Genomic DNA, 259,602 nt, shown 5'->3' on the forward strand with positions numbered 1-259,602 from the left:
ATGCATATTCTTGTATGAACCAAGCCCGGTAATTTTTCATGACTTAAAAATTGTTCTTCAAATTCTAGAAGCTTAGAGTTACAAAGATTCTTAAAAGGCATCATCACCCATCTGTTGATTAAATCACCAGGCTACAACATTCCTTGAGAGAAACAGGGAGTCTTGAGTATTCTATAATGGAAACTCTTGTTTTTTATGAAGACGGGCCCTTCAGTGTTTTGACTTCTCATTCAAAAGTTTCTCCTTTTCATTTGAAACCTGCTGCATCAAAAGGTTAGTTGGCCAGGTGCAATGGCTCATGTCTGTAACCCCAGCAGTTTGGAAGGTTGAGGCTGAAGGATCACTTGAGTTCAGGAGTTCGAGACCAGCTTCAGCCACATAGTGAGACTCCATCTCTACAAAAAAATAAAAAATTAGCCAAGTATAATAGCCTACAGTCCCAGCTACTTCGGAGACTGAAGTGGAAGGATCCCATGAGCCTAGAAAGTTGAGACTACCATTGAGCTATGATCATGCCACTGCTCTCCAGTCTGGGCAACTGAGCTAGATCCCATCTCAAGAAAGAAGAAAAGAAATGGAAAGAAAGAAAGAAAGAAAGAAAGAAAGAAAGAAAGAAAGAAAGAAAGAAAGAAAGAAAGAAAGAAAGAAAGAAAGAAAGAAAGAAAGGAAGGAAGGAAGGAAGGAAGGAAGGAAGGAAAGAAGGAAGGAAGGAAGGAAGAGAAAGAAAGGAAGGAAGGAAGGAAGGAAGGAAGTCATCTTTCAGAGTTATGGAGCGTCTACCTCGTGCAGCACTGTTCTAGGTATGTGTGTGGGTGGACATGGGTAGTCCATGGGGGTAGTCAAGGTGAAAGAAAAAGGACAAACAAGCTCAGACTTTGTCTCTAAGGAACTTGCACTCCAGTGGGGACAACCCAGAAAAGAGTAAAACAAACGCTATAATTGAGACATGGTAAATATTGTGGAAGCACAGAGAAGGAGGTTGCTTCCAAAGAAAGGAGCAGAGATAGCCTGTTCTCATGTCTATTCAGCAGCCAGAGTTATTGCTTTAAAAACCAAATCAGATCATATTTCTTGCTGTTCAAAATCCTTCAAGGCTTCCCATCACACTAAAAAATTAACCCCAGGGGCCAGGTATAGTGGCTCATACCCATAATCCCAGCACTTTGGGCGGCAGAAGTGGGAGGATTGCTTGAGGCCGGGAGTTTGAGACCAGCCTGGACAACACAGTGAGACTCCATCTCTTAAAAAAACAAAAAACAAAACAAACAAAAATGAACCCCATGTCCTTACAGTGGCCGATAGGATCCTTCACTACCTGACATCTGGCCACCTCTTCTTACCCACATGAACTTTCAAACGTTTCCACTTTGGCCATTCTGACTTCATTGCTGTCCCTTGAACCCACCGGATTCCTATGTTAGGGCTTTTATATTGAGTGTTTCCTCTTGGGAACTCTGCTCCTTTAGGCTTCCCCATGGCTTGCTCCCTCATATCATTTAGCTGTACAGGGAGACCTAAAGTCCCCTTACCCCACGACTTATTGCTTGCTATCCCCTTACCCTGCCTTATTTACTTAATAGCATTTATTACTATCTAAATTTATCTTTTATTTACTTATTAGTTGTCAGTCTCCCAATAGAATCTGAGCTCTTTGAAGGCAGGATTTTGTCTATTTCGTTCACTGCCATATCCCCAGCGCCAAGAACGGGGCTGGCTCATGACATGTGCCAAATAAACATTTGTAGAGTGAATGAATGAGTTAATCTTCTTGAAAACCTATTCTAAAAACTAGCAGCTGGCCAGGCTCAGTGGCTCACGCCCAGAATCCCAGCACTTTGGAACACCAAAGTGGGAGGATCACTTGCAGTCAGGATTTTGAGACAAGCCTGAGCAAGAAAGTGAGACCCCATCTCTACAAAAATTTACAAATTAGCTGGGCATAGTGGTGCACGCCTGTAGTCCCAGCTACTTGGGAGACTGAGGTGGAAAAATTGCTTGACCCTAGGAGTCTGAGGTTGTGGTGATCTGTGATCAGCCACTGTACTCCAGCCTGGGCAACAGAGCAAGACTCTGTCTCAATAAACAAATAAAAATAAAAGTTAGCAGCATTAATATCCAGAGTACTTGTCTGTAGTTTCTAGAAACAAGTCCAATCTTTTTGAAAATGTGTCCAAATAGTTTCTCATCAGAAATCCTCTGGCATTTCCTACTCTTCATGATTTCTCGAAGATTTTGACTGCGGCTATACGATCTGGAAGTTCTTTCAGCTGTGTGTCTAGGAGATTTTCTACCTTGGCCTAGGGACCTAAGCAAATTGCATGCACAGAAGATTTTTATCTAGCATGAGGTTACATTCTCAAGTCAGCATAGGAAGGTAAAATTGACATATCATCAGGATTTTCCTTGAACATCCCAAGCATCACAACAGATTACTGATTCTGCAGTTGTGTGCCTGAGGAATTGGTTTGTTTGTATTAGCAGCCCTGTGGTATGAAAAAATATGGATCTCTGAACACCTGAATCACTCTTAGCCTGGTTAGGTGCTTTTCCTGTAGGAAGTATTTGGGAAATGAGCCTGACTGAAAGAACAGCCATTTTATATCCCCTAGGACAGCCAAGCGGTTTTGAGCATGGGTGCTGGAGCCAAACTGTCTAATTTTTAATCCTGGCTCTAACATTTACTTACTTGCTGTGTGACTACAGGCAAGATATTCAACTTGTCTATGCATCAGTTTTCTCATCTGTAAAGCAGAATAATAATAGTACCTGCCTCACAGGAATAGTTTGAGGACCAAGTTTATTAATGTATATGGGGTCTCTAGACTAGCACCGGGCACATAGTATTTCTATGCTTTCTAATCAACATGAGCAATTATTTTATTATCTCCCATCTCATGTTCATACGGGGGCATACGTTCAATGGATGGAAGGGAGGCAGCATATAGTAGACTGTTTAAATTGTGATTTCTCCCTTATTCTTTTTCTCTCTGTTTCTCTTTTCCCCCAAATGCCAATAGTTGAATTTGTATGATGTGAGCTCTCTGTAAATTGCTTAGGTGCTTTCCCTTTGCTGGAATTCTAGGCACTCTTCTATTGATTATCATATAATTTCTCGTTTGAACACCTTTATAAAGACTGGGGAAGGTGAGTAGAAAACCAGACGTGAAATACTTTGACCTCTTTTTCTGTCATGCACACACATTTCCACACTTTCCGTAAACAATGGGGTTAGCCTTTTTCTAATGTTCTCCTCCAAACATAATGATTTGAGTCCCTTTGGTTACTTTTAGCTTTTTCTGGAGCACTGGCTCATCCTCTGGCTTCAGCTTTTTGGATACTTTTCTTATAGACTCATGCTTCCCTTTCTTTGAGCACCGAGAAAGTAAAAAAGCCAGGAAGAAAGACAACAATGCAGAAAATGCATAAAAAATAGCCAGCCAGTTTTTTTTTTTTTTTTTTTTTTTTTTAATGTGAAGAATAGAAAAGAGAGAGGCCTGAGGAGTTGGCATGAGCAGAAAGGAACATTTGCTGTTATATATGGCAGAAGCTGCTGTTCTACTGAGGTGATGGACTCCCCGAGGCCAGAGCTGCGGGAGATACACAGGGCTCTAGGAGCAGCCAGCCTGGGATGCAAGTTTTGACCACATTTGGAAGGTTCAGTTATTACTGGTATTTGTTTTCCTACTAAGCCCTGGGACAGAATCCCTTGTTCCTGGGCTGATATTGAGAATAGTGAGGGAAATGTTATATAAGGGTTCAGTAAGTGCCATATATTATTAATATCATCCTTTAGCCACCCCCCATACCTTATCTGATTGTTCTTTACCCTGATCTGCCTCTACCATTCTCCTGATTGAAAACAGAATTGTCATTGCAATTTTTAAAATCTAATTGAAACCGGGCATGGTGGTGCAGTCCTGTAGTCCCAGCTAGTCGGGAAGCTGCAGTGAGCCATGATCATACCACTGCACTCTAGCCTGGGTAACAGAGCAAGACTTGAAAAGAGAGAGAGAGAGAGAGAGAGAGAGAGAGAGAGAGAGAGAGAGAGAGAGAGAAAGCAAGCAAGAAAAAGAAATCTAGTTGTTCCAACTTACCGTGATCTGTCCCTTAGTAGCAAAACTTCATGTAATTTGTATCTCCCCCTTTTCCTTGTTAGCTAGTTTACCAAACCATTTCCCATCCATTATATGACTTAATATTCATGATTACCCAATGAGGTAGGTGGTCTTGGTGGCTTTCCATTTTATAGATGAGGAAACTGAATTTTAGTGAATCATTTATTCATTAGTTCATTCATTCAACAAATATTTACTGAGCACTTCTATTCCAGGCATGATGTAAAACATTGAAGATAAAAAGATGAAGTAGACAGTCTCTTCCTGTAAGTAGCTCCTATCTAGTGAGGAAAAGAGGCACAAACAGATGCCTCTCATACAGCAGGGTAAGTCCAATGTCTTAGGTTCGGTGCCCCAGAAACAGTCCTAGACAGTGACCCCAAGAAGTACCGGTAGAAGAGTGAGAAGCTGAGACAAACAAGGAGAGGACATGAGTACAGGGTATGTTAATGAACAGGGTCCTGCTGTGGGCAACCGGGCTCAGTCCCATTGGGAATCTCTCAGAGAGTGTAGAAGCTGTGTCAGTGATGTCCCATCTGAGGGTGAGAATCTAGGGTATTTGCCCATTAATCTCTACCTTCTGGCCTGGCCTGACCTCTGGCCAAGTACATGCTTGGCCATCGGCAGTAGGGAGTCATAGGTGAGCAGAAAATGATGGTGCCAAGAGAATGTGGGCAGAGCACTGAGGATGTCTGTTATGTGGACTTACAGACACAAGCACAGACCATTACAGAAGCCCTCAAGAGGAGTTCCCAGCTCAAACTGGCTGGGTCCAAAAAGTCTTCCTGGAAGAGGTGATGGCGGAACAGTATTCTGAGGGAATGCCTTACTCCAGAGTTGTTTAGTGAGGGCATGTGCAGAGAGGCCCTGATGTCTGGCCACACTAAAGATTTTAGATTGAGAGTTCTAGCTAAGGTTAAGAAAATATCTACTTATCACCCTACCCAGGGAAATTAGGAGGTTAAGAACAGGACAAGAACTCAGATGGCTAACAGATCCTCAGAGTACTGTCCTCTCCAAAATTGAGGGATGAGAGTGAGCGAGAGAGAGAGAGAGAGTGAGAGAGAGAGAGAGCAGCAAGAAGTGAGCTTGTGTCTGCTTTTTGTAAAGAAACACAAGGACTTTTCTGGGTTTCCCCAAGACCCACCCCAGGCTTCTGTCTATTTATGGATTAGGTGGTTCCTCAGAACATCCTTCCTTCCAGAGCTGCCATCCGCAGCCCTGCCCAGCCCCCAGATGCTTGCTGCGCTCACTCCTTCATAAGCACCACCTCCCAATTAGACCAAGGATGTGGCAATTGGGCTGCCCAGAATTACTCTCTCCACCTTCAGCTTGCCCTGAGCAGAGTTCAGATTGCACATTTCCCGACACTCAGAGAGACCCATTAATATTTAGCATGTTACATTTCTAAAGCACTTTGCTAACATGAATTGATCTTTTCGGCACCCCCTTGTGAGGCAGCTCAGTACTGCCAGCCCTACTGGGGACATAAGGCTTTGAGAAGATAAGCTACTTAGGCTAGGGCCATGGCTGGTGAGCGATGGATCCAGATGAGAACCAAAGGTCGATGACACCAGTTTTCTGAGCCTGCCGGCAGAACTCCAGCATGGCCACCACACTCCCTCCTTGCTCAGGATGTCTTGGAGCAAATCCAGCCCTCTGAAGGTTTAAATAGAATGGGCTTGTCATCTTTCAGATTGGACTGTTCACAAGCCAGCTACTGCTTATGGAGTGCTTATAATGTGCCGGGAGTTGGGCACTTCGCATAGATTGTATCATTTATTTCTCACAACCCTTGCACACTTTCTATGGTGTCACTACTGTTATTTTAGGCGTCAGAAAACTGAGGCACAGGAAGATTAAGTAACTTGCTTAAAGTTGCACAGCTAGTAAGAAGTAGAGCTAGGATTTAAACCTGGGCTATTCAGCTTCAGAGATTTTAACTATTATGAACCAGCCTAAAGGTGGGTAGAGAAACCAAGGTAAGTGGAATTGCACTTTGTGAAGTTCTGCCTACTCCCAGGCAATTCATCATATGCCTTGCAAAATTATTTCTAGAGGTAGAGGGATTAGGTGTAGGGAGAAGCTGTCTGCAAAAGCGATCTTGAGGAATGAGAGTATTAACTAAAGTTGTTGATTACTTGATTTTTCTTTTGGCTCCCCATTCCCAGGCCTCCCTAAAAGGACAGAGAGAGGACCAGTCCATCCAATAAACAAGCACGAGGCCCCTGTGCCATGCACTGTGTTTAAAAATGATGCTGGCTTTGGTGGGGTAGAGATACGCATACATAATTATGATCTGGTGGGGAGCACTGTAACGATGATGATGAGAGCCCACTGGGAAGGCGGATGGAGGGAGGAGGCAGAAGTGACTTGTTAGTCCAAGGAAATTGGAAAAGTTTTGTAGACATGAGTTGGATCCTGATGGAGATGGAGGAAGGAGAAAAAGGAACAACACGTGCAAAGGAAGCAAGGTGTAAAATAATGTGTCTTGGAGAGCAGAAAAAAAGCAAGGAAAGCTGTTCTCCTTGCTTTCTTGAGATAAGTGGGTCAATTTGGGGCCTTATAATCCTAGATGAGGGATTGGGTTACAAATTTTAAGGTGTCCTAAGGATGTAACTCTGTGACATGTCTAGCCAAATTCTCATCTTGGTACACCATTGTTAGATAGAAAGGATAATTGTAGCCAGGTGAGGTGGTGTGTACCAGTCGCCCCAGCTACTCAGGAGGCTGAGGCAGGAGGATCACTTGAGGCAGGAGATCTAGACAAGCCTGGGCAACATAGGGAGACTCCGTCTCAAGGAAAAAAAAAAGGATGATGGTGTAACAATAGTCTTTCTTCTATGCCTGTGGGGGATTGATTCCAGGACCCCTGTAGATAACAAAATCCATGGATGCTCCCGTCCCTTATATAAAATGGCATGTGCTGGGTGCAACAGCTTACGCCTATAATTCCAGCACTTTGAGAAGTTGAGGTGGGAGGATTCCTTGTGGCCAGGAGTTCAAGACCAGCCTGGGCAACAAAGCAAGATCCTCATGCCTACAAAATTATTTTTAAAAAATTAACTGGGCATGGTGGCACATGTCTGTGGTTTCAGCTACTCAGGATGCTGAGGTGGAAGGATTGCTTGAGCCCAGGAGGTTGAGGCTGCAGTAAGCTATGATTACTGCACTGTACTTTAGCCTGGGTGGCAGAGTAGACTGTCAATAAAAAATAAATAAATAAAGATGGTGTAGTATTTGCATATAACCTGCACACATTTTCTTGTATACTTTATTTTTATTTATGTATTTATATATTTATGTATTTATTTTTATTTTATGTATTTACTTATTTTAGATGGAGTATCGCTCTGTCACCCAAACTGAAATGCAGTGGCATGATCCCAGCTCACTGCAACCTCCACCTCCTGAGTTCAAGTGATTCTCCTGCCTCAGCCTCCCAAGTAGCTGGGACTACAGGTGAACGCCACCAAGCCTGGCTAATATTTGTATTTTTTGGTGGAGACAGGGTTTTGCCATGTTGCCCAGGCTGGTCTCGAACTCCTGACCTCAAGTGATCCACAAGCCTCGGCCTCCTAGGGTGCTGGATTACAGGTGTGAGCCACAGTGCCTGGCCTTATGTATTTATTTTCAATTTCAATAGGTTTTTGGGGAACAGGTGGTATTTGGTTACACGAACAAGTTCTTTAGTGGTAATTTCTGAGATTTTGGTGCACCCATGATCCAAGCAGTATACACTGTATCCAATGTGTAGTCTTTTATCTCTTGCCACATCCCACCCTTGCCTCTGAGTTCCCAAAGTCCAATGTATCATCTTTTGCATCCTCATTGCTTAGCTCCCACATATGAGTGAAAACATATGATGTTTGGTTTTCCATTCCTGAGTTATTTCACTTAGAATAACAGTTTCCAATTCCATCCAGGTTGCTGAAAATGCCATTATTTCATTCCTTTTTATGGCTGAGTAGTATTCCATGGTGTATATACACCAGGATTTCTTTATCTCATTGATTGATAGGCATTTGGGCTGCTTCCATATTTTTGCAGTAGCAAATTGTGCTTCTGTAAACATGCATGTGCAAGTATCTTTTTTGTATGACTTCTTTTCCTCTGGGTAGATACCTAGCAATGGGATTGCTGGATCAAACAGTAGATCTCCATACTGTTTTCCCTAGTGGTTGTACTAGTTTACATTCCCACCAACAGTGTAAAAGTGTTCCCTTTTCACTGCGTCTATGCCAATCTCTATTATTTTTTAAATTACGACCATTCTTGCAGGAGTGAGGTAGTATCATATTGTGGTTTTGATTTGTATTTCCCTGATCATTAGTGATGTTGAGCATTTTTCCATATGCTTGTTGGCTGTTTGTATATCTTCTTTTGCAAATTGTATATTCATGTCCTTAGCCCACTTTTGGATGGGACTGTTGATTTTTTCTAACTGATCTATTTGTGGATTCTGAATATTATTCCTTGGATGGATGTTTAGATTGTGAAGATTTTCTCCCACTCTGTGGGTTGCCTGTTACCTCTGCTGATTATTTCATTTTCTCTGCGGAAGCTTTTTAGTTTAATTAAGTCTCATCTATTTTTCTTTGTTTTTGTTGCATTTGCTTTTGGGTTCTTGGTCACGAAGTCTTTGCCTCAGCCGATGTCTAGAGGGTTTTTTCAATGTTATCTTCTAGAATTTTTATGGTTTCAGGTCTTAGATTTAAGTATTTGACCCATTTTGAGTTGATTTTTGTATAAGGTGAGAGATGAGGATCTAGTTTCAGTCTTCTACATGTGGCTTGCCGATTATCCCAGCACCATTTGTCAAATAGGGTGTCATTTCTCCCACTTTGTTTTTGTTTGCTTTGTCAAAAATCAGTTGGCTGTAAGTATTTAGCTTTATTTCTGGGTTCTCTATTCTGTTCCATTGGTCTATGTGCCTATTTTTATACAAGTATCATGCTGTTTTGATGACTATGGCCTTATAGTGTAGTTTGAAGTTGGGTAATGTGATGCCTCCAGATTTGTTCTTTTTGCTTAGTCTTGCTTTGGCTATGCAGCCTCCTTTTTCGGTTCCGTATGAATTTTAGAATTGTTTTTTCTAGTTCTGTGAAGAATGATGGTGGTATTTTGATGGGAATTGCATTGAATTTGTAGATTGCTTTTAACAGTATGGTCATTTTCACAATATTGATTCAACACATCCATGAGCATGGGATGTGTTTTCATTTGTTTGTGACATCTATGATTTCTTTCAGCAGTGTTTTGTAGCTTTTCTTGTAGAGGTCTTTCACATCCTTAAGTAGGTATATTCCTAAGTACTTTTTTTTTTTTTTTGCAGCTACTGTAAAAGGAGTTGAGTTATTGATTTGATTCTCAGCTTAGTTGCTGTTGGTATATAGCAGAGCTACTGATTTGTGTACATTTATTTTGTATCCTGAAACTTTGCTGAATTAATTTACCAGTCCTAGGAGTTTTCTGCATGAGTCTTTAGGGTTTTCTAGGCATATGATCACATCATCAGTGACATGGTTTGGCTGTGTCCCCACCCAAATCTCACCTTGAATTGTAATAATCCCCATGTGTCAAGGGCAGGGCCAGGTGGAGATAATTGAATCATGGAGGTGGTTCCCCCATACTGTTCTGTTAGTAGTGAACAGGTCTCACAAGATCTGATGGTTTTATAAATGGGAGTTCCCCTGAACAAGCTCTCTTTTGCCTGCTGCCATGTAAGACATGACTTTGCTTCTCATTTGTCTTCCATCATGTTCGCGAGGCCTCCCCAGCCATGTGGAACTGTGAGTCAGTTAAACCTCTTTCCTTTATAAATTACTCAGTCTCAGGTATGTCTTTATCAGCAGCATGAGAACAGACTAATACTATCAGCAAACAGTGACAATTTGACTTCATGTTTACTGATTTGGATGCCCTTTATTTCTTTCTCTTGTCTGATTTCTCTAGCTAGGAGTTCCAGTACTATATTGAACAGAAGTGGTGAAAGTGGGCATCCTTGTCTTGTTTCAGTTCTCAGGGAAAATGCTTTCAACATTTCACTCTTCAGTATATTCTTGGCTCTGGGTTTGTCATAGATGGCTTTTATGACCCTAAAGTTTGTCCCTTCTATGCCAATTTGCTGAGGATTTTGATCATAAAAGGATGCCAGATTTTGTCAAATGCTTTTTCTGTGTCTATTGAGATGATCATGTGATTTTTGTTTTTAATTTTGCTTATGTAGTATATCACATTTATTGACTTACATATGTTAAACCATCCCTGCATCCCTGGTATGAAATCCACTTGATCATGGTGGATTATCTTTTTGATATGCTGTTGGATTTGGTTCTCTAGTATTTTGTTGAGGATTTCCACATCTATGTTCATGAGGGATATGGTTCTGTAGTTTTCTTTTTTTTTGTTATATCCTTCCCTGGTTTTGGTATCAGGGTGATACTGGCTTCATAGAATGATTTAGGGAGGATCTCCTCTTTCTCTGTCTTGTGGAATAGTGTCAATAGGATTGGTACCAATTCTTCTTTGAATGTCTGATAGAATTCAGCTGTGAATCCATGTGGTCCTGGACTCTTTTTTTTTTTTTTTTTTTGAAATGGAGTCTCGCTCTGTCGCCCAGGCTGGAGTGCAGTGGCCGGATCTCGGCTTACTGCAAGCTCCGCCTCCCGGGTTCACGCCATTCTCCTGCCTCAGCCTCCTGAGTAGCTGGGACTACAGGCACCCGCCACCATGCCCGGCTAATTTTTTGTATTTTTAGTACAGACGGGATTTCACTGTGTTAGCCAGGATGGTCTCGATCTCCTGACCTCACGATCTGCCTGTCTTGGCCTCCCAAAGTGCTGGGATGGCAATTTAAAAATTACCATTTCAATCTCGCTGCTTGTTATTGGTCTGTTCAGAGATTCTATATCTTCCTGGTTTAATCTAGGGGGCTTGTATATTTGCAGGAATTTATCCATCTCCTCTAGGTTTTCTAGTTTATGCACATGAAGGTGTTTATAGTAGCCTTGAATAATCTTTTGTTTGTTTGTGGTATCAGTTGTAATATTTACCATTTTGTTTCTAATTGAGCTTATTTGGATCTTCTCTCTTCTTTTCTTGGTTAATCTTGTTAACGGTCTATCAATTTTATTTATCTTTTTAAAGAACTAGATTTTGTTTCATTTATCTTTTGGTTTTTGTTTGTTTCAATTTTATTTAGTTCTGCTCTGGTCTTATTTCTTTTCTTCTGTTGGGTTTGGGTTTGAATTGTTCTTGTTTCTCCATTTCTGTGAGGTGTGACCTTAGATTGTCTATTTGCGCTCTTTTAGACTTTTTGATGTAGGCATTTAATGCTATGAACTTTGCTCTTAGCACTGCTTTTGCTGTATCCCAGAGGTTTTGATAGGTTGTGTCAATATTATTGTTGATTCAAAAAATTTTTAAATTTCCATTTTAATTTCATTGTTGACCCAATGATCATTCAGGAGCAGGTTGCTTAATTTCCATGTATTTGCATGGTTTTGAGGCTTCCTTCTGGAGTTGATTTCCAATTTTATTCCACAGTGTCCTGAGAAAGTACTTGTTGTAATTTTGATTTTCTTAAATTTACTGAGACTTGTTTTGTGGCCTATCATATAGTGTATCTTGGAGAATGTTCCATGTGATGATGAATAGAATGTATATTCTGCAGTTGTTGGGGAGAATGTTCCATATGATGATGAATAGAATGTATATTCTGCAGTTGTTGGGTAGAATGTTCTGTAAATATCTGTTAAGTCCATTTGTTCTAGGGTATAGTTTAAGTCCATTGTTTCTTTGTTGACTTTCTGTCTTGATGACCTGTCTAGTGCTGTCAGTGGAGTATTAAAGTCTCTCACTACTATTGTGTTGCCATCTACCTCATTTCTTAGGTCTAGTAGTAATTGTTGTATAAATCTGGGATCTCTAGTGTTAGGTGCATATGTACTTAGAATTGTGACATTTTCCTGTCGGACGAGTCCTTTTATCATTATATATTGTTCCTTTTTGTCTTTTTTTTTTTTTTTTGAGACAGAGTCTTGCTCTGTTGCCCAGGTTGGAGAGTGGTGGTATGATCTCGGCTCACTGCAACCTCCACCTCCTGGGTTCATGCCATTCTCCTGCCTCAGCCTCCCGAGTAGCTGGGACTATAGGCCCCTGCCACCACACCTGGGTAGTTTTTTGTATTTTTTAGTAGAGACGGGGTTTCACTGTCTTAGCCAAGATGGTCTTGATCTCCTGACCTAGTGATCTGCCCGCGTCAGCCTCCCACAGTGCTGGGATTACAGGCGTGAGCCACCGCACCTGGCCCCTTTTTGTCTTTTTAAGTACTGTTGCCTTAAAGTTTGTTTTGTCTGACATGAGAATAGCTACTCCTGCTCACTTTTGGTGTCCCTTTGCATGGAAGATTTCCACCCGTTTACCTTAAGTTTATGTGAGTTCTTATGTGTTAGGTGAGTCTCCTGAAGACAGCAAAAACTTGGCTAGTTAATTCTTATCCATTCTGCCATTCTGTATTTTTTAAGTGGAGCATTTAGGCCATTTACATTCAACATTAGTATTGAAATGTGAGGTATTATTCTATTCATTGTGCCTGAATACCTTGTGTGTGTGTGTTTTTTTACATCATGTTATTGTTATATAGGTCCTGTGAGATTTACGTTTTAAGAAGATTCTATTTTGGTGTATTTTGAGCATTTGTTTCAAGACTTAGAGCTCCTTTCAGCAGTTCTTGTAGTGCTGGCTTGGTACTGGCAAATTCTCTCAGCATTTGTTTGTCTGGAAAAGATTGTATCTTTCCTTCATTTATGAAGCTTAGTTTTGCTGGGTACAAAGTTCTTGGCTGATAATTGTCTCGTTAAGGAGGCTAAAAATAGGAACTCAACCCCTTCTAGCTTGTAGGGTTTCTGCTGAGAAGTATTCTGTAATCTCATAGGTTTTCCTTTATAGGCTACCAGATGCTTTCGCCTCAAAGCTCTTAAGATTCTTTCCTTCATCTTGACTTTAGATAACCTGATGACTGTGTCCCTAGGCAATGATCCTTTTGCAATGAATTCCCCAGGTGTTCTTGGCGCTTCTTGGATTTGGCTGTCTAGATCTCTAGCAAGTCTGGGAAATTTTTCCTCAATTATTTTCTCAAATATGTTTTCCAAACTTTTAGATTTCTCTTCTTCCTTGGGAACACCAATTATCCTTAGATTTGGATAGTTAACATAGTCTCAAACTTCCTGGAGGCTTTTTTCATTTTTTAAAATTCTTCTTTATTTGTCTTTGATGGATTGGATTAATTCAAAAGTCTAATCTTAGAGTTCTGAAGTTCTTTTTTATGCTTGTTTGATTCTATAGCTGAGATTTTACAGTGCACTTTGCATTTCTCTAAGTGTGCCCTTGATTTCCAGAAGTTGTGATTGTTTTTTATTTTTGCTATCTATTTCACTGAAGAATTTTACTTTCATACCCTGTATTATGTTTTTGACTTCTTTAAGTTGGACTTCACCTTTCTCTGGTGCCTCCTTGATTAGCCTAATAGCTTAATAATCGTCCTGAATTCTTTTTCTGGCAGTTCAGAGATTTCATCTTGGTTTGGATCCATTGCTGGTGAGCTGGTATGATCTTTGGGGTGAGGTGGGTAGTAAGAACCTTGTTTTGTCGTATTACCAGAATTGTTTTTCTGGTTTCTTCTCATTTGGGTAGACTTTGTCAGAGGGAAGATCTGAGATTCAAGGGCTGCTGTTCAGATTCTTTTGTCCCATGGGGTGCTCCCTTGATGTGGTGTTCTCCCTCTTCTCCTAGGAATGGGGCTTCCTGAGAGCCAAACTGTAGTGATTGTTTTTGCTCTTCTGAGCCTAGCCATCCAGAGGAACTACCAGGCTCTGGGCTGGTATGAGGGAGTGTCTGCAAAGAGTCTTGTGATGTAATTCATCTTCAGATCTTGCAGCCGTGGATACCAGCACCTGCTCTGGTGAAGTTAGCAGGGGAGTGAAGTGGACTCTGTAAGGATCCTTGATTGAGTTTTTGTTTAGTGTGCTGGGTTTGTGTTCGTTGGCCTCCAGCTATCTACTAGTCTGTTCTCACACTGCTAATAAGGACATACCCAAGACTGGGTAATTTATAAAAGAAAGAGGTTTAACTGACTCACAGTTTCACATGGCTGGGGAGGCCTCACAGTCATGGCAGAAGGTGAATGAGGAGCAAAGTCATGGTGGCAAGCAAGAGAGAGCTTGTGCAGGGCAACTCCCATTTATAAAATCATTAGATCTTGTGAGATTTATTCACTATGGCTAGAACCGTATAGGGAAAGTGCTCTCATGATTCAGTTATCTCCACCTGGCCCCACCCTTGACACACGGGGATGATTATTACAATTCAAGGTGAGATTCGGGTGGGGACACAGCTAAACCATATCATTCCACCCCAGGCCCTTCCCAAATCTAATGTCCCCACATTTCAAAACCAATCATGCCTTCCCAACAGTCCCCCAAAGTCTTAACTCATTTCAGGATTAATTCAAAAGTGCATAGTCCAAAGTCTCATCTGAGACAAGGCAAGCCCCTTCCACCTATGAGCTTGTAAAATCAAAAGCAAGTTTCTTCCTAGATACAATGGGGGTACAGGCATTGGGTAAATACACCCATTCCAAATGGGAGAAATTGGCCAAAATGAAGGGACTTCAGCCCCCATACAAGTCCAAAATCTAACAGGGCTGTCAAATCTTAAAGCTTCAAAATTATCTTCTTTGACTCCATGTCTCACATCCAGGTTATGCTAATGCAAGAAGTGGGTTCCCATGGCCTTGGGCAGCTCCACCCCTGTGGCTCTGCAGGGTATAGCCCTACTCCTGGCTACTTTCATGGGCTGGCATTGAGTGTCTGCAGCTTTTCTAGGTGCACAGTGCAAGCTGTCAGTGGATCTACCATTTTGGGGTCTGGAGGATGGTGGCCATCTTCTCACAGCTCCACTAGGCAGTGCCCCAGTGAGGACTCTGTGTGAGGGTTCCCACCCCACATTTCCCTTCTGTACTGCCCTAGCAGAGAGGACCTAGCAGAGAGGTTCTCCATGAAGGCTCTGCCTCTGCAGCTCACCTCTGCCTGGACATTCGGGCATTTCCATACATCCTCTGATGTCTAGATGGAGGTTCCCAAACCTCAATTCTTGACTTCTGTGCACCCACAGGCTGAACATCACATAGAAGCTGCCAAGGTTTGGGGCTTGCACCCTCCAAAGCCATGGCCCGAGCCATACCATGACCCCTTTTACCCATGGCTGGAGCAGCTAGGATGCAGGGCACCAAGTTTGTAGGCTGCACATCTTGAGCAGCCTACATGGGCCTAGCTCAAGAAACCATTTTTTCTTCTGAGGCTTCCAGGCCTGTGATGGCAGGGGCTGCTGCTCAAAGGTCTCTGACATACCCTGGAGACATTTTCCCCATTGTCTTGGTGATTAACATTTGACTCCTTGTTACTTATGCATATTTCTGCAGCAGGCTTGAATTTCTCCACAGAAAATAGATTTTTCTTTTCTTCTGCATCATCAGACTGCAAATTTTCCAAACTGTTATGCTCTGTCACCTCTTGAATGCTTTTCTGCTTATAAATTTCTTCCACTGTATACCTGAAATCATCTCTTTCACATGCAAAGTTCCAGAGATCTCTAGGGCAGGGGAAAATGTCACCAGTCTCTTTGCTAAAATATAGCAAGAGTAACCTTTATTCCAGTTCCTAACAAGTTCCTCAGCTCTATCTGAGACCACCTCAACCTGGACTTCATTATCCATAGCAGTATCAGCATTTTGGTCAAAGTCATTCAACAAGTCTCTAGGAAGTTCCAAACTTTCCCACATCTTCCTGTTTTCTTCCGAGCTCTCCAAACTGTTTCAACTTGTTACCTAATTCCAAAGTCACTTCTACATTTTTGGGTATCTTTACAGCAGCACCCCGCTACCTGGTATGAAATTACTGTATTTGTCTGTTCTCACACTGCTAATAAAGACATACCTGAGGCCGGGTAATTTACAAAGGAAAGAGGTTTATTGGCCTAGACTCACATTTCCACATGGCTGTGGAGGACTCACAACCATGGCAGAAGGAAAAGGAGAAGCAAAGTCACATCTTACGCGGTGGCAGGCAAGAGAGAGCTTGTACAGGGACCTCCCATTTATACAACCATTAGATCTCATGAGGCTTTTTCACCACCACCAGAACAGTATGGGGGAAACTGCTCCCATGATTCAATTATCTCCACCTGGCCCTACCCTTGACATGTGAGGATTATTACAATTCAAGGTGAGATTTGGGTGGGAACACAGCCAAACTATATAAAACCAAGAGGTGGTGCTTTCAAGAGTGCATCAGCTGCAGTCCTGTAAGGAGGATGCAGACTTGTCCTAGGTAAATATTGCCCTGGTTAAATATTCATGTTTCTCAGGCGGTGGGTAAGGCCATAGAGCTCCCAAGAGATTATGACCTTTGTCTTTGGCTACCAGAAGGGTAGAGAAAGACCACCAGATAGGGGCAGGGATAGGTGTGTCTGAGCTCATTCTCTCCTTAGGCAGGGCTTGCTGTGGCTGCTGTGGAGGAGGGGGTTGTGGTTCCCAGTCCAGTGGAGTTTTATTCCCAGGGGGATTATGGCTGCCTCTGCTGAGTCATACAGTCTGCCAGGGAAGTGAGGGAAATCTGGCCATCATAGGCCTCACCGCACTCCCATGCAGCCCACAGTTTTAAAGGCTGGTCTCACTCCTACTGTGCCCACCCCGTCCCCAAACAGCACCAAGTATGTTTCCAGGCAGCCGGTGATTAGGGTTGAGAACTTGCCCCAAACCACAAGCCTCCCCATTGAGAAAGTAAGCAGACTCACAGTTTTTCCATGTCTCAGGGAGCCTGCAGCAGTGATCCAGTTCCTTTAAAGGGTCTATGGATTATCTTGGCTTTCCTGGTACGTTCCTGTGGTAGTTATTGGAGCAAAAGTTTATGATATGAGTCTCCATATGCCGATCTGTCCCTCTAAACAGGGACTACAAGCTAATCCTGCCTCCTATCTGCCATCTTAATCCCTTTCTGTGCACTTTAAATCATCTCTAGGTTACTTACAATACCTAATACAATGTAAATGCCATGTAAACAATTGTTATACTGATTGTTTAGGGAATAATGACAAGAAAAAAAGTCCGTACAGGCTCAGTACAGATGCAACCATCTTAAATCTAACCACATCTTCTATCCACCGTTGGTTGAAGCTGTAGGTGTAGAACTCATAGACATGAGAGTCAACTGTATATGTAAGGCACTAGGTGGCAGTTGATTGGGGACCATGCCTTTTTGAGTGGTATGGGGCCAAGGGAGAGGGTCTGGAACCGAGAATTTGTGTCCTGGGAAGGAAACTTTGAAGAAGAGTCACTTAGCCTCTACCAATCTCCTGACTGAAAAAAGAATCAGCATCGCAATTTGAAAAATCTAATTGTTCCTCACCCTGATCTGTCCCTTAGGAGCAAAACTTTATGTAATATACATTTACCTTTTTCCTTGTTAGCTAGTTTATGAAACCATTTCCTATCCATTATATGACTAAATATTCATGATTACCTGATGAGACAGGTGGTCTGGTGGGTCTCCATTTTACAGATGAGGAAGCTGAGTTTTAGTGAATCATCTAAGGTTATATGCTTTATAGCAGTAGACATTTGCAGGGTCCTAGTCTCAAGTTTGTTTCTATGTCCATTTGCTTTGCCTTCTAGCTCCTTCTAGGTGCTCGGTGCAGCTTCTAATCAATGCCATGGGCCCCTGGCAGCACCTTGGGGTGAGAGATGTGGCTTGCTGCACTTCCTGAGACAGGATTCGAGATGTCAAAATCAGGGCATGTTAGAACCGAAGAGTTGACCTCTAAATATCTGACTGGCTGAGTCAGAGCTGAGCTGTGAGGTTCTAAGTGGAAGAAATTACCCGAGTAGTTATCAATTATAGCTCTAAGGAGTCTTTGTTCTCAGATAATACAGTCAAGATGAATGTGAGCATAATATTGCCAAGACCTACCCCTGAAATGGGCATTGTGGCATCGGATAGTTTAGACATGCAAGCCTTGAGATCAGGAAGTGGATAGACCAGCCTTGGTGCAGGAAAGCTAATTGTGAGGGACTGTATGGATATGGTGTGGGGTGGGGAGAAGTGCTGGTGTAACTCACAGTTGGATATTACCATCTGATGCTATGATGTCAAGCACAGAGATTCCACCCAAGCAGCAGTTGCTACCATGGCCTTCTTAAGATGGCTTGAGTTAGAGCTAGAGCTCTCTGGGTTCCTAACTTAGACTGGGGTCTGTCAGAGTTCTCTATCCTGCTTTTCCTCAGGAATTAAATGGAAGCTACGTGTTGATACCCTATTGTCCCCCAAAATCATACCTTTACTCCAGTTGATGCCTGAGACCCCTGCAGTTCTAAATAGTAGCACTTACCCACCCTAGCCGTGAGGGGAGAATCCAGTACCTAAAAGCCCAGTAAAATGTGGATCCTCGGTGCTCATGAGCTGAAAGTAACAAAAAGAAAGAATCCTCAAGTTAGGAGGGACCAATCACAGCCCACATTTCCAAGGAGAAGGCTTATTTAATCCTTCTCTCCAGATAACATTTTCTCCTCCATCTTCCTTACCGTATAGGTAATTATGGCATTATATTGGGAGAATATTGAAACTCAGAGGAGATTGTAAAATGTCCCCCAGCAGGGTTTGGTCTTTTATATCACCTTACAAACACTTTCTTTGTCTTATATATCCCTTGTTCAAACTGTCCATTTTGAAGCTAGGCTGCAGATAACCCTGCCTTAATCACTGAGCAGACAGGCAACATACAATTCCTATGTGTCTGAGAACCAGACATCCTCTGTTAGCTATCGCAGGACTTGAAAGGGTCACACTGCTGAAACAGGGCACTTGGCACCAGGAACACCTGTATTAGAGGCGGCATACAACAGTAGTTGACAGCTCAGAGTCTGGAGCCACACTGCCTTGGTTCAAATCTCAGGTTTGTCACTTATTAGCTGCATAGCCTTGGGCATATTATGTAATCTCTCTCTGCCTCAGCTTCCTCCAATGTAAAATGATGGCATTTATAGATCCTACCTGGTAGGGCTGTGTGAGGATTGACTCCAATCAGGCATGTGAAGGGTTTAGCACAGCTCCTGGCACACATTGAGCCCTTGTTAACTGTTAAATGCTATTCATTACGAAGGGACAGTGTATTTCCTCTCCAGGGTGTTTCCTTCTCTTCTTTATGTCTTTGAGACCCACCCCTGACCTTCTCCCTACTTTACATTTCTGAAGCCAGCTGCTCCAATATTTCTTCCTTCTTGTCCAGGATGCAAAAGAAAAACAGCTCTCACATGAGCAATTTAAAAAAATATATATTGCTTATAGTATCACTGTAAACCAATACACCACAGCTCATTTTATCCAAGAGCTAAGGGCCTTTTAAACCAACCATTTCTTATTTATTCGTTAAAAAAAAAAAACACAAGGTCCTTTGGTTTCATGTTCCTTTATTGTATTTTGTAAGGCACTGAGCACATATTGGATACTATGTAAATGTGAATTACTCTAACAATAATAACTGAGACAGATGAGAAACTCGAGGAAGTAAAGTCACCATTTTGAATTTAGTGTTTTATTGATGGGCTGAGTGATTTGGGAGAGACAGTGTGGCTCCGAGGCTAAAGAGCCCATAGAGATTCAGAGGGCAGAGGTTTGAATCTCAGTCATAGCGGCAGCTCTGAGTAGCTCTGGTGACCCCAGGCAAGCAGCTTCCTTCCCCTGGACCTCAAATTCTCCTCATAAATACTGGGCTTAATGCCACAAAACCATCTCCCAGGGATGTTAAGCCGGGGCTGCTGAATGTGGCTGTGCAGACTGTGCACTGCACAAGGGCACCAGCCAAGGGGGTAAGTGGTAGCTGAAATCTAGTCCATATTCTGCACCCTGATGATGGGCCACAACCATCTGGAGGAAGGGCACACTTTTTCCTAATTTTCATAACACTACTATATGGACTAGCAGAGGCCTTGTATTAAGGAATGTGACAGTGATGGGGCACAGAATTTAGCACGTAAAATGGATAAGTTTATTCAACACAGTTGTAGTATACCTACTATGTGCAAGGCCCAATTCTAGGGGCTGAAGATACAGAGATGGATATAACCTATTAGTGCCCTTGGGTCCTCTTTTTCCTTCACCAGTCCATCCTCCCCTATATTCAATCCATCAGCAAATCCTGTTGACTCAAAAGATCAAATCCACCCACTTCTCCCCACTGCAAGCATTTTGTTTCATTATTTCTCACCTAGCCTACTGCAACAGATGGGCTCCCACTTCTATTCCAGTCTTCTAAACCAAAGCAAGAGCAATTGTATTAAAATGTGAATCAGATAACATCATCCCCTTTCTAAAACCCCCTTTTCTTGATGGCTATAATTTAATCCAGGGTTCTTACCATGGCCTTGAGGATGTGCATCCCTGGCTCTAATTACCACCTCAGGTCATCTAGACCACTCAACCCATACTCTCTCTACTCCAGGAAAATGGACCATTCTGTCTCTTAAGCAGCCTGGCTCTTTCTTTGTGTGGTCCGATCCCTTTGGCTGGAGCACACTGTCCCCGGTTCTCCGTCTCTTTCTCATCCTTCCATGCTCAGTGGAAGGGTTGTCTACTCAGAGAGGTCTCCTTAGACCATCTTGTTAAAGTAGTGTAGTATTTTATGTCCACCACCGTAGTCATTGGTTCTTGCATTCCTATAAAGAACTACCTGAGACTGGGTAATTTATAAAGAAAAGAGGTTTAATTGTCTCATGGTTCTGCAGGCTCCGCAGGAAGCATGGCCAAAGAGGCCTCAGGAGAAACTTACAATGATGGCAGAAGGTGAAGGGAAAGCAGGTGCATCCTACATGGCTGGAGTAAGAGAAAGAAAGAGAGAGGGAAGTGCCGCACACTTTTAAACCATCAGATCTCATGAGAACTCACTGTCACGAGAACAGCAAGGGAGAAATACACCCACATGATCCAATCACCAGGCCCCATGTCCAACACTGGCGATTACAATTCAACATAAGATTTGGATTGGGACACAAATCCAAACCATATCAACTGTCATTCATGGCCAGGATGTTCTACTGCACAGCAGCCTTGCTCCGTTTGAAAGTACACAGTTCTTTGCTTATTTCTTGTCTTATCTGCTAGATTGTAAGCTCCATTACAGTAGGGACCATGCTTGTGTGTTCTCCACCGTGTGCCCTCTCATCACCTTGCTAAGTCTCTGGTGCATGGTAATAAAAATTAATACATATTTGCTAAATGAAGTTGACCCAAGGAATTCTTCTAATTGGGGAGTGGACATTACAATATAATGTAGATGTGTGATATGACAAAGGCATTGATATGCTAGTAAACTGGCTCTTCAACAGCAACAACAACAAAAAGAAGCCCTGATTTGTCATTTGCTGATTTCCATGGAGTATTCACACACATACACATATTACAAATCACAGCAGATTTCAAACTACCAATGGCTTAAACCGGCTTGCAAAAATTCCTGAACATCTAACAGTTGTCTCTTTAAAGCTGGTATGAGGCTGGGTGGGGGTGGTGGCTCATGCCTATAATCTCAGCACTTTGGGAGGCCAAGGTGCGAGAACTGCTTCAGCCCAGGAGTTCGAGACCAGCCTGGGCAACAGAGTGATAACTCATCTCTATTAAAAACTTAAATGAATAAATAATAAATAACAAAGCTGGTATGAGCTGGCTCTAGCATATCACTGGAAGAGAGGCCAACATGGTGGGATGAGTGTCTAGAAAAGGGGCACTAATTTGTCTTGGTGGGGGTCGGGGGCAGAGTTCAGCAAAGGCTTCCTGGAGGAGATGATACTTGATTTGTGTTTTGAAGGGTGGGTATGTTGGCTTTGGCCTGATACCTCTAAACTGGATAACATAGTCCAGGTCCCTGTAGGCCACATTTCACTGTTTCTGGGTCCCCTACTGACCCCACTGCTTTAGTGCCTGAGGCTTATCATCTGACTCAGCACAATCCTCAGAAAATCCTTTCATGTGGCTGGTGTTCTACTGGGTTTCCTCTGAATCCCATAGAGGAGAATTAGACAGCAGTATAAGTTAGTAAAGGAAGAAGAGAGAGGGTTTTCCAAACAGAGGGACGGCTTATGCAAAGGTTAAAGAGCAAGTGCCACAGCAGTTTGGTAAATCTAAGGTGTCCATGGGAGGGGGTAGGAGGAGATTAGCTCCTGACAGGCTTTGTTTGACAGGGTAAGAAACATAAACTGATTCCCAATCTGGGCTGGGGCAGGTGGGAGAGAAGGGGAAAGGGACCAATTACAATACTTTTCCTCCATAATTCTTATTACAGCTGGCAACTGTGGGTTTTTTGTTGGTTTTGATTTTTGGTATGGAATGATTTGATTAATATCTGTCTCTTCAAAGAGAATGTAAACTCCACAAGGCCAGGTAATATTCTGTTCACTGTTGTTTTCTCAGTACCCAGCACTGGTACATAGTAAGCAACAAAACATATTTTGTTGAATAATTGAATAACCAGGGAACTTTATTTTATATTTAATTTTCTTTTTTTTGAGACAGGATTACTCAGGCTGGAGGGCAGTGGCACAATCATGGCCCATCATAACTTTGAATTCTTGGGTTCAAGCAATCTCTGCACCTCAGCCTTCCAAACCTTCCAGGCTTGTGCCACCATGCCTGGCTAATTAAAAAAAATTTTTTTGGTAGAGATGAGATCTCCTTATCTAGGCTGGTCTTGACCTCCTGGGTTCAAGCAATGCTCCCACCTCAGTCTCCCAAATTGCTGGGATTACAGGCATGAGCCACCACAGTGGGCCTCCTCAGGAACTTTTAAAATAATGCCCATGTCCACCTACCCTACAATAAGATTTGCTAGAAATCTTCCTTCACTGAACCTCCCAATCACAATACCGGATTCTGACTGCCTGGTGAGTTTTTCCTGCCCACTGCACAGACAAAACCAATTCACTGAGACCATGGCAGAGCAGTAAAGAATTTAACTGATGAAGAGTTATCACTTAAATCAATCTCCTTGAAGGTTCAGAGGTTAGGGTTTTTATGGACATTTTGGTGGGCAGGGGGCTAGAGAATGGGTGCTGCTGATGGGTTGGGGATGAAATCATAGGGGTGTGGAAAACAGTCCTCATGCTCTGAGTCCCCTCTGGGTGGGGCCACAGGAGCAGCTGAGTCATGAGTTAAGAGTCCTGAAGAAGGAACAGATTCAAGGTGTACTTGGGAGATAGAATCTACGAGATTTGGTGACTATTTGAATATAGGAGGAAGAGGAAGTGAGAAAGGAGGAATCGGGTTAAAAAGTGAATATTAGTGAGTAGGGAGGAGGAATAGTAGTTCACTTTTCTTTTCTTTTTTTTTTTTTGAAGACGGAGTCTCCCTGTGTCACCCAGGCGGCTGGAGTGCAGTGGCGCAATCTTGGCTTACTGCAACCTCCACCTCCCAGGTTCAAGCAATTCTCCTTCAAGCAATTCTCCTGCCTCAGCCTCCTGGGTAGCTGGGATTACAGGTGCCCACCACCACACACAGCTAATTTTTGTACTTTTAGTAGAGACCTGTTGGTCAGGCTGGTCTCGAACTCCTGACCGCAAGTGATCCACCTGCCTCGGCCTCCCAAAGTGCTGGGATTACAGGTGGGAGTCACTGTTCCTGGCCCCAGTAGTTCACTTTTCAAAGACATTTGAGATACCTGTGGGCATGGATGAGGAAAGGTCTGTCTAGGAAGTTGAGAATACAAACAATGAGCTCAGGTGAGAAGGGGCTGGAGTGTCCCTTCTCCCACCCCAATTTTAAGAACTCTGGAAAACACCAGTATTTTAGAGGTAAGTTATAACAACAATTCTTGAAGGAAACCGAGTAGAATGAATTGAGAGAAGGAAAACCTGGATAGTGTCATAGAAAATAAGTGATAATGCCCAATAGCGTCAAATGACTAAAGCTTGAGTTAGATGAGTCCGAAAATACCTCCAATCAGTTTGGAAACAAGGACACTTAGGACAAGGAGACATTTTCAATGGGAGCGGAAGCTGCAGTGTGGAGTGAACAAGATGAGCAGAGACAGAGTGTAGATTATCTTTTTCAAGAAACTTGGCTGTGAACGGAATAAGTGAGATGGTATGACTAAGTGGGATGTGAGGAGATTTGAGCACGTATATAGCTGAGAGGAATGAGGGAGGGTTGAAGGGACAGGAGCGTAAACGCCCTCCTGCACTCGCCATTTTTCCAGCTTCTCCCCACGTGACCTGAACTCAGTGGGCGCAGCCGGGCCTCGCGGAAACTACAACCCCCAGAAGGCCCCGCGGCGCTGGGGGGCGGAGCCGAGGCCTGGCGCGCGCCCCAGCGGCGCGAGCGGAAGAGATAGAGCTTCGCGGAGACGGCGGAAGCGGAGAGCGACAGCGCGCGGGTAACAACCATCCCCAGATCCCTTCCCTCAGTACCCCAAGCTAGGACTTTTAATCTCCGCTTCTCTCTTCACAGCCTGGGACAAGACTTCCATTCCTTCGTTTGTTGCTGGTATTTTTTTTCCCCCTTGTGACGCGAGGGGCCGCCCCCCGCCTGGGGCGGAGGTTACTGGGAAGCTCCCGCCTTCCGACCCCTGCGGGCCCGCGGTTGAGAGGCACCCTCTTGGGGCTCTTTTGCCTTCACCCGGGCTCGTGCTCGCTTTGGGCGCTCGCCCCAAATGCTCCTGGCGGAGAGGACGTGCTTTTTCTGGGTTTCAGCAGGCATTGAGCGGAGTCCCTGGCGACCCCCTCGGGGTGGCGGGGGCGTGGGCCGCCGAGGCTGCCCCCGAGACGACCCCGGGGCTGCTGGCGGTTTCCGGGCTTCGCTTCGAGCTTCGCATTTGAGTCTTCTCCGCTGCCCGGGAGCCCCGGGCTACGGGCTGGGAGTGAGCAATCTATAAAGGAGCAGGTACTTCCTGCTTTTTCTTGGCAGGCCTTCGAAAAATCCCAAGTCCGGTCTTTAAAGTTTGTCCGTGCAGCCGCCTCTCGGTTGTTTACGGGAAGGAGCACAGGATTTGGAGTCTGATATCCTGGGAGAAGTCTCAGTCCGACCACTTGGCTGGACCTGTGATCTATTGTACAGCAGTCTGTTTACGCCAGCCTCAGTTTCCTTGTCTGAAAAGTGGGGATAATGTTCTTTCCCCTGCTGCCTTCCAGGGTTGTGGGCTTCAGCAGAAGTGATATTCCTTCAAAAGCTTTGAACTCTAAAGCGTGTTTCGGGTATAACCTTGCCATCCCCCCGTCTCCAGTCTAGGTCAGTTGAGTTTTAAAACCAGGTTCATGTCTATACGAAGATCAAATTAGTTAAGAAATAGGGGGAAAGTGTCTTTGGAAACGAATCTGAACCATGCAAATGTTTTTATGCCAGGTTCCTCGTGAAGAGGTGACCTTAGGGCGTTACCACCTGTGGAGTCAATTTAAAACTTCTGGATTTTAAGGCCCACCAGAATTTAAACTCTTCCTCAGCACACACAACTGCCTGTCTCTTGCTGTTATAACCTCCCTTCAGTATCACACAGGTGCAAGCATAAAGCAGTAAACGTTCCTCAGATAGGGTGGTGCTACAACTAATACCTGTCCCCAGCAGGTCTTGTGTCTTGTGTCACAGTTGAAATTCAGAATATAAATAGACAAATATTCCATCTGTTTCATTTTTTTTTGACGTTAAGCTTTGAGACTAAGCAAGTTGCTTATTGTCTTATTTTTTCCACTTATATAGAATGGTAATTCTGCAATCAGTTTTTTTTTTTTGGTAGAATTAGGATTTCACTGTGTTGTCCAGGCTGGTCTAATTCCTGGGCTCAAATGATCCTCCCACCTCGGCCTCCCAAAGTGTTGGTATTACAGGCGTTTGCCACTGTGCCCACTGTGCCCGACCTCTGCAATTAAGTTGTAAAGGGGTGAAAGAGTGTAGTTAGATACTTTTAGCCTGTGTTTATTCTGAATTTATTGATTGAAGAATACTTGAAAATGGTCCAGAAAACGAGAGGATGACAGTAAGTTGCATTAGCTTACTGTACAAACTCGAGCAAATTTGAGTTCAAATCCTAGTGCTATGTCTTACTGCAGGTTGGAGTATCCTTATCTGAAACGCTTGGGACCAGAATGTTTCAAATTTCGGATTTTGGAATATTTGCATATACATAGATCCCTTTGGGATGGGACACCAATCTAAACATGAAATTCATTTAGGTTTTATATATACCTTATATACGTAGCCTGAAGGTAATTTTATATAGTATTTTTAATAATTTAATAATTTGTGTCCAGACGCTGTGCCTCACGCCTGTAATCCTAGCACTTTGGGAGGCTGAGGCAGGCAGATTGCCTGAGCTCAGGAGTTCAAGACCAGCCTGGGCAACAAAGCGAAACCCCACCTCTATTAAAAATACAAAAAATTAACCAGGTGTAGTGGTGCACACCTGTAGTCCCAGCTACTCTGGAGGCTAAGGCATGAGAATCGCTTGAGTCCTGGAGGTGGAGGTTGCAGTGAGCGGAGATTGCGCCTTTGCACTCCGGCCTGGCCGATAGAGTGAGACCCTGCTGGGCATGGCACTAAGTTTGGATTTCATTTTGACTAAGACCTGTCACATAAGGTCATGTGTGGAATTTTCCACTGGTGGTGTCAAAAAGTTTTTGGGGCTGAGCGCGGTGGCTCACGCCTGTAATCCTGGCACTTTGGGAGGCCGAGGCGGGCAGATCACGAGGTCAAAAGATGGAGACTATCCTGGCCAACATGGTGAAACCCCGTCTCTACTAAACTACAAAAAACTTAGCCGGGCGTGGTGGCGTGTGCCTGTAATCCCAGCTCCTCAGGAGGCTAAGGTATGGGAATCGCTTGAACCCGGGAGGCAGAGGTTGCAGTGAGCTGAGATTGCGCCACTGCGCTCCAGCGTGGCGACAGAGCAAGACTCCCGTCTCAAAAAAAAAAAAAAAAAGAAAAAAAAAAAAAAAAAAAGAAAAGTTTTTAGGCATTCTGGATTTCGGATTTTCCGATTAGGGATTCTCAACCTGTAGTTTTTGATTTTGGGCCAATTAGTTGACTTCTCCGAGCCTGTTTCCTAATCTCTAAAATGGAGGTAAATAACATGTCACAAGGTGTCTACAAAGATGAAATGAGATGTGACCATAAATGGCTTAGTAGTGCTGGGTACAAATAAAGTTCTTATTATTTTGTTGCTATTGTTGATGATTATGATAATAGTGATGATAATTTTAGGTATTTTGCTGAAATTCCATTTATCTGTAAAATGAGGATAGTCATCCTTAATTCACAAACTTTACAAAATACTCTAAATAGAAGTTCTCAGATTGCAGTTTGTTTTTTAGCAATTGCATTTTATATAAAAATTATATTAGATTTTTTTCAATTTTAGAGGTTCCTAAAATGCTGTTGTGCAGGGTTATTGGGCTTTGCTGTGTTTCTGTTTTTCCAGAGATTCCAAATGTTGATTTGTACCTTGTTTGTTGAAATTGAACTGGTGCTTCATTTACAACCTGTGGTAAGAATGCACTTCTGTACGTTGTAGCTTTTGGCAGAACAATTATCTATCTTTATGACTCAGATATTGACTAGGATAGACGTTTATGGAACAGTTTTTTCTTCCTGCCTTATTTTTATTTTTTTTAAGCCAGACTATTTGACTTTAAAATTTAAGCCTGTTGGGTAGAGTTTGGGAGACTTGGTGACCTTCATTTTTTCAAGATGGCATTTCTTAGTGACCGATGCTGATGATGGCATTGGTATGTGTGTATCTGCAGGGAGTGAGAGTTGAGAAAAACCAAGGAGGAAAGCCTTATAGAGAAAAATGGTTTGTTGGTCAAGGCAAAGTCTTAAGTATGTATTTTTTACTTCCTTCAAGTGCCATATTGACTACCAGATATCTGCAGATTCAGATACTTAGGAAATGTTTCCTTTACTCTCTTTTTTTGATGTGGTATGCCTGTGCTATGTTTTGCCAGCTTCTTTCTACCTTTAGTTACGAATCAGCAAGATAACTATTTTTTCACACCAGACTTGTATACAAAGCTATGACAATAGAAAGTCACTTCCATTAAAATCTACTTTGTATGCTATGTGTCATTTTTTCCTTTATGTTTTAATCTTAAACACTTTTAGTTGGGGCGTAATAGCTCATTCCTGTAATTCCAGCACTTTGAGATCCTTTGAGGTAGGCTCATTTGAGGCCAGGAGTTCGAGACCAGCCTGGGCAACAAAGCGAGACTTCATCTCTATAAAAAAATTAACAACAACAACAAAATCATTTCAACACTTTTGTTCCTTGACTGTTTTTTACTTAAAAGGAATTTTTGGAAAGTATACTAATTCTCAGCTATAGTGTGTGAGTATGCATAGTGGATGCTCAGTAATGAGTGTGCTGACTAGTTCTGAATAGGAACATTTTGTTGATCGTCCTAGGTCACTGAGGTGCTCTGGAGAGGCCGTGTAGCATTGTGGCAGTAACCTATGCTTTGGAGTCAAGACAGACCAAGGTCTGAATCCAGGCTCACTAGATGTAACTTTGGTTCATACGATCATTCTGAATTGAGTTTCTCATCATCTGTAAGACAGATTAGACTAACCCTGCATGGTTGAAAAGATTAAAGATTGTTTGAATGAGGCACATATTAGTCAGGTTTAGTATAATATTAGAGATTGGAGTGGTGGTGTTATTACTATTTTGTATTATTTTTTCTGAAAGGTATGGATTTTGTTGATACATCTATATTCATTCCCCTAATGCTTCAATGAGCAGTATGTTTCTTAGCCAAGGTTAAGGTTGTTGACTGTGACCATGGAACCTAGAAACACACAGCAAAGCTAATTGGCCAGCATGGAGTTTGAGTCTGTGACCTTGTCCTCATTAGCTCCATAAGCTAACTATTCACAAATAATCTCACCAGAATGAAAGAAAAGGCTGGTATATTTTTTATTTGGCCCTCATGCAACTCATTAGACATAAGTAAATGAACTAGTGCCAGAAGCAAAAGTATAGATTTTTCATTAGCTTATGTAAATATTTGATTAGCCCTCACACTGTGTATGAAACTTGTGACCTGTAGGATGATCTTTGACAACTCCACTAACCTAAGTTTATAATTTAGACATTTCTTTTAGTTGTTGAATTATATTTGTTGTAGACTTCTCACCTATAGGAGAAGTGAGAAGAAATGGAACTAGGCTATTCATGTCTTGAAAGAGTACCCTCCTTCTGTTGTGCTACCCACAAGAAAATGTGCTCTTAGCTAGTGCAGAAAACATTTAGAATTATCCAGTAATGAGCCCAGCAGGATGGATGAAGCTTGGGGAACTCCCAAGAGCTTATTGAATTACAGAGAAATTCCAGTTGTCAAAGCATTAGATAGAGGAAAAGTTATAGGGTGTTACTCAGCAGTAGTAAGCCTGCATTTGGAGAGAATTTTCTTTTCTCTTAATAAAACATGGACCAATTGCTTTGAGTTTTGGTGTCCATTTTTCACTGTCTCATGCTAGCCTTCTGTATAGTTTTTCATTCTTCAAATTCACCCTTCAGTTTTATTAGTATTTGTTGTCCTTCTTCTTTTTTTTTTTTTAAATGCCAAATGTGGCTGGGTTGGGACTAGGGATAAAAACAGAAGAAGGAAAAGCACTGTTGGAAAATAGATTCTAGTGTCTAGTATCATGAGGTTTCCAAATAACATAGGTCAAACTGAACATGATGATACGGATTTCTGGGATAGGCAGATGGCTGACAGTTCATGACCATTTAACCTGTGCAGAGTGAATAATGTGGGCAAAAGGTGTGTAGCACTCCTTAATATCATATTTGTCTCTTAGAAAAGAGTCTGAATGTGTGTAGTGTTACTATTGGCTTGCAGTTGTGCTGTTTCAAGTTCTTTGCCATGGAATACCAGAAGAGTAGTAAAGAAAGAAGGGAAGCACTTGGATTTACATCCTGACTTCTCAAATTTTATGCCAGTAATCCTGTTTCTGTTTTCTTATCTTTAAAATAGGGTTAATAAAACCAGCTCTGCTTGTTTATACATATTAAAAGGAAAATTAAATGCAAGAATGTATTGAAAATGAGGTGGATAACGGGGAGAGACAGAAAGGCAGAATCCAAGAGAGGCGTTCAAAGACAGCTACACACATAGTCATAGAGACACATGCAATAGGCAGAGAGAGAGGAAGGTTAGTCAGAGACAGAGAAGTCAAAAACACTGAGCGGGACAGTCACCTAGGCAAAGTTAGAAAGCAGGGTAATCAGAGATGTAGAGAGAAGGGCAGAGTTAGAAATGAGGACAGACAGATACAGGGAGGGAGACAGAAAGAGTGAATGTCATGACCAAGATGGAGAGCTTTTTGAGTGTTTGTTATTTGAGAAGAACATGTAAATATAGTTGGCTAGGAAAGGGAAAATAAGCAGATATTAATAGTAAATCAAGTAACATACTTATGAAATTTTTGTCACACTAGCATTTTTCCTTAAATACTAAATTTATTTTGCATATTCAGCATGCAAATATCAAGCCAATTTATGTATTACCTGTTAACTACTTAAATGACCTCTCAAGTGTAGTTTAAACACATTTTTAAAAAAATTAAGATTAATATTATTTTTTTCTCTCAAAAAAATCTAATACATGACTTACTATAGAAAACATAGCAAATATGGTAAATTTAAAATGACAACAGAAAACACTCATAATCTCACAATCTAAACATAACATATAACGAGGCCCACATTTTTCATTTTTTTTTCCAGTCTTCCTTTTCCTAGGCATTTACTAAAGCCCGTCTACTTTCCTAAAGGACCCAAATGCTGTTTTTAAGTCCAAAATGATGCTATAACTATTTGTGGCAGAGTTAACACTTTATAATCCTATTTTGGCACTTAGGTACTTTCATAAACTATTTGTGTACCCATTTTTTTCTCTCCCTAGATTGTAAACTTTTAACTACAGACTATATGTTATTCATCTTTGTGTCTTGGGAATCTAGCAAAGTATCTTACATATCATAGGTATTCAGGGTATATTTGAGATAAATTGTTAAGCCTCCTAAGTAGAAACTGTCTTATTTAAACAGGTCTGCCAAATTGCACATTGGATTGGACCTTCCTTAAAGTTGAGAAAAACTTGATTTTAGGGGTGGTGTGTGTGTGTGTGTGTAATGTAAAGCTACCGAGCTGGGAAAGGGCACTTTTTTTCTCGTTACCTTTTGTTGTGTTTGTAACAAGCCATTCCAAAATATAATGGTGTAAAACAACCATTTTATTGTGCTGTGGATCTGTTGGAATTCAGACAGGACAGTTTCTGCACAGATGGCTTGCTTAAGCCTTAGCTGGGAAGATTCAAAAGCTGGTGGTGACTTTATGGCTGGTACTTAGAACCTGGAGGCTTCTTCACTCACATGCCTGGTGATTGATGTTGGTTGTCCCTCAGAACACCTACCTACCCAGATAGGCTAATTTGAGCTTCTTTGCAGCATAGTGGCTGTTTTCTACGAGAGAACCAGGTGGAAACTGCATTACTTTTTGTGACCAAGCCGTAGAAGTTCTGTGGTATCACAAGCTTGCCAGATTCAAGGAGTGAGTGACAGTTACATGGGATCCGCTTCTCACAGGAGTGTCAGAGTCATACTGTGAGAAAAACATTTTGGGGGTGGGAGGTAGCAAGTTAAAAAATGAGTTAATAAAACATTATCACTTTTTAAATGTCAGTGAATAAATGTTCTATTGAAAGTAAGGGTTTTTCCCTACTGCTAATGGTGTTTAGTTAAAAAATTTGTACTAGTAAAAATTTCTAAACCTAAAACTATTTTAAATTATTTTCTTGGCTTTTAAGCTCTGAACAAGATCTTATTATTTCTTTTTGACTGAATTTGCAAGTTGGTCAGTTTTTATACTTGGGTCTTGCCTCACCCCCATTTAATAAAACAAGTCTTGTTTTGTAAATGATATACATGTTCACTGCAGACAATTTAGAAAATCAGGAAAGAAACAAAATCAACTCATGATCTCACCTCTGAGATGTAATCAGTTTCAGGTTCATGATTTCTTTCTTTTTTTTTTTTTTTCTCTTTTTTCTTTTTTTATACCTGTAATCCCAGCACTTTGGGAGGCTGAGGTGAGCGGATCACTTTAGGCCAGGAGTTCGAGACCAGCCTGGCCAACATGGGGAAATCCTCTCTGTACTAAAAATACAAAAATTAGCTGGGCATGGTGGCGTGTGCCTGTAGTCCCAGCACTCAAGTGGCTGAGGCATGAGAATCATATGAACCCAGGAGGTGGAGGTTGCAGTGAGTGGAGATGGCGTTGCTGCCCTCCAGCCTGGGTGACAGAGTGAGACTCTGTCTCAAAAAAAAAAAAAAAGGTAGACCGGGTGTGGTGGCTCATGCCTATAATCTCAACACTTTGGGAGGCTGAGGCCGGCAGATTACTTGAGGTCAGGAGTTCGAGACTAGCCTGGCTGACATGGCAAAACCCTGTCTCCACTAAAAATACAAAAATTAGCCGGGTGTGGCAACACGTGCCTGTCGTCCCAGCTGCTCAGGAGGCTGAGGCAGGAGAATCGTTTGAATCTGGGAGGCAGAGATTGTAGTGAGTTGAGGTTATGCCACTACACTCCGGCCTGGGCCACAGAGTAACACTCTGTCTCCAAAAAACAAACAAACAAAAACAGAAGAAGAAAAAATACTAACGTGTTTAATTACGAAGTATTTTGCCTAGACCCTGGTTGGACTATTTTGTGACATATGGAACATTTACCATATTAACCTTTTCTAAATCTGAAAATTTCTGATTTCTGAATCTTGTCTGGTCCCACAAGTTTTGGATTAGGGATTTTGAACTGCAATTAAAAACCTAGTGTTAGGAAAAGATGAGTTTATTAACTTGTTTTGGTAGTTCTGAACTTTTTTATCACATGAATCTTCCCAGAACTTTTGTGCTTTCATTTCACATTTTCATTTCAGGAGAAGATCCAGAAGGAAAATAAGTAGTCTTGATTTGTTTATATGATCAGTAATTCTCTCTTACCATCCCACATAACTGTTTCAAACTTGTGACCATCTCCCAATACATTCAGAATTTCTAGTGACTTTTGTGCCTCTTGATCCTTTGTGTGAGAAGCAGTGATTTAAATTAAGTACCAGAGTTGACAAGCCCCTGGAGCCATGTCGTTCTTTGTTTTTGCCTCTGGTATTGTCACTGTGACATTGCTGTTCTTTCCCTTTTTGCCATAGTATTTCTTTTTTGTACTGTGTTTCTTGTTTGCTTCCTTGGGTATTCTGAAACTTTTCATTGCTTCTAACACTTTGGTGAGGGACAGTGCTTCAAAAACTAGGATAAGATCTTGGCTGCCAGTTTATTAACTTGCTGTTTGCCCCCCTCAGTGGAGAGAAAACATTAAAATCAAGGTTGAGGAGTGTATCTTTGACTTCATAATGTCATGTAGTTTTAACTTTTTGAGTTATTAGTACTGTCATAAATTCAGTATATGACCATACATTATGAAATATTCCAACCAGGGTCTAGGGCAGTACTTTGTAATTAAACACATTAATAGTTCACATGTATTCATTATAGAGGATTTGGAAAATACAACCCTATTTTCACCACCTGGAAGTAACTGTTACCATTGGGGTTTATTACCCCATTCTATTTTCTGTGTGTCTATTACCGTAGTACACACACATACTTAAACTGGAATTTCTTGCTGTTATATATAAACTTTGTATCCTGCTTTAAAAAATATATAATGGGTTGGTACAGTGGCTCAGTAATCCCAGCATTTTGTGGGGGGGCCGAAACAAGAAGATTGCTTGAACTCAGGAGTTTGAGACCAGCTGGGGTGACATAGTGAGACCCATCTCTACAAAAACAAAAATGTGAAATGTAGCACGAATTATATTACTGGGCAGTATTATTTATTTATTTCCGAGATGGAGTCTTGCTCTGTCGCCCAGAGCTGGAGTGCAGTGGTGCGATCTCGGCTTACTGCAACCTCTGCCTCCTGGGTTCAAGCAATTCTTCTGCCTCAGCCTCTTGAGTAGCTGGGATTATAGGGGCGCACCACCACGCCTGGCTAATTTTTGTATTTTTAGTAGAGGTAGGGTTTCACCATGTTGGCCAGGCTGGTCTCAAATTCCTGACCTTGTGTTCTGCCTGCCTTGGCCTCCCAAAGTGCTGGGATTATGGGTGTGAGCCACCGTGCTCAGCTGGGGCAGTAATCTTTAGATTTGTCTTCGTTTTGGATGGGAACCTAGGAGACTGGGATTCAAATTCTGGCTTTGTCCTTGCCGAACTGAAAACTAGGGCAAGTTATAGGATACCTCTGGGCTTCCATGTGTCAGCTGTCAGATTTCCAAAGTATTTGACACCACAGTCTTATGAAAGTTAACCCTCTGCTTAGAACATTATTCATACACAAAATAAGTCCTAGTCTGGTCTATCTTTGAGATCCTTCCAGTTCTACTACTGAATGATCTCTAAGTTGAGGAGTGCAAAATACAGCAGTATTTATGTCAGGTTATTTAGGCCTAATGGAACAGAAGGATCTTGAAGGAAATAAAAGAGTAACAAATTGACTGGAGGGGACAGAAGAAAACTCTGGAGGGAATGATGTGAAGTTGGGAGCAAGAATGAGTACAGTATGTGAACTGAGTGAGACGAACAAGCGATCTTAACGGTATTCCACAAATAGAATGATTTTTACTGATGAGTAGTGAGGAGATATGATTTGTTAAGTTTGTATGTGTATGGGGTAATGAAGGAGAATTAAGGGACAATATTGAAGGCTAGGCTGAAAAACTTAAATTTGATCCAATAGGTGGCAGGACTTCTGTTGAGAGTCATACAGTGAGAACCGTTTGACTGAGGCTGCCTTGGCAACTTTGTATGTTTGATAAACTTAAGTAGAGGGCGTTACTGAAGAGTACAGTATTTCAATTGTACTGTGGAATAATGTGGAAATAGAAATAATGTAAAAATAGAAAACATGATACCTCTTGTTTGTAAGATATGGGGTTAGAACTGGGAGTCAGAATACCACAGAATTTGAGCCTGACATATCAAGCATACTGTGTCATTGATAGTGGCATTGGGAAAGGATCTTGGATAGGTCTCGGAGAAAGATAAGTTCAGTTTCTAATATATTCAGTTTTAGGCATTAGGTTATTTAAGTGGTAGTTTTAAAAGTCTGGTGCTTTAAAAATTTATTCACCTAGATGAATGCTGCCCCTTTTAAAGTAATGTTTTTGGGGACATGCATTTATTCTAGCAAATAAATGTTCTCTGGAATTTGTCTTTTGAAACTGCTTTTAGAACCTGTAGAGCCACATAAGAAAACCATTCTTGCTGTGCACAGTGGCTCACGCCTGTAATCCCAGCACTTTGGGAGCCTGAGGCAGGTGGATCACGAGGTCAGGAGATCAAGACCATCCTGACCAACATGGTGAAACCCTGTCTGTACTAAATATACAAAAATTAGCTGGATGTGGTGGTGCGCGCCTGTAATCCCAGCTACTCGAGAGGCTGAGGCAGGAGAATCACTTGAACCCTGGAGGTGGAGGTTGCAGTGAGCTGAGATTGTGCCACTGCACTCCAGCCTGGGCAACAGAGTTAGACTCCGTCTCAAAAAAAAAAAAAAAAAAAAAAAAGCCGTTCTCATGACTTGATGGTCATATCCCTTGTCCTCAAAAGAATATGATCTTACTTGGTCATCTGTTTACCATACATATTTCTAAGTAATAATTGACAGTTTCTAAAAATTAATCTGTGGAAACATCAAATTTATTACTATGGAGGATATTTTAATGACTTGTGATTGTTGGGGACACTAAAAGTCTTAAGCTGTGATGGCATCTTATTTTGGTTATAGCTTTGTTGACAAATAATTTGCATACTATACAATTCACCCATTTTTTTGGTGGGGGGGACATGTGATAAATTTATATAATTTGTAAAGATCTAATAAGAGTAAATAGGGATACCCATCACCTTACACAGTTGTGTTTTGTTTTGTTAAAAATGTTTGAAATATGTAAATAGATTATTGTAAACTTTAGTCATCCTACTGATCTGTCAAACACTAGGTTGTATTTCTTCTATCAAATTTTGTGTTTGTACCCATTAATCAACCTCTTTTTATCTTCCCCAGCCACACTCCTTCTTGGCTTCTGGTACCCACCAGTCTACATTCTGTCTTCAAGACATGTGCTTTTCAGATCCCGTGTATAAGTGAGAACACATGATATTTGTCTTTCTGAACTTGGCTTGTTTTACTTAACATAACGACCTCTAGTTCCATTTATGTTGCTGCAAATGACAGGATATCGTTCTTTAAAACATTTTTGTGTTATTTTAAAATTATTTTTATCGGGGGCAACCTTCTGAGCCAGAATAGGTTCAGAGAGACTCCCAGTTTCATTCTTCTTCATGGCTGAATAATATTCTACTGCGTATATGTACCATTTTTTCTTCCTATGTTTATCCATTGAGGGACACTTAGGTTGATTTCATATTTTGGGTATTGTGAATAGTGCTGCAAAAAAATAACATGGAAGTGCAGATGTCTCTTTAATATATCGATTGCCTTTCTTTTGAATATATATCCAGTAGTGGAATTGCTGGATCATATGATGATTCTATTTTTCATTTTTTGAGGAACCTCCATACTGTTCCCCATAGTAGCTGTATTAATTTACATTCCTTCCAACAGTGTAGGAGAATTCCCCTTTCTCCACATCCTCACCAACATGTGTTATGCCCTGCCTTTTTTATAAAAGCCATTTTAACTGGTGTGAGATTACATCTCATTGTGGTTTTGATGTGTGTTTCTCTGATGAATAGTGATGTTGGACATTTTTTTCATGTACCTGTTGGCCATTTGAATGTCGTCTTTTGAAAAGTCTATTCAGATCGTTTGCCTGTTTTTAAATCAATCTGATTTATTTGTTCTTTTGCTGTTGAGTTGTTTGGACTCCTTATATATTCTCATTATCAATCCTTTGCCAGATGCATAGTTTGCAAATATTTTCTCCATTCTGTGGGTTATCTCTTTACTTTGATTGTTTCCTTTGCTGTGCAGAAACTTTTTAGCTTGATTTAGTTCCATTTGTCTATTTTGCCTGGGTTGCATGTGCTTTTGAGGTCTTACACAAAAAATCTTTGCCTAGATCAATGTCCTGGAGCAACTCATCAGTGTTTTCTTCTAACAATTTGATGGTTTCAGGCCGTACATTTAAGTCTGTAATCCGTTTTGATTTGATTTTTGTATTCAGTGAAACATAGGTCCTAATTTCATTATTCTCAATATAGTTACCCAGTTTTTCCAGCACCATTTGTTGAAGAGACTGTGTTCTTTCCCCATTTTATGTTCTTGGTGCCTTTGTCAAAAATAAATTGGCTTTAAATGTATGGATTTATATTTGGATTCTGTATTTTGTCCCATTGGTCTGTGTGTCTGTTTTAATTTTAATACCATATTGATGTGGTTACCAGAGTTTTGTAGTATAATTTGAAGTCAGATAGTGTGATACCTCCAGTTTTCTTCTTTTTGCTCAGGATTGCTTTGGCTATTCAGGTTCTTTTGTGATTCTGTATAATTTTTGTATTTGTTCTTCTGTTTCTATGAAGAATATCATTGGTATTTTGATAGAGATTGCATTGAATCTGTACATTCTTGGGGTAGTATTGTCATTTTAACTGTGTTACTACCTCTAATTCGTGAGCATGGAATATCTTTCCATTTTTGGTATCGACTTCAGTTTCTTTCATCAGTGTTTTATAATGTTTCTTGTAGAGATCTTTCACTTCTTTGGTTAAACTGATTCTTTGTAGCTGTCATAAATGGGATTGCTTCCTTGAATTCTCTTTCAGATTGTTTGCTATTGGCATATGTAAATCTACTGATTTTTGTATGTTGATTTTTGTGTCCTACAACTTCACTGAATTTATCAGTTCTAAGAATTTTTTGGTGGAATCTTTAGATTTTTCTATATATAAATCATTTTGTCTGCAAAAAGGAGCAATTTGACTTCCTTTCCAATTTGGTGCCCTTTGTTTCTTTCTCTTGCCTTATTACTCTGGCCAGAACTTCCAGTATTATGTTGAATAAAAGGGGTAAATGTGGGCATCCTTGTCTTGTTCCGGATTTTAGAGGAAAGGCTTTCAATTTTTCCCTGTTCAGTGTGTGATATTAGCTGTGGATTTGTCATATATAGCCTTTATTATTGGTACATTCCTTCTATACCCAATGTGCTGAGGGTTTTTATCATAAAGGGATATTAGATTTTATTGAATGCTTATTCAGCATCTATTAAAGTGATCATAGGGTTTTTTGTTCTTGGTTCTGTTAATGTGTCATGTTTATTGATTTGCACATGTTGAACGATCTTTTCCTCCCTGGGATGAATCCCACTTGCTCATGGGGAATTATCTTTTTAGTGTGCCGTTGAATTTGGTCTTCTAGTATTTTTGCGTCTATGTTCATTAGTGATACTGGCCCATAGTTTTCTTTTTTTGTTGTGTCCTTGACTGGTTTTGGAATCAGGGTAATGCTGGCCTTGTAGAATGAGTTGGGAAGTATTCCCTCTCCTTCAGTTTTTTGGAAGATTATGAGCAGAATTGGTATTCTTTGAATGTCTGGTAGAATTCACCAGTGAATCCATCAGTTCCTGGACTTTTCTTTAATGGGAGACTTTTTATTACAGCTTCAATCTGGCTATTCCTTATTGGTTTGTTGAGTTTTTCTATTTCTTCATGGTTCAATCTTGATAGGTTGTATGTGTCCAGGAATTTGTCCAGGAACTGTCCATTTCTTCCAGGTTTTCCAATTTGTTGGCATATAGATGTTAAAATAGTCTCTAATGATTCTTTGTGTTTATGGTCTCACTTGTTTTGTCTCCTTCTTCATTTCTGATTTTATTTGGGTCTTCACTTTTTTCTTAGTTTAGCTGAAGTTTTGTCGATTTTGTTTCTCTTTTCAAAAAAACAACTTTTTATTTCGTTGATTTTCTGTAGTCTAAATTCTATTTCTTTCTGCTCTGATCTTTATTATTTCTTTCCTTTTACTAATTTTGGGTTAGGTTTGTTCTTTTTTAGTTCCTTGAGGCACGTTATTAGATTATTTGAAGTCTTTCTGCTTTTTTGATGTAGGCATTTATTGCTATAACTTCCCTCTTACTGCTGCTTTTGCTTTATTCTATAGATTGTAGTGTGTTATATTTTCATTTTTGTTGTTTCAAGAAATTTTTAAATTTCCTTCTAATTTCTTCATTGATCATTCAGGTGTTACTTAATTTCCATGTGTTTGTGTTTCCTGAACTTCCTCTTGTTACTGATTTTTAGTTTTGTTCCATTGTAGTCAGTTTTTGTTTCATTGTAGTTTTGTTTCATTGTAGTTCACATGCTTTCTGCTTTTTTGAATTTGTTCAGACTTGTTTTGTGGCCTAAGATATAGTCTGTTCTGCAGAATGTTCCATGTCCGGATGAAAAGCGTGTGTATTCTGTGCACTTGGATGTTCTAGAAATGTCAGGCCGATTTGTTCTAGTGTATAGTTTAACTCTGATGTTTCTTTGTTGATTTTTTTGTCTGGATGATCTGTCGTTTACTGAGAGTGGAGTGTTGAAGTCCCCTGCTGTTACTGTATTGCAGTCTGCCTCTCCCTTAAGATCTATTAACATTTGCATTTTATGCTTGGCAGCGCTGGTCTTTTTTCTTCTTTAATTGTGTATCTTCAAATAGCCTCTCAAGTTCACTGATTCTTTCCTTTGTGTGATCTTTCTGCTGTTGAGAGCCTCTAATGACTTTTTCAGTTCACAAATGTATTTCTGAGTTCCAAGATTTGATTTCTTGTACTATTTCAATCTCTTTGTTAAATTTCTCCAATCAATTTCTGAATTGCTTTTCTATGTTATCTTGGTGATCGCCAAATTCCCTTAAAATGGCTATTTTGAATTCTTGGTTAGAGGGTTCCCAAGTTGCTATCTTGCTAGGGTCAGTTACTGGTTCCTTGCTTTGCTGTTCGAAGAGGCCTTGGTTCCCTGTTTGCTGTTGTTTCTTGCGGATGTACATCTGTATCTTTACCTTGAAGGATAGTTCTTTGTTCCAGTCTTTTCTTTCTGCCTTGTTTTCTGTTTTGCAAGCTCCCCTGTTTGGATCTACTTGTTTTGGTTTTTATTATGTGTTTGCTTAGTGATTCTTTATAATATACCTCTTGATTTTCTTTTTCTTTTCTTTTTTTTTTCCTGCTAGATTGCTGCCTCTTTTTCGGCACCAGCTGGCACCTTAAGCCCAGGTTTGCCTCGGTTCTAGTAACCAGTCAGTATGCTGCCCCTCCTGCATGGGGGCGTCCCACAGGAGATATTCCAGTAGTGTGGGAAGATTGGCTATGGGTTCATGCCCAGGTGACTTGTGGAATGAACCTCCTACGGTGTGGTGCTGCTGAACAGCTGTTTTGATTTGCAGTCACAGAGCAGAGTTTCTAGGGCTGGGAGTAGTAGTCCCCCCCCCCCCCCCCCCCCCCCGCCTTCTTTGTCTCTGGCTGTCCTCAGGGATACTTCTTCCTTTACATACTCCCAACACTTCCTGTAATTTGAGGCAGGGACAGGTCTCCTGCCAGAGATCCTAAGATGGTGGGAAGCTGCTTGTCCACCTGATTCTCTTTTTCCAGTATAGTGATTGTGAGTTGTGGGGGAAGTTTTCTGCATTATTGGTGTTGAGCTGGTTGGGGAAAAGGGCATCATGGTTATGGAAGTTCGGTTTTTGTTTCCTGCTTAGGTTTTCTCACTTCTCCGTGGCCCTGAAACTGTCTCCTCCTTATTTTTGAATTCTGGGACATTGCTGGTGATAATCTCAGCACTTTGTTTTTGGTTTTCTGTGGGGCAGTTGAGTGAAGCCAGCTTGCTTCTATGCTGCCATTTTGGAACTGGAAGAATATGTGATAGTACTTTGGAAGAAGGTCTAGTGTGTGCTGGTTAAGAGGATGGGTTCTGGGGACCTCGGTTTGAATGATCTCTTTAGTACATTGTGTCTTGAGCAATTTATTTAATTTGTCTGGGCCTCATTTCCTCATTTGTATAATGGAGATGGTGATAAAACTTTACTTTGTAGGATTGTTGTGAGGACTGGCTCTGAGAACAATGACTGGCAAATACTAGGAGCTCAGTAAATATTAGCTATTTATTACCACCACCACAACTACTATTATTGTTTCTACCACCACTTTGTCTGTTTATCTATTTTGTTTTAAAAATTAGTTATATTCCTATATAATTCTGTCGCATACTAGTGGAATGATAGGCAGCTGAATATAAAATTGGAGCTCAATAGATGAGACATAGAGATGTTTTTTTAAGAATGTTTGGCCTAAACCTTAGAGAAGAGCAGAAAAGACTAAGGATGAAGAATTAGGGAATACCCATAGTAAGGGTGCAGGAGGCAGAAAAGGAGCCAGTAAAAGAGTAGAGAGAGATTGTTTAGAGAAAGAGGGAAGGCCGGGCACGGTGGCTCAAGCCTGTAATCCCAGCACTTTGGGAGGCCGAGACGGGTGGATCACGAGGTCAGGAGATCAAGACCATCCTGGCTAACACGGTGAAACCCCGTCTCTACTAAAAAATACAAAAACTAGCTGGGCGAGGTGGCGGGCGCCTGTAGTTCCAGCTACACAGGAGGCTGAGGCAAGAGAATGGCGTGAACCCAGGAGGCGGAGCTTGCAGTGAGCTGAGATCCAGCCACTGCTCTCCAGCCCGGGCGACAGAGCGAGACTCCGTCTCAAAAAAAAAAAGAAAAAGAAAAAAAAAGAAAGAAGGAAAATAAGGCACATATATTAGTGTAGAGGTTATATGAATTGGAATTAAATTTAGTTGCAACCAAGTACCAGAGACTTAAATGTGATAGAAGTTCATGTCTGTCGAGTTAGAAATTCCAGAAGTAGTCAGTTTAGGACTCATGTGGTTTGCCATGGTGCCACATTGCCCCACTGTGCTCGGATTCTGTTATTTTCCAAAGACACTTTATGGTCTAAGAGAGCTACTAACTTCAGCTATTTCACGTACATTGCAGTCATCAGAAGGAGAAAGAGAAGAACACATCTCACTTCCTTTAAGGATACTTCCTGGAAGTTATATATTACAGGTTGAGTATCCCTTATCCAATATGCTTAGATCCAGAGAATGGTTTCACATTGTTTTCACATTCTGGAATGTTTGCATTACTCTGTGGATATCATGCAGACCTTGTCGATACTTTCAACCATATCGTTATACTACAGAGCAGAGAATAAGCAAAAAAAAAAAAAAAAAAAAAAAAGGCATAGTGAGTAATAGTAATGCAGTACATCTTGGCCCCATGTGAGGCATTGTGGGGAGCCTACAGTTGGTGTATCTGGCGTATACACATGTCGTTTTATTACCCATTGTGGGCATGCTTGTATAGAGGAATCTGGGTGTGTGCAGATATATATTGCAGCTGATGGGGGCTGGGAGGGTCTTTCTTTCCTTGGGGACACTGAATAAACTATGTGTTGGGTGCCTGCATTGTGACTGCAATCTGTCACATGAGATCAGGAGTGGAATTTTTCACTTGTGGCATCATTTTGACACTCAGAACATATTAGATTTTGTAGCATTATAGATTTTTGGATTAGGGAGTTCCATGTATACTACTTTTGCTTATATCCCATTGGTCAAACTTAGTCACATGGCCACACCCTGCTGCTGGAGAGGCTGGAAAATGTAGACTTTATTTTGAATGGTCAGTGCCTGGCCATTCAAATAAAGAACAGGAACAGTGAGAACAATCCCAGTGTAGCTAGATGAAGAATACAGGGTAGATAACAGGTAATTGTCTTTAGGACAGTTTAATTCATTATTGGTTATTCTTGATAGAGTTTTTATAATTACTGAACTATAAGTACAAATTCATTCTTGTCAAATTGCATCAACAGTATGTTGTTTTTAGGGTGTAATCTCTTCATGAATCCTTGCTTAATTAGGATTATCAGTTTCTCATAAAAAATCTGTATGTATACATAGGTATGTGTTTATGTGCATGTGTGTGTACACATCCCCCCATTTAACATTAGTGTTGGCCAAAATTATTTCATATGACAACAGTGTGAAGTAAAATTGATGGTAAATAAGCTGCTGATAACCCTCTTCTGTTGTTTTAAGCCTGTAATTTTACCCAGTATTCTATTTGGTAAATACTCTCCAATTTGGTTGTTTTTTTGGCCAATGTTTTTAATCTGTCTCTGTCCTTTTATATTACTACTCTGTCTCACTGCTGTTAATTATACTTCCTGAAATAGATAAATGAACAAATTTAATTAAATGTGTTATTTGCACTGTCTCCTGATCATTAATGAATTTGTAAGTAAGGTCAGACGTGTAATCTTTCTAGTATTACAATTCGTGAATCTTCACTGTCTACTCAATTGGTAATTATTTGCTTAAATTTTTTTTTTTAAAGCTTCTATATTTTGTGTGTTTATGCTCTTTCAGTATTAGAAATATAAAGATCTTCTAACAAAAAGGAAACTTTTTCTGTAGGATATTCTGTCCCTTTTGGTTGAAAATGTTTTCTTTAGACATGTTTTTGAATGATGAACAATTAAGTTTATGTGGTGCTATTTGGGTTTTCAAAAAAAAAATTTTAAAATAATTTAAAATATTTTCTCAATAGATGTAGAGTTTAAAATAGACATGTTTTAAAAAGTCCAATAGTGAAAAAAGGTTTTATAACAAAATATAGTGAGTAGTTTTTGTCCCACCACTTCCCATTCTCTCTAGTCCTCTCCCTAGAGGATACAGGGTAGATAACAGTTAATTTTTTTATTAACTTAATAATTTAACAGTTAATAAGCTATTTCTTCTTAAGCTATTTCTTCTGGCATCAACCTATCTCTGTATTTAAAAGTAATGTATGTACAATGCTATCTTTTGATTTACCAGTTTTTTTCATTATATATGGAGTTTCTATTATGGTAAAGAAAGTTTTAGTGTTATTAAATACCATCTCCACTACTGCTTCTCCCTAGCTTCTTAATTTAGTTCTATTAAAATATTTGGTTAAGTCTAATAATGTTATGTTTACATTACTATGCCTGTGCAAATTTTACTTGCTGATAGTGTCTTAAATAGCCCCTCGGTGCAGTTTTCCACAAGGTCAATCACACTAATCTGTCAGTTAGAATTTTTTTTTTTTAAATTCTTGGAAATTTCTCTTCTAGAGACTTCCAATGTCCTACTATTGAAGCCTACTCTCTCGACCTGCTGCATTGCTCTTTTCCTAGTATGATTTCCCCTTGTTGTTATCCTTAGATTTTTCTCTGCTGGGTTTGATTCTCCGAATATTGTTAGAACTCCTATCTTCTTTAGGCTTCATTTACCTCTTGCTTAGGTGGAGCACATCCTCTAGTAGTTGTGTTGGATTCAAAAGATGATACCATGCCAGACAGCATGAGGATGACAGCCTTCAGCATGCCTACCCTCTCACACAACTTCAATCTGGATTGGTTGCTTTCTGCTGCGGGTGCACAGTTGTCATCCTAGAGTCCCATTCACTAGTATTCCTTCACTTCTCTCTTGTGTGGGATGTCTTGTTTTCTGTATCTTATCTCTTCTTTCCTTTGGTTTGTTTCCTTGTTTGTTGTCAAAGGATGATGAGATCATCACTATCTAAAATATCTAAACAGGCACAATGTCCCAGAACAAAGCAGATTGCTAGTTTTATATAGTGTTTTGGGGGAGTGTGGTGCTCAGGGATTAGAAAATTTTAAGAGGCAGCAGAAGCAGATTAACATAATTTATAGACAAATGGTTACTTGGGTGAGACCATTGTCGATTGGTTGAGACCATTGTCGATTGGTTGGCATTTGGGTATTTTATTGTAGTGACTTTCTCCCTAACTTTAAATTGGCTGACTTTCAGAAGTAAGGGGCTAAGCTAACACTGATTAGCTTGTAAAAGAAAAGTAAGTTGTTTTTACAATGGAATGGGTATAAGTAGTCCTTGGCAACTTTTTACTATAGTTACGAACAATCAGTCTTTCCTAAATTTGTAAGAACTTTAAAATTCTCAATCTTCTAGTAGCTTTCTAGGAAAGCGTACACGGTAGGTAATTTTTTGAGCCTTTCCATGTCTGAAAATATTTTTGGTTTCTGTTTTCACATTTGATTAATATAGTTTGGGTGAGTGTAAAATTCTAGGTTGGAAATATTTTTCTTCGGAATTTTGAAGGCATAGTTTCTTTTTTCTCCTCATCCTTGATTGCTTTTGAGAAGTCTTAAGCCAGTGTGGACTCTCTTCTTTCATTTGGATCTTTTCAATGGAAACTTGTTAGACCTCTGCTTTGTCCCCAGTGTTCTGAAGTTTCGCAATGATGTGCTTTGGTGTGGGTCTGTGTTTATTTTTATCTACTGTCCTTGGTGTTTGTGGGTACCTTTCAATGTAGAACAGTTGGCATTTTTCTGGGACCTGGTGTATGGAATGGGGGTGGGGCAGTAGATTTTAGGTTCAATATGCTTACTTAATCACCCAGTTTTAAAGACCTCTGCACTTCCAGTCAGCCCCTGATCTACAGATGGTCTATTCTACATTTTAGAGATAATCCCAAACTTTTTTTCACAGAGGAGGAGGGGATCTCAGGATCGCCCCTTTCACCCAGTGCCCTCCCTGCTTTTCACTTCCAGTTCCAGAGTTGGTATGGCCAGTCCCTGACTCTGATGAGGATTTCTGACTGTAAATTGGGTTGAGTGGCAACTTTCTCTACTGCTGGTTTGGAATTTGGCTTTTTAAGTTCTGCTACACATTGAGCATTCATCAATACATAACTTCCAAAGTTTTGTTACTTTTTTTTCTCTTCTCCGCTGTCTATCCTTGTGGATTTATGTTTTAAGACAAAACAAATTGACTTATTTCAGTAGAATTTTTGGAGAGAAGCAAAATTATATGCATATGTGCATTCCATTCTCTTAACAGAAAAACAGCTATAAGACTAACTGCAATATTCTTTTCTTTTCTTTTTTTTCTTTTTTTGAGATGGAGTCTTGCTCTGTCGCCCAGGCTGGAGTGCAGTGGCGCGATCTTGGCTCACTGCAAGCTCCGCCTCCTGAGTTCATGCTATTCTCCTGCCTCAGCCTCCGGAGTAGCTGGGATTACAGGTGTGCGCCGCCACACCCGGCTAATTTTTTGTATTTTTAGTAGAGATGAGGTTTCACCGTGTTAGCCAGGATGGTCTTGATCTCCTGACCTCATGATCTGCCCACCTCGGCCTCCCAAAGTGCTGGGATTACTGGTGTGAGCCACCACTCCCGGCCCTAACTGCAATATTCTTATGTGAAATAATATTACAGTAGCATTACATGATTATTATATTTCTGATATGTGAAAGGTAGAGTTGCAGAATATGTTGCTCAAATGCAGTAACACTAAACATAGGTCTGCAGAGAGGGCACTGCTACAGAGAATAGTCATACCTTCCTTGATGTGAGCTATTCCTTTAATTTCTAAAAATCATCATTGGAAAACCCACAAAAATGTTACATCTGTATTATAGGAAAACTAGAATACAGTGATAAACCTGAAGAATAAAATAAGAGTCACTTTAATTACACTACCCAGAGCTGCCCACTATTAACAAATTAGTGTATATATTTTTCTAGTCTTTGTTTATGCATTTGCCTATGTATTTGTGGACATATGTTTAAATGGGGCATACTATATGTATTATTTTGTTCCTTCCCCATTTTTTCCAACCATGAAAGTATATGGCTCTTGAGTCGAGAATTTTTTTGCACAGAATCCTAGAGATTATATTCTCATTAACAACATCTAACTCCTATTTGCTTGATTGTACATTATGTGCCAAGCACTGTGCTGACTGACATCTTTGTTTTTCTGTTTAATTTATGTTGACATTATTTCAGACCACAGAAAAATTCCAAGAGTGGTATAGAGAGTTCACCCAAATACCCCAAATGTTAGCATTTTACTACATTCCCTTTCTTATTTCTCTCTCGTGAGAGTAAAATGTAGACCTTACTCCCTTTTATACCTAAATAGTTAAGTGTGCACTTTCTAAAAAACAAGGACATTCTTTTATATAAGCCACAGTATAGTTGTCAAAATCAGGAAATTAACATTGATTTAATGTTAATTATGTAACCTACAGACTTATTCAGATTTTACCCATTGGCCCATTGTACTTTATAGCAAAAGAAAATTCCAGGTCATGAGAGTGCATTTAGTTGTCATATCTCTAGTTTCCTTTAATCTGGTGCAGTTTCTGTTTTTTTCGTGACATTGACTTTTTTTTTTTTTTTTTTTTTTTTTGGAGATAGCGTCTTACTGTTGCCCAGGCTGGAATACAGTGGTGTGATCATGGCTCCCTGCAGCCTTGAACTCCCGGACTCAAGCAATCCTCCTGCCTCAGCCTCCTGAGTAGCTGGCACTACAGGTGCCCACCACCACACCTGGTTAATTTTTTATTTTTTGTAGAGACAGATTCTCCCTGTGTTGCCCAGGCTGGTCTTGAACTCCTGGGCTCAAGTGATCCTCTTGCCTGGGCCTTCCAAAAAGTGTTGGGATTACAAGTGTGAGCCACTGCATCCAGCCGACATTGATATTTCTGAAGAGTGCAAGACAGTTATTTTGTAGAACATGTACAGTTTGGGTTCATCTGATGTTTTCTCATGATCGGATTAAGGTTATTCATTTTTGATAGGAGTACCACAAAGTATCGTTATGCTTTTGCATCGTATCAGGAGGCACAAGATGTTCAAATACTGGTAATATGATTTTGGATCACTTGATTGTTACTGTTTTTCCTTTTGTAATTTTTTTGTGGTAAAATACACATTTATTTTTATGTTTTGACAATTTTTAAGTGTATAGCTTAGTGGCATTATATTCTCTTTGTAATTCACATTCACAGTCCCTTTAAATAATTTTAAAGTGTTTTGTGAAAAAATACATACTTGGTAAATATCTTGTCACTATTTGAACTTTCACTCACTAATTTTAATATCCATTTGTTGTAAACATCTTGTTACTCCTTGAACTTTTGCTCACTAATTTTAGTATCCATTGGTGATTTCTGCCTAATTTTCATAATGGTTCTTGAGTGGTGATAGAAAATTCTAATTCCATTATTCCTTCTACGCTTATTTATAATAGTACTTTATTTTGACACTGTCCCTGACGTGGCCAGTGGGAGCCCCTTCAGTTCTTTTGACACACCCTGTCATTCTTGGAGCACGTATTCTAGGCTCATCTTGCACTTTCCCAGCCCCAGCCTTGGAATAAGGAGTTTCTTCTCGAAGCCCTGATTCCTTTTAATAGTGACTTTAAAAGCCACAGTCTGGACTCTAGATGTCCTGGTTGCAATTGGTATTGCTTCTAGGCCTTCTCAGCTGACGTCTAGGAAATAGGTATGTGTGAGAGGAGGGAGTGTGTGTGTTTGTGTGTATGTGTGCACACACTAGTGTATCTTTATTAAAAGCAGTGAGTTTATACAGGTACCTCAGATTCTGACCCAACACTACAGGGTTTATTCTGTACTTTCCTCATTCCGTATTTGTAGCTCTGATTTCCAACGATGAGAAATTACTCATATTTTTGCTTATTGGTTCAATTCTAAAATGTAAGAAAATAGTTTAAGAATTATTAACTCATACCACCATTTAAAAGACACCTCGTACGTAGAATTCAATGTTTGTTTATAGTGTTTTTCCTTTAGCCTAGGGACATGTAGTCTAAATCTGTACTGTGTAATAATACGGTAGCTACTAGCCACATGAATAGAGATGTGTTACAAGTATAAAATGTACATTGGATTTGAAAACTTACTACAAAATAAATATGAAATATCTCACTGGTATTTTAATAATAGTTTATGTTGATTATGTGTTGAAATATTTTAAGTGTATTTGATAAAATATATTAATAAAATTAATTTCACTTTAATGTGACTACTAGAAAATGTTAAATTACGTATGTGGCTCCGTTACATTTCTATTAGAATGTGCTGATATAAAAACCATGTTCAAAAGTTACTTGGATTAATTTTCCTTCTCTAACGTTCTTTCCCTCCTCCCTGGGGTTATGTTATTCATTTGAAATACAGTGTACTTCGTTTATTTCTATTTGTATTCTGTCTTTTTCACTTGATCCTAATTGATCTTATTTATTCTTCAGTATGTGAAACATCAGCATGTTTCCAAAAGTCAGAACTCTACAAAGATGTTTATACTCAGGGCACTGTCACCCGTTCCTTCTGTCCTTCTCTAACCTGTCCTCTGCAGGTTACCAGTCTAATGATTCCCCCAGTTATCCTTCATGCATTTTTTTCCCCTCAGGATTGAGGATATAGATGCACATTTTCTTATTTTTCTTTCATTCTTACACAAAAGGTAGCATACTATAAATACTTTTTTGTACTCTTATGCTCTTTCTAATATTTTGAATTTACAAAAAGTACTGCAACCTTGTCCATATATATTTTGGTATGTTGGAGGTGTATTTTGGAGTAAATTTTCAAAATGGAATGGTTGGGCCAGAAGTTAAAAGCATATCTAGTTTTCTTAAATATTGCTAAATCCCTTTCTGCAGAGGTTGTATGAATTTGAATTCCCATCAGCGGTGTTTAAGAGGGTTAGTTTCCCCACAACCTCATCATCAGAGTGTGGTGGCGTGCTTTTTAATTTCTGCTAACTTGATAGGTAAGAAATAGTATCTCAGTATAGTTTTAATGTTTGTTTCTCTTGTTATCAGTGAAGTTGAACATCTTTTTATATGTTTAAGGGTCATTTTTTATCTTTTTGTTTGAAATATATATCTTCATTTTTCCATCAGGTTTTTGGTCCCCTCCCCTTTCTCAATTGTTGGGAGTTTTTAAATATTAGGAATATTAGCTCTTTACTGGTGATGTATGTTACAAATATTTTCTCCCAGTTTGTAGTGTTTGTGCGTGGGTATGAATGTTTAGACCTTTATGTAGTCCAGTTTTTTAGTTTTTTGTTTTATGTGAATTTTGGATTAAAATTAGAGGCTTTCCTTGGACCTACGGTAAATAATTCACCTATGTTTTCTTCTAGTACTTCTGTGGTTTTAGTTGTTAATTTGGATCTTTGATCCATTTGGAGGTATGATTTCTTTAAAAATGAATAAAAAGACCAATTTTGTGCCAGTGTTCTTTGATATGCTACCTTTATCATATATGAAATTTCTATTTGGTTTATTTCTGGACTTTCTATTTTCTATACCATTATCACACTTTCAGTTATAAAGGCTTGATAGTATATCAAGGGCTAGCTTTTTAAATTTTTAGTGTTTTCCTGACTACTCTTGCATGTTTATTTTTCTGTTGAACTTTAGTATCAGCTTGTCTGTCTCAATAAAAAAGCTTGCAGGTATTTTTATTGGGGTTATGTTAAATTTATAAGTTAACATATGGAAAACTGACTTTTTAATGCTGTTGTTTCGTGCTGAGATTTCTGTCCAAGAACAAAGAATATCTTTCCATTTGTTCAGATCTACTTTTGTATCTTTCAGGAACGTTTTAAAGTTTTCTTTACATTTAACTCCTTGATAAATTCTCCACTTTTTTTTCAGCTCAATAATATATCTTATAGATCTTTCTTTTGTATATCTACATAGTTTTCTACAGTGTGGATGCACCATAATTTATTTAACTTGGCTGATATGGGTGGACATTAAAGTTGTTTAAAATTTTTCACTATTGCGAACAGTTCTGGAATAAGTAAGTATCCTTGTAGAAGTCTAGTTACTTCCTTATGATAAATTTATCAGAGGAGAATTGCCTCGTCAAAGGTCTTTTGACACATAAAAGTTTCTGAAACATATTGTTAACAGCTTTCCATATTAATAAAATGTATACCTCCACTAACACTGTGTTTGAGCCCTATTCTGTTGACATTCAGCAAAACAGAACCTTATTGCTCTTTTTTAATATTTGCCAGTTTGATAGCAAAACAGTATGTTTATATTGCATTTCTTTGCTAACTGATGAGTTTTATTTTTTATCCATCTACCGTTCAGCTGGCCAGCATATACTCGTTGAGTATCCACCATGTTCCATAAGCTATCCCATGTATTAAAACTGTAATAATGACTAGAAGTTGAACATCTGTTTGTATCTCTCTCTCTCTCTCTCTCTCTCTCTCTCTCTCTCTCTCTCTCTGTGTGTGTGTGTGTGTGTGTGTGTTTGAGATAGGATCTCGTTCTGTCACCCAGGTTGGAGTGCAGTGGTGCCATCAGAGCTCACTGCAGCCTTGACCTGCTGGGCTCAAGCCATGTTCCCACCTCAGCCTCTTGAGTAGCTGGGAGTACAGGTGCATGCTACCATGCTTGGCTGATTTTTATATTTTTTGTAGAGATGGAGTTTTGCCATGTTGTCAAGGCTAGTGTCGAAATCCTGAGCTCAAGTGGTCTGCCTGCCTTGGCATCCCACAGTGCTGGGATTACAGTCATGAGCCACCATGCCTGGCGTCTTTTTGTGATTTTTATTATTTTGTGTCTTATGTCTTTTTTTTTGGTGACAGTTAGTAGACTTTCCTGTCTTCAGGTCTGAGAATGACAGAAGATGGCATTTCCTTATTCTGTTTGGTTGATGAGCTTCTAAAAAGTGCTTTTGTATGTGTGTCTTCATTGCACATTCTATGGCACATCACTGTGTTAAATGCAGACTTACAAAATGAGTTAATGAAAGTTAAGTGGCTAGACAGGTGTCAAAGAAATAACTGTATATTTTTATAAAAATAACTTTTATTATTACTGTTTTTCAGGTGAGGCTGCTGTCTGTCAGAAAGGAACTTTTATACAGTTTGCCTTCAGAGACAGTCTATCTGCATGTTGTAGAGTTTTATTATTAAGAAAATAAATGTTACTTATATGGTAAGTTGCCTTTACTTATGCATATTTTATAGACATACTGTCTGTTTACTCTAAAGATTTGTTTGCTTATATTTTGTTTCTTCAGTGTCATTTTATTTTGTAACTGTCATGTAAAACGAGTTTGAAAATGGCAATTTCCTGAAAGGTGTAGGGTCTTTTGAAGATTTTCTTCTGTTTACTGTCTATCTTAATTTTATTGTTTGTAGTAGAGAGGAGAACAGGGGCTGTTTAAATATAGGGATTAGTTTTCAAAGTTGGATCACTAGCTTTGGTCTGTCTCTTTCCACTGTAACAGCTGAGAATTAACATCCTTCTTGTCAAGCCCTGGCTTCACTATAATTCATGTAGTGAGCAGCAAAGACGCAGTGTTATTTTAAGGGTTTGATTAACTGATTCAGGAAGAATAGGTGGTCATTTAAATAGTAAAGTATAAAACAGAATGAATAATGTTATTAAATAACTTAGAAATGACAAAAGATAACTGATTTTAATTTTTAAATATTACCCTATAGGTATTTGTTGTCAGTTAAAAAATTTTTTTTTCAAGGAAAATTTAGTAAGTTGATATGACCTGCTGTTTTGTGAGAGGTTTTCTTACTCACATCCTCTGATGATCTTTTGAGTATATTCCAACTTCTGACTCTCCTGTATGGCCAGTGACAATGGGCCAGCCGATGCGTAGGGTGATAGCTTTAGTGGTAACCAGAGGGTTGGTCACAGCAACTGTCAGAAGATAAATATACTCATGTGCTGCTGACGCACGTTGCAAAAATTGGATGGAAAGTATGACATGATACTGGTGATTTGCCGAATTTTCTCTCAAATAGTTTTGTGCAGCTAAACACAGTGAGAAATAAATGTTGATATTGAGAGCTGAGTTCAAACAAAGTAGTCTCAAATAGAATCCAGGGATGAGGAGCTATAGGCACTGAAGAAAGAGAGGAACAATATTATTCTTAGATTTGTTTTTTCTTAGTCTTTTTGCTTTTGTTAGCGTCAGAAAACTGTCTTAGGTATTTCTGGATGTTTTGCATGGCTCATGTGAGTAGAAACATAGGATTTCATCATACATGACTGAAAAGGCCTGCATCTCAGAGCAAATCAAAGTGAGTTTTAATCTTGGTTATTTGAAATCTCCTTGTACCTGTCTTATTAGGAGTATTATTTTTTTTTTTTAAGAAGAAACTAATTTGCAGCTGGCTATAAAGAGTGACATTGTGTCTGGGAAAATGCTGTACTAACACACTGTGCTGTCCCACAAGAGTACTTCTCAAGTCCCCAAACGCAGTGCTGACAGTCTGTGACAGCCTGTGAATTGTTGGGCAGCAGTTGGGGAAGATGGACAGCAGAGTGAGGTGGTTGTGTGTAAGTTAGAGGAGGTGGGGAGGGGAAGAAGTGAGAGAAGAGCAGAGCAGCTTCTAAGTTTTGTGGGCAATTTGAATGGAAGGTGTTTTAGTTGTTGTGTTCTGCTAATACAGCTGTGAAATAAACAGCTAGAGGGTGGGGTGGAAATAGTGTATTTCACCTTTCCTTTCAAGGTATTATTGATTCTGTCATCAAAACTGTAAGGTTGCCTGGACATGGCAGCTCACCCCCATAATCCCAGCACTTTGGGAGGCCCAGGTGGGCAGATCACTTGAGTTCAGGAGTTCGAGACCAGCCTGGCCAGCACAGGGAAACCCCATCTCTACTATAAATATAAAAAATTAGCTGGGCATGGTGGTGTACGCCTGTAATCCCAGCTATTCTGGAGGCTAAGGCGTGAGAATTGTTTGAGCCAGGCAGGCGGAAGTCGCAGTGAGCTGAGATTGCGCCAGTGCACTTCCAGCCTGGGCGACAGAATGAGACTCTGTCTCAAAAAATCAAATAACAAAAAACCCTGTAAGGTTCTGTGTTGTATTGATGAGAGTATGGGTTGGATGGAATTAAAACTTTTGAGGAGACTAGAAATATCACATCATACCAGGAAATGAAACTATAAAGGTAAGGGTAATGGGGATAGGGCTTATCTTTTCCAGGAATTATTATAGTAGTAGTAAGGCCAGTTACCATATCTAGATCCACAATGGCTAGGCCTTTATCTCAGACAAATGTACAGCTTGTTATTTATTTATTTATTTGATTGATTTGATACATATACTATCAGCTGTTACTGTTTCTATAGCAAGCATTGTCAGACATCAAAGACAGAAATTTCTGGATATTATTTGGATTGTGGAGTAGAATTTAATGTGGGCAGGTTATGGTTCAATTCTTTCTTTCAGTATGAGAGTAGTTATACAAAGTAAATAGCTTTGCTACAATGAACCTTTGGCTGTAGCCAGACTAATATTGGGGACTGAATGTTTGTGTTCCCCCTAAACTCATATGTTGAAATCTAGTCCCCAGTGTCATGGTGTTGGAGATGGGGCCTTCAGGGTGTAATTTAGTCATGAAGGTGGAGCCTTCATGAATGAGATGACTTCCCTTATAGGAAGAAGTCAGGGACCAGGTGCTGTGGCTCACGCCTGTAATCCCAGCACTTTGGGAGGCCAAGGCAGGTGGCTCACCTGAGGTCAGGAGTTCGAAACCAGCCTGACCAGCATGGTGAAACCCCATCTCTATTACATACAAAAAATTAGCCGGCATGGTGGCACATGCCTGTAATCCCAGCTGCTTCAGAAGCTGAGGCAGGAGAATCACTTAAACCTGGAGGTAGAGCTAAGATTGCACCATTGCATTGCAGTCTGGGCAACAACAGCGAAAACTCTGTCTCAAAAAACAAACAAACAAACAAGCAAACCAAGAAGAAGCCAGGGAGCTAGCTTGCTCTGTTTCTGCTATATGAGAATACAATGGGAAATCAACCTACTACAACCTGGAAGAGGGCCTGCTCCAGAACCAGGCCATGCTGGCACCCTGATCTTGAACTTCTAGCTATTAGAATTGTGAAAAATATTTGTTGTTTTTAAGCCACCGGTCTATGGTACTTTGTTATAGCAGCCTGAACTAAGACAACCAGTTTCTATGAGTCTCCAAAATAACACTTTCCGACTTTTTGCCTCTTCACATGTTGAGTGTGTTCTTTCCACTTATAATGTCTCCCCTCAGTTCTGTGTCTGAATATCTGCTTCTAAAGGCCTAGCCTCAGTTCCACCCACTTTATGACATTTTCCTCACCCATTCCAAGCCCTTAGTGATATTTTTCTCCTCTGGTTTCTATCATTTACTGCTTTTCTTTTATTTGGCAGTTAGAGACATATAGTCCCTTAAAACAACATGAAAACAATCTTTCCAATTAGGTAGAGAGACGTCTTAAGGGGAAGCTTCATTTTTACTCTCTCGGCTCACTGCAACCTCTGCCTCCTGGGTTCAAGCAATTCTCCTGCCTCAGCCTCCCGAGTAGCTGGGACTACAGGTGCGTGCCACCATGCCCGGCTAATTTTTTGTATTTTTAGTAGAGATGGGGTTTCACCGTGTTAGCCAGGATGGTCTCGATCTCCTGACCTCCTGATCTGCCCACCTCAGCCTCCCAAAGTGCTGGGATTACAGGCGTGAGCCACCGTGCCTGGCCCGTACTTTATAATTTCTACTACCCCAACAGTGATGTCAATACAATATGTGCACTTAATAAATATTTGATGGTAAAAAAAAAAATACCATTGCCTATTGTTAGCTTTTACCCATCTTTAACAATTATCTTTCTCTTTGTATCATAAGAATACTAGATAAGAATTGAGTTTAAATACCTGAGCCATGTTCGTTCAGGAGATGATTCTTCTTTGAAAGCCTTCTTGTAGCCCTGTGTATAGGCGTTCTGTTCCTTAAAGTAACATTGCTTTGACGATGTTACTGTATTGTAATTATCTGTTATTCTTGAAACTCTAATTAATAAACTTCGAAACTGCATAGAAGAGAAACTCTTAAATTTATTAACTTGCTAATGCTTTCTTTGTCTGAAAGTTGCTTTTGGTTTCTCAGTTTCTCACCAGGCACATTTCACACTTGCTGGTATAGCTCCAAGGAGGGAGGTGATAGATACGGAGCTGTAGCTATGTCTCTAACAGACAGACTCTACCTCATTTATAATTATTCATTTTTGTCGTTATTGTGATTTGGTATTTTAAAAATTAAACTATTCTGTGCTATGCATTTTTACAAACATACATACAAAGTAAAGAGCTTTGCTACAATGAACCTTTGGTTGTAGCCAGACTAGTATTCTGTGCTGTGCATTTTTACCCCAACATAATTTTTAGAAGGTATATGTTTTAGTCTAGTGCAGTAGTTAGGTGCAGGGACTTTGAAATCCAATCCAGGGACTTTGAAGTCCTGTCCAACACTTGGAAACCGTGTGATCTTAAGTAACTTAAGTTTCAGATTTCTCATCTGTAAAGTTGGGATAATAATGCTACCTCTTAGTATTGTAGTTGGGATCAAATGAGATAATATATATGACACTTAGCTGAGATTGAGTCTGGTGGCCTCTACTTTCAAAATTTACCCAGTGGTTTATTAGCTTTACTCTGTGAATCTTAAAGAGGAAAAAAAAAATGAAGTTTAATGCATGTCAAGGTTGAGGTAAAGCCCCCAAAGCCTTATCCATTTGAGCTCCTTTATTGTCAACTATAGGATGTCAGTTAAACCCAGAATAGACCCAGGAGAGGAACTAATTTCAAATAACTGTAGAAACAGACCAACCTCCAGATGTGTAATGAGGGAAAGAAGTTTTAAGAGGGAGTTTTTTTCTTTTCTCCCTGCCCCCTACCACCAGTTACATATGCAGAGTAGGAGGCAAACTTTTCTCTCTACCTTTCTATTTCATATCATATTGCCGTTGTTCAGTATATTAAAGCTTTTTATCTGACTGCCTTTTGAGGTGGTCAATAATAGGTGCTAACATTAAACTTGGAGCAGTTAAATTGGTGAGTTGTGGGGTTACCTTGTCAGTGGAGTGTGAAAAAGACTAAGCTGCGGACTGTTTCCCAGCCTATAAAGCGTGAAATCAACTGGTGCTGATGCATGGCGACTATAGCCAGTGGAGTATAAAATACGCTGGGGGCATGAATTGTGTTATGTTGTGAGAAAGACCTTTTTGTGCCAGTTTGTTTATGTATTTTGGGACCTCTAGGATCCTACTGGAATCATGTATCTTGTATCTTTTGTTGTCTTGATACTCAGTGTTTTCATGAAATGTTTCTTCCAGTTGTGCAAGCTGTATACTTTGTCCAGCTGCAGGCAGAGAGGCAGAGGCAATAAATACAAATGTCCAAGGCAGACTAATATTAAACTACTGTATTATATTCTGTTTAAGATTGCATCTGAAAATACCATCTGCAGTTGGTATTTGATATACAGGTTTCTTCTGTTTTAGACTCAAGATTTGAAAGTATACTCTGCCTTCTACTTTGAGCTTCTGCTAGTGTGAGAACTGTGTTACCAGTTTCACTGGTTGGTGGTCCCATGTTGAAATGTGCCTCTGGAGAAGGGACATAGAGAAGGACAGCATTTTCAAATGCTTGGAGGAGTTGGTAGGAATAAGTATAGAGATTATTCTTATGGGGAATAGAAGAGAGGGTGTTCCTCTCCTGACACCTGGTGAGGTTCTTTACCATATGGCTTTGAGGGTGAGGCAAGGTGAATGAGGAAGTTTCAGAGACAATAGTGAATTATTGTCAGCCTTTTTATGTCTGGAAGGTTATTGGAAATAGGCATACTATGAAAGCATTAAAGATCTTTCATTCTTATCTTACTTGGTTTTCTCTTTTTACGGCAGCAGTCTTTGAACTCTTTTTGGTTGCTTTGCAGTTACATGGATTCTAAGCAAATTGTGAATATTTATGAAACTAATGCATTATTGTGAGACCATTCTGCTGAGTATCAGGCAGTCTAGTATAGTAGTTAAGTGCAGAGACTTTGAAATCCTAACCAACACTTAGAAGTTGTGTGATCTTTAGTTATTTAAGCTTCAGATTTCTCATATATAAAATTGGGTTAATCATAGCTATCTCGTAGTACTATAGTTGGAACCAAATGAGGTAATGAATATGCAATGTTTACCACAGTCCCTGTCACATAGTAAGCACTCAGTAAATGGTAGCTGATTATTATTCTTTCTCTTCCTCTGCTACTACTAATGGCACTACTCTACCACTACTTCACTTTTGCTTGTAGGGCCTAAACTGTAATGAAACAGAAAACACAATTAGACATGGTTCATTGCGGCAGATTTGGAAAAATATGTCATTGTTCTCTTGGGCATGGCTTAATAGTTCTTTCTTAACTAAGTAGAAACTATAAAAAGACTTTTTATTTAAAATGAAAGATAAGAATCTTTGTCTTGGTTTAAGATAGCTTTGCAAATGAGTCTAAAAAACTGTTTTTTCTAAAATGTATTTGCTTAATGCAAATAAATCAGCCTTTATATGAGCTTTGGGAATATATAAAACTAACAGTTCAAAGAATTGTCATTCCTTATTACTCATCTAACATAACCTTATTTTTTTTTTTTTCCCCAGAGTGAGTGCCTTTTTGGGGAATTGTTTGAAGTTTTTTTCTTGTGCCAAGATAGTCACGGTAGAAGTCTTGTCCAGTGTATGAGGCACATTTTTGAGGGAATGGGATGGAAAAATCACCCCAGTCATTTATCCTTGATGGTAGTGAGCATTAGTGTGGATAATATATTTGGATTTGATGTGCATTATGTGCTTATTTCTTCAGCACAATTAACTTCCTATATCCTGAGCATATACTTGGTGGAAAACTGATAATACAGCTATAATAGTGGTAAAACTGCTAGTTTAGTTGATAGACAATCTGGGTTCTAGTCTTAGTTACTGCCACTCAAATAGTCTTAGATAAATCCCTCAACCAGATGGTTTTCAAAGGCTCTTTTCAGCTACAAGCTTTTTGTTCGTTTGTTTTGAGACTGGGTCTTGCTCCGTCACCCAGGCTGGAGTACAGTGACACAGTCATAGTTCACTGCGCCCTCAAATTCATGGGCTCAAGCAGTCTCCCTGCCTCAGGCTTCCAAGTAGTGAGGGTTACAGATACGCGCTACCATTCTCAGCTAATTTTCTATCTTATTTTAATTTTTTAGAGACAGTCTTGCTGTGTCGCCCAGGCTGGTCTTGAACTCCTGACCTCAGGCAGTACTCCCACCTCGGCTTCCCAGAGTGCTGGGATTGCCTGCGTGAGCCACTGTGCCTGGCTTCAGCTGTAAGATTTGAAGATGGGTATGGAGGTAGCTTAGAAACTGGGAAATGTAGTAGTGACACATTTTGGCCACCAGAGGGTGAAGTCCAGTCATTGAAATTGTGCTCTGTATTTGACCAGAATGTGGCGTTCTTGGAAATGAAGAGGACACATTGCTCCTCTGTTCATTTATGTTAAGTCATAGAGCCTCTTGTTGTCTGATTCTACTTGTATTTATTATCTTTCTGCTTTTTTCTTCTCAAAACTTTGTGGGTAGGACTGGGGCAGATATTAAAGAAAGGAGAAGAAAGGAATAGACATATCTAATTGTCAAGTAGTCATCCAGTTTTGTTCTATAAAATAGTCCCAGCTACTCGGGAGGCTGAGGCAGGAGAATGGCGTAAACCCGGGAGGCGGAGCTTGCAGTGAGCCGAGGTCTGGCCACTGCACTCCAGCCTGGGCGACAGAGTGAGACTCCGCCTCAAAAAAAAAAAAAAAATAATAATAATGAATGGCTTTCAGATGACCTATGGGCAGCCTCGATGGGAAGCACAATAGTATAGGTCACCACACTTAATTATTTGTGGCCATCTTCCTTCCCCAAAACACATAGGCACGCACACAACACTTAACCCTCGTTGCCTTCACTCTTTCTGAAATTCCAAGGATGAAAACAGAATGTCTGAGAAATATAGCAGAATGAGCACAGCCCTTATAATTGTAACCAAGGTTCCAGTCTTGCATTGCCACTTAATATCTATGTAACCACGGACATTACAATTTTGAATTCCAGTATCTTTATCTGAAAAACTAGGATGTTGAATTCTGACCTATACAATCCCTTTCAGTAAGTCTAATTCTAAGGCTCTGTAAAAATTCCTTAATGTTTATTTGAAGGGCAGTGCTATTCTTAATACAACACTTTAATAAAGTAGTATCTTTAACAATAGCATGTTCTTTTTTGATAGAAACAGAGCTGTAGATGTTGTTAAGGCTTAAATATTAAAGTATTAAGTAAACTACCATAACACCAAGTAGAAAGACAGTTACTACTCCACCGTGGCATTTTTTTAGCCCCATAAACAAATACAAACTAATTTTCTGTGAATGTAGGCTCAGGATGGCAGTGGTTCATTCAAGAGGGGCCAAGACTAGGGGGAACCAGGCCAAGCTGTTCAGGTATAGTTAATAGTGAGACATTTTGAGAAGTCGTCATTTGGGGATAAGTAAGCTTAGCAAAAGAGGGCATGTAGGTTCTGGGAACCTATGTCATGAAGCTGGAGTCAGAATCTGTTTCTTCCAGCCACACCAGTGGAAATAACTTTGACACAATATTCAATTATACAAGTCCAAGTTGCTGTCTGAGAGCTCAGGATGATAAGATGGAAGGAACAAGGAAAGGCATGGTAGTCTAAATACCCAGACAAGCTGAGATGAGTGTCTAGAATGTGACAGAGCAAATGGACTCAGAAGTGTGCTTGTGAAAGCAGGCAAGGATTAGTACTTACTACGATATGTACACAAGAGAGTAGAAGCCAGTCAAGCTGATTGGGTAGAAACAACATTTTAGGATTATGTTCAAAAGATAATTTTAATCTGTCCTGGTTTTAATCACTATCCTTGGTGTTGGTAGAGAAGGTCTATTTGGTATGTCTAAGGCTCTACACATGTTTGAGGCTAGTGATTATATCATTGACAAACTCTAGGTTGTTTGATGGTTCTAATAGCTTTATACTCCACGGGATGTACACATATTCACAGATCTGTTCACTACTGCTGCAGAGTTCATTTCACAGAAATGAACTGGCTAGTAAAAAATTTGGCAGACAAACTAGCTTTTCGAGAAGCTGCTAGGAATGGAGCCCAGCTGTTCCCTTTGGGCTTGAGCTGTTGGAATTCATTGGGTTAGCAGCTAGAAAGAATGAAACTGTAACATTTTTAGTTTGGTTCATGACAGCAAAGCTGAGGTGTTAGGATTTCTGTTCTAGAGGTTTACACTTGCAAGTAACTTAACTTGATTGTGTGTCTTAATATTACTGGGCTTCTGACCGCTGAAATATGGCTTGGATCGATGGTGGTTTGGAGAAGGTAGAAAGAGGGCTATCCATCATCCAGAGGCTCCATAGAAGCTGGCTGATAATGCTGCTTTCACCAGGCAGCCATCTGTCCATCCATCCATCAGTAGGATGAAATGAGATTTAGCGGAACAGGCAGCCGTAACTCTGAGCTACTTTCTAACCAACAATTGCAGCCCTGGCCTGAGTCTGACCACAAAGCACAGCACTGGGGTTTGGCGGGATGTGGCAGCAAGTGCAGCCTCCTTCCCGTCACTGCCAGCCTAGAATGTATTCAGTATGAGGCTGTGGCCCAAGCTTACTTCCCATACACAATTTGACTAAACTTGGGATGACAAGTAGACAGAAATAGTCTTTCAGCTCCAGACTATTTTACAGGTTGAGCAGACCCTTTTGGTGGGGAATATTTTTGCTTAACACTTGGGGTACTTCTAGTAATTCTGTCATTGTGGTATTTAGGGATGAGGTAAAGGTAATTTACTGATTTTATTTTATGTAAATTCTTGTTTTTCTTCATAAATACAAATTTTTACCTAGATCGTTAGGTTGCAAAAATGGAATTTTCATTCTCTCATTTCTCTCTACTCTCTTTGGTGGTGCTAATATGAAAGGCAAGAAAACATAGATGGGGAAATGGGTAAAAAATTCGAAGCAAGAAACTGATGATCCCTAAAGTGGACAATTAGGCTCTGAATAATTGGTTGTGTACCATGTCTTCCCTGGTTCTTTTGCAGGAACATTGAGCCTTCCGAGAGAGCTTCTTAGTATAGCTCTGTGCTCATGTTGCCTGTCCTGGTACCATCCCTAGTCATGGCCAGCTTCCTTGACTGCTTTCTCTCACTGGTCACTTTAGACCTCAGCTCCTGCTCTTTGTTCTGAAACCTTGCTTTTCACTTCAGATTGGGGGAAGGGTAGAGGGAGCCTAATGTACCGGAGATGCTTCGGAAATGAGAGCCTTGGATGAATTCCTGGGCCTATTGATCCACCGGCAGTTTATGCATCCTGACATTCATAATCTCAGTAGGCTGCTGATGTTCCTGATTAATGGGCCCAGGGACTGTCCATCCGTCACTTCACATTAATTACTGAAGAGGTGTTTTTCCAGTGATTTACCTGACAGCGGGCTGTGATAAATACCCCGAAGCAGAGTGGGCAGTGATTAATCACAGGGCCACACCCCTCCCCCTACTCTTTTTTCCCCCTAACCACAGGTTAGCATTGGGACCTGACCAAAGAGTGCCCCCTCCTCATAAGCTATCTATCTCCATAATTGCTTGTGGATGCGTATTTATTGGGGCATGGGGCCTGGCAGATAGCATTCTAGAACTTGTGCCAAAGATGATGAAAAATAAATCTTCCCAATAGGAAGAGTAACTAACATGTTTTTACATGGGGCAGAGAAGTGTCTGTGAGCTGCCTGTATGTTGCTTTTTAAGAAATCTGATAGGAATATTGCCTACCTACTATGCACGCACTCAATACTGCAGTGGTTGCTTTTTGAGCTTTAAAAAGTGGAGGTAGAACAACTTTTGTGTTTGCTATACTTGTAGTGTATTCAGGGAGAATATGTGAACAAATATGAGAAATTAGAGAACATTTCAAAATACTAATATAATATTGGGAGAATTGGACTAGAACTTCAGGATTCCATTTCTTACTTTGTGGCCTTAGAAAGTGAAATTTAGTTAACTATTTAATTAATGTTTTTCCTGTGTCAGACACTGTATTCAACTCTGGAGATATGAAGATGAATGTGATACAGCTGAGATCTCAGGGAACAAAGTCTAGTGCCCCATGCCTCAGTTTCTCAAAGTACAAAATAAACTTCCAGGAAGTTATCGAGTTAATTTTAAATTAGTATAAGATCTAAAGTAATTTAAAATCAGTTCTTACATTAATTTTTCTGTGAATATTTATTGTATTCCCAGGGATAAAAGAAGCTTATGAAAGATACTATCTGCCCTCAAGAAACTTATAGAGTGTGAGATAGCATTCATAAATGAAACAGTTGAATAAGAATATAAAGTAGTATATAATGAAAGTGATATAACGACAATGAGGTATCTCAGTTAAAACCCAACTCATTTAGGAGGGCATTACACATTATCAAGGAGGGCATTTCAGAAGTTGGAAGGAGCAGACAATGAGGCCATCCTGCCTAGAATGGAGACTTTGTGTCTGAGAATGATAGCTACATTATTGAAATAGTAGATTGACACCAAATCATGGAAAATCTTGAATGCAAGGTAAGCTTAGTTTTTATTTGTATGCTTTGGTGGTGAATCTAAGGTTTGAGCGAGAAAGTTTGGAAAAAAATGTATTTTAGAAAAAATTCTTACATATTGATGTTCCTAATGTTATTTGGAATTGCCAGATTACCTCGGCATTCTTGGAGCCCTCTTTTCCTCTATAGTTCAAAATAAAACTGTTCAAATTAAAAATATAGTTTTGTATATGTGCCTAAGTGCAGTGCAAAGGATTTTGTAGTTTGGTTGTATATGGAGGAGATGATAGAGTTGACAGTCAAAGGAGACCAAGGTTCTCATTGTTAACACGTGCAAAGTTGAGTAAGTCAATTAAGTTTTAAGTAATGACTGCAGAATTAAATTGGGAAAGACTGTAGCCTCAAGATTTAAGAAAGAAACCATCAGTCTTACAGATAACTTCATTAAGGCTATACTGATTATTCACTGGCTACTAGATAGGCATATTTTAAAGCCAAGAGTCAGAAATTAAAAGGTCAGTGCTGTCAGCTCTATTTTGGCAGGAATTTTAAAGAGGTGTCATTTTTTCATTAAAAAACTTAAGATTATATATGGCAAACTTCACCTTTTGCGGAGTACATTTTGTGAATTTTGACAAACATACAGTTGTGTAACTCCCACACAATTAAAATGCAGAGAGAGCAGTTCCATCAATCCAAAAAATTCCCTTGTCACTTTATAGTCAGCCCCTTACCTGATCCCAAGCTTCTGGCAACCAGTGGTATGTTTGCTGTCTCTACAGTTTTGTATTTTCCAGGATGTTATGTAACTGGAATTGTATTTCTCTAATGATAAATGATTTTTAACATCTTTTTTTGCCATCCTTTTATCTTCTTTGGTGAAGTATTCTTAAATTATTTTGTTGTTTTTTTGACACTGAGTTTTGAGATTCTGGATGAAAGTTCCTTATCAGATGTGATTTGCAAATTTTCTCGCAGTTTGTGGCTTTTTACAATTCTCTTACATGTCTTTGAAGAGCAGAAGTTTGAATTTCGATGAAGTCGAGTTTATTGATTTAACACTCATAGGTGGGAACTGAACAATGAGATCACTTGGACACAGGAAGGGGAACATCACACACCCGGGCCTATTGTGGGGTCAGGGGAGTGGGGAGGGGTAGCATTAGGAGATATACCTAATGTAAAGGACGAGTTAATGGGTGCAGCACACCAACATGGCACATGTATACATATGTAACAAACCTGCACATTGTCCACATGTACCCTAGAACATAAAGTATAATAAAAAAAATTATTTTATGGATCATGCTTTTGATGTTATGTCTAAGAAACCTTTGCTAAACCAAAAATCCCAAAGATTTTGTTCTATATTTATGTATAGCAGTGTTAAAATTGTAGGTTTACATTTAGATCTGTGATTCATTTTGTTTTTATATGTGGTGTGAGGTATAGATACAGTTTTTATTGTTGGAAATGAATTTCTACTTGTTTTGGCACCATTTTTTGGAAGGACTCTCTTTTTCATAGAATTTCCTTTATACATGTCTTGAAAATCAGTTGTTCATATACGTTTGAGTCTTTTTCTGGACTCTTACTCCGTTTCATTCATCTATATATTTACCCTTTCTCTACTATGACACCTGATTATTGTAGCTTTATAGCGAACTTGAAATCTATCTTTGTCCCTTTTCAAAGTTACTTTGGTGATTCCATTTCCTATGCCTCTTCATATCCATTTTAGAATCAGCTTCTTAATTTCTGTAGAAAGTCCTTCTGGATTCTGATTTAATTCTAAAGATCATTTTGGGGAGAACTGACATCTTAAATATTGAGGCATCTCATTTACTATCTTTCTTTAGATTTTTGATATCTTATCAATGTATTTTAGTTTTCAGCGTAGATTGTACACATACTCTGTTAGTTTTATGCCTAAGCATTTCATGTTTTTGAGTGCTAATGTAAATGATACTCTTCAATTTTCAGGTTTTTTCGTTGATAGAATATAGAACTGCTTGTATCCTTATGACCTTGCTAAACTTACTTAGTTCTGATAGCTTTCTTATAGATTCTATGGGATTTCTATGCAGAAGATTATGTCACCTGCAGATAAAGACAGTATTACTTCTTTCTTCCAATCTGGATGTCTTTTGTATTTTTTTCTGCCTTGCTGCACTGGCTGAAACCTCCATTTTAATGTCAAATAGAAGTGGCAAGTGTGGTCATCTTTACTTTGTTTTTGCATCTTATGGGGAAAGAATTTGGTTCTTCAAGTATAATATAAGCTATAGGTTTTTATTGCTCTGCTTTTTTTTGTAGATAACATTTATTAGGATGAGGAAGTTCTATTCCTAGTTTACTGGATGGATGTTGATTTTTGTCAAATATTTTATGTACATCTATTGAAATAATCATGTATTTTATTTTTTTAGTCTTTCATGGTGAATTATATTTTGCCTGAACTTTTTAAAATTAATTAATTAGTTTATCTATTATACTTTAAGTTCTAGGGTACATGTGCACAATGTGTAGGTTTGTTACATATGTATATATGTGCCATGTTGATTTGCTGCATCCATTAACTCGTCTTTTACATTAGGTATTTGTCCTAATGCTATCTCTCCCCCACCCCACCACCCCATGACAGGCCCCAGTGTGTGATGTTCCCTGCCCTGTGTCCGAGTGTTCTCATTGTTCAATTCCTACCTATGAGTGAGAACATGAGGTGTTTGGTTTTCTATCCTTGTGTTAGTTTGCTCAGAATGATGGTTTCCAGCTTTATCCATGTCCCTACAAAGGACATGAACTCATCCTTTCTTTTGGCTGCATGGTATTCCATGGTATATATGTGCCACATTTCCTTAATCCGGTCTATCATTGGTGGACATTTGGATCGGTTCCAAGTTTTTGTTACTGTGAATAGTGCCACAGTAAACATACGTGTGCATGTGTCTTTATAGTACCATGATGTATAATCCTTTGGGTATATACCCAGTAATGGGATCACTGGGTCAAATGGTATTTCTAGTTCTAGATCCTTGAGGAATTGCCACACTGTCTTCCACAGTGGTTGAACTAGTTTACTCTGCCATCAACAGTGTAAAAGTGTTCCTGTTTCTCCACATCCTCTCCAGCACCTGTTGTTTCCTGACTTTTTAATGATCGCCATTCTAATTGGTATGAGATGGTATCTCATTGTGCTTTTTATTAGCATTTATCTGATGACCAGTGATGATGAGCATTTTTTCATGTGTCTGTTGGCTGCATAAATACCTTATTTTGAGAAGTGTCTGTTCATATCCTTTGCCCACTTTTTGATGGGGTTGTTTGATTTTTTCTTGCAAATTTAAGTTCTTTGTAGATTCTGGATATTATCCCTTTGTCAGATGGGTAGATTGCAAAAAATTTCTCCCGTTCTATAGGTTGCTTGTTCACTCCGATGGTAGTTTCTTTTGCTGTGCAGAAGCTCTTTAATTAGATTCCATTTGTGTATTTTGGCTTTTGTTGCCATTGCTTTCGGTGTTTTAGTCATGAAGTCCTTGCCCATCCCTATGTCCTGAATGGTATTGCCTAGGTTTTCTTCTAGGGTTTTTATGGTTTTAGGTCTAACATTTAAGTCTTTAATCCATCTTGAATTAGTTTTTGTATAAGGTATAAGGAAGGGATCCAGTTTCAGCTTTCTACATATGGCTAGCCAGTTTTCCCGGCACCATTTATTAAATAGGGAATCCTTTCCCCATTTTTTGTTTTTGTCAGGTTTGTCAAAGATCAGATGGTTGTAGATATGTGGTGTTATTTCTGAGGCCTCTGTTCTGTTCCATTGGTCTATATCTCTGTTTTGGTACCAGTACCATGCTGTTTTGGTTACTGTAGCCTTGTAGTATAGTTTGAAGTCAGGTAGCGTGATGCCTCCAGCTTTAGCGTGATGCCTCCAGCTTTGTGCTTTTGGCTTAGGATTGTCTTGGCAATGCAGGCTCGTTTTTGGTTCCATATGAACTTTGAAGTAGCTTTTTCCAATTCTGTGAAGAAAGTCATTGGTAGCTTGATGGGGATGGCATTGAATCTATAAATTACCTTGGGCCCTGTGGCCATTTTCACAATATTGATTCTTCCTATGCATGAGCATGGAATGTTATTCCATTCGTTTGTGTCCTCTTTTATCTTGTGGAGCAGTGGTTTGTAGTTCTCCTTGAAGAGGTCTTTCACATCCCTTGTAAGTTGGATTCCTAGGTATTTTATTCTCTTTGTAGCAATTGTGAATGGGAGTTCACTCATCATTTGACTCTCTGTCTGTTATTGGTGCATAGGAATACTTGTGATTTTTGCACATTGATTTTGTATCCTGAGACTTTGCTGAAGTTTCTTATCAGCTTAAGGAGATTTTTGGCTGAGACAATGGGGTTTTCTAAATATACAGTCATGTCATCTGCAAACAGGGGCAATTTGACTTCCTCTTTTTCTAATTGAATACCCTTTATTTCTTTCTCTTGCGTAATTGCCCTGGCCAGAACTTCCAACACTATGTTGAATAGGAGTGGTGAGAGAAGGCATCCCTGTCTTGTGCCAGTTTTCAGAGGGAATGCTTCCAGTTTTTGCCCATTCAGTATAATATTGGCTGTGGGTTTGTCATAAATAGCTCTTATTATTTTGAGATACATTTCGTTGATACCTAATTTATTGAGAGTTTTTAACATGAAAGACTGTTGAATTTTGTTGAAGGCCTTTTCTGCATCTATTGAGATAATCATGTGGTTTTTGTCTTTGGTTCTGTTTATGTGATGGATTACGTGTATTGATTTGTATATGTTGAATCAGCTTTGCATCCTAGGGATGAAGCCAACTTGATCTTGGTGGATAAGCTTTTTGATTTGCTGCTGGATTCGGTTTGCCAGTATTTTATTGAGGAGTTTTGAATCAATGTTCATAAGGGATATTGGTCTAAAATTCTCTTTTTTTGTTGTGCCTCTGTCAGGCTTTGGTATCAGGATGATGCTGGCCTCATAGAATGAGTTAGGGAGGATTCCCTCTTTTTCTATTGATTGGAATAGTTTCAGAAGGAATGGTACCAGCTTCTGTTTGTACCTCTGGTAGAATTCAACTGTGAATCCTTCTGGTCCTGGACTTTTTTTAGTTGGTAGGCTATTAATTATTGCCTCAATTTCAGAGCCTGTTATTGGTCTATTCAGGGATTCAGATTCTTCCTGGTTTAGTCTTGGGAGGGTGTGTGTGTCCAGGAATTTATCCATTTCTTCTAGATTTTCTGGTTTATTTGCGTTGAGGTATGTATAGTATTCTCTGATAGTAGTTTGTATTTCTGTGGGATCAGTGATGATATCCCCTTTATCATTTTTTATTGCATCTATTTGATTCTTCTCTTCTTCTTTATTGATCTTGCTAGCGGTCTATCAATTTTGTTGACCTTTTCAAAAAACCAGCTCCTGGATTCATTGATTTTTTGAAGGGTTTTTGTGTCTGTATCTCCTTCAGTTCTGCTCTTAGTTATTTCTTGCCTTCTGCTAGTTTTTGAATTTGTTTTCTCTTGCTTCTCTAGTTCTTTTCATTGTGATGTTAGGGTGTCGATTTTAGATCTTTCCTGCTTTCTCTTGTGGGCATGTAGTGCTGTAAATTTCCCTCTACATACTGCTTTAAATGTGTCCCAGAGATTCTGGTATGTTGTGTCTTTGTTCTCATTGGTTTCAAAGAACATCTTTATTTCTGCCTTCATTTCATTATTTACCCAGTAGTCATTCAGGAGCAGGTTGTTCAGTTTCCATGCAGTTGTGTGGTTTTGAGTGAGTTTCTTAATCCTGAGTTCTAATTTGATTGCACTGTGGTCTGAGAGACAATTTGTTGTGATTTCTGTTCTTTTAGATTTGCTGAGGAGTACTTTACTTCGAACTGTGTGGTCAGTTTTGGAACAAGTGTGACGTGGTATTGAGAAGAATGTATATTCTGTTGATTTGGGGTGGAGAGTTCTGTAGATGTCAGGTCTGCTTGGTGCAGAGCTGAGTTCAAGTCCTGGATATCCTTGTTAACCTTCTGTCTCGTTGATCTGTCTAATATTGACAGTGGGGTGTTAAAGTCTCTCATTATTGTGTGGGAGTCTAAGTCTTTTTGTAGGTCTCTAAGGACTTGCTTTATGAATCTGGGTGCTCCTGTATTGGGTGCATATATATTTAGGATAGTTAGCTCTTCTTGTTGAATTGGTTCCTTTACCATTATGTAATGGCCTTCTTTGTCTCTTTTGATCTTTGTTGGTTTAAAGTCTGTTTTATCAGAGACTAGGATTGCAACCCTTGCTTTTTTTTTTTTTTTTTTGCTTTCCATTTGCTTGGTAGATCTTCCTCCATCCCTTTATTTGGAGCCTGTATGTGTCTCTGCATGTGAGATGGGTCTCCTGAATATAGCACACTGATGGATCTTGACTCTTTATCCAATTTGCCAGTCTGTGTCTTTTAATTGGGGCATTTAGCCCGTTTACATTTAAGGTTAATATTGTTATGTGTGAATTTGATCCTGTCATTATGATGTTAGCTGGTTATTTTGCCCGTTAGTTGATGCAGTTTCTTCCTAGCATTGATGGTCTTTACAATTTGGCATGTTTTTGCTATGGCTAGTACCGGTTGTTCCTTTCCACGTTTGGTGCTTCCTTTAGGAGCTCTGGTGGTGACAAAATTTCTCAGCATTTACTTGTCTGTAAAGGATTTTATTTCTCCTTCACTTATGAAGCTTAGTTTGGCTGGATATGAAATTCGGGGTTGAAAATTCTTTTAAGAATGTTGAATATTGGCACCTACTGTCTTCTGGCTTGTAGAGTTTCTGCCAAGAGATCTGCTGTTAGTCTGACGGGCTTTCCTTTGTGGGTAACCCGACCTTACTCTCTGACTGCCCTTAACATTTTTTCCTTCATTTCAACCTTGGTGAATCTGACAATTATGTGTTTTAGGGTTGCTCTTCTTGAGGAGTAATCTTTGTGGCATTCTCTGTATTTCCTGAATTTGAATGCTGGCCTACCTTGCTAGGCTGCGGAAGCTCTCTTGGATAATATCCTGAAGAGTGTTTTCCAACTTGGTTCCATTCTCCCCGTCACTTTCAGATACACCAATCACATGTAGATTTGGTCTTTTCACGTAGTCCCATATTTCTTGGAGCCTTTCTTCATTTCTTTTTACTCTTTTTTCTCTAAACTTCTCACTTCATTAATTCGATCTTCAATCACAGATACCCTTTCTTTCACTTGATCTAATTGGCTACTGAAGCTTGTGCATGCGTCACGTAGTTATCGTGCCATGGTTTTCAGCTCCATCAGGTCATTTAACGTCTTCTCTATGCTGTTTATTCTCCTTAGCCATTTTTCTAATCTTTTTTCAAGATTTTTAGCTTCCTTGCGATGGGTTTGAACATCCTCCTTTAGCTTGAAGAAGTTTGTTATTACCACTCTTCTGAAGCCTACTTCTGTCAGCTTGTCAAAGTCGTTATCCGTCCAGCTTTGTTCCATTGCTGGCGAGGAGCTGCGATCCTTTGAAGAAGAGGCGCTCTGGTTTTTAGAATTTTCAGCTTTTCTGCTCAGGTTTCTCCCCATCTTTGTGGTTTTATCTACCTTTGCTCTTTGATGATAGTGACCTACAGATCGGGTGTTGGTGTGGATGTCCTTTTTGTTGATGTTGATGCTATTCCTTTCAATTTGTTAATTTTCCTTCTAACAGTCAGGGCCCTTAGCTGCAGGTCTGTTGGAGTTTGCTGGAGGTCCACTCCAGACCCTGTTTGCCTGGGTATCACCAGCGGAGGCTGTAGAACAGCAAATATTGCAGAACAGCAAATATTCCTGCCTGATCCTTCCTCTGGAAGCTTCGTCTCAGAGGGACACCCTCTGAGTATGAGTATGAATATGAGGTGTCAGTTGGCCCCTACTGGGAGGTGTCTCCCAGTTAGGCCACATGGGGGTCAGGGACCCAATTGAGAAGGCAGTCTGTCCATTCTCACAGTTCAGACACTGTGCTGGGAGAACTTCTGCTGTCTTCAGAGCTGTCAGACAGGGACGGTAAGTCTGCAGAATTTCTGCTGCCTTTTGTTCATCTATGCCCTGCCCCCAGAAGTGGAGTCCACAGAGGCCGGCAAGCCTCCTTGAGCTGCGGTGGGCTCCATCCAGTTTGAGCTTCCTGGCCACTTTGTTTACCATTACTCTGCAATGGTGGATGCCCCTCCCCGAGCCAGGCTGCTGCCTGGCAGTTCAATCTCGGACTGCTGGCTAGCAGTGAGCAAGGCTCTGTGGGTGTGGGACTTGCTGAGCCAGGCGTGGGATATAATCTCCTGGTGTGCCATTTGCTAAGACCATTGGAAAAGCGCAGTATTTGGGTGGCAGTGTCCCAATTTTCCTGGTACAGTCTGTCACAGCTTCCCTTGGCTAGTAAAGGGAAATCCCTGGACCCCTTGCACTTCCTGGGTGAGGCGACGCCCTGCCCTGCTTCGGCTTGCCCTCCCTGGGCTGCACCCAGTGTCCAACCAGTCCCAATGAGATGAACCAGGTACCTCAGTTGGAAATGCAGAAATCACCCATCTTCTGCCTCAGTCACACTGGGAGCTGCAGACTGGAGCTGTTCCTATTTGGCCATCTTGGAATGGACCGCAAGCCTGAACATTTTTTATTTCTTCTTCAGTTTGAAAGATATTTTCATGGATATAGATTTCTGCATTGAGAGTTTTTTTTCTTTCAGCACTTCAGAGGCATCTGGCTTTCATAGTTTCTGAAAGTTCTTATCCTGTTCCATTGTATTATGTCTTTTTTTTTTTTTTTTTTTTAAACTCTGGCAGCCTTCAAGGTTTTCTCTTTATCTTTGATTTTTTCCCCATCAGTTTGAATATGATGTGTCTAATTGTGAATTTTTGTTGTTGTTATTGTTTGTTTATTTGATGCTGTCTCATGTTCTCTGAGCTTTTTGGATTCTTTTGTATTAATTTTGAAAAACTTTGGTTATCTCTTCATATTTTGTTTCTGTCTTACTGTCTTTCTAGAATTCCAGTTACACATATGTTAGAGTATTTGATATCGTCCCATAGCACTTGGATGTTCTCTTCTCTGTTTTTCATTCTCTTGTTATATTTTTTTGGGGTAGTTTCTGTTGGTCTTTACTGATTCTATGACTGTCTTGGTCTTCTGATAAGGTTGTTGAAAGCTTTCATCTCTTTTACTATATTTTTATTTCTAGCATTTCCATTTGATTTCTTCTTACTGTTTCCTTCCCTGTGCTTAAATTACACATCTGTGTATGCATGTTATCTACATATTTTGTTAGAGAATTTAACCTATAAATTCCGTGTTTGATAGTTCTAACATGATGGTTGTGTCCAAATCTGGTTCTATTGATTGTTTTGTCTCTTGCCAGTGTGGTTTTGTGTTTTGTTTTTTTTTCTTTGCTTCTTTTTCTGTTTTTTTTTTTTTTTGGTTGAAATCTGGACATTTTGTGTAGAGCGCCAGTTAAATAGTATTTATGCCTGGAAATGGACATACTTTGTCTTTTCCTGAGACGTGTGTGTGTGTGTTTGTGTGTATGTATGTGTGTGTATAGTGGGAAGGAGTGTTGGGGGGTTGTTATTGCTAGGTTACCTTTAATTTACCACAGGCTTCAAGTTTCTCTAGCATTACTTCGTGTTTAGGGTAGGATTTAGTTTGCCAGAGAGTTTTTCTTAATGTCTACTCTACCCTCAGCTTTAGGTCTTCCCTTTGAACTTGCATCTCAGAGAAGGTATTTCTCCATGCTTTAGCTCTTTGCTCACGAAAAGTCATGCGCTACATAACAATGTTTTGGCCAACAGCAGACTGCATATATGATGATGGTCCCCTAAGATTATAATACCATATTTTAACTGTACCTTTCTATATTTAGATAAACAAAATACTTACCATTGTGTTACAGTTGCCTACAGTATTCAGTACAGTAACATGCTGTAGAGTTTAGTAGCCTAAGACCAATACTATACTATACTGTATAGTCTAGGTGTGTACCAGGCTATACTGTCTTTGTCTGTGTAAGTATACTCTGTGATGTTCGCACAGTAAAATCACCTAATGATGCATTTCTCAGTCCATATCCCTGTCATTACGTGATACCTGACTGTAGTACCTTGCTGTTACATGTTGTTTGAGACTTACTAGCTTGCTTTTGATGGGAGATGGGGAGGACATTTTGTGTTGGATTTTTCTAGTCTCAGTTTTAGCTAGATGTTTCCATTTTCTCTGGGTCTCAGGTATGGGGCTTTTTCAAAGATCCTGCCCCTTCTTTAAGTGGGCTAGAGGGTTTTTTTGTTTCGTTTGCTTCCCCTAGCTGCAGGTCCACATTTGGCTTGCAGTAATTAAAAATTTTTTAACCAAGTTCTTGTTGGCTTGTATGGTGTCCGGTGTTTACTATAGGTAAAGTAGTGCTCATGTCCCATCTCTCCCTTCGAAATCCTGTCTTTCTTTAGATTTTAGATTACTTAGATTTAAAGTTACCTTTTGTGCTGGGTTCAAGAAAATTTGTGATTTTGCACAGCATCCATCTTTTACTTTGTTTTAAGGGTGAAAATGCCATACTTTCTACCTTTCTACATCCTAAGCAGAATCTAGAAGTTCCATTTATTTCTTGAGGATGTCTATTGATATGAGATATTTGATGGTTAAAATATCTTTTAAATCTGTTCCTTTCAATTTTTTCCTCCAAATTTTTATGTTTGTTTGTTCATTTATTCAATATAAAAACGTCAAGTCTGTGCTATGTGTCTAGGCATTGTGCTCAGTGTTGGGGGATATAGGGATGGGCAAGTACCCATAATAATCCCTTTTCTAATGAGCATGTAGTTTAATGAGGAAGACCGGATAATTAAAGAAGTAATTATACTAAAGTAATGGTAAGAGCTGTAATAGAAGAAGTATGTGGAAGGAGGCACCCAGTCTTACCTAGAATGATTAGGTAAGGCTTCTCAGAGAAAGAACTGTGATGTAGACATAAAGGTTATGTAGGAATGAGGTTAAAGATGGCTGGGAGGCTGTGGGGAAGCAGAGTACGTGGGGAAGGAAGAGATTATCCAGTAGCTAAGATGCAAAACAAATCCACAGAACCAACATGAAGAGTTTGAGAATCTGGAAGAAGAGCTATGTGGCTATAAAGCATATGAAGACAGAAGTGACAGAAGGTAAGACTGGAGAAATTGATTGGAGCCAGGTTAGAAAGGAGAGTCTTCTAAGCCATGTTAAGTTGATTTTATCATGAAAACGATGGCAAGTCATTGAAAGACTTTGGGGAGGGTGACATCTGATAGCTAATAGTTTTGAAAAAGTCATTTTGGATGGAAGGTGAGGAGTGAATGGAAAGAAGCAAAGCAGTTACCAAGACTAGTTAGTTAGGTTGCCTTAGTAATCCAGGCATTTGCCTGTGTTGTTTTAACTTGGAGTAGTGGCATTAGAGATAGGGACAACTAGGCAAATTAAAGAGATACTCAGATGTGAAGATCAGTGGAACTTTTCCATTGATTGAATACAGAGAGTGAGGAAGAGGAAAGACTTGGGATGTATCCAGTAAAAATCTTGGTATGTTTCTGAAGAACCTCCAAGTTTCCTTCCTTCTTTCAGAGGGAGAGTAGAAGAAATGACCCCTTTTTACTTTAATAATTCTCTTTTATGTATGGCCCAAAATTCATTGAGGCCATGAAGGTAAGTCAGAAAAAGGGAAAAGGAAAAAAATATGTAAATAATATGTAAGTCATGGTAAATGAACTTCTCTTGCCTGATTGTCTTTGAGTGTTGAGAAAAACAGGACAGTTTGGTTCCTTCAGTTTTGATGTTTAGCCTATGGGTATATAAACAAAATCTGCAAACCTTGCTCTTTTGGAACAAAAATAGCATACAATTGATCGTCTCAAATAGCTGTTCCGTGTAGAGAGACATTTAACTATATTTAATCATGTAATTTCCTTGTTTTTTCCAGATGGTTTTACTCAGCATTTGGTGTGGTGGATCTTACATAAACCTTTAAAACTTACATTAGAGTGTTCAAGTCTTCTGAGACTCCAGAGTCACCTAAGGTAGTGATAATTACCACTAATAGCTGTGACGAGTTTTATACAGAGTATTGCTGTGGGTGCCAATAGTGTTTTTCATGGCAGTGGAGGGGCACAGTATGGTTTTCAGAAAAAGGATGTTAGTAATAAACAGCTCTCATATGATTCAAGATTTCAGTGGTTAAGGTGGGAAAGTAGGTGTGGCGCTTATGGAGGCGATCAGTTTTCCTTCTCAGAATGATGGATGTAGTTAAAAGCAAGTATGGTGTATTATTACAATGTTAGAGTTAGGCAGTTAATGATTTAGAAAATTTTTTGCTTTGTTGAGGGTATACTGTGGGATAGAGTTGTGAGTTGCTAAATAACTCAGGTATTAGTTAAAGCTGGGTGTGTATTCTGATTTCTATACTTACTAGCTAGGTGTACAACCTTGAGTCTTCATTTATTTGTCTGTAAAATGGTAATCATAATTATATACACCTTGAAGAGTTGTTACAAAGGTTAAATGAGATGATGTATGCAAGCACTTAACCCAGTGCTTCGTTCATTGACTTATTTGGTAGGGTACAAGTTTAAATTATATTGCCGTGTACAGTTTGTTAAATCCAACATGCTACAGATTGAGTAGCCCTTATCTGAAATGCTTGGTACCAGAAGTGTTTTTGATTTTGATTTTTTTGGTTTTTTTTTGAATATTTGCATTATATTTAACAGTTGAACATCCCTAACCTGAAAATCTGAAATCTGGGATGCTCCAGTGTGCATTTCCTTTGAGTGTCGTATCGGTGCTCGGAAAGTTTTGGACTTTGGAGCATTTTGGATTGCAGATTTTCTCATTAGGGCATATCAACCCGTATAAGGTGTTTATAATCTAAGAAACAGCCCTTAGGTCTCTTAAACATTTCTCATAATTGGATTATGTTTACATATTTCCCATCTGTAAAAAGGGCTAGTAATATAAAAATACAGAGTATCATTTGATGGTGGCAGGAAATTATGGTTTACAAGAATGAAGTAAGTATTGGATGGGGGGCTTAAATATGGCTCTGGTTTAATCTTGCTGTTATCGTTAGTTTGCACATAAGGTCTCTTTCTATAAATAGATATGTATCATATATACAAATTGAGAAAGGTTTGCTTCAGTAGGAAAATAGCTAGTGAGTTGAGTCAAAGAGATAAGATATAACAAACCTTTTTTTTTTTTTTTTTTTTTTTTTAAAGAGATAAGGTCTTGTTCTGTTGCCCAGGATGGAGTGCATTAGCGTGGTCTTAGTTCACTGAAACTGGGCTTAGGTGATCCTCCTACCTCAACCTCCTAAGTAGCTAGGACTACAGAGGTGCACCACCATGCCCAGCTAGTTAAAAAAAATTTTTTTTGTACAGATAGAGTCTCGCTATGTTGCCCAGGCTGGTCTCAAACTCCTGAACTTAAGTGATCCTCCCACCTTGGCCTCCCAGAAGTTCTGGGGTTACAGGTAGGATCCACTGTACCTGGCCAAAGGAATTCTTAATGTTGTTCAAGAATGCACATACCTTTTATGCACACACACACACACACACACAGAGAATCTCAAATTAAGGAGAAACATCTGAATTGATACTGCTTTGTGCCAGGCACATTTGCTTTTGCGCTCATTTATTTACCAAACATCTTATTGAATGCCATATGTGCCAGGAATGGTGCTGGGTATTGAGAAACTAAAAATGGTAAGGTATTTCTTGCTTTCAAGGAGCTGTAGGTATGATTGTTAGTCAGACAAGCTTACAGTTTTGTATGGCAGCAGAGAGCGCAGAATACCAAGCCCACATTTACTCAAGGAATATTTATTGAAAGCTAAAATATACAAGTATTCGGTAGGCATTCAGAGATCATTTGGAACTACATCTCAAAAGGAACAGCCCTAAGTCATCCTTGGTAAGTAAGTCTTCAAATGGCAATGGAGAGTCCTGTGTCTGGATCCACTATAGGATAGGCTCAGCGTAATGCTAAATAAGGCTAGACCCTGGAAAACTTCCTTATCAGCTTTGTTGACCCATTGGTGTTCCTTTGGCTTTTCATTTCTCTGCCTCAGTTATGTCTTTCAGAGTAGCTTTTGGAGAGGTGAAAGGAGGCAATTAGGGCTTCTCATCTCCTAGACATCAAGTAATTGATATAGTTATTTCTGTATTTTTTTCCCATAAGATTGTTAAAGATATTTAAGTGGGGAGTACTAACCACACTGATATATTCGTATTGCCACAGGCATTTATGAGCACAAACATTGGACTCAGAGTATCTGGGTTAGGATCTAGATAATCCTCTGCCATATTCTAGTCCCTTGGCCTTGGGGGACACGATTTAACACCCTCGTTGCCTCAGTTTTCTCATTTGTCGAATTGAACTAGTAATAACTCCACTTCATAGGGTTGTTGGGAGAATCAAATGAAATGTTACTATTTTGAACATAAAATAGTCAAGTGAGTTATTTGTCAGGTGAGCAAGTAAGATCTGGTAAGTGTCCAAAATAAATATAAAGGTTGTGTTTTTAAGTTCATATACTTTGCTCAATTAGGAAACACCTCAGATCCTTATTTAGAAGCCTTTTATTGTTACTTTGTATGTAATTTGGACACTCTGGAATTTGTAGTGCCCTTTAGGTTGAGAGAAATAGAAATGCCTAGAGTAGCAAAAAGTGACAGATGGCGAAGAGAAAGAAACAATAAAAATCAGGTACTCTACTGAAAAAAAAAATAGTGATCTGGAGGTTGTAGTACAGCTGTGCATTGCATGTGGGGTGAGGACAGCCTTTCACAATGAAGAAGGCCTTGAGTCATCACCTTATACATGGCACAGTTTGGCGGTTTGAACAGAACTGTTTGACTTCTCATTCTGCTTTCTACTAGTGATTGTATTTCTTGAATGCCTTTTAGTAAGGTCTATCTACGTAAGGTCTCTCAATAATGAGTGTCTACCTGGGTTAAAAACTTATTTCTCTTTAGTCCAAATATGTTAAAGAGAAGACCTATAAAGTAATTTATTTCACTATAGACTTTAATTTTAGAAATTACTGTCTTACTATGTCAACTTAAGTTGTAATATATATTTTGTGTAACCTGGTTTGAATAGAGGTAAAAATGAATCCCCAAGCAGATATAGGAATTATTTTGTGTTTTCAAGTGTGAAATATATCATTGTATTATAATAACTAGTGCAACTGCATTTACGGAAGGATGCATTAAGAAAACTACAGCAGAATCAGTTGTGGTTCATTAGCAGATTTTATAGTTTTTAAAATATGAAGCCATTTCTCTGCTGTCCCAGTATAATTTTTTGTTATTATATTGCACACAAGTGCCTCTGTGCTGTGTTTGTATTGAATCTCTTTTAAAGTGAAGCTCCCATGCCAAGAGAAGGACATTTCTTGGTTTCTTGATTGCAAATGCAGTTGACTCTCAGTATCCCTGGAGAATGGGTTCTGAGACTTTCCTTGGAAACCACAGTTTGAGGATGTTCAAGTCTCTGATATAAAATGGCAGTATTTGTATATGACCTATGTTCATCCTCCTTTTTACTTTATATCATCTCTAGATTACTTATAATACCTAATACAATATAAATGCTAGGTAAATATTTGTTAGACTCTATTGTTTAGGGAATAATAACAAGGAAAATCTATACATGTTCAGTACATGTACAGATTTTTTTAACTGAATATTTTTAACATGTAATTAAAATATTTTTACATGAATTTTTTAACACATAAATTTTTTTTAACTGAATGTTTTCCATCTGTGGGTTGGTTGAATCCGTAGATATGCATCCCACGGATATGGAGGGCCAGTTGTACTGTACTTGTGATTGACACTGGAAGTGGGAAGACCTTGAAAGTGTGGAAAGGATTGGGTATATTTTTAATGTTATTATTTTATTATTCTGATTTTATACTGCCAAAGAATCTTCCAATTTTTTACTCATGTTTTCTCTTTTACCTTGCTCTACAACCAGAATTACAAATTACTTGAAACAGAAAATGTTTTCTATGCCTGTCGTATGCATTTCTGACATTGAATATACTGTTTAGAATAGTATTTTAAAGCTTTTGTTCAGGTGAAATCAACTTAGTGAATAAATTGATTTTAAATTATAAGAATTTTAAAAGTCTTAAATTGTAAAAAGTGAAGAAGAATTCTAGATTAATAGTAAGAGTAGTGCCTACATTAAGGGTAAGTATTTTATGGACTTTTTTATTATTATACTTTAAGTTCTATGGTACATGTACACAACCTGCAGGTTTGATACATAGGTATATGCATGTGCCATGTTGGTGTGCTGCACCCATCAACTCATCATTTACATTAGGTATTTCTCCTAGTGCTATCCCTCCCCAAGCCCCCGACCCCCTGACAGGCCCTGGTGTGTGATGTTCCCCGCTGTGCGTCCAAGTGATGTCATTGTTCAGTTCCTACCTGTGAGTGAGAACATGCTGTGTTTGGTTTTCTGTCCTCGTGATAGTTTGCTGAGAATGATGGTTTCCAGCTTCATCCTTTTCCCTGCAAAGGACATGAACTCATCCTTTTTTTCAGCTGCATAGTATTCCATGGTGTATATGTGCCACATCATCTTAATCCAGTCTGTCATTGATGGACATTTGGGTTGGTTCCAAGTTTTTGCTATTGTGAATAGTGCCGCAATAAACATATGTGTGCATGTGTCTTTATAGTAGCATGATTTATAGTCCTTTGGGTATATACCCAGTAATGGGATTGCTGGGGCAAATGGTAATTCTAGTTCTAGATCCTTGAGGAATCACCACACTGTCTTCCACAATGGTTAAACCAATTTACACTCCCACCAACAGTGTAAAAGTGTTCCTATTTCTCCACATCCTCCCCAGCATCTGTTGTTTCCTGACTTTTTAATGATTGCCATTCTAACTGGTGTGAGATGGTATCTCATTGTGGTTTTGATTTGCATTTCTGTGATGACCAGTGACGATGAGCATTTTTTCATGTGTCTGTTGGCTGCATAGATGTCTTCTTTTGAGAAGTGTCTGTTCATATCATTTGCCCACTTTTTGATGGGGTTGTTTTTTTCTTGTAAATTTGTTTGAGTTCTTCGTAGATTCTGGATATTAGCCCTTTGTCAGATGAGTAGATTGCAAAAATTTTCTCCCATTCTATAGGTTGCCTGTTCACTGTGATGGTAGTTTCTTTTGCCGTGCAGAAGCTCTTTAGTTTAATCAGATCCCATTTGTCTATTTTGGCTTTTGTTGCCATTGCTGGTGTTTTAGTCAGGAAGTCCTTGCCCATGCATATGTCCTGAATGGTATTGCCTAGGTTTTCTCCTAGAGTTTTTATGGTTTTAGGTCTAACATTAAGTCTTTAATCCATCTTGCATCAATTTTTGTATAAGGCGTAAGGTAAGGACGGAGTCTCACTGTATTGCCCAGGCTCGAGTGCAGTGGCACGATCTCGGCTCACTGCAGCCTCTGCCTTGCGGGTTCAAGCAATTCTCCTGCTTCAGCCTTCCAAGTAGCTGGGATTACAGGTGCCCGCCACTATGCCCGGCTAATTTTTGTACTTTCAGTAGAAATGGGGTTTCACCATGTTGGCCAGGCTGGCCTTGAACTCCTGACCTCAGGTGATCCATCCATATTGGCCTCCCAAACTGCTGGGATTACAGGTATGAGCCACTGTGCCCAGCCTGGACTTTTTTTTTTAAGTCACGTATATGTATGAGTCTGTTTACTGTGTTATTATATGAAATGCTTTTCTTACTATGGAATGCAGGAAAAAAATTGGAAAAACTGGCTTAGGAACCTGTGCTTTTAGGTAAGTCTTACAAAGCTTAAGAAAAGAAGGTCTTGGAAATAATATAGAGCAGAAATAAAAAAAATAGAAAATAGGAAAATAATAGAAAAAAATTAAAGAAACTAATAGTTTGGCATTTTGAAAAGACCATAAGATCAGTAAAATTGACAAACCCTTAGCTAGGCTAAGGAAAAAGAGAGTAGCCTCAACTAAAAGTCAGAAATGAAAAAGGAGACATTGCAGCTGATGCCACAGAAATACAAAGGATCATAAGTGACTATTATGAACAATTATATGCCAACATATTGGCTAACCTGAAAGAAACTGATAGATTTCTAGAAACTTACCAAGACTGAATAATGAAGAAATAGAAAATCTGAGCAGACCCATAAGCAGTAAGGAAATTCCATTAGTAATAAAAAATCTCCTAGCAAAGAAAAGCCCAGGACCACATAGCTTCATTGGGGAATTCTACCAGACATTTAAAGGAGAATTGACACCAATTCTTCTTAAATTCTTCCAAAAAAATGGAAGAGGAAGGAACACTTCCAGACTCATTTAATGAGGTCAGCATTACCCTGATACCAAAGCCAGAGATACTATAAGAAAACTACAGGCCAATATCTCTAATGAATATTGTAAAAATCTCCAGCAAAATACTAGCAAGATGAATTCAGTAACACATTAAAAGGATCTAACACTATGACCAAGTGGAATTTATCTCTGGGATGCAAGGATGGCTCAACATATGAAACTCAATAAATATAGATTATATACCATATTAACAATTGAGGACAAAAATCACATCATTTCAATTGATTCAGTAAAAGCATTGACAAAACATAACTTTTTATGATAAAAACACTCAACGGTCTAGGAATAGAAGGAAATTATCTCAACATAGTAAAGGTAATATGTGAAAAGCTCACAGCTAACATAATCATTAGTGAAAAATGAAGTTTTTCCTCTAAGATCAGGAACAAGGCAAGAATGCCCACTCATCACTTTCTTCAACATTGTAATAGAAGTCCTAGCTAGAGCAGTTAGACGAGAAAAATAAATAAAAAGCATCCAAATTGGAAAGGAGGAAGTAAGGTTATCCCTAATCACAGATGACTTGGTTTTACATGTATAAAACCTTAAAGATTCTAAAAACAAACAAACAAACAAACAAACTTTAAGAACTAATAAACAAATTCAGCCAAGTTGCAGGATACAAAGTCAACTCTCCAAAATCAGTTGTGTTTCTGTGCACTAACAGTTAAGGAAATAATCTCATTTACAGTAGCATCACAAAGAATAAAATGCATAAGAGTAAACTTAATCAGGGGGGAAAGACATACATTGAAAACTATAAAACATTGCTGAAATAAAGATACAAAAAAATGGAAAAACATACCTTTGATATTATTATGCTGAAACTAAAGCCAGACAAATACTACTGGTTGAGCATCTCTACTCCAAAAATCCAAAATTCAGAATGCTCCAATGAGCATTTCCTTTGAGTATGACCTTTGAGCACTGTAAGCGCTCAAAAAGTTACGGATTTTGGAGCATTTTGGATTTAGGATTCTCGTATTAGGGCTGCTCAATCTGTACAAGAAGACCAATATTCCTGATGAATATTGATGCAATATGTCGTGGATTGGAAGACTTAGTATTGTTAAAATGTCCATACTGTCCAATCTACAAAGTCAGAACAATCTCTGGCAAAATCCTTATGGCGTTTTTTGCAGAAACAGATAAAATCATCCTAAAATTCATATGGACTCTCAAAGGAGCCTGAGTAGCCAAAGCAGTCTTGAGAAAGAAGAACAAAGCTGGAGGCTTCACACTTCCTGATTCCATAGCGTATTACAAAGCTATAGTAATCAAAACAGTGTGGTATTTGCATAAAAACAGGCATACAGACCAATGGCACATACTAGAGAGCCCAGAAATAAACACATATAGTCAAATGATCTTTGATGAGCGTACCATGACTACACAATGGAAAAAAGGATAGTTTCTTCAATAAATCATGTTGGGAAAACTGGATATCCACATGCAAAAGAATGAGGTTTACCATATACAAAATTTAATTAAAAATGGATTAAATATAAGAACTGAGACTGTGAAAGTCCTAGAATAAAACAGGGGAAAAGCTTCATGATATTGGAATTAGCAGTGGTTTCTTGATACGACATCAAAAGCACAAGTAAAAAAAGCAGCAAAAACATGTACATCCAACTTAAAAAACTAAAAAAGTAAAAATCATCCAACTTAAAAATCTTCTATGCAGCAAATAAACAATCATCAGAGTGTAAACACAGCCTAAGGAATAGGAGAAGATATTTGTAAACCATGTATTAGACAAGGGGTTAATATTGAGAATATGTAAAGAACTTGACAACTCAGTAACAAATAATCTGAATAAAAAATGGGCAGAACCCAAATAGAGATTTCTCCAAAGAAGATATGTGCATGACCAGCAGGCATGTGAAAAGATGCTCTACACAACTAATCATTAGGGAGATGCAAATCAAAACCACAATAAGATATTATCTCACACCTGTTAAGATGGCCACCATCAAAGAAGAAACAGATAATAACAAGTGTTGACAAGGATGTAGAGGAATTGGAACCCTTGCACACTGTTGGTAGAATTGTACAGTGACACAGCTCCTATGGAAAATGTATGGAAATTCTTCCTGAAATTAAAAATAGAACTATTATATAATCCAGCAGTCCCACTACTGGGTATATATTCAGAGGGAATGAGATTAGGATGTTAAAGATACATCTGCACTCCTATGTTCAGTGCAGCATTATTCACAGTAATCAAGATGTGGAACCTAAGTGTCCATCAGTGGATGAATGGATAAAGAAAATACGATATATACATAAAACAATATCATTCAACCTTATAAGGAAGAAATTCTTGTCATGCTGCCTCCGGTTGAACCTTCAGGACATTTTGCTAAGTGAAATAACCCAATCACAAAAAGATGAATACTTGCATAATTTCACTAATATGAGGTATCTAAAGGAATTAAACTCATAGAAACAGAAGCTAGAATGGTGGTTGCCAAGGAAACGAGGAATTATTCAGTGAGTGTAGAGTTTCAGTCATGTAAGATGAAAAAGTGCTAGTGATCTGTCGTACAACAATGTGCATGTAGTTAAAATACTGTGCTATACACTTGAAAATTGTGAAGAGGTAAATTTATGGTTTTTTTTACTACAGAAAATGCACAAAAGGTCAATAAGCATACAAAACAAAATGTTATCAGTGGTTTTCTCTGGAAGAAGAATACAGATTTTTAGTTTTTGCTTTTAGGTTTATTGTAAAGTCCTTTTGAATTAAAATACAAAAACAAACAAACCCTTTTTTTGTTAGCTTTATACTGTTAAAACTTTTCCTAAAAGTAGATTATACCTTCCATTGTAGACCTTTGAACCATCTATTATTTTTAAAACTGTACCCTGTTAAACCCCATCTTTTTTGACTTGGAGACCTCATTCTTCAAGTAGCCTGTAGTGACCAAGTAAAATAACTTTGTGTCTAGTTTCGTCATCAGAACACTAAGCACTGTATACAAATTCATCAGTAAATATTAGCTGCTACATCCATAAAGTGAGCCAGTACTCTAAAACTGTATACTGGCTGTTGCTAAAGAAGCAGAGTTTATTTAAATATGTGTTCCTTAGACTGAATTCAAATGACTGGAGAACTGATTTTGTCCAGGCTTTAATACTGAACTTTGCTAAGTCAAGAATAGCTTTTAAGGAAGATTTTGAATATGTGACCTTTATTTGTGTATAAATACTGAGTCTCAAGGTGCTTTAATTGACATGTGGTGAATAATAGAGGAGTGCAAAATACTATATTCTACTTAATACTACCCTTGCATTTCTAATAAAGGTATGACAAAGCAGGTGTTGTTAGAATTTCTAATCTCATAGTTGCTCACTTTTTGTTCCAGGTTTTAAAATTTTTTTATCTATGCCTTTATTACAGTTAACCCATTTATCTCCCATTTACATCATCTGTTTTTACCTTCCTATTGGATTAGTCTTCCTCCCCTCATACTTGCTTCCTAGACTGTTCCAGTGGGATGTTTATCTCCCCAGTTCCATGAAGCATTCCAGTGTTACCAACAACCCCATCTTGCTAATCCAGTAGAAACTCTGAGTTCGTCCTACTTGGTCTTCCAACAGCATTTATCTTATTTTATTTGTATTTATTTATGTGAGATAGGGTTGAAACCTCAACCTGCTGGGTTCATGTGTTCCACCACCTCAGCCTCCTGAGTAGCTGGGACTGTAAGGCACATGCTACCATGTCCAACTATTTTTTGTATTTTTTTGTAGAGAAAGGGTTTCTCCTCTCTTCCTTTCATATCTCATACCATCAGTCCATCAAGTTTTGTTAGCTTTGCTTTCAGATTCTGTGATTAATCTGACCACTTCTTATGACCTTCTCTGCTACCATGCTAGATGTGCTGCAATAATTTCCTAACAGGTCTCCTTCCTTCTACTCTTGTTCCCCTGTACTCACATATTAGCTAGAATGATCTTTAGCAAAAGTAAGTCAGATCATGTTGAAACCTTCCAATAATTCCCCAGCACTCTGAAATAAAATCCAAAGCTCTTGACATAACCTACTAGCCACTACTCATTCTGTCCCTTAGCTCTCTTACTGACTTCTCCGCCCTTTTTTTTTCTCTTGAGACAGGCTCTCACTCTGTCATCCAGGCTGGAGTGCATTGGCGCAATCTCAGCTCACTGCAACCTCCACCTCCCAGGTTCAAGTGATTCTCCTACCTCCCAAGTAGCTGGGATTACAGGTGTGTGCCACCATGTCCGACTAATTTTTGGTATTTTTAGTAGAGCAGAGGTTTCACCATGTTGGCCTGGCTGGCCTTGAACTCTTGACCTCAGGTGACCCACCCGCCTCGGCCTCCCAAAGTGCTGGGATTACAGATGCGAGCCACCATACCCAGCCTTTCCACTCCTTCCTGTTCTGCTGATACCACATTTGTTTTCCTGTTACTTCTTGTCCATGCCAAAATTGTCCTGCCTCGGAGCTTTTGCACGTGTTCATTCTTTTTCCTGGATTTCTCTTTTCCCTGATAATTTATGTGTCTCTCTGACTCAGTTTAAGCATCAGCTCAGGTGTTAACTCCTCAGAGTGGTCTTCCTCACTTTACAACATGGTCTTCCCTGTGTTTTCTGTATTTTCATCTCTGTTCCATTTTACTCTGTAGCCTTATACATTATAGGGTATGTTTAAATGTTGATTGATTGTCTTCAGCAGTAAGCTCCATGAGGCCAGGAGCTTTGTTCATTACTGTGTTCCCGATGCCTGAGATGGGACTTGGCACATAGTAGTTAATAAATATTTGTGGAATGAATGAATATTTAGTGATATAAATAAATGATATTTATTTAGTGCCAAATGCAGTGCTATGGCATTGTAGATACAAAGACAAAAAGACACTAACTCTACACTGAAGAAGAGAGGCAGATGTGCAAACAACTAACTATAAAGCAATATGTTAATTGCTTTAATGAAAGTGTATGTATGTAAAGATGTGTGTATAGTGGAAACTTATAGGAAGGAGCTTAGACTATTAAGGAGAGTCAGTAATGAAGTTACAGAAAAGGTAACCTTTCACGTGAGACTTGAAGGATAAATAGGAGACTATCAGGCAGACATCCAACTGAGGAAATAGTATGCTTCAAACCACAGAGGTATGAGAGGTCAGCTGGGCATGTGTCTGGTACTACCAGAAGTTGGAATTGATGGAATATAAAGTCTGAAATTAGGAATAGCCAGAGATGAGACTGGGCAGATAAGAAGTTTTGGGAGTGGCAATAGAGCTCAATTATGTAGGATTGTATTTGCTATGCAAAAAAGCTTGTGTGTGAAAAACCACTGAAGAATTTTGAACAGAAAAATGAACAGGAGAATCTGATTGGTATTTTGGAAAGTCACTGGAAGCAGTGTAGAGGCAGATGAATAGGACTTGGTAATTGATTGAAATATCAGGGGTAGTGACTTCCTGGGTTTTAGCTTGAACAACTGGGCTGACAGTGATACTGTTCACCAAACTATGAAGTTGGGGAGAGGAAAGCAGTGAATTTTTTTTTTTTTTTTTGAGAGGATGGCTAGAATTTAGAAGTATATAATTATCTTAATGCTCAGAAATCTTATGGTTTACTTGTATCACTTAATATAATTTTTAATACTACACCTAATTACAAACATACTAAATTTGTCTTTAAGGTACTTCCATTCCTTTACAAACGGACATATATACTGCTGAATGGAAGGACCGGGACATCTCTTAGTTTTGCCAGTTTGTAAGGAGACCAAAGAGAAGAGAGAATGCTCTTGGTAGTGTAGTGAAACCAAAGAAGTTCTTTTTTTAATATGCAAAGAAATGATTTGAAATTTAGAGCCTTCCACAGTTTCAAACATACATAAAAAGCCTTGATTTTCAGGGGAAAAAAAAATAACAAGTTGGGAAAAATGCTCCTAAATTTGTTGGAGCTGACTTTTATTTACCTCTCAGATTGTTATCTAATTGGTTTTGTTTTCTGATTTATGGAACATGAGTAGACTTTACTTCTTTGGATCCTTTAAAAAAATCATTATGTTAGACCTAATACCATAAAAATCCTAGAGGAAAACCTAGGTAGTACCATTCAGGACATAGGCATGGGCAAAGACTTCATGTCTAAAACACCAAAAGCAACGGCAGCAAAAGCCAAAATTGACAAATGGGATCTCATCAAACTAAAGAGCTTCTGCACAGCAAAAGAAACTACCATCAGAGTGAACAGGCAACCTACAGAATGGGAGAAAATTTTTGCAATCTACTCATCTGACAAAGGGCTAATATCCAGAACCTACAAAGAACTCAAACAAATTTACAAGAAAAAAACAAACAACCCCATCCAAAAGTGGGCAAAGGATATGAACAGACATTTCTCAAAAGAAGACATTCATACAGCCAACAGACACATGAAAAAATGCTCATCATCACTGGCCATCAGAGAAATGCAAATCAAAACCACAATGAGATACCATCTCACACCAGTTAGAATGGCGATCATTAAAAAGTCAGGAAACAACAGGTGCTGGAGAGGATGTGGAGAAATAGGAACACTTTTACACTGTTGGTGGGATTGTAAACTAGTTCAACCATTATGGAAAACAGTATGGCGATTCCTCAAGGATCTAGAACTAGATGTACCATATGACCCAGCCATCCCATTACTGGGTATATACCCAAAGGATTATAAATTATGCTGCTATAAGGACACATGCACACGTATGTTTATTGCAGCACTATTCACAATAGCAAAGACTTGGAATCAACCCAAATGTCCATCAGTGACAGATTGGATTAAGAAAATGTGGCACATATACACCATGGAATACTATGCAGCCATAAAAAAGGATGAGTTTGTGTCCTTTGTAGGGACATGGATGCAGCTGGAAACCATCATTCTTTGCAAACTATCACAAGAACAGAAAACCAAACACCGCATGTTCTCACTCATAGGTGGGAACTGAACAATGAGATCACTTGGACTCGGGAAGGGGAACATCACACACCGGGGCCTATCATGGGGAGGGGGGAGGGGGGAGGGATTGCATTGGGAGTTATACCTGATGTAAATGACGAGTTGATGGGTGCAGCACACCAACATGGCACAAGTATACATATGTAGCAAACCTGCACGTTGTGCACATGTACCCTACAACTTGAAGTTTAATAATAATAAATAAATTAAAAAATTAAAAAAAAGAAAAAAAAAATCATTATGAACTAAAGTGTTTGTATGCAGATAAGCTTATCTGTACATTCATGGTTTAGTTGATTTCTTGATTTGGTATGTTCCCATGCTGCTGAAGCCAACAAAACAGAAGGAGAAAAGCAGATTGTATTTGTCCTGTGGCATTAGGGATATGGCAAGATCTTAGACCAGTGCTAACCCATTAGCATTATTTAATGTGGACCACAAATGTGAACCACATATGTGATTCTAAATTCTCTAGAAGCCACTTTAAAAAGTACAAAAGTAAACAAATGAAGTTAATTTTAATGTTTTATTTAAAGCAATATATCCAAAATAGTATCATTTCAACGTATAATGAGTATAAAAGGAATAGACAATTTGTATTTTTTTGTACAAAGTCTTTGAAATCCAAGTGTATTTTATATGCATAGCACATCAGTTTAGACTAACTACACTTCAAGTGCTTGATAGCTATTTGTGACTAATTGGACAGTATAGTCCTAGATCATTCTTAAACTAAAAAGTAGAGGTTGCTCGGCATTCTGCAACATTTGAGAGTATCTGTCCAACATGGAGTAATTTATGTGCTGCTTGTTACATTTTCCTGAGTATATTAAAGAGTTTCTTCTTTTGTCCTGTCATCATTTTCCTGCTTACAGTAATTTTGTCCAATAAATATCTGCTTATCAATATTCATTGCCTTTGCTTTCTCTTACACGTTTATAGTAATGTCCTATTATGGCTAAAACAATAGCTTATCTTTAAATTTTAGTGATTTTGTTTTAATTACAAGAGTACTGCCTGTTCTTTTTGTAACACATTTAAACAATACTGTGGCATATGTTGTATAAAAAGATAATAATTCTTTATAATTCTTTTTCCTCTTTCAGTTCCTGCTCTCCCAGTTGTAATCAGTGTTAGCAGTTTAGATAATAGCTTTTTTTCCTTGTTAGGAATATACACTTAAGAGAAATTCTTGCTAATTGAGAAAATTAGTATTTGGAAAATACCTCTTAAAAGTAAACCTATTAAAAATGGAGACAAGATTTATTAGTTATTAATGAAAAAGATTTGTTAGGGACAGTATTCAGAAATGAAAACATTTTACTATATGTATTTTTCTATATGTTTAACAAAATTTAAATTGTAACTGCAGCTATGCTAATTCTCAGATTTAACAAATAATGATGTGATACCTTCTTGGCATAATTTTTCCAGTAAAATTGTATAATTGTCTGATAGCATCCTTCATTTTGTGTTTCATTTATCTAGCATTTGTTATATAAAATAGAGTTGTACATCAGTTTTATCAAAACTCTTGAGGATTTCACCAGTTTCTCAAGATATTTTCTTACCCATTTCTCAATTCTTATTCTGTCATTGTCCTTCTTTAGTTGTTGAGTGAATTGTCCTATCTTTAGTTGTTGAGTGGTTTGATTCTGCCAGAATCCAAGGATTTTGCTGTGAGATGAGCATTTTGTAATATTATTTTCATAGACTTTATGAAATCCTGCATTCTTTTGAGAGTTTGTATTTCCACATTACAACTGAGTTGCATTGTATTTACTTTGTATAATTGGTTATTTACAGCATTAGGCTATTAATGAGAAATTGATAAACAAAACCAGGAAACATGGTTGCAATAGGTGTTAGTGTCTAGTAGAAACAGATATCAGGGGACATTAAGAATACTGATGTATCATAAGGGCCTTGACTCCCTCTGCAAACTTGTAACTTAAGGGATTCAATGTCCATTTAAGTAGTAATAGCTGACTTTTATGGAGACTTTTACCATACCTGGCAAATTTCTGTACACGCGTATTTTTAGGTAATCTGCTCAGTGTGCCTATAAGTCTGTTATTATCCCCATTTTATGCATTAAGTAAACTAAAGCTTGGAGCAGTAACTTTTGTAGTATAGAATCTGGCCCATTGAAGACTTATAAAGTAGACTTCTGTCGGGACTGCTCAACACAAAAGGAAGAAAGTCCAAATAAATAACATTAAGCACAAAAAAGGGGACATATAGCAGAGATAAAGCAACAACAAGAAATTATTGTGAATAACTTTTATATCAATAAATTTGAAAAGCTAGGTCAAAGGCAGATATTGTAGAAGAAGAAAGAGAAGCTGGAATAGACCTTAGAAAACGAATCATTTTTAAACATCTTCACCAAAAAGTATGAGTCCCAGGCAGTGCTGCCAAGGAATTCTACCAACAGTGAGCCCACCCAGCCTTATTTTATAAATCTTTAACTTACATAGTGTGTCTTGCAGTAACCTTGGTAACCCAATCATATAACTCCCAGTACTGGGAGGGAAAATCATAGACCAGTCTCATTTGAATATACATGCAAACCCCTCAATATTGACAAGCCAAATGAACAGCCAGCCATTTGTCCTGACATTGAATGTTGCATGTTTTTCCATTGATTTGAAGTGCCACATTTATTATAAAATGAATTCCATATAGATGTGGATCCATTTTAGGGGGGTTTACTTGTGTGCTTAATCTGTCATCTTGAATTAAAAGCCTGTCTGTTGAATCTTAACATTCAAGATATTTGCATTGGCATTTAAATGTATGAGAATTGTAATGGTCTGGTAATGGTCTGGTAGTGTATGCTTTATATAAATATCTTTCTGTCGCATAATTTTTTGCATATCATTTGAAGAGGATGCCAGGATTAGAACTCAATATACTGAATTCCTCATTTGAGACATTTTGTAATTCCAAAGAATATATCATCATTCAAACAACTTTAAGTTGATAAAACTTAAAGATACGATTCAGAAAATAGATTTGAAATAAATATATTGTCTAAGTATTTTCCACAAAAATGTTTTCCTTCCATACCCTCCCATGTGCCTTACCTCCTTCCCAAAGGAATTGGAGATGACTTTATAAAGGGACAGAGAAGCAAATATTATCAGACACCTGAGATGGACTAGTCATTGCATTTGAACACGAAACTTAATTCTGTGTTTTCTAGAAAAGAAAGCAGAATGGGACATATGTTATGCTATGTCTGGTAAAGGAACTATGTGACTTTGTCTCAGAGACATGCTTTCTTTCCTTTGTTTTATAAGTGAGATGATAGTTGCCTGGAAAGATGATAGTTGCCTTTAGCTTTGATTTTGCAAAAGTTAGGAAATGTTTTTCGGATAGATATTTTCTATATTGACCAATGACTATGAAAGATAAGATTTTAGTTTTTTTTTTTTTTTTAAAAGAGACGGGCTCTCGCTACCTTTCCCAACCTGGAGTGCAGTGGTTGTTCATCCACAGGCATAGTAATAGCACACTGCAGCCTTGAACTCCTGGCCTCAAACTGTCCTCCCACCTCAGCCTTCCAAGTAACTCGGATTACAGGCGCATGCCTCTGGCTGAGATTTTAACATTAAATTTTAATTTAGGGAATCTTAACATCTGTAGTGAGCTGAGATAAATGATTTACTTTTGCTTTCAGAAAAATTCCAAGGCCTGACTGGTAAATGTGGAGGGACCCCTCAAGTTGGAAAATCATCTGTTTTGCAACCATCATAGTAAAGATGGAATCAGATAAGAATAATCAGATTTAGGATGCTACCTAGATTTAGGTTTTGGTGAGGAAGCAGAGAATTTGCATGCTTTTAAAGTACTACCCCACACACTGCTTATTAATTGCAAGGGAGAAAATACGTAGTAATTATATAGTAGAAAAATCAGACAATACTTGGACTGGATGATCAAAGTTAAGAGCATCACTGAAGGACAGGCAGAAATCATGTGCCTCAAGATGTGATGCCTTAAGGACACATCACCACCATAAAGTGTTCTGACTGAAAATGTGTAACCTCAGTCTCATCACCAGAAGACATCAGACATGCCTTACATAGGAGCATTCTCTTAAAAAGTAAGAGTGGGGGCCGGGTGCGGTGACTCACACTTGTAATCCCAGCACTTTGGGAGCCGGAGGCAGGCAGATCACAAGGTCAGGAGTTCAAGACCAGCCTGTCTAATACGGTGAAACCTTGTCTCTAGTAAAAGTACAAAAATGAACCGGGTGTGGTGGTGGGCACCTCTAGTCCCAGCTACGCAGGAGACTGAGACAGGAGAATCACTTGAACCTGCGAGGTGGAGGTTACAGTGAGCCGAGATTGCACCACTGCATTCCAGCCTGGGTGACAGAGTGAGACTCTGTCGCAGAAAAAAAAAAAAAAAAAAAGAGTGGGAGGGGAGCTGTTCTCCCAAAATGTCAACATCATAAATGACAGCTTTCACTGTGGAGGTGTTCTAGAAGGTCGGAAACTTAAGACACCTGGCACTTAAAGGGACTGCTTGACCCTAACTGGATCCTGTATGGAAAGGGAAATATTCTATAAAGGACATTACAAGATTGCTTGACAAAATTGGAATACTTATGTTAAATGAAAGTATTTTATTGGTGTTAACTATGCTGACATTGATAACTGTGTTGTGGCTGTGTAAGAGAATATCCCTATTTATAGGAAATGTATTATACTTTGAAGTATTTAGGGCAAAGGGCCATGATGTCTGTAATTTGCCCTCAAAAATATTCAGGAAAAAAACTGCATCTGTGTGTGTGTGTGTATGTATGTATGTATGTAAAGAGAGGAAGAGGAGGAGGAATATGCATGATTGCAAATGATAAATGAGGTGAAATATTAACCATTGGTGAATATGGGTAAACAGTGTAAGGGTACTATTTGTATTATTTTTACTTTTGTAACATCTATAGGTATGAAATTATTCCCAGATAAAATGTTAAGACAATATATATAGTTTAGCTATGATACATTCTGATGAACTAACAAATACCAAATTTGTTCTAGAAGAATGAATAGTTAGTATGCCCATTAGTCAGTTTCTCTCAAATATCGGATGTCTCATGTGAGTCTTTGGTGAATACTGGATTAAATCAATTCATGGTTCCAATGAGTGCCTTAAGTGCCAATACTCAGTTGTTGATTGAAGAGGGATCCTTATGTTTTAGACACCAAATATGGGACAAACACCGTTGACGTTCTGTTGTGAAAATATGAAAGCCCAATTTATTTTGTGCTTGTTCAATTTCTCTTGAAGATGGATCAGAGAGGTACTTAAAGGAAGTTACCAATATTTTCTCTCAGGGAGCCTTGGAAACTGTAGAAGCAATTGGACAGGTGCTCAGGTATGATCCCAGTGTTCAACAGTATAATATAAAAAAATGATTTGGCCTAAAATATTTTAAAGGCATGCGTTAGCAATTGACTGACCTCCATTATGAAGGAATCTGAATTTTTTCCCCTTTAGAAAGTGTAATTTTTTTTAACAGAGTGCATGCTGATGGTCCTTCAAGGATAAATTAGCTGCAAAATGCACCCCAAATAATGGATTCTGTCTAGTTAAGAAGCAAATTAGATGGATAAAAAGCACTTAGAACATTGTAAAAAAGTTAAAACTGTTTTAAAAGAGAGAAAATATCGGCCCGGTACGGTGGCTTACACCTGTAGTTCTAGCACTTTGGGAGGCCGAGGCGGGCGGATCACCTGAGGTTGGGAGTTTGAGACCAGCCTGACTAACATAGAGAAACCCCATCTCTACTAAAAATACAAAATTAGCCGGGCATGGTGGTGGGCACCTGTAACCCCAGGTACTTGGGAGGCTGAGACAGGAGAATAGCTTGAACCCAAGAGGCAGAGGTTGTGGTGAGCCAAGATCGCGCCATTGCACTCCAGCCTGGGCAACAAGAGCGAAACTCCATCTCAAAAAAAGAGAGAAAGAGAGAATATCAAGTGCTAATAGCAGGTAGCAGGGTGGGAAAAGTTTAATCCAAGGTACATTTTAAAAAATTGTATGGCAGGCAGCCCCACTCCCAATGTGAAAAGCCTTTCATGCCTATAGTTGCAAAAGAAATTCATAAAAATGCAACAAGGCTTTAAATTAAATTGGCAGTATAGCGTTCTCCTCTTTTCCACGGTTTTGCTTTCCATAGTTTCAGTTCCTGTAGACATCCATGGTGTGAAAATATTGCATACTATAATATACTTTGAGAGACCACATTCATGTAACTTTTATATATTATATGTAACAATATTACATATTATACTTGTTCTATTTTATTATTAGTTATTGTTAATCTTTTCCTGTGCCTAATTTATAAATTAAAATTTATCATAGGTATATATGTGTAGTAAAAGACAATATATATGGGGTTTGGTACTATCCATGGTCCAGGCATCCACTGGGGATCTTGGTACATATCCCCTGCAGGTAAGAGTGGAGACTACTGTATCTTGACAGTCCACAAGAATGGGAATGCTTCTCCTTTTTTGTGTCTGTGAGTTACGAAAGAATGGGCATAGTGGTGGATTGGAGTGTCTCCTACTGGCCTGAGAACTGATGGTTAAAATTTTAGGAATTCTTCAAACTGATTGTTAAACACAGCTATTATTAAAAACTAAAGAACATAGGCTTACTGTTAAAATTACATTTTTAAAAGCTAATAAATACTCCAAACTCCTCACTTCCTAATTATTTTATTGCATTTTATTATGATCTATGCTTTTGAAGTTATTTATGTAAGTATATCGTATCTCTGGTTGAAATACTATAATGGTGTGCTTTTGTACATTTTTTCCCCCCAACTCTGTGTTTGGTAATGTCATAGTGATAACTAGAAATTAACTATGGCAAGAATATTTATACTACAGAGATTGTCAAATGTCATAAATAGGACTTTATTTATTATTTCTTGATTGTCTAGACTTAAAGTGAGAGAATGCTGCTAATAAAAATGTATCATGCCTTTAGCTATTATATTGTAACTAAAAAAAAGTATATATTCTTCCATTATTAAAAAAATGATTACTTCAGCTAAGAAGTCATTCACATCATTGACATCAGTGACATAAAGAAAAACATCAAGTAATACTACGAAGGCCACTTGGAAAGCTGATTGCTGAATATTTGCCAGCACACTGCTAGTCATGGCACAGTTGAAATCATTGCTTTTATAGAAAATAGATAGTAATACAAATTTATTATACTGATTTTCAGCTACAGGAAGTAGTATTATGACTGTATGTCAGCATTATTTAAGAAAAAAAGGTTGAATTTGTAAAGTCATTAACTGTGGCACATAATAATTTTAAAGTAGATAATTTGAGGCCTTCGATAGGTCTATTGCAGATTAGAAATAGAATTACAGAATTTAGAGTTTCTCTAGTATATGTCAGTCATCCAGCCTTTATCTAAATTCTGCTAGAGATAGAGCTCATTTTCTGATAATAACATTGGAGAAATCTAGAGGTAGAATTCTTTCCTACATTGAACTAAATTTTGTTTTCCTTTTATTTCTAACATTTGGTTCTGGTACTGACTTCTGGAGAAACAGAAACATAAACAAGAAATTTTGTGTCTTTTATAGAGCGGCCAATCTTTCAGGTATAAAGTTAGCTGTGGTTTTTCGGGCTCTTTGGGCAAGAGTTATACCTTTAGTTCTTTTAGCTCTACACTGTGTGACATATTTTCTAAACTCTGTAATCTAAGAGTGTGTTGCCTTTTTGAAACATCACGTCACTATTTTGGGGCTTTTATTGACCTTGTGAACAAAATAAAAGCCTTTAGATCTTTCTTTATGCAAATTGTCTTTTGTTTGATTCTTTTAAAAAAAAAAAAAAAACTCCAAAAGAGATCCTTGTGTTTACTGTTTTATACCTTCATATTGCTTTCAGCACAGCATTTCAGATTATAGAAATGATACTGAATTTTAATTTTTTAATTTTTGGTGTTCTGTCATTTTTATGTCAGTTGCAGATTTGATAAGCACTCAGTGTTTATTGTTTACATCTAAATTATTGTATAAAATGTTGAATTTCAAAGGGCTATATAATCCTCCTTTAATCTCTAAATTCATTTCTACCCATTATTTTTTGTGGTTTAATCTTTTGTGAGTCCACTTATCAGTTTTGCTAAGTAATCCCCATTTCATCATTTTATATCCAAAAGTTCATTATGATATATTTTGTCAGTTGTTTTATTTACTATAATCCAGGTGTGCTATGTCTCTGGTATCCCTTCCTATGAAACACACTTCAGTACTTAGTGTGGCATTTTTTGAAAAATCAGTAATTAGGCATTTTTTGAAAAATCCTGGCATGGCTAAATGTTAAGGTCATATTCTTCCTCAAATGGAATATATAAAATACATGAAGAATGTTGGGCTAGATATTAACTAAGATATCAAAAGAGAAAAAGAACAAGATAATCACTGGAGATACTTAATGATCAGGGCCACAATATTACTTGGGCTGAAAGGAAAATAGCCTGTGCCATGAGAATAGAGCTTTTTCACCAAGGAAATATTCTGGACCAGGTGAAATTTTAGGGGTCTGGAATAGAGTGGACAGGATGTGTTAGCCTTTTTTCCTCTCTACCTTCTCATTATCTCCTTTTGAAATGTATGTTGTGAAATGTTAACAGTGGGTGCATCTGCATGTATGTGAGTGTTTCTCTGTTGTGTATTGCACCTCCTTACTCTGTCCTGGACAAACTTATCCCTACTTCATAGCATTATTTTGAAAATTAAAAGAATAATTCAATATGAAATTCCCTAGCACGTTTTCTTGTATTTAGTAGATAGTAGATAAAGGTTTAACTTTTATTATATTTCTTCTTGTTAAATTCCATTGAGCTACCATGGTGGAGGTTGTCAGGAAGTTACTAGAGTGAATTGTCTCATCACAGTTTCCTCCGTCTTCTACCCTCCTTCATCCTAGCCAGATCTGTTTTATTACTGCTGGAAGCAAGGGAAATTCATAGCAAGTCACTTGACTAAATGGTATTAATAGAATAATACTTTTCTCTTTTTCACTACTTTCTCTTTTCTAAAAAATATTAAATCAAAAGCAACATCTTCTAGAAAGCATTCTCTGATAAGTCATTTCATTTTCTAGCCAACATTCAAGTTACTCTCAAAAATCACTTTATGTGCATATATATTTATGTTGAACAAAACCAAAAAATTAAAGGGAAAAAAAAAGACTGGGCACAGTGGTTCATGCCTGTACTCCCAGCACTTTGGGAGACTGAGGTGGGTGGATTGCCTTGAGCTCAGCCTGGGCTTGAGACCAGCCTAGGCAACATGGCAAAACCCCATCTCTACCAGAAATACAAAAACAAACAAACAGAACCACAAAGCCAGGCACGGTGGCATGTGTCTGTGGTCCCAGCTACTCGGGAGGCAGAGGTAGAAGGATCACTTGAGCCTGGGAGGGCAGAGGTTATAGTGAGCTGAGATCTCTTCATTGCACTCTAGCCTGGGTGGCAGAGTGAGACTCTGTCTCAAAAAGAAAAAAGAAAATCTTTGGTTCAATACATTGCAATTAGTGTCTGATAATTAAATCATTCTTCTCTTGCAGATTGTGTTGGTGCCATGCAGCAAGAAGCAGAGAGATGCAGAGTTCGAGCCAGAAGGCCTGACATGGCACTTTATGTACCTAAAGCTCGAAGGGGTGCAGTACTCCTTAGGACAGGTGATGAAGAAGAAAGCTGTGGTTCACCTAACTCTGTGGTGAAAGAAAAGCAAAAAGAAAGCTCTCTCTCCCAAAAAGAAGTCTTTAGAGACAAACCAGAGGCTCGAAGACTAGGTATCAATCCTGATAGAAAGGAGCATAATTGTAGAGAAGGAAAAAAATCTTCAACAAAATTAAGAAAGGACACATGCCTTCAAAAAACAAATAGAGTTTGTTCTAAGAGAGGAACCACTGAATCCAAAGAAGTATTATCCCAAGGACATCAGCAGGGAGCCCCAAATGCTGGGGTTATAACTAATGCACCTTTACAGAGACATTTTAAACCAAAGAAAGTGGAGTGTTTGGAAGTTGAAACTACAGATGTGACAGGACATGAGAGGATACTTCTGTCACAGGCCTGTTCAGAAATCAGTGAGGCTCAGGTTCCAAGCAAACCATTCCAAAATCTGGAATTCTGTGACTTCAGTAGGCATGAACCTGATGGGGAAACATTTGAACACAAAGATTTGGAAGGCAGAATTGAAACTAATACCAAGGTTTTGGAGATACTATATGAGTTTCCTAGAGTTTTTAGTTCTGTCATGAAACCTGAGAATGTGATTGTACCAATAAAACTAAGCTCTGATTCTGAAATTGTGCAACAAAGCATGCAAACATCAGGTGGAATATTGAAGCCCAGCAGCGGAGGCATCACCACTACTTCTGTTCCTGGAAGTCCAGATGGTGTCTTTGATCAAACTTGCATAGATTTTGAAGCTGAGAATGTAGGCGGTATAGCCAATAGTACAGGTTTCATCTTAGATCAAAAAGATACAGATTCCATTCCTGAAACTATGGGTCACATCTCTCTGTCAGAGAGCACAAATGACACTGTTAGTCCAGTGATGATTAGAGAATGTGAGAAGAATGACATTACTGTTGATGAGTTACATGTAAAACACGAACCTCCTGATACAGCTGTCCTTGCTCATGAAACACATAGAGGTAATGGATTTAAGAATGTAGGTGACATTACCAATAAAGCATGTATGATGGACACCACAGTTACGTCCTGTAGTGATCATGTAACTGTTGATAGCTCTTATGTAGTTGCAGTTAGTATAGCTGATGAGATCTCTAATAATACACGAAGTTTCTCAAAGTTTATAGGAATGAGTGCAGATGCATTCCCTCTTCATGTAGCTGGAAGTGGGAATGACACTGAAAATTTCAGCAACCTGACTGCTTGCTCAGGTATTTATGCTGAGAGTATTTCATCTTGTTTTATGGAGTCAACAGGAAAGTTGATAGAGAGCTTGTCAGATTGTGCTTCCTCCTTACCTATAAAAAAGATTGCTGGTAGTAATTATAACACTTTTTTGGACTCTGAACTCAGTATGTTAAATGGGACAAAAGTACTTTCAGACAGTGCCATGGGCATTGATCTGGGTAGTGCTGGTGATACAACAGAAGCATCGCACGAACTAAGAACTGCCGAAGAGTTCAAAACAAAAGAGCAAGATGACTCAGAGAATGTAGAATTTGGTGTATCTTTTCCTGATAGGGAATCATTATCTGTGGAAACATCCATTGAACCAAAAGCAAATGAAACTTCTCACACAGAGGGAATTACTGCCACTGAGGAGAGCTGGGAGTCTATGTTTAACGATGATGGTGACTGCCTGGATCCACGTCTTCTACAAGAGGTATGTTTAATTGAAATTGCTTGATGCTTAGACAGTTTATAAATTAGGATTTCAGTGGTAATACTGATAGACATTGATGCACATTCACTGATATTTGACAGTTCCTGCAATAAACTAATAGACTTGTAGATTGAGAAGAGAATATCTGATAGATCTTTAAAAAATAAAATATACAGCATTGAGCTATATCTATAATAGCCAAGCCCTGAGAGATCTTATTGAATAAAGATGAATTTAATGGATTTTGGCTATCTGTTGAGGAAATACAAAGGAAAACTTCTTCAAAAAGGTTTTTCTGTTTTAACAAGGTATCTTTTACATGGGCCTATTTAAGGGAAGGAGAATAATTTATTACTGTTGTTATTTATATTTTATTTTCTTGTGGATGTTGGAGTGTTAGACACTGTAGAGGGAAGGAAGTAGAGAAAGGAAAGGTAAAATACAAGAAAGTATCATTGTTTTTTAAGGAGTTTATACTGGGTTAAATTGAAGAATGAATTACCTATTTAGCATAAATAGAAAATGTAAGTGAATAATGATATGCTGGCCAATTAGAATTCATAAATAAATGTTAGATTTGAGGCATCTTAGAAATTACTCAGTTCAGTCTTTTTGTTTTCTTAATTTAGATGTTTACTCTGTATCCAACATTTAAATTCCTTACCATAAATAAGAATCACTGGTTTTAAGTAGTAGAACCACTCCCTCTTTCATTCCCTGTAGTTGGTTCACATAACCTTTGCCTGGAAGGGAAGAAATTATTTTCCTATAAGAGCACCAGTTTTATAAATGAGGAAGTTGAAGCTTGGTGGTCACACCTTTAGGAAAGGCGGAATCAGGATTTCAGTCTAGTTCTGTCTTAATCCAATGTTTATGTTCTTTCTACGGTACCATTTCCTCACCTAAAGGGTTTCTTTTGAGGCATTCCAAAGACCCTTTTGAATACTAAGTGATGAGTCTTTTGTTTCTGAGAATTAAGCTAGAAGTATAGAAAAATTATCACATGCCTGTAAACGAGCCACATGATACTGAAGAGGGCAGCCCATTGGACAGAACTGACTTTCCAATACCAAGCATCCCACCTCGTTCATGGGAGGTGTTTGCACAGAAAGAATTTCCCTGTACCACAAACGAGCACATCCTACAGTCAGGTCAGGAAACACTGTATCTTAAACATTCCTCAGAACAAAATATAGAGCAGAGAATATCTATGAGTGAGCATCCATGAGCCCCTTGAAATTACATGCAAAATTATATGTACGTATGTGCGTTTTTTCATAGCTTTCATCAGATTCTCAAAGGCAGTGATTTCCAAAGTATGGTCCCTAGATCAGCAGCATGAGTGTCATCTGGGAACTTGTCAGAAATGCAATTTATTTAGCCCAGCAAACTATTTACAACTTTTTCAGGTGATTCTGATGCACATAAAGCTTGAGAACCACTGCTCAAAGGTAATACACTTAAATCTATATGAGAATGTGAGTGGGGAACTACAAATGACTGTCAGCCCATAATTAGAAACATACTGTTCAGTAGAGGTTTGAGATCCAAATCAGGTTAAGAAATAATAATAAGGTGGGAAGCTAGGTGAATATAGAGATGTTATTAAGAATTAAAGCATTGAGAGAAGGCTTTAGACTGAGAAAAGAAACAGTGTTTGCAAGAATTGGTGAAAGGACTGCATGAGGAATAGAGAGCACATGAACATGGAGGAGAGATGAACAGCTTCTTCCAAAAGAAGAGCATGGCTCTCATGGCCTTTTACACATGGTGTAGTACTCAGTAAATATTTATCCAATGGATGGAGTTGATAGGGCAGAGTTGGGGACTCTGTCTTTTTAGGGTGGCCTCCAGGGGCTTTCAAAACATCAGGGGCTGGAACTTGGATTCGGTGGGGTAGCTTATGGATATGGCTTGTGTATTGGAAGAGGGGGAGTTCAGGTGTACAACTCAGTTTTTCAGGTCTTTGCAGTGTTTAGAGTAGGTGTAAAATAATTTAGGCAACAACTCAGTATTTTGAGGAGCATAGTAATATAGTTAAAAAGGACATTGGGATGACCTAAAGCTGGGATTGGGAGGAAAACAGATAATACAGTATTTTAAGCTGAGGTTGGACAGTGTCTGGTTGTTGTGTTTGGCTTATGTTTGGAGGTACTTGGAAGAGAGTAGAGTCTGTGTTGAGGAATGAGCATAAATAAGAGCAGGAAGGAAGGAAATTGAGGATGCAAGTAGCAGATCCAACTGCAAAACTATGGGCTCCTGTGCTTTGAGTTTTAGAAAATGTAATAGTGATAATGTTATTAAAAGATGTCACAAATCCAGCAACATTAATAACCCTTTGATGACTTCTGGTTTATTATTTTTATTGCTCCAAACATACTTTATTAAGTGCTAAACCAGAGTGAGTGCCTGCCTACCTTGAAACCTTTCCAACCAAAGGTTTTTGGCTATCATCCCAGCTGGCCTGTTTCTTGATATGATAACAGCTAGACATATGGAGGTATGTCTAATACTTCTAATGGTCAGGTATGCTGTAGAGCAAGGTGTGACAGCCATTGGCTTGTGAAGCAATTTCCTGTGACATTTGAACCTCCAAAACTGCCTCAGGGGTTAGAGTGTAAGTAGGTCATTATTGAGCTCCCAGAACTGCAACTCTTGATGAGTCTCCAAAAATCACACTTAGTCTCCTAAAGCCACAGTATGGAATGCCCAGAAACTTAAGGTGGTAATTGATGAAGGACACGATATTGGCATGACTTTTTTTAGCCTTCTGAATTCTTGGTAGAAGAATACAGGAGTTATTGTTCACTAGAAAAAACTTTCATAGCCCCTACTGCCATCTGTACTGATCAGCAAATCTATTGGTAGAAGGATTAATGGGATACCAAGAATGTAACATTGGTGTTGATAGATACCAGCATCTGTCACCGTCATTGTCATTTGTGGCACTGATTTGAATTTTTAGATGGGGGTAAATATTTAAGTAGGTATCTCCTAAACTTTGTAAGAATTTGAGGCCTTCTTTTAGTTACAGAAAGCCACTAATATTATACAACCATATTCTATAATAGTATGTAGACCATAATGGGAAAGAGAAGAGTAAAAGGAATACCATCCTATCCCACCCGTCTTACTTCTCTGTGTGTGCTAGCTTACATTGTTATACTCTTTCTATCTCCCTATAGTATTTTGCAAAAATGGTGTCCATGTTAAGTGCAAAACCCAAAACTGAAAGGAAAAACTTACGATCCAGTCACTAAAAGCAAATTATATAACCATACAAAGAGAGGAAAGCCCTCATATCCCAACCCCTCGATGCCTCATAAATACTTGGTAGCCCATCACCTTTCAGTTAAATAGCAAATATTGAACACTTAGAGTTTGATAAACTGTAAATCCCAAATAGCTAGAGATATATTGTTATCACTGCTGTGTTAAAGGCACTGTGCTGCATGCTATCTTTTGCTCTGAAGTTGTTCATGTTTTATTTGGAGAGACAATGTGTAACTATGTGACTAGTTACACAGCAATCTGCAGGGTAATTAATATAAAACAACCTTATAACAGAGGTACTAAAACTGTATTTCATTGCCTGATAAGTGACACAGAATATGACTTCAAAAGGAGATTAGAGGGATAGGATGGGGGAAAAAGAACAAAAGGAGATTAGATCCCCCAGTGCTGGACTGGTTGATGCAGTTTCATGTTGGTGAGGCTATAGAATTAAACAAGAAATTATAGTTCCCACTTTTACTATGCTGTTCTGTGTTTCTAATTTCTGTTTTCTATTCTATTTTTTAAAAATGTATAGACTTTATTTTTGAGTAGTTTTAGATTTATTTAAAAAATTGAACAGAGTACAGAGTTCCCATGTACCCCCTCACCTGTCTAGTTCTAATTTTTTTCACAGTGTCTTTTAATAGTTGCAGCTCATTTTAACAGATTTATAATTCATATTTTTATAAAAATGTCTGAATTGACATGTTATTGACTGCCTAAGTGGGGATTTATAGACTCACTTTCCAGATGCTGTATATTCTAATGCAGTCAGTTGGGACATCCAGTGAAGAATCTGAGTGAATTATGTACTCTGTTTTTATTGTTCAATCCATTAGTGAATGATGACTAGATCTCTGGTCCAAACAGAAAGAGGGAACATTAAGTAGATTCCATCGCTCATAGTTTGTTTTGTTTTTGTAACCAGATGACTCCTAAAATTAAAAATCCCCCTTCTGAGCTCTGTTATATTTGTTGCATAACATTTTTTCCTCAGAATTAGCATAGAAGCCAGCAGCATTTTAATTTCTGATCCTCTTTCAAAACTGGAGAAAGGTGAACAGTTCTTGGCCCATATTGTCAGTACAAGGAAACTTTTATTTAAGGATTCTTGTCTGAAGATTCAGAGATTCCTAGTATACCTTGCTCTGTCCTTGACAGTGCTTGTTTCAGTGAATTCCATGAGATATGGCTTGTGGAGTATGGTTAGGGCATTTTTTAATTTGTTAGGGTTTATAGTAAATCATAAAATTTTAAATTGATTTTCTTCAATAGAAAGTGAGTTAACAAGCAGTTAAGTGGAAGAGAAAAACAGAAATGAAGGACTTGAATAACCTCACCTACATAATTGAGAATTGATTATATGGGTTAATTCTATGTAAATAGATTTTTGAAGCAACTGTAGTAATTTTACACCACCAACTTGTGCCCAAATCTTTTTGTCCTTGTTCCTGTAACCCCCAGTGCCTCTCATTTAAATTTGTTATACCTGTAACTGTAAAGTGGTTTATTATGTTTAATTGTGTTTAATTAAAAGTACCCACAAAAATGTTCTTATTCCTATCTTCCAAGATGAGCCAGAATTTATATTATAGTCCTTGACATATAAGGACTCAGAACTAGAGCTTTATCCTGTCTTAGAGATAGAACTGCACAAGTCATTTTTAAAAAGTGGAATGTTAGTGTTTAAAATGATTTCTGAAAATAAGTCTCATTAGTTCCACAAGACTGTCAACTCCTTAAACATGGATTCAGCAGTCTAGCCTACAAACTAGGCTGGCCCCTTCTTATTTTATAGACGAGGTAACTAAGACCCAGAAGGGTTGTAGCTAAAGTAAGTTAATGCCCGAGTTGGCATTAGAATCTGTGCCTCCTGGTTTCTAGCCCTTTGTTCTTTCCATGACATTAAGCCTTTGTCTCTACCTGACAGGTCTCAGCCAGTCAACAGATATTGAACAAATATTCTGTGCCCAGCGCTGATCTTAGTGATGTTGGGGGTAAAAGAGAAGGATAACAGTAAGCAGTGTACAGTCTTGTGGAACTGATGAGACTTATTCTCAGGAATGACTAGAAAAAAAAGTATTCTATTTCAATGAATTGGAAATGCCTTTGATTGTGAAATATACCATTATTTTATGTATTACTAAGATAGAAAAAACTTCGACACAGTGCTTTTCCCTTAGAATTTGAATTTTATACATATTGAAACAACCCTCCTAATTGGACATAAATTTTTTTGTCATATTTCATCTTCATACATAAAAAATGTAGTAAAATAAATTGGTTAAGATTTTCCTAATACTTCACGTTCACAATCCAACTCTTTCTAATAATTTCTTGATTCAGCCACTGATATTGATACTTTTCTATTCAGTGTCATTCATTTTGCCATTAAGAACTTTGATGATGCAGCATTTCTTAATACATAAAAGAACCAAAAATCTTAGTTGCTGGATTCTTAAGACACCTTTGCACTTATGTAGAGCTGTTCTAATATCTGGAATTTTCCTCCACATTACTGACCACCCTTTCTGCCAGTTTCGGTACTGGTGCTTCTGATATGCATGTGCAGGGAGCAATAACAATATGTTGATTGTGATGCATCCTTATGTCAGTGATATTAAAATGTGAAAAAAAGGATATATCTTAGAATTGATGAAATGTAATATATATCCAACTGCTAAGTGTTAGGAAATAGCAATATAGGAAAGGAAAGATCGCCAAATTTGGAGTAAATTGGGAAAGAAGCATCAAGAGGAGTTAAAGATTGAAGCTGGATCTTGGGAGAAGAAGGAACATGAGCAGAAAAAGCATTCCAGGTTGTGAGAACAGCTTGTGAAAAATACAGACTCCTTCCAGAATCAAGTCCTGAGTTTGTCACTATCAGAAGTACAGATGATTTATTTTGAAATTTTGTTTTCTTTTTATAATTTATTCTGAATTTTCTTCATGATTTATTAACCAGGGCAATTAAAGTTGATTGGTAAAGGGAAAGAAAAAAGTATCAATTTTTTCCCCCAATTTTAGAGTGCCATTTAGAATCATTTAAAAAATATATGTTGTTACCTGAGCATGATAGCTCACACCTGTAATCCCAGCACTTTGTGAGGCCGAGGCAGGTGGATCGCTTGAGTGCAGGAGTTTGAGACCAGCCTAGGCAACATGGCGAAACCTCATCTCTACAAAAAATACAAAACTTAACCAGGCGTAGTGGCATGTGCCTGTGGTCCCAGCTACTGGGGAGGGTGAGGTGGAAGGATCTCTTGAGCCCAGGAGGCAGACGCTGCAGTGAGCCAAGTCATACCCCTGAACTTCAGCCTGGGCAACACAATGAGACCCTGTCTCAACATACATATATTTGTTGTTGTATAAATCAAATAAGTCTTGGGTTTTTTTTGTTCATCTATTTTTTAGGTGGTGGGGGTTGAGACAGTCTGACTTTGTTGCCCAGGCTAGAGTGCAGTGGCATGATCTTAGCTCACTGTAGCCTCAAACTTGTGGGCTCAAGCAATTCTCCTGCCTCAGCCTCCCGAGTAGCTGGGACCACAGGTGTATGTCACCACGCCTGCCTAATTTTTAAAAAATTATTTTTTGTAGAGGAGGGCTTTTGCTGTGTTGCCTAGGCTGGTCTTGGTTTTTGGCCTCAAGTGATTGTCTGACCTCAGCCCCCCAAAGTGTTGGGATTACAGGTATGACCCACCACACCCAGCCTAGCATAAGTCTTGTTAAGCATGCATTTGGACAGAATAATTAACTTGAAGCATGTGCATTTTATTCATTCTATAAATATATATTAACTGCCTAGTTTGCAAGATAATATGATCAGTGGGGGAATATAGGAATAAATATGACATGTCAGTTATAGTTGAATTTAAAATCAAAATGTTGGTGAGGAAATTGAAACTCCATTCTTCCTTTCCAGCCTTATTTACTGGAATAAGGTATTAGTTTGCTAGGGCTGTCATAACAGAGTTTTATAGTTTCAGGTCTTATGTTTAAGTCATTAATTCATTTTGAGTTGATTTTTATATGCGGTAAGAGATAGGAATCTGACTTCATTCTTCTGCATATAGACATCCAGTTTTTTCAGCATCATTTATTGAAGAGGGTGTGCTTTCCCCAATGTTCTTGGTGCCTTTGTCGAAAATCAGTTGGCTGTAAATGCATGAACAGAATAGGGTTCTCTATTCTGTTCCATTGGTGTGTATGCCTGTTTTTATACCAATACCTTGCTGTTTTGGTTACCACAGTTTTACAGTATTTTTTGAAATCAGGTAGTGTGATACCTCCAGGTTTATTCTTTTTGCTCAGCATTGCTTTGACTAATTTTTGTCTTTTGTGGTTCCATTCAAATTTTAGTATTGTTTTTTCTATTTCTATGAAGAATTGTCGTTGGTATTTTGATGGGGATTGCACTGAATCTTTAGATTGCTTTAGACAGTACGGTCATTTTAACAGTATTAATTATTCCAATTCATAAGCATGAGATGTCTTCCGATTTGTTTGTGTTCTCTCCAGTTTTCTTTCATCAGTGTTTTGTAGTTTTCCTCGTAGAGAGCTTTTGCCTCCTTAGTTAGATTTACTCCTAGGTATTTTATTTCATTTTTTGTATTTATTATAAATGGGATTTCTTTCTTAATTTTTCTTTCAACTAGTGTGGTGTTGGTGTATAGAAATGCTGAGTTATACTGGCTGACTTTGTATCTGGTAATTTACTGAATTTTTTTTTTTTTCCAGTTATGAGAGTTTTTTGGTGGAGTCATTAGATTTTTCTGTAAGATGATTTCATCTTCAAAGAGATACAGTTTGACTTTCTCTTTTCCAATTTGGCAGTTCTTTATTTCTCTTACCTGTTGCTCTGTCTAGGACTTCAAGTACTACATTGAGTAAGAGTGGTGAATGTGGACATTGTTGCTTTGTTCCCGTCCTTAGAGGAAAAGTGGAAAGCTTTTCCCATTCATCATAATGTTAGGTGTGAGTTTGTCATATATAGCCTTTATTATGTTGAGGTATGTTTCTTCTATTTCTAATTTGTTGAGGGTTTTTTATCATGAAGGGATGTTGAACTTTATCAAGTGCTTTTTCTGTATCTATTGAGATGTTTATATGGGTTTTGACCTTCATTCTGTTGACGTAATGTATCACATTTTTTACAAAAATCTTCACCAAAATACTAGCAAACCAAATTCAACATAAAAAAAAAAAAGATATCATGATGAAGTGGGGTTTATTCTAGGAATGCAAGGATGATTCAATATATGCAAATCATATAATGATTTCACTATGGTTAGTCTAGCTGGTGTTTCATTGATTTTGTTTTTTGCATTAAAAAAACTTTTTGTTTCATTGATCCTTTGTGTTTTCTTAGTCTCTCATTTAGTTCCACTGTTACCTGTATTAAGTCTTTCCTTTTACTAATTTTGGATTTGGTTTGTTCTTGATTTTCTAATTCTTTGAGGTGCTTCATTAGGTTGTACTGATGAGAATGTATTCTGCAGTCGCTGGATAAAGTGTTCCAGTAATGTCTGTTAGGTCCATTTGGTTTACAGTGCAGTGTAAATGCAATGTTTCTCTGTTGATTTTTCTGTCTAATGATCTGTCCAATGCTGAGAGTAGGATGTTGAAGCCCCCAACTATTATTGTATTGGAGTCTATTGCTTCCTTTAGATCTAATAGTATTTGCTTTATATATCTGGGTGCTCTTGTGTTGGGTGCATATATATTTACAATGTTATATCATCTTACTGAGTTGATCCCTTTATCATTATATAATGACTTTCTTTGTTTCTTTTTTCTTTCTTTTTTCCTTTTTTTTTTTTTTTTTTGGAGACAGAGTTGGCTCTGTCTCCCAGGCTGGAGTGCAGTGGCATGGTCTTAGCCCACTGCAACCTCCACCTTCTGCCTTCTGGGTTCAAGCAATTCTCTTGACTCAGCCCCCTGAGTAGCTGGGATTATAGGCGCACGCTATTATGCTCAGCTAATTTTTGTATTTTTAATAGAGACAGGGTTTCGCCATGTTGGCCAGGCTGGTCTCGAACTCCTGGCCTCAAGTGATCTGCCTGCCTTGGCCTCCCAAAGTGCTGGGATTACAGGTGTGAGCCACCATGCCCAGCCCTTTTTAAAGTTTTTGACTTAAAGTCTGTTTTATCTCATATAACTATCCCTGCTTTGCTTTTGGTTTCTGTTTGTGTGGAATATATTTTTCCATCCTTTCACTTCTAGGCAATATGTGTCTACAGATGAAGTGTACGCAGCATATAGTTGGGTCATGTTTATTAATCTGTTCAGTTAAATTATATCTTTTAAGTGGAGAATTTAAAATGGTTAAATATGGTTATTATTGATAGGTTGTTATTGATAATGGTTGTTATTGATAGGTAAGGACTTATTCCTTTCATTTTATTGTTTTCTGTTTGTTTTATGTATCTTTTGTTTCTTTCTTCCTATCTTATTTTTCTTTGCAGTTTGATGGTTTTCTGTGGTGGTAACATTTGACTTCTTTCTCTCATTTGTGTCTGTTCTGCCAGTGAGCTTTATACTTTCATGTGTTTTTATGATGGTAGACAGCATCCTTTCACTTCCAGGCGTAAGATTTCCTTAAGCATTTCTTGTAGGTCCAGTCTCAAGATAATGAATTCCCTGTTTTTGCTTGTCTGGGAACAACTTTATTGTTCCCGTCTGATGGGAATTCCCTTCTATATATCCCTTCTATATAACTTGAAGGTTTTCTCTTGCTGTTTTTTAGAATTCTTAGTCTTTGACTTTTGACAGTGTGACTACAGTGTGCCTTGGAGAAGATATTTTTGGGTTGAATCTATTTGGGAATCTTTGAGCTTCCTATATTTGGATGTCTATATCTCTTGCAAGACTTGGGATGTTTTCAGCTGTTATATCATTAAATAGGTTTTTTGTGCCTTTAGCCATCTCTTCTCTGGAACTCCCAAAATTTAAATATTTGTCACTTTGTGATGTCCCTCATTTCACATAGGCTTGCTTTATTCTATTTGTTTTCTGACAGGGTTATTTCAGAAGGTCTGTCTTTTAAGTTTAGAAATTCTTTCTTCTGCTTGATCTAGTCTACTATTGCCCTCAATTGTATTTTTTGTTTCATTCATTGAATTGTTCAGTTCAGGATTGATTTAGTTCTTTATGAACTCTAACTCTTAGTTGAATTTCTCATTGAGGTCATGAATTGTTTGTCTGATTTCCTTATATTATTTATCTATGTTTTCTTGAATCTTACTGACCTTTAATATTTTTGAATTCTTTGTCAGGCATTTCATAGATTTCTTTTTCATTGGAATGTTGGTGAATAATTACTGTGTTCTTTTGGAAGTGTTATGTTTCCTTGCTTTTTTATGTTTCTTGTGTTCTTTCATTGATATCTGTGCATCTAGTGTAATAGTCACTTCTTCAAATTTTAAGGATTGGCTTTCATAGGGAAAATACTTTTTCCTATAGATATATCTGTTCTTTTGGTTGGGTCCAGCACTTTGGTTTTGATTCTGGATGGGTACAGTAGCATAGTTTCTGTATGATTTCTTGGGCTGTAATCAGTGTCATTTGTGTCTGTGAGCTTCTCAATGGCTTAGGCTGTGGTGGTTAGTGGAAGCTGTAGTAGAACTTTGTTGGGGATGAGGACACCAGGTAGAGGCCAGTCCTTGGATAACAGCAGGCTGAGTGTGCTGATCCTTAGGGCTTCAGGCAGCGTTCTGTGCACCAAAGGTAGTGAGTCTGGACAGGCTGATCCTTAGGCCTCCAGGCAGTTTACTTTGGTGCCAGCAGTGGCAGCAGTGTGCTGGGTGAGTAGATGGGTCCTTGAGCCCCTGGGCAGTGTGTTTTGGTGATGGTAGGAGCAGCAGTGGGCTATCCCTCTGGCTCCCAAGCAGCACGCAGAATGCTTATGCAGGTAGGGGGTTGGGGTGGGTCATTCTCCAGGCTCCCTGATGGTGCCCTTGAGTGCAGGCTGTGGCGAGTGGGGTAGGCTAATCCCTAGCCCTCAGACAGCGTGCTTGCGTGCCATTCGTTGTTGTAGCAGTGGAAAGCTGTGTAGACTCATCCTTAGGCCCCAGGAAGGTGTGCACGAGTGACAGATGGGCAGGTCTGCTTTCAGGTTCCCCTCATGGTGTGTGTGGGTGCCAGTGACAGCAGCTAGGGAGGGCATAATGTAGCATGCATATATGAATATATATAAATAAATTTTGTCTGTGGGGAATAATTGGCATGTGACTTCAGTACTTCTTGTATTTTCCTTTTATATATTGAAGAACTAAGTATTAAATAAACAGAAAACAAAAAATAAAAACTCAGTGATGCATGCCTTGTTGACCTTGTGCTCTTTCCCCTATCCTTTTATCCCTCTGCAAATAGGCATCAGGGCAATAACATCATTACTAGTTGGGTAATAGTTTATAGACTTGTTTTCAAGACCAGACTGCTAGGCCCTAAGTGTCTTCAAACCCTCTATTTCAGGAAGTTAATTTTGATTTAGTTGAATGGTTTTATGGAAGCTGGTTGTGCATATGAAGGAATACTCACATATCATTTATGCTTTATAAATAGCAACACAGACCACTATTTAAAATCCTAAAAATATTTGTGATTCATAACTCAAAATTGTTTTCTCTGAATCATTTGTAAACTTTCCCTAGGTCTATAATAGATCAGAATGAATGAAATTCTAAACCTCTACCCTCTGTTTTTGCTGTATCAGACATTCTTAGCCCTAATTAAAAATATTATGAAGGTTTGACATTGACTCTAGGAGGGATTGCCCAAATACATGTGATTCTTATGGTAAATGTTTCTGTTGTCTACAGTAGAAATACAATGCAAGTCACAAATGTGAACCACATGTATAATTTTGAATTTTCTAGTAGCCATATTAGAAAAGTAATAACAGGTAAAATTAATAATATATTTTAAACTAGTATGTTCAAAATATTTCGACATGTAATCAGTATTAACAATTATTAATGAGATATTTCTTTTTGTATTAAGTCTTGAAATCTAAGGGGTATTTTATACTTATAACATATCTCAATTTGAACTAGCCACATTTTACTTTTTGCATAGCCACATGTGACAGGCAGCTACTGTATTGGATAGTCCAGGCCTACTGCAAAAGTGCATAATCAGTACATCAGATTGTAGAGCTTTTTCTTAAAGCTTTCCATACTGCCGTGTCTCATCCCTCTGTGTCAGTGGTCCTATCTCCCCATCCCTCTTCACAGTCTTTCTCTGCCTCACTTCCATCTTCATCCCATATTATCCTCTCTTTGACACTTTCTCCCTTTTATGCCACATATCCTCTCCTTTCTGTCAAGTTATCTTGCATGTTTTGCTGAGATTCTTAGGAGAGAAAGTTCCATTAACAGTATGATATCCTACCTCCACACAAAAAAATGTGTTACTGAGGAAATGTGAGCTGATCCCAACAGTATCAGTACCCTGGGGGAAATGAAGTTCTTCCTCCTCTAGGAAAAGTTAGGAATCTCTAGTGATAGTGGATTCTGAGTGATAGAGGAAGAACTGATCAGAAGTATGTAACTTGTAGCCTTCATTTGTTTCATGAAATGTAGAATAAGAATTATGGTTTTTGCTATTATTAACAGTTTTTAATCAGTGTCAGAAGCCAGATATTTAATAGGTACCTCAGAAATGAAATATAACTATACAAGTTTAGCTTTGCTGACTAGGTTAGAGCAAAGGAGCATAATCAAATTTTCTTACCAGACTATCCTGTCGTTTCTTTCCTTTTTATACCCCCCCCCTTTTTTTTTTTGATAGAAAGTCTTGCTCTGTAACCCAGGCTGGAGTGTAGTGGTACAGTCTTGGCTCACTGCAGCCTCGACCTCCCGGACTCAAGCTATCCTCCAGCCTCAGCACTCCCACTCCGAGTAGCTGGGATTACAGGTGTGTGCCACCACATTCGGCTAATGTTTTGTAATTTTTGTAGAGGCAGGGTTTTTCCATGTTGCCATGTTGCCCAGGCTGGTCTTGAACTCAAGCAATTTGCCTGCCTGGGCCTCCCAAAGTGCTGGGATTACAGGTCCGTGCCACTACGCCTGGCCTATAACATTTCTTAGGATTTATATTTCTAAGATATTTTGTGATTTACGTTGTATCTTTCACAATGTATTATTTAGCCCCAGTTTATAAATGTACAAACATGCAGTTCCTTGTTTTGTTTGGGTTTTGGAAAGTAACTCAAAGTCACTGCAGAAAATGAAGAAAACAATTTTACAATAACCTCAAAAAGAATAAAACATTTAGGAATACATTTAACAAAAGAGATATAAAACTTATACTCTGAAAACTGTAAAACATTGTTGGAAGAAATTAAGGACTTAGAGAAATGGGAAGACACCCCATGTTTATCTTCTGCAGAACTTAATATTGTTCACATATTTCCTAAGTTGATTTACATATTCAGTGGAATCCCAGCTGCCGGGTTGGCAGAAAATTTTTTGCAGAAATTGACAAGCAGATCCTCAAAATCTGTGGAATGCAAAGTGCCCTAAATAATCGAAAGTGATTTTGAAAAGAACAAAGTTGGAGGACTCAGGCTTTATAGTAAGCTTCTTGATTTCAAACAGTACTATAAAGCTACAATAATCAAAACAGTGTGGCACTGGCATAGGGATTGAGTTGCAAGTTATCGCAGACTCTTTTTGTCCCTGGCCTCTGAGTTATTCCAAACTGTTAACACTAGTCTACTCTAGATGTTTAAGAATTTATTAAAAGTTTAGCTGATATCTTCTTGGCCCACTTATGTGGTGATCACTTCTCCCAGTGGTCTGCCAAAGGCAAAACAGTTTATGTATTCTGTTTCTCTTTGGGAGAGACTTGTCATTATATGGATTTTAAGATAACCAGTTTCCCTTGTTATCTTACAAACTCAGCTCTCTGGTAAACTCAAGAAAAGTTATGATTTTATAGATCAGCTGGTCTTTTCTCTTGTTATGGTGGGAAGAACATTCTCTTCTGCTTTCTACATCCTAAGCAGAGTGGAACTAATATGGGGTTTGGCATGTAACAGACTTAGTGCTTGGTTAAAATTGGTTTAAAGTGGGTTGAATTTACTGAATACTTATGTGCCAAGCAGTATGCTAAGCATTTGCCATATCATCTCCTTTAGTCCATGCACTTAATCTATGAAGTGTAGGTATTGTTATTATTCCCATGTTTTACATGTAAAACTGAGGCTTAGTAGAGAAAAGGAACTGGAGTACAGGAATAAATAATAGTTTTTATTGATATTATCCAAGTCATCTTCCTCCTTCTCCCAAAAAAACTCTTGAATCCATTTTTCAACTTCTCCAAGGAAAGGAGATATATATTCCTGGCATTGCAAGTTCTTATTTTCCTCAGTTGATGGGAAAAGAGACACAGTATTAAAACCAGAGAAAGCTTGAAGGGACCTCCTTGAACTTTTGATTAACAGAGAGAGAGAGAGAAAAAAATTATCTTAAGGATCTGGTGGCTTTGGGTCATCAGCAGCGTCTAGGTTTTATAACAGGTGAATGACAGAATGACTGTCATGGCTTTGCTGCCACTTTTCACTTTCCCGTTTTCTTTCTTTTGCTTCCAGTGTGAAGTTCAACTTTTTTTATAGGGTGGTAGAATTTTAATTTGTTACCTCCTTTATTAATTCCTTCACTAGCCTGCTATATGCGCATTCCTTAAGGTAGGTCTCGTGCTAAGGACATTAAGTATAACTACTTGTACCACTTAATTTGTCTCAACAAATGTCTTTGTAAGCTGTCTCCTCACCCTTTAATACATTCAACAAAAAGTGAAGTAAAAAAGTTTTTTTTTTATTTTTATTTTTAAATTTTCTTCATTTTTGTTCACTTCCAGAAAAGAAACTATGATATGAGCCTGGTCAGTAAGCTCAATTAAAATAAATATTATTAATTAATCTCTTCAGCTATTATCTGAGCATCAGTTTCCAAGATGTACCATTTATAACTCACCACAGTATTCAGTCTGTGTTTTCTCGTGTGCTGGTTAGAGATGCAAGTTGAGTTTCATGCATTGCCTGTCTGCTGGAATTTTAACATTTTTTCAACTGTTCCATATGTATAGTATAAACTGGGTGATAAGCACCTGATCATTATTGTATCTATCAGTAGAATTAATACAGAGACTATGCCAAAGGTTGAGGAATAAGAACATGTAGAGAAAGGGAGGAGGATTGTTTATATATAGGAATATATTTTACAATAGCCAGGTTAAATGTAACCGGCACTTATGTGCTTCTTCCTTTTTAGTTATCAGGGAATACGAAGGGCAGAGAGAGCATCCAGGAACCTAGATTTGATTACTACAACCATGAAGTTCCTGATATTGACCTCAGTGATTGTGAATTCCCACATGTCATTGAAATTTATGACTTTCCCCAAGAATTTCGTACTGAAGACCTTCTACGGGTTTTCTGCAGTTATCAGTGAGTATGCAAATGATTGTGGATGTTAGGGAGTGTGAGATGAAGTCTTTAAAAAATGTTTTCTGAGAAATCATCTCTTGTTTTTCATATCCCCTGTTTTTCATATTTTAGCATCAGGCTGGTTTATTGTCTTTTCCAGGTCCAGTAGAAATTTTCTATATTAAACTACTGTTCTAAGTTCTTTAAAAATGTCAGATAGCCTTTCTAGTCCCCATTTTAGCATTTAAAAAGACTCTCATCAGTGATGACTTCATGGTGCATTTAGTCCATTGATATTTATTGTAATTGTTGATATATTTGGATGTATTGTCAAATTGCCTGCCATCTTTATGTGTTTACTTGTCCCATCTTTTTCTTTCTTGCCGCCTTTTGGGGTCACTGCAGCCTCAACTTCCTGGGCTCAAGCAATCCTCCCAGCTTATCTTCCCAAGTAGCTGGGACCACAGGTGTGTGTCACCATGCCCGACGAATTTTTGTATTTTTTTTGTAGAGACAGGATTTCACCATGTTGCTGGGTTAGTTTCAAACTCCTGCACTTAAGCCATCTGCCTACTTCAGCCTCACAAAGTGCTGGGATTAGAAGTGTGAGTTACCATGCCTGGCCTCAACTAAATTTTTACAGACACAATAACTCTTCTTTTTTATGCTCTGCACCTGTTTCATTGGTTTAATTTTATTTAATTCCATGGTGAAAATATCAACTCACACTGATATAAGTGGGTTTGAGAACACTTGCCCTAACCCTTGGTGTGTGTATAGCTGATACTTATATAGGAGACGTTAAAAGAGTTAGAAGTATATACCTCTGTATATTTAGCTTACAAGAAAAAATAAGCTTCAGGAATAAAGAGATGATAATCTAGAAAGAAAGTTATTAAGAAGATTTTCAGGGTCTGGAAGAAAATCAGTATCAAGAAGGATTATACTTTAATGTTTCAGTCCTGATATTTAAAATGAACCAGGTCTGTAGTGTGATATAACAAATTTAAATTTAAAATTCACCTTGAATGTGTAAGATTCTGTTATAAGTCAGGGTATAGCCCTTAACTTTCTCTTAAAGGATAAGTAAATATTTTAGACAACTCTGCCATTGTTAAACAGAAGCAAGCAAAAACAGTACATAAATGAGCATGGCTGTAAACTAAAACTTTATTTATAAGAACAAGTGTTCTGTTTTCATATGAAGTTCTAAAACAGGCAAAACCAGCAGCCATGTACTTGTTTAATCAGTTAAACGTAATTCGGCGGGGAGCATCAGTTCTATAACTAACAGAAGGAAAGGGTGAATAGATCCTGGAGGACAGTTAATCTCTGCCATAAACTTTAAATGTAGAGTGTGTAGGTCAGTCTTATTTATTAGAATTAGGTTTAGATCTAGTATCAGAACCTGTTCAACATAAAATTCATAATAGATTTTTTAAAAGCAGTCAGAGGGATCCAATCCCATTAGAACTACCTTAGACTGTCGTAAATGATGATTCATAAAACCAAGGATCATTTTGTTGATGTCTAGAATTTCGTGAAGATTAGTTAACTCTTATAAAACTATTTACTTCCCTTTGCTTTGTTTCTTGATAATCTCACCTGCAAGACCATTTTTCTATCAAACTTAAAAACATTCTCCAGAGAGAAAAATTTTAAAGGGTTATGAAATTTTGAAGTAGAAAAGGCCCTCTGGAACCCATCTGTGATTTATAAAAATGAAAAAAAAGGTCATGGTGCAAAAGCCTGTAATAATGCCTGCGAGTCAAATTACAGAGTCAGCTTCATGTTTTAATCACCATCTTCATCAATATTAATATTGATGAACATTGCTATTAATAATAAAAGTAATGAACACCATTAATTTATTAGATGCCCATGAAGTGCTCAACACCATCATCTTTGCCTTGTCATGGATGATCTCATTTCCATTTTCACAACAGCTCTGTGGGGGACATACTTTGCTCATTTTTACAGATGAGCCAGCCTAGCTTCAAGAGAGGTTAAACTTGCCCAAGGTCTCAAGGTGGCAGAACCCTGAGTCCATGAGCATTTTTAAGCTCTTAGCTGAAAAATGTAACTGTTATGTCATCATCCTGACATTCCTTGTGCTCACTAGGTAGCTCTTCTCCAAAATAAAAGTGTTTCTGTAGTACTTAAGTGTTCATTCTTTTGATCGTTTCTAATCTGGTCTGATATTTCTCTTATCATGATTTCTTTCATCCTGAATTTTTCTGACTTTGCCACACAATTCTTTCCTATATTTTTCTTATATTTTTAACCTCCCTTCTGCAACAAGTGAAGAACAGATCAGCCTCTCTGATTATAGTTGCCCCCTTTTTTCCCCATTACTTGACTTTTAAAAAAAAAAAATTGAATGACATCTTGCAGTATAATCTCCCCTACCCCATTCTCGCATTCTGTTTCTGTCTCTGTCCTCAAGGACAGAGTTTACATTTGCATTAAATCCAGGTGACCTTCCCTGCCTACCTACTCTTCTTATATTCTAACCCTCCTCTGCTTCCTCTTTCCATTTCTTCTCATTCCCTGCCCATAAGAACGTCTCTTGTAAAGAGTGCATTAAATACTTTACATCCCCAAGGGACTTGTGAGGATTAATTAGTTGATGTCTATAAAATGGCTGAGAACGTAAAATACTCCTGGGTAGTTCTTTATGATGGTATTATTGCTTTTAAAATTCAATGGCTTCTTCTGTCCTCCAAGCTGTTTTTGGTGTCATTATCCCCATTCCACCTGTGCACTCGTTGAGTGTTTCTATCTTGTGAAATGCTTTATGAGATTCTATTTGTGAGATGTTTCATAAAAGTAAATTTTATTTTAGGAAATAAAATTTTTTTTGTGTGTTGCAGAAAGAAAGGATTTGATATTAAATGGGTGGATGATACACATGCCCTAGGAGTATTCTCCAGTCCAATTACAGGTATTCACCCAATGGCTTTCAACCTTCCTTTCTTATTGTTCATTTTCTCATGCTACTTTTTCTATTTCCCTTCTATTTGAGAAAGTTGGCATTTTATTCAGCCAGTGTAGGTAATAGGACAGATAGTGGTTTTTTTGAAGTAAGATACTTTGGTACCCATTCTCCTCTTTCATGTTAGTCCAGTGGTATTTGGAGAGATAGAGTCAACACCTTTTAAGGTTATTTGTACACATAACTGTCATGATAGTACATAAACAGATTAAGGTAGAGATTGAAGAATCCAGTGGGGCTAACTCTTACAATATTGGTGATTTTTTTTTTTCCCCATCCCAGACAAGTGAATTTAAGTAACACTTTAACCTATCTAGTGAGAAGTTATAATACATACTCTCTGAATATATGATTGGGCCTTTTTACATACATCATTGGCCTCATGACAGATCTGATGCAGAGGCATTCAAAGAAAATAGAGATATTAAAATGTTAATTCCTGTCTGAACCACCTAGAATATGGGTCTGCAAAATTATTATATAAAGGACCAAACGGTAAAAACAGTATTTTAGGCTTCGTGAAGCATCAGTCTCTTTCACTACTTAACTCTGCTGTTGGAGCAAGAAACCAGCCATAGACAATATACAGGCCAAATGGGCATGGCTCTGTTTCAGTAAAATAATAAAATTACTTTGTAAATAAATATAAAAACAGGTGGTTGGCTGCATTTGGTCACAGAGCCATAGTTTGCTGATACCTGATCTAAAATAATTACTGCCTCTAGATCTTAGTCTCTTTTGCTTGCTTTGAGAAAAAAAGCATAACATCTAGGAAATACTAAGAGCCATCCCTAGTTGTTCCTTTGCATCACTGTACTTCATGTCTTCTGCTTCCTTTTATTCCTCTTTGCAGCTCGTGATGCGTTGGGTATTAAACACACCATGGTGAAGATTCGTCCCTTGTCACAGGCCACGAGAGCAGCCAAGGCCAAAGCTAGAGCTTATGCTGGTGAGTCTATAATCTCTGGGTTTTTTCTTGCTGATGGTGGTATTATTATTCTTTCCAGCAGTTTTATAGCATCCAGACATCTAAAGACATATCACTTTTATTTTTAGTGTTAAAAGAAGTATGTTTTTAAGAAAAAATAAATAAAAGAGAAATGACCATGTTGGAAATATGGCATCTGAGCAGCCACTTGGAGAGTCTGAGAACTAACGGCAGGCAATGCAGCAACCAGTTTCTCATGACATCCCTACCTAGTTTACCTCTGTGTTTAACTGCCTGATAGAGTCACTGTAAGATACTGTGTTAATGCAGATAATGAAGCCAGGGGTTTGTGCTTTGCCATGTTAATTTTCTCTGATCGTCATCTATCAGGCTTGTATTAATTACTGCTGATGCAGCCCTTGTTAGTCTATTTTGTATGTTAATTACTGAGTTAAATCACTTGAAGCTGGAGTGCTCTCTCTTTACTCCCTCCTACTCCCTCCCTTTCTTCCATTCAGAGTTCCTCCAGCCAGCAAAGGAGCGTCCTGAGACTTCAGCAGCCCTAGCCAGAAGGTTAGTCATCAGTGCCCTTGGGGTTCGAAGTAAGCAGAGCAAAACCGAACGAGAAGCAGAGCTCAAGAAACTGCAAGAAGCCAGAGGTGAGCTGAAAGGATGGCGTTCTTCTCTAGTCCCTTTACAGCTCACTATAAGGCGTGTGTTTAAAAAAAAAAAAAAGAATGAAGCCCATTCCATTTTGTCATTTCTGTTTCCTAGAAGCCTCCTAAGTGTGTAGAAAGTCTCATGCCTTACGTTCAGGAGAAGACGTTTCAGGATTTGTCTGCCTGTTTAACACACCAAAACATCCTAATCCACGCTCCTACTGTTGTTTTCCAAGAGATAGGTTTGGTCTTCTCAGCCCATCCATGGCTTTTCCTACAGTTTTTCTCTGAGAAAAATTTTCCTGTGAAAACTTACAGTGTCCTAGGCAGAAAACATTTGCTATGGTTTTACTGGGCCACAATTGCCATGATATTGCCCTAATGTTACCAAATGGTTTAGATCTGAGGTAGAAGACAAATTTAGGAAAAACCAGCAACTGACATTGATGATAACAACTGTAGGAGGTATTTTTGTCTTTTTAAGGCAGTCCTGAGTGGCTCCATTAGATTTACCTGTCTTCTGATTATTTTCCATTATCCAAGCGTTCTCAGAAAAATATTTCCCCTGATCCACAAGCAGAGTTTTTATTTTCTTATAGTTTGGGGTTGAAGTTAAAATCTCTCTGTCTCCTCTACAGGCTGTTGAGTTGTATGTAAAGGCTTGGGACTCTGGTGTGGCACTTAAGTACTTTTTATCAACCTTCAGGCTTTAGACAGTCTCGTTGCCTTAGCCCACAATCCCTGGAATCTGTGAAGGCAATTTATTCTGAAAACTCCACTTACCGAAAAGTAACTTCATTTTTCCATTAAACGAATTGAAGTTTCAAACTCCTTGTTTATTGCTGGCCTAACAAGGCCATTAATACTTCCTGTCCTCTCTGCTTTGGTGATAGCAGGCAGCTTGCAGACTCTCAGCTGCACTGGCCAGATAACCAGTGACAGAGTGTGTCATGGCAAGTGCTAGAGTTTCAGAGTTGAACCCAACTAATTTTTGAAACCTTAATGACTATAATGAGGCAGTTTTGATGTTTTCCAATCATTGTTTACTCAAAGGCCTCCTACGGACTATAGAAACATAACTGGGTTCCTTGGGTTTTTATAGATGGCAATAACAGAACTAGATTAAAGATGAATGTGCAGTGTCCTTAACCCTTTGTTAATTGGTTGTCTCTGAAGAAAATGATTTCTGTGTGATAACAGTGATATCTATAAAAAGGGATATGACTCCCTTTGCCATGTTATCATCCTTCTCTGTGGGTGTATATCACCTGTATCTCTACAGATCCTGCAACAGTGGTTTTGCGTGGATATCATCTTGAGTATTCCCTTTTCTTTCTCTAGGCGCATCAGCATGCAGCTCCACTTGAAGTATTTGTTTTAAATGTCTGGCTATACAAAGGACATTTCAGTGATGCAATTAAAATTGAGACTGTTGACTAAGTGGGTACTCTATTGCTTTCCTAAAGAAGGCCTTTATTTGTGAATAGAGACCCACTGTGATAAGTTCCTCCTACCTACTGGTGCTGAGGCTGTATGGATTATAGAGGACTCTTCCTTTATTATGCTCCAGAGTGCTACCATTCTTTGTATCTGAGGAAATGCATCTGGAAAATTTCCTGATGTATCTCTTTCTGGCCTCTTTCTGTGTTGGGCAGATACTTATATGCTTGCCTGCATGGAGCCCAGGCTTTAAAGATTTTTTTTCGGTAGAAACTTTACTGTTTTAGGTATTAGACTCTGGAATCGCACTTCCTGGGTCCACATCTTAGGTCTGCCATTTACTGTCTGTGTGACCTTGAGAGGGTAGGTAAGTAACTTACTTACTCTCTGGAGGCCTCTGTTTTTTCAGACTTAAATGGAACTCAAGCGAGCTAATCCATGAAGGATACTTAGTCATCTTCAAAAAACCATAGGTACTCTCTTGCTCCTGTTTCTACAGGCCTATAATGAGTTATATGATAAGTGTTAGCTGCTATTGTTTTTGTTAGTAATAATAGTAGTATCATTATATGGTGAATCCAGCACAGATTTCAGTGCATACTTTTGTCATTAATTACTCTTTTTATTTTAAAATTCCTATAATCGTCTATTAGCTCCATGTGGCATTCACTGAGCACCTGCCCTGTGCAAAGCATTGTGTTCCCTATTTAGGAGAATTAGAAAGGTGGCAAGATTTTGTTCCTCTCCTTAAGCCTTACAATCTAGTGGAGATAATCTGCCTTGAGTAGGGAAGAAAATATGTTCCTCTTTTGGGCATTTTAAGCAGTTGTTTTTCCTCTCACTTCAGTTCTGTAGATTTTAAGATTAAAAACCATAAATGATTTTTGTTGATTAAAAGGACAGGAAGGAAACTCCATCATAACTTACAGGTTATGATGATTCTGTGTTATGATAACTCTGTGACCAATGATACCATCTTGAGTTTAGAGCTGACCCAGAGAAGTTAAGTAACTGGCCTAAAGTCACCCAGCTGGTAAACTGAAAGAGAAGGCATCTGACTCTAGGTACCGCTGATTAATAAAACCCATGCTTCTTCTGTAATACTGTAATCCCTCTTGAAGGACTTTTGGAGTTACTGACATTTTTTCCTAGAAAAAAATACTTACATAAAACATTTTTTAAAGTCTCCAGGAATAAAATATGACAAACTTCTTTATTATCTGTACCAATGGTTAGTAGCTTTTCACTCACAGAAAAATCTTCCTTAGGTCTGACTTATAAATCTGCATGATAGTTTAAACCAGTGTCCTCTTGTTTTTTCCTTAGTAGAAATAGAGAATATCTGTGTACTGTTTTGTTCTAACAACTTTAACTATAAAGATCAGGGGCAGATTGTTTAGAAATGAGGAAATCTGGGCTCTAATAGAGCTTTTGCCATTACCTAGCTGTGTGGCCATGGGCGAGTCAGATACCTCTCTGCACCCCCTGGTTTCCAGCAAAGTGAAAGTACTCCTCAGCCTACCTAATCATGGAGAATGTTTTGAGCACAGAATAAGTTAACATATGTAAAAATGTTTGGTAAAGTGCTTTACAAATTCAGGATACGATTATTGATATGACTGTTAAGAATTTAATGTTCATTATAATATGAGCTTGTAATGACAAATATGTATTATATGCTGCTACTCTCCATCCATTACACGTGGCAGATATTGTTAAATCAGTCATGACATTCTTGGTGAGTTTTACATGACCATTGCCAAGGGATCAGAATTAGCATGGGAATTGAAATCTGTATATCTTCCTGTTATAATATGGTATGATAATCTCCCAGCCTTTCTTTCTCCCACTTGAAGAGTTCTGCTGTCTGGCAGCAGTGCCTGGTACATAAAAAGACACTCAATACATGTTCATTGACCAAATACATGGATGACATTGGTTACTCTAAGTTTTCTTTGTAAATCTTGACTCTATTCTGAATGCTAAGCCCTCCATGTTTTTCTTTATAAAACCCAGAGTGTGAAACCTTCCTAATTAATGAATTTTGAATTCGTGATTTTGAGTTTTAAGTACTTTTCTGCTACATTTTTCACTCTACTTTGATTATTTATTTATTGAGACATTTATTGAGACAGGGTCTCACTTTGTCACCCAGACTGGAGTGCAGTGGCACGATCACAGCTCTCTGCAGCCTCAACCTCCCAGGTGCAAGCAATCCTTTCACCTCAGCCTCCTGAGTAGCTGGGGCTACAGGCATGTGCCACCATGCCGGCTAATTTTTTCCTTTTTGTAGTGATAGGGTCTCTCTCTGTTGCCTAGGCTAGTCTCAAACTCTTGGACTCAAGTGATCTTCTGCCTTGGCCTCCCAAAGTGCTGGAATTACAGACCTGAGCCACTGTGCCCAGCCTAAAACCACATTTTAAAGACAAAACTCAGGGCTGGGCATGGCGGCTTACTCCTGTAATCCCAGCATTTTGGGATGCCGAGGCAGGCGGATCATCTGAGGTCAGGAGTTTGAGTCCAGCCGGGCCAACATGGTGAAACCCTGTCTCTACTAAAAATAGAAAAATTAGCCGGGTGTGGTGGCATGCACCTGTAGTCCCAGCTACTCAGGAGGCTGAGGCAGGAGAATCACTTGAACCTGAGAGGCAGAGGTTGCAGTGAGCCGAGATTGCGCCATTGCACTCCAGCCTGGGCAACAGAGCAAGACTCTATCTCAAAAAAATAAAAAACAAAATAAAGACCAAACTCAGGAATGTATATACAATTTTCCCATGTTCCACTCATACAAATATTGATTCCCACCTAAAACTGGACATAGATATCATTACCTTTCAGAATAAGCTACCTTCTTATTTTCAAAGCCCGCTACAATTTTATTTATTTTCATTTTATTCTTGAAGGTAGGTGATTAATTGGCTGGTTCTGAAAGCCCATCTTTTGGGTCACAGGCCTGAAAGGCAAAGTAAGTAAATAGTAATCTGCTTACCTAGTTTGATTAATTAAATCACAAAGAACTTCAAACCATCTCTGTAAGATAGTAATAAATTTAATCATAGTTGATACCTTATGAAAACCCTTTTTAGACTTCCCATTACTCTGCCTTAAAGGGCAGTGTGGCATTGCTGATTCATAATCTAGGTCTTAGGGTATTTTCTTGGTGTCTTTTCTCCCCTGATGTCTGAAGTTCATTTCTAACTACATTTTTTTTTTTTTTCATTTTAATGTGACTTTTTTTCTGTGATGTAGCATTTACTCATTTTTTGGTGTCAATTGCTGTTTATTAAACCTACTACCTTTGCCTAGATCAGAGATGAAAATGTTAACCTAGGACTAACTAACTGACCAGGTCACCAGCTGTTGCTAAATAGTACATGGTTCCTTGTGTTGACACTTAATACATTGATAATTATTCCACACTCTAGAGTTAAATGCCCCCTTATTGGATTCAGACTGTATTTTTCCATATATTATGATTATATAAATATTTGGTAAACTTAAAATCTAAAACTTTGCTAAAATTAAGAGGTTAGATTACTTCTCCTTGATCTACTACATCTGTCCCTCTATAAAAGAAGGGAATAAGATTCGTTTGACCAGACGTGTTCTTCACGAAGCATGTTGTCTCTTGTTCTGTAGGTGACTACAGTAGATTTTGTGATTATTTTTCATAGACCTAGAAGTAATTTTGAAAGTCTTTAATTTACATCCTCTGTCTTTGCTTTTTTTAAAACATGACACCAAACTGGCCCTTTTACAATCTTCAGGGCTTCACATTCTCTTACGTAAAGTCTTGACTGCACTGTGATTGCAGGCAGCTCATTTAATATAGTCATTTCTGTTGATTGATTTATTATATTGGAGAATGAAAGTTTTCAGGGCCAGCCGATGTGAATGTTTTAGGTCAATCACTTTGTGCTGAATTTTCCATTTTTTCTTAATTCCTTGCCCTCATGTCTACTGTTGGGCTTTCTCTTGATTGATTCTTTTAATTATTGGAGGTCAAGTTAGTAGGAGCTTTCTTTCATGCAGTTTATCAGCTATTATCTGCTTTCCTTTCTCTTTAATAAAGGGACATGTTTCTTTGTCTTTCTGTTCATACAGTTTTTTTTCGTATTTTTTCCCTTGTAGATATTTCAGATGTCAGGATAGTAGAAGGTGTGCTGGTGAAGAATTAAGGATCTGGGTCCTAGATTCAATTCTTTCACTGGCTGTGTAACCTTAGGCAAGTCATTTCAGCTCTCCGAGCTTCTGTTTCCTTATCTTTAAAATAAAGAAATTATTATTTCCTGTCCTGACCTACATTTCTCTATTCTATTCATGTTCTTGTATTTCTAAATTTACACCTCCCATTTTCACTATTTCTTTGTGCTTCTCAATTTGTCTTCCTACTCCTACTAGTTTTTTCATATGGCTTACCATTAGAATCTACTTACTTTTATTAGAAAGTGTTGGGAAATGTTTCAGGTCGGGCACAGTGGCTCATGCCTATCATCCCAGCACTTTGGGAGGCTGAGGCGGGCAGATTACCTGAGCTCAGGAGTTCAAGACCAGCCTGGCTAGCATGGCGAAACTGTGTCTCTACTACAAATACAAAAAAATTAGCCGGGCATGGTGGCACATGCCTGTTACTCAAGAGCTACTCAGGAGGCTGAGGCACGAGAATCGCTTGAACCCAGGAGGCGGAGGTTGCAGTAAGCCAAGATCACACCACTGCACTCCACCCTGGGTGACAGAGTGAGACTCCAGCTCCAAAAAAAAACGAAAAAAAACGAAAAAAATTTCAGAATTCTGAACTTTCCAGATTTTAGAAAGCTAATATGGTATCTGTGTCTTATAACACCAAAATCAAGACACATTAATATTTCTGCAGCAGAGTGTGTGACTGTTCACATTAAATGGGATATGTTAAGACTATAAATGGCTTCGTATCCTTTCAGGTTAGATTTGCCTCCATCAATTAATTTTGGCCCCAAAAAGAAAGCAGTAACTTTGTTTTCAGAATTGTTTTGATTTTGGAATTGTGTGTTATGGGCAGTCATATTTTTCTACTGCTCTTGGATCTCTTCCATCTTCTCATATTACTCTTATGATTTAAGTTCCACACCTTATTGAAAAATTGGAGTTCTAATAATTTACTTTTCTGGTTTCTTCATTTTTCCTTGGGATGTAGAACCAGATTTTGATTGCTTTCATCCATTGCCTTTAGATCCCCTCCTAACTTCTCCATGTTTGTAAGAATCAAGACCATGCTGCCTTCCTAAGAAATTCTGGAATCCTTTAGACCAGCCAGTTATCCTTTGTGTCTCCTAGGGAACCCCAGTGCAGTTCAAGCCTGCCTCAGTTCCAAGGCACTCTACCAGCCTTCATTCAGTTTGCAATTTGCAGACCACTGTTTTTTGCCTCAACTTTGCTGCTATATTCAGATAATGCCACAAGATGGTGCCCAAATAGCAGTGAATTTCTTTTTCTCATATTTCCAAGTGCCAGTCAGCTTCATAACCAACTTCTTTGCCCTTAAAGTGTAGTCAGATATAGGGTAGGAATGTTGTAAGGGATTCTGCTGATGAGGAAAGATATATCAGAATAGCAAGTGTTTATTCTAAATTCATCTCGATTTCTGTAATCTCCCTGATTCATGACTTGCTGAATCTTATACAAGCATTATCAATTTGGAACAATAAGAAGGAAACATTTAGGCTTACCATCTATCATGTAGGCTTATCACCATTTTATGGTTTCAAGATAAATGACTAGCCATGCAATTGGAACTGGTATTGTGGCACCTAAAGGAGTGCTTGAGTCACCAGACTGTTGTATGGTCCATATTTTCTCAGACCTTGGTGAAAGTGTTAAATGGAGAACCAAGCTTCCATATTAAAAATTGAAGATAGATTATCCAAATTTGTATATTTTTTGTTTTTAAAAATAGTTTTAGTTTTCCATATTGTAATTGTATATTCCAGAAGATTTCTGGCTCCTGGAAGTGCTCTGAAAATACTGAAATTTGGTTTGCCTCTGAAATATTTTTTCAACAAAGTTGTAGAGGGGAGATACGAGTAAAGCCCAGGGGCTACCATTTCCATTTAAGCAACAAAATAGAATATCAATACATATCCTTGATACCTGTTGAAATATTTATAAAGATCAGTAAGCTGGGAATAATGGGCAATTGTGTTGAAGCACTAAACATAGTTGAAAAGTAGAATTTAAATATGTATTATCAAGACTGGAATCTGAGTCCTACTAGATTCTGACTTATTCCATATACTTCTATTAGCCTCAGATATTTTTTATTATATAGTAATAAATGTAATGACTTATAGTAGTATCATTTTCACTTACAAAGCACTTAGGAAGTTAAAGGAATTAACTCTTGGAATCAGGTAAGAGAGACCAAGATATCCACTTGTCTCATGACGAAAGTTTGCCTTGTAATTTGGATTAAGGGAAAGTCATTGATTATATGAAATAGACAACCATGGTTAACACTGCTCTTATTTACAGAGAGAAAGCGGTTGGAAGCCAAGCAACGAGAAGACATCTGGGAAGGCAGAGACCAGTCTGCAGTTTGAACATCACTCAATGAAAGGGATAATTCCATGAATCAGAAAATGTTTCCATAGTCTTCAGATAAGAGGATCCTTCCAGAGCTCTGTGTACATGCAGATGTGCATGTTAAAGAGATAAAGTGATTGAGACAAGGACTGACTGGGTATAGAAGGAAGACAGACTCCTGTCTTTACTCCTAAATGCAGTTCTTTGGAATCACCCTACTATGATGGGCATAGTAGGGAGCCATCAACTAGGAAGAAACGTGGGAGATGTGAATTCCAGGAGTCCCCTGGACAGGGCAAGTCATGTTAGTGTGGGTCACACTTCCAAGATACTTAAAGCAAATGCAAAATAGAGCAGAGGATTCAAACCGCAAGAATGGGAGATTTAGGCCCTGCAAAGGCAGAGCATTCCTTAGTACCTCACAAAACAGAATAATACTGGAGGCAGAGTAGGGGGTGGATAGAGAGTGGTTAGTACAAAGAGACAGAACAATGTCTGGTTTACTTGGCCTACACAGAATCTACACTGCTGGTTCCAGAACTCCAAAGTTGGTGAACTATAGGAGATGTGGGTAGTTAGACTCCAAAGTTTATACTGAGCTCAGTGCCTGGGACCGTTCCAGCTATACTGCAGCCAGGGGGGATGCCAGCTTCATTCCTCAGAGTAAACCAACCTTGGGAGCTGTGTGCCAGTTCCAGTGTAAGCAGTAATACCATGTTGTAAGAGCGGACATTAAAGCCCATTTTATGACATATCACTGTGGTGTTTGTTGGGTTTTGTCATTCCAACAAGAAATAGGAGAGGAGCTTTCTTCTTATCCTCATGCCTATAATGCTGTGCATAGGTTAAATGGATCTGTTGTTTTTCTTGAATCCCAGTGAGTAGAGAATTGATCTCTCTGCCTCAGTATACTACAAAAGTGATTATCCTGGGACTGGTATCTGGTAGCTCCTCTCCCCTTCATATCTTCCTTGTGCACCCTCATTCCAACCTTTTTCTTGCCTTCTGCCATCTCTGCAACTCTGATACCCTGAAGAAGACGTGGCACGCCAGCGTGTTCTTGGTATGATCTTCTCAACCTATGCCAGAGGTACTTGGCAAGCAGTACCAGACCATCCATTACGATGACAAGCAGCCAGGATAAAATAAACACCTCTGGGCACTGAGAGATTTCCTAAAGGATGTGGACAAGTCAAAGCCATCAACTCAGGCTTTATCCATCTCATATCTGCATTCTCAGTGTTTTTGGAAAGTAGTTCCGTGCTGAAGAAATGGTAGCACTAGACCTTAGGGTGCTGAGGTGGCAAGAAATAGTGGCTCATTGTGCTTTCAACTAGGGCAACAGCCTCATGTTTTAATGATTTAGTGCCCATGACAATGATGGATTATTAGCATTATCTAGAACATGGTGGAGTAGGGCTCTATTCAGATGTTTTTCAAATGACACTAGCCTTGGATCTTGATCCTTACCCAACTATGCCTGCTGCTATTGAGATATTATAGCCTTCTCCCAGTTCCTCAGCATTGTTTTCCTCGTTCGTGGTCAGTTCTACTAGTGTCCTTTGTTCATGTTCAGTGACTCCATTCCAAATTTAAAGTTGTTCTCTTGACCCTCTCCACTAATACTTTGTCCAGGTGCCCCTCTCTTTGGCTTTTAGCAACAAGACTTCTGCTCTTTGTCTTTATGGAACAGACTTATCTAAGATAGTTCTGTTTGAACAGTACGGCTCCATTTGAAAGGAAATGCAGGGAATTGTAGCCTGACTTCATACTGAATGGTATACCTCTGAGTTATACCTTTGCTCTGTTTTGATTCTTCAAGGTCAAGAGTGACCTTGGGCAGTACAAAAGAGATGACTACTCCTGTCATTTGTCTGTGAGGATGCCTCTTTCTGGCTACACTTTAGCTTTTAAAGGCATTGTTAGTGGTAACATATAGCCCCATGTTTATTTCCCAGTTTTCTTGTAATCTTCATAATTTCAGTAACTTACTTTGGTTCTCATTCTAATGCTGTATGCTAGTAGTCTATCCTGTTTTTCAGCCAATAGTCAGCCACCTCTTTCAGATTTATCCTTATAACCAGACCCAGAGAAAGGATTTTTTTTTTTCCCGCCTACACTTGAAAATTATGGAGTGTTGCTGCTTCTACCATTAGTAGAGAATGTGCTTTTTAGTTACATTATTCAAGCAGTTGGGATTGATGTATGCTAGCTGGAGGTAAGAGCTCCTGCTATGACCCAGCACAGACTATATTGAGCTTTTCCAGATGGGAAATAAATCCTTGGGCACATCCAAGCCATGCTTTCTCAAGATGAGTTAGCTGGAGAGCACCCTGTAGCTGCCACTGGCGCCCTTGTTAAATACTCAGGAAGATAGCTAATGTACTCTGCTGTGCATATGTGTTGAACATCTAAATCTCAGGATTACCTGGAATTTAGTAGAAAAGTACATTTCCCATGAGGTCTGATATGCTCTTCATAGAGTGAAAGTCTTTGTAGAATAAAGGTAAGTTAGGCTTCTGAAGAGTAAGCTGACATTCTTAGCACCTTAGTGTCTCTGAGGCTAAAGTATGCTGAGGTGAAAGTCTTCTGACATTTTTGGTTCTGCCTGGAATTTGGTGGTTGGTATTCTGTTAACATTTCTCATCTAGTTATAAGTCATGCCAGCCACCAGTCTTCCCATGTCCTTCCCTTTCAGCTCAGAGTTGTAACAGCACAACCCTTGTATGGCCTTTTCCAAGAATTAGAACTGACTGCACCTATCAAACGTGTGATGTGGCAGCAAGGCTGAGACCAGAGCCGGTGGCTGGCTGCCTGGCCTGCTTTTTTGGGCTCTCTTAGAAACTGAATCCAGCAAGCAGCGGCGGGTAACCTCCCTGCCTGAATCTAGTCATCAGTCACCACATGCTCCCCTGCTAGCTGCACATTCTTTCACAGACCATTAGCTGCATGTGTGAGCATAATGTTGTTACTGTTTGGGGGATGCTTGCTGGATCCAACAGGAAATCAGTCCTTCCCTTGTTTACCTAAACTGTCATGCCAAAATATAATGCTCCCTCTGCCTAATGAAGGAGACGAGGGAGTTGAGGAGAGGTAAGGTCGGGGAGAAGGAAGAAAGCACTTCTTTGTATTCACAGAGGGTTCCCCAGAACATGTCCCTTTTTACTCCCCAAGGAGGGGGTAGCTCTTGTGATGTGGTGGCTTTTGTGATGTGGTGGGGGTAGTGCTGTTGTAAATCTGCTCCATCTGCTACCATTTATTTTGGCTTTGCAGCCTTGATTATAAAAATTTACAATCCTCAGACTTTACCTTCTTGTCCCTATCCTTCACCCCTTAACCTTTCTAACCCGTGTTTCAGCTCTGAGCCTGGGGAGGCTGACTGGGAAGCAGACTTATGTCTGATTGGAGAAATGTAGATGGGCAGTCATGAGAAGCATGTGTGCCCTGTGCATCCCAGGCCCTGGCTCTGTGGGAGGGAAAAGGGTAGGACTGTGGTTTTGGGGCGTGTACATAATCACAGCTGGTCTGGTCTTTGTAGCAGTCCATAATGAGCAACCTTTTTTTGGCATTAGGGTGCCAGTCCTGTAAGGATCATCACTAAAGTTTGTCTCAGTGGAGAAAAGATCAAGAATCATGTCAAGAAGACCATGGGGTTTTATTCTACTTGAGCGAGAGAAATCACAGCCCCATCAAGCAGGAATGGTGGCCTTTCCCAGGTTCCATCCTTAACTACACTGACTATTCCCCCTTCTGATTTCTCCATGGTCTTCTGTCTCTCACTGCCAGACTTGTTTTCATATCTCCATAGAGATGAGTAGCTTGTTTGATGTTCTTTCCATGGCAAAAATTTATTCAATGCAAAGTTCACTTCAGACACTTGGTTGGGACTTGAAGCTTAGACCAATCCTGAGATGCGTGGTGATCCTGAGAGATCAGACTGCCTGCCAGGTAAATCGTCCATATTTTTTCCTTGGCAGAGGCCCTGACAGGGCCTGGGATCCATGTTACCTCAGCAGTCTTTCTGCTTGGCCTACTCTTGCTGCTCTGTAGGAAGGCCCTATCTGGCCATTTCTGTGAAACTTGCCCCTTCTCAAGCACTCAGTAACTGTTGGTGTTGGCCCATCAGGCAATAAGGGGATGCCCGAGGTCTGTGCTTCCAAGGATAATAGAAACACCCATGTGTGTGGTAGGATAAAGGTAAGGACACTAAAGAACAGAGTGTGAGAGGTGAGTTGTAAATAATAACAGATGAAGAAAGGATTGGATCCACCAGTTTCTCTGCCAGTTGTGATTTTGATACAAGTTGTGTTGCTTTGAGCTCCTAGCAGAGAGCTAACACTACCTGCTGTGTATTTTGGTACTCTGTCCTATACTCCTCCAAGACATTTGCAAAGCACCACTTAGATGGGGGACTGGACCATAGTCCATCCCTAAAGAACTGAAAGCTCCTGAACCCCGCATCTCTGTGGCAAGATTCAGGGATGACTGGGTTTCCTTATAGAAGAAGAGCTCAGCTGAGCAAAGCCTGGAAGCCATATTCCAGGCCCTTAGGGGGTAGGCCCAGTGCCACCCTGAAGAAGCAGTACCATCTGGATTGGTGATCTTGCATCAAAAGGCTTCCTGAGCAGGTTCTTGGTGCCCCTTGGCACTGGCCCTTTTCCTCTGAGTTGGGACTCTGTGAAGGGCATGGCTCCAGTAAGCTGAGGTATCTGGTGTATCAGCAGCAGCTAGGAGTGTGCAGTGAGGGCTTCAGATGAGGTTGTTCCTGAGACGCTGTTCTTGCTCCAGGGAGAGTTCTGCGTTGGCTGGGTATGAATTCCCTGTGGGCCAAAGGAAAACAGGTAAGCAGCCAACCTTACCACAGTCTCATCCCTTCCCTGACAACTTACATAGATCCACTTTGCCCAGCTCATCCTTTATATCAAGTCAGTCATGGCGTGGGCACAGACACCAGTCATTCTATAGAAATAGGCCTGGGACAGTTGTGTGGTTTCAGGAACATCAGGAAGAACAGGCTATTGATTGGAAAGGGCTGTGCTAGTTATTCTCCTTTGCCTCCCTCCCCAGGTTCGTTCTCTGCCCTTTTTTTCCTCTGTGCCCTAGAAAGCTAACCCCTAGCGATTACATCACTCTGGTTCCTTTGTCTTCTTTTTTTTTGTTTGAATTGGGTCAATGGAAAGCAACAGCAGAAGGTCAGAGGGTGGAAGGAGAGAGGCCAAATATTCTTTCCCCTACTTTGGCCCTGTGGTTCTGGCAGTGATGGTCTTTGACTCCTGCTCCAGCTAGGTTCACCCTCCTTCACAACTCTGGCTTGCACCTGGCTGCAAAACAGCCCTTGCGCCTCTTCAAGCCTAAAGCAGGTAACAGTTTTCTACTTTATTTATGCTTGATATCTCAACACCCCTGGTTTCCTTATAAATAGTCCTTTAATTAACCTCAGACTCTCACCCGAGTGTGCCTTCTGTTTTCTGCAGGGACCCTGTTGGGTCCTAAACACTGGCAAGATGACCTGCAGGACTGCATTACTTTTCTTGTCCTTGTCACTGCCTGGGAACCCTTGCAGCCTGATTCCAGCATTATGGAGGATCTGCTGTCTCCATGTGTGTAGACTTGGATTCTAGTTCCTGGTTCCTCTCAATATCCCTGTTTCATTTAAGTGGCAGCATAATCTACTCAGCCACACAAATTCAAAACCTTAGACTGTTCTTCCTCTTCTCATTTTCGTCCATCTGTTGCCACGGTTATTTTTTGAAAACCTAAATGATCTTTTGCCTCCTTGACTGAAATTTGTCAATAGTTCCCAGAAGCCCACAGGATAAAATCCATTATCTTAGAACTATCACAACCCTCCCTGCAAAAAGCTCTAGTACTTAGTAGGTTTGAAGTATACAGCCTCATTTTACAAAACAGAAAACTCAGGTCGTGATTTCCTCACTGTCCTCCAGCTAGAAAGTGGTGGGACTGGATTCGGGAACCAGTGACACCTTCCGAAGCCCAGTCCTGTGCTCCTTCTTTACTCCTCCCATCTTTGACGTTGGCCCCTCCTTCAAAACTCAGCTCAAACACTACTTCTGTGAAGCTTGTGCTAGCCCCATCCGGCTGCTTTCTGTCCGCTTGCTCAGCATTCAGTCCACACAGTAGTAGTACTGGGGCTATTTGCATGTGTGCATACCTCATCTGACACTTCCATTCCCAGTGTCTGGGGCACAGCGTTCAACACAACAGTGAGCCTTAAGTAATGTTTGTTGACTGAATGAACAACTCTGCCCATCCCACCGCACATATGCAAGTGTGGGTGTGAATGCACATCCCATAGCAAATATAGGCATTTTTAACCCTTGAAGATAGAGGGAGTCTTTACTGACAGGTAGAACAGCCCCTCTTCTCTGACCCCACTGGATGATGATGCTTCCTTTGACTGATGCTACCAATCCTGTAAGTGGCCCTGTTTTCCATGGTCCCCTTCTTGCAAGCAGTGATCACAGCTGGAGACAGCAACACAGAGCAAGAGGACTTCTACTTTTACCTGTGAGGACCCTAACCCTAACTTCTACATGAAAGAGAAAGGAAAAATAATGGACTTGAAAAGAAAATACTGACATGGCTTGAGGTGACAGGAAAGATTCTAGGACAGATTGGAAACTCAGTTTACAATCGAACAGCCTTAAGTGCACACAGGGATGTGGAAGATGTAGTTACTGGGTGAAGCCAATGGTCTGACCAGTTCTAGAAATCTGCCTTGTAAGATGTCAAAGGAAATGCATCTCTCTTCCATCCATGCCTTTTACAAACCACACACATACAAGTCACACACTAGAGTGTGGGAGCAGAAGGTACATTTATAGTCTTCCAGCTCCCTGAGCCTATACATGACTGGTTCCACAGTGGCTCGGAGTTACCTGTGTGGCAGTTGTGCAACCAGACCCGATGCCCATCATACTTGCAGCGGCACTGCATCATATTGTTGGAGAAATCTGACTCTGCCACCTCATAGTGGGGGTTCACAATCACCTGGAGTGAAAGAGGGGACAACTGAAAATGGATGATTTGGTTTCTGAATGAGTTGACTGTGGCTGTGATAATCCCTTACATGTGTTTGTATTTGCTTCATTAATTCTTAACAATTACCCAGGAGGTAGGCACTGATGTTCCCATTTTACAGATAGGGACTGAGAAGTTCCAACTGAGAAGCTGATTTATCCAGTGTTCACTGAATCAGGACTCAAACCCAGGTTCCCTGGATCCAGCTTGAGTGTTACTTCCCTAATAGGACAGCTCCTTTTAGTGACAGGCCTGTGGGAAACCCTATATGGGAAATTCTCCCTTCATTTGCCCGCAGGGAAAGTTTTAGAACATCTGGAGGAAATTGGGCTCTGTGGGAATCCCCCAGCCACCTTACCTGGAAGATATAGTTCCCAGGGCCCACGTCTGTGATATCCACCCATTGGCAATCAATGTCATGCCGGTAGGTGTCCCAGCAGCCTACAGTCACTCCCTGTTCCCCAAAGTTGGCACACGCGTAGCGCCGCTGCAGTCCTGTAAGGAAGGGGACAGCTTTTGAGACAGGACCAAGCGCGCTGCTAGGTCTTTCATTTGCTTTACCAGTTCAGTGTCATCATGCCTGGTTCACAGATTAAGGACCGTCAGAGCTAGAATCTTGCTATGAATCCAGCACCATGACAAACCACATTTGTGACAAAGGTATGATCCATTTGATTCGTTTGACTGCTCCAGTGCAAATCCCTGTTGAACTAGGAACTGTGGTTGGAAGATTCCAATCCTCCTGTGCTAATTTATTTGTGCATCCGCCTATCCATCCTTCCAACCTTCTAAAGATCCGGTGTTTACCATGCAGTTCCTAAGGGTTAGGGACTGCGGGTATGCAGACAGGAAGCAGACAATGCTTGCCCTCCGCGAGCTCAGCAGAGATAGGACAGGTCTGTAACTCTTCTCCAAGACAGAAAGTGCTGAGTGTTTTAAAAGAAGAACAATGTGTGTGGGGAATTCAGAGGAAGTAAAAACCTCCCGTGTAAGATTTCAGAAGGTAAGAAATTGCCTTGATTGCTAACTTTTCAAGCCAGGGTCTCCAGGTGCCTTGGGCGGCTGAACGGAGCAGAGAGAAGCCTGATCCCAAAGGGGCTGAAGAACATAACAAGAGGAGATGCTGGTAGGTGCTGACAGGAAACCACATACCTGTGGGGCAGTTTGTGTCCTCCAGACAGAAGCTGGCCTTGTGCCCCTCAGCCACCTTGGAGCCATTGAGAGTGAGGAGGTCGTAGTGGGTGAAGACCTCAATGCTGTGGTAATGCCTGCAGAAGGGATAGAGCTGTCAGTGCGGCAGCAACAGGAGAGAGGGTCCTCCCTGGAGGGGCTGGTAGGGAAGACAGGCACCAGGCCCCATCATGACCCAAGAGGAAAGTTACAATAGTAGGCAGTGCCCTTCTCCCTCCCAAACCCAAGATTAGTATGACACACAGCCTACTTTGTTGGCATCCCTGCCAGGCAGCAAGCACAGCTGCCCCCATCACCTAGGGTCTCAGCCCAGGCAAGAGGTAGAAGCCCTGCCCTGGTCGCCTCCAGGAGGCTGATGCCTGACAGCAAGGCCTGAACTGGAGGGAGAGGTGGGGCACCAGGTCTATGAGCAGCCTAGGAGCTGAGCTGCTGGGAAGAGGGTCCCTGTCAGCCTGAGACCAAATTGCTACCATTGTTTCCAATCCAGTTATAATGACAGCTCTGTTCATGCTACAGGGAAAGGTGGTTATTATCTCAGGCGAGACCAAGTCCCAAAGTCATTGCCCATTCCTCTCCACTTTCTCCACCCATGACTGTGTTCTGAAGAAAAAAAAAATGCTGCCTTTGTCACAGGCATTCTCTCTCCCTCTCTCTGGTCTGGAAGCTCCTGATAGGAAAGAATGTTCATTGTCCCTTTTTTAGTGCCAGTCTGTTCATGCTGTTCTTTGAGGGCCTTGCCTTGCTGCTGAAGGAACCAGCGAGCTTTTCCTGCAGAGCCAGCACCCTGGATGGGATGTCTATTTTGGGCCTCCAGGTTCCTGGGAGTCCCCACTTTACCTGGCTTCTGAAGGCAAGGCCTGTGATCCAACATAGGAAAAGTGTCAAATACCATTCTAACAGAACAAGTCTGCTGGCGGTGACGCCTCTGTGGGATGTTGCTGGGGAAAACAGACCCCACGGGCACCACTGACATAGTGAAGGCGAGAGCGATGGAGGGGCAGGTGGATGGTGCTGCCCTCACTGCCTCCTGCAGGCAAGGCCAGCAAGGAGAGCGCATACCCCTCCCAGGAAAGCTTGTCTGTGGCCAGGGAAGGACCAAACTGCTCCCTGGACCCTGCTTTTTGTTCCTAACCCTCTAGTGCCAAGGCATGGGCAGGCTCTAACCTGTGGCACTGGTGCCAAACCCAGCTCTCGCGTCCAGTCTTTGGACGAAAGTCTGTCCGGCCCAGGTTGTAGATCTGTGTGGAGAAGCGCAGTAGGCGCCGGTATCCATAGGGCCAGTCCATGTGATCCGCAGACTTGGAGAGGCAGTTCTCCTCGTGGGCACAATACAGCTGGCTGAGCGGGCGGTCCTCCAGGTAGGCTGTCTCCTGCACTAGCTGGGCGTTCATCACCAGGTCTGGTGCACCTGGGGCAGCAGAGGTCATGGCAGTGACTTAGAGGGTGGAAAGGCAGCCAGTCTTAGTCTCCAGCACAGGGCAGGCTTGCCCCCAGATTAAACCCTCCGGGAGGACCCCACAAAAAGGCAATTTTAAGAGTCAGGAGATGGTGAGTTCTAGTAACAGTTAAAGGAAGTCTATCACCTTAACCTGGGAGGCAGCTACAGTGTCATGGTTAAGCTTGCTGGGTTTGGAGCCAGGCCACCTGGGTTCATTCTTGGCTTTCTGACTGTATAATTCACCAGCTGTGTAACTGCTTAACCATTTTGTCTCTCATTTTCATCATCTGTAAGATGAAGATAATAGTGATATTAATGTGATGATACCTGTAACATGTCTGGCCCACAGTAAACATGCGGTTGAAGTAAGCTAGTATTTCTTTTGTAAAATGCTTTTAAGCCTGTAAAGTGCCTTTATGTAGCTTAGTTCATATAATCCTCTCAGAAAGCTCTGCTGATACCTAACTTGGATACTTTGCCTGTACTGTCACTAAAAATCATTATCACTAAAGTAGTCCTGGGCGGAAGTGAGGCCCTGCCACACCGCTGACCACAACGTGCATGCCACCTGGGCAGGCCGGCCGCAGCTTGCCCCAGGCTGGAGCCATCTGCTCCTGGCAGTTGGCCCTGTGGGGTCCTGTGGTATATATTGGAGAGAGCCAGGAAGTGCCCACTGACAAAGAGTTCCTTAGGGAAAGAAGGCGAGCTTTCAGAAAGAATGAGAAGAGGGAAAGAAAGCAATGTGAAAAGCCAGGGAGGAAAAACAGGTGTTTATAGAGGCTGCAGGTTGGCTGGCTGTGCCCAGCTGGCATGAAGCATCCATCAAATGTGTTCAAGAAGAGAGCTGCCACTGTAGTCAGTGGAGCAGGGAGGGGTTCGAGGTTCCCAGGAAGGGGAGTTGAGTGGGGAGCAGGCTCCCCACGTGCTGGGAGGCCTTGGTGATAAGGAGACCCGTTCTGATGCCCCATCCCTGCAGGGGAGGGTCTGATGGATGGGCCCAGGGTTCTCACCAGGGTTCCCTGGACAGAAAGGAAGCCAAGAGCCCACTGACAAAGGTTAAGGATGTCTTGGTGTTGAAATTTGGCCAAGAAGAAGGTCAAGTGGCCACTGGGTTGATGCTATCTGTAGCCTTTGGACTGGGTATAGTCCATCTTGGCACTGACCTGGTTGGGAGATGTCAGAGATGCTGCTGCCTTAAGAATCTAGGTTTGTGGGGCAGAGCAGTGCCACAGATGGCCTTGTCCCAAAACCTTTTGGGTAAATCCCACAGCTCAGGAAGAGAACACACAGCTGGGCCTTGGCCCCGGGTGTGCTCATATTTGTATGTCCTCTACGACAGCTTTCAAACTGCTTTTCTGACTACAAACCACAGTAAGAAATACATTTTATGCTGTAACCCAGTACACACATAGTTCCAAGGAAAAACTGCCCTTGCTATTTTATTTCCTGTTCCATTGTTTGAAACTGTTGTTCATAACCTAAAGTTGAAAACGGCCGTTCTGTGTCCTTGTGTTTTCTCATGTTCTCAGTGTTCTTTCTTACAGTAACTCCGTGAGGGGGCAGGGTATGGATCGTGATGGGACAGGTGATTGGGCCACACAGCTGGGAAATGGCAGAGCTGGTACATTCATTCCCCCATGCTGCTGGCCGTAGGCCTGGGACCAGCATGCAGGGCCTTCCCTGAGGAGGAGCACAGGCCTACCTGTCCCCAGCCCTGTGAGCCCTCTGTCACTCACTGTCCATGCAGGAGACTCCAGCCAGGAAGCGCCCGCTGCCATGGGAGCAGTGCACCGGCCCGTGCCTCTGGCACTGCTGCAGGGCCAGCTCTGTGCCTGAGCAGCGCACCCCGCTCATCACCACCTCTTGGGCCCTCGGCATCCCCGACCAGTACCAGGTTTCCTAAGAAAACAGCCAGTGTCACCCAATCAGCGTGACTTTGGAGTCACCTCCTGACTCCCATCTGAGGTGTGGCCCCAGTCATACCACCCCCACCAGGTTGTGTCCAGCCTGGGCCCAAAATCTTTAGTGATGAGAACCCATATTCCCTGGGGCAGTCCATGACACATTTGGACCCTTCTGATGTTAGAAATCCCTTCCACGTATGGAAGTAAAAATCTACCCACCGTGGCTTCCACTGCTAGCCCTACACCCCTCCCTCTTCCAGACGGCAGAGGACGGTCCTGTTCCCCATCCTTCTGCCCGGGGGCTGTGCTCCCATTTCCCCAGCTGCTCCTCAAGCAGCCCAGATCGTCATTTGTGCTCAGGGTTGCCCAGTCCACATTGTGCAGCAGCCCAGTGTGGGTGCAGGTGCAGAGGTTTCTCTTGCAGTCATGCCTAAGTCCTCTTGATTTTATTTTTTGACGTATTTTAGATCTATCCACTTATTTCCCCTGGACTGCCTGGTCCAGTCTAGCCTCATTTCTCACCTGGGCTACTACAATAGCCTCCTGAGTGTGTTTCCTTGCATTCATGTTAGTCTCCACCCAACTGTTTTCCAAACAGCAAGGGAAGAAATCTTTTAAACATGTGGATTGCAAGCTTTGAGTGATCTTGCCCCTGCCTCCTCTGCCCTCATGCTTGACAGCACTCTCCAGAGCCACTCTACAACCCCTGGCCCTGATTTCCTCAGCCGAATCAAGCTTTCTCTGGCCACAGGGCTTTTGCATAAGCTGTTCATTCCTCCTCCCCCTTGTCTGACTACTATTCATCTTTCCTGCAGACACAACTGTGTCCCTCATTGACCATTTCATTAAGGACTGTGTCTTCTTGTTCACCACATTGTTCCCAACACTCGGCATCATGTCAGCTCATAGTTTCACTCAGTAATGAATTGCCAAATGGGTAAAGAGGCAGCAGCTTTAGCACAGGAGGTTTTGGGCCTCAGTCCAGGAGGGTGAGAGGTCATGCGGAAGAAACAACACAGGGACCTACCTTGTGGGCATGGATGGCAAAACCCAGGCCGAGCTGTCGGCAGGCCACCATGGCTTCGGTGAGCCCCCAGTTTTCACTGCACACACTCCCCCAGCGTGGGACCCCGTTCACCTCCACCTGTACCTCCAACAGCCCCTCCTCAGGGATGCGCCCACCAGCCAAGCGCACCTGCAATGGTGAGGGGTGTGTGAGGAGTGGGGTAGCCTTGCAGGGAAGAGCTCAGGGCTGTGAGCCTGGAGGGCTGCCCAAACCAACTCACTGTGTCGCCCTAGACAAGATAGTCCCCTTCTCTGCCTTGGTCTCCTCTGTAAGGTGAGGACAGTGTAGCAGGTAGTCTCTAATGTCCCTGCCTACTAGAGAAATCTGACTCGAAGTGCCTGGACCAGGGGCTCTTCCTCCTGCTCTGGCACTTGCCCTCCACCATTAACGACAACTGGCAATTTGCCAAGGGCTTTCATGCCCCTCGCCTCATTCACAGTGACCCCCTGAGAGCGTGAACCTCGTTTTACAGCGGCACCAGCGACTTGCTCACAGTCCACATTAGCACTGACACTGCCCTGAGCATCCCACACAGACTCCCTCGTGCCGACAGCCCTGTGGCCGTCTTTCCCCGGCACCTTCTTTCTCAGCTTCACAGGGGACCCGAGACGGGTGTGGGAGAGCGCATCCATCTGCAGAGCCCCTGTGACCTATGACGTTTCGGAGGGGCTGCAGCCAGGCCGGCTGTAAGGGAAGGAGACTGGTGCCCAAAGCAGAAGCGCTAGCCGCTTCTCCTGGACCTCTCCCCGCTAGCTTGATGTGGTGTCCTGGGGGCTCCCCAGGGTTTCCCGGCCCCCAGCCTGAGGCCATGCGCAGACCCAAACTCACCTGATTCTGAAAGCCCATGTTAGGGACATTGCACCTGACAGCAGCATCATTCTCATGTTGACAGCCATTCTGGGACCCTTCTAGGGCAGGGCAGTCGCTGAGGGTCCGCTCATACCCCCTGCAGCGCACCTCACTCAGGTGGATGGGCCCTAGCCCTAGACAGGGAGAGAGGTGCTGTGTGCAAGGCTCCATCTCCGTAACCCCGTACTTGTGGCTTCCCCTTCACAGAGGGGGAGAATTTTCTGTCCTGGCCCTGTCACCCCAGGGCCGTCCAGACATGGACCAGTGGCATATCCAGGCCTTCTCACCCCTCCCCAGGCCACCTCACTCACCTTGGCCCAGCCGGGCCCCAAAGAGGGCCTCCCGAGCAGAGCCAAAGCCCAGCTGACGACACACAACACTGGCAGAGATGAGGTTCCACCTGTGGTCACAGACCGTGCCCCACTGGCGGTTCACGAGCACTTCCACCCGGCCCTCGCCCACCTGGGCCCCGGAGCGCAGGCGCACCCTCAGCTCCTGCTAGGAGAAACCTGCTTCAGGGACGGCAGAGGAGGAGGCAGCCAGCAGGGGCTGAGCCACCACAGCAGAATCCCAAACGGGACTCCTTCAAGCTCCATGGCGGTGGCCAGAACCAAGGGTGGGGAGTTCCAGTCCTGCCTCTGACTTCCTATAGCTGTCACCCTGAATAAGCTGTTTTTCTTGATCTCCATTTCTTCAATAATCAGTCACCACCGCAGCCTCATCAAGGATGTCGTCTCAAGTGTGGCGCTGAGGCGTCTGTACCACCTCATGAGGCCACCCCAGTGTGGCGCTGAGGCGTCTGTACCGCCTCACAAGCACTTGCTGATCTCCTCTTTATAACAGAGGAGCAGGCTCAGGCTCAGTACTGGCCCTCAGCGGGATGTAGTTAGGATTTAATTACTGTTTTTAAGGTCACCTTCTATTCAAGGAGGGTGATGTCAGCTTTCCATTTATGGTAGGGCTATATATGATCCTTTTAAATGCATTCCAAGGTTCTACAGTTCTGTGATTCACTCTCCTCCTCCCAGTCTGGTTCCTCTCGCCTGCATGTCCTGGACCTCCCTGCAACCCTCACCAGGCAGGGTCCCGCCCATGCCTCCAAGCTATGGTGTGGGTGCAGGGCCCCCAGAGCTCACCTCTGCCCGGGACCCTTTGCGTTGTGGCTTTGTCTTCGGTGGGCGGAAGCGAGGCCCTGCCACACAGCTGACCACAGCGTGCATGCCACCTGGGCAGGCTGGCTGCAGCTTGCCCCGGACTGGAGCCACCTGCACCTGGCACTTGGCCATGTGGGGCTCTGTCCCCAGGCAGGTGACCTGGTGGATCCAGAAGGAGTTCTTATTCGTCAGGCTTTTCAGCCTAGAAGACAAGGGAGATTGAGGGTGGAGGAAGGGCTGAGGGAAGAGCTTCAGGACTAAGGGAGGCCAAGGTAGAAAGGAGGGGATAGAGGCCCTTCATGCCACACCCTGTTGCTTCCTCCCCCTAGGGTGCTGCTCCTCACCTAGATTTAGGGTCCCTCATCTTCAGATCCCAGACTTTCCTGTTATGGGAGAAAACAGATAGGAGATGGAAGGGGTGTGGAAGTCCCACCCCCTGCCACCTGGTTCCTCATAGTTGTCCTTAAGTTTGCACAGGACTTTACATTTGTAAACTTGTTCATAAATCTTATTTCAATGCTGAGTTTCACAGCAGCCCTGATGGGGTGGCCACCTCACAAATAACAATTTTACAAGGAAGGCAAGCAAGGTCCCTCAGCCAGGCCTAGAGTGGGGACAGGCGGATCAAGCTTGCCCTCTCCCAAGTCCAGAGGAAGAGGAGCATTTAGGGAAGGCCCAAGAGAAGGGACCCTCTGGGGACAGGTGGGAGGTGAAGGCCTTGCTGGTGAGGGCGGCCCCAGAGACACCCAGGCTATCATCAGGCCTGCCCTCCTCATGGGTGGCAGGCGAGTCAGCGAGACCTAGGTGTGTAATTACCAGGCAGGGGGAGTCAGGCTGCATCCCAGGATCCCCAAGGATGGAGCCAGGGACTGGCCACCACCCATGTTTCCTCAGGACAGGGGTCCTCTAAGTCAAAGACACAAGGACACTGCAACAAGGGCCTTCTAACCCTTTAGGGAAGCAGGATCAAACTGATTGGGGTGGATGAAGCAGATGACTCACATGTACTATGGGAGATTTCTCCCTTGATGAGAAACACAAGTCTTCCCTGACACGGATCTGGCAGAACCGTGACTGTGGCTGTCGTTTACTGGTTGATGGAATCAGCTGTGACAGTTCAGCCATGTTTCTGACAATATTTTTATGTCTCCTCTCTCCAGGCCCCCACCCCATGCCTCACTTACACGCAACCCAGTCACAGCCTGGCTTGGACCAGAGCTGAGGAAATTAATGAGGGAAGAGTTGGGATATTCACAGCAGAATTGAGGATAGAGGCCCAGAAGCCCTCCCCAAAGCCCTAAAACCAGTCACTGGCTGAACTGAGGCCAGAACAGTTTGTCTAAACTCTACATGTGGGTGTCACTGAAAGTATCTGCAGGGAAGTCTAGGGTTGTAACCAGGGACACGCAGTTTTATGTTCGATTGTTTTCACGGGGCCAGGAGGGAGCGCGCATTCTGTACCTAGTCAGTTCTGTTTACATAATTCAACAGTGCAGTGTTTACTTTCTGACTGTTTCTAAGTATTTCCCAGGATCCTGAAGGTCCTCCTCATTCACTTTCCTGTTTACTATTCTGAGGCACCCGTGAAGCAGGAAATCCGGGCACATTCCTCAGTAGAGCCCGTTTTCTCTCCCCCAGTCCCAACACCTGCTGGATGTCCTGCCACAGACAACACCACTGCCACTCAGTCCTCACTGAACTCTGCGAGGTCCCACATGCCACACACATCACACACTCACCTGTGTGCACATTTACTTGCCCCTTACATGAGTCCACACTCAGGCTCATGCACACACCCTACATCGCATGCAGGCACATGCACACGCACTCAGCCTCTGCCCCACAACCCTGCCTCCTGTGGGGCTTACACCAGCCGCGCTCCTACCTGTAGTAGTGGCTGTCGACAGGCACCTCGCTGGGGAAGCCCAGCATCCCGCACACCACCCTGCTGTTGTTCATGGTCCAGCCCTGGTCACACACCTGCCGCCAGTGGCCCTCATACTTCACCTCCACGGCTCCCTCGGTCACTGGGCTATGCTTCTTGGCACTGGCAAGGATGGGCTTGAGCCGCACCTCCTCCAGCCGCCGGCCCTGCAGGGTGCATAGTCACCTGTGGGCCTCGGGACTCCCCGCTGCAGATCTTCATGCAGAAAGGCTGGGGCTTGGAGCTTGTAGAGACCATCCCACCCAGCCCCATCATTGAGCAGGCCAGGAAATTGAGGCCCAGAGAAGGGGAGGCATTATCAAAGGCCACAGAGTAAGTGCAAGGCAGAACCTCAGCTTGTCTAAGCCCTTTCCCTCAGTTCCTTGAATTTGTCCAACTGGAGAGAACTAGGCAGATTTGGCCCTCCCTGGGATCAGGATGGGAGTCCTTGGAGTTTGGGAGGCTTTTGCTGGGCATGGAAGGGCCTTCTCTGTGCCACCCTGAGAGAGCTGAGATGGGCATAGACCAGCCACTTGAGACCACAGCAGGATCCTTTGGCCCACAAGACCCCCCAGCCCTAGCCCTGGGATGACTTAGACCAGTACAGAGTCCCCTTCACAACGTGTTTCAGTGACCAGCTGTCCTGAGGCTGGAGGCTGCCTGGCAGCAGAGCCCTGCCCTGCCCACTCCTGTTTGGCTTGGGCTGTTTTTAGCTCAGGGTTGTTTGTGCTGGGAAGAGGCAGCAATTGTGGCCAGGCCTCGTGGATGAGGGAGCCCCTTACCCCACTGCTGTCTCCCTTATGGGAGCAGCTTCTGTGATTCCCAGTGGGGTCAGCTCTGGTCCTCTGGCCTGCCTTGCCTCAGGCTGGGGCCCTCTATTTATGCACCTGCTGCAGGGCACACTCGGGAATCGGGGCCCCAGGGATGATGCTCAGTGCAAACTGCACCATTTACCCTTGCTCCTGTAGGCCCACCTTCTGGGAGGCTCTCTGTCCTCTGACCCAGCCCTTGGCTCAGACTAGAGCCTGAACAGCCCCCTCACCTGGGGCCCAAGGGCATTGGAGACGGTTTCAGAAAGGTAGCCACGATGGCGCCTGGGGTGGCATATCACCCCTACGTCTTCAGAGTGACTGCAGTCACTGACACCCCAGCCATTAGACCCGCACTGGTCCAGGGAGCTCTCCGTGCCCACACAGCGCACATTGTCCAGCCAGATGGGTCCTGTGGAGTGGGGGTGATGCTCAAAGATGGCACAGAGAGGCAGGTCACAGGCTCTGCCTCCTGCATAGGACCCCACACTTACCAAGTCACCCCTTCCAAACCCTGGGAGAAAGTGGCAGAGAGGAGGAAGGTTGGGTCTCCTAGGGAATTCGTATTTATAACCCTGCCCGCTATCTCCTTTGGGTACTGGGTCTTTGATCATCTGTTTTTGGAAAATGCCAGGTAGCTCTAGGAATCAGACCTGCCTCTTTGCCCATTTTTTCATTCAACATTCTCTAAGCACCCACTGTGTGCCAATTGCTATGTTCAAGGAACTTGGAGTTTAGTGGTGGTGACGGCGGTGGCCTTATTACAGGATAGAATGGGAGGGTGGGAGCAGGGGCTCTGTGCAGCTGAGGCACTCAGGAAATGCCTTGTGGAGGTCACGTGAGCAGGGTATCAAAGGATGGGTGGGTGTTAGTGAGCCCAACCCGAGAGGAGACTGTTACCGTCTCCTTGCCATCCCGCTGGGCAGCACCCGTCACTCACCCTCCCCTTGGCCATACTTGGCACTGTGGGCCCAGGTCAAGGCAGCTTCGAAGCCCAGCTGGCGGCAAGCCACGGTGGCCTCCTGGAGAGCAAAGCTGTCATCACACACGGTGCCCCACTGGCCCTGGTGCAGCACCTCTAGGCGGCCCTCCTCTGGCTTGCTCTCTGGGCCCACCAACCGGAGCTTGGTGGTGCCCAGTGACTGTGGCCTGCTGGGAGGCGGCTGGCCTAGCAGCAGCAGGAACAGAGAGAAGGTGGCTGGTGAGGACCATGGCATGGTGACTTCAAGGACAGCAGGGGCCAAGATACCTGAGGAATGAGTAAACATGACAGTGATCACCACCTCTACCCAGATCTCAGGCCTCTTCAGCAATTTGGCAGCTCCTGGCAAGAAAAATGAAAGAAGACCCCCAGAGAGAGAGAGAGAGAGAGAGAGAGAGAGAGAGAGAGAGAGAGAGAGAGAGTGTGTGTGTGTGTGTGTGTGTGTGTGTGTGTGTGTGTGTGTGTGCATGCATAGTGGCATTAATTGAGTCTGGGCCAGTTTAGCTGATTTGGTTCAAATCCACCACATTTGCCATGTGACCCTGAGGAAGTTTAAGCTTAACCTCACTGAGTCTCAGTCTCCTCATCTGTAAAATGGGGATAGTAATCTCCATCTCACAGTGTTGTTGAGTGTTAAATAAAACACCGCATGGAAAGTGCTTAGCAAAGTCCTAGCGATGGTGAGTACACAGTAAACAGCCGCTCTTACATACCTAAAGTCTTATGTGTAGGTAGACGAGGTCATCCACCCTTTGAGTCATGGGGGAGACCCCAGGGTGCCCTCAGGTCAAGACTGTCTACCCCAGGGGCACTGCCACTACCTTCTGATGTTCCTAGCAACCTAATCAAATATGTGAAATGTCGCCTTCACCCTAGAAGGCTGGAGCAGAAAGGGCTATTAGAGGGGCATCAAGGACTCCACCACTCATTGGCTGTGTGGGTTGGGCAAGTCTCTTCAACTCTCTAAGTCCTGACTGTCTCTTTTTCCGTTTTTGTTTTGTTTTTTTTTTTTTTTTTTGAGACGGAGTCTCGCTCTGTTGCCCAGGCTGGAGTGCGGTGGTGCAATCTCGGCTCACTGCAACCTCCGCCTCCCAGGTTTAAGCAATTCTCTGCCTCATCCTCCCGAGTAGCTGGGATTACAGGTGCCCACCACCATGCCCAGCTAATTTTTTTGTATTTGTAGTAGAGACGGGGGTTTCACCATCTTGGCCAGGTTGGTCTTGAACTCCTGACCTCATGATCCACCCACCTCGGCCTCCCGAAGTGCTGGGATTACAGGCGTGAGCCACCATACCCGGCCCTGACTCTTTATTTCTAAAGTGAGGAGATGGAAGCACGTATCATCTGATCCCTCCTGCAGCTTGGATAGCCTATGATAGCCTCACATCCATCTAGGTGTATGATTCATGCAGATTCAATACACATTTTTGGAATACTTGCTTCAGGCCAGGTGCTGGGACACAGAAATGAAGACATCAAACACCCTCCCTACCTTCATGAAGCTCAAGCAAGAAGAATTAGGGAAGCCTTTCAAAGAAGGGACACTTAACCTGAGCCTTATTGGGCAAATAAGATTCTCCCAGGTGAGAACAGGGGCATTCAAGGTAGAGAGAAGAGGACTAGGAAAGAGGGAAAGAGGTGAGTTTGTGCAAGAGCAGGAAGTGCCCTTCTCTTACCCCAGACTACAGTGTGGGGGCTTGGAGGAGAAAGAGATGGAGGGACGAGCTGGGGCCAATGATCAAGGGCCTTGTCTACCACACAGAGGGTTTGCCTTCATCCTGTAGGAAATGAGGGGCCAGGGGAGGGTTTCAGGCAGTAAACAGAGAGGGCCTCTGTCTCCAGGAGGCTGTAATCAGATGTTCTTTGGGTCCTTAGAGAGAGGATGAGGCTGGGGGCAGTTCACCTCCCCCTCACACAGCAGCCTTGGTCCTGGGACCAGCAGGTGGAGAAGGGCATAGAGGAGAGAGTCACAGCTGGTTAGAGCTGTCAGAGACCTCTGGAGCCACCAAAGCTGAAGCTCCTTCACCCCGAGGCTCTGATGCTGAGGGGAGCTGAGGCCAACCTGGACCGGGATGGAGAAGACGGGCTAAGAAAGCTCATTCTGATGAGACCTGCCTCTTCCACGGCCATGGGGGGAATCATGCAGCTCATCCGCTTGAGTGGGAAGGCTCTCACAGGCCCCTGCCACTCTCACTTCCATGGAGGGCATCTGCCCCACTCCCTCTCAACAGCCTTGGCCAGCGGGGCTGGGTGGAGTGGGCTCCTAAAAGTGCACTAGACAAGTTCTGGGAGTGAAGCTCCACGGGAATGGGGATGTGCTGTGTCCCCAGTGTCCAAAATAGTGTCAGGTGTGTAGGTGGCACTCATTCATATCTATGGTTGCATGGGTGGGAGGTGGCAGCACAGTGCTTGAGAGCACAGGCTGGACGGTCAGACTGCTGGGGTTCAAATCCTGCCTCCACCAGTTCACTTCCAAGTGATCTTGGGTCAGCGATTTAGTTTCTCCCTGCCTTGGTATCTCCCTCTGAAAAGTGGGGATAATAATAGCAACTATCTCATAGGATTTTTGTAAAGATTAAATGAAGAAACATTAAACCCTTAGAAGAGCAAGCATTCAGTAACAATGAACTACTACTACTATTATTATTATTATTGAGATGGATTTTTGCTTGTCACCCAGGCTGCAGTGCAATAGCACAAACTTGCCTCACTGTAACCTCTGCCTCTCGGGTTCAAGTGATTATCTTGCCTCAGCCTCCCAAGTAGCTGGGATTACAGGCATTCGCCAACACGCCCAGCTAATTTATTTGTATTTTTAGTAGAGACAGGGTTTCACCATGTCGGTTCTTGAACTCCTGACCTCAGGTGATCCACCCACCTTGGCCTCCCAAAGTGCTGGGATTACCAGCGTGAGCCACCACACCGGCCAACAATGAACAATTATTAACAGCTACTGTGAGAGCTATGATAGAACCATTGATCTAGATTGGTCCCACCTCCTCTCTATACAAAGAAGGAAATGGAGGCCACATCCGATCTCAACTGCAAGTCTTTGGTACTCCTCTCTGCAGCATTCTCTAGATTTGCCCCTTTTCCCTCCACGCACACTACAGAGCCTAGATGCTCCCCTCTCCACTCCCTGAGACTGTGTAGGGGCTGCCTTCCCATTCTCACCTCTGCAGCTCTCCCCCTCTGACCCCTCCCACGCTTCCTTTCCAGACTGAAACACTGTCTTCTGCATGTCAGGACCTGTGGGGGCTCCCAGCTGGCTGTCCCACGAGCAGAGTGCTCTCCATTGTTTCCCATTCCCTCCTCCCTGCTCCCCGGAAGAGGAGGTAGAGAGCCAGGGACTGAGCCAAACCACTCCCCAGATGGCAAGAAAGGATGGGATGGATCAGGCTCAGGTCCCTCAGCTGCTAGGACCCAGTGGTCACACTGGGTCTTGGCTGAGTGATGACCACACCTCCTCTGCCACCCCCAGGAGTCAGGATGCTCCTATCTCTGCCACCAAATTGTGTCTGGTGTCAATTGTTTTCCTTTCTCTGAGTGTCAGCTGCAAAACCTGTAAAATGAGGGGGTGGCACTCGAGGGCCCCCCATATGACATGCTCTGATGGGGCCCAGCGTAGGCTGGGCAGGTCTGCTGTTTGGCTTGTGGCTGAAGTCCCCACCATGCTGAGGAGGTCTTATTACAGGCTGTGGACAGCCCCAGGCCAGCAGCTCCTTCCTCTCAAAGGGACCAACCTGAGGGCACGGGAGGGCTTCTGCTGTAGGACCCTGGGGTCTGGGCCAGGGAAGCTGCCTTCCATGAATGCTGCTGGAAGGTGGGGGGATGGCAGCGGGAACCAAGAGTCAGATGCAGGGAGAGCCCCTCTTATCGGCCTTCCTGCCCACTATAGGCCCCCCAGAGCTTTTGCTCACACCAAACTATAGCCTTCATCTCCTAGCCTCCAAGCCTTTGCTCTCTCTGTTCCTTTCCCTCTAAGATTGTTAAACTCCTACACATCCCACGGCACCAGCTCGAATGCCACCCCCTCCATTAAGCCCTCCCACAAAGCCTTCCACAAAGCATTTTGTGTGTTTGCTTCCTGATGCCACAACCAGACTGCACGTATCTGTTCCCCTAGCACTGAGCACAGAGAACCAAGCTGTGCATCCTCCCTCAGAGAAGGAAGCAGCCTGAAAAGTGGCCGTTACTTTCCCAAATGAAGGAGAAGGGGACAGAGGAGGGAAAGAAGGTGGAGGGGAAAGAGGAGGGGAGGAAAGTGAGGATAATGATGACACATTTTAAAATACAGATTAAATACTTATCTCCATTTTACAGACGAGAAGATAAGGTCCAGGGAAGTCACGTAACTTGCCCAGTCAGGATTCAAACCCAGGCAGCCTGGCTAGACGCTGGGCTCTCAAAACCACCAAGAATGAATGTTGGAAGAGGGGGAAGAGGAAAGGAAGGCAGGGAGCAGACTGAAATTCCACCCTGTTCCGGAGGATTTATGACCAGGCCCTGATGTGAGGGCACTGCGCAGGGTGCTCTTCGCTGAATGCCACCGAGTGACAGATCCAAGACCTTGCCAGCTTGAGGCACAAAGGCACCTGCTCCAGGTGTGCCAGGAGATGCTAGGACCTGGCCTGACCTAGCACAGGTAGGGAGGGCTGGAAGACAGCAAATGCCTGTATTCAAGAGAGAGCTTGGGGGGTGCTGTCCTGAGGGCGCAGCAACTTTGGGATGGTTCATCTCTTCTCTGCAGTTCGGCAGCTCTTCTCAGCAGCCTCCTCTCCGCCCTGTGGCCTCCCCGGGGTTACTGACTCTGTGGACCTGAAGCAGTGCCAGCAAACGGTCTCTGAGCTGTACCTGTCCGGGCTAGGAAAGGGGGGGCTCAAAGTCTTCTGTCCCCTTCCCTTCCGTGTTTCTGTCACACGCCGACCCCCAACATAGGGGTCCGGTCTGGATAGTTGGAGAGCCCAGATCAGCCCTGGCTCTTTGTCCCCCAAGTCATAAGTGTGACATCTGAATCCGCCTTGCCCCTTCCCTGTCTCCTCCCTGGGAGAAGGTAGAGCAATGGTTACACACGGCCACAAACAAGACATGCAAGCACCCCTGAGGCCTGGGCGCACCACTCAGGGCGGGCCTTGGGCCAAGCTCCCAAACGTGGTTACTTGTCCAGTTGGAAGCAGGTTGGTGAGCGACTGGAGGGCTGGGCTGAGGGTCCATGGGACCCCCTAGGCCCAGTCTCCAGGAACCCTCAGAGGCCTGCAGACCCACAGAGAGACAGAAGGACAGACGGGACAGCAGAGGCAGACCAAGAGGCAGACGCAGGGCCAGGGGCCAGGGGCCAGGCCGGGCGGGGGCTCACCAGCTGGAGTGCGGACGGTCCGGGGCTGGGCGGGCGCCGCGGCGGAGCAGCGCTAACGGGCTCCCTCCCTGGGCGCCCTGGGGCCTTTTTATCCGCCTGCCGCCCGCGGCCCCCCAGCCCCGAGCTGGCCGCGGAGGAGGCCCCGCAGGCCCCGCCCCGGGCGGGCGTGGAGTCCGCGGGCGCCCCGCCCGGCCTTCCGCGCGGCGCCCCGCGTCGGGACACGGGCCAGGTGGCGGGGGCGCCCAGCCGCAGCCGGCGGGGCCGGGAAGTCCCGGGGGCGGGAGCCGCAGGGGTCGGGGGAGCGGAGTTCCCGGGAAAGGGCGGCGCGGGGCCTGCGGCTGTTTTGCAGGGAGGGCCGCTGCGGCCTCGGGAGTCCCTCTCCCAGGCACAGTTCCCTCTTTTGCCGAACGAGGTAGTGACGCCCACCTAGAGTCCCAGTCCGTGAGTCCTGCTGAGTGCCAGGGCCCCCGGCACAGCGCCCTTCGCGCGGGAGCGCCCGGCTGTCACAGGGGCCGAATCCCACGAGCTCGGTTTCTTAGGACAATGTGGACGCTCTTTCGGAGAGGCTCGGGGCTTAGTTCAGAGAGGTCGAGGTGGCGCGGTGCAGCGGTGCCCTACTGCAGGAACACGCGAGTCCCCCCGAAGTTTACTGTACTGAATACTGCCCCCCGCCCTCTGTGTGAAACTCCGCGCTGCCCTTTGTACAGTTGGGAACACTGAGCCCCAGGCAACGTAATTCTAGGAAGTTTTGGTTTGTGATAGGCAAATACACAGTGAATGCGAGAACCCCTTCACGGAGCTGAATGATGTAGTCCTGGCCCTTGTCAGACTCACGGGAGGAGGATGTGAGTGCAGGGAGCAGGGACTGTGGAATTGAAGAAATGTGGACATGGCTGACAGAGAGGAGTCCCATCAGCTGATCTGAGCACTTAGGTGCCTGAACCCCAGTCCCAGCCCCCAGTTTCTTTACCCTAGACCTGGTCCTACCCTGAGCCTCAGTGGCCCCATCTGTAAAATGGACAGAGGGTTCTAGCCTCCTGGTTTCCTCCCTAGGCCCAGAACTGCCCAACCTGGTCTCCCCTCTTGCCCCCACCTTGCCTGAATGTCCTTCCAAAGGTTCATTCATCCCACAAGCCTTTATTGATTTTCTCCTACATGCTAGACAGGGTGCTGGAGTGCTAGACGCTGGGAGGGGGCCTTCCCAGTCTGGTGGAGAAGGCAGATGTGCAAATGAGAATAGGCCTGGACAGGCAGAGTGTGATAGAGCTAGGATGTCGAGATGGACTTTTTCGATCCTGGGTGACAGCCAGGTCTTAATGACCCTGCTGCCAGGGATCTGCCATCCACTCCTGGCCGCCCATGTCCAAGATGTCCCCCTAGTGCCCCTGCCCCACCCCAGCTGGGCCAAAACATTCCCTGTGATGAATCAACAGGAAAGAATGCTCCCAGCCTCGGGTCAGTGGCAGCAGCCCAGCTCCTCCCCCAGGGACAATGAGGCAGCTGTGGGCTTGGGTGCCAGGTATGCCTAAGCCCCCTCCTAGGGCCCAGCCACCTCTCATGCTGAGCCAGAAGCAACACAGAGGGTTCAGAAACGTGGGCTCTGCCTGCTGCCAATCGCTCACCAGGCCTGGCTGCCCAGAACTAAAAATAACCCTGGAGCACAGGGGCCAGCAGAGGATAAAGACCAGGGAATGAATGGATGTTGCCCTGAAGTCCTTTAATTTGCACGACTCTGGGCAGAGGCCAAGGCTGGGAAGCAGTGGAAGTGGGGATCTCTAAGGCATGCGCTGTGAGCCCCCAACCCTGAGAAGTGAGGGGCTCTGGTCCCAGCCCCAGCCCATGGCAGACTAGCAGTGGGATTTTCTCAGCTGAGTCGTCATCTCCTCATCCTTAAATGTGATTGCTGTAGGGGTCAGATGGGACCACTGGATTCATCTCAATCAGCTTTGATTCGATTGAGAACGCCCTCTTCTTCCCTCCCACCTGGCTATGCTCACCCAGCCTCAGCCCAGCACCTGCGACCCTCTCCACACTCTTTATATAATGGTCTGTGTCTGCCTTAACTCTGCCCACCCCCTCCCCCCAGCTTCCTATTTGCCTCTAAACCCAGATCCTGTCACAGGGCTTGGCACATAGCAAGTGTTCCAGAAGTGCTCACGGATTGAATAAATGGACCTAGTAGTGTGTGCCGGTTTCTGGTCCCCAAGGAGATACAGACAAGCCAGAGGTGATTCCTATCTTGTCTTCAAGGAATTTGCAGAGTGGTGGGGGAGACAGAGCCACAATCAACCAGCAGGACAAGGCATCATCACCATTATCATCATCATGGCTGGCTGGGGTCAAAAACCCGCGGACAATGCTTTCATCACCTCCTGTTTACACAGTGAAACTGGGACACAAAAGGGTTAAGTGACTTGGCCAACATCACACAGCTGTAATCTGCAGAGGGGAGCAAGTGATCAATGACAGCGAAAGCACGGGGCTGTGTGGATGCCGAGCAGGGAAGTCTGAGGGTTGAAGTCTTCCCAGAAGTGCCTTGAAAGGTGGATCGGATACACTGGGTAGAGAGTGGGAAAGTGGGGTGGTCAGGAATAACACTTTACGATACTGTGGAAGCTGTGAAGCATCATGCAGGTGTCTGGAGTTACCGCAGCTCCCCTCATCCCTCAGCTAGTACCCAGGGACTTGGGTGTGTAAGCATCACCTCTCCCTGCCTCCTCCCAGGGAAAGGAGCTAACATGAATCTCTTCCCCATGGGCTGCTTCTCAACCCTCCCTTCCTGCCTAAGCCAGGGTCTCTACTTTCCTCCCAAGTGGGAAGACCAGAATCTCCTACAGAAAGCGGTGGCCTCCAGGGTGCACCTGGGTGAACCTAGTAGTGAACCTCGTGGAGTGCCCAGTGCCCATGCCTGCCGCAAACTTCCTCTTCAGCAGCCTTCAGGACTCAGTTCTAGCCTCACCTCCTTTGTGACTCAGTATGGAGGAAATTGTATAGCTTTAAAACTGGGCAACCTGAGTACTAGTTCTGCTTCTGAATTGTGTGGCCTCGGGTAAGTTATTTCACTGAGCCTAAGGTACTGCCTCCTGCATCTATTTGTTCTGCCGTTGCATTCCTGCCCCCTCTAACATTCAGTGCTGTGGCAATAGCCCCCACACTGCTCTCAGGTTTTCCCTGCATCTCACTCTTCCTGACATCAGTCTTTCTAAAGCATCTTGCTCTACCTCAAGAATCTTCAATTGCTCACTACTGCCTGCAGGAAAGGAGGAATCTCCTGTTGCCTCTACTCACTTCATTTTCCATATTCTACCTACCCTTCAGGCCTAACTCAGATTCCAACTCCTCCACGATTTCTCCCATGAAAACTTGCATGAATGCTCTCAAAGTAGAAAGTGCTGGAAAAGTTACAAAGCCAAACCAGATACAGTGTTTGCCCTCAAGGAGCTCACTGCCTAGTGAGAGAGATGACTCAAAGACATAGCTTGATGGAACATGGATTGAGATAACAGAAAGTAGGACAAAAGGGGAGAACAAGCCATTTTGGCCAAGGACAGGTTTCTCCTTTATTGAGAGCTATTTAGCTAGGAACAGGGCTTTTGTTCAGGGAGAAGATGGGAGCTGAGGGGGTTTTGTAAGATCATGAAGTTGGGGGAGTGGGGAGGGTGGATCTAGGAAGGCTGGAGGGGCTAGTCAAGGGTATGGTTTCTAGGGAGAAAGGAGAGATGGGCTGGCTGCAGTAAGGAGAGGAAATTGGGGGAAGAGCAGAGCTAGTTAAAAAGAAATTCTAGGAAGTTTGGGTTTGTGATAGGCAAAGTCACCCTCTCCCCTATTCTCCTGTGAAAGCTTCAGAAACCTTGCATATGTCAATCAAGTTTGGAGCTGGACAGGCCCACCTCAGCATTTGCAGGGCCCAGGGCAAGACTCAAGGGAGGCTTCATGCCATGAGTCAAGTATTTTAAAGCCATCAACCAAATGAACCCGTTGTTAAGTCAATTATGGTCTATCCTCCTACCTTGACAAATACACCTTTGGAAAGACCTGGAAGGTCAGGTTTGCGTTCAGAACTCTCCACTCCTCGGAGTTCTGTATGGAACGCTATGACAAGAGTGCCTCTGGCCTTGCACCCTGGTGTGCTCCTTCGCAACATATCCTGCCCCATCCCACACAGCAAGGGGCCTTCTGCCGCGACAAAGACATGCAGCACCCTCGGCTCTGTGCAGAGCTCCCACAGACAGCTGTCCCGTGGCTGCCCCATGCCTGGGGGCACACTCTGGCACAGGCACAGGCCACACTCAAGAGGAAGGGCTAGAAGTGGGCTCTGGCCTCCTGGGCAAAGAATTCCAAGAGCACGGGTCTGGAAATCCAGTGGAGGTTCCTTGCCCTGTGACCGGCAGAGGGGAGGGGGATGTAATTGACAAGGGCCACGGTGATGCCCTCTATAGCAGGAGGACCAGAGCAGGGACCCTTGCCCAGGTCTAAGGGCAGCATGGAAGTGGGATTGTGTGTATGTGTGTATGGGGCAAGGGAGAGGATGTGACATGAAGGTGGGAATGTGGCTCGGAGGTGGGCCCTGGGGGAGAGTGAGGGGGCTACTCAGTCACTCAGCCTCCTTAGAGTCACACACAATGCTCCGCGGCTGAAAGAGAGGAGAGGATGGCCCCAGTGCGGGGCATGGGCGAGGCGGGGGAGGAAGGCAGAGGCATTTGGTCTGGGCTCAGGTGGAAGATGCTGGCAGGGAGAGGGTTGAAGAGGGAGCAGCCCAGCCAGGTTACCTTTAGAGAGCTGTGGGCCACCTGAGCAGGGGCCTTAGCTGGGCAGGTAGGAGGGGCTGCTGCAACTTTCCGAAAGGGTAGGGGTAGGGGTAGGGGTGGGATTTAGTTAGAGTTGGGCTACAGGAACCTTAATCTTGTCAGGTACTGTCCTTAGCTGGTTTAACGCTTCACAGTCGTACCTTTTTGTAGGAGGTGAGGGGAGAGGAACTGATAAGGGGGTTGGGGTGAGGGGACGGGAAGGAGTTTAACAAGCTGTAAGCTACTGAAAGGCAGAGAATAGGACTCAGATTCCCCACTTGCACCTCCAGGAATTCTGGCACAAATGCCCTGAATTCCCAGAGATGTTTGAACTCTGTAAGATCAATTGCTCAACGCACATTTCTTCCCCAGAGTCTTCCTGTCCCTCAGGAAGACACACGCTGTCACCCCATTTCTCATATGTAACTCCTCCTCACCCGGGGAAGCTCGGTGTCCTGGCTCTCCTCCTCCCCTCCTCCTCCTCTTCCTCTCTCCCCTCAGGACCTCTTCCTGCCCTGCTGCCTTCCCCACCCTCTCTCTCCTTCCCCCATCTCCTTCCTGGCCACACACCCTTTCTAAACTCACCTCCAACCCCTCTCCAGTTCCCTTAAAAGTATATCTCCCCCTGCCAATCTCCCTCTTTCCCCTCCACCCCCAGTGCCACCTGCAGAGCCCCGCTTTCCCTGTCTCAGCAGCTGGACGCAGGCACAGCGCCTGGATGTGCTTCTATTCAGGTAAATTACAGTCATAAGTTCTGGGGGGAAATGAGGTGGAATGAAGACTCAGTGCCACAGCCACACAGCCCCGGAGGCCCCTTCAGGAGCTCATGCAAGTCTGCACTGACCTTCTCACCTGCCAGTAATTGAACCCCTTTTTCCTTAAGCAACACCAGACAAGTTAAATTAAAAGACATTTCTTATTCTATGCTGTTTTCCTGGGTGCTTTAAAGCCACTGGTGTAGTAACTGCGTTGCATCTCCCATGGCCCATGGCGGATGAGATCAACAGGCCTTAGTGGACTAGCCTGGAAACTTTGCAGGCTACAATGTTCTCTTTGCAGGGGAACAATGTTCTTCCTAGCCCAGGGCTTTGCTTCTTCTTGGCCCCTTTGGGAAGATCACTGACTATTTGGGGACATAGCCAAACTGAATGCTTAAGTGTTAGGAACCACTCCCAACCCTAGATCCACTATTGGTGAATTATATCTGGAATTAACTGAGATATTCAATGGGAAGTAATTTCAGGAACAGAGGTATTGATTAAAGAGAGCGACACGTGAACTTAACACAGATATCTTCAGTCTTGTATTATCTTAGTTTTTCTTCTCTTTTCTTTTTCTTTTTTTTTCTTTTTTTTTGAGATGAAGTCTTGCTCTGTTGCCCAAGCTGGAGTGCAGTGGTGTGATCTTGGCTTACTGCAAACTTTGCCTCCCGGGTTCAAGCGATTCTTCTGCCGCAGCCTCCTGAGTAGTTGGAATTACAGGCATACGCCACTGTGACCGGCTACTTTTTATATTATTAGTAGAGATGGGTTTTCACCATGTTGGCCAGGCTGGTCTTGAACTCCTGACATCAAGTGGTCCACCCGCCTCAACCTCCCAAAGTGCTGGGATTACAGGCATGAGCCACTATGCCTGGCCGAGTCTTGTATTATTTTGCATTTTGGTTTGTTGATGTAGAGCTTTGTGAACATTTTAAAGACTCTTTGTTAGGAATTGGTTTTATCTACCAGCTAGAATGTATGATCCTTCAAGACTGGGACTGACAGATTCCAAAGGGTTAATTTTCATGTAAACAGCTCATCTTTAGCTTGCAGGAACCAGGAAGGGACAGCCAAGAGCTGTCCTGGTGGGGAATTCCCTTGACCTGGCTTGGAGGGTCAGAGAGACAGGGGACCTGCCACAGAGGTCAAGGGAGATCCCTGGATCAAGCAGGACCTGAGCCAAGACCAGAGCCAGAGAGCCAGGAGCGAGATGTAGAGCCATTGACATCAAAGTGTTATCAAAGACCAAGCCAGAAGTCAGGACCGAGGGTGGAGCCCTGTCAGAAGCCAGGGCTGAGTCTGGCGAGCCCGTTCAGATGCCACCAGACAGAGCAGGAGGCAGGCAACCCCCACTTCTAGTCCAGAGGCTCTTCGAGTGTAGTGATGGATCAGCAACATCAGCATGGCCCAGGACTGTGTTTGAAATGCCAATTCTTAGGCCCCACCACAGAGTCACTGAATCAGAAACCTGGTGGCGATGGGGCCCAGCATCTGTGTTCTAACACAGCCTCCAGATAATTCTAACTCCTGCTACCATTTGAGAACCTCTTGTCTAGACCACACCTTTAGACACTGTTTGGTCTGACAGAGTCTGGAGCCCTGCAGGTGCCATTCTCCTTGGAGCCCCAGACCCGTCTGGCAGGCAGGGGCTCTCTTGCATTCTGACGAAGCTCTTCCACAGATGTCAGGCTGAGTTTTGGGGAAGTACAGCCTTCTACATCCCAGTTATTTCCAAAAGGATTCCAACCTCTTCATGGTGGAGTGGGAGAGCCATGTCCTGCTTAGAGTTCTGTAAGGACCTCCATGTCCCCAAGGAGCCCGTCACTGTGGTGGTGGGAATTCCTCTTGTTGTCTTCAGGGGGCCCTACCTGTGCTGGGTCAGGAAGGGGAGGTCAGGCCAACATCTAGATTCTGACAGAATCTTCCTGCATGATGGGAATTTCAGCATCTATTCAACACCAGAAAAGTCAGTGCCACTGTGAACATCCGACTGAAGGCTGAGATCTTCCCGGAGACCAGTTGGCCAAAAGGTGTCATTGATGCCCAGCTCTGGGCAGGCAGAAGAGACCCGGAGCCTGTTACAAATGCCTTCTCTTTCTTCCTGGAGTTGGTTCTGGCTTTCATAATTCACAGTGGATCCAGAGTTGCAGAGATAATTCTTAGTCTTGGGCCATGCTGGATATATCATTCTTCGTCATAGACCATTCTGGATACATCTTTGTGGCCAAAAAAGAGTTAAATAGCTTCAAGGTTGTTGATTTGTTTACAAAAAAAAAAAAAAAAAAAAGGAGGAAAACTGCTCAGAAAGGACAAGAAAAGCTTCATTTCCTAGCCATTAACTGAAAACCACTTTTCTTAGGACAGCTTGACCTCTAAAGTGTTGACTGATAATCCAGAAAAAAATGTAGATAAATGATGTCTGTTTTTAGCATTTCATACTAATAAACAAGGTGGGAGAGAAGGAATTTCACCAAGATATCAGCAGAAACATAACTTCGGAGGAGAAATAATTTCCTCTTCATTACCAATTAATGAACACAAGCTTCTGCCCGCCAGCACTCTGAATTGCTGTCACTGTGGTGAGGTGGTGTGATGGGAACTTGGGGTAACGCCTTAGGCCTCCGGCAATGATTCTTACATCAGAGCTAATAGGTGAATGTGTCTCATTCAAGGTGGGTGTTGCTCTGTGCTAAGTCTTGGGCATGGAGCCATTGTATCTGTACAGAAAACACTTTGCTAGGCACTATGGGGACACCAAGAGGGAAAGACCCAGTTCCTTCCCTCGATTTAAGTCATGGATTATGTTCATATCACTATATGAATTACATAAACCAGTGAAATCTATTTGTATAGATGAGATCATTCATTCACTTATTCATTCAGCACATATTTATTGAGCACCCAAGATTTATGTAGCCACTTTGGGGTCTAGAAAAGTCAACATAACCCATGTTTCCCAGGCTCCAGGGCAGTGCTGGGGTCACACTAATGATAATGGCCATATTTTCCGGGTTCGTGTCTCTGCTATTCAGAGAGCACTTCCAGCACCATGCCCCCCAACCCCCTGCTCCAATCAAATTCTCACTCAGTTTGCATCTAGGAGTTTTCAAAGGTGGCCAACATGTACTCATAAAGCAGGCTGTAAGCCACAGTTAGATTGCAACATCTTCCATAATCTTCCCACCCAGCTTTGCACACTTTCCTCCCCAACCCTTGATGTTCATTACCTGAGAAACTTTGTAAAAAAACTTTTCAAGTATTTGTGGCTAGTGCCCACTGCAAAAAAAATGCTGCTGTCCATGCCAGGGTGTTAGCAGCTCCTAAAGCTGCCACCTCACCTCTCAAGGCATGGAATGGTGCTACGTTTCCTCCGTAATGAGGAAAGTGCCTGACTCCACCCTTTGCTTGCAGTGTGCCATCTGTACTCTATTCTGTTCCACTGGCCTATGGCCTGTTTTTTCACCAGTATCACACCATGTTGGTTATTACAGTTCCATGTAAGTCTTACATCAGATAGTGTGAGTCTCCAACTTGGTTCTTTTTCAAAATTGCTTTGTTTATTCTAGCTCCTTTGCCTTTCCATATATATTTTATTTATTTATTTATTTTTAAGACAAAGTCTCACTCTGTCGCCCAGGCTAGAGTGCAATGGTGCGACCTCAGCTCACTGCAACCTTTGCCTCCTGAGTTCAAGCAATTCTCCTGCCTCAGCCTCCTGAGTAGCTGGGGCAACAGGTATGCACCACTGTGCCCAGCTGGTTTTTGTATTTTTAGTAGAGATGGGACTTTGCCATGTTGGCCAGGCTGGTCTTGAACTCTTGACCCAAAGTGTTCTGCTCACCTCAGCCTCCCAAAGTGCTGGGATTACAGATGTGAGTCACCACACCCAGCCTCCATATACATTTTAGAATGTCTTTCCATATACATATTTCAGCCTGTCAATTTCTTAAAAAAAAAAAAAGCCTGCTGGGATTTTCATTGGGATTACACTGAATTTATAGGTGAGTGTGAGGAGAGATGACATTTTAAGAAAACTGAGTCTTTCAATTCATGAACAAAGTTTGATCTCTGATTTCTTTAATCAGTGATTTGTAGTTTTCAGCATAAAGATCCCACATGTAACATAATTTTTTAGACTTACGCCTGAGTGTTATATATTTTGGTAATATTGCAAATGGAGCTTAAAATTTTTTTAAATTTCTGATTGGTTATTGCTAGTACATAAAAATACAATCGACTTTTTTGTATTGACTATATATTTTCTGTGAAATTGCTAAATTCATTTCTAGTAACTTGTATTTTCCTTGAACTTTTCTACATAGAAAAGCATGTTATCTGTGACTAGAAACAGTTTTATTTCACTTTTCCCACTCGTGTGCCTTTCATGTCTTTTCCTTGGCTAATTGCATTTTCTAGGCCCTGCAGTATAAAGATGAGAAGGAAGGACAGCGAACATCCCTGCCTTGCTCTCAATCTTACGGGAAAAGCTTTCAATGTTTTACCATTATATACGTATGTTACCTGCAGGTCCATTTCACTTCAGTTGTCAAATTTATGTGTGTAGGGTTATTTATAGCACTCTTTCATTATCCTTTTGATGCATGCAGGGTCTTTAGTTATATCCCTTGCTTCATTCCTGATACCAGTAATTTGCGTCTTCTCTCTTTTTCTTTGTCAGTCTTGATAGAGGACTGTCAATTTTATGATCTTTTGGAAGAACTGACTTTTTGTTTTATTGATTTTCTCTATTGTTTTTGTTTTCAATTTCATTGATTTCTGCTCCTATCTTTATTATTTCTTTCTTCTGTTAAAACTGTGTTTATTGTTTATTTTGTGTTTTTAGGTGCTTAAAGTGGGAAATTAGATGATTAATTTGAGACTTTCCCTCTTTTTTAATGTAAGCATTTAGTGCTATACATTTTCCTTTCAACACTGCTTTATCTCTGTCTCACAAGTTTTGATATATTGTATTTTCATTTTCATTCAGTTCAAAGCATTTTAAAATTTCCCTTGAGACTTCTTCTGTGACCCATGAATTATTTAGAAGTGTGTTGTTTAATTTCCAAGTGAATAATTTAATTGATATATTTAGACCATTTACATTTAATGTAATTATTGATACATCTGTGCTTAAGTCTGCCATTTTATTTTTGTTTTCTGTTCTCTCTGTTTTTTGCTTATACATTTGTTTCCTGTCTTTTTTTTTTTTTTTTTTTTTGAGACAGAGTCTCGCTCTGTCGCCCAGGCTGGAGTGCAGTGGCGCAATCTCGGCTCACTGCAAGCTCCGCCTCCCGGATTCACGCCATTCTCCTGCCGCAGCCTCCCGAGTAGCTGGGACTACAGGCGCCCGCCACTGCGCCCGGCTAATTTGTTTCCTGTCTTTTTATGGGCTAATTGAACATGTTTTAGAATTCAGTGCTGATTAATCTATACAGTTTTTCAGTGTATCTGTTTGCAAAGCTATTTTAAGTGGTTGCTTTAGGTATTATATTATATATATCTAATTCATTATAATTTACTGGTATTGCCATTTTCCCAGTTACAGTGAACTGGGGAAACAAATCTCCTTTTATGTCTCTTTCCCCTCCCCCATTTATATAATTGTCTTAAATATTTATAACCACAACAGTGTTTTGTTGGATGGAGAACCTGGACTTATACCCCCACCTAGCAGTAACAAATGATGCCGCTCTTTCCCTGATGGAGCAGTATCAGAGAAAGCCAGTTAAAACAAAAAGTTTAAAAAGTATCCAGAGTGTTATAACATAGTACCCCAAATTTTTAGGCTTTGATGAATCACTCATTATATTGAGAACCAGGAAGCCCTCAAACTGAATGAAAAAGACCATCAAGAGATACTAACACTGAAATATCACAGGTGTTATAATTTTCTGACAAAGATTTTAAAGCAGCCATTATAAAAATCTCTCAACAAATGATTACACAGTTGAAACAAATGAAAAAGAAAACAGTCTTAGCAAAGACATAAGAAGCTTCAGAGAAAAAATTAGAAAATAGAAGAACTAAAAGGAAATTTCAGAACATAAAAATACAGTAATCAAAATTTGAAATCTCAATGCATGAGCTCAAGAACAGAAGGAAAATGGGTATTTATTCATCTCTTTACTTTTCTGTTTCTTTTTCTTTTTTTCTGACATTCCGAAATTTCTTCTTTTCATTGTTTCCTCCCTGTTTAGAAAATTTCTGCTAGCCATTCTTTTAGGATAGGTCCCCTGGCAACAAATTCTCTGTTTTACTTCACTTGAAAATATCTTGATTATCCCTGCATTCCTGAAGGACTTTTTTGACTGATATAGAACTTGGAGTTGACAGTTTTTTCTTTTAGTTATTTTCTGTCTTGAGAATGTGCCATTTCTTACTGGTCTCCATGATTTCTGATGAGAAATCCTTTGCCATTCAAATTGTTTTCCCCTATAGGTAAGGTATCATTTCTCTCTCATTGCTTTCAATAATTTTCCTTGTTTTTGGTTTTCAGAACTTTGACTATGATGTATCTTGGTATGGAGGTACTTGGGTTTATCCTATTTGGGATTTATTCATCTTCTTGAATTTAGAGGTTTATGTATTTTGCCAAATTTAGAAAAATTTCAGCGACTATTTCTTCAAGTGCTTTTTCAGTTTGGCCCCATTTTCCCCTCTGCTTCCAGGACTCTGATGACAAGAGTGGTGAATGTTAGATCTTTTGTTATAGTCCTACAGTTCCCTGAGGCTTTACTCATTCTTCTTCTTTTTTTTAAAGTCTGTCTTCTGTATATTGTTTAGATTAGTTAAGGTCTATTTCTCTATCTCTTAATGCATTGATTCTTTCCTTTGTGTCCTATATACTGTTCTTGAGCTCATCCATTGAGGTTTCAAATTTTGGTTCTTGTATTTTTATGTTCTAAAATTTCCTTTTGGTTCTTCTTTATATTTTCTATTTTTCTTCCTCTGAGGCTTTTTATTTCTTTGGTAAGACTGTTTTCTTTTTTATTTGTTTCAACTGTGTTTGTAATCATTTGTTGAGACATTTTTATGATGGCTGCTTTAAAATCTTTGTCAGAAAATTCTAACGTCTGTGATATTTCAGTGTTAGTATCTCCTGATGGTCCTTTTCATTCAATTGGAGAGCTTCGTGGTTCTTGGCATGATGAGTGATTTTTCATCAAAACCTAGACATTTTGGGTGTTATGACACTCTGGATGTTGTTTAAACCTTTTGTTTTAACTGGCTTTCTCTGATACTGCTCCATCTGGGGAAGAGTGGCATCATTTGTTACTGCTAGGTGGAGGTATAAGTCCAGGTTCCCAATCCAGCCTCCCTTGATGCATGAGGGGGAGAGCTTCTCATTACTCCTGGGTAGGAATGGCTGGTTGGCTTTCTACTGTGCCTTGCCTGATGCTTCCCTGACTGGGATGAGTAGGAGTTCTTGTCACTATTCCTTACATGGCCTTCACTGACCCCACAGGAAGGGGGTGGCCTCATTATTACTCAGTGGTAGTGAAGGTCCTGATTCTCCACTAGCCCTTATTTGACACCACACTGGTGAGGAGGGGAAGGAGTGCCTTATTACTGCTGGGTAGGAGTGGAAATTAGGCTCCACTGATACTGTCAAGGGTATCAGTGGTGGCGAGAGGCTCATTACCGCCTGCTGGGAATGGAAGTCCCAGCTCCCTACTCAGCCTTTTCTGATACCACTGTGGTGGAGGGACTGGGTGCCTGTTACAGCTGGGAAAGAATGGAGGTCCGGACTTCATGCCTGGTCTTTGCTGGTATGTGTGTGTGTGTGTGTGTACATGTGTGTTGGCCGGTGGTGGGGCTAGGGGACAGAGCCATAGTTTTTTCTGTGATGCCTGGCTAGAGTACAGCAGTCATTATCTGGACATTTTCTGTCTTGCTAAGCTGCCCTTTTCCTGATCTTTTAGCTGGAGAGAGCAGGTTTTTGTTTGACCACTTTGCTTTTCTTTTCTATGCACATTGGTGCAGCCAGGTTGCTTGCCTCTTCAGCACTAAGTCTAGGATATACATGAGGCAAAAATAACACCCAGAGAACTCACCATCATTCGTTCCTTGGGCCCCAGGGTCTCTAGCTGGGTTGCCTTATTCTTTCCACCTTTAAGGGTCTCCTTATGTTTATTTTATATATAATGCCCAAGATTTTTAGTTGTATTACTACTTAAATTCCCAGAGAGACAGAAAAAAGTGCTTCTATTTCATCCTTCCAGAGGCAGAAATGTTTCCTCCTTGTTTATTTTCTGAAGAGTTTATATTGGATTGGTATTACGCTTCCTTAAATGTTCGGTAGAATTTTCCAGTGAGGCCACCTGAGCCTGTGGTTCTCTCTGTTGGAAGATTTTTTACTGTGAATTTCTTTACTATATCTACGATTATTTGAGTTACTTATTTTTCTTTTTTCTTTTTCTTTTCTTTTCTTTTTTTTTTTTAGACAGAGTCTCGCTCTGTCACCCAGGCTGGAGTATGGTGGCGTGATCTTGGCTCACTGCAACCTCTGCCTCGTGGGTTGGAGCAGTTCTCCTGCCTCAGCCACCTGAGTAGCTGGGATTACAGTTGTGCACCACCACACCTGGCTAATTTTTGTATTTTTAGTAGAGATGGGGTTTTCGCCATGCTGGTCAGGCTGGTCTTGAACTCCTGACGTCAGGTGATCCACCCATCTTGTCTTCCCAGAGTGCTGGGATTATGAGCATGAGCCACCGCACCGGGCCGAGTTACCTATTTTTCATGTAAATGAAAGTTTGGCAGCTTGTGATTTTCAAGGAATTTGTCTATTTTATCTAAGTTTTCAAATTTATAGGCATAGTTTTTTGTTTTGTTTTGTTTTGTTTTTAACATTCTCTTATTTTATTTTTAATGTCTTAGGGTCTATAGAGATAATCTTTTTTTTTTTTTTTTTTCATTTCTATTATTGTGTCTTCTCTCTTTTTTTCTTATTAAGCCAGATCTTGAGGAGGACAAGCATTATCTTGTGAGGTGTCTACCTCGGCTGACAACTTCGAATAGTATCCATTCAAGGGGCTGGATCTTGTAGGTGGGAAGATCTTGAATAAGGGAGAGGGGGATGTCTCAGCCAGGCCAGAGGCTTCAAGTGAATCTGAGGGTTCATGGTTCTCATACCCATTCTCCTGTGTGTCATCCTAGATCTTAGGGTTCATTTATTCCCTATCATGGTTCAGCATAAGAAACTAGTTCAAAATGCATCCATATCCTTTTCACTTTTACCACTCTTGCAGTTAAACCCTGTACCTAATTTTCAGCACTCTCCCCCATGGCTACAGGGATGAGAGTCTCTTTAAATGTTGCCAGGGAGGGCTTCCGGCTTTCATGGAATGCTGAGTTGGTAGTTGACTGAGCCTGTTGTTTTCTTTCTGTGATATTTCTAGGATAATATTTTAGAAAATCATTCAATTCCATTATCCTTATTATTACCATTGCCACCACAATATTCAAGTTCTTAAGTATTGCATGAGCCAATATTTTCCCTTCTATCTGTTTGTTATCCCAATACACTGCTGGCAAGAACCTTAACATTTGTGAGCTGCGACATAGCACAAAGGGTTTTAACACCCACCCTTACCACCATTAATGCAGTCATTTTGCTGTGTGAACCAGTAAATAATCCAGTTTCAGAATCCTATCCTGAGGGTACACTTTGGTACCAATGGAATTAGTTTGGGTTCTCCTGGAGGCAGTGCCTGAGATAAGGACTGGTCTGCAAATTGTTTATGTGAACATTCCAGAAAGCAGAAGTAAAGGACAAAGAAGAATGATGCCAGCAAGGGAGAAAAGCCAATAGATGTATTATTGAGCTGGTGACCATAGTGAGTAATTGAGGATCTATCTACTAGGGACTCTCTTTGGAGGGATACAACTAAAATTTTTCCTGAAAAGATGTGAGGCTGGGACATTTATTTCCCAGCCTGCTTTTCTGGGGTTTTGATGTCCTGCCTGCTCTGATGAGGGTTCAGGGGAGAGATGGGGTAGGCAGAGGCTGATTCTATTCCCAGATACCAGCTGTATCAGAGGGCTGAATAGTGGCCCAAATAAGATATATCTAAGTCCTAACTCCTAGAATCTATGACGATGACCTTATTTGGTAAAAGGGTCTTTGCAGATACAATTAAGGAACTTGAAATGAGTTCATCCTGGTTTTAGGGTGGACCCTAAATCCAATGACAGGTATCTTTATAAGAGAAAGGAGAGAGAGATTTGAGACACAGGTACAGAGATTGGAATGATGCTGCCACAAGACAAAGAGTTTCTAAAGCCACCAGAAGCTGGAAGAAGCTGGGAAGGGCTTTCCCCTGGAGCCTTCAGAGGGAGTGTGGCTCTGCTGACACCTTGATTTTGGACCTCTGGCCTCCACACTCTGAGAAAATAAATTTCTGTTTTAAGCCACACAGAGTATAATAATTTATTATTGTGGTTCTAGGAAAATAATACATAAGCCACAGGCTGAAACTTTTGCTGTGAGAGGACCAAGTACCCCAAAGCTAGAGCAGCTGCCCCATTGCTGTGTTACCTCTGTTGGCTGGGAAATGGCCACTCCTGTGGTCAGCCATCTGCTGACCTCATGGATCCCAGCCCACAATGGCTGGAACTTGGCCATAACTGAGGTCTTTAAATCCGCTCAATATTGTCCTGACCTGTGTGATGCCTTCACTAAAGTGGCTCAGTTGCCTGGGCCCTGCCTGGCCAGAGACATGGGATGCAGTCTGACTACCTGTCACCCCTCAGATCTCTCCTAGCAGGACCTTGTGGGTGATATGGATCAGAGCTTGTGTTGCTTAGAAACGATAGACATCGACTTTGATTAATTTAAACAAAAAAGGAAGGTATCAGAGGGATGTAGGAAAAGCTGAACAATCCAGTCTGGTAAAGGCAGACCAATGGCCCAGGAGACCTGGTTATTAGCTGGAATGAAAGACTAGTTGAGCCAGGTTGCTGCCAGTAAAATGGCCTGAGTGGGCCAGATGAGGTTCTGTGCCAGGCCTCTGGGGGAACAGGGATGCAGGTGATAAGGGGACACTTTGAGAGTCCAACCAAGTCCCAGAATGGGTGGGGGGTTCCTCAAAGGGAAGGTGAAGTGTGGTACCAATGAAAGGAGAAAGGACCCTGGGCAGAAGAAAACACCCGCTTGCAGGCCAGGGACAAGAGCCTGTTTTACTGCCCCTCTTCTTGCCCTGATTCCTCCCTTGCAATCGCTACCGCTTTCCACTTGGTTCCTCAGAAGGACTAGGGAGAAGCCAGACTGGTTTTTTTTCTAACATTAGAGGATCCCTCGAGTCAGCACTGAACGATAATTAGACTGTGATCGTTCTATTTAAGCACTTCACTTAATCAATTACAATTGCCTATGCTGTCTCCTAGTATTGATGATAGAGTCCCTCGTTCTGGAAATCATAAAGCTCCCTCCTGGGATATTACCACTGGCACCATGACTCTCGTGGACACGTGAACGCCCTGTGCTGAAGCAGACCTTTCTATGCGGCTGCTTGAGATCCTTTTTCATCTTAATTGTTTCTGAAGACAGGACAGAATACCAGCTCCTTCTATTCCTAATCTGAATCTAAGTGGGAGGGAGCAGCCCGGTTAATGGGGCATACAGTGGCTCCCAGGTGGGCAGGATGAGGTTGGCGTCTCCAGACACCCTCTCAGAGGAGACATAGGACACGGCCTGCAGATTGGCTGTGACTCTTTGTAAGGATGATAACTGGGGAAAGGTGACCCTGGGCAAACACCAAACCACCTCACCTACCATAGTCATCATGTCGGGAAACAATGGCTCAGGCCAGGACAGGTGCAAGTCAGCAGGAAGGTCCCAGAGCTGCCTCAGGTCTAAGCAGCGTGGAAAGGAGAGGAAGGGCTGGAGGCTGAAGAGAAAGTTACAGTGGTTTTCAACCTGGCTGCACATTTTAAAACACCTATGCCTCGGTGGGTTAGGAAGAGCAAGCTAGTTCACAAACTGGTGACACCTGAGTTGGGAGAATAACTGGGAAATTATCCCGGGTCTCTTAGCCAGGGTTCTCCCAAGAGACAAATCCAATAGGAGCTCTTTCTCTCTCTCTCTTTCTTTCTCTCTCTATCTCTATCTCCACACACATGTACAAACACACACGCGCACACACACACTCATATATGAGAGGGGATTTCTTAGCGAACTGGCTCACGCGGTTTGGAGGCTGAGAAGTGCCACAGCAGGCTGTCTGCAAGCTGGAGACCCTGGGATGCTGTAGTGTGGCTCAGTCTCAGAGCCAAGGAAGCTGATGGTGTAATTCTCAGCCTGAGGCTGACGACCTAAGAAGCTTGGGGACGGCTGGTGTAGTCCTGAGTCCCAAGGCCTGACAGCCCGAATTTCTGATATCCAAGGACAGGAGAAAAAGAATGTCCCAGGTCCAGGAGAAAGTCAGGCTTTCTTATCTGTCTTTCCTCTGCCCTTTTTCATTTTATTCAGCCCCCCAGCTGATTAGATGGTGCCCACCTACACTGAGAGCAAACCCTCCCCACCCTGTCCACCCACTCACATGCCAGTCTTCCCTGCAAACAACCTCACAGACACACCCGGAAGTGATGCTTTACCAGCTCTCTGGAGAGTCCTTCATTCAGTCAAGCTGATGCTTACAGTTAACCATCACGCCAGGTATGAAGTGATAAGGACCCTCCACTGAGGTGTAGGCAAGTTGGTAGAGGTGGTCATGTTTGAGCGAATGGCCTGATAATGGTTTAAAGGCTTTTTATTGAAGTATGGGTGGTGAACAGAGCTGCCTGCCCTCCCCTGATCAATCCCAGGGCTGTCTGCCTCCTCTCAGCACCTAGTTCTGTGCCTGGACCTGGGAAGTGCTTGATAAATTGTGAATGAACCCAAGGATCTGGGCAAAGAAACATGGTTCATTACCAGGAAAAAAGGAAATTTAAACTTACCTCAGTAAAAGAGTGATTAAATAACCCACGGTATAACCCTGGTATGGAACATTGAGCAACAGAGAAAAAGGATGAGAAAAGCAATCCCATTATTGGGTGTATACCTGAAGGAATATAAATTGTTCCCCTATAAAGACACATGCACGTGTATGTTCACCAAAGCACTATTCACAATAGCAAAGTCATGAAACCAACCTAAATGCCCGTAAGTGGTAGACTGGGTACAGAAAATGTGGTACATACATGGAATACTACATGGCCATATAAAAGAACAAGATCATGTCCTTTGCATCAACATGGATGGAGCTGGAGGCCATTATCCTACGTGAACTATCACAGGAACAGAAAACTAAATACTGCATGTTCTCACTTATAACTGGGAGCTAAACATCAAGTGCTTATGGACACAAAGAAGGGAACAACAAACACTGGGGCCGACTTGAGTGCGGAAGGAGGAGGGTGAGGATCGAAAAACTACCTGTGGGTTCTCCGCTTACTACCTGAGTGGCCAAATAATCTGTACACCAAACCCCCATGACATGCAATTTACCTATATAACAAATAGGCACATGTACTCTTGAACCTAAAATAAAAGTTACGAATAAAAAAAGTAAATTGAAAGAAACTATAAGAAAGACATGGAATGGTTTCCAGACATAAAGTGAAAAAAGCAAGTTCCTCACCAATGTGAGTAGAAGGATGCCATTTGTGTAAAGAAGGAGAAGTTCAAATTATATGAGTATGCAAATGTGTTTGTTTGTTTGTTTTTGAGACAGAATTTTGCTTTTGTTGCCGAGGCTGGAGTGCAGTGGCACAATCTCGGCTCACCGCAACTTCTACCTCCTGGGTTCAAGCGATTCTCTTGCCTCAGCCTCCTGAGTAGCTGGGATTATAGGCTCCCACCACCACACCTGGCTAATTTTTGTATTTTTAGTAGAGATGGGATTTTGCCATTTTGCCCAGGCTGGTCTCGAACACCTGACCTCAGATGTTCTGCCCCCCTCAGCCTCCCAAAGTGCTGGGATTATAGGCGTGAGTCATGGCACCTGGCCTGCAATTGCATTTTAAAAAAGTATGAAAGAATGTGCAACCAGCAATGGACAGGGGTTTCCTCCAAGGAAGGAAGTGAGATGGGAAAGGAGGACATTCACTTTGCGCGCTTTAAGTTTTGCTGTGTGTTCTACTTTTCTTTTAAAACAACTAATATGCATTCCTTTATTACCTGTATAGTTAAGACAACTTTTTAAAATTCGAAATATAGTCAGCCTTCTGTGTCTGCGGGTTCTGCATCCTCAGATTCAAACCAGTGCATATCAAAAATATTTGGGAAAAAATGATAAAAAATAATACAGTGAGAAATAATATATATAAAAATACAGCACAACAACTATTTACATAGCATTTACTTTGCATTAGGGCTTATAAGTAATTTAAAGATGATTTAAAGCAAGCTTGTCCCAGCCACGACCCACAGGCCTCAAGTGGCCCAGGACAGCTTTGAATGTGGCCCAACACAAACTCATAAGCTTTCTTAAAACATTATGAGATTCTTTTGCGGATTTTTTTGTTCTTTTAGCTCATCAGCTGTCATCAGTGTTAGTGTATTTTATGTGTGGCCCAAGACAAGTCTTCCAATGTGGCCCAGAGAAACCCAAAGATTGGACACCCATGATTTAAAGTAAATGGGAGGATGTGCATAGGTTATATGAAAATACTACATTATTTTACATCAAGGGCTTGAGCACCTGTGGATTTTGGTATCCATGGGGGCCCAGAACCAGTCTGCAGATATGAGGAATGCCTGCATAGTTATGGAATGGGTTAGAGGAGGCCACGATACTCAATTTTGTTGTGTAGTTGAGGCAACAGTGGTGACTGACTATGCGTGGACAGGACCGGGCTGAGATGAGAATACCTCCCCTTGCAGGGAGTCTCAAACCCCAGTGTGCACCAGAATGAGCATTAAGGGGCTGCCTAAATGCAGATTTCTCAGCCGTATTGAGGCAGGATGTCAGAGTGAGACATCTGCATTTCAGCCAGCTTTCCGCGATCCTGACACCGGTGGGACCTCGAAGCACTCCTGTGCATCCACAAAACTGCCTCCCTCCCTGGGCTTAGCAGCCAGACAGCAGGCCACCAGCCCTGCTGGGTACCTGGGCAGGGCGACTTCCCCTTCAGCTGCATCTAACCTGAGGGAGGAGAAGCTGGCGTGTGCTGTGTGGGGCGACCCCGCCTTCGGAACGTGTGGTTCAGTGGGGCAAACACCATCCTTTTTCACTGCTCCGTGCCGTGAGTTGGTGCCACTGCGCACCTCGGGATCTTCATTTACTGAGGGGCAAAGGTAACAACTTAAGCTTCCCTGGGCCATTCTAAAAAGACACCCGAGCTGCCCAAATTATCCATTCCAAATTCATTTGGAATTCTAAGCAAGTAGGGCAAACTGGTGTTAATTAAATATTTAATTCATGTCCATTAAGGCTAGAATATTGGTTTTCACTCAAATTTACGGCCTGGTTGTATTTTTTATAGCTGCCCATATATTGCATATAGGTCATTGGTTCCCTTCCCTCAGTGAAGTGTTCAGTGTATTTATGCCCATTTTATAGGACTTGGAGCATAACTTGAGTATTTTAAGTGGTTATAGAGACATACAGTATTCGCTTTATGACACTGTTGGTCACATCAGTGATAAATTTGCTGTCGAGTTACCACTGATCAGGCCAGTAACCACCAATTACAACCCTGTGCCTATGGGAAAATATGGGCTACTTTACAGCAATCTATTTTGTTATTCGATTTTCAGGAACCTGTTGAGGTTCAAATGTGAGTCCATTTGCACATTTACAAGGCAGGGGGCAGGAGTTGAAGGGCCCTTTCCCTCACATGGCCAAGGCAAAGTCTAGAAGCAGACTTCTGCAATTTCACACATGAGTTTCAAGAGTCCCTCGAAGAGTTGCAGAGAGTTACAGCGGGGACTCCCTCCAGGGTCCCTCTCATGAGTCAAAGAGAGTCCCTGTAGAACAGAGTGACTGACCAATCTGTGCAGGGAGGAGAGGAACACAGAGGCCTCCCTTCGTCTTTTGTTCAGCCTTCTGGAAGCCCTGGCCCTGGAACTTTCACCTTTCAGGAATGATTCTTCTACCAGGGATGGGGAGCTTTAGAACTTCCGGTCTCCAACCATCAACAGAACAGATGCTGAGGTCAGTTTGGGTTCAGTGGTGAAAATGGGGCCCGAACTGACCCTTCTTTCCTGGTAGCCCTTGTTTCCAGAAAATTGATGTGGCATAGCTTTCAGTTTCCAGAATGGATGAAGTAGGCCCCGCTCTGTTTCATGTAACATAAGAGCTGGGAGAGAGCTTAGAGATCTGAGGGCCAATGTTCTTCTTTGAAGATTTTTTAAAAAGAGAAAAAAAATAATCTAACAACATACAAACAGAACTAATTTTTCCTGCAATTATACCATGTACCAGACCTACACTAAGGGTTGTGCAGGCATTGCCTCATTTAGCCCTCAGAATAGGCTGCTGAGGGAGGCATTCTTATTACCCCCGTTTACAGATGGGAGATGTGAGGCCCAGTGAGGTTGAGTAATTGATCCACTGTTACCCCAGCCGAAGGTGGCTCAGCTTTAAACTAGGTCTTCCTGATTCCCAGCCCAAGCTCTCAACCTTATGCTCTGAGAAATTCGTTGTTTAGTTGCAGAGTGGAAGTTTGGATCCTGAAGATCCCAGGGAGACGAGGAGGGGCAGAAGGCATAGAAATGGTCCAGAGAAAAACAAACAACCCCATCAAAAAGTGGGCAAAGGATATGAACAGACATTTCTTAAAAGAAGACATGCATACAGCCAACAGACACATGAAAAAATGCTCATCATCACTGGCCATCAGAGAAATGCAAATCAAAACCACAATGAGATACCATCTCACACCAGATAGAATGGCAATCATTAAACAGTCAAGAAACAACAGGTGCAGGAGAGGATGTGGAGAAATAGGAACACTTTTACACTGTTGGTGGGATTGTAAACTAGTTCAACCATTGTGGAAAACAGTATGGCGATTCCTCAAGGATCTAGAACTAGAAATACCATTTGACCCAGCCATCCCATTACTAGGTATATGCCCAAAGGATTATAAATCATGCTGCTATAAAGACACATGCACACGTATGTTTATTGCGGCACTATTCACAATAGCAAAGACTTGGAATCAACCCAAATGTCCATCAGTGACAGACTGGATTGAGAAAATGTGGCACATATACACCATGGAATACTATGCAGCCATAAAAAAGGATGAGTCTGTGTCCTTTGTAGGGACATGGATGCAGCTGGAAACCATCATTCTCAGCAAACTATCGCAAGAACAGAAAACCAAACACCGCATGTTCTCACTCATAGGTGGGAATTGAACAATGAGATCACTTGGACTCAGGAAGGGGAACATCATACACCGGGGCCTATTATGGGGAGGGGGGAGGGGGGAGGGATTGCATTGGGAGTTATACCTGATGTAAACGACGAGTTGATGGGTGCTGACGAGTTGACGGGTGCAGCACACCAACATGGCACAAGTATACGTATGTAACAAACCTGCACGTTGTGCATATGTACCCTAGAACTTAAAGTATAATAATAATAATAATAAAGAAATGGTCCAGAGAGAAAGTTCAGAGACACAACCACAAACGTATTCAGCCACTTTCTCCAGAAAGGGCCTCTGTCCTCTGGATCAGATCTGTTCTGGGTCCCACACGTCTGAGAACAGTTCCCACACTACTGGAAACTTCTCTGTTGTTAAGCAAAGCATTTCTGGATTTCTGCATGTTTGCAAAGTATCTTTGCCTCAATATTTCTGGAGGAGTTCTTGCTTCCACATGGCCTGGAAGCAGGCTGTGTGCATCCTAAACCTTTGCTTAGAGCTGCTTCTGATGCTCACCACAAAGCCTTGATCACGTAACAATTGAAACACCACAAATTGTGACCTTATCAAACCCGCAGGAGTCAATCCCAGTAAACACTTGAGGTTTGGAGCAGCAGAGTAACCTGCCTACAGGCACACAGCAGAGCCCTAACTAAGACCCAGTTCTCCAGGGACCTGCGCCATCTCTTCTCCCAAAGTTCACATCCCACTGTGTCCACCTGGAGCTTCAACTTGAGGTGCTTTCAGCCTTACGGACATCTGGTGTTTTGGGAGAGCCACAAATGGCTCACAATCACTCTGTATTTCATTTCTGGACTTAGTTTTTATTTCAGTTCATTGCATCCCCATCCTTCACCTCGACGGGAAGATGACTTTGTTTTCAAATAAGTCAAAAAGGAAGGCTATCTGTTGCTGATGAGAATGCAAAATTGTAAAACCATTCTGGAAAAGAGTTTGGCAATCTCTTATAAAGCTAAACACACTCTTACCATAGGATACAGTTCACGCCTAGGTATTTGTCCTGAAGAAATAAAAAACTTTTGTTCACAGAAAAACCTGTACATGAATGTTTATAGCAGCTCTATTCACAAAGGCCAAAAGCAAAAACAAAAGCCCATCTTGAAACAGTACACATGTCTTTCTTCAGGTGAATAGATGAACCGCGGCATGCCCATGCAGTGGAATGCCACTCAGCAACGCAAGGAACAAACTACTGATACAGGCAGCGACATGGTGTATTTCAAAGGCATGGCACGGAAGAATAGAAGAAGCCCCTCTCAAAGGCTACGGACTCAATTCCTTTATAAAGCATCCTGGAAAAGACAAAACCATGGTGATGGAGGACAGATCAGTGGTTGCCAAGGTTGTGGGTTGGGGGAGAGTGTGACGAGAAGAGGCAGCACGAGGTGTTGGGGGTGATGGAACTGCCTGCACTCCCGAACTGTGGTGGTGGGTATGTGAACCTATACATGTGTTAAAACTTGTGGAACTCTACATCAAAATTAAGGTAAAAATGAAAAAGGAAAAGCTCCATTTCTGCTAGAACAATCTAGCTCTGACAGCACAGGAAGAGGGATTTCATGTTGGGGAGGGTGGTTCTTGGCCAAGTCTGAGGATCCCACCTTTCTGCCCTCCAGACCAGCAGGACAAAGCCTGGTCTAAGGCTTTGGCTCCAGGAGATGCGTCCATCACCAGCAGGTCCCTCCGTGCTTGGAGGATGTCCACCCAGCTGATAGTCCATCTCCACCTCCCCACGGAGTTGGTGGGCAGCAGGCTACCAGCTCCAAGACTTTCTCTGGACTCCTTTGGGAGTGGCCCAGAGGCTCTGGGGCTCCTTTTCGTCTGGACGCTGGGGAGCAGCCAGATGGCTCCAGGTGACAGAGGTGTCACTCACAATGGTTGTTCCTTTGAGCTATGCTCCACTCCTTGGGATTCCGGAGAAAGGAAGCCTACCTTCCACTTCCAACCCCCAGATCATACACATATCCACAGAAACCAAGCAGCAGTCACTCCACGCTGCTACTACTGGGAAAAGTCTTCCAGAATCAAATTAGCTTGAACTGGCCAACCCAGCCAGGAGCCCAGGCACGCAGACATGAATAACCTGAGGATTCCAGGCACGCAGACATGAATAACCTGAGGATTCCAGGAAGAGGAACTGGAGGGCAGTCAGCTCCCAGAGCAATGGCACCGAGGTTGGCAGTGCCTTCTGGCCCTGTCTGAGCAGGAACACATGTCTGCAGTTGGGAGCTCTGTGGGTGGCCCTTGTACCACAGAGTCATATCAGGAGGCAGGAGGAGAAAAGGCCAGGTGGTGGCTTTAACCATTTGTGGTCCCAAAGGAGTGGTCCTCAGAGTGGCAGCTCATGGCACAAGTGACTGGCAAGGCCATGGTGCAGAGCTGGGCAATCCTGGGCAGGCTGAGGGTGCCGGCTTCGCCTGGTAGTACTTTTCTCCATTTACTCATCAGACTGAAAAACAACTCGGCCCACTTGCGGTGAGCTCTGCCCTGCATTTTTCACCTTTGAGCTATCATTCCAAGGAAGAAATACCAGCCCAGGAGGAAAGTTTTGGCCAAGTTCAAAGGGAAGGGCTTGGGGAATGGAAAGTCCTCTGGAACCTTGCTCAGACGGTGACTGCCTGACCCAGATTTTGCCTTTTCAAAAATATGCTTGGAGCTCAAAGGCCCCAGTGTCATGTAAACACGGGTGTGACAGAGTCACAGGGAAAACACATGAACCAGAGCACAGCTGGATCCTCACTCAGAGAAACCTCAAGCCTGAGCGTCGGGCAGGACTCCAGACGTCAGCCTGGCTGTCACATGTTTCTGCAGGGGCTTCTGGGGACACCCACAGAGGTGAGGCTTGAGTCCACCCAGTGTTGGGTCTTCTCTTGGGGCCAGCTCCTGTCTAAACACGAGACTCCTCTCCCCTGTCCCCATCTCCTGGGTGTCCTATTTTCTATCCTGTGGCTTGGATGCTGAGACCCACGAGGTGACTCCAGGAGGCACACAGTGTGGCTGCTCCACTGGGGGACGTTTCTGCTGCCTGGTCTATGTTGACAGGTGTTTCCCTGACTTGACACTCCTATAGGGATGGAGCTGGAGAAAACGGGCCAGTGCAAAATTGTACATGTGTCCTCTCACCATGCCCCAACACACACACACTATACTGGCATCTGTATGACAAGAAAAAAAGCCCCTACCCTTTCTCTTTCTAGCAGGGCAAGTGGGTTTGACCTAGTAAAAACAATATCTGGTCTCATCCTCATCTGCTTCGAGGAGTTAATTCCTCACTCCTCCTGCTGCCCCAGGAGGAAGCGGGGTAGGAAATACTGAGACTGAAAGGGATGAGCCTCTAGGCTAGCCTTTTCTGGTTCCCAGTCTCTAGAGTATGGTTGTTCAGCCCTGAATTACTTGGGCACCAGCTGGTGCCTAGTACCATGACAAGTTCGGGTGTCACCCCAACCCCGGCTACCTGGGGCCCCTGGAGTTCCATGATTTCCAAAGTGTCAAGTCAAAGCAAACTTTATTTTATTATTTGTTTAATAAATAATAAATAATGTCCCAGCACTTTGGGAGGCCGAGACGGGCGGATCACGAGGTCAGGAGATCGAGACCATCCTGGCTAACATGGTGAAACCCCGTCTCTACTAAAAAAATACAAAAAACTAGCCGGGCGTGGTGGCGGCGCCTGTAGTCCCAGCTACTTGGGAGGCTGAGGCAGGAGAATGGCGTAAACCCAGGAGGCGGAGCTTGCAGTGAGCTGAGATCGGGCCACTGCACTCCAGCCTGGGCGACAGAGCCAGACTCCGTCTCAAAAAAAAAAAAAAAAAAAAAGAAAAAGAAAAAAAAAATAATAAATAATGTCGCCCAGGCTGAAGTGCAGTGGTGCAATCATGGCTCACTGCAACCTCAGCCTCTGGGTTCAAGAGATCCTCCTACCTCAGCCTCCTGTGTAGCTGAGACTACAGGTGCATGCCACCACACCCGGCTAATTTTTAGTTTTTTCATGGAAATGGTGTCTCACTATGTTGCCCAGGCTGATCTCAAACTCCTGGACTCAAGCGATCCTCCTGCTTTGGCCTCCCAAAGAACTGGGATTACAGGCATCAGCCACTGTACCTGGCCAAGGCAAACTCTAGTTTCTTAGCTTTCGTGCTGCACCCCTGGGCCTTTTTGATTCTCTCTCACCTGCTGTGGTCCCCCTGGCTGTAAAGCAGACTGCCAGATAGTATCTCTCAGCCCAGCCCCACTGTTCTATATTCTGCTTTGTAGTGCCCAGGCTGGGATGCTGCAAACCACACGTTTCCTTTGCCAGCTGCTCACTGGTAGGTGCTGCCAATGGGGAAGCCAGAAGGAAGCAAGGGGCAGGAGGAGGGAGTTGGGCCTGGCTCCTTCCTGATTTGCTTCTTGGTTCTGGCAACATTACCCAATGATTGTTCTCCATCCTGGCAGCAGGAGTCAGTTTCAGTTTCTAGCCGTTTTTATTTTGTTTTGTTTTGTTTTCACACTTCTAGAATCAGCCTCACTGTGCCCCCTCAGATATATCAGCCAGGCAGCACCTACCTCTTTGAAGCCTGGGTCCCAGCTTCTCCCCTATCACAGGCAGCCACTCCTCCCAGTTTATAGGTTCTAATAACCCCTCCCTTCCCTTTCTTCCTGCAGTGGGGTGCTAGCTGCTTTTTGTAGTTATTCACTCTGCTACCTCAATGTGTCCCTCACTTCTTTTTTTTTTTTTTTTTTTTTTTTTTTTGCCGTTTCAGCCATCCAGTACAGGTTTAACCAATTCTCCAGATTAAATTCTCTCTGTTAAAATAACTGCTGTGGTTTCTGTTTTCCCGACCAGACACTGACTGATACAGACCCCACGGCTGCCAAACAGGCTGCATGAGGAAGCTGTAATTTACCATCTGTTTTTCCTCCTTCAAAGGAGTAGGTGGCTTCCAGCTTATCCAGTTACTACACTGCATTGAGGTCACTGCAGCCCAAAGCAGAAAACCCTGAAACCTCTGTCAGCCTGTGTAACCTGATCATGGGCAAAGTGATGATTCCGTTCTGTCCTTATGGTAACACCTTTTTGCAGATTTCCTCGAGGTCCCTGCAGGACAGGGAGGAAGGCCATGGTGGGAGCCATCGGCCTCAGGTCTCCTGAGGCTTGTAGAACCTTCTGCTCCCCAAATGGCTATGAGGCACCCCTCCAGGCTCCCAATCTCCACAGCTGCCTCCCAGGTTGCCCCCACCCCTTGGTGCTCACCTCTCTCCTCCTAACTGGTTACCAGGGGATGGTCTCCATGGTTCTGAGTAGGCAGGGTCCCCACAGGGCCCAGACTGGGAGGACAGAGGAGATTCTAACACACGCAACAGTTAGGGTTGAGCTTTTCCCAACTCAGTGGCAACATCCCTCACAGAGCCTCAGAGCTGGAAGAGAACCCAGAGACCAACTATCCCCACCCTGCCATTCTGCTGAAGAAACCAGAGCCCACAGAGGTCAGGCAGCTTGTCTAAGGTTACACAGCTTGCAGAGGCAAGTCTATGGCTAAGGACAAAACCTCTGTCTCTGGAGAGCTCCCAGTTCTTCCCAGGAACCACGCTGAGATCGCGCAGTCTACAAGTCTCTGCAGGCCAGCAGAGGTCACTTGTTTCTGCCCGGCATCCTCTCCTAGATTTCCCGAGAAGTGGGGAGAGCTCTCTGCTTCCCCTGACTTATCTCTGAGCTTCCTCTGAGTTCCCTGACCCCTCAAGCTCTTTCTTGTCTCTATTTCTGGTCCAGCTCTCTGATTCTCTGCCTGTGCTAACCACCTTTCCCGACCCAGCCCCAAAGGCTTTCTGCCCCTCTTACGGACTTGGGCTCTCACTCTCCCATTACCAATGGACCTTGGCAGTCAGTCCTGGCTGTTGGGTTATGTGAACAGTGGCTTCATGCAGGGTACACCCCTGGAATCACAGGCAAGTCCCTGCCCCACTGCCCCATGGCATTGATTGAGCCGCCTCTCATGAAAACCCTGTTTTTCTCAAATTGCAGATCTGTAAGTACCATCTTCTGAGCATTCTTGGGAAGGTGGGGCAACATCCTTAAAAGTCCAGACATGATTGCTCTATTGATCAGCCCAGGTTACTCCCCAAAGCCTTTTTCTCTGGCGAGTTTGTCTGTGCAAAAGAAAGGAAAGACATTGTATCCCTTTGAGTGGTGAAAGCAGAGCCAGTTCTGAGAAATCACATCTGAAGCTGTCACCCCAGGCACAGCATAACAGAACCTCAACTTATGTTTGTGGTGCGAAGCAGTTTGCTTTAGTTCAGGGGCTGTCATGTCTGATGTAAATCAAAATCACCTGGGAAGCTGTTTAAAAATAAGTTCCTGCCCCCACCCCTGAACTTTGAAAACGGAGCCCCTGGGGGCGGGGGTCTGAGGATCTGTGTGTTTTAAAACACTCTCTGAATGATTCTGTTGCTCTGCCAAGTTGAGAAGCCCTGCCTAGACAGATAACAGAGGATACAGGAAGGCTGCTAGCACATCTGCACATCTTGGTAGAAAAAAAGCATGCAGTGGAGGGTCTGAAGTGCATGGGGAATGAGGTTATACAGTTAAAACCCTGGAGGCTGAGCATTTGTCCTAGAACAGGCTGTGTGGGGACAGATTCTGGGCTCATCTCTCTGCATGAGTAGCCTTTCTTGGTCAGGAGTGTCTCCTTCAGGGTCATGCCACCTCTGGAACATAGACTGAGAAACCAAGAGACCTGTCACTCTGGCATCCTCCCTGCCGGGGACACTGGGTGACTCTGGGACCGCACACACCTTTGAGGACTTTCATGCAAATCCGATGCCTGCAGTGTTTCCCATCATGGCCCCCATGCAGTGAGAGTGATTGAATGGCATTTGTAGGTCCCACTTTGACAGGGACCATTAGCTTTTCATTCTGCATGCGTCTGATGACAAGAAAAATGCATTTAAAAAATATGTGACTGAAGCATCTTTACCATTATCACTTCTAAAGTCTTATCTATCTATCTATCTATCTATCTATCTATCTATCTATCTATCTAATCTATCTATCTATCTATCTATCTATCTATCTATCTATCTATCTATCTATCTATCTGTCATCATCATCTATCCATCTATCTATCATCTGTCTGTCTATCCTACAATAATTTAACAATTTTTATACACGGATCAGCTTTGGAAGGTGGGTTGCACTGGGAGTTAAAGTGACTTTGTTGGACATCTGTTCATCTGTCTTCCCTGGGAATGGCTCCCCTGCTTAGTAGCCACATTCCTGCTGGGTGACCTGCGAAGTGTGGCCTGTTTGCATCAGGGGTGATTCAAACAGGCTCAATCAGATTTTCTCTTCCAATAAATTGGAGTTTGGACTGAGAAAATGAAGCCAATCTTGTCCAGTGTCTGTTCTGGCCCTACAATGTGATACTCACGAACAACAGAGAGCACAGTGGGCTGAGTGGATGGAAGAACAGAGACAACTGACATACAGAGGGAATAAGGAGACCCTGGGGAGTGGTGGTCATTCCCAGGGAAGACAGATGAACACATGTCCAACAAAGTCACCTTAACTCCCAGTACAAACCTCTTTCAAATGCTGATCCACAGTCTACAGATGAGAAGCTGAGATTTGAGCAGTCACATGACTGTTTCAAGAGCACCCAGGTGCCCAGTCTATGGCTCCTATTCTCCCTACCCTGAATGGAAGCTTTGGAAACCAGTTTAGTTGTCCATTTGGGGCAGGGAGGCAAAACTGGTAGAATGCCTAAAAGTTGTTAAGTTGTTGTATGATAGACAGATAATGTAGAGATGATAGACAGATGATTGATAGATAGATAGATAGATAGATAGATAGATAGATAATAGATAGATAATAGATAGAGATGATAGATAGAGATAGACAGGAGATGGTGAAGGGGCCTGGTGATCTTACAGCTCCCAGTTTGCAGCGCTACTGAGGGGTGGGACACTCATACTCTTGGCTTCCATAAGACACCACCATGCCCTAAGGCAACCCCCATTTTATTTTACATAAACCCACACCCGTTTTTTGTTACTTGCAGCCATTGAGTCCTAACTCATGAACAGGAAGAGGGCCCACCAATCCAGAGATTGGAAGTCTACAAGAGCAGCCTAGGCAGAACATTGAGGCTACAATGGATATTAATGTTAGGATTTTCTTATTGAGCACCTACTACATGACAGACATAATATAAATATTTTATATTCACCAACCTTTTAAATCTCCTCAACAAACTTGAAGGGCAAATGTTATTATCTTATCTTACAGAAAAGGGGCTGAGGCTCAAGGAGAAGAGACGCCTTTCTCAACTCACATAATGGAGGATAGAATGGAGACTCAGACCCAGGTCTGCATGATTTGACAACCTATCTTCTTTACACCACGCTGCTTTTCTGTGTGGTGTAAGACTGAAGCAGATGTGGATGCTGGCAGGCTGTTAATATTAGATGTGGCTGGCATACGGAGGGCAAAATCCAGGAAAGCAGAGGCAGCAGACCCAGCTCAAGGTCTGAGGGTCCACTGGGTCCAAGAGTATCAAGCAGAACCTGGCCAGTACCCTGGAGAGCTCCGAAGAAGCAACAGAGATGACATACATTTGCTCGTTGGAGACACAGGCCTGCCTGGCAGCTCCACCTCTGGAGGCTGGAGGGAGGGATTATTCACACACATGAAGAGGGGTTATTCCCTGGAACACCGGGATTATCTTGGATCATCTCCTTTCCCTCCCTCCAGTCCAACCCCACTGTATGAGTTTTTCTCCGCATCAGCTTTGGAGAGGGAATGCTGTCTTAGGGTGGCCATGTCGTCACATCCAGAGTTGAAAATAACTTGAGTGGTCTCTTTCAAACCAGCCCACCTTTTCATAGATGAAGCAACTGGTAAATGTGATCTGTTAATCATGCCAGCTTTCCTTTGGCAATGTAAAAACCAAACTGACTGCTTTGCATAATAAAAGGTTAAAATTATGAGCCGTACAGGGAAAAAATGAAGCTTAATCATTCAGGCTCAAAATCTGTGACCGAAGCTTCTTGCTCTTGCCTTTCACTTTTGCTCCTTCGTCACATGTCTGACCTCAACTGCGGCTGTTTATTTTTAATCCGTGTTTCCCCAAAATAGATATTAATAATTTTCCTGCAGCTTTTCTGGAAACACCGTCTACATTGTCCAAGAGCAATGAGATTTCTTTAACTACATGCATTTGGGGTTTTCTTTGACACCGTAAATGGATCTTTTGCGTGGTATTTAAGTTGGCTCTTTGTGGGAAATGTTGGCCAGTTCAGACTTCCTTAATAAGTTCTTCATGACTGCATTTGTGATGACGTTAATGAAACCATTCTGAATATTAGTGGGCAGATAATGAGCCCAGAGGCAGAGACCAGGGCGAGGGCCCAGATGGAGGGAGGGGTGGGGTGACTGAGCAGAAGTGGGGCCAAAGTGGTCTTTCTGGTTCCTAAAGCAAGGTGATATGAATTCAAAACCCCTAGAGCCTGACTTTTCTCCCTCCATGTGGAGAGGTTTTGGAGGGGGGTATCCAAGAGTTTAATGGTTCTGTCCTCAGCCTGCGTAAGAGAATGAGACTCAGAAGACTGTTTTCCTCCTGGAAGAGAAGCAAGGTAGGACGTTTTCTCTCACACTCATGGAGAGACACTGTAGGCAGGGCCTTGATGCTCTTTGGATGCACTTGGCTTTGTGCCCCTCTTTCTTGCTCTCCCTGCAGACCCCCATGCTGGCCTACCTCCCTACCCCTGATCCCAGCACCCCACACCTACACTGCCAGGAGAAGCGCCCAGCCTCCCACCTCACTCTTCCCTTTTCAATCCGTGTTGGCCTGGGTTCTTGATCCTGCAGCCTCTGGCCATTCTCTTGTATTGCGGAGGGTGCAGGAGGTACCAGGGGCTCCTCTCAGGTCTCAGGGCTTCATCAGTCCGCTCCCTGAGTCTCTGGGTGACCAAGAGCTGTCTATTCTGGGCCAAGCCAACTGTTCAGAGAATGGAAGGGAAAAGTCAAAGGTCTTGATGGGGCCATGTTGGAGGGATCTGAGATAAGAGGCAGAAAGAGGCAGTGCCCCCCATCCAGGCTGCCACATTCAGATGATACATTGCACAGCGTGGAGGCCCCATTCGTGTCTTATACACTGCAGATGTGTAAGAGAATGATGACAGGTTCCTGGCAATCAGGTATCTTATACTAACAAAATCAATACATGACAACGCTTTTTCAACAATCGGAAGTAAAGTATGTTGTGTAAGGGGAATCTTTCTCTACTTTGCCCGAAGATGCTGTATAGGCTGGGGTGACCCTCCATTTGGGAAACCCATAAATTTTAAGGGACTTTCTGCATCTCCAAAACCGCTGTGTGACAGTACTCAGACCAGGGTCCTCATGCAGGGAAGGGCAGCAGGGGGAAGAGGCTCGTGTCCAGAGGGAGGGGTATGTCATCACATATGAAGTAAATCTCATTCTACCAGTTTTGCCTCCTTGCCCCAAATGGACAACTAAACTGATTTCCAAAGCTTCCATTCAGAGTAGGGAGAATAGGAGCCATAGACTGGGCACCTGGGTGCTCTTGAAACAGTCATGTGACTGCTCAAATCTCAGCTACTCATCTGTAGACTGTGATGGCTGTTATACCCATTGACTTTACCTCCTGAGGACATTAGGAGGTGCAGGCAGAGAAATGATGCCCACGTGCTTTGGAATCTGAGAAGTGAAGTTGTTTAAAACCTCTGACACCATAAGATACACAGGGCTGCAGCAGGGGTCAGCTCACTCCTCGCCCCGGCAAACAGCAGTTCCATTTCATCCTAGACATTCCAAAGGTGCTGGAATAACAGGCTGCTCTTCAGAAGGGTCATTTGATAGCTGGGGCCCTGCCTGGCCCCACTGGCTCTTCCCATAAGAAAACAAACAGGAAGGCAAGTTGGCAGTAAACAGAATGGGACCAGGGGCCAACAGGCAGACTCAGAGGGTGCTGTTGAGCCAGATGTGGAAGTGTTACTCTAGGCAACAGATAACCCAGCTGAGCAGCCCAGTCAACGAGTCCCCTAGAGAGGTCACTGGGAGGCCAGAGGCTGTGGCTTTGCCTCACAGTGGGCTCAGAGAGCATTTCCTCCTCTCTGCCAGATGCCAGGTGACAGCATGGCTCACGTGTGGGTTTGTGTCTACCTTGGCCTTGTCCCTGGAGCCTGGAGCTCTCAGGTCAACCCCAGGCATCTTGGTTAAACAACTTCTTTTCCAGCTGGGAGCGAGGCACGTCCCAGCCTGGCCCCGTGGTCCCAGCTCCCAGACAGCTGGTCTTCCAGCTGGAGCATGCAAAGGTGCCAGAGCCGCAGAATCACTCAAGAAATTGATTTTAAAGGGAGGCTTGGAGGTTATGTGTATCTCATTTGTACCCCCCCCAACCCACCCCACAAGCTGTTCCCTGTAGCCAAACATCTCAGCTCAGGGGAGTGCAAAGCTGATAAAAAGATTTTAGCCAGAGTGGCAGAAATGGGAGGAGGGGACAGAGACTCAGCGCACCCCTCCTTCCTGAGAAATCAGCACAGGCCATGTGCTCTACCCTGGGTGAGGGGCAGGTGCTCCTTACCATCTTCCATCTCCAAAACCGCTGTGTGACAGTACTCAGACCAGTGTCCTCATGCAGGGAAGGGCAGCAGGGGGAAGAGGCTCGTGTCTGGAGGGAGGGGTATGTCATCACTTAATAGAGGATGAGAGCTTGGTTGTCAGGAATAATAATAGTGATCATGGTAATAATAGCAGTAATAGCTAACATTTAGTGAGCGCTGGCTATAATGTTAGGTACTGCTATACGTACTATTTAATTTACTCCTCCTAGCACAAGTATAACAGTTATGGTGTCATAGTCGGTTTGGGTTCCCATAAAAAGATACCGTAGACTGTGGGATGGGGGTTGAGGGCTTATACACTTAGTTCTCGAGTTTGGAGGGTGCCAGCGTACTCAGGTTCTGGTGAGCACCCTCCTCTGGACTGTGGACTGCTGACTTCTCATTGTGTCCTCACACTGTGGAAAGAGTGAGACAGCTGTCTGGGGTCCCTTAGAGAAAGGCATTTTTCTCATTCACAAGGGCTCCACCCTCATAACAAAATCACGCCCCAAAGTCCCCACCTCCTCATACCTTCACACTGGGGGTTAGAATTTCAACAGATGAATTTGAGGGGAAACAAACATTCGGTCTATTGCATTTTGTCAGCTCCATTTCCCAGATGAGAAACCAAAGCTGAAAGAGAGTGAGTCTCGGCCTGAAGCTGCCCAGCTGGTCTGTAGCAATTGCCAGGATCCAAATGCAGGTCCGTCCAACAGTGAAGCTCACAGGCCTAGCCACGGGACTGTGTGGGAAGTGGACCTGCCTGTGGGGCTTCTGCATCCAAGTCATGCAAAAGAGAAGTTGACCAGCCAGGGATTCTGGGGAACAAGGGCACAGGGATAGACAGGTGCTGGTGGCTCAGACAGGTATTCAGTACCTGAGAGGGTGCCCTCGAGAAATAGCCTGGGGTATGGTCCTAGCAGATGTACCTCATGCCCCGGGAGTCTGGGGAGTTGGGGAAGGCTAGGCAGGGGGTGCCTGTTGGGAGGGTGAAATGGGTGATCCAGCAAGCAGGTGGCCGGCCCGGGGAAAGGTTCCAATGCAGTGACTCCCAGCCGTCCATTCAAGGGCTCTTCTGAAGGCTTCAGAGGCTTCTACAGATTTAGAACCCAGGTCTGCCCAGTGAGTGTTTCTGGGGAGGGGGCGTGGGAGTTGGTTTTACACAAGCTCCTTGGATGATCCTGACTCAGATGCTCCAGGGACCACATTGCCAGAAGCTCTAGCCAGGAGAAGTGATGAGAGCAGGGCAGGCCCCAGGGTCAGAGACAATGGGACTGCAGGAAAGGGAGTCAAGCCTGAGCTCAGGCAGCAGGAGGTGAGGTGGGGGCTGGCCACCAGGGCAGACACTGGCTGCCAAGAGGAGACTCTAGCTGAATGGAGTGAAGGCTTCAGGTTCTTCCATGTAGGGCAGGTGGGGCAGAAGTTAGGATTCAGGCTTAAAGCAGTGGGAATGGGAGGAATCTTCTCATTTCCCTGCTTACAACTTTATAGGGACTTCCCGCACCCTTACAATAAGTGCAAACTCCTTCCATGGCTATCAAGGCTGCATGGTGGAGCCCTTGGCTATTTGACCTCAGTCCTCCAGCTTCCCCATCCTTATTAGGCTCTATCCACATTGCTCTTCTTACCTCTGAGCCTCCGAACATTTGGGTCCTTTTGCCCTGATGGGTTTCCTCCCTAGTGTGATGGTGTTTTCTAGGGGAGCTTCCTCAGACTTTGGACCCCTCTCTGAGATGGACACCCTCCCCGTCTACCTCCACAATTATTTTCTGTCTCAGCCACTTTCTGCTTTCTTGCAGGGTTCTCACCAATATTTGTAATGTTTTGCCCCCACTGCTCCCAATAGAGTACGCGCTCTGTGAGGCTGGGAACATGTCAGTCTCGTTTACCTGTGTATCCAAGTACCTGCCACTTGGTTGGCAACTGACTGGTGGGAGGATGTGGGGAAACTGCAAGGCTTCAGGAAACTCTCTTTGGAAACTTTCTGAAACATTTTCTTTTACACCAACAGTGATAGGAAAGTTGGGAAAATCCACATCACCTCTGGTTTTGTTGTCCAGGTCTGAAAAAGATGATGGGGTGGGGAAGAGGGGTAAGTTCTCTGTCTTGTGAAAAAGGTAAAATAAATAAATACAACGACAATTGACAGGTTATCCTTCCTCAAGGCTTTGCTTCAAATGCCATCTCCTCCAGGAACGCCTTCCTGATCACCACCTGCATTAGCCAGTTGGGCGTGGTGGCTCCCTACTCTGAATTTGTGCTCCCCCTTTGATGTGTCTTCTGTGGTGCTTCTCACACACTGCCTGGATTGTGCCGGTTGTGCGTGTATGTCTTACGTGTTATATATGTGTCTTGATTCATCAGGATGCTTTTGATTGCAAATGACAGAAACTTGACTCAACTAGCTTAACCCATGAGAAATTCATCAATTCATGCAGCTAGGAAGAAAGAGGTGGTGTTAGCATCAGAGGAGCTGGATGGATCTGGGGCAACTCTGATGAGAGCCTCTCTCTCTCTTTTTCTACCTCTTCTTTTCCTCATTCCCCATCACTTCACCTCCTGGCTTTTCTCATTGTCTTCCATCCAACAGTTCTCTATGTGGTGGGAATATGACCACTGCCCAGCTCCAGGCTTATCACATCACTGGTCACTATCCATGGCAGATGATCCTCTCTCCCAGTCCTCATAGCAGATCTCATGGAAGTGTCCCAAGTGGCCCTGCTTGCTCATATGCCCAGCCTTTTGACCAATCACTCTGAGTGAGGAGGGGGATTGATGAGGCCTTGTTACGGGTCCATCCTCTTAGTCAGGGCACAGACCACTGTGATTGGCCACCTCACTAGAATCATAATTAGAGAGAGGGAGGAGTAGTTGCCAAAAGAAAGGAACATGAGAAAGGTGTGCTGGGCAGATAAACATCGTAGAAATTTACTCACTTATCTTATAATGGCTTCTATTTTTAAAGTGTCTACGTGTTAGACTTGGTGTAAGACCTTTTCCATAAGCTGTTTCTAATCCCTTTAATTGCCAGTGAAGGTGGGTGTGTTAGGCTGTTCCTCTGTTGCTATAAAGCAAGCTTGTCCCACCCATGGCCCATGGATGGCTTTGAATGCAGCCTGACACAAATTTGTAAACGTTCTGGGCAGTTTTATTTTTTATTTTATTTTATTTTTTAGCTCATCAGCTATTGCTAGTGTTTGTGTGTTTTATGTGTGGTCCAAGACAATTCTCCTTCCAATGTGGCCCAGGGAAGCCAAAAGACTAGACACTCCTGTTATAAAGAAATGTCTGAGACTGGGTAATTTATAAAGGGAAGAGGGCCAGGTACAGTGGCTCAGGCCTGTAATGCCAGCACTTCGGGAGGCCAAGGCAGGAGGATTGACTCCAGAGGTTCACCACCAGCCTGGCTAACATGGCAAGACCCTATATCTACAAAAAATACAAAAAGGAGCCAGGCATGATGGTGCTCGCCTGTAGTCCCAGCTACTTGGGAGGCTAGGGTGGGAGGATGACTTGAGCCCAGGAGACCAATTTGCAGGGAGCTATGATTGTGCCACTGCACTGCAGCCTGGGTGACAGGGTGAGACCCTATCTCAAATAAATAAATAAATAAAAGAGGTTTAATTGGCTCACAGTTCTGCAGGCTTTATAGGAAGTGTGGCGCCAGTATCTGCTCAGCCTGTGGGGAGGTCTCAGGAAGCTTTTACTTATGGTGGGAGGGGAAGTCAGAGCAGGTCCATCATACGGCAGGAGCAGGAGCAAGAGTTGGAGGAGGTGCCGCACACACACACACACACCCCAGATCTTGAGAACTCAATCACTATCATGAGGACAGCATGAAAGGGATGGTGCCAAACCATTCATGAGCAATCTACCCCCTATCTAGATACCTCCCATCAGTTCTTACCTCCAACACTGGGGACTGCATTTCGACATGAGATTTCACAGGCACATATACTCAAACTAAATGAGTGGGTATTATGCATTATATTTGTAAAGGTGAGGAAAACAAGTTCAGAGAGGCTAACTTGCCCAAGCCACATAGCTAGTAAGTGGCTAGTCCAGGATTCAAACATGGGTGTGTTTATCTCCAAGGCCCAAGCTTGGGTGTGTTTCTCTCTAAGGCTCAAACTTGTCCCACCACACTGTCGTTCCTGGGGACAGAGATGATCTATTACTAGAAGTAAACAGATGAATAATCTCACATATTCTTACCTGGGAATTGTATCAGTCAGGATAGGCTTGGTTAAGATACAGTAACAAACAGCCCCCAATCTCAGTGGCTTAAAAACCATGGTTTTCTTTCTTACTTAGTGGACATGTCCATGATAGGTCAATAAGAGTGCTGTGCTCATCATAGCAGCTCAGGGAGCTGGGCTGCAGGAAGAGCCATGACTTGTAATGTTGCCAGTCACTGTGCCAGAGGGAAGAGGAGCTCTGGAGGGCCCAGAACCTTCTGCTCACAACTCACTGGACATAAGTAGCCACACAAACTTAATCCACCACAGGGGCCCCAAAAAGTGCAAATCTGCCACGAACCCAGAAGGAGGAAAACCAGAAAAATTTAGAGAACAACACTAATAAATTTTTAAAACCCATTTTGTATTTTTTTGTGGTATATATAATAGAGTGATTTTTAAATGTAATAATTTCATTTTAGATCAGTATATTATGATCAATTATATTTTAAGGTATATTTTAATCACTCTTTAATTATAACCATAATGTATAAAGATGAATTTGAGCATTTTCCTCACTGAGGAGGTGATATAAGTGCTATTTAATTTAATCATGCAAAAAAGTGATTTGCTGACAAATTTTAATTTGATATATTATATGTTTCGTTTGAGGACCAAATGTATTTTAAAATGCATGTTGTAATTGTAAGTTGCAGCATAACAGTGTTTTTAGGACCTCATATTTGAACTTAATGGAAATTTTGTATTTCAAAAAATCAAGTTTTTTTTTTAACGTAAAGGATTTTCTCCTATTGGATATTGAGATTAAGGGTATGAAACCGCTATTTTTTGGTTTTGTTTTGTTTTGTTTTGAGACAGAGTCTTACTGTGTCCCAGGCTGGAGTGCAGTGGCATGTTCTCGGCTCACTGCAACCTCTGCCTCCTGGGTTCAAGGGATTCTTGTGCTTCAGCTTCCTGAATAGCTGCTGGGATTGCAGGCATGCACCACCACACCCAACTAATTTTTGTATTTTTAGTAGAGATGGGGTTTCACCATGTTGGCCAGGCTGGTCTTGAACTCCTGACCTCAGGCGATCTGCCCATCGTGGCCTCCCTAAGTGTTGGGATTACAGGCATGAACCACCTTGCCAGGTCAGAAACTGCTATTTGTTAGCACTTCTCAAAAATACACTACAGGAATGGATCATCTTTATTCTTAATAAATAAAAATGTCAACTTGGCCATAATTGCCAGTGTGTTTTCTCTTTTTAGCGTTGGTTTATGGAGTACTAGAACAATTTTTAGAATTATTCTATTTTTTATGTTCCTCATTAACTTGATAGTGTATTTCCATCTCAGTGTTCCTTATGCTTCTTGTCTTAAACCAATGGTCCATCCATCCTGGGTGTAAATTAAACTGAGTATGACTAAACATAAAAAGAATTTAATGCTGCATGATAGCGAAACCCACTAGGATGGTTAGTGGTGTTCGGCTGAGTGCTGAGCCAATGGGCTGGAGACTGAGTCACAGCCAAACTGATCTCTATTCCCAGGGAAGCTGTGCTCTCCGGGCATGCCTTCGGAGCACTCCCGCCCTTCCATTTAGAAAAATAACTACTGTATTATTGATTTAGAAAATAAATGGAAACATACTATCATTACCTTGAAGCACGCAGATGCTTGCAATATCTTCAGGAGTCTTTGAGGATCACAAATAGCACACTGGGAAATGTTTCACAACGCCAGCTTCCACCGACTGTAGGCGCCTGGGGGCACATCTGAACTCAGCCATCTCTGCAGGTGACAGCCTCGTGGTGCCCAGCCCAGTGGGTTTTGCATAGGCTTAGATGCTTGCTATTTGTAGATATTGCTTGATATTTGGAAGGGCAAAGAAAAAAAGGAGGGAAAGACCAACTACCTCCTCTTGAGTACATTTGCTTCCCAGTTTACAAGGGGGTTGACTGCACTGCCCAGGTCTGGATCATGTCTACACAGCCCAAGGAATGAGAGATGGCGGTTGGCAGGATGCAGCCAGGGCTGGAAAGAGATGCAGAGATTCCCCAGGAATCAGTGTGTGAACTCTCCGGCCGTGTCCTCCCCCTGCCATGAAGAGCCGAGATAATGAAGATAGAACAAGTTCAGAGCAGGGCAGAGAAGCGATCCAGGAGACATGACTTACGGGAGGAGAGTTTAATTGGTTTAGCCTAAAAAGCCCATTACGCTCTCTAGTGGACACGGTAATGCTATAAATATCCACAAGGTGACAACAAGGGGGAGAGGATGGAATCCGTCTCGCTGATAGACTGTTAAGACGCGCGGCACAGGGGGAGGCAAGACCTGCTGGGGGCTTGAGCCCATTTCAGGGGCTTGGAGATGTTTTTACAGTCAGAATCCTTTGTTCTAATGAAAGCATACATGGAACTCTGCTACATGAAACAGATGGATAACTAAGCTTCTCTAGCGGAAGTGAAGGTCATTCTCTGCCGGAACTCCTGCAGATACCTCACCTCACCCTCCCCCGCCCCCCAAGTGCCCCGGCATCTCCTCTAGACTTAGCTGGAAAACCTCTAGGTGAGCTACTCAGAGGCCCCCAGCTCTGACAGTCCTTGCTGGGGAGTGACCGTGTCTAAGCAGGAGATGAGGGTGGGGCACCCAAAAACACAGGCTGTGGGGACGCAGCTTAAAGCAGGGCCCCTGGATGGAAAGGGGTTTTGGCTGGGATGAGATCCTGGGAGTGGTGAGACAGTACCCATCAAGCCTCGGGAAGGACCGAGCTCATTAGATCACAAGTCGTATCTCACTGGCAGCTGCAGTCTTGGGAGCAGGCATTGGCGATGGATTGTGAGCAAGCGCATGCCTGTGGGGTCTTTCACATGGTCGGTAGGGGAGCTCAGCTTTCAGGGAGCATCCCAGAGTGTGCAGACGAGAGGGTGTTAGGGAGAAGGAAGCAGGGTGACCAGCACGCGAGTCCCGGACCCAGAGTGTGGAAACTGAGCTCCGATCCCTGCTCTCTGTAAATCTGCCATGTGACCTTGGGTTGTTTGGCTCTCAATTTCCTGATCTGAAACACAAGGTTGGATAAGAAGAGGGAGTGGGATGGAGGCGTAAACTGCAGCCGCCCATTCCCAGCCCTCTTCCGCCCTCTTATGGCCACCCCTGAACCAGCCTTTGCTAAGAGGCTTCCCAGAGACTCCAGCGCCTGCTAGCCCAGCCTGGGAAAACTCAGCTTGGCAGTGACCCTAGCAAGGGCATCCCAGGCCCCGGCTCCTGGATGAGAGAGACAGAATCAAATCTGCCCTGGGGGAGGGGAACTGGGAGAGCTCCTTTTCTAAGGGACCACACTTGGGGACCACCCTTGAACCTCTTTCTAACAAGGAACAAAGACAGCTCCACGAATGACTCCCCTGCTCAGAAACACAGCTCTCTGCTGCCTGGAAATCACAAAAAGGCACCGAGCAATGGGGTGCCCTTCTGTGCTCTGGTTCCCTCCCAGTTTCTTTCCTCCCACTTTCCTTCCTCATCTTCTACATCTCTATTTAGCCCTCAGGACGTGACAGTTCCTAGATCTTGGCTGGATGCCTCCCTTTATCCGAAATGCTGGTTCCAGCCTCCAGCACTCCCCTTAACAGGGAACAGGTACTCACTCTCTCCTCCCTATGAGACACGATTAACACTGACATGCAATTTTTTAATGTGAATATCAACCACGAAGCAGGCCAGGCACAGTGGCTCATGCCTGTAATCCCAGTACTTCGGGAGGCTAAGGTGGGAGGATTGCTTGAGCCCAGGAGTTCAAGACCAGCCTGGGCAAAATACCAAGACCACATCTCAGAAAAAAAAGAAAACCAGCCACAGAGCCTACTACTCACACCTGTAATTCCTCAATAGGAGCCATGGTGCACCTGGCCTTTTGTTCTTGGGTTTTCATCACTGTACAATGTTTTTTTTCCTGCTGCTCCATAATCCTGATGATAGTAATTTACCAGCTGCATGATTCATCATTGTACAGACTGGTGGCTGTCAGTCTGAGTCTAGGGGCTGTCCAGGTGATGGCATCCAACTGCTGCATTGACCCCAGGAACTCTGCATTTACCTTTCTCCCAGCGTCATTGTCTTGTTATAACACACTGGGGGTTTCAGGAAAGATTTTATTTGGAAAAAAAAATCTGTGATTTAAAACACTTAAAAATCATGGAGCTAGATTAACAAATATGCACATAACCAAATGCATCATTTCAAAGAATGGTTGTGCCCATGCAGACTTTCCCTCTTTTAAAAGTGTCTTGTTGGCATTTTTTTTTCTCCCCTGCCTGGCATTGTCCTTCTCTGGAGAATGCGTTTGCCTCGTCCCTTCAATTAGAACAGGACTCCTGAGAGTCAGGGGCTGGGTCTTGTTCATCTCAAGGCCTGGCAAGGTGCCTCACACATAGTACATGCTCCCTTGTGGAACTGAATATGAAGGTGGCTCCACGGGGGAACTGGGACGTGCCTATGTTGGATGGACAAGACGTTCCTGTTCAGAACTTCTCAGCACACCAGGGAATGGCAGAGGTTCTCCAAGAAAGTTTTTGTTGTCAGGGTAGGGCCAAGACCACCTCCCTTGCCAGGCTCCGGGGGCACTCAGAGAGTCGTTGCCCTGGTAGGAGTTTTGAAAGGAGCACCAGGTGAAACAGACCATGCTGGGCTCCCTCCGGGGCCCAGGACAGGCCTCGGCCTCGGCATTCATCACTGGAGCCTTTCCCACATCCTCCACTGCACACTTGCTGGTCTGCGTCCATCACTCATCTGAATGTCCTGCTGCTGAGGCACCCAGCTGAGAGAGAAGTGTCCCTGGGCTCTGCTTGGAGGAATAGCCCTTGGCCCATCTCCTGTGCTGTGACCCTCCATGCCTGCCCTCAAGTCATGTCCCCAGAAGGAAACTGCCAGTCAGTCCCCAGCAAGGGGGAATAGTGAATCAGAATACAAAGAGGCTTTTGGCTGGGTACGGTGGCTCATGCCTTCCCAGCACTTTTGGAGGCTAAGGCAGGCAGATCACTTGAGGTCAAGAGTTCGAGACCAGCATGGCCAGCATGGTAAAACCCTGTCTCTACTAAAAATACAATAATAGCCAGGCGTGGTGGCAGGTACCTGTAATCCCAGCTACTCGGGAGGCTGAGGCAGGAGACTCTCTTGAACCCAGGAAGTGGAGGTTGCAGTGAGCTGAGATCGTGCCACTGCACTCCAGCCTGATAAAAAGAGGCTTTAGTGAGCCGGCCCACACCCTTATTTATTGATAACCTAACAGGGCACAGGCTGGCTCAAGGCAGGGCCTAGGGTTCCCGGTGCCTTCGTCAGCATCACAGTGTTAGGTATGGCTCCTGACGCCTGTTCCTTGCATCCCTCACTGGACAGGAAACAGGAGAAAAACACCACGACCTAGAACTTGGGAGACTTGGTTTTTGGAGATCCCCATCTGGGTGAACTCGGGAACAGCACCCGAGCCCTCTTTCTGCCTTTGTTTATTCAACTACAAAACAAGCAAGTTGGACTAGCAGGTCTCCAAGGGGGCACCCAGGTGTGGCATCTTGTGGTTTACACGTGGGGAGTGGGATTGGGAGGGGATTCCATTTCCTTGACTGTGGCCCCAGGAAAATGTCCTAAGTCGGGGAGTACCATGTGAGTTATTATCCAAACCAGGACACTTCTGAGTAAAAGGGAGTTTTGTTTATAAATACCTAGGGACAACAGGTAGAAACCAGACAAACTGGAACATTTGGGTGCCTGCGTGATGGGGTGTAGGTTAAGCCACAAGCACCCACACAGCTCACCTCCCAAGAACCCTGTAGGTTGCTTGCTCACAGCAAGCAAGATTAGTAATGCCCAAGACCAGACCTGTTTCTCCCTCTTCCCACTTGTGGCATGGCTGATGCTGCAAGATCCATTCCAGAGAGATGAGCCTCCTCCTCCTGGGGAGTCCATGGGGCAATCGGATGCCCTGGGCACATCACTGGGCTTCTTCTAAGAAACGTCTTCTATGACAGCTTCTCTCTGAATGGCAGAACCTAAAGTCTTTTCATTGTGCTGGAGCTCATTTCATCTTTATGGCATTCTCAGCAGGAAGGCATCATGATTCCCATTGTACAGGCGGGAAAATTGACGCTGAGAGACGTTAGCTTGTCCCAGATCCCATGGCTATGAGTGGCCAAGTCGGGCCCCGGCCCAGGTGTGTGGCCCGCTCCTCTGGCCCTCCGCAGTCCGCCACACCCTGCTGGCCATGAGCTGCGGCTACACAGCGCAGGCGTAAGTGCTTAGAACGGGAAGCAGAGTTTGGTGATGGGGTTATAAATGATTTGCTAAAACCTCAGGCTAAGTACTAGGCATTCTGTGGTTTTGACTAAGTGCAAACGCCTTCCCTCAAGTAGAGGACCTCTGTAAGCTGGGCTTGGAATTCACCTTGGGATTCTGAAGATATGTATAGCCTCGCCGTTTGTGGATTTCATATTTATGAGCCCTTCCTTGGCACTTGTAATAACTGTCTGTTAAAAGTTTGCATTTTTCCCCTCTGCAAGGGCCCCTCTCCAGCCTTTTGGGTTGAACTTGTCTCTACCTTGTTCAGGATTTTGGAACTATAACAAGGGAAGGAATTACTAGTGAGGAAGCACTTACTATTTGCAGGATCCATCACTTCTGTTCACTAGTTAAATCCTCAGCATGAGCCTAGGAAGTAATCGAACTTATTTTCAGGTGTGAAAACAGAGTCTGTGATTTGGCTGAGTCACTCTAGGGAAGGGCGAAGCTAGTTCTTAAACCCCTGAGGAGCAGATTGCTTTTCCCTTCCCTGTAAGGGTAAGGGCCACCAATCCCAGGCAGTAATTCTCAGAAGCCAGGGATGTCCTAGACAGGACTTTAAGCTACATTTAATTGAGGCCAAGGTGGAAGCTGTTCCAAGAACTCAGGGACACTTGGGAGCATTAAAATCTGTTTCCAGAATTCCAAGGACAAAGACCTTGGAAAGCTGCTGACAAATGCCCATTAAAGGGCCTGTAGAATTCAATTAAATCCAATGAACTTTTATGACTGCCTCCTATAAGCCAGGTGCTGTGCCAAGTGCTTTGGGGAAGCAAAGGGGAATAGGCAGGTCCCTACCTTTATGGAACTCCCTGGACGGTGACACTGGCATTTCTGGCCTCACCACACAGCAGCCCCATGCCACCAAGATGGAAGAACAGAGAACCCTCTAGTAGGGGCCGTCAAACATGTTTGTGAAGCATTGAGTTCTGGAACCTTCTCCTGTAGCCCATCCACATTGGCATTTTCAAAGGCTTGAGAAGGAAGGACTTTTGTTTAACTTTCTTTAGAGTTTCCTGAACTTATCTGACAATGGAGCCCCCTCCTCCTATGTCCTCTTGCGCCTGGTGGAGTATTTACTAACATCCTCAGAATATTCCATGGAACACATTTTGGGATACAGCAACCTTGGGGCAGCTCCATGGTGGGCCCGGGAGGCTAATGGACATGTTCTCTTCTTTTAGAATAAATCATTTGGGGATGTCACTACTTCTCGCTCTTTGCCCTCTTGGACAGAAGGTGCATCTGCGGAGGCTTGGGTTTAGCTTTGGCAGCTTACTTAAAAGGGCATCTTTCAAAATTGGAGATTACTCAGGCTTTTCAGCCTTTTCGCTAAAGAGATCCCTTGGGTCAGCATACGAGTGTTTGGGGCACACGAACATGGCCATAGCTTTTATAACATATGCAAGAGCACAATTTCCAGCAGGGGATTGATGCGGCCTAAATTTTAACAGAGAAAACACACTGGAAAGCAACACGGGGAGGGGCCGTTTGGCCTCTAGCTTGTGGGCTTTGGTCAACAGGGCTCCACTTTCATCCCCACTGAGGTCACCCGGCCCCACTGGCTGGACTTCAGGCATTTATTTGCAGGATGAAAATGGATGGGCAGCTGTTGAGAGCATCACAACATCCAAGCCTTGGCCTCGTGTGTCTGTGGCCTCTTCTTGGAGGTGACACGTTGACAAAGCTGTTTATCCAACACAGCCAATGCAAGGAAGTAACTTAGATCCCCAAGGCTGTGGCAAAATTAAATGCCTTCATGGGTGTGGTGACATTTTTCCTTGGTTGAGAAATAGCCTGGCACCATGACTAGGGCACGTTCTCCAGTGTCATGCAGGCTTGGCCCTGCCTTGGGCCCGTTGTGTAATCTTTCTAAGCCTTGGGCTTTTCTGTTAAACAAGGATAATTCCTACCTTGGAATGTCCAGTTCTGGATGAATTTAGAGGCCCCCTGGGGTCTACCTTTAGGATTAGATTGTCAAGTCAATGTGAAAATGCTTTATAAACTGTAAAACTCTGTACAAATGGAGAAGATTGCAGTCAAACTTTACTGAATACTCACTGTTTGCTGGGGTCTGTTCTCATATAATGAGTTACACACATTATCTCACCGAAGACTCACAACAACCCTATGAGGTCGGATACTGTGGTTCTCCCCATCTGACAGACGAGAAAACTGAGACTCAGAGAGGTTGAGTAACTTGTCTAAGGTTACACGTGATGGAACCGGATTTCCTCCCAGGTCTGTTTCATTGCAGAGCCCCAGACCTCAGTTCCGTAATCTTTGCTGGAGAAGAAGTATTCTCCTGTTGGGGGCTGGCCAGGGGAGAGGGGAGTCTGAACATTCTGAGGGAGGCGCAGGATTCTAGAGGCTCTGAGTCTTTCCTGGAATCTTTTATGTCAGGTACCCCCAGAGAGAGGAGCAGCCTTCTCACCCTGGCCTCTGAAGGTAAGAGTCCTTCCCTTTCTCCTGGTGATGAGGTGGGAGCATGATGAAGGCACTGCTTCTGCTGTTGCTGTGATGTTACTGGTAATATGGACAGTTATGGAACCTTTTATCTTGCTTCATCCTTACAACAACTATCAGGGAGTGATAGCGCAATACCCCACTTCATAGTTGGGGAGACTGAGGCATAGAGAAAACTTGTGCCTGGTAAGCTCCAGAGCTGAGACCCAAACCCCAGTGCTGGCTCTCAAGCCTGAACTTCACATCCTCGGAATGTCGGGGTTTCAGATCCTCTGGAAGGCCCCAAGGGGAAGCATCGCCTGTGGTCCAGTTCCCAGGCCAGGCCTGGAGAGAAAGAGGTGGGCCCTCCACATATTTCCATCTTACCAAACTTTACAATTGAGGTACGTCCGACTGTGCTGATTTCACAGATGAGCAAAGGCAGGCTTAGAGAGCTTACAGAGATGTGTCTGAGGCCACCCAGCTAGGAAGGAGTACCAGTCTGCTGGGCTCCAAAGCCTACCTTTGTCCCTCTACCTCTCAGTCACCCTTAAGAACCCTTCTGCTCTCTGAGACTCTCACCCAAGCACACTGTGTGCTTCTCAGTTGGGCACCCATGGGACCAGGACTCTCAGCATATTTACTTTAGGCCTCTTTCTCAGCAGCTCAGACCCAAAGGCAGGTGGTAAGAAGAGAGGGTGGAACATGGTAATGAGGGGAACCAAATCACCCATCTTACCCCTGTGATGGCCATGCCCCTGAGAGTCTCTGCAGATAACTTTGGCCGCTGAATGGACATTTCCCTGTTCAGAAACTATCACCTGCTCTTCTCCTCCCAGAATCACATGCTCCTCATGCATCGTAGCAGCACAGAAGGCACCAGGACCAGGAACTTACAGGAAAACTCAGGTCACGAGATCTGAGGCACGGTTGCAAGATCCAGCCGCAGAGTCACTGTGCTGGGAAGTGCTGATGGCAGGAGGGGTGTCTGCACAGGCTGAGTTGAGGGAAGCAGGGATAAGGCATTCATTTATTTACTTCTTCCTTTCACTATGCTTTATTAAACACCTACTGTGTGCCAGGCACCATGGTGAGTGCTGGGATTAAGAACAGAGGTTTTGGAGCTCATTGGACTGAATTCAAATTCCAGCTCCATCCCTGGGCAAGTCACTTAACCTCACTGTTCGTCAGTATCCTCAGCTCCAAAATGGACACAGTGGCAGCACCCCACTCACTGAGCTGCGGTGAGGATTAGATGAGGTTATGTAGATTAAGTACTTAGAGCAGTGCGTGGCACATAGTAAGAGCTGAATAAATGGCGGCTATTAGTGCTATTATTATCTCTGTCCTTGGGAGTTCACAGTCTGGTGAGGCACAGGCATTAAAAGAAACAGATAATTTCCTAATGACTTGGGCCAGGAAGTGAGTTACACTGAGTAATGAGTGTCAGAATTTCCTGCCTCCCTGCTCTCTATGAAATGCACTGAGGTCACATTCTGTGCTTGTTTTCAGGATGGGGTCTGACTGGAGTACTCCCTCCGCCCTGGGTGCTAGGGGGCTGGGGTCCAGAAAAGGGGTCCTTGCCATCTTCCCTCGTTTGGTTTCACCTTCTGAAAGGAGAGAAAAACTGTTGGGATTGGAAAGAGTAACCAAGGCTCCTTACAATTCTGCACTGCAGGCAAGAGACAATGAGATGGAAAATCCAAAAAGCCAAATGAATATATAAGAGCAGGACGTTTAACAGTTTTGATGACAAGCAGCACAGGAAATGATAATCCCCTGGCAGGTGACAAGCATTTTGGAAGCAACAGAGCAGAAAGGGATTAGTCGGGTGAAGTTAGGGACCCTTGCTGCCTGGTCTGGTGGAACGCCTCTAGGGGAAGGGGGGCCACGTCCACTTTCTAGACTTTGTGGCGAGTTTCGTCACCTGAAAGGATCACCCAGAGGCCGACTATTCTCAAGCGTCACTGCTTTTATTACATTCATGATCTTAAGGACAATATTTGCCCGGGGGCAGAGGGAACTAGACTTTCCAGGGGCCCCAGAAAGACTCAGTTCTAATCAAAATGGCGACCACCTTCCTCTCATATCCTAACTGTAGAACACACACATTTTATTTTGTTCTTTTGTATTGTCAACTTTGTACCCAAAAGATCATCTCTGAGGAGCTATCTTTAAAGAGATTTTTTTTTTAATTGATGTCTCAACTTAGAGTCAATCATAGTCTGGATGGAAAATTCTCCTTCCAGGGGGTCAGGTGTGCTGATCTTAGGATGAGATAGTACTGAAGCTAAATGTGCCTCTGAGGTTTGCCTGCTGGTGGGGCCAATCCCTGGGGTGGCTACTGACAGAGTTCAGGCAGGTTCTAGGCCTCACCATTATATTAAGCCAAGACTCTGGGCAAGAGCCAGACGGAGAAAAAGGGACCTCCAGAGGAGGGATAGACGGGTGAACCAGTGTCATCCCAGGTAATGAGACTTCCCATTCGGAGTGATCTTGTCTTGGTGGGTTATAATAGTGGTCCCCAAAAGATATGTCCACTCCTTAACCCCTGGGACCTGTGAATGTGACCTTATTTGAAAAATGGTTTCTGCAGATGTGATCAAATTAAGTATCCTGAGATGAGATAATCCTGGATTATCTGGGTGGGCTCTACATCCTTACGAGAGATAGAAGAGAAGGAGCCATGTGAAGACATAGGCAGAGCTGGAGGGAGGCAGCCACGAGCCAACGGGTGCTTGGAGCCACGAGGAGCTGGAGGAGGCGAGGAAGGAGTCTTCCCTAGAGCCTTTGGAAGGAGGGCAGCCTTGCTGATGCCTTGATTTGGACCCTGTGTTACTGATTTTGGACTTATAGCTTCCACAATTGTGATAGAATAAATTCTGCTGTTTTCAGACCCCACGTCTGTGGTCATTTGTTGTGGCAGCTGTCGGAAATGGATCCAGTGGAGACAGAACTAAGTGATGAAAACATTCATTGAAGAGCTGAGCGTGGCTCACAAACAGGCAGGAGGCCCGGGGTGGGTTGTTGAATGAAGAGATGAAGAGGGATCCACAGCCTCTCATCCTCATCCTCGGCCAGCATAAACTCAGGCCAAAGATGAGCTCAACCTGAAGTACCTGGGCGAGCACCATCCCGGGTGACGTGGGCGGTCGTGGCACCTCTCTCTTTGATTCTTGCTTTTCCATCCTTCCCATTATGCCCACTGGCTTGCCGTGGTTACAAGGGAAGAGATCTGCTCAGGTGATTTAAGAATGCGTGAGCACGTGGGGCCCAGGCATATCATCTCAGCAGCAGCCCAAGTCACACTGGAATCTGGTACTTCAACCAGATGCCGGTGACTGCTGGGCTCAGGACAGTGCTGGTGACTGCCCTTAGCCCTGGCGCACTTCTCACACAGAGTCCGACATCTGGGGAGCTGGAAGGGGCTTTCTGAACTCTCACGGACTGGATTCCTACACACAATGGCTCAGTCTTCTCACGAGACCCCATCCTTAGTTTTTGATACATGCTGCTCCTCCACCGCTGGGCAGACTTAGGAGCCCACAGCATGAATGAACAAGCAGCAAGCAGATGCTAAGAGAAACTTTGCACGCAGCCAATCTCAGCTTGGCAGCTTATTTTTTTTTTTTTCTAGAACACGTGTGTTTGTGGTTGTGATATTATATTGCACACATTAATATAGTCATATTTTCTGCTAGTAAAATTGTTCCTGGCTCATATAATGGGATTAAATATATCAGTATTTCATGGTGTTCCGCAAAAAGCACCATAACTTCCAGGTGCTCAGCCACATGGGCAAGTTTGAGAACCACTGATCTATAATAAAGGGCAAAATCATTGAACACGTAAGTAAGCAGGAGGTCTGAAAGAAATCATTTGTCACCAATCCATCAGCATTCTGGGAGGTGGTAATTGTCCATGTGTACAGGCAAACTGATAAATGAAAGTTATTTTAAATTTTCAAGAAGTATTTGATTATACTTTGCATCTAATAGAACTGATATGAAATACTGAAGACCTCTTTTAGCTCTCAGGGCCAAGCCAGAAAATCAGCCTCAGGACTTCATGAAATAAACGTAGCCTCGTGACTTCCTGGCCACACTTTGATTTGTCCATCTCATTCTGCCCACGCAAGTGGAGGCTGCATATATAAACGCCACATCACAGATGCTGCCCCGGGCCCCAGGGTTCACAGGGTCTGCCGCTCAATCAGTTGACTTGGGAAGTGTCCTCAGGAGACAGGAATATCCTGGCATCAGGGTCATGGTCTCCCTAATCTGAACTGAATCCTGCTGAGCTATCAAATGAAACCTATAAAGGATCCTCGAGTCCCTGCAAACTATTCTCAGCAGTTATTTGCAGGAAGACATTCTTTAAAGGCCAGGAAGCCAGGATGTGGGCCGCCTGCTAGAAGACATTGCTCTGCCTCTGCGGAACCCAGCAGTGGACTGGCTCTGGCTGGAGCGTGGAATGCGTGTTAGTCACTGAGCGTCCTCGAACTGGAGACGGTTTAGACAAAGCTGCTGAAGACCAAGGGGGTAATGATTTGGGATAAGAAGACAGAGAAATAACAAAGAATAATCATGCAGTAATAATAAAAATAAAATAAGCCTCTCTTACTTATAATGTGGTAATATCATATGATGAGGATGAGAAAGAAGAAAATGGCTCAGAAAAAGCAAGTTAAGCCAAGGATGCACTTTAGGCCTGGAAAGGGTGACTCCAACTTTGGCCAAAGGAAATGTGCCTTCATAAGATGGAGTTCATGATGAGAAAGCATAGGCAGAAAACGTAACGAGAGAAAAAAAGATGCAGCAAAATCTTCCTTTGATGGATCCACAACTGGCTCTTAAAGAAAATTCTGAGTTCAGAGGCGTGTTGTTTATTCCTTGATCATTTATTCAGACGCCCTCTCTACTGTGTGGCAGGCACTGGGCTAGGCCTTGCTGACACAGCTGTTCAGAAGACAGACACTGTCCTGCCCTTTCAGGAATGAGCTCTTCAGTGAGGAATCTATGAACATAGGTGGTAATTACAATGTCATGTGATAAGGGTTATCACTAGGAACCCAGGATCTGACCAAAGGAAGGGCATCTCTTCCAGTCGAGGGAGCGGGAAGAAGGGTGGCCATCCCCGTGTCTCCGCTAGAGAAGGAACCTGGCTTACTGGGCCTTGGACAGTGTCTCTTACACTAGGACACATCATGGTCCCTGGAGAGCAGCCACCAGGAGCACAGATTGTTTTGAAAGCATTTTAATGACTGGGTCCATTCATAATGCAGCTGCTGCAGCCCCAGAAACTCAGACAATGGGCAATACGATGGAGTCTATACTATTATAAATATTTGATTTCCTAAGACAATATTACCGTAAATATTATTTGCTGCCCTGAAAAGCTTCAAGCTCATAGTTTAAATGTCCCGCATTAGGAGCCTAATGAAGAGGATTTCAAAGTGCACTCTCTGCGGGCAGGGCTTCCTGGCAGGCTCCATGCTAGGCCCTGGGGAGGGAGGGTAAATGCAGGCCGGGTGGTGCTGGCTCTGGGAGAGGGAGACAGGCAGGCCCAGAAGGAGGAGTACCGCAGATGTCAGTGGAGAAGCCTGCACTGGGGCCCCTGGGGATCTGGGGGACCTGAGGGGGAGGCTGCACTTTACCCAGGGTCCCAGAGAGGTGTATGGGACTGTGGCTGTCTCTGCTTCAGATTCACTGGGTGGCCTCAGGCTCGGTACAAAGTCACCTCATCTGCAAAATATAGACAATATCTGGCCCTACCTTGTAGGATGAACATGTGGGAGAATGTGGGGACCTAGCACAGGGCTCTGCACGTATTAAGTGCGTAGGAAATACCAGCTGTTAGCACTGCAGCGAGCACGGCTCCTGCATTCTGCGGCTGCTGCTGCTAATGGACAGCCCACACCCTTCAGGTTACAACCCAGCCCGTCAACATGGCCCACAAGCCGCTCCTCCATCTTAGCCTCCTCTCTGCTGAGACAGGCCCCAGGTCCCGGCAGACACTTGCTGTTGCCCCTCATGGCACTCGCCCTCCTTGTGCTTCCCCTGCTGCTTGCTCTGTGTGGCTGGAACACTCACATCTCCCTCTGCCTGGCCAGCTCCTTCGGGTCCATGATGCTTTAACTGCCGGGGACCCCTCCATGGAGCCTCCCTCACTCTCAGGCACCTGGGAGACCTCTCTTCTGGGTTCCCTGAGGGCCCTGACTCTCTGTGATAGGTACTTGCTGGCCAGTTCCCTCTCCATGCAGCCATGAGCCTCTGGCAAGCAAGGATGGAGCCTCACTCATCTTTCTACCTCGAGAGCCCGGCAGAGTGCTTGGTGTTTGGAGCTCAGTAGTTGCTTGTTGAATGAATGAATGTATTATACAGAGATTTAGAGTCTCCAAAGGATTTTCACAGCTGGTGTGCATTTGCTCCATGGATGTCCTGGGAGCATTGTGGTGCTTCTCAGAGGCTCAGGGAGGCTAAGTGAATTGTCCAGAGGTACTCAGCAAGTTAGGAGCATGATAGTAATCCAGGTGCTTCTATACCCTGAGCCCAAGGGATGCTGAGTGATTACAGTGTATTCTGGGGCCTGGGTTGTGTGAGTGGACTCAGGGCATCTTTTTCTGACTGTGACTGTTTTAAGAGGTGAGGACTCCTACAGAACTATTACTCCTGGCTCTCCTGCAGTTCCAGGTTATTGGCGGTGAGGTGGGAGTGGAGGGGTTCTCCTGGAGCTAGAAGCCATCAAAGCTCTCAGAGTCATCAGATCCTATGACAGGGTCTTGGAAGAGGAGACTGAGGCACAGAGAAGCTGGTTCACCTGCTCAAGGTCACACAGCTAGTCAGTGGTAGAACTTGGCAAGGAGCTCAAGCTCTTATCCACTGTTCATGTCCCTGGGTCTTTGACACAGAGATCACGCCAGGGTCTAAAACAAATCTAGCCCCCAGGATAGCTGGTGCTGATGATTTAAAGGGCCTGGCAGTGCTTAATCTTTCTGCCCGGCTCCCTCATTTTAGAAAATGTTGAGATTTAAGAGCTCATAAAACTGAGCTATAACAGCACCCTGCCAAGAACTCAGCATAGGGCTTTCTATCCTGGGCTGCCCGGCCCAGTGGTTTCAGTCTTGTCCCCAGTCACCCTGGGAGAGTTTTGCAGTCGATTACAGCTGCTGGGCTCCTCGGGCCCTTAGGAGGCCCATCAGGTCATCTATGTCCTTGCCAGGGCTAGAATGACGTGTGGCATGGCAATGTGCGCGGTGACTGGCTAAGTTCATAAATTGTTCAGGACTCGGGCAGCCGTGGCAGCAAGGCTGGGCATCAGGGTTCAGCCTGTCACCAAAGCAAGTGAGCATTGACAAGCATTTGCACAGGGTCCACCTTTCTGTGACCACAGCAAAGCAGAGGTGACAGACGCCCATGGAGCCAGCTGTGTGGTCGCTTGCAGCCCTCCTAATCCATGTCGATGGTGGTTTTCTTCTGGTTGAAACCCCCTTCGAAAGTCTAGGGCTCATGTCACTAATATATACTTTCTCCAGTCATGCCTCCAGCACCTAGCAGGGTCTTGTCCAATAGCAGGTATCCAATCAATGTGTACTGGGTGGAAGGATGGATGGATAGGAGGAAGAGAGGCAGAGACAAAGGGAAGGATGGTAAATTGATTATGAAAACGACCCCATTTCTTCATGTTTCTCTGTATCCACACCCCTTACGATGTGATTTTTCAGCTTCCTGCATGAAGAAGTGGAGGTCTTCCCCCCATCCCTTAAGTCTAAGTTGCATTTGTGACTCACTGCGGCCAATGGAATGCAGTGGAAGTGACAATGTACCAGCTCCAAGCCAAGGCCTCAGGACCTCTTGTGTACTTCTGCTTTTTCTCTTGGCACCTGGCCAAGCCACTAAGTGACTAAGCATGAGCTGGCCAAGTGCATGATGACAGACACATGGCCCAGCTACCCCTCCACTCCGGCCTGTGGCCAGCCATCCCCCAGGCACATGTGTGAAGGGCCTCAGGCTGCCCCAGCAGCTGACCTGCAGATGCAAGAGCCCAGCTGAAGTCAAACAAGATTAGATCTTCCCTGTGGAATGATCGTCTCATGAGTGATAATAAATGCTTGTTGCTTTCAGGCTACTGAGCTACGGGGTGGTTAGTTATGTAGTGACAGTTAACTGATACAGTATAGAAACCTTGGGAAACTATGCTCTCCAGGTTCCGCAGAGCCCCAGTGTCTCCTTTCCAGAGGCCTCTTCCTTGTCCCCTTTTGTCCTGTGCCATCCTCTCCTGCCACTCCAGCCAGAGCCTTCCATTCACGTTTGGACTTTCTTTTTCTAAGTCCATATCTAAGATGTTGTGCAAGCTTTTCAATTCAATTCAGCCAACATTTATGGAGCACCTGCATACCAGGTGCTATGGAGATGGACAAAAATAACACATGACTCTTGCTTTCAGTACATTTAGTGGCCGTAATAGCAGCAGCATTAACGATAACTGATATTTGCACAGTACTTGACACTAAAAGCACTTTCACTCATTATCATATATTTGAACTTATGATTTAGGAGGTGGCACAGCAGGTCAGACGCAGATTCAGCTATTACTGAGTATCCACTGTGTATGCAGCACCACGACAGATGCTGGTGAAAATAAACGTCACAGGGTCACTGTAAAGATTCGAGCTTCACTCAGTGCTGGAGTGGTTACGTCCACTCCCTTTTAAACTGTATCCCTCCTCGTAGAGGAAAATTGAGATGCCAAACCAAAGACTACAAGGAACACATGTAAATTTTCACCTTGAGGTTCAAAAAATCAATTTTGCAAGTGCAAGTGCAGTCAGGGGATCCACGGCTTAGCATCAGTCCTTGTGGAAAAGATCTGAGAGAGATTTTAGTTGTCATAGCAACTGAAAAGCCAATTCTGTTTTAGATTACGGAATGAACATGGTAATCATGTTAAGGACTATGGGAGGGTGCTGGGCTTCTCATGCTACATCCAGGCCCAGCTCTACATTCTTTTTTTTTGGAGACGGAGTTTCCCTCTGTCGCCCAGGCTGGAGTGCAATGGCACAATCTCAGCTCACTGTAACCTCTGCCTCCTGGATTCAAGCAATTCTCCTGCCTCAGCTTCCCGAGTAGCTGGGACTACAGACACATGCCACCACGCTCAGCTAATTTTTTTGTATTTTAGTAGAGACAGGGTTTCACTGTGTTGCCCAGGCTGGTCTCGAACTGCTGAGCTCAGGCAATCCGCCCGCCTTGACCTCCCAAAGTGCTAGGGTTACAGGTGTGAGCCACCGCGCCTGGCCCAGCTCTACATTCTAAGGAGCCTATTAATTAACCAGAGTGTGGTCAGAGGGAAGACTGGGATGAAGAAGTGTTAGGAAACTGGGTCTGGATGTTTGAGGGAATTTGGGATATTTAGCCTAGAGAAGAGAGGGCCCAAGAGAGATGGGAGGGCAACTTTAATTGTTTGAAAAGCCTGCTGTGTTTAAGAAGGCTAGACCTTCAGACTGCTGCCAGTGGAGAAAAAAAAAAAAAAAAAAAAGGCTAGACTTCTCCACTATTGGCCATGAGAAAAGAATGAACAGGGTGAGAGGTGGACGAACTATAGATAAATAAATTTCAGTTCAACTTAAGCAATAACTTTCTAATATCTGGAACCATCCATCAAGGGAACAGGCTCTTCCTCTGTGGAGAAGATCTTCAGTATCCATTGACTGAAGGTTGTTTGGCTTGGTAAGAGTTTGAGTTCAATGACTTCTAAGGTATCTTCCACCTCTGAGTCCCTGTGAAGAGCTCTGCAAAAGTGGCTTCTGAGACCCCAGGGGCAGCCACATCCTTTTGTAAAGACAGCTAAAAAGAAGGTTAATTGGAAGAACGCTTCCATCAGCACATTGGACTCTGGTGGCTGCTGAGAACATTTGAGAAGTTGGTCTATGCCAGGAGAATGTACATTAGCCGTCCTATAGGAACCCATATAAAGATTTTATCTATATCAAAGTTCATTCGTATATGTTATGAAAATGTGGCCTATAATTATGTAACTACATGGCATCTATGTAAACGTGATGTTTAATTCTTCTCTGAAGAGGTGGGATTGAAAGCCTGGCTGGGCCCCTCTTTTCGTTGTGATGAGGGGTTTCTCTCTCCCAATTAAAGGGTTCAAGAATATGAAGCACCAGTGTTAAGCAGAGGGAGTAGGAGAGGAAGGCAGACAAGGGAGGGGAGTGACAAAGAACCAAGCCAAACGGGTGGTCAGATTAATGGTGCTGCAGCACGGAGACACGTCAGCTGGGGGAGGGGTTGAGGTGGGGGCTGTGTTCACTTGCTTCCGGCATGCAGCTTTGGGATGTTGCTGTTGTTGTTGTTGTTGTTGTTGTTGTTGTTCGAGACAGAGTCTCACTCTGTCGCCCAGGCTGAAGTGCAGTGGTGCGGTCTCCGCTCACTGCAACCTCTGGCTCCTGGGCTCAAGTGATTCTTGTGCCTCAGCCTCCCTAGTAGTTGGATTACAGGCACCTGCCACCATGCCCGGCTAATTTTTGTATTTTTAGTAGAGACAGGGTTTCACTATGTTGGCCAGCTGATCTCAAACTCCCAACCTCAGGTGATCTGCCCACCTTGGCCTCCCAAAGTGCTGGGATTACTGGTGTGAGTCCCCCCAGCCCGGCAGAAGATTTTGTTGATGATAATAGTGCTAATAGTTAACGTTTACCAAGCACTTACTGTATGCCAGGGACTATGCTTTACATGTTATCTCATTTAAACTTCACAACAAGCCAGTGCTGTAGGTGCTCTTGTTACCTCTACTTTAGAGAAGAGCAATTAAGGCACAGAGAGTTTAAGTAACTTAGCCAAGGTCACACAGCTAGGAAGTGGCAGAGCTTGCATCTGAACCTAGATTGTCTGACTAAAGCCTGCACCTTTAACCTCTTACCAGTCACATCCTGTCTGTCTCTGTAGTGCTAGTGGAAGGTTGCCCATCTGTCCTTCAGGCATCTGCAGTCCCTAGGGTGTGAATAGGACAGTGTCATAAAACAGCTCAAGAGTGCCGAGCAATCCCACCACCTCAATATATTGATTCCTCCTCTGGAAAGAGACAGGAGAGAAAGATGAGTTCTGTCTGGTGGCATAAATTAGCTCTGTGCCCTTGGGGCTTTGTCTCACCGTGCTGCTGCCTTGCCATTCAGGTGGCAGGCCTGCCTGCAGCAGAGCTGTTGCTAGAGCGATTCGTGGCCGGCACATGGCAAGTGCCGGGACAGCAGCTTCCACATTGAGCCTGGACAAATGGCAGAACAGAGCAGAGGGCAATGCAATTTACAAGGAATCTTAGCAACCAGGCAAGGGGCAATAAACCAGAAAATCGCTGAGGAAACTCAGTGGAGCATGAGCTAAACGAATTGCAGGATTTGTGAACCAATTTACACCCATCAGAGGAGGGGTGAGAGGGGTACCGGGCGGCTCCGAAAGCCATGGCTGGAGAACTGCCAGGTTGTCACCCACGGCAGACTTGTTGAAGGGCAGTGAGGACACACAATCCCTGCCAAGGGACCCCTGGGCAGTGGTCTCTGGGGACATGATGAGAGGACCTTCGGCTGCCCTCCCTGCAAGGGACCTGGGGTACCTCATCCCACTGTGGAGGGATGGATGTCAGGGAAGGGGGAAAGTATGGATGGAAGGCCTCTCTTCCTTGTTCCCAGGGAACTGGTAAAGGACAGATGAAGTGTTCTTGACCAGAAATGAAGCCCGCCTTTGGTTTCCATTCCAAGGAGTAAATCCCCTGGGAAGTGAACACCATTTCTCACATGAGGCGCCCCGATGGGAAGTGGGAAGAGGATGGTGAGGATGTGGAAAACAAGCAAAGCAGCGAGCAGCACCTTCTCCTGTGGGTGACGGTGGCACATGTCTGTGCAGAAGCACACTCCCATCCTGGGAGCTCTGGGAGGGACAGATTCAGCTGTCCGTGGACCTGTGCAGTGGGGAGGGCACAGGAGGGGCCAGGTTTTCCCATATAAACATCCCCAGCCAGTTAAAGCAGAGCTCCAAGAGAGCATGTGAGGCAGACGTGTCTCTTTCGGCCACACAGGGTCTAGGACAGTGTCTGGCCCCGCGGTGGCCTGGCATGTTCGAGGCTCAGGCAAATGATCAAGCTCTCTAATAGTAATAAATATGCAAGGTCCTGAACTGGTATTAAGGGCTAGAATCTCAGGTTAAGTTAAAAACAACAGTGTATAGAATTTTAATAAGGAGACTAATGCATTGCCCTAACAGCATGACTCTCGCTGACACTCCTGGGAATGGGAGTGAGACTGCATTGCAAAGAAGTGGGCCTCAGTCTCCCCATCTGTAAAGCAAGGTGGGAGGTTGAAACCAAACTTCTCTAGGGCCATCTCCAGCTCTGTCTTGCTGTGGTTTTGCGATTCTCAGCAGCACCGGGGCGGCTTGGACTTTTCCCTGGAGGAGCAGTACGATCCAGTCTTCCCACAAGCCGCATGGTGCTCCCCCCAGAAGCTTCTGGAAAGCCTGTCTGCTCACCCCACTGCTCCCTTTCCTCTGAGTTCAAGCTCTACTGGCCACAGAATGGCTCCCCAAGGCTTCACTGCTGCTCAGCAGGACGCAGCACAGGGGATCTGTCCTTTTCAGGTTCCTGCCACAGTTCCTGTCTGGGAATCCACCTGCAGTGCAGGGTCTGGACTGGGAGGAGGGAGCAATGGCAAAAATGGCAGCGACCACCGACCCAGGGCCTAGCTCTCTGGCCCTGAGCACAGATCGGGAGAGCTCAGCTGTGATTCACATGGCCTTGCCTGCCACCCTAGCGTACAGGGCACAGAGTGAGTCACACAATTTAGGTCAACACAGGGCGGTGGCATGGTGTGGGCTCTGGAGCTGGACACAGCTGGGTTTGAGCTCTCTCTCCACATGGCTGTGAGGCTCAGGACAGTCCTCTGAGTGCATTAGTCTTTTTGTGTGTACTAGAAGGCTGAGGAGTACCTGAAATAACACACGTGGCTCCTTAGTGCGGGGCCTGGCACATTGTTAGTGTATGCTCGGTAAGTGTTAGCTATTTTTGGTGCCTGTAACCCAAATCCTAGTGACTAAGATGCACATGTTCTTTCCTGCTTGTTGTTAGGCCATCCTAGAGATTCTAATCCTATGAGACAACCTAGAGGCCCAGGACTCTCACCTCAGCTGAGATCTTGGCACAGGCTGGGACTACACATGGGAGTGGAGTCTAATGTCTATATGACTTAGGAGCTAGCTGAATGGTCCAAAGAATCAAGGCCAAATGGATAAGAACAAGAAGAAGAATCAGATCTTCCGGGAAAGATCTGTTACAGAGTGTATCAGTCAGCTTTTGCTGCATAACAAACAGCTGCAACATCTTGGTAGCACATAACCCCAAGCATTTATTTTACTCATGAATCTAATTTGTCTGGGGAAGCTCTGCTTCATATGGTCCCCAGGCTGAAGGAGCAGCAGCTACCCAGGAAAAGCTGTGCTCACAGCTGTGGCAGAAGCACCAAGGAGCAGGCGAAAGCTTGCCAGGCCACTTAAGGTTTAGGCTTGGAGCTGGCACACTCATTTCTGTTTCATTCTATTAACCAAAGCAAGTTACTGAGCCAAGTTTAAAATTAAAGAGCAGGAAAGTGGCTGGGTGTGGTGGTTCATGCCTGTAATCCCAGCATTTTGGGAGGCCAAGGCTAGTGGATCACTTGAGGTTAGGAGTTGGAGACCAGGCTGGCTAACATGGCAAAACCCCATCTCTACTAAAAATACAAAAAATTAACCAGGCGTGGTGGTGCACGCCTGTAGTCCCAGCTGCTTGGCAGGCTGAGGCACGAGAATCACTTGAACCCAGGGAGGCGGAGGTTGCAGTGAGCAGCGATTGTGCCATTGCACTCCAGCCTGGGCGACAGAGTGGGACTCCACGTCCCCTGCCCCGCAGATAAAAGGAAAGTACACTCTGCCCAGGTGGATGCTACAGCAAGGATGAAGTTACAGGGAGGGGTGAAGAATTGCAGTCTCCAATTTGATCTTTCACTTAAAGAGTGAACCCTGGTGGATAAGAATAGATGTAGGAGGCAGAGAGATCCCCAAAGAAACAGAGACCAAAGAAGGTCTGCAGTGGGGCTGAAGGAAATGTTAAGTGAGCAGAACTGCTTCAGGTACAAACAACAGTGTCCACTTCCATGGGTCCCAGGGCACTACCACGAAGCCCCACTGGCCAGGACCTCTCCATTTGACTTTATCATTGCCAAATGGGCTGGCATAAAAGTGGAATGGCTCGCATCCTTGTAGGGAAATTGCCCAGCGTTATATCAGAAAGAGGCTGTATTTGATCAGAGACTTACCAGGACTTCAGTTATACCAGAAAATGACTAAGTGATATCACTGTGTAACAATTCATTCCTTAAAAACTCCATTCCTCTCAGGCCGGCCGAATGTACCCAACTGCATCTTAAAATGGCTCTTAAGGTGCACTTGCCTGAAAATGCCAGGAGGGAACCTGGTATTGGTGAAGGGAATTATTAATTACTAAGGCAGGCATGGCTTTAAAGAGATGGCCTAGGGGTCATGATTATTGTTTTTTTTTTATTTGTGATTTGTATTCCTCTTAACTTCCAAACAAATTTGAGATGACTGACGATTAAAAATATGGGCCCCAGGACAGCAAGATTAAAGATAAAATATCCAAAGTCATAGGGATGAAGGGAAGAAATGATTAAACCAGAAACCTAGCAGAAGATAGTTACTGCAATTGCACATTAAATTGAGCTAAAGCGAAAGGGAAAATGTGATGAGTTATTGGATAAAGGGAAGTATAGCTATTTGTCAGGAGAGCCAAACTTTTCCCTGACACTCAATGTGAGCACAAATTTATCATGAGAATCTCAATAGAGGGGGACAGTGAGGCCCGTAACAGACGCTCTCCTCCAAGACTCCTGCGGAAGATGCAGAAGCATTCTTCAGATGGTCGTTTATTATATCGACCCTGGATAAAAGCTGAGGTCTTCGGGATGAACCCTTCTGGGTTTAATATAGCCCCGGCTAATGGCTTATAGATTGTTGAAGAGACAGGCCCAGTTAGAGTGTTAGAAGGTCAGCCCTAGAGCAGAGGGCAAACACTGGGAGCGATGTGTGGCTTTCCTCCTGGAGCCAGACTGAGAAAGGACTCCCAGATGGGCACCGCATGGCCCACATCCTCCTGGAAGCATGATCGCTAAGCAAGGCAGAGTCCTGAGTAGGTGATGAGCAAGAATGCCCTTAGTATAGGAGGAAACGTGAACAATTAGGCCACAAAGTGGACTACAACCATCTCATTTCATTTATGTGAACAAAACATATATGCAAAGAGAAAAGACTAAAAGGAAATTCACCAGTATGTGAATAGTGGTAAACCCTGGGTTGTAGGAACTTGGAGGATTCTTTCTCCTTATAATTGTCTTTACTTTTCAAATCTTCTAAGATTCAGCTGGCATGATTTTATAAACAGAAAAAAAAAAGAGAAAGAAAATGTCTTTCCTAAATCCTGTTTCAGAGGTATTTAAATTGTGGAGAGGAATCACTAGCAATGGGCTGTGTCTTCCTGAACAGACATCCTTCCAAGCAGGTGGGAATAAGACGTTCAGAGCCATGGAAGTCTTTATTCCTATTTCTGCTTCTCTCACAAGCTACTAAACCTAACCCTTCCTCTCTGCATCGTGTGGTTTTACGGAGGGTAAGGAAGACGTGGAGGAGCTTGGCAGCTGTGACCCCTGATCATAAGAACATTTTGCTTTATTGGCACAACTTCTCTGGCAGGAAAACTGGCAATATGTGGCAAAGCCTTAAAAGCGTGCCTACCCTCGCTACATTGATTTTACATATGGAAACTTATTCTAAGGAAATAATCATGGCCACATGGGAAGATTGAGCTGTAAAGACATTCTTTACTGCATTATCTGTACCACAAAATATGGGGAAACTCACTCCACATTTAGCAAACTTAAATATTCACCATTAGGGATGCAGTTAAATCAACGGTGGTCCTAAGGAACACAGTACAACCTTCACAGTTTGGCGGGATGCCTAGTGGCAAGGGGCTGTTTTATGGGCCTCTGTTAAAAAGTGCAGGTTTCAGAAGCTCATGTACAGGACCGTTCTATTCTTGGAAAAAGGAAAAATGTATAGATCAGTAGGATTATAGATGATTTTCCTTTCTCCTCCCTATTCCTATTTCTGGTTTATCTGCATTTACTAAAGTTTCTATGATGACTATTTTTTTGGTAATTAAAAAAATGAAAGAAAATGCATTTTTTTCCCTCAAAGTAGTACTATTTCATAGTTCTGTTTTCTGGAGGAAGATTAGAGGAACACTCGCAATGTTGGGATGATCTTTAAGGACCCTACTGGGAACACGCTTGCCCTGGTTTCAGGATAGGAAGTTGGAGCTGAACAGGATGAGGCATCTCTGGGCCATTTGTCTCTTCCGTCCTTTCCTTTGTGTCCCTCCCTGGGTTTGAAGCAATGTGCATGACATTGCAGCGCGTCCGCCTTCCCTCCTCTCTCTCCTGCTCCTCGGGTAGGAGATGATTATGGGTGATGCCCCCTACTGGAGGTGGAAAATGCCAGGAAGCAAGAACAAGAACAATCGCTAACCCTGACGTCAGGCTGGCTTTTGAAAGATGACAGGTTCTTCTCAGGGAAGACTCGCTTTAAGAGACAGGGACCCAAAGCAGTGCCCCTGCATCTTGTGTGTACCCTCCATGAGATTTGTTTGGCTTTTTGCTATTAAGTTCAGCCCTTTGAAAATTCATCCTGGTTCAGTTTCTTCCCATGTCGCTCCTCTTTGCAGACACGCTAAGACAGACGAACATTTTTCCTTTTGGTCTCCCTAGGTTATATGCCACAAAAGTGAAGGGATGTGTCTTCAAGAGAAAAGAATACATTGGGCATGTCACAAATATCACTGGGCCTTTGTGCCATGAGATTAAGGGATGTCTGGTTGGAATAAAGACAGGCAGGAAAAAATGTCATAAGAGTGAAGGAAAGAAATCACAGACGACAGGAGTCCTGGATTTGAAGAGACCCAAATGAAGCTGATGATATGTCTCCTTGTTAGAATGGTTCTTACAGTGTGGTCCGGGGATGTGGGTGGGACACAGGGGTTCTCCATGAGTTTTATAGAAAGGAAGGGAACAGGTCTATATGGAGGTCTCCTGAATGCAGGATGCTGTGCACGTGCAATCTCATCAGGCTTCCTACAGCCATGGGAAATAGCTGCTGTCCTCCACACCCCACAGGAGAAGAGACCAAGGTTTAGAAACGCTGAGTAACTTGCCTGCAGCCACACAGCTAGAAAGTGGAGAAGTCTGAATTTGAACCCATCGCTGTCTGACTCCGGAGACTGAACTCTTTCTGCAGTACTAGGCTCATCTCTCTTGGTGTCAATATTGATAACATGACTAAAGCAGATGAAAATGCTTAGCCCGGTGCTTTTGGCCTTGGCATGAAACAAACAGCTCCAACTGTTTGCCAGAGGCACTTAATTCTAAAGTTTTAAATGCTTTCTGTTTCCAGCATGAATCAGTTGTTCGCTTTTAAGATTGTAAACAAAGAGTTACTTTACAGTGTCTTACCAAAGCAGTATCGGTGTTCATTTATTCTCGTGAGAGATTTTAAAATTTATTTTATTTTGCTTTGGTGTTTTGTAGCAGTCAGCAGAAGAGGGGGATGTGCTTGGTTCACTGAAGTGGATAATGGCTAGAACTTTTTAGGAGGCTCTGCGCAAACAGAGGAGAAGAGCTCCCTGCTCTTTATCAAGAGTCTGGTGGGCATGGATAGCAATTCCAGCATTTTGTGGCTTTATAAACACATTTTAAATATTTATATTGAAGCACTTTCAAACTTACAGAAACATTGCAAGAAGAGTACAAAGAACTCCCATATCCATTTATTCAGATTCCTCAGTTGTTAACATTTACCTCAATTGTTCCATCATCTTCCCTCTCTCTATAGACATCAACCCATCAGCATTAGTCTCTTTCTGAACTTTTGAGAACAAGTTGTGGATCTGATACCCCATACCTTTAAATACTTCACCACATCAAAGACATTCTCCTACATAACAATCACAGCCTTCCAAATTCAGAAAAGATGCTGATACAACATCACCATCTAATTCACAGACCTCATTCAGAATTTGCCAACATTTCCCATCAATGAATTTCCGATCAATGTTTCTTTTTTCCCCACTCCCTCTCTCCCTCCCTCTCCCCTTCCCTTCCCTTCCCTTCTCCTTCCTTCCTTCCTTCCTTCCTTCCTTCCTTCCTTCCTTCCTTCCTTCCTTCCTTCCTTCCTTCCTTCCTTCCTTCTTTCCTCCTTCCATCTCTCTCTTTCTCTTTTTCTTTCTTTTCACATAGTTCCAATCCAGGATCACATGTTACTTTGATTGTCATGTTTATTTCCTTTCAATATGGAACAGTTTCTCAATCTCTCTTTATCTTTCTTGACCTTGACATTTTATGAAGAGTACAGATTTCTCGTTGTTTTTTTTTTTTTTTTCCAGTGCTTCCAGTGCCTCATGCTCAGGCTGTGCATTTTGATGGAACATCACAGAAATTAGGGCTCTTCTCAGTGCATCTCATCAGGACACGTGATACTGACCCTTCACACCACTGGGATGTGATCCTTGAATGTCTATCTGGTCACGGTGTCTGTCAGACTTCTCTACCGTAAACTCACCATTTCCCCCTTTGTGATTGACAAGTATTTGGTGGAGAGATATTCCAAGGCTACGCCAATATCAGGGGCTGGGTAGAGGATCAATGAACATGATATTGGCAGAGCCTCTGAGTATCTCCCCACTAATTACTACGCCTGTTAATGCCTTTATTTATAACTTCAATGATTGTTGCCAAATGGTGATAATTGATTTCCACCATTCCTTCTGCATTTATTTGTTGACGTTTCATGGTAAAGAAGAGCCATCTCTTCTGATTTACTTATCTACCTACATACTTACCTATCTACCTATTCACGTCAATATAGACCAAGCTTGTCCAATCCACGGCTCACCAGCCGCGTGCGGCCCAGGATGGCTTTGAATGCGGCCCAACAAAAATTTGTAAACTTTCTTAAAACATTACGAGATTTTTATTTTGCAATATATTTGGTTAGCTCATCAGCTATCATTAGTGTTGGTGTATTTTATGTGTGGCCCAAGACAATTCTTCTTCCAGTGTGGCCCAGAGAACGCAAAAGATTGGGCACCCCTGGTATAGAAAATGAATTGTAATCCATGAACATCATTATTTATTTCAGCACTCAGTGTTCACAGATTTGACTAATGAGCCCATTCAAGCTGCCTTCTGTGCCCTTTTGACAGGTCTACATCATCCTTTCTTTGACATAAAGAATATCAAAGAGCTTTCTGGAATAAGATGCTCTTGTACAAGTACAAGAAAGTCTTGTACTTCCCTTGCCTCAGCCCTGGAATCAGCCATTTCTCCAAGAAGCTCTGGTTCCTTTTAGTGGAGGGTCATGTTTAGAAACCAAACACCAGATGCTCCCTCCTGCTGGAGTGAGATGGTTTTCTAGGCCCTCTTGGCAGGCAGAGCTAGGAATTATATGTGTGTACATATGTGCACACACACACTCACTGTGTAGTATATGTTTATATATACTATGAATACACATAAACACATCTATCTATCTATCTATCATCTATCTGTCTGATCACAAGATTACATTGACACTTCCAATTACAATCTGTCACCTCAGGATTCTTTCTATTTCCCCCCTTTCCATATCTGTCAATCCCTTCTCCAACGGTGAAAAACCTAGCTCCAATTAACCTCAATTTATTTACTCCTTCAGTCAGTCCTCCTAATGTAACCTATGTCTTGATGATGCCAACTGACTCTGAGTCCCCAGCCCTGCCACCGCCATCCAGCCCACAGCTACTTCCGGGGCCCTGGCCCTGCGCCACCTCTAAGGAAAGAAAAGAGAAAGGAAGAGGGAGAGGAGGAGGAAGAGCAGCTTGAAACCTTGATCATTTTCTCTGGGATCTTTCTGTCTTGTTTTCTTGTGTAGTTAACACAATCTGGAGCCACTATTGTTTGGAACCACCCTTACTCTCAGGCTAAGCAGAGAGGACAGACTTTTTTTTTTTTTTTTTTGTAGACAGGGTCTTGCTCTGTTGCCCAGGATGGAGTGCAGTGGTAGGATCATGGCTCACTGCAGCCTCGACTTCCCAGGCTCAAGTGTTCCTCCTACCTCAGCCTCTCAGGTAGCTGGGACTACAGGCACATGCCATGCCATCTAATTAAAATTTATTTATTTATTTTTTAGAGACTGGATGTCTCTATATTGCCCAGGCTGGTCGTGAACTCCTGGGCTCAAGCGATTATGCCTTGGCCTCCTAGAGTGCTGGGATTACAGGTGTGAGCCACCGTGCCTTGCCTGGGCCTATTTTTATACCAAAAGATTCCTGTCCCCTCCACTCTTCCAGGTCATTGGATGGGGGGGCAGTCAAGGTATTGGTAGATGAGCAACTGGCTTGATCCTTTCCATCAAGGATTGGAGCTGAGGGTGGTAGACTCTGGGCCATGAAGTCAGGCTTGAGTGAACGGCACATAGTCTGGCCTGAGGCAGCCGCTTCTGCCACGGCACACTAGAGGAGGGACCCCTTGCAGAGAGCACAGAGGCATGGCACACAGAATGCCGCCAGCTTTTGTGGGCCCTGAAGCTTGTACAACTTGCGGATCCTCTTTAAGAAAAACAATGTGAACATGAATACATGAGACTGTGGCGCGGCCTTTAAATACCTCTTGCTCTTTCCATAACTGTTTTATGGAAATTAACTCAAGTGGATATCTACTGCTTGGCCAGGAAGCTAAGGCACCAACAACAAAGCAAACGCTAGCTATTCTTTCCCCTCTCAATTGTGAAGGCGAAGTCAGTTCAACGTTTTTGTCCCTGAAAAATGCTCCTCTTAACTAGACCACTGAATTGCCAGATAAGATTTGGGATTTTGCAGCAGTAAATAAAGAAAAATCAGAAGTTATAGTTTTGGCATTGCCATCCCAGGGTTTTAGTGTGGTTCACAAAGATGCCTTCTAAATCAAATGTCTGGGTGTCCTTCAGGATTGCTGTTGATTCAACATTCCTGGGCATGCTTTACATCCAGTGCCAAAAAACTTCAGAGTTCATATCAGAAAAAGTTTGCAAATCCACTAGCTGCAACTTTTGGAAGTGAAAGTTAACCCCTTTTCCAGGAAGTAGTGGACTGCAGATGAGCAGAAGACTGCTAACTAGAGAGGCCGCTCAGGGTTGGGGGTCTTGCCAATAAGGGCCACTGTGCCCCTGGGAGTGCCTCCTGCTCACCCCTCCCCACATCCCTGCCCACTCCCCTCCTCCTTCATCCCTCCCTGTAAATCCAAGAGTTGAAAGGGATTTGGACGACCTTTTATGAAGGAGATTACAAAGTTATCATCACTGATGTCGGGAAGAAGAAAGACTACAGAGTACTGGATCAAGAGGACACTTCATCATTATCTAGTCAATTCCTGGCTCAAGTTCTAGCTCTGTACTCTTTAAGCAAGTTACTTACACTTTCCCAAACGTTAGGTCCCTCTTCTATAAAACGGAGGTAAAACGAACACCTAAGGACCTTGTGAATGGCAAAATACAACTCCCCACAGCTCACAGATCTGTCTGATGCACCAGGCTCTGTTCTGAGCACTTCGCTTACATTGTTTCATTCAGTTCTTACTACAACCATGTGAGTTAGTTGCTATTTTTATCACATTTTACAGACCAGGAAAATTAGGCACCGGAAGTTAGGTGATTTACCCAATGTCATTTAACTAATTAATTGTTATTTTTATTAGATCTGAAGAAACTGGATGACTGAAGCTCAAGTTAATGCCCTTAGTCTGATGAAAGGATCCTTTGCTCATTTCAGAGGGGAATTCGCAGCAGGTCCTTTTGCCACTACATGGGGAAAGCAGAGGGTGGGAGAATAGTTGGAGACTTACCACCGGGTGTGCGCCAAACCAGCCTGTGGTTCAGTAAGAGAGAAAGAAAACCTACTCCTCCTCCAGGTCGGGTGAGAGCACCGGGATGTCGAGAAGGCCTGAAGGGCTCTAAGATCCTGAAACTTTCTCCCCCAGTGGGAAAGGAGCAGCCCTTGTGTCTGTGGGGCCCAGAGGGCCAGCATCAGTGGCACCGACCTCGTAGGGTAGCTCATTACCTTGGCTGCCCCAGGTAGGGGGCATCAGGGACTCTTGCTGAGAGGCGCCAGGCACTGAGGGGCTGGCTGCCCAGATGCAGGCAACCCACCCATCCCTTAAAAGTATACAGTTGAGGCCAGATGTGGTGGCTCACGCCTGTAATCCCAGCACTTTGGGAGCCTGAGGTGGGCGGATCATGAGGTCAGGAGTTCAAGACCAACCTGGCCAACATGTTGAAACCCCGTCTCTACTTAAAATACAAAAATTAACTGGGCGTGGTGGCGGGTGCCTGTAATCCCAGCTACTTCAGAGGCTGAGGCAGGAGAATTGCTTAAACCTGGGAGGTGGAGGTTGCAGTGAGCCGAGATCACACCACTACACTCCAGCCAGGACGACAGAGCAAGACTCCATCTCAGGGAAAAAAAAAAAAAAAAAAAAAAAGTATACAGCTGAAAGCCCAAGGCACCTTTCAAACCTCCAGTGACTCCTAAATTCAAAATGATACATTGTAATTATGGGACATTAGCTGGCTTTCTATTTAAGACCTACAAGCTTTGACTAATTTGGGATTGGTGACTTTTCCCCAAAGAAAGTCTTATAAAGAGATATTGCTTGGGGATTATCTAGGTTCCCAAAAGGATATTTGCCTAAGGACCCTCCCAGCTCAGTCATATGGCCATTTAGTGGTACAGCCAGAACAAAATGCTTCCTTGGATTTCAGAGCTTGGGCTGTGGCGTCATTTTGTCATGGATCCAACTCTAGCTCCACTGACCCACTGAGGGAATCTGAGCAAACTACTCCTTGTCTCTGCACCTCCCTTTCCTCCTAGGGTTGCATCAGGATTAAATGGGATAATGCGTGTAAAGGCATAGCACGGGCCTGGCATAGTGCTGAAGGTGAGCTATTCTTACAGTCTAGTGACCTTCCTATGACTCAGGAATAGCACCACCTAGCGAACTGGCTTTTGGAGTAGCCTTTCTTTGTTCCAGCTTTGTTGTGATATAACAGACATACAGTAAACTACACACATTTAAGTGTACAATCTGATGAGTTTTGACATAGGTACACACCTGTGAAACATCATCACAATCAGGATAATGAACTGGATCCATCACCCTAAAAAGTGTCCTTTGCCCTTTTGCAATCCATCCCTCCCTTCCCCTTGTCCCCCAGCAAACATGGATCTGGTCTCTGTCACTATCGATTAGCTTGCATTTTCTAACATTTTTATAAATAGAAGCATACCATATGATTCGTTTTTTGTCTGGCTTCTTTTACTCAGCATAATTATTTTGAAATTCATCCATCTTGGGATGAATCTCAACTTAGTTTCAGTTTGTTTTTTTTTTCTTTCTGCACATGGTGGATAAAGTATTTCCAAATGAGAGATGCAGGCCAGTAGGGTGCTTCTCCAAGGTCCTGGCTGGGGTTTCTAGTATATTCTTGCAGCTGCCTGGGGTTTCTAACACTAGTCTTTTGAGCACTCTGATGCTCCCTGTGTCCCAGTATGTGCAAGTGTAGCTGATTCAAAAGCCACAGGACTTACCAGGGTGCACACCAGAATCTTGGACACAACTTTTTCACATTGCTTGTGCCTAGACTTCATCCTCAAGGCTTCAAAGGTCTGAAGTGTGGCCTCGTTGTGAAACTCTGTTTTGAAGTAATGCCACTAATTTCCAAAACTCACCTGGGCAGTGAACACATAAGCAAAAGGAAGGGAGTTCAGGCTGGGCATAGTGGCTCACGCCTATAATCCCAGCACTTTGGGAAGCCAAAGCGGGCAGATCACTTGAGGTCAGGAGTTCAAGACCAGCCTGGCCAACACCGGGAAACCCCGTCTCTACTAAAAATACAGAAATTAGTCAGGCATGGTGGCGGGTGCCTGTAATCCCTGCTACTCGGGAGGCTGAGGCAGGAGAATTGCTTGAACCAGGGAGGCAGAGGTTGCAGTGAGCTGAGATTGTGCCACTGCACTCCAGCCTGGGTGACAGAGTGAGACCCTCTCTCAAAAAAAAAAAAAAAAAAAAAAAAAGGAAGGGAGTTCAGGTAACACCTGATGGTAGGAATCACATTCATAGAAGATGTGCTATGGCCTGCTCTGTGCGGCCTGAAATACCTTGTAAGACATCTGTGGGCCAAGGTGAGTGTGGTACCCACAGTTTTAATGACACACACGAAAATAAGTCTGCTCCCTGGGTTTATTTCCGTATTTAAGCACACATGACCAGAGGGCCACTGCGTGTTGTGTGCGTCAGGAAACAAACAGGGTGGTGCCGTCACCTGCCTGCCCATGCAGTTCCAGAAAACCACACCTAAGAGGGCACGGAAATCAATATTGAAAATGAGACACTCAAGTTACCACAAAGAGTTATTTTTGCTTATTCCAAATTGCTCTGTTTCTTTAAGCAGCTATTTTCAGTCAGCCTCTTCTCTGGCTATGTATAGGAACAGCTCAGGCCATCTAAAAAAGAAAGACGGAAAAGAAAAGAAATCTGCAAATAGGTTCACACCCCAGGGATAAATCTGGGGCACTTGTGAAGGTGGTACGAGCCAGTTATTTTCCCAGATACCCAGCCTCTCCAAATTCTACTCATGGGCTGGAAACCATCAAGAAATAAATACCCAGGTACATTAGCGGGTCACTTTCTAGTAAGTGCTCAGAATTTAAAAATAGAGATTTAAAAGGAAATGTCTCCTTTGCCTCTAGCAGGGGGCAGCTCTCTGCTCTGTCTTTTGCTCTGCTATCCTGAGACCACGTTTTGGTGGCAGGTGAGGGGAAGCTCGGGTCTATTTTTAAAACCTTCTGCTTCTCTGACTGTTGCCAGGGAGAACTTGGACAAAAGAGCAGTGCAGAGAAGGGAAGGAAGATCACCGTGAATGCTGGCCCAGTGAGTCACTCAGCGGTTGTGCACTGGTTCTGCTGCCCCCAAAGACATCGGCTGTCCCCCCTCAGCTCTATCTCCTTTGCTGCCACCTTGTCTGGGTCACTGTTATTTTTCACCTTGGCCACGTGGACTTCCTATTCTTACCCCTGGCTCTTCCAGTCTGTCCTCCACCCTGGAGCCAGAGAGGGCCCTTTAAAAGTGCAAATTGGACTGAATCACAGCTCGCATTAATATAAACGCATAATAAAAAGTCTGGAAGCTGTTAATAGTGAGTGTCTCTGGGCTGGGGCGAAGGGAGACTAGAATGTTTTCACTGTGCCTGCTTCTGTGTGGTTTGAATTTTATACCATGAGCTTGTATTTCTTTCATAATTTTAAAAGAATCTCAAACGTTTAATTTGGTTCCTGCACTCCAGGAGCTCTTAATCTTCCATTAGGGTCCCCAACACTAAAAAGTCTAGGAATTATGCTTGTTCATTATGGTCTTAAGGAGCAGAAGCTGCCATCACCGAGTGGAAGTGATCCAACTGAATATTAAGAAAGAGTGTGCTGATAAGCACAGCTGCCCGAAGGTGGGCTGGTGGGCCAGCACAGGCAGTGTGCCAGGGCCAGGGCAGACGTCCCGGCTGAGGCTGGTGCCCATTGCTGTGAAGTGGTCACTTGCCCTTGGGGTCCCTGCAGTTCTGTGACTCCGTGGGATGCCCTGGCAGATACTTTTTTTAGCCTGACGGCTTTCTTTCGTTTCTACCTCTAGTTTCTTTTTTCTTTTTTTTTATTGTTATTTTTATAGATTCAGGGACTACAAGTGTAGTTTCATAATATTGATATATCGAGGGGTGGTGGAGTCTGGGCTTGTAGTGTAACCATTACTCTAATAGTGTACACTGTACCTATTAGGTAATTTCTCATCCTTCATTCCCCTCCCACCATCCCACCCTTCTGAGTCCCCAGTGTCTTTCTACTATGTCCATGTGTACACATTCCTTAGCCCACTTATAAGTGAGAACATGCAGCCATCTGCAATTTCTGTGTTTTTTTTGTTGTTGTTTGTTTGTTTTTGAGACAGAGTCTCGCTCTGTCACCCAGGCTGGAGTGCAGTGGTGCGATCTCAGCTCACTGCAAGCTCTGCCTCCCGGGTTCACGCCATTCTTCTGCCTCAGCCTCCCGAGTAGCTGGTACTACAGGTGCCCACCACCACACCCGGCTAATTTTTTGAATTTTTAGTAGAGATGGGGTTTCACCATGTTAGCCAGGATGGTCTTGATCTCCTGACCTTGTGATCTACCCACCTCGGCCTCCCAAAGTGCTGGGATTACAGGCGTGAGCCACTGCGCCTGGCCGCAGTTTCTTTTTTTTAAGTGAGAACATTTAGCCACCTGCAATTTCTTTTCTTTTCTTTTCTTTTTTTTTTTTTTTTTTTTTTTGAGACAGAGTCTCACTCTGTCACCAGGCTGGAGTGCAGTGGTGTAATTTCGACTCACTGCAACCTCTGCCTCCTGAGTTCAAGTGATTCTACCGCCTCAGCCTCCTGAATAAGCTGGGATTACAGGTGCCCAGCACCATGCCCAACTAATTTTTGTATTTTTAGGAAAGACGAGGTTTCACCATGTTGGCCAAGATGGTCTCGATCTCTCGACCTCATGATCTGCCCGCCTTGGCCTCCCAAAGTACTGGGATTATAGGCGTGAGCCACTGGGCCCGGCCAGCCACCTGCAATTTCCATCAGACAAATACAGTCCTGCAAGTCATGACTTAATCTTGTAGTTTCATGTGCCCTGAAGGTATGGACAGCAGTTCTTCTGCAAGGAAAAAGAACACACAAGATCTATAAGGAGTCAAATTGGACACTAGAGTTGGAAGGGGGAGACTCCAGGAACAGTGGCCAAGGAGGAACCATCAGCACAAACATTCCCAGCTAACCTCCCCCTGCGGCTTCAACTCTAGAAGCCACTTCACCTAGAAGTCAAGTCCCATGGGTGCCTGCCCGTGCCTGCCTCCCCTGCCTGCTTTCTGGTCCCCACACTCACTCCCTCAGGCATAGTAACACCTCTGGATGCAGCTCATTGTCTGGCTTCTGGAAGAGAAGTCATACTCCTGTCCAAAGGGATGACATATCCTTCCAGCTGTCATTATTCTTATTGTGGAATAAATAGAGATATTAGTTTGATTGGACAAGCGCTTTATGGAGCCTACCTTGTTCCCTGTAGTCTCTCAGACATTTACAAATTGGTTGAACCATGTTTTTATTTTCTCCACCACCTCAAGGCCATACCATTTCTCTTTTTAATATACAGGCTACGCCTTGCACAGAGTAAGTGCCAATAAATATTTGTTGAATTGATTTTCCTATTCAGAGATGTGGCAAAAAGACCCTCTTGCTTTCTGTGCGTAATTCTTCTGTGCGGCGATTGTTGAAATCCTTTCTCGTGGATACTGGTCACATCGGCCAGCACCAGGCCAAGTCTCAGGCTCTGAGCTGAGTATTACCTGGGTCAACAACCAAAGGTGACCTAAGGCTGAGCACAGACTGTGGTGGGGAAAGGGAGACTACAGAGGTTAAAAGGAGAACAATTCCAGTCCCTCACAGACAGGGATGAATATATGCTGCAGGCAGGAGTCAAGGTAAGAGGCTGAGAGCCCATGAGATGAGGAGCAGGTGAAGGAGTAGAGAACAAAGGGGGATGATATGATGGGTTCAAGGTCAAGGTGGTGGCCAAGGGCGGCCAAGCCGGTCATCCTGGGTTTGTATCCTTGCTCATGCTAGATGCCACTTTGGACAACTCTCTTTACTCCATGGAGCCACATCGGCTCCGTCTCCATAAGACAAGGGGGCTCATAGTCACTGGGGATTTAACGAGGGAACTAGTATTTGTGAAAACACTGTAAACTGGGAAATGTAAATGCAAGTAGAAGGCAAATTTGCAACATTTGGAAACATCTCCTATCCTTAAATAATTTTTTGCAAGTCTTCCTCTGCTTTCTCATTCCTCTTGAAGGTGTATTCCCAGGAACCTGGGGTCTTCAAGCTTGATGGGACCCTGGGGTTCACTTGGCTCATCCCTGTCATGTCACAGACAAGGAAATAGGCTCAGAGGGCTAATGAAAGTCACCCAGGGCTAATTAAAGAGCACATCAGGCTGGGCATGGTGGCTCACACCTATAATCCCAGCACTTTGGGAGGCTGAGGCGGGAGGATCACCTGAAGTCAGGAGTTCAAGACCAGCCTGCCAACATGGTGAAACCCTGTCTCTACTTAAAATATAAAAAGTAGACGGGCATGGTGGTACATGCCTGTAATCCCAGCTACTTGGGAGGCTGAGGTAGGAGAATTGTTTGAACATGGGGAGGCAGAGGATGCAGTAAGCTGAGATCACACCACTGTACTCCAGCCTGGGTGACAGAGCAAGACTCCATCTCAAAAAAAAAAAAAAAAAAAAAGAAAAAAAAAAAAAAAGGAAAAAAGAAAAGAAAAGAAAGAACACATCAAAGGCCATCCCCATCAATCACAAGTTCTCTGGCTTGGATCTCCAGTTTACATTTTTACTTTGCTTTTTACTCCCCAGTTTTCATTTTACTTTCACCCCACATGTCATTTTAAGGACAACTCATGCTGCTCACTATAGACCACTATGGTCTAACTATTGAGTGCATGGTGAGGATGCTCATTCGGTTGGCCCCAGGCCCTAATAATAATAATTACCACAGCTGAGCCTTGAATCTGCTACTGGAACCAGGCTACTTGGAAAGGATGACCTTCTGCAGGGTCCAGATCCAGCTGGTGAAGGGGGGAGGGAAGAAGCTGAAAAGCCTCTGCTCCCCTCTGTCATGCTGCTTCATCTTACCTTCGCTTGCAAAGTTAAAGTCTCCTTTGAGTCTACTTGGTTCCTTGTAGAGAGCCTGCTTCCCGCTACACCTCTGTCTTACCTGGTGTCTTTGGCAGTGCCCCAAACCATCTCAGTGTCAAATCCTGGGGCTCCCTTATTTGGCCCTGGTCTAGGTAACTGAACAGTCCCTGCAAACACGAGGGATTGATGTATGTCCAATGCAGGTATGTCATGAACAGGTTCCACAGCAGAGTGACTAAGGAACCAATTAGGAGATGAATAAAACATGTCCTATATAGGTTATTCAAGAAAAGACTAATAATGAGAAACCCGAAGAAAGACGGGTGCATTATTTTTGGGATCGTCCCTTCTTCAGCAAGTGGAAGAAGGAAGGCCTGAGAGTCCTTCAAGGGCACAGCAGCCAGGGGAGGTGCTGAGTGATGGAGGCAGAAGCATTTTTTGCCCCTCATTTAGCAGACTTCCAAACACTGCCTCCTCCTCCGTGATTGGGAGATGCCACATTTTGTTTGTCCCAAAGGCCCAGGACCTGCTGACCCAGCGTTTTTGTTTCCTTCAACTGTTGCTATGACCCAACCCCAAGTCCTGGCTATTGACTGAGGGACCGCTTGACTTCCCCAGATGTCTCACTCTGCACTCCTGATGTGGAAAGCTACCTCCATCCAGAGTAGGGCCTCTGGGTGCTGGCCAGCCTTTTCCTGGCTCCCTGCATCAACGTCCTTCCTACAAAGCCTGAGATGCAAGATCTGTTTTCCAAACCACCAAAGTCATCACATAAATGTGTGAATGCATACATTTGCCAGAAAAACCGGCAGACAATACTACTAATGACTAAACCAGAGCTGGCTTGGGAAATGAGGGTGTCATCAGCAAACTCATCAGTGTGTGGCTGTGAGACGCTATGGAGAGCGGCTGGTGTCAGAGGCTGTGAGTTCCTGCACACTCACTGGCTGCATTGCTGCTAAATAAGTCTCAGTTTCCTCATTTGCAAAGTGGGCTTAATAATCAAAATAGTGCTTATCCTATTTACTTTACAAGGTTCTTGCTAGGATCAGAGAACACAAGCCCTGTGAACTTTTTTTTTTTTTTTTTTTTTTTTTAGAAAGCTATACTTGCATACAAGACTATTCATTTCATAATTAGCAAAGTGCCTTGCTGAAAATAAGTGCTCACTAGGCATTAGAACTGTAGTCTGATTGTGAAAGGAAACATTATTTCATGACATTTCCTACCTGACATTCTTCTTTGTTTGCCTGTCTTCCCTGCCTCCCCCATTAGACTGTAAACCCTCTGAAATCAGGAAGTCTGTCCACCCTGCTCAGAGCTATGTTCCTTGTGCCTTGGGGGCTATTGGAACAAAGAAAATATCATTAAGTGGTTTGTGAGGGGATGAATGGCAGCCTTATGGCTCAGAAGGAAGCAATGTAGGGAACCGTTAAAATGGGCTTAATTCTGGGGAATGCAAGCTTTCTTTTTTCTTTTTTTTTTCTTTCTTTCTTTTTTTTTTTTTTTTTTTTTTTTTTTTTTTTTTTTTAAGATGGAGTTTCACTCTTGTCACTCAGGCTGGAGTGCAATGGCGTAATCTTGGTTCACCGCAATCTCCGCCTCCCAGGTTCAAGTGATTCTCCTACCTCAGCCTCCCGAGTAGCCGGGATTACAGGCATGCTCCACCACGCCCAGCTAATTTTTGTATTTTTAGTAGAGATGGGGTTTCACATTGTTGGCCAGGATGGTCTTAATCTCTTGACCTTGTGATCCACCCGCCTTGGCCTCCCAAAGTGCTGAGATTACAGGCGTGAGCCACTGAGCACAGCCTGCAAGCTTTTTTAACGAGAATTTGCTGCTGGTGTAGAAATGAAATATATCTTAGAAAGTAACCAGGTCATCTTGGAGATCGAAATATGGAAGGAAACGCGGAGTGTGAAGATCAGATAAGAGATCCGTGAATATTGCCGGGTGCAGTGGCTTGAACCCAGGAGGAGGAGTTCGGCAGTGAGCCGAGATTGCACTACTGCACTCCAGCCTGGGTGACAGAGTGAGACTCTGTCTCAAAACAAACAAACAAACAAGCATCTGTAAATATTGAGGAGGAAGAGATTTGTTCTGTCTTCTAAAAAGCTGACTCCATTTGTACTGCCCCAGAAAGTAGAACCAGGACCTACAGAGAGATGGGGCTTGTTTCAGTTAAATACACTTGAAAATAGAATGGACTGACTCAGGAGGTGGTTTTCTAGACAGGGGAGAAATTCAAGAAGAGGCTGGACGAATTTGTGGCACTAATGTTGTAGGTAAACTGAGGAACTATGTTATTACATGAGATATAATAGGGCCTCCATGGCCCCAATTTATTCTAATCTACAGGGTTCCAGAGGCCAAGCCCAAAATAAGTTAATGAATTAACTAATTAATTAATTAAAGGGAAAGAAGGGGGAAGGGAAGGGAAGGGAAAAGAGAGGAATGATCTGGGATCTCTGCCATTTGCCTTCCTTGAGAATCCTTTTCATCCTCAACCTAAGCCCCTTGATAAAGAACGTCAGACACCACCCACACCCATCTCAGAACAACTCACCAGGACACATGGCCTCGGCTCCCATTGCCCCATCCTCCACTAGGCGTTCTCTCTTGGTGTAAGGAAAACCACTGTTACTCCATGCTGAACTGACCCTGGAGGTTCTTTGTTCATGACCTCCACATACCATGTGGAACAGGAACTGGCAGCCCCCTATTATAGGCTGAATGTTTGTGTCCCCCAACACCCCCAAATTCATATTGTTGGAAATAAGAGCTTAGAGTTGCAAAGAAAATGAGCACTCAAATAAAGGATATCTCAGCAAGGCAAATTTACTTCTGCAGAAGGGTGCTGCTTGTTCTTCCGATCACTGCAAGAGCACACCAAACAAAGGAGGGAAGGGGTTTTTATCCCTAATACAGTCAGTCCCTACTACTGTGTCCAGTCCCCATTGGCTGGGGTTGGACCACATAATCTAAGCTGATACCGACTGGCTACTTCAAAATTGAGCAGGGGTGGGGGCTACAGCGGCAGGAAGAGAAGTTTCAGAACTAAGGATGCCAAATAAGGATCCTTATTGGATCCCAGACATGGGTTGTTGCAGATTGGGAACGGATGTGGGTTACAGATTGGGAATGGATGTGGGTTACAGATTGGGAACAGATGTGGGTTACAGACTGGGAACGGATGTGGGTTACAGACTGGGAACGGATGTGGGTTACAGACTGGGAATGGGTGTGGGTTACAGATTGGGAATGGATGTGGGTTACAGATTGGGAACAGATGTGGGTTACAGACTGGGAATGGATGTGGATTACAGACTGGGAACGGATGTGGGTTACAGACTGGGAATGGGCGTGGGTTACAGATTGGGAACAGATGTGGGTTACAGACTGGGAACGGATGTGGGTTACAGACTGGGAACGGATGTGGGTTACAGATTGGGAATGGATGTGAGTTACAGATTGGGAACAGATGTGGGTTACAAACTGGGAACGGATGTGTATTACAGACTGGGAATGGGTGTGGGTTACAGATTGGGAACGGACGTGGGTTACAGATTGGGAATGGCTGGAAGGTTGTTTACTGTAACTAGTGGCAAGGAAGTTAGGCTTTGAAAATAGAGGACAAGCAGAACCTTTGAAGAGGAACTCACTGTTTCCAACAATATGCTGAAGCCCTAACCTCAGTGTGGCTGTACTTTGAGATAGGCCTAGCCCCCAAGGAAGTAATTAAGGTTAAACAAGGTCACAAGGGTGCAGGCCTGACTTGATAGGATTAGTGTCCTTGCAAGAAGAGACACCAGGATGCACTTCTGTTGTCTCTCTTCTCTCTCTGCCACAGAGAAAAGGCCATGTGAGGGCATGGCAAGACAGGCGACTGTCCACAAGCCAGGGAGAGAGCCCTCCTTAAAAACCAAATGGATCAACACCTAAATCTTGGACTTCAAGCTCCCAGAACTGTGAGAAAATTAATTTCTGTCGTTTAAGCTGCCTGGTCTGTGGCATTTTGTTATAACAGCCTGAGCTGACTAAGACACCCTCTTGGTAAAGAGCTTTCAAGGAGGAAGCATGATTTGGATGCTCATTCTGCCACTTACAAGCTGAGGGGCCTTGGGTGAGTTATTTTTCTCTATGAGCCTCATTGTGGTCATCGGTAAAATGTGGATCATAACACCTATTGCAAAAGGCTATTATGAGGATCAAGTGAAAAATCTGCATGTTGGTATCTGGGGCACAGTAAAATACTTAGAAAAAGTTAGATCTAAAGGAAAATACCTACATCTTGAGACCGGAACATTTATCGGTGTGATCACTTGATGAAACAACAGCAGCCTGCCCCCTTTGAGGCTGCCTCCTCTGGACAGTGGCCTTGAAGTCCCCATTTACTTAACAGTTACCTTTTGGGTTCGTCTCTCAGCAATACCAGCCTCTCCCGGGTCTCCAGGGTTCATATCCCAGAGCTCCTTGTGCTTTTCTCCACAGAATTTTGGGATCACAGCTAAAAGAATCAACCAGTCTGTTGGAACATTTAAGTTCTTCTGCCCTCCTGATATCTGCAGACATAGGTAACAATTCCATGTGCAAAACTTTCAAGTAATGATGAGTCCCCTGGGGCCATAACTCACACCCTGAGGCCACCCCCGAAGGATGGCTGGAGGTACCCCACCGAGGTCCCATGAGTCATGCCCTCTCATTAGATCAAATCAGAGGCAGGGAGAGATTTACAGCTTATCTCAAAACATCTGGACCGGCAATGTCGATTCCAGACCAACAGCAGGAGAGGGTAGTTGGAGCCACATTACAAGCCTTGCTTCTGAAGAGCAGCTGCCCTGAATGTTCACCTCGAACACTTCTCAGCATGCTGCCTCCTCAGAGTGTGCACATCTGGACTTGAAACTAAGAGCAAGAACTATACATTTTTCTTGCTGTTGAAATATGGCTCCCCGGGGACCCCGCAGGTCAGACCAACACAGACACTTCCTGCATCCTGACCTCAGACAAGCCCACATTCTCTAGGATAACCGGCTTCCAAGTCTGCAAGCTGCCATCAGCTAAGAACTCAGGCATCCTCACTTCGTGCTGAGAGGACGCTCTTAAACATCACTGCCTGGGCTGAGCTTAGGGGAGAAGGAAGTAGAAAATGTGATTAACATGTAACCATAAAATGTTGCAGCCATAAAAAAAAAGAGAAAAGTTATGCCTAAGTTATGACTGCGTGAATGGCCACATCAAGCCATTTCCAAAAGCCCATCTCACTAAACAGCAGTTATCTTGCTTGTCAAGTGGAAACCGCTTTGAGACATTTCAAAATTAGTGATTTTCTGCCAGCAGCTACACTGACTGCACCAGAGATCCTGACCACAGTCCTTGCTAGAGTCTCAAACAGACTTGCATTTGACTTTTTTTATTTTTTATTTTTTTTGAGACAGAGTCTCACTCTGTCACCGAGGCTGAAATGCTGTGGTGTGATCTCAGTTCACTGAATCCTCTACCTCCTGGGTTCAAGCGATTCTCCTACCTCAGCCTCCCAAGTAGTTGGGACTACAGGCACCTGTCACCACACCCAGGTAATTTTTGTATTTTTAATAGAGGCCGGGTTTCACCATGTTGGCCAGGCTGGTCTCAAACTCCTGACTTCAAATGACCCACCCACCTCAGCCTCCCAAAGTGCTGGGATTACAAGTGTGAGCCACTGCACCCGGCCAAACAGACTTGCATTTGACTTTCAAAAAATGTATTACAGCTGGGCGCGGTGGCTCATGCCTGTAATCCTAGCACTTTGGGAGGCCGAGGTGGGAGGATCACAAGGTCAAGAGACTGAGACCATCCTGGTCAACATGGTGAAACCCCGTCTCTAAATTAGCCAGGCATGGAGGCAGGCGTCTATAATCCCAGCTTACTGGGGAGGCTGAGGCAGGAGAATCGCTTGAACCCGGGAGGCGGAAGTTGCAGTGAGCCAAGAACGCGCCACTGCACTCCAGCCTTACTACAGAGCGAGACTCTGTCTACAAAGTATGTATGTTGCATCCTGCAGAAAAAAACAATGAGGGCTGATTCTCAACCTCAGGGTCATGATCAGGTGTGATGTGTTATAACTAATTTGTTTTTAAGGTAAAGTAAAGAAATTATTCTATGAAGAAGAGAAAGGAGGAAAACATATTGGAGATTATCATAGTTATAAATGCCATCCTCTCACATGTATTCTGAAGAGATTTCCTGATTCAGAGAGAAAGAAATTGTTAAAGGAAAGACCAAGACCACAACAGTGATCAACAGAGAGCTGAGATCATCTGCTTGCCTTCCGAAAGAACCCACACAAAGGAACATTCACAGAGTAGCTTTAGGACCACAAAGAATCCAGAGGATCTCATGTTCTAGAAAGGCAAGTTTTGGCTGAACAGAGGCTCACACCTGTAATCCCAGCACTTTGGGAGGCCAAGGCCAGAGGATCGCTTGAGCCCAGGAGTTTGAGACAAGCTGGGGCAATATGGCGAAAACCCATTTCTATGAAAAAATTTTAAAAATTAGCCAGGTGTGTGTGGTGGCACATGCCTGTGGTCCCAGCTACTTGGGAGGCTGAGGAGGGAGGATTGCTAGAGCCCAGGAGGTCAGGGCTGCAGTGGGCTATGATAGTACTCCAGCCGGGGTGAGTGAAACCTGGTCAAAGAAAGAAAGAGAGAGACAAAAAGAGAGAGAGGAAGGAAGGAAGGAAAGAGAGAGAGGAAGGAAGGAGGGAGAGAGAGAAAGAGAAAGGAAGGAAGGAAGGAGGGAGGGAGGGAAGGAGGGAAGGAGGGAGGGGCAGGTGTTTTCTTATGGTTATGCTAATTAAAGATTGAGCATAGAGCCTGGGTAGGGTAGAATGGAATCCTTAGGTTCATACTTTGAATCTTAAGCCTATACTTAAGTGCCCATAATGCATAACGACAAGTCCCCCTTTTCACTCTGCAAGAGAGTCTTTCTTTAGGTCAGCACGCTGGGGTGGCTCATAGTTCCTTGTCCCCTTCAGTTTGGGCTGGTTAGAATTAGCAGGTGTGAAACACAGCCTCCAGTTTTAATATCTTGGAAACTCAGTGCCACTGCAAGTGGAAAGTTCTTCTTCAGAATGAAGTAGTGGAGTTGGGAATTGAGGCAGGTACCCCAAGGGTGTGCTTTGAACAGTGTCACTGCTGTAGTGGTGGGAAGGGGATGGAGGCTTGCAGGAGCTAGGAGTATCTGCAGCCCCTTCCAGAGCACACCTGCTGAGAACTTGGGTTCCCTTCCAACTCTCATGCTATATGGCTCTTACACTCACCCATCTGCTGTTTCAGCCCGTGACTCACAACTCTGATTAAGCCTGCCCTTTTTTGCTATCCTGGAGAAAACGTTCCTCTTGCTTGATCTTGTTCCTTATAAATTCATTCTCTTGTTTAGGGTCAATGCTCCTGAATGATGCTGTTGTTCTATTGTCTGCCACAAACCCCTTTCCACTCTAAAGGTTTGTTAACATGAACCAGTTTGTTGATGAAATCAGACAAGACAGATGTGAGGATGATATTCTTCTCGAGGTGTCCAGTCCTGCTTGGTACCCGACAGATCTAGACTAAAAGCATCCTCCTGACCCATGTGCAGAGCAGGTACATGGTGCTTGGCTGCGTGATGGAGACACTAAGACACAGCTTGAGTCCTCTGCTGTTACTACCCATGAGAATGTGGTGAGAAATGTGACCACCCTGAGCCTCAGTCTTCTGACGTGTGAGATGAAGATAATTGAGACCCTTTTTTCTAGGGTGTTTTAGGAAGAAAAAAAATCATGCTTAGCATGGTACCTGGAATACCTTTAGGATCCAATAAAAAGAATAACTATATTCCTTGTAGTGATGAGATAGTTCTGCATCTGGAGTGCAGTGATGATTACACAAATGTACACATGTGAGGAAACGGCATAGAGCTACGCACACACTGACCTGGTGTCAAATTCCTGGCTTAGAGTTTGTGTGATAGTTATTCCCGTAACCACTGGGCAACTTCCTATGAACCTATCATTATTTCAAGATTAAAAAAAGAAAAAAAGAAAAAAAGACCAGGAAGGTAAAAAAGGAGATGGGGTGAATAGCTGTGGTGGGGTTAGTATTGTTTGGAGACTTCATTTCCTTCCCTGCTCTGCGGTGTGACTGCAGAGCGCTGGCTGCAGACCCTGCTGCACTTTCACGGCTGCCCTGGTCTCCAGGTTCATTACTGTCTCGCAGACTCACAGCATCAGCCTTCGCCCTGGCTCTGCTGGAGACTGCCTCAGAGCTAGGGTGCCCTGGTAACGCCCTCCTGCATCACCGCCCCAGGCAGCTCCACCACCCCTGCCCCACCCCCAGCAAGACACATGCAGGCTATGCAGGCGGAATCTCTTGCTGAAGGGAGAGCTCGCTGTGTGAGCAGGGCTCTCCACGGGGCCCATATGCCTAGCCCTGGAGGGAAGCCGAGGATAATGGGTTTTGCTGGTGGCTGTAGGGTGTGGATTGTGGGGATGTGCCAAACCCGTGAGTATGAGCTCAGGCGAAAGTCCTGTTGTGAAAGATATGATGGCTCGAGTTATGGAATTCTGTTCCAGCAAGAATGAGAAAACATTCTGTGTCTTTCCAAACCAAGAAGGAAGGCATCAAGTATGGAGGGTTTTAAACTTTGACGAGTTCCAGAGGCTCAGTGATAAGAACCAGGGAGAGATTCCAGGGGATGGTGGCAATCAAGGGAAATGTCTGAGCCCAGGATGGGGAGGCGAGGTGAGCGGCAGGCCCCAGTTACCAAAGACGTTCATGTGTGAATCAGACCATGTAAGAGACCTCCGTGCGAACCTGATAGGGAGTCTTTTAAGATGTTCATAAAGGAAAAGTAGATCCTATCTGTGGCAGCTTGTAAAATGCAGGGGCTGCTGCAGTCTGCAGAGAAGATACCTCAGGATTTTGATCAGGTTGGAGGATTGGGGGAGCGTCATTTAAACCAGCTGCCAGAGGACCTCTGATCTGAGAGGGGAAGTTTTGTGCGGACAAGCATATGGAGAGGCTGTAACTCTTTTCTTTCCTCGTTTATTTGTCTTCCATAAAGAAGAGAAGACCTAAAGCCCAGGATCCTAGGAATAAGAAGAGCAGATACCATCTTTCCTTAGCAGGAATAACTAACAGTCAGCACAAATCCTACCCTTCCAATTTTGGCGAGCATGTGGAGAAACAGACACACCTCCAGACATGATGGTAAAGGTGTGCATGGACAATGTTTCTGGTGAATTCAGTCTGGAAGATCCACACATGTCTACAACTGGGTCTTTGTGGAAAAGATTGTGTCTTGCATATCTCAGGCTTTTACTGGTAAAGACCAATGAAATGAAAGGAGTGGGTGCTTCTGAATTGCAGGCACCTGCTGTGTGCTCCTCCCAATGCCTCTCACCAGTGGGGAAATCTCGGGAGTCTGTCTCTGAACTTGTTTCCCTTGCTGTGAAATAGGGATGGCAAGGATAAAATCTCTTTCTGGGGTTTTATTCTTGGAACAGTGAACAGGCTTTGAACATTGGACTACACCTCTGGGATGTTACTGAATATTGCTATTATGACATGTGAAGAGGCAGATATTTTGGTGTCTGGGAGTATTTTCCTGGGAAAGGGAAGGGGTAAGGAGGCTAGGGAGGTGGGTCACCTACAATCATCCCTTTACCCAGGTGGCTGGAATTGTTGTATAGGAATTAAAATCAACAAAGGAAGTCACTGAAAATACGCATAGACATGAGCTCCGGACAGAATAGGTTCAGGAAGTGGAGGAGATCCTCAGGAGGTCTTCCAAGCACAAAGAGGAAGAAGTGGAAAGTATGAAAGTACGGATGCAGGAACCTGTGATTAAAGGAGAAATGAAAGAATGAATAAAGGAACTATAGTTCTGCAAACAAGAAAGCGAGGAGGCGGGAGTAAGTCCAGCTCTCTCTGCAAGTCCTTCCTTCATCAAGCCATAGGAAGGAGGGAGCAGATGGCACAGGAGCTCTGAAGAACAAAACAGGGCAAGTCAAAACTAAATCACTAGTGAGATAATGAGAGGTTAATAAGAGCAATTTCCAGATCTGTCAGCAAACATGGGTGTGACTAAGACTGGTATACAATTTGGGGGTCCCCCGTGAGATGCTACTGATGGAAGGGGAAATGGGGATTTTAAAGCAGAAACATTGCCCAGGGGCACAGAAGCCCTGGAAGGGGACTACCACTTCCAGAACGGGTGAGTTCATTGAAGAATTTTCCACTAGCAATCGACTTGTCATTCATAGAGGGAGAGAGCCGGAGACAGAGCAAAGGCTGGCCACGCTGGCAGTGGTAGGTATGATCCCACACTCACTTGCTGGGGTCAGCTTCCCTGTCTGCATCCCTTACAGCTGGGAAATCCAGCTCCCCTGTCCATACCACCTTGTATCTGCAAGGACTCTTATTTGACACCAGGGCTGGTGTTTGAACGGCATTACTGTTAGTGGAGGGAGCTGACAGAATGACTCAAGGCACAAGTATATCATCTGAAGAAGACTAGAGCGTCATTGCCTTAAAAGAATCAGCAACAAGTGAAAAGTGATGGTGGCTGACCACGTGTCCTTGGACAAGGTACTTACCTGCTCTGAGTGTACTTGCTGAGTCTGTTTCAACTCTACAATGGGAATGACACGATCTCCTGCAGAGGATGATAAAGACCACCTTAGAGATCAGGTGGGGTGGCCAGGGTTACACCCTAGTACTGCCCTCAAGAAACAGTTTCTTTTCTCTTGCAGTGAGGGAAGCCAAGGTGCCTGGATGGGCAGATAGAATCTTTGTTTGTGGTTGCCCAGGCTGTCCCTACCATCGTCATTTAGATGTCGATGCCAGCTCAGAGAAAGCATGTCTGAGCTTTATCTCTTTATTCCTCTCTCATCTTGTCAAGCCCAAGGATGCCTTTTAAAAAACAGGAAAGGCCAAATCATTTAAAAGAAAGGCCAAGTGCCAGGCAAGAGCTTTGGTGAGTGGTGGGGTGTGGGGAGGGCTTCGCAGACCCTGGGACTTGCCTTCAGGCCTTGCACTGACCCTGTCTGTTCCTGACAAGACCTGTGCACTCTCCTCTGGCTCCTGGTGGCTTCTTTCCCGGTTCCAGCCACTCCGTTTGTCCTGGACTTCATCTTGACCCATCTGTTCTGGTTGGGCCTTCCCTTTCTGAATTCTTATCCCTGTTTTTGCAGTCCCAGAAGCCTTGGCTGCCTCCTGGATGTCCAAAGCCTTCCATCTTGCCTCAGGCTGGTAGACTGCACTAATTTACACTGAGGAGTGAATGAGGCTCAATTAGGGAATGTTTGCAGCCCAGGAGTACAGAAGGGGTGAGGGAAGGAGAGGTCACAAGTGGGGTGCGGTGAGGGGATATGGGCAGCACCTGTTTTCAGTGTGATTTGCCGAAGAGCATCCCGTAACCCCACCCCAGACATTTTCCAGTGCTGTCAAGGGAGAGAATAAAAACACCAAATGCAGGAGTCAAATGTCCCTCCACCTTTGGCAGCCTCTGCCTTTTAGATGAGGTCAAGGCTAGAGTCCCCACATGTGAGGCTGTGTCAGTCACCAACCAGAGACTCCACTTCCACCTCCACAACTTCCAGGGCACAGACTCCTCATCTGACAAATATGACCAAAGACCTAACTGTGGTGAGCTCAGCATTTTGTTCCCCTGCTCTGACATATCAGTAATATTGGCATTTGAGCTATGAGATCCCATTAGCTCTCCTTGGACCCTGAGGCTTTAAATTTCCCATTGAATTCATTTTAACCTACAGTTATTGGCTGTGTACAAAGCTTTGGGCTCAGCACAGTAAAGAAAATGGTGAATTGGCCCCACAGGGAGATATGATGTAACAGAAGCCAACCTGTGAGCTCTGTCTTTCACTATAGGGTGGGATACACGGGGGCTAGAGGGCAAGAGGGCGGGGATAATTTATTTCTGGGTTGGAGTCAGGGCAGTGGGTGTGTGGCTGGCTGGAAGGAAAGTGAGATTTGGTGTGGGCCTTAGGAAAGCATCTTTAGACCGAGGGAACCTCATGAGTAGAGGCATGGAGGAGCAGGTGTGGGCAGAGCCTATGATGGGGAGGTGGGGAGAGCCTGGAGAGGTCAGCCCAGGCCACAGAGGAAATTGGTTAACACTTGAACCCGAAGGCCAGAAGTCTAAGAGACATCAGGGTCTGTGACTGCTCAAATTATATGCAAATATCTGAGTGCAAATGTATTTTTTAAGAGGAGAGTCTATATATTTCTTCAGGGTCACAATGAGACCCAGAGCCATCAATGCCAATATAGGCTATGGGGGACCTATTAGAATATTGTTTTTCATTTAAAAAGTTATTTATTATAAAGATTTTCAACCATACCAAAATAGAGGTAATAATGTAATGAACTCAGTGTCCCACCTTCAACAATGATCAATTTGTGGCTGGTCTTGTTTCAGTTGCACCTTCACCTCTTCCCACCACCTCAGGCTTGATTTGATGCTAATCTCAAAGAAAATATTCAGTATGTTTCTGAATTAAAATATAAGGTTTTTTTTAAAAAAACACACAACCACAATACCATTGAGTCATCTAAAATGCTTAACAATATTTCCTTAATATCAAATATTCATCAGGTGTTCACATCTCCCTAATTGTCGCTTGACTTTTTTTTTAAACAGTTTGTTAATTTGATTTAGGATCCCTATAGAGTTCATACCTTGCTTTCTTTAAGTCTCCTTTAACCCATAGAGTCCCTTTCCATCTATTTTTTCTGTCGTTTGTCCTGTAGAGTTTCCTGCAGTCTGGAATTTGTGAGCTGCAGCTCACGGTGTCATTTAACATGTGCCTCTATCTGTGTGCTTCCTATAAACTGGGAGTTTGAACTACAGATGTCATTATATTCAGGTTTGATTTTTTTTCAATACAACTTCAAGAGATTCATAATGCCTGGTTATCCCTCTTCTTTCCATCACAGTGACTTTTTTTTTTTTTTTTTTTTTTTGAGAGGGAGTCTCGCTCTGTCACCCAGGCTGGAGTGCAGTGGCATGATCTCGGCTCACTGCAACCTCTGCCTCCTGTGTTCAAGCAATTCTCCTGCCTTAGCCTCCCAAGTAGCTGGGACTACAGGCACGTGCCACCATGCCCAGCTAATTTTTTGTATTTTTAGTACAGATGGGTTTCACTGTTTTAGCCAGGATGGTCTCAATCTCCTGACCTCATGATCTGCCCGCCTTGGCCTCCCAAAGTGCTGGGATTACAGGTGTGAGCCACCACACCTGGCCGCCATCACAGTGACTTTAAGCTTGAGAGATGTATTAGTCCATTCTTATGCTGCTATGAAGAAGTACCCGAGACTGGGCAATTTATAAAGAAAAGAGGTTTAATTGACTCACAGTTCCACATGGCGGGGATGCCTTAGGCAACTTACAATAATGGGGGAAAGCACCTCTTCACTGGGTGGCAGGAGAGAGATAAGTGCAAGCAGGGGAAATGCCAGATGCTTATAAAACCATCACATCCTGTGAGGCTCACTCAATATAATGAGAACAGCATGGGGAAACTGCCCCCATGATTCAATTATCTCCCCTGGTCCCACCCTTGACATGTGAGGATTATTACAATTCAGGGTGAGATTTGGGTAGGGACACAGAGCCAAACCATATCAAGAGAGAAGCGTAGGCATTTCAGAAATGTCAGTCAATGGTGTGGGGTCTGAGCAGAGACAGGGACCAGAGGCAGGAAGGCCAGCTGGGAAGCTGCTGCAGGGGTCTAGGTGAGCTGCCACCTTCCAGCCGCACGAATGAGCCTGTATAAATGAGGGGTGCCTGTGTGCTTGTATGTGTAGAACGCACCCTGGAGCTGCAGGCAGCACTCTGGCACTAGACACTTGTTTCTGTGACCTGGGGAAACTTAACAGCCACATGAGGACCCTCAAATAAATGAGGCACTTTTACGAACATATTTGCTTTTTCTGTATCTGCCTGAAGCTTTCCTAGGTGAATTAGGTTTCCAATGTGTTGCCCCTCCCTAGAAACATGAAATCCCCAGGGGGTAGGAAGTGAATGGAAATGACTGAAGCACAAGGCGAACCCCTGGCCTGTGTGGTTTCATCTGTGTGTTGTAAAGGAGAAAAATAACAGCTGTATTTTAATGGGAAGTGCTTAAACAGTGAAAAAGCCCCAGATTGCAAAATCTTACCCTCCCCAAGAGGAACAAGAAATTTAATGTTTGAAAATGGTTTTACATTTCTTTGAGGACCAAAACTATTCCTCTTGTTTCTAATGCCCATGAGCTAGTCTCTGACTCTCCTTGAAATCTGAGAGGGGTGGGCAGTGGGGTGAAAGAGAGAGATGTATTAAATTTCCTTTTAGAGTGGGTACACATAAAAGTGTCCAGTAATGTAATTTTTGAATGTGTAACTAGGCTTATTTTCTGATAGTCTTGAGTCATAAAATTATACCTTAATTTTAGAAAGCATTCTGATTCTAAGATGTAATAAAATCATATTTAATGCTGTGAAACATTTTAAAGTGTGTTTTTAAAGGAAAATAATATTTTGGATAACCATTAAGTAACTCAGCTATTCAAAATAAACTATAAAATGCAAATAAAAATGTACTTGGGTTATATTTTGAAGTTTGGTACAATACCTTAGAAATCTGTTGAAGCTACAAGAATGGTAACTGAATGAAACCGATCCCACTGGACCTATCTGCCGTCATGGCATCACTGCTCAAATCCTGCAGCTTGATCTAGTGCATCTCACAGCTTGATGGCTCCACGGTCTATGTTTCTGAGTGTTTTGAGGAAGCTGATTTTAAGAATCAGCTTTGTGTGGCAAGGAGAGGACAGAGAAGCAGGCGAGGCTCAGCCCCAACCTACTTGTTTGGGAGACTGTTGGGCAGCAGTCGATGGGGGAAAAGTAGACTCTAAAGTCTGATGAACCAATTTAATGTTTTATAACGTGACTACCACTTCCTGGCTGAGTGATGTTGGATGTGTCATTTAACCTCTTCTGTGGTTTCTTTATCAATAAATGGAAGATTAAAAACTCCTTGTTTTAATACCCAATAAGTGGGGCTTAAAAAGAACATATAGGAAAATTGGCTGTGTGTTAGGAACTAAGCTGTTGTTCAAGAAATGATAGATCTTGTTATTATCAGGACACATAAGAAAGTAAATCAATAATAGAGGAATAAATTAGCTAGCCCTTATAGCTGAGGGCTAGCTAATTTATTATTAATTTATTAACTTAATCTCATTTTGTTATTCAGTAAAGGTAATATCATCAATTTTCACTGATTAATGAATATTGAAAGTCTGTGGTATGGTAACCAGCTTCAAAGATGGTGCCCAATTATCCTCTTGGTCTTCATGACCAGAAAGAGACATGTGGTTCTCATCCTCATAACAGACTTGGCCTATGTGGCCAATGGAATATGGCAGAAATAATGATAAGTGCCTTCTGAGATTCGGTTATAAAATACATTGTGTTCCCATGGAAAAGAATAAAGTTGGATCCTTATCTCACACCATATACAAGAATTAACTCAAAGTGTATCAAAGACCTATTTTAAGAGCTAAAGCTATAAACTCTTAGAAGACAACAGAGAAAATCTTCACGATTCTGGATTAGTCAATAGTTTCTTAAATATGACACCAAAAGTACAAAGAACAAAAGACAAGCAAACTATACATCACCAAAATTAAAACTTTTGTGCTTCAACACAAAAGTCTTGGTCAAGAAGATGAAAAGAAAATCTAAAGAATGGGAGAAAAAGTCAGCAAATTATATCTAATAAGGATCTCATATCCAGAGTATATAAAGATCTCTAACAACTCAATAATAAAAAGCCAATAACTAAAAAGCAAGCAGAGGATCTGAATAGACATTTCTCCAAAGAAAATATACACATAGCCAACACACAAAAAGTTGTTTAACATTATTGACCATCAGTGAAATGGAAATCAAAACCTGGCAGATACCACTTCATACCCATGCAGATGGCTATACTAGAAAAGATAGATAATAACAAGTGCTGACAAGTATGTAGAAAAATTGACACCCTTATACATTGACACCTTATACTGATGGGACTGTGAAATGGTGCAGCCACTTTGAGAAATAGCCTGGCAGTTCCTGAAAATGTTAAACATAGAGTTATCATATGACTGTGCAATTCCACTCCCAGGTAAATACCCAAAGAAGTAAAAACACATGTCCACACAAAAAGTTGTACATAAATGTTCATAGCAGCATCATTTGTAATAGCCAAAAAGAGGAAACAACCCAAATGTCTATCAATCAATGAATGGGTAAATAAATTGTAGTATATCCATACAATGGAATATGATTCAGCAATAAGAAGGAATGAAGCACTGATACATACTACAAGGATGACCTTTGAAAACATTATGCTAAATGAAAGAATTATAAAACACCACATATTTTGTATGATTCTATTTATATTAAATGTCTGGAATAGGCAAATCCAGGTAGAGAGAAAATGGCTTACTGGTTAGTGAGGGCTGGGAGGCTGAGGGAGAAATGAGGAGTGATTGCTAATGGTTATGGGGTTTCTTTTTGGGATGATGAAAATGTTCTAAAATTAATCATAGTGATGGTGCACAACTCTGTGAATATACTAAAAACTGAATTGTATACTTTAAATGGGTGAATCATATGGTACATAAATGACATACCAATTAAGCTGCTATTTTTATTTTGATTTATTTATTTATTTATTTATTTTGGAGACAGAGATTCTCTCTGTTGCCCAGGCTGGAGTGCAGTGGAGTGATCTTGGCTCACTGCAACATCTACCTCCCAGATTCAAGCGATTCTCATGCCTCAGCCTCCTGAGTAGCTGAGACCACAGGCATTTGCCACCACACCTGGCTAATTTTTTGCATTTTTAGTAGAGACAGAGTTTCACCATGTTGGCCAGGCTGGTCTCGAACTCCTGAACTCAGGTAATCCACCTGCCTCAGCCTCCCAAAGTGCTAGGATTATAAGTGAGAGCTATCATGCCTGGCTGGAAGCTGTTATTTTTTAAAATCACATTGCAAAATATTTTTTTTTAATTAAAAATTATAAATTAACAAAAATCACATTGCAAAGTACAGCAGATCTCTGTGATCTGGTCTGAACTCTAATGTCAAACATTAAAATCGAGTTTGTCAGTATTACTATGTATGGTTTTTAAAATACCAAATAAAAGATAATGAGGAATCTGAAAATATTTAAAAAGACATCATGGCTTTGGCGTTGCTCGTGCTCTCAGATCACTCCCTCTGGGAAGCAAGCTGCCATCTCATAGCAGGATGCCCACATGGTGAGCAGCTGAGGCCTCCAGCCAATAGCCGGCAAGGAATAAGAGCCTTCTGTTACCAGCCCCTGGAGTGAGCTTGCAGACAGATCCTTCAGCCCCAGGCAAGTTTCTTGATGATGCGGTCCTGGCTGACAACCAGACTGCAACCTCATGAGACACCCTGAGCGAAACCACCAGCTAAGCCACTTCTCAAGTCCTGACTCACAGTGCTGCGAGATAACAAACGTTTTGGAGTCACTCGTGACACAGCAAGGGATAACAAAGATATGTGGGTTGAGTGGGATTTTGCTTACTGTGCCCTAGTGCCTCCTGAAAGTGAATGAGGCCAGCTGGGATGGCCAGGCAGTGCTCAGAGAGCTGGGGTAAGGTCATCATGTGCTTTCTTAAGGTGAGTGAAAGTAGAGAGAGCCTGAGATTAGCATTTTCTGGAGGGAGGGACTGTGTCACCTGGGAGAGTCACAGCCACCTGGTTTCTAGGGCTTTGGGCCCCAGGGGCAGGTGTCATCTAGGGATAAAGGACTAGAGGCTATGTCCAGAGGAGGAGGTCCCTTCTCTGACAGCCTGGGGTCACAGGAGGCAAAGCTTTTGTTGAGAGGCAGTTAGTTCCCTGGCTTGATCAGAAGAGGAATGTCAGCCAGCTTCAAAGGACTGCAATACCAGAGCCTCTGAGGCAAACTGGGACATAGGAAGATTGAAGAAGGCTCCAGAAGCACAGAGACACATTACTAGAGCCTTGGAGATGGCGGTCATAGAAGCCATTAATAAAACATGGAACTTTCTGGAACATTGGTATTCATCATCATCATCTCTTACCCTCATGTCAACATTATTTATTTATTTATTTAAGATAGGGCCTCTATTGCTCAGGATGGAGTGCAGTGGCACAATCACAGCTCACTGCAGCCTTGACCTCCTGGGCTTAAGTGATTCTGCCACCTCAGCCTCCACAGTAGCTAGGGCCACAGGCATGCACCACTACGACCAGCTAATTGTTGTATTTTCTATAGAGACGAGGCTTCGCCATGTTGCCCAGGCTGGTCCCAAACTCCTAGGCTCAAGTGATCTGCCTGCCTCAGCCCCCCAAAGTGCTGAAATTACAAGCATGAACCACAGCACCCAGCCCTGTCAACACTTTAATGCAGGCAATTGCTATCCCCATTTTACTGAGGAGAATGTGATATCATGGCAGGCCAGGTCTCACTAACACAGGCCTCCATAACAACTGCTTCAGTGCTGACTGAGTGGTTAGGTTAAATACTAAAAGCCAGGGTCTTTATACAAATGCTGGGATGTAACAAAAGCCCACCAAGAGTTTTGTCTAGGCCTTTCCTGGGCCTTAAATCATGACAGAATAATGAAGGAATTCTTAACAGGACCCGTTTAGGATTAAACAAGTTTATTGGGGGTCTGGAGGAACTCCCCAAACCTGTGATTTAGCAGGAGACAAGACAAGGGTAATCACCCCAGCAACTGGACCCATTAAGCCTAAGTAGGCTGGCCGGGCGCGGTGGCTCACACCTGTAATCCCAGCACTTTGGGAGGCCAAGATGGGCAGATCACGAAGTCAGGAGATCGAGACCATCCTGGCTAAAATGGTGAAAGCCCATCTCTACTAAAAATACAAAAAAAAAAAAAAAAAAAAAAAAGGTAGCCAGGCGTGGTTGTGGGCGCCTGTAGTCCCAGCTACTTGGGAGGCTGAGGCAGGAGAATGGCATGAACCCAGGAGGCAGAGCTTGCAGTGAGCCAAGATCGTGCCACTGCACTCCAGCCTGGGCGACAGATCGAGACTCCGTCTCAAAAAAAAAAGCAAGAGTAAGTAAGCTTACTGAGGCTCCAGAGGAAGGTCTTCAAGACTCAGACCTTAGTTATAGATTAAAAGAAGTTAATCATTTATGTCTTTAGATGAACACACACCTACACATAGACATGTAGCTTAGAATGTATAGAAGCTCTGGAAAACTTTGTAATTTTGCGTTGGTTTGGCGATAATTTCCAGGCCTTCTCCCTGTAACAGATTGCAGAAATAAAAATTCTCTTCCTCCCCAGTTCATCTGCATCTCGTTACTGGGCCATGAGAAATAGCAGCCCGAACTTCAGTTTGGTCCAGGAACAATAACATCAACAAAAGTAAAATGTGGACAGCTAATTAGTGGCAGAACAGGTCTTCCAACTCCAGGTCCTGGGTCCTACTGCCACACAGCACTGGAAGTCACGAACGGCACCTTCAACCCGTAACCAGACAGGAGGTGGCGCCGGAGGAAAACACCCAGCTGAGACAAGGCTGATGTCAGACATTGTGCCCAGTCTGTTATTTCTGTTACTTGACCTAAGCATGTGACTGTGTGTTTATATGTATATGCAAAATATATTTTTAGAAGTATATATGAAATCCATACAAATCATAATAAATACCCAAGCACTAACCAGAAAGCTTTAAAAACAGAATTATCACCAGTAACAGGTACTCTTGTAAGCCCTCCCTAGTGGAATTCTCCTTCCTCTTCCCAAAAGTAAGTGTGAATTTTATGTTAATTTTGTTATTTCCATCTATTGTTCTCTAAGGTTTCCGGTTGTTCATTTGTTTGCCCATGGTGGCCAGCGTGTTTGCAGTTGGGAGGATTCTTCACCAGTCTACACATGCCTCAGTTTTCGGGGTGAGAAACCCAGAAAAGTATAATACCTGCCTCTCCCCTCCCTTTTATTACTCCAGGTCATGTGGACTGTGGGTGCCATGGCCATATCTAAAAGCAAATGCCATTAGTCAGGGACTGTTAAGATCAAAGGGACTTTACCATCCAGGTCAGAGAGGGCACACAGAGGGCCTGCTGCTGTCATCCATGTGTGCAGACGCTGTCCATCCTGGATGGCCTCCTTTTGTGCCAACCTGTCTTGATCCTAAGCCAAAAGCTTTTTTCTGTTATTAATTTCTAATCACTTCTCCTGGTCTGACTCAAGGTTTTCTCCTCCAGACGTGTGTACTGAACTATTCGGCTCCCACTTATTTCTCCATGTGTTGCCCTGAACTCACGTTTCTGGATCTGGTTGGCATGGTTTCCAGGAGGTAGCGTGTAAGCCACTTGAGGCAGGGGTCTCAGCCTGCTCTTTAACCCTTAGCCCAGCCTTGGGCAGAGGTGCCCAACTGGGCACTCCCCATCGGTTGACTAATCACTGGAGGAGTCTCTAGTGATTGGAAAGCCAAGGATCCATTGCCCCAGGACCAAGCAGTGGTGCCACATAGAGAGAAGCCTCCGATGCACTCCCAAAAGCTACAGCTCTTGTCCTAAAATAATTTACTGTGCTCTGCTGGGCTCTCCACTTCCCACGTGTTCCTGATTTTCCCTTTCGCTACTGTCCCACTGGCCAAAACATCAGTGTGGGAGGCCAAATCCAAAACACCAGTGTGGGAGGCACCACCAAAGGGTGTGGGGAGAGGGAGCAAACTGTGGCCTTTCCTATCATCAGTCAACCACCGTAAGGGAACTGGTATTTATTAAGCACCTGCTGTGTGCCAAATGCTTTACTTCTCATCTTATTTAAGCTTCACAACAATTCTCTTCAGTGCTGGCATCCCTGTCCCCGGATGAAGAAGCATCACTCAGAGATGTGGGCCACTTGCCCGTGTGGTTAGCAAGTGCTGGAGGTGGGTTGGTACCTGCTGAGTTGGGGCGTGGGACGGAGCCTGCCCCTCTGAGAGTGACTCTGAGTGTGACATAAGTGAGTCACAGTGAGAACCGCAGGAGATCAAACGGAAGCCTGTGAATGAAGCTACCAGGTGGATCCTGCTCCTTACTTAAGAGGACATGGCCTTTCTCCAGGCCCACGTGTGTCACCAGCAATGACATCCTCTGGTGCACCAGGTTCTCCACTTCTTACCACCGGGGATGAAGATAAAAAGGAGGGAGAAGGGGAAGCAATGTGACGCTTGGGACCAGAGTCCCAGATGCTGATGGCCTCAGCGATGGGGGTGTTTGAAAAAGACCTTTTCCTTTTTCCCTTTCCAATGTCAGGCTTTGCCCTCTGAGGGCTCACAGGCCACCCAAACCCTTTCCACACTTTCAGACAGAGTTGTGGTTTTTTATGTTTGTTTGTTTTGTTTGTTTGTTTCTTTTTTTTTAAACAATTTTGAAAGTGCTTAGGTAGAGATACAGTTTTAGATGGGCCACAAGAAAGGCCCCATTCAGACAGCTCTCATCTGATACAAAGCCTCAGAACGCCCACTGACGAGGCCCAAACGGTGGTGCTCACTTGGGCAGGTGCATCTGAGTATTCACTTGGTCCCCTGATGGAGGCGTCATCTGAGCTGAATTCTGGCTCAGAACAAAGGAAGTGCAAGTCAGGCCCCCTGTCAGAACTTCCGTCCGCTTTTCTGCATACAAGGATCATGCCTCCTGGGTTGTTAGTGGCTGCGTGGAGCCAAGTCAATCGCTAACTGTCATTTAAGACCAAAAAAAAAAAATGCAGTTTTCAAGTTCAGTGGACAGGAACTCAGAGGAAAGCAGGTGGGAGAGAAGAGCAGGAGCTGCTCACAGCAGCTGAACAGCAGGATGGGATCTGCGCAGCCCAGGCCTCCAGTGCCAGGCAGCCCTGGTGTCTCAGTGGCCGGCTGACCTCCTGAGGCCTGGCTACAGCCAGGAGCCCACACACCCTGCTGGGAAACGTGCAGAGGCCTGCGCACAGCCTCGGTGACCCCTCATCTTACACGCAGCCTGAAATAGAAGCTCAGCAGGAAAGACCTGCTCAGCCGCACACACCGTCTCACCCGGAGCCAGCCTGACGAAGCCAGAACTTCCCACTTCACCTGAACCCACCCGCCACCCACCTGGCCACAGACTCACTGCCCTCTTCATCCCCAAATGAAAAGGGGTAGTTGTCTCGCTTGGTGCCCAGGGTGCCAGCTTGTTTACCCTTCTTCACAGGGCATATTTCTGGGCCTGTCCTTTTTCTCCCAAAGTGCCTAAGACAATGCTCCCTTTATAGGTCAGGGAAGAAGTATAGATCCTGCTCTCATTCTGTGCTCTTCCCCCAGGGCAAACAGCGTCACCCTCAGCTTTATGAATTCCTTCCTATTCTTACTTTTCTCGGAAGCTGTTTCTCATTGACCTGATGTCTCCTGACCTGCTGACGAAAGCACCATTCCACATGTCCTGTGTGTGTGTAGCTCACTGTGAACTTGCTGTAAAGCTGAGGCCTTGCCCCGAATGTCATCAGCTTGATGGTTACTTACTGAGACAGGACATGAAGGCGCTACAAGAGAGAGGGAGATGAAAGAGGAGAGGAGAGAGAGTTGGAGAGATGGAAATGACCAGGATGGGGAGGGCGAGGAGCAGAGCTGAAAAGTAGGAAGGAAGGAAGGTGTGACTACGAGCTGGGTCCTACCCTGGGGCCTGTATATATTACCTCATGTAACCCTTACAACACACAGGTGACATTCACATCAGCACTCATATTTTTCGTGAGAAGACTGAGTTTTCAGAAAGGTTAGTTGGTCTGAGATCACTCAGCTATAAGGTGGCAGGGACTAGATTCAAACTTAGATTTCTGGCTTTGATTTCAGGACTTTTTCCTTTCTAATCTTCTGCTCCCGCTAAGAGGGGACTAGAGAACAGAGGAAATGAAGGGAAATAGAAGGGAAGTGGAGACTGCCAATTATTCTCTGGTTGCAAGCAACAGAAACTGATTCTAGCTATCTTAGATGGGAAAGGGTTTGACTGGAGGGAGGCCAGGTGGCTTTCAGAATCCAGTGGACTGTAGGAGCGCAGGGGCAAGAACCAGAGTGTTCTGGGGTCCGGGCAGGAGACAGCTTACTTGGGATTCTGCCCCTGAAATAAATACACTCCAACCATTTTCCCCTCTCTCTATGCAGGAGAGAATCCCAGGAAAAAGTCTGATTTGTTGTATTGGGGTCACTTGCCTACCCTTAAGTCAAGGGAGCTAAGAACACCAAGATGTCACATGATGGAGGAGAGAGCTCCAACTCCCAGTGATGTTATCAAATGAAGGGGACACAGACACAGAGCACCCAAACAGATGACAACCACGCCGGAATTTTTAGGTGCTGCCTGCAGGTATCAGGGGCTGATTCTATCTGCCCCAAACTGCATTAGGACTGAGCCCAGCAGGTTGAGTCTTTCTCATGACATTGGAATGGCCACCATTGTCACCACCAATCCCATCTGGCAGAGATGGGCTGGGCCCCCACCTCTTCCAAGCCTGGCTTCTGGGAGGAAGTGTTTCTCCTCTCAGGAATTAGTCCTTGTTTAAAAACTCCATGCAGTAAGGTTGCAGAACAATGAGCAGCTTACAATCAACACTTTGGACACACTGTTTTATACAGATTCCTCCTAGTGCAGTGGTCTTCGGAGTGAAACTTCTTGAGTTGGAATTCTAACACCGTTACCAGCTGTGAGAGAGAAAACGCCCACCTACTCTCTGAGCCTCAGTCTGTTCTGCTGCACGGTAGGGAGGTAACGTGTACTCCGCCCCCATCTGTATGTTGTTCTATTAAATGAAATAAAAACTGTCGTCAGCTTGTAAACGGTGAGATCCATACGGATACGAAGAGGCACTGGCGTCCTTTTCGCTGTTACCAAGTGAGATCAGGCTGCTCTGGGAGTGTGACTGGAGGCTGAAGGCAGCTGCACACTGCGGTAACAAGAGCAGAGGTTGGGGGAGTTGAAGGTGAAAGTCCGGAGAATGGGGTCCTCTGTGCTTCCAGCTTGCTCTCTACTTCAAGCTCCGTGACTAGATGAAGCTCCACCACGTCCCAAATGGCCTGAGGGCAGAGTTATACATTCAAATGGTAATTTTAAAAGCCCTGATTAGCTTCATCTAAGCTCTGTCTTCTTTACTGAGAACCCAACTGCTAAGCCTTTCCTGGCAATTAGGCTTCTTGAGGCTGAGCCTTCACAAAGCTGGGTTGCTTCCAAGTTTCCTTTCTTTTCCTCCCACAGGTTGGCACTGCACAGAGATGGAACCTGATGAAACGGCCCCATTTGAGTGCCTGCTGTATCGTGTTGGCTCTGCTTCCTGCAGCTGTGCTCCGAGATGAGCCTTTCAGTCATCGCTCCCTAATAGTCCCATCTCCCCGAATTTGGGAGGACGCGCATTCCTCTCCTTGCTCACATGCCCCACTTCAAGCCATCTGCACACTCTACAGGCAACTTGCCTCCTGATGTCCTGATGTGCAACCCCATCCAAATCCTCTGCTGGAATCTCACTATTCACACCACTGATGCCCCTGCAGCATGAAACAGAAAGGCCAGTCTTCTTGTCTTTTTATTCCAAATGTTTAATACAGATTCCATGGACTTGGTCCATAATAATATGAGCGTTGTCTTACATCAATCCTTTTACTAATTTCTCATCATCTCCCTCATCCTTGTCCTTTAGTGATTGTTCCAGACCTTCTCTTCTTATCCTTGTACTCTCCTCTTTGGTATAGTGGTGAATAAAAGAAAGAAAAAAAGGTCCTAATGTGGCTCATATCATCATGGTTTATTTACTACCTGGAGGATTTTTGAGGCTATGAACATTGTTTTATTTTCTGCTGTATCCCCAGCACCTAGCACAGATGTGTGTGTACCAGGGCCTGCACGTATACGCTCTATGATGCGCTATAACATGTAGTTCCCCCTTCAAAACTAAGCATTATTAAAGTAGCATTTTGAACAGGGTTTAAATTACCTGGCCCTTGACTTTGGGAATTGGAATTTTGTCTACTGCAGTCGCTTGGGGGACCTTCCAGTAGAGATTTATAATTAAAATGATATCATCCAGTAAGGCTTTTACCACAGGGCTTCTAAAAACAATAAAAAGATTGTCTGTGGCAGAATCTGCACTGTGGAATGAGAATTATATATGGTTTACTGTAAAGTAAGCTCAGGCATAATTGTATGTTGTGAACTACAAATGCACAGTGGGATTCTGAGATTAATTTCCAATCACTCATCACCACGGATTGGTGAAAATCCCAGCCAAGTGTGGTGAAGGAAGTGTCTCTGTTTCTGCCTGGTTAGGAGGTATTGTCTGTGCGTTCGTTGCTGGTCTCATATCCCACCTTCCAGCTGCTGCTGCTCCACATCGGTTACTGCAGAGATGTTCAGTTTTTCACGCCAGGATTTCTCTGTCAGGATTTGTGTTAGTAATTGCAGAGACTTCATCAGGCTTTGTTTGCAATCATACATAACTCAGATTTTAAATTAAAAAGGTAAAAATGGAATAATTTGGAAAAACGTTCACAGAATATCAGAGTTATAAGGAGATATTTAACACGATCAAGTCCAGGAACAGCAAATAGTTTTCTATCCCACCTGCCAGCCCTATCAACACCGTGTCTAGGCCTTGTCTGTGAGAATGCAGTGATCATCTGGTGACGTTGGCCACAAGCAAGGGAGGAGAGGCGGCGTGGCCTGAACCACATACCTGCCCTCCTTACAGAAAGGCAGGGATGTCCCATGGATGAAGGGAGGGCAGCCTTTGGGTTGAAAGTTTTTTAGGAAAATGGAAACTTAGTGGCAGAAATAGTGTTGAATTACTATTTGAAATAGTCAGAAATTACTAGTCAGAATTACTGTTGAAATAGTCAGAAATTACTATCAACTGACATTCAAAATCACTTTCAAACCAACAAGGCTAGTAGCAAACTGAAAAACAGGAGTGAGAATGCCTGGCCCAGACATGAATGGTGTGGGGCAAAACAGGGGTAGATCCAAATGTCAGTGAAACAATCAACTGCGACTCAAGCTGATTTCCAGCCTGCCAGTGTCAGCAGGTACAACGGTGGGGGGCTGGGGAGAAACCATCCGGCCTCCTCCTGCCTTGGACCAGGTGCGGCGAACTTTACCGACCAGACATGTTACAAGAATCTCCGCAAGCCCTCTCTTAACCCCAGCAGGAGGGAAGTTGCCACTCCCTGACAGCAAATCAAACTGGATCTTGGGACACAAAATGCTGGAGACGTTTAAAAAATTATAATTGAAAACACTGAAAGTTAGGCCAGCCACGGTGGCTCAGGCCTATAATCCCAGCACTTTGGGAGGCCGAAGGTGGATCACTTGAGGTCAGGAGTTTGAGACCAGCCTCACCAACATGGTGAAACGCTGTCTTTACTAAAAATACTAAATTTAGCCAGGCGTGGTGGCACATGCCTGTAGTCACAGCTACTTGGGAGCCTGAGGCAGGAGAATCACTTGAACCTGGGAGGTGGAGGTTGCAGTGAGCCGCGATTGTACCACTGCACTCCAGCCTGGGCGACAGAGAGAGACTCCATCTCAAAAAATAAAATAAAATAAAAAATAAAAAAATTGAAATTTAAAGAAAAGGAGAGAACACTGTTTAACCATAAATAAATACATATGTGACCACAAAGAGTTACAATGTAAATTATTGTGCATTAATCAAAATAAACCAGTGGGGTAAAAAATGATAATGCAACTTGTAAATTGCCTGACTCTCTAAGTTTTGCTGCTAGACGTAAAATATAGCATTTCTAATTTAAAAATTCCAAGCTTAAAACTAAAATGTTCAATTATAAGGACTTTAAGTAAATAACATAATTATTATGAATGGAAAGGTTTAGAACAACATGGGGAGATGCTTGCTAGCATGTTAAGTGAAATCACAGTACTATAAACACAGGATGATCAAACTAAAGCAAAAAAGTGTTTCACTGGAAAAAGCATCTTTACCCTTTCTGGAATAAGAAAGGGTTAATATTGTGTATTATATGCAGCTATATCATTATGTCTCTCTCTTTTGGTGTTTTTGTTTATCAGGCGCTCAGAAATATGAACAAAATTTGCACTCAGGAGCCGTAACCATGGATAATTTTTGTCTTTTGGCAGTTTTTATTACATCATTCCTTCCTGTTTATAGTAGCAATATTAGAAAAGAGATAAACAGAAGTAAAGTAAAATAACATTTATAATTCTCCCCTGGATAGATAACATTTGGCGCTTTCTTTCCAGACAATTCAATAAGCAGATAGACACATAAGTGCATTTATTTTATAAAACTGGGATCAGACTCTGCATCTGGTGAATATTTATAACCATTCGACCTGCCCTGGCTGGTGCCATCCCGGTCCCTGGGGACTTGTGCTCGCCTCTGGGTGGAAGTTGACAGGCAGGCGAATCACAGAGCTGCAGCCCAACCGAGTTTATATGTTGCCTCTATAAGATGTTAAAGGTAGAGCAAGGGAAGGTATAACCTGCTCAGTTTCTGCAGAGGCAGGCCCCTTCCCTTGTAATCTGATGAGCTCTTTGCTTTTATCTTTTGCTGTATTTTGCTTAAAGATACAGCAAAGGTCAGGACAGCCCATTGGAGCTCTTGCCCTTGCCAGATGGTGTGTGGACAGCAAAATGTCAAGTGGCTCTGCTGGAAGCACTTGACCGGGAACAGGCAATCATCCTCCCAGCACCCTCAGGGACAAGGGGTGCCAGCCGGGCTCCCCTGCCCTCCTGTTGCATGACACGGTCTCTGATACCGGGTCACCCGCTCCATGCCCAAGCTGTGTCCCCTCCCAGGGGCACACTCTCTGATGCAACTATGGCAGGCATGGGGGAGACATGGCAAAGAGAAACTGTAGGATCTGCACTTTTCCCTGAGGCTTTTGCTCCCAACCAGCTGCAGAGAGAGTGTGAGAAGGAGAGTACCCAGGCCAGGCACGGGGAGCCACTGAGAGGCTCTGTATTTGTTTCCTGGGCTTTAATGACAAAGAACCACAAACTGGGTGGTTTAAATTTATTCTCTCACAGTTCTGGAGGCCAGAGGACCACAATCAAGGTTTTAGGAGAGCCACACTTCCTCTGAAACCTCTTGTGGGGTGGCAAGGGGATCTCTTCTTGCCTCTTCCATGGTCGCTCCAGACACCCTTGGCTTGTGGCAGCATCCCGCCCATCTCCACCTCCACTTCACACGGCTGTCTTCTACCTGTGTCTGCGTCTTCATAAGGCACTGTGTATGTGTGTGTGTGCACGTGTCACAGTTTCCCTCATTTTATAAGGACATGATCATATAGGATTAGGGCTCACCCTTAGGACTTCATCTTGACTCCATGTGCAAAGACCCTGTTTCCCAACAAGGTCACGTCGATTGGTACTGAGAGTTAAAACTTCAACATGTCTTTTTGGGGGACACAATTAGACCCTAACAAGCCCTATGAGGGACCAAGAGGACCAATGCTCTTTCACTATGTCAGATGTGTGTGGAGGGAGTGACTACGTAAGACAGACAAACTATTTTAAAATCCTACCTCTGCCCCCCTAACATACCTCTGCAGCCCTCAGAGAACCTTCCTTGGAGGATCCATGGCACCTGTAGCCTTGGAAAAGTCACTTGACTTCTTGGGACCTCTGTTTTCTCATTTATTAATTAAGCTAATGCAGTGACTCAAAGAGGGACCCAAGCATCATTCTGATGACTATGAAGTGACCCCAGCTTGAAAACCTTTCCTGTGGTTCCTCCAGGTGGGTCACAGAGGTGGCCCCCACACTTTACTTCTTATGTACAAGTAAAGCCTTTAACCCACAAAAATTTGGTATTCATAAGGTAAAATTAGTGTTCTTGGAGTTTACTGAGGACTCCAATTTGTTATTCTACACTATACTTTACATAGTTGGAATTTCCCCAAGTTTTGGAAGAATGCTGTTTCGTTAGCTGTTCAGTTGTTTTGAGCTGTCATGGTTTTCAACTGCTGTTACTCATACTTTATATTTATAAATTACTGTTGGTTTTGTGCCCTCATTATCCATCGAGTCTGGTGAGAGTTTTGGGTTGTCCTAGAATGGGTAGTAATAAGTATTTACTTTGATAATTTTCAGCTTATAAAATTGTCCAATTTCTAGACATTATGTGTAAATGAGTTGCAGTTGAATAATTCATCACTCATGTATCCCTACTGCTAAGGGAGGTATATACATGATCCCTTTATATTTTTCTTATATGGTGGTTTGCCCAGGGCTGAAAGGTTTGCCAGAAGGTAGAATTTTCAGTGCTAAAACTGGGAGAATCCTGAGCAAACTCGCACGGTTGGTCACCCTATTACAGAAGGACACTTCATTGGTGGCTTCCTTGCCTGTGAATTTGTGCTATTTTCGTCACTTTCGTCTTGCAATCAAGGTTAGCATAATAAAATTAGTAGGGTTATTTTGAGATCACGGGGCACTCATTTATAATATAAAATCAAGTGTACAATGGCAGATTTTTCTTTAACATAAACAGGAAGTGAACCTTGTATATTGCCTGCTCAGCAGGTTTACTGCAACATGTCTGTTTGGTTCCTCTTCAATCCTCTTCTCCTTCCCATAGGCCCCACCCCTGTAATTACCAAACTCAGGAGAGAGGGGGAGCTGGTGAGACATTGGTGTCCTTTGGCCCCACTCAAGTGAGTATAGTCAAAGAAGTTTAGGAACCCCTGGGTTAAGGACTCCTAGACTGCCCTACCCCTTACAGTTTGGGGCTGCAGATCTACCCTGACCTTGCTCAAGATTCTAAGCAAATGCAGAGTCAGAAGTAGCTCAGAAACTTCCCTGGAGGTCCTTACTGAGAATTCCCTAACAGGCAGGCAGTTCCTCCTGCCCTAGGAAGATTTTGAGTATAGCCTCCTTTGCATAGTGTCCACTGTGAATTCTCTTATCTGGTTCCATTGCATAACAGGAAGGCAGGAGAGGAGGACAGAAAGCTGCTATTTATTTTCATGCTTATCTCTAGCTGTCAGAACTCATTAGGCGCTTTTTGCTTTGGGTTTAATTTACCTTAGTCCTCACAGCAATGCTGTGATGGATGACTGACCCTACCTTAAAGATCTGGAACCCGGCTGCCCTGCCCTGGCTCACCTCGAGCGCTGGTCTCCCCTCCACACTCCCTCAGCCCCTGAAGTCCCAAGGAAACCAGGACTCCACTCACCTGAACAAAGGTCACTTGAAAACTGGGAAAGGGACAGAAGCTTTAAAAAGCCCAAACAAACAAACAAACAAGAGGTTGACAATTTAAAAATAAAACCAACACAAACTCAGCCTGGAATGGAAGCTCCTGACGGAGTCATCCTTAGCATTCATTGCCCCCAGTTTGCCCCAAATCCTGGGTGACCCCTCCTCCACTGCTCAGACTGCTCTCAGGTATTGCTGCTTCACAGGGCACTGTGGGCCTGTAATAGATGACTAAGTCATCAGTGGGAGGCCTCTCTCCCTACATACTGTCTCTTTTTCCCAGCTCGGAGTGTCTTTTCTAACCTAAGAATGTCCTTGCTTTACATTTCCCGGGGATCGTCCTTAACAGTTGGTAGGTAACCCTGTGGCGACCTGATTCCTGCTCAGCTGTAAGCTTTTTCTGTCCCCTGGCGGGGGACAGACACTCAGCATTCCAGACAAGGTTAGTGGTGGGACTTCTATTTATTTAACTACTAATCCCACTTACCTGAAATTAATTTGCTCTCCCATTATAACTCACCTTGCTTCCTGCCCTGACCAGCTCCTGTAATTGACA

The 259,602-nt window shown here is 43.1% G+C and overlaps 2 protein-coding genes across 9 annotated transcripts; one reads left to right on the forward strand and one right to left on the reverse strand.

Annotated features, from left to right (window-relative positions):
• Positions 1-24,479: 24,479 nt before the first annotated feature.
• Positions 24,480-129,417, forward strand: R3HCC1L (R3H domain and coiled-coil containing 1 like). 4 transcript variants are annotated; one of them, XM_007963781.3, is made up of 9 exons: positions 24,480-24,590; positions 51,977-52,085; positions 75,515-75,611; positions 98,576-100,374; positions 115,926-116,101; positions 118,954-119,024; positions 119,929-120,024; positions 120,522-120,662; positions 128,610-129,417. In XM_007963781.3, exons 4-9 carry the CDS (start codon positions 98,590-98,592, stop codon positions 128,675-128,677), a joined length of 2,337 nt encoding a protein of 778 aa, XP_007961972.3. In that variant the 5' UTR covers positions 24,480-24,590; positions 51,977-52,085; positions 75,515-75,611; positions 98,576-98,589; the 3' UTR covers positions 128,678-129,417. The 4 variants fall into 4 exon arrangements, with proteins under 4 accessions (XP_007961972.3, XP_007961971.3, XP_037865345.2 ...); XM_007963780.3 differs by lacking the exon at positions 75,515-75,611; XM_038009417.2 differs by lacking the exons at positions 24,480-24,590; positions 75,515-75,611 and adding an exon at positions 24,612-25,441.
• A 2,879-nt stretch (positions 129,418-132,296) lies between these two features.
• LOXL4 (lysyl oxidase like 4) lies at positions 132,297-152,513 on the reverse strand. 5 transcript variants are annotated; one of them, XM_038009420.2, is made up of 16 exons: positions 152,375-152,513; positions 147,156-147,285; positions 146,977-147,058; positions 146,270-146,448; positions 145,189-145,394; positions 143,648-143,686; positions 143,286-143,505; positions 142,461-142,644; positions 142,129-142,283; positions 141,262-141,429; positions 140,067-140,229; positions 138,057-138,300; positions 136,854-136,969; positions 136,060-136,196; positions 135,560-135,671; positions 132,297-133,480 (listed from the first exon to the last, which is right to left on the reverse strand). In XM_038009420.2, exons 2-16 carry the CDS (start codon positions 147,246-147,248, stop codon positions 133,410-133,412), a joined length of 2,169 nt encoding a protein of 722 aa, XP_037865348.1. In that variant the 5' UTR covers positions 147,249-147,285; positions 152,375-152,513; the 3' UTR covers positions 132,297-133,409. The 5 variants fall into 5 exon arrangements, with proteins under 5 accessions (XP_037865348.1, XP_037865349.1, XP_007961973.2 ...); XM_038009421.2 differs by lacking the exon at positions 152,375-152,513 and adding an exon at positions 148,695-149,399; XM_007963782.3 differs by having other exon boundaries at positions 146,977-147,285.
• Positions 152,514-259,602: the final 107,089 nt, after the last annotated feature.

The sequence above is a fragment of the Chlorocebus sabaeus genome, chromosome 9, assembly GCF_047675955.1.
Source record: "Chlorocebus sabaeus isolate Y175 chromosome 9, mChlSab1.0.hap1, whole genome shotgun sequence".
Lineage (NCBI taxonomy): Eukaryota > Metazoa > Chordata > Mammalia > Primates > Cercopithecidae > Chlorocebus > Chlorocebus sabaeus.

Bases quoted from the DNA above. Each gene is read 5' to 3' on its own strand.
- R3HCC1L (XM_007963781.3), top strand. From the start codon at position 98,590: ATGCAGCAAGAAGCAGAGAGATGCAGAGTTCGAGCCAGAAGGCCTGAC. The intron at 100,375-115,925 runs GTATGTTTAATT...CTTCCTTTTTAG, and splicing joins ATCCACGTCTTCTACAAGAG to TTATCAGGGAATACGAAGGG. The intron at 120,663-128,609 runs GTGAGCTGAAAG...TCTTATTTACAG, and splicing joins GAAACTGCAAGAAGCCAGAG to AGAGAAAGCGGTTGGAAGCC.
- LOXL4 (XM_007963782.3), bottom strand. From the start codon at position 147,253: ATGCCATGGTCCTCACCAGCCACCTTCTCTCTGTTCCTGCTGCTGCTA. The intron at 140,230-141,261 runs GTAGGTCCCTGT...CTGTTTTCTTAG, and splicing joins TTGCCATCCATGCCCACAAG to GAAACCTGGTACTGGTCGGG. The intron at 136,970-138,056 runs GTTAGAGCCTGC...TCCCTTCTGCAG, and splicing joins GTTTGGCACCAGTGCCACAG to GCATTACCACAGCATTGAGG.